The 247,818-nt window shown below is 40.3% G+C and overlaps 5 protein-coding genes across 12 annotated transcripts; 4 read left to right on the forward strand and 1 right to left on the reverse strand.

Moving 5' to 3' along the window:
- The first annotated feature begins 70,127 nt into the window (after positions 1-70,127).
- Positions 70,128-218,644, forward strand: LOC130204506 (ephrin type-A receptor 6-like). 2 transcript variants are annotated; one of them, XM_056431292.1, is made up of 17 exons: positions 70,128-70,194; positions 80,928-80,992; positions 108,397-109,060; positions 151,516-151,671; positions 154,600-154,935; positions 193,193-193,317; positions 194,414-194,576; positions 197,370-197,478; positions 201,979-202,049; positions 203,471-203,596; positions 204,040-204,225; positions 208,654-208,715; positions 209,357-209,566; positions 212,701-212,850; positions 214,782-214,975; positions 215,280-215,429; positions 216,354-218,644. In XM_056431292.1, the coding sequence occupies exons 3-17, from the start codon at positions 108,415-108,417 to the stop codon at positions 216,466-216,468; spliced, it is 2,799 nt and encodes a 932-aa protein (XP_056287267.1). In that variant the 5' UTR covers positions 70,128-70,194; positions 80,928-80,992; positions 108,397-108,414; the 3' UTR covers positions 216,469-218,644. The 2 variants fall into 2 exon arrangements, with proteins under 2 accessions (XP_056287267.1, XP_056287257.1); XM_056431282.1 differs by lacking the exons at positions 70,128-70,194; positions 80,928-80,992 and adding an exon at positions 89,107-89,132 and having other exon boundaries at positions 216,356-218,644.
- Positions 218,645-219,326: 682 nt separating this feature from the next.
- On the forward strand, positions 219,327-222,928 carry LOC130209071 (ADP-ribosylation factor-like protein 6). 4 transcript variants are annotated; one of them, XM_056438623.1, is made up of 7 exons: positions 219,327-219,634; positions 219,975-220,036; positions 220,520-220,614; positions 221,096-221,225; positions 221,752-221,807; positions 221,946-221,960; positions 222,366-222,928. In XM_056438623.1, exons 1-7 carry the CDS (start codon positions 219,512-219,514, stop codon positions 222,389-222,391), a joined length of 507 nt encoding a protein of 168 aa, XP_056294598.1. In that variant the 5' UTR covers positions 219,327-219,511; the 3' UTR covers positions 222,392-222,928. The 4 variants fall into 4 exon arrangements, with proteins under 4 accessions (XP_056294598.1, XP_056294589.1, XP_056294606.1 ...); XM_056438614.1 differs by having other exon boundaries at positions 221,946-222,928; XM_056438631.1 differs by lacking the exon at positions 221,946-221,960.
- Positions 222,929-223,026: 98 nt separating this feature from the next.
- LOC130209064 (F-box only protein 47-like) lies at positions 223,027-228,646 on the reverse strand. The gene is made up of 10 exons (XM_056438604.1): positions 228,463-228,646; positions 227,582-227,743; positions 227,258-227,334; positions 226,943-227,017; positions 226,584-226,692; positions 226,109-226,282; positions 225,519-225,668; positions 225,250-225,392; positions 224,272-224,431; positions 223,027-223,284 (listed from the first exon to the last, which is right to left on the reverse strand). The coding sequence occupies exons 1-10, from the start codon at positions 228,644-228,646 to the stop codon at positions 223,184-223,186; spliced, it is 1,335 nt and encodes a 444-aa protein (XP_056294579.1). The 3' UTR covers positions 223,027-223,183.
- A 1,256-nt stretch (positions 228,647-229,902) lies between these two features.
- On the forward strand, positions 229,903-233,523 carry LOC130208214 (claudin-14-like). 4 transcript variants are annotated; one of them, XM_056437235.1, is made up of 5 exons: positions 229,903-230,009; positions 230,325-230,723; positions 231,701-231,814; positions 232,113-232,374; positions 232,853-233,523. In XM_056437235.1, the coding sequence occupies exons 4-5, from the start codon at positions 232,141-232,143 to the stop codon at positions 233,360-233,362; spliced, it is 744 nt and encodes a 247-aa protein (XP_056293210.1). In that variant the 5' UTR covers positions 229,903-230,009; positions 230,325-230,723; positions 231,701-231,814; positions 232,113-232,140; the 3' UTR covers positions 233,363-233,523. The 4 variants fall into 4 exon arrangements, with proteins under 4 accessions (XP_056293210.1, XP_056293187.1, XP_056293192.1 ...); XM_056437212.1 differs by having other exon boundaries at positions 231,616-232,374; XM_056437217.1 differs by having other exon boundaries at positions 231,636-232,374.
- Positions 233,524-235,146: 1,623 nt separating this feature from the next.
- On the forward strand, positions 235,147-243,365 carry LOC130208203 (high-affinity choline transporter 1-like). The gene is made up of 9 exons (XM_056437203.1): positions 235,147-235,734; positions 236,465-236,710; positions 237,014-237,127; positions 237,715-237,870; positions 237,971-238,119; positions 238,868-239,011; positions 239,148-239,301; positions 241,395-241,612; positions 241,951-243,365. Exons 2-9 carry the CDS (start codon positions 236,539-236,541, stop codon positions 242,602-242,604), a joined length of 1,761 nt encoding a protein of 586 aa, XP_056293178.1. The 5' UTR covers positions 235,147-235,734; positions 236,465-236,538; the 3' UTR covers positions 242,605-243,365.
- The last annotated feature ends 4,453 nt before the right edge of the window (positions 243,366-247,818 follow it).

Consider the following 247,818-nt stretch of genomic DNA (forward strand, 5'->3'; position numbering starts at 1 on the left):
CCTCTTATCTCAGAACATGGCGACAAACAGGATACAAAGTATAATCATAAAAGGGGGTTCATAACAAACAGAACCCCCATCGATGAAAAAACTATTCTCAGATAAGAACAAAACACAAATATACACTCTCTTTAATCATAGTGGATGAATAAAGTGTGTGCCGTTTCCTTGTATTTCACCATAGCTTCTACTGAGCAAAGGAAGAGTGAGACGAGCGCTGGTGCAGTATTCTAATTTAAACTCTGGCTGAACCCTGCTTTTGAATTCTTTTGAAATCCTCTACAGCCCCATCATGCAATTTTAAACACTTCTATACAATAGTTGCGTGCCTTTCATCTCCAATGTATTCTATTTCCCCTCTTATTGTAGCATATTTCAAAAATAGATTTTGCTTAATTTTTCATCTGGTTTCATTTTTTTTACTTTCTTTTATTTCAACAACTTCATCAAAAACTTGTTTGTGGATCACTGCCCGCACACTGTTTCACACCTGCACTTATTTTTCTTTCATATCTTGCTTCTCATCCTTCCACACAATATACATTTATATGTATTGGAGGATTGGTGATATATTGTGTGTGTATATATATGTATATATGTATGTATATATATATATATACACGTACACACATATATACTTGTTTTAATTTGTTATAACTAACGACTTTTTTTTTTATCGTATGTCCATATATTACACGAGCCAAACTTTACATACTGAAATCATCTGGATAGAAACCAGGTTATTTGAGGAGGATGCAGAAGATGTCAATGTCAACATCGTATAGCTACAGTGCAGAGCTGGTTGATACAGACTGTGTTTGAGATACTGTCAGGAAGTTTGGAATAGAATGATTTTCCAACCTTGTGGCTCAAAGTGAAAAATGGTAAACTCCATGTTGATTGGTTAATTAAATGAAGAGACATGCACGGCAAAACCAGTGTGGAGGGGAGGAGGCTGAGAGGTACTGGACCCATCTCTTTTTCTCGACCCGCCTTTTTCTTCTGTCGCTATTCTTCAGTTCTCAAGTACTCATTTAAGTACTACCATTCATTAAGCTATATGTATTTATGTAACAGCAAACAGGAACCTTTGTTGTGGTCAGGCATTGGGAGAATGCTTGCCTACAGCACAGTGTGTGAGAGAAAGAGACACTCATTAATAATGATTACATGGTGACTGGTCTATTCAGCCTGTGGTAAAGGAGCTTAATTTAGCAGAAACATACAGTCTCTCATTAACACAATCCTTTCTATTATAATCAGGATGTTCTATTCAGCGCTCAGTTCTGTCTTTATACCCACCACTGTTCCCAGTAATAAAGTGAGAGAGTGGTTTGTGTGTCCCAATTCCTCCTATTCTATATCACTAATCCCCTCTAAACTTCCCTTAAAAAAGCATTTAGGGAGCTTTTCTTTACCACACAAAGCACACTCTACCAGAAATATAACAGATGAGGACTACTATAACTCCCTCCTGGTAGGTCTACCTGCTAAGGCCATCCAACCTATGCAGCTCATCCAGAATGCAGCAGCTCAACTGGTTTTCAGCCTCCCTAAATTCACCCACACTACTCCGCTCCTGGTTTCCAGTAGCTGCCCGCATCCGCTTCACAACATTGGTTCTTGGGTACCGTACTGCAAACAGATCGGGCCCTGTCTACATCCAGGACATCTAGTTAAGCCTTACACCGCAGCCGGTTCACTCCACTCTGCATCTACCAATCGACTTGTGACACCGTCACTTCGAGCTCATCACTCGACGAAATCCAGACTGTTTGGTGTCCTGGCTCCTCATTGGTGGAACGACCTCCCCACTGACATCAGGACAGCAGGAAGTCTCTACATCTTCCGCCGGAAACTAACAACACATCTTTTCCGTCTATACCTTGAATAAAAACAGATTAGAAATTCAGTGGCACTTACTTATGTTATTACATATGATATTACTTATGCTATTACTTATGGTATTTTTGTAGTTTGGCTTTCTTGAAGAAATGTTACTTTCTTGATTCTTGTTGTTCCGAGTTCGTACTCTTGGTTGAATGCACTTATTGTAAGTCGCTTTGGATAAAAGTGTCAGCTTAATGATATGTAATGTAAATGTAATGTCTTCATCAGAAGATTGCGTTTGCTCAGTTGTTATGAAAATGTCAACTGATTCTTAGAGTTTTCTTGTTGAGTTGACGGTGCAGTGTGTAATTCCTTGCCTCCAAACCAATAATGGGCAGCATTTCACCTCTTCCGTCAGTCTACTACAGGGTGTCATGACTTAAAAAAGGAAATATTAAATCAAACTGCAAAAATTCTGAGAGCCCGCTATCTTATAATCGTCATTGTGTCTATAGTTGTTGAAATGTTTTGATGTCAGCATCAAACCTCATCTCTCTACTGCATCACTTTTGTTTGCTGCTTTTTCATATCACTTCTGTTCTTTGCTTTGTAGTTTACTTTTGGAATATTTCAAACCAAAATTCTGGCCATTCTTACACATTTCACCTTGAAAGATAATCTGATATTTAACTTGTGATCTCATCTGAATGGTCCATTTGGAATAGAATTTTAAAATAGAAAATTACAGTGATGTAAAGTTCCTGTTTACAATAACATTGAATATTTTAATAAATGGTTCACTAAAGAAAAAATGAAAGCCTTCCGAATCTAATGTGAAATTGAAGGGGTAGCCGAAAATAAGAGATTATAAATTGTAAAAACCTTGTTACTGGTGGATTGGCTGTCTGCCTCTGACAGTCAGCAACCATTGTGACTGCTGCTGCTGTCCCGTCTCCCTGTCAGGTTGACCCTTGTGTGAACCAGCTGCTTTGCATGTGCATAATACCAAGATGACAGCTCATCAGCACACTAGGTTCACAGGCTCCATATTTTCCTCTTTCACTGTCTCACACAACCAGTCCTGCCAATCTCTCGTTGTCAGATAATATATATATATATATATATATATTATAAATGGAGTGACTACGCTGTCAGTGATGTTTCAGGTTTCTTGTCTTTGGTTTTTGTTGCGTTAAGGTTCAGCATTCAGAGATTAATGGATTGGTTTAATAATTTGAATCATATTCTGAAATCTTTTTAGGTCAATTGGGTAGCCCAATGCAGTAATAACGTAAGGATGTGTGAGGCAGGCTTGTGTGGGCTAGAGAGGGCAGATACTGTGGCAAATAGATTACATATTGGTCTTTCTAGGCAACTTCTAGTTGTGGATGTTTTTGACTTTGTGTTAAGATCATGACATTCAAACTATAGAGCATTAGTGCTCAGATAATCTAAGTTTAAATGACGGTGAATGGACATGAGCCACCATGCCCATTGATATTACCCACCAGCTTAGATTAAGTGCTGTCTCACCAATGAGGCATGATACTTGCCTCGTAGAACTAATTATAATGTACAGTATGTTACAATCTTAATAAGTAAGTTACAGTGAGGCAATCTCCCAAACTAATTTAAAACCCTTGTTTCCCCTACTCTGTATTTTTCTCTCTCTTTCATCCCACCCATCATGTCTCTTTTACCATCTCCTGCGAATCCAGGTTGACTGACAAGTGGGAATTAGCCATGTGTACACACTGCATGCAATCATTTACATTCCATCATCCCCGGCATCACAAATCTCAAACAACCTCCACCACCAATGGTCCTGAGCACTTTGTCATTTCTACTGTTTCCTGCATTTAGCGAGAGAGAGAGAGACAGAAACACAGAGAGAGAGGGCTGCACACAACTAAGCTGGTGTGGCCTTTCTAAATGGAGAGGTCTCAAGTTGCTTTGAAAGTATGCAGGCCCAGAACTCAGATAAAACCAAAAGAACCTTATATACTGAATAATTAATTATAATAACAGTATGTTAAAACTTCTGTGTACTGAAAATCTGACACAAATCAAATATTGTAACGACTCGTGTGTAGACCCAAATGCACCCTCGACTCCAGGGATCCTTCGAACTTATATTCCACACTCTGGAAACGGCAGGCAGAGTATCAACAGGACAAAGGGCTGGTAGGTTCACGGGGAGTTGGACTAGCGGGTTAACCAGGGACAGGCAGGGTCGGCGACAGGACAGAGTATCAACAGGACAAAGGGCTGGTAGGTTAACCAGGGACAGGCAGGGTCGGCAACAGGAAATCCGTCTAGAAACAAGTGCTGGAGAGTCTGGCATAGAAAAGGAAGAACAATCTGGCTGTGTGTGTGTGTGTGTGTGTGTGTGTGTGTGTGTGTGTGTGTGTGTGTGTGTGTGTGTGTGTGTGTGTGTGTGTGTGTGTGTGTGTGTGTGTGTGTGTGTGTGTGTGTGTGTGTGTGTGTGTGTGTGTGGCAGGAGACTATATAGGGATTTGATTAGTGATCAAAGACAGGTGTGTGAACAGATGAAGGAAGTCAGGCTGACGAGGTGGGAGTGACTGAACCACAGAGTGAGGAGCTGAACTGTGACAACAGGTGTGTGAACAGGTGAAGAGAGTTACACTGACGACGGGGAGTGAGGAGGGTGTGGAGCTGAAACTGTGACAAATATTGCGTTGAGGAAACAGCTGTTATATCCAGTGCAGTCAGAAGGTAGGACAGTGATATTTGTGTGTCTGAATCTGAATATTCACGATCAGATTTCCTTTGAAATAAAGTTTTTGGGGATTTAATCAGGATTTAAACCAATCCAGGAGGATTAATCCTTTGGCATCATTTTGAAATACAGGCCCCAGATCATCATTGGTGTGAGTTGCCTATACAGATATTGGGCATAGCGATGTCTGCCCTCTCTTGAATAAAATGGGTGTTGGGACTTCACCGTGTGGCTGAAACAACAGAAACGTGCGTACCTGGGATTTCAAATGCCTGGACGGTTAAACTGCTCCATATCCCATCAGGTGTCAAAATAGCCCCTATGTTTGAGATTTGGGTCAAACCAGTTTACTGGTGCCTCATTGGCTGAAAGCCGAGTGAGCCACAGGAAGTTACTGTGAATATCATTTAAAACAGTACTCACCTTGCTGTCCATGTGACTCAGGTTTTAGATATATATTTTAAAAGTTCTGAGTTTATAAAATGTATGTCAAGTTAATTTCCTTATAGCCAACTCTGTTTACAATTGTAGTTTCCTGCCATATAAACTGGATGTTTAATTACCCTCCCTACAAGTTGTGTTCTAACCTCTCTCAACAAAAGGGGGAAGGAACATCATTTGGGAAAAAAATATTTAATTAAATAAAAAAACAAGATAGTTGTTAGGCATAAAATCTGCGGTGAGAATGTGAAGATTCAGCCTCCTTAAAAATATGCTCCGATAATATTGAAGCTTTGAGGTCCTGCTTGCGGGACCGGGCAGCCTCGCCAGCACCAAGCGGTCAGCGCTGTCTTTTTCGTTTTTGACCGAATTGACTATCTATTTAATTCTTCTTGTAAACAATATACATACAATTATATGTGTATCCAAATATATTTTTTGTTGTACACAATATATACAATTATATGTGTGTCTGTGAAACCAGTGCAAGAAGGAAAGAGTTGTGCCATGTGAGAAATGTGTTGAACCTGTAATGTGTCAAGTATATGTATGAATTTAAATTGTAATAATTTTTATTTGAAATAAGAACAAAAAAAAGCAGGGTTGTCATATTTTTTGTTGACTGTAAACATACTTTTCAGTGAATAATCAGAGTAAACTAATGAGCAACAACAGCTGAGGTGGTGATGTCATCAAGTGAGCTGCTGCAGAAAGACCGTCCTGCTTCCGCCTGTCTTTGAAAGTCTGGACTCCCAAGTCCAAACTCCAAAAGTACAAAAGTCTGTACTTGGTGGACTTGGTATTGAGAAACGGACAAAGAAAATCTATCCACCGGAAGAGGGAAAGCAGGTTGGCAGAGAGGAAAACCAGGGGCAGGTGATTGAACGCAGGTGTAGGGAATGACAAACCAGGAGACACACATCTGGGACTGGGATGTTACAAAAGATAAAAGAAGAGAACAATCAAGCACACAGAGTGCGAAAGACGGTGAAACAGGAGGAGATGCTGAATCTCCAGGAGGACTGAAGGAGAAAGAGGTCCCGAGAAGGCCGACGGTCCAACACAAAGATGCCGGAGTTATAAAAAGAAAGAGGGTCGCACACAGTTGTGCATGTGGGGCACACAAATGGAGGGTTATTGAGATGCAGTGCCTTTCAGAAAGTGGTCGGTCTTTCCACAGGACGGTCAAATAAGGCAGTGGTTCTCAAATTGGGGTAAATGTGGGGGTACGTTAAAGCCCTCTAAGGGGTACGTGAGATTATAAAAAATATATTTAAAATGAGCATCTATTAAAAAAAGCCTTTGAACATTTTTATTTCATAAATCTTTAATTAAATATAAGTGTAAGTTCATAAACTGAATTGCATATATTCTATGCAAAATTTTGCGTGTTAAAGTTGTTTTTGTTCCAACCCAAAATGCTTTGCAATGCTCAAGGGGTACTCGGTTAAAACAAATATTCCACAGGGGGTATAAAACTGAAATAAGGACTATAACTACTAGGCTTAAACGATAAACTAAGGCTGAGACTGACCAGCCGACTTGAAGATGGAAGATTTTTGTCTCATGTACGTTTAAGTATTAACTTCAGAACTGCTTGTGAGCCGTTGTGCTTTTGACAATTTTTTTTATTGCAGACGGGCACTCTATCTATTTCTATTTGTCCTTCATCAGAGGAGGGGAACATGCTGCTTGAATCCAGGCAACAGTGTTATTGATCTAGTCATTTTACTTGGCAAGTTCAAAGTTATTGATTACCCCTCAGAAGGTTGTCCACTCAACAAGGGTAATCTCTAAATCCTGGAGGCAGAAAATACAGCAATACACGGTCGGACACAACATGCTACTAATATCAAATGCTTTCATTCCAAATATAGAAGCATTGATGGAGCAATTTTCTTTCAAGCATACAAAAATGCACTCATCAACAACAGGCATCTCTCACTGGTACATACACTTCTACACAACCTGAGAGAAAGCATATCCGGCTCTAAACGACAACAATTTAGATGTTAATGTCTAAACCCAGACACAATTTTAGGTATAATTTCTTCAGATACATATGTCTTGCATTTATTTGTATCTTCAACTACATAATGCATTTCACTATGAATGTGTACATGCCATGTGTCCACATGTGGTGTTTTAAAGCCCCATAATGGAGTTTTTCCCTTGGAGCGCCCCCTTCAGTATTTAACGTTTACTTCAGTGTCGTAAATACCCAGTTACGATAGATGCAGCCTCGCATACACTTGTATTGATGACCAGACGAAGTCAGAAACCAAGAAATGATGTCAACCGATAAGGTAAGAATATTCAAAGATTTTACATAAATATGACTGCATAGTTTTATTCATTGTGATATCGGAGATGAATGCTAACATAACCAAAAGAATGACAACATTTAGTTTAGATGAAATACCGATCGCGTTTTCAGCCTATATACGTTGTTTTCTAAATGTTTGAATGTGGAGTACGTGTGATCGAATACAATATTGTTGACAACACCAAAAAGCTACATATTCATAATTTATATTGGAACGTGTAATTCATTACAAGAGACTTCGCCCTTATACTGTAGCTGCGAGCGTGGAGTGGCACTATATGACATTGCGTAATCACTGCCAGAAAGCAGGTCGAAGTACATCCGCCCCGGATCGGGCGGCCCCAGAATCCTACATAGCGGAGTTATTTCCCCACAGACCCCCGATGGCAATTGCGGAGGCGCAAATCGCCATATTAAAAGTCATTGTAGCGGCACAATTTTTTTCAAGCTCTTATTTTAAGGTACAATTGTTGCATAATGTTACTTTAAGAGACTGTGGTCATGCATGGTATAAGTACTGGGAGCCCACAGATTTATAGCACAATATCCTCTGTCTGATAATATATACAAACCATTGATCTCCCCAGCTCTGTCATTAATGCCCAAATGAGCAATGATATAAGCAATAATGAACCCGGACACTAAACCAGACAAATGAGCAGCTTTGCATAAACTCATAGCATACAAACATATTCATGACTAGATGTGTGTATTTATGTATGTTAATTGATTTGTACCCGTCCTGTCGCATGTATGAATATACTGTTCATACAGATATTTTATGCGTAATAATAATAATTTAATGAATGAGAGTAGATTATTTGTTATGCATAATTAATTATTCAGCCCTTACTATTAATGCCTACTCATGCAAAAGGCAGTAAACTGTTATGGATATGAGTAAGGAATGTGCAGAGATAAATGTAAAGTGATGCCTGTGCCATTCCATTAAGCTTCAGGTTGCCCACATTACATGCACAAATTAGTGCCTTAACCTTAGCATGGAATGAACTTGCACAGAGTGTTGTGGCTGTACAAGCAATGGTGTCTTGTTCTGTCTTGTAGTGTACCGTGATAAGACTGTGCAGTACAGCCTTGCAAATAAATCAAGCAATGGCACAGAAGCTGCTCTCATCTTCTCTCTCGGAGACATGAGCAAGCCTGCGTTCCCTTGTTGGGAGACTGTTTGAGCTGCCAGAGTGCTGTGAGTTTGAGCACGTCCTAATGACTGACAGCAGCGAGCAGCAGCTCATGCAAATCAGGCAGTGGTACCAGAGTTGAACCCCTGCATCTGTCCTGTTGAATTCACATCTGTACTGCTTACAGTCCCAATTAAGACAGTCCTTCTGTGTTCATCTGTGTCTCTGTGTGTTTGTGTGTAAGTGAACTAAAGTTTTAGTACATGAGCACTATATATATTGCAGCGATCATCGCCATGTTTTAGCAAAAAATTCAAACCCTTAAAATGTGTTTTCTTTCATGCAGTGAGTATCATCAATTCAGAAGCCATCACAATCAGTAAATGGCATAATGATGAGGGATTTCATGGAACAAAAGGGAGATGGGTCAGTGATCTTGTCGTGTGTTCATTGTGGCCTTGCCCCTCACATTGGACAGTGCAAGTGTTTGTATCCACTGCAAGGTAAAGCAGTTCAGTTTGTATCAGCACTGACTTAACTAGCTCTGATGCAGCTAAAAGCAAGCAGATCATCATAGTAGAATAAGGCTGGTATCTGAAAGTACAAGTAGCTACTCCGAGTCGATTGCTTCGTCTGGCACAATGACACGAAGCAGCGGTTTCTCATTTTTCATGGATGCATGTCACGTGTCTAGTCAAAGAACAAAGACATACTTAATCCCCATTTGCATGGCTATTACCAGGATAAATGTGTAATAGGTCTAAAGTTCATCTGGGATCTTAATATTGTGCAACTCTGCCATTTCTGTCATTTGTCAAGGAACATTTCCGGAGCAAATTACCTCCCATAGGTCATGATTTATCCATATGAATTGGCATCGGGAATCATGGAGGCCGCGTTGTGACAGCATTTTGGGTAAAAATTCAGTTCTCTGCCCCTGCTTGGATCCACCAGTGTCTAATTATGGATATTTCCTCCGTGTATCTTAGGCCTCTGTGTCAAGCGTTTTCCTTTAATTCATGTTCCTGGTTTTTGTGTTGCCTTCTTTTTTCTGACTTTGTTTTTGCCCCATCTACGCCTGAATTGTTTGCCTGATATTATGATAGATCTCCTGTGGACTGAACCTGATTCGATAAGTAGATATTGTTTTTCTACTTTCTACTTGTGTGTTTGATCCTCTTTCTCCCTGGGTGTGCACAAGACACACTGTATGACACATCCAATTCACACACCACCCTGTTGAAGTGGTGCACACACACTCAGCCAGATCATCGTTCATTCCATCGCAATCAATCAGCAAAACTGGAAAGAAGGAATTAAAAGTAACTTCTCTCGACAGTGTAAAGTATGATCAAGTCATGGTGAGGTCTGGTGGGGAAATGAATTCATGGCAACCAAGATGGAATTATGTAACACGGAGTTGACTGTCTGCCTTTGCCTAGTTCTGTCTCCATAAATATGTTAATGTTGCATCATCAACATTTTGGGATATCAATTAGAGTCGTGGTTAAAACAAGGGTACCTGAAACTTAATCAACTCATCAATCAAAATCAAAAAGAGACTTTTCCGCGATACAAGTTAATAATACAGTACAGCTACAGTACTTCAATTAGCATTTTCACAGAGTATGTGTCCTAATATATACACATATCTTGTCATTACATTTTGGATATATTAAAACCAATGAATGTGTTCATGTCCTGAACCCCAGCGGCTGCTCAAACTCAGTGAGGGAAAACAATAGTCTGTTTGGGGAAAACAGTTTGCCCTCTTTTATTGTTTAGAGCAGTGAGTTTGGCTATCAGCTAACGGAATTACACACACAGCTGAATGCATCGCCACCGCTCAGTCACTTCTCTGCAGCCAGTGCCTTTTTAATATTTATTTCTATAGTGCCACAAAAATGTTAACGTTTTACTTTTAGTTTCTCAAGCTTCAAACTACAATCTCCTGGACAAACCCCCCTTTCATTGGTGCGTATTATATCATGGATTTAGTTTATAAAGAAGTGTATAGGGGTTTAAGGTCTACTATCAAAACGACCCACTAGTGTCCGTTTTACATCTCACTCACTGTCTTCATTAATGTATTTTCTCAGATTCCAGTAAAAACTCAGAGGCATCATCACAGCTGTACTTATGTGCCAATTAGTGGAAAGAGATTTTTGCTCCTACTGTAAAGCTCTGACCCTTCAGCAGACTGGTGTAAGGGCCAGAGGGGAAAAGTGGTGGCTGGAGTCTACGTTCCAGAAGGCTCCACCCACTCGTTCAGGAGAGCATGGGGATCAGGTGTGGGAAGAGACACACCTGATCGTGATCTCCTCGTCAGGGAGACAAATAAAGGTCAAGGAGAGAAACAGCACAAGGGGGAAAATATGACGGGAGAAGAAGAGTGACTTCTCCTCTGTCTGAAGAAGGTTAAGCCGGTGAGTCAGCGAGCGGCCCGGCTGATATAGATTGTATAAGGGATAGATAGAGCTCGAGACAGAGCTACGCTTTCAGTCCTTTTTTGTTTAATCAATTAAAAACTTTAAAACTCTACAGAACTGAATCTGATTGCTGCACTACCCTAACTGCTGTGTCATCCGTGCCATCCTGTTACAATAGTCACAGATTAAGTTGAAGTTGATTATTATGAGTTCAGTATAATTCTTTATTGGACATGAATCATGGGATGAAATGCAGTTTGCTGGACTGCAGAACTTCTTCAACTCCAAAGAAACCACAATATCTGTTTACCCTAACCCACCACACAGAAGTGGGGCTGACACATACACCTTTATGTCCATTAATGGATCTTAACCAGCTTACATTTAGGTTTTAACTTAAAGGTCAGTTATTTACATTTTAGGGAGAGATGGTGAGCACAGTCATATGAAACATAAGTTCATATATGAGATGTTCAGAATATAGACGTGGAAGACATTGATGATGTATGGAGATGGGCAGAACATAGGCATGCAAGACATTGATCTCTAAATAGAAAGAAGCTGACCCCACTGGCCAACCAGCTACACCTGTTCTACTGTAATGTGCCCAGTCACACTGAGTTCATTTAAGAACAAAGCTGGAAATATATACCAATACATTGTGTTGAGACCTCTCATAAACTGCTACAATATAACATACACTGTTACCAATCTTAACATATATACAGGATATAAATTATCTCCACACAACAACCTCTCATCTGTCTTCTGCAATGTAAAGGTGCAATCTTCTTCTCAACAGATAGCAAACAACCACAAGACTGAGTAAAATAAAATGCCCCAGCTTACTTTCAATACCAGACCCTCCGAGTGCTGAGATGTTCCTCTATCTTCACATCCATTATAGTTACTTCTAGGCATGTTACGAGTTTTTTTTCTTTTTTCTTAATGCGGACAGGTGGTTTTGTTAAGTCCTATTGGCTATATTTGTTTCCTGTTTGATGATGACTTGTGCAGGCAATGAAGTAACTTCTAAACGCAGCAATATAACATTTAAAACAGTGTACTACTTTATATAATTTAGTTCACAAAGGTTTCCGAGAGCAGATGCAAAACAAATCATCGAGGCTTGTTTGGTATTTAGTGCTGATTGTAAATGGTATCTAAATGTAACTCGCTGATATTCCATTTTTAATAATAAGCCAATAGGGCTAGTCAAAACTTCAGCTTTGCTTGAGTCAAATGTCATAGTCCTGGAGACACACAATGTTGTGGGAAGGTAAATAATATTGATATTATGAGAACAACAGCAAGAGGGAGGGGGTTGGACTGGCCTCTCAACCCTCAGAGGTGTCATCACTCATCCAAACTCTTTCACCTTCCCTCCCTCTGCCCTCATCTCTTACCCTCAATTCATCCAACTCGTTATACAAATGATCATTTCATTGTCAGCATTCACCACATATATGTTACCTGCATAGCGATGACTTAATGTGGTCTAATGGTGCGGGTTCTATTGTAGTAGGGCCTTGGGAGTAATATGGTTTGTTCTGGCTGACAGGAAAGGCAACAGCTGGGTCAGAAGGCAAAGAAATGATACCTCTGAGGTGAATTGGTAGTGAAGACACAACCCTACACATACAGACACATAGAGTAGCTGGATCAATATCATTAACATCACATAAGGAATATACTATATTTGCATGAAAAAAACTATAAGTGATATTAACATGCACATCCAAATTACACCTACACAATCTTGTTCATTAAAACATGTGCACACAGGTGAACCCATACGAGGAGTGTCTCCACTGAGTGTTAATGAGTGGTCATGAACCCTGAAAAGCCTCCGTCTGCCAGAGTCCAGGGTCAGCAGGGCCACAGCCTTAAACTCATGAATTAAACATCAGTCTGTCTGGCAGGTATAAATATTTCTCTTTCATTCTGACCGGACCAGTCTGACACATGGCCGAAGTCCTACCACAAAGTCCTCAGCACAGTTTGACAGTTGGATATGAAGATGATGACTGTCACCATAATGGGATAGCACAGTTGGGTTTCATACTATACCCGTGGAATGGTGTGTGTTTTAGTGTGTGTGTTTTTGTGTGTGTGTGTGTGTTCAGAGGTTGTTTTTGCTCTGAATTACACTCATGACTGTTTCTCGAAACTCTAGTATTGTACGTGTTTGTTATGCGAAGTTATGCTGCACCAAGTCAAGACATCATGCTGTAACTTCATGAAGTGACATTGTACAATGTGTCACTGCAGTGTGGAATAATCGTCACAATGTTGCGTTACCAGAGAGATAGAGGAATCAAAATAAAAGGGTAGAACTTGTGATGCAGAAGTTTTTGAGATGATGCAATGACATCAAAACAGGATAAAGGTATCAGCCTGGGCACTTGAAGTCACTAGAACATAATGAGTGATAATCTACAATCGGTTTGAGGGACAACAACTTAACTAACTTAAGCAGGTAGAAAATAATGTTGACCCATGAGTAACACATTACTTTGTTTTATTCTGGTTGCCAAAATAAATATTACTTTTATTTTAATTACCAAGGTAAACTATACTTTGTTGAACTTCATCTATTCTGGTATTCCACTAAACATATCAAGGTTAGTGTTTGAAAGATGCTATTGAAATTCAATATACATATGTACTTCACCTGCCAATACCGTCTACGTGAAAAGAGATGATAGATAGTTGATCAGTTTAGGAGCAAACATTCTTTTAGCAAAAGATTGAGGATTTAGAGACACTGGCAAGATTTATGAGATTAAAAATCAATGTTATCAAGATTATCTAGTCAATTCCTTCATTGTTATAGAATAGTGTCGCTTAAGGCCTGTCTTCTTATGCCTGACATAACTGTCTGTATCTTACACCCGGTGCAAAGCAGCCAGCACTGTCGCGTTCTTTGCTTGTTTCAAACTGGCTCCAATGGGTGTGCTCAGGCACATTGATGATGTGTTGTTATTTTGATGGAGCAGAAAGTGATTGGGCCATTGACCGAAAGAAACCTGCCATTTACTGAGCATGTTATTCAAATAGAAACGATGTTTCTATATAGGAAGGTTCAAAAATGGAAATGGTCATTGTCAAACACTTCATTTGCACTTTGGACCATGTGCTATAGAACATTTAAATAGAGCCCAACTTTTCTCTTTCCCCGAACAAATGTCTTGCCATCTTCCGTAATCTTCAATCTTTGGAGTTTATAGTCATCTGGCCCCTTTCTTAGGTTTGAAAATGAGAACAAAGACCTCTGTTTGAAATCATCAGGTCGACTGAAGGTCAAGCCAACAGAGGATCAAAGCATGTATTCCCAGGAACTGGGAAGGAGCCGGTCCCTTTGATCTCCACCTTGCTGTGGACAGGATGATGAACTGCTGCTTATTGCTTTGGATCTGTGTTTACTTTACCTCAAGGGTACTTCTCAGGAAGATCATTTAATATCATCTAATATTGTGTTGGCCAATAAAAAGCAAGTAAAAAGAAATTAGTCATGGATTTTACAATTCACTAAACATGTCCAATCAGACTTTACAACCTGCAGTCATTGGTCATGGGCCCAGCTACATTTGCAATACATTTGTTTTCAGGTACAGATGATATGCAAGTAAATATCGTTCCATTGTTGGCCTCCTATAGAGACTGTTAGTTTGCTGTCGTCAATTAGAGAACATATCAAGGTGAAATCCCTAGTTTCCAAACCCTATATGAGAAACTGTAGCTCACTAGACACTCTTTGAGGCAGAAATAGAAATGGAAAAATAAAACAATAGATAGAGGAATAAGATGTCCTGGTTCATGATTTAGAAAGTCAAAATACTTCGTCCCACATAATCTGTCTCTATTTCTTTACCTCCCTGTCATCTCGTACCCTACCAACATAAACTCATAGCTTGTGCAGTTCCCATATGAAATGCTTTCATTATTTGTCCTCTGTGAAAAAAACATATTTTAACAAAGATAATGGCTACATTTTGTCGAGTTAATGCTAAGATGTGGTGACTAAATTATAGCTCTTGAATTTCCAGCATTTAGGTATTGCAGACTAAGCTTGGAAATGCACCTAACACACTGTGTCACACAATGATCTGCTTAGTATTTTAGTTTAGTGTTTATTTCAACATGTTCTCGGTGGATGCAGTGCAAGAAAATATCCACACAATTCTGTGAACAAATCCAGCTAGTTTGCAATCAATTGGAAGAAGAGCGCCTTACTCTTCCACCTCTTAAATTATGCATCCTCAGATTATTGCAACCGAGAGACACACTTTTTGTAAGTGGCATGCAGGTTTGAAACGTTGTGCGCCTTCTAGGTCTCAAGATGGCAGCTGAAACTGAGATTACTTCAAGCCTCATTGAAGGTGTAACAAGCATTGCCTGACAATTCTTTTCAAAAGGTTTTCCAGCTTTACCAGACAAAGCATGGATTATTCATTGGATCATCATATTATGGGAGACCCATCATGTGTTCATGATAAAATCCTGACCCTGTGTTTTGGCTCCAAATAAAGCATTGGCTACATCAAGATTGATAATAATGGTGTTGAGAGTCTAGCAACAATTCGAGCCTTTCCTCAAGAGCAGAGCTATCTTGGTGTAAACAGGCAGTGAGGTGTTGGATCATCTCTGCTGGTGAATGTTAGGTTCTTGAAACTGAGGTTTTAGGCCACGGGCAACTGCTCATCAGTATTTCAGGTGCATCAAACTGGATCTGGTTTGGTGAGGAGGAGGATATGGTTTCCTCAAACCAGAACACTACTTGCACTCTGTAGTTCTACCTTTTTGCCAGGAGACTGATGCACTCACCTTGGCCCTCACAGTTGGTGGAAGCTTTTATCTCTCCATTTGATTCCCCCGCTGTTGGGGGTGGCTCAAGAAGGAGAAGCTTAGTACCATGATGATATCTCCCACCGAGGCCAATCCCTTACAGCTGGGTTGGGACATCACAAGCAAACGGCATGATTGCGGCATGGTCTATTTTTTACTTGAAACCACCTCCACAGTCACACACAGGAAGGGCCAATATGGAAGGAGGACACGTGGATGGAGCCAAGGTGATGACGTGCTGTCAAAAATTAGCCAACAGGATGCAGAAGGAACAGCTGGTGTTCCTTGGGCTTGGATAATCTAGAGAAAACAAATGCACATTGGGGTAACAAATCTGTGGTTGAGGCCGCCATCGCAAACTGGATTGATAATGCCCCATCACATATTGACCCCTGAGAGTCAACATCTGCAGATCGTCAGCAAACTTTGAGACGGCACAGCAGCACTTGCAGACGACCTCCTCTTGTGTCCACTTGTGCCGATGGGTGAGCAAGGAGGAGGAGGAGGAGGAGGAGGAGAGGGGGGGGGGGTCATCTGCATGCACCACACTCGCTACAGTGACACTGGACTGGCCGAAAAAACACACAAGCCTCACCCCAAGTAAGCCCTTGTTAAAGGAAAAGCCAGAGGAATTTGTAGCTTGCCAGTAAATGTCTGTTGTATTACTACACAATAGATACTTAAAATCAAGCAGTTTCCACTGTATTTCTCACTGCACTTTTGGGGAGCGAGCCATCCCTGAAATAAAACACTTGTTGAATATGATCATGTACGTTTTACCTTTGAGACATATAGTCTTAATGGACCTGTCCGTGTAGTCTTCTGAAACCAATGGCCAAATCCCTCTTGCGTCGCTGATGAAACGGCATCCCTCTGGAGTACAAAGTGTGGTCAAAGAAGGTATTGTGCTGCTATAATCATGTAAAAGAACATATCCAGAGTAATATCCCAATAACCATAATCATACTGTCAGCATACCCATAATTGTAGTACGATCGAGAGCTGAAGTCTTGAGACAGCAGCAGGGGACGCTCTCTGACTTTTTTCAGCACAGCATGACCTGGAATCTCAGAGGGATGTGTATGTTGTGTATTGCTCAAAGCTCACTCCACTTCCACCCCTCCTCTCTAGTCTGTGAAGGATTCACACCAACATCATTTAAATGAGTTTTGCTTGCACCATCAACCTCTGTCACCATCAGAAACTGTGATAATGTAGGAGGAGCTAGGCCAAAGTACTAACCCCCACCCAAACAGGAAGAAAAAACATCTCGTTAAATCACTGCTTGTCACGCAAGCCTCCACGTCTTCTTTTATTTATTCATGGTTTAGTCACTAAAAAGTGAGCTGTTGTCATCACTGCCTCTGGCAGCAACCTATGGAGCGTGATGAGAATGTCAATTATATATATACAGTACATACATGAAATCTGTCCCCATACTCCGCTGGATGTTTGCATATATGCATCTGTTAACACATGTGTTGTTTGGCGTCTGCAGTGACAGAACCCCAAAGTTTAAAAAAGCTAACAGCATTCTATATTAATACATTAAGTCATATGGGAGTATATTTGTTTCATTCAGTCCATTTCCAGTCTTGTGCATTTGTTAATGATCTTACTTGTGTGATCCTCCTTGTCGCTGTTTGGAACCAGCTTGCCATGCGGCGCTCAGGCTGACAGCCGTTTCTCCTGAGCTGCACTTGTGACCCATCTCGTTGCCTGAGTCCAGTCCTCCAGTTGCCTGAGTGAACAGGAACGATCTTTCCCCCAAAGTCTTTTATCCCACGTTGCTGCTGGTGGTGGTCTTGCAGCCAACTGGGTCCATCTTGCAAGTGCCAAAATTGACAGATTGCAAGTCTGAGTCTGGGTGTGCAGGACGTTTCAAAAAAACTGTGGCCAAGCAGAAACAGTTATCGTATGAATATGAGGAAGACGTTGTGGAATTTCCTCACGATATTATTTCAATATGAAGGAATATATAAGTGTACATTTTTCATACATTTTACTTGACTGTCAATTCTTCAAAATGTCAATTCAAAGTCTTATTCATGTTATCATTGCATCCACTTATATACTTTTTTGTATTGGTGACTTCTATGAGCTCAAGCAAGTGGGAAGATTAATTTCCTCCACATGAAAAAGCAAATGATGGAGTGAAGTATATATAGCATGTGGAGCTGTTGTTGATGTTGTTGGAGCAAAGCCAATAGCAACAGAAGCGTGGACGGAAAATGTGTGGGTCAAATGTATTGTCATGTCATGTTTTGCTGAGATGTTTAAAAAAAAATGTTCATCCTATTGCATCCTACAAAACAGAAAACAAATTATATTATTTGTATTAATATACTTGCAGCATGCTACAATATGCTGTTTACTATTGTTACACCCTGTCGCATTATTCCAACAGCTGTGTTAAATAAGCAAGTAAAAAATGACAGACGAACCTCCTCAAAATAATTATGAAAATAATGTCTGTTGTTCTTTAGGTTTACAGTGGCAATGTGAAAATAGAAGCTTTTTTTCAGATCATGTCTCATGACTCAAACATTTTTTTAATTATATATTGGGCATAATTATATAATAACTTAGAAGTCAAAGATTCAATTACATTCTGTAATCAGCTTTTGGTGGCTGAGTAGGCAGAGCGAGCAGTAAAGCCAGAGTGTTGATTAATAGTCTAATAATGAATGTTCAGAATCTGTGACTACCAAATTAAAAATAAATCAGAGCAGCAGGTATAACATGGTATGTAATAGGTGTATTTTAATAAGTGTTGAGAAAGACTACAACGGTTGTAGCTTCAAAATATAATATTTTTTCTTTAACTGTTGCCCATGTTATTTTTAAGGATTTAAATTGTATATTACATGGAAAAGCGGCATTAGATTAAAATACATTTAAATATGTTGTGGTATAAACGCAAATTACATCAGTATATAATATCCAGCAATGTAACAACTAATCATAGCATGATTAACAGCTCCGCATTGGAGCAAGCCGACATTAATTATATTGGATGAAATGCTTCTGAGCTAAACATTTTTTTAAATATGATACTTTATATATATATATATATGGATGTATGAATGTATATATTAATCTAAACAATGATGACATTAGGCAATCAGCCAGATTGTTTCACCAGAAAATATGTGTCGATGTTTATGAAATTCAAAAGGCCACATCTTCAGACAGCACAAATCTTTTCCCAGCGTCTTATTTTTTCTGCCCTTCTGAACACATCTGTCTCTCTGCCTCCATGCGAGAGATGGAGTTGGAAGTGCAAATTATCCTCTCAGCATGCCTTTGCCCTTCAGGCCCTGTTTGATTCCTCTGTCCTCTGTCCTGACTCTTTATCCTTCCTTCTCCTTTCCTCCTTCCTCCGTTTAATTTCCCTCTTAACAGTGTCCTGCACAGGTTCTGTCTTTATCATAAGCACCATTTAATCTGCAAAGGAAAATACACTGTACACGATTGGTGGGCCCTAATCCATTTATACGATCTAATTACTCCATTCTCAATCGTCTCATAAACGACAAACCTGGTCCCAGAGCCACTAATTAGAAGGGAACAGGATTTGCGGCTAATATAATTCATTACTTTCAAATTAGAGGCAGAGAAGTTGTCACAATATAATGATCGGCAAATGAACGCAGTTGTTTTCTGCTGCTCTTGTTTTGTTCTGCGAAGAATGCAGAGTGCTGCCTCTCAAGCTGGGTCGTGTTTCCAAGGAAAAACATGCTTCTTATTTTTGTATATTTATCTGGGACATTACTGCTAAACACATGATTAACTATATTTGTGTGCTTCTGTTTGTCACTACCAGGTTCTTTTAATAATGAAGGTTTATACATACATACTTCTTTCTTCATCTATTTGTGATAATAAAGTAAATTTAGACTTTGGAGTTGTCACCTTCAATTCAAAGTTGATCAAATATCACAATATTAAATGTGTAATGAACTTACTAAATTCAAAATTCCTACTTTATAAACCAAGTCCAATCATCCATGCGTTGGGTTGTTTGAAATGTCACTGTAATCAAGGCGTGTTCATTCATCTGAGAAATATTGGAAGCAGCTTTTGGAATTATTGTGCTTTCACAATGTGCTATTATATTATGGATTACGGTCAGGCGACTTGCTGACTTTGAAAATGCAACTGCTATTATAGTCACATAACCACGATAACAGATATAAACTCAAACGTCAGACCATTATAATCACATAACAGCCACGAAATCTAAAGTGTAATGTGTCAAATAGCATGAAACTGTTTTTTCATTTCATAAAGCATTTTAAGTTGCATTATGTGTGTGATGCGGGGATATACCCCGCAAAGCAACCAGAGTAAACTGGAGCCAGAGACTACCATACCAAAAGTAGAGGTTTTATTGATGATAAGAGTAAACTATATGTTCCTACATAAAAGTGCACACACTAAATCATGTGGGTCTAAACTGCACTGTCAGGAAGGTCAGTGTAGAGTTAAATAACACAAACAGTAAATAAGAAGACAAACACAATAAAATGTACCTGTTCACGGCAAACACACAATAATTACCCAAAGTAATAAAATGTCTATGCAAAATTTATGGCTGCTCTATCACCGTGCCACCCTTCAGCCCAGCACAAAAATAAAAATAAAATAGAAATAAAACATAAAAAGGCCAATGTAATTGACTAACTTAAAAATGACACTAAAATATAATGAGCATGGGAAAAGGAGTGTTGAAAAACAAAAACACATTAATATAGAAAAGGAATATGTACGAAAACATTTAATAAAAACATACTTCGGGAGATTTCTGGAGTCTTACACAATTCCTCCACATTAACGTCAGAAAGGTGAAGGCTGGTTGAATATCAGTAGCTGCCTCTTCCTCCCGCCCTTGTCCTCTCCACCCTCCCTCCTCCCTTATCTCCCTCAACCCCTCTCCCTCACCCCTTCCTTCTATCCACCCTTCTCCACCCGTCTGCCTGTGTGGAGTTTGTACATTCTCCCTGTTTCTGCGTGGGTTTTCTCCTGGTTCTAAGTTGTTCTTACAGAAAATCCCTAATTGGATAGTCTAAATGATTAAACTTCAATCAGCCGAGGGTTTTCACCTGGTGCTCAGGTTCCTTCCACAATCCAAACACATGAGCTTTGGTCTCATTGCACAATCTGAATTCCTCCCAAACAAAACAACATTTCGTTAGATTAAAAACCCTTACAATTCCAATAAATAATCAAATATATGGTCAATATGTTTGCCTCTCTGATTGAATATATACTGCGTTAATATGACATGATATGATATGATATAATATTCCTTTATTCGTCCCACAGTGGGGAAATTTCAAAAATCACAGCAGCGGTATTATATATACTCATATAATACAATTATATGATATGATGGTGATATAAAGAAAAAGTGCTGGTATCTCTTTATGTTTTCATTTTAACAAATGTTACCTTATAAAAGAAGTTCCTAATTATTGTTCAGGTGAATAGCTGGTTCTGTAATTAACAATGATATTATACAGTAATAAACCATGTCATCTTCATTACTGAGAAGTTTATGGATATTCTTTTAATTTGTACATTATTTACCAGCAATATAATTTAATTGTTCACAGGGTTGTAAACTCCTTAAACATTTTTTATTTGTGAACTGATTGGAAATGACAATAAATGATTTACAATGTCTTTTCTCTGACTTTAATTATATCAATTATAAAAGTTAAGGTGGAAATAACAGATAATGAATTGAACAAATTAAAGTTGTTTATGGTCCTTTTGTTGTTGAGTATTATTTTATTGTAAGGTGACCTTGCCTTCAAATGAAATGTATTATTATTATTATTAGAACTACAATGAACAAATGTGTTTTACTTGATGCTCAATCCAAAATCAGATAACATCTACAACTTGGGAACTATTCAATCTGTGATCTGTTTTCATTCAATTATGAAAAAACAGTGATGTTAAGATGAATCACATCAGTCGCTCCTCAGAGCAGGAATAAAACCTTCAAGATGGCCGAAGAGAACAACTTCCGCTTTAAGCGAGGTATTGGCCTCTGGCTTGAATATAAGAATGTATAAACATGATTCATTGATGGGATTATTAATAATATAGATTATTAATAATGGGTGTTAGTTCAGGCAAAATGTAACATTCTTCACAAGCTATTATCACAACATATATGCACAAAATAATCACAGAAACTGCTCTTTGAATTCTAAAAGATTTTACCCGAGGAATACTGATTTGGCTGAGAGAGAGAGAGACTCTAATTCTGGCGTTTGGACAACTAGAACAAACAGCCATCGGGGTGTGGCTGTCGCCAATCATTAGTGCTGCTGTCGCCGCCGCAGCTCCAATAATTGTTGCCACTGTAAGCCCACCAGCATCACTCCACTCAGCACGCAGCTACCTGAGACCGCATTACTCCAGTTCTGTGCAGCCACTTGGGCCTGTCAATTAGCGTGAGTCGCAACAGATTTATGTGCATGAGAATGTGCTTTTGTAACATCCTGGTGAGAGTCGTGCCGTTTTGCAGAAGTATGGGGTCGACAGATGTCTCGATGTTCTTTCACTTTCCTGTCAACGTCAATGAAGCAATGTGAGCGCGTGCTCCATGCTGTGTGTAAATCAATACAAGTTGGATAAAGGAGATAATAATAGAATTGCGTTTCTTTGTACTTTTTTGTGATTACACAATTATTTGACATTAGAATTCTTGATAAATATTTGGTGTTTGGCAACATATTTGCAGCAATTTCATTTTTCTCTGACAATGTTATATAATGCTGTTCTTGCTTACATGCCGTAGTCCTTGTGTTTTAACAATACATTAGACATTGGACTGCATATCTCTCTGTGAGCTTGCAGAATTTTAGTCAGAGAAGTCATGGAGAAAAATCAGCCAACAGGAAAGAAAAATATATTTATTATGTACATGTACTTTAATAGACAAAGGGCTAATTTAGAAAGTGAGCTGAATGTATTCCATCTTCATGTGACTCCTTACAGCCAACGTTCATTTTAAAGTCCCCAAATATAACCACAGCTTTTCCCTTAATTTTTATGACTGAGGTGATTGTTTGGAATTTACTGCATAACAAATTATGTACGCACGTAAGTTTCTTATTGTTTACATAAAGTAAGGGGCAGCATTTGAATTTGGCAAAGCTGTGCGGTTCTTGTTTACCGAGTTATTGTTTTGCAAGGCATGTACTGAGCACATTTGCTTTTTGTAATCTGGCATTTCTAATATGCATGTTCTCAATTGTTATGGAATAATTGGTTGGCTGTAATTTGCTGGGTGCTCCAACAACAGCAGACCATGAATACCAATGTGCATGCTGTCAGGCACAACACATTGGATTTTCTAGAAAAAGTTAGGATATTTACTAGGAACTAAATACTTTCATTAGACTAACAAGTACTGCTGTTATTCAGAATAAGACTTGTTTCAGTCAGTGATGCCAAAGGTTTTATGGAGTCTGAACTTACTGTTCAGATTTTCATTTTTCGGAGGGAGAATGTGCTTTCTTCACCAAAAGGTTACACAGGCTTTCAATTTGACTAGATATGTCATGACATTGGGAGCCAGACGGAAAGCAAGAGTGAAAGGGAGAAAAAGTGAGAGAGTGAGTGCTCAGGATAAAACAGGCCAGCGAGGCTGGAAGGGAGAACCAAGGATAGGTCGATCCGGGGTCGGTGAAGGCCCGGCGGCCATGGATCCTTCTCTAGGAGGACGGACACTGATAAGGCCGAGGTAGCTCACACGGAGCTGAGGTTTAGGAGGGCGCCGAGATAACAGCCTGCTGATCGGACCAAGCAACGCAGCTGGACTCCAGATAAGAGGCAAGGACTTGTTGCCCTCAACAGGAACAAGACTTCTAATTTGAGCAGGACCGGTATCCTGCCATGCCAGCATTACGTTATATTTAAGTCTATTTGGTGGTAAATAATATGATATCCACCAAGAGGGTGACTTGTTTTTGTGATCATTAACCAGTCAGATTCCCTAATGCTTGTATATCTTAATGCCACCCAAGCATTTTGACTTCATTGTTGTTGACGGTTCTTTTCAACACCTAACACTTATTATTTACTTATTTATTGTTACTGTTTCTACTCGTCTTCTACTAAATATCAAAATATAACATTTCTTGCAGTATTGTTCTGTCAATAGCTGTTTTTTTATATTATTATTTAGGCAAGTGTACAGTAATTTTTTTTTTAATATTGACTTGTTATAAAAGTAGAAGTCAAACTGAACAGATACTTTCGAACACAACATTGGTCTCCCACCTACAGGATGTGATTGTTCAGTTTCTGCGTTTAGTTTCATGGCTTCTGATAGTGACATCGAGCAAAACACTGACGGTTTCGGGAATACAAGTTTATTATGTCAACATTGTTCCAAGAAATGGAATTGGTTTTGACCCATATCAGTCAAAAGCCAAATTTCAGCTGCTCTTCTGTGTATTATTTATGACACACAGCTGTGTGTTCTGTACACTTCTACCCAGAGGCATGATGAACCTGAGTTGTGATCTTTACCTTTTATATTGTGCTGTGCATCAGTTGAAAAACAAAAGGCAGATCTCCAAATGGAGCCCCAAAGACTGAAGACAATAAGTAGGAAATGTGTCATTCTCTGATCTCTCCGTTTGACTTGGTCTGCTGTGGTCCCGTTGGTGGAAGTGTTTTGTTGTTGATTTAGCGTTACTTAAAAGTTTGATGAAGTGGAAATGGTTACTTAATGCTCAAATCAATATGATTTTAAAATTTTAGAACAGAAGACTATGTGGTTAGACCATATGTGTCAAACTCATGGCCCGCGGGCCAAATGTGGCCCGCCACGTCATTTTATATGGCCCGCGACGGCATGAAATAAATATGATACCTTTTCTTAAAAAAGGGCGAACAAAAATATTGTGCTTTTATTTTGAAGGTAATTTTTTTTTGCAGCCGAGTGCGGTCTGTTCACTCTCCTTCCTGCTGCGTTCACGCCAGAGGCGAACCCTTGCGTTGCTTTACTAAATGTACTCGCGTGAGTTCAGTCGCCGGACTATTTGTCACGTTCTCTTCACTCGCGCCAGAAGCGCCGGAGAGGGGGCGTGGCTTATCGTGGCATAACAGTTCGTTACCACCGTCCACCACGGAAGAAATACACACTATTTGTTCTGTTGAGGAAGTCCCACACACGTCGGACCATCAAGCCCTCGAGTCTGGGTTAATAATATTAATATTACATATTATATTATCCGTAGCCGCACGCAGCTTCTCCAGGAGCTGCGTCTGGATGACGGCCGCTTCCAGACGATCGATATCCTCCGTAGGTTCTGATTCAACTGTATGACGTCAGTGACGTCACGCGGAGCATTTGAACAGTCTCACGTACTTTTACCGCCCGAGTTTAAAAAATCAGCCCGAATGAGGCGCAATTTTTCGCGTCCTGTCATTCACGCGCCCGACGGACATCCAGACGCGCGTGCGTGTGTGCGTGACCACATTGACTTTGTATTAACAAACATCCCCAGTTCCCCTATCATGAATTCCTCCATCAGGTCTTTGTCAGTGGTCTCTAAGGTTGAAGTGAGTGCTGCTTCATGTTCAGTATTTATAATATAGTCAGAAGAAAAGTTAATGTTGAATATGTGAATCTTTTTTAATTACCCTTGTTTCATTTATTTATAGTTTGTGTATAAAAGCTGCTCCTCAAGACTCTGACTTGTCGAGCAGCTTTATGTGTCATAGGTTCAGTGAGTGAGACATGAACTACATCTTTTGAGGCTTTTTAAAACCAGACTTTTTTATTTCATGTTTATGCATGAAAGCACTGTTTAGACATGTTTTAAAGTCTGAAGTTACTGAGTAGTAATGTATGTTGTATTACCTTGTGTCCTTAAGATTCACTTGTTGGTTCATAATTGACTGTAAAAGGGAATATTACTAAATAGGTTTGTTGTGCATACTGTGATATTCTGAGCTCTCAGGTTCAAACTGCACCATCTTTTCATTAAATACATTTGAGAAGTTAAAAATGTCCCTCGATTTAGGTCTCAGCTTGTCATTCAGGGGAGATAGTGCGTCCCAAAGCCAGACCAGTGGAGAACCACAGCCCCAGACCAGTGGAGAACCACTGCCCAGACCAGTGGAGAACCACAGCCCCAGACCAGTGGAGAACCACTGCCCAGACCAGTGGAGAACCACATCCCCAGACCAGTGGAGAACCACAGCCCCAGACCAGTGGAGAACCACCTGTCTCAACTGTGACAAAGCTTTTAACAAAGTTAATGTAATAATGTTTGTTTGATCTTTGATAAAGTAATGTGGGTTAAAATAAATATAATGAAATTAAATAGATTTATTTTATAATATTAAATACATTTGCATATATAGTTATACATTCATATAAGTACACCTAAATAAACAAGAAACAAATGCAAAGACATTTATTTAACAATATGTTCTGGAGTAGTTTGAATTATACCGTATTAGTGACAACCGGCCCTTTAAGGGCAGCCATGAGGCCGATGTGGCCCTCGGTGAAAATGAGTTTGACACCCCTGGGTTAGACAATGATGGAGATTATAATAACTGTATATACACTGTGTGTGTGGGTGTGTGGGTCTGTCTCGTACACATGTCTGTATAGCCAAGGCCATTATGTATTAGGCTGGAAGAGGAGAACCAAGGATAGGTCGATCCAGGGTCGGTGAAGGCCCGGCGGCCATGGATCCTTCTCTAGGAGGACAGACACTGATAAGGCCGAGGTAGCTCACACGGAGCTGAGGTTTAGGAGGGCGCCGAGATAACAGCCTGCTGATCGGACCAAGCAACGCAGCTGGACTCCAGATAAGAGGCAAGGACTTGTTGCCCTCAACAGGAACAAGACTTCTAATTTGAGCAGGACCGGTATCCTGCCATGCCAGCATTACGTTATATTTAAGTCTATTTGGTGGTAAATAATATGATATCCACCAAGAGGGTGACTTGTTTTTGTGATCATTAACCAGTCAGATTCCCTAATGCTTGTATATCTTAATGCCACCCAAGCATTTTGACTTCATTGTTGTTGACGGTTCTTTTCAACACCTAACACTTATTATTTACTTATTTATTGTTACTGTTTCTACTCGTCTTCTACTAAATATCAAAATATAACATTTCTTGCAGTATTGTTCTGTCAATAGCTGTTTTTTTATAATATTATTTAGGCAAGTGTACAGTAATATGTTTTTAAATATTGACTTGTTATAAAAGTAGAAGTCAAACTGAACAGATACTTTCGAACACAACATTGGTCTCCCACCTACAGGATGTGATTGTTCAGTTTCTGCGTTTAGTTTCATGGCTTCTGATAGTGACATCGAGCAAAACACTGACGGTTTCGGGAATACAAGTTTATTATGTCAACATTGTTCCAAGAAATGGAATTGGTTTTGACCCATATCAGTCAAAAGCCAAATTTCAGCTGCTCTTCTGTGTATTATTTATGACACACAGCTGTGTGTTCTGTACACTTCTACCCAGAGGCATGATGAACCTGAGTTGTGATCTTTTACCTTTTATATTGTGCTGTGCATCAGTTGAAAAACAAAAGGCAGATCTCCAAATGGAGCCCCAAAGACTGAAGACAATAAGTAGGAAATGTGTCATTCTCTGATCTCTCCGTTTGACTTGGTCTGCTGTGGTCCCGTTGGTGGAAGTGTTTTGTTGTTGATTTAGCGTTACTTAAAAGTTTGATGAAGTGGAAATGGTTACTTAATGCTCAAATCAATATGATTTTAAAATTTTAGAACAGAAGACTATGTGGTTAGACAATGATGGAGATTATAATAACTGTATATACACTGTGTGTGTGGGTGTGTGGGTCTGTCTCGTACACATGTCTGTATAGCCAAGGCCATTATGTATTTACGAGAGATAAATAATGTAAAATAAAGAATAGTTTTTCAGGACTAGTTACATCAGCTCCATAATTTAATGTTGTAAAGGTGTTCAGGGAGGCCAGTCACGCAAGGAGCAAAGCAGTTCAACTCCACGCTGTTCCATTTAGTCGGCCAACCTCTGATACGACCAAAGTTAACTCTCCAACTTCACTACATTACATTCATGCTGTGGTGGAACATTATTAACTGTCTCATATATTTATCTTAACATCATCTGATCTTTCAGACTACTACGAGGTGGGGATTTAGATACTTTTTCTCTTCACAAAGGACAAATGAAAGTTATCAGTGCATTATGTTAAAGATCAGGTTTTTGATAAGGTAATAATGAGGAGCTGAGACAGATATTGAATATGACAGGAGATGTCTTCAGCTTGTGTGTGTGTGTGTCCTCATTACTGTATATACATATTAAGTAGTTTAAGAACACAGCAGACATTTTTACTCGTGTATTTGTACATCTGCTCGTTAGGTTTATTATATCTCTATCCCATTGGTCGGTAATCATAATAATAATAATATAAATACTTTGGTATATTTCTTTTATGTCTTATGTTTTTTACGTCTTATTTCTTATATTACCCTTTCTTTGTTTCATTTTCAGTGGAACTCCTGGAAGAGTTTATTCCACCCATCCAGCTTCCATGCCTTCGATACATTTGCACACACACCACACACCACTCCATCTGTCCATCTATCCAGGGGGAGGCTGCGGGTTATTCATCAATCAGAGTGAGAAGGAGAAAGACAGTTAAAAAGACGTGCATTTCATGAATCTACAGTGTGGGTGCATGTGTATTCCTTCACCAGTGTGACTGTACACCTGCAAACGTATATGTAAACAGATAAACAGATACATATTTCATTTTACATTCTGATCAGACCAGTGTGACACAAGGCCAACGTCCTTCCACAGAGTCCTCAGCACAGTTTGACATATGGGGGATATAAAGATGATGACTGTCACCATAATGGGATCGCATAGTTGGGTTTCATACGAGCCCTGTGAAATTGTGTGTGTGTGTGTGTGTAGGTGTGTGTGTGTGTGTGTGTGTGTGTGGGGGGGGGGGGGGGGGGGGTGTTGGGTTGTGGGTGTGTGTTTGTGGGTGTGACCAGACTCCTGCTACTCTGTCAGCCATCTCCCTGTGTTCTCCCTGTGGCTCCACCCCTACTGTTTCTGCACAGGGAACAACAGGGGTGGGGGGGCACTGGTATCAATAATGCTACAAACCCCCATGGATATGTTCGATACGCTCCTTTATTGATGACAGTGTACTCCCCCCTTCATCAGTGTTTTAGGGCAAGGTGTCTGGGTACCATTTCATGTAGCAAGAAGATTCCGCTGGCGTATTCAGGAACAAGAAGTGTGTGTGAATGTGTGCGATATGCATGGGGGTAGAGGATGCATTCGTTTGACAGCCTCAAGGAATCATTTCAAAGGCACGAAGATGGTGGATTTGGCAGATGTTCTGTCCAACTGTTTCATTTCATGCCCTCATGGTTTTTTTATCTGCTGGTTTGTTTTTGCACTTGACGTCTTGAAATCAAATCAGAGTTAGAGTGAAAAAAAGGAACAAATATCATCAGGTACAACATCTGATGAGTGCCAAAAATACAAAAAAAGAGATCTCTTTCATGAGGATTTATGATGTCTGCCTCTGATGTACAGTTTTCACGATTTGATTGCAGATGTTCTTCATCAATGGGGAGCCATCCAGGAGTGTAATAGTTTATGGATATGCGGGCCCGATAATTCACTGCTTTTTTTTTATTGGAACAACTCAGCTGGGAGCCATGTATAAAACCTCTGGGTACAATCTGTCTCGATTACTGGCCAGACACCTCCTAGTGTGCTATCTTGAAGCAATTAGACCGCACTTAAACATCCTCATTCGGAGTCATTTGCTTGCTTCCCTGTACGTTGTTGCTGTCATTTTTCCAGTTTGTCTCAAACTAAATTTATTTTTCCCAAGTTCCCTCTCCTTCATTTTATATTTCTATGTATCCATTATTTTAGCCACCTTCTCTTGCACTATGTATCGTTCTCTCATGAGTCACCTTCACTTCTCGTCCTCCTCCTCCTCCTCTTCCTCCTCCTCCTCTGCTGTGTTTTATGGCTAAAAGCTGTTATTCCGCTCGGCTGCAGCCCGACTCCTTTCTGTAATATTTCATTCATCAGAACAATTAAAGCGGAACATTGGTTTCCAGTGTGATAATTAGGGTTTGATGAGTGAACCTGAACGCCACCAGGACAAGACAGCTTGATTACTCTCATTTGCCGGTCTCTGTGCTATTCCAGGGTTATTATCCATTGTCTTGTCAAGCACATAGAGGAAGAAAACAGCCATGAAATGGAGCGTGGTGATACTCGAGAGACAGAGAGAAATAGAAGTGTGGAGGTAGAAAGAGTCATGGGAGAGTTTGTTGGAGATGAGTGGCTTGTAATCGGAGCAGGTCTTCCAGATAGCGATACACCACATTAACCCTGTCTCCTGCTGCTTTTCAGTGAAACACCCCTGGCATCTCTAACCTTGTGCCTTGCCGACCCCTCCTCCCTCCCTGTGCATCTGAAACCTTTAGCAGATGAATGCAATGCACACGGCTCCAATTAAATACACCCGTGTCGTTATTACTCACTCAGTGTGAGAACTATGAACGTTTTTAGGAACGGATTGGTTGCCTCAATCTAAATGTATAGTCGAGACAAAAGCTTGTTTTTAAAAGACACTATGCAAGTGACTATCATATATATGTTCCTAACACAAACCACTGGAGCTAGAGGGGCATGTAGAGAGTCATGGTTTGAAGTTTAGGATAACTGACCAAGCTGCAGTATGTGATGCATTGGGGGGTGAATGTGTTGTCCCTGCACTGGGGAACTTCCTCCCAATATTTTAACGTGCATAACATCCCGTTGTCTGGTTTTACTCTGTTGATGATTCTGCTTTTACTCATAATTAGATGTCTTTTAAGCCCACGCTATAAGATTATTCATGAGACGGTTCACTTCCACCTCAAAACTGATTTAGATGCAGATGAGTGTTTTGCACCCAATACTTCTACAATGTGTAATACAATGTGCTCTGTTATTAAAGAAACTCAGACTTCAATAAGAAAGAAACTAAGTGAAAAATGAATACAAATGTTACAGCAAATGGAAAAAAAGAAGAAAAAGCTGAATATTAAAAACTCTTCACAGAAATAATATAATTAAACATGCTTTTTTTTACGTAATGAAAAGGCTAGATATGTTGACTTTCTTTACATTATTTAAACTGCCAGCTATGCAGCAAAGTGTGATTTTGATGGGCACATCAGCGTAGACATTTCTTGCAATGGAGCATACAGCACAGATCTGATACAGCCATAAAGAGTCCACGTTGCTGCAAGTAATGCAAATTTAAATCAAGCATGCATGACTTACGGCCTTTGGCATTGTTTGATTTGTTCTGCACCACTTCAAATCAAACACTTTAGCCTCAGTTGCAGAGTTGTAGAGGCCAATTTCAGTACTCCGGGGCCTGTTGGTACACACGTGTATGTGCTTATACATGTCAGAAGCATTCAAGTATTCATAGTCAATATGCTCAATATTCTCTCAGAAGTATCAACAAATCAATTAATCTGACATTACTTATTCAAGGTTGTGACCAAGGAGGATCAACCAATGAAAGAGCTGTTTAATCTTAACCTCCTGAATACCAAGTAGCACTTTGTGTTTGTCAATATGTGTGTGTGCGTGTGTGTGCGTGCGTGTGTGTGTGCGTGTAGTTGTGATGCTGAATGGGGGACTGAAGTGGGAGTGACCCAAATGCTCAAGAAGTTTGCATTAGCTCGACAGGTAAGCAGCTGTCAGCCTTTTTTTCTAAATGTAAATGCTGTTGACCTTCTGGAGAAGCTGTTTCTCACAGCGTGTAGAAGTAGAATAATAGCCGTGTGATGTTTGAAGCCAGAGCTGACCTCTCCATGTGCACGCAAGACAGCTTTCCCACCAAGTGGAAGTAAATTCCTTCCTGTCCTTCGTCCTTCTATCTTTCTTTTTGTAAGGCCAGCTGAGTGACATTTCATGGGGCCGTGGCACTCACATCTCAAGAGTAATCACTTCAAACTCGTGACGCTTCATTTGTTTAACGATTAAGCACATAGTGAAGGCTGAAAGAATTTTGCTGCTAATTCGATGCTTTAATGAGCCTGGTAATTAGAGCTAAATGTTAGTGAACAGTGGGTACTGCAGTTCAGAGCACAAGCAGGGGTTCCCAACGAGACCCAATGTCTCTGAACAGCTTCGGTTCCATGAGATAAATCAGAACAAAACAGATGTATTATTTCTGTGATTACCAAGATACGATTCCCAAATTCAAACTATTATTACTATTGAAACAATTAGCTTGAAACGCATATTTTAATAATAATTGTAATTTTTTCCAAAGGGTTTTCAAAGGTCTTACATATACAGAAGTATATACCACCTTATATATATTATCTCAATTTAAATATAATCTTTTCTTTTAAGATTTAAAAAATCTTAAAATGTTTTAATTGATCTTCAAATTGTGTCTGTGGGAGCAGGAAAGGAGTGCAAGGGGGGAACTGGTAAAAAGCTGATGTTGGGTAAGGATGCAAGAGAGAAGGAGGAGGAGAGAGGAAGTGGTGTTCCCCCTGCAGCACTCTGTCGGCTCGGTGTTCACGGTGGCTGAGCAGAGTGGAAGGCACAGCCGGCCCGCAGGGAGCCATCAGCTCTGCAGCGGGCACGCACGCCGCCGAGCCAGCACAGCCCAAACACACAAGCATCGGCGATCAAAACAACGCCAAACAAACACACTGACAACATGTGCTGGGCTGGAGAGCGGGGGAGGGGCCGCAGAGCAGCAGTGTGGGCTGCTGCTGGGGCCTCGTCCTGCTCGGCCTCACTCACAGGTGGAAGGACCACTGGACGAACACTGCTGACATTTGTCACATTCTCAAAATGCAGTTCCATAAAAACATACATTTATTATAGCCCTGGGTTGGGAAACAAGATATGTGTGATAATATATGTTTCACAAGATTAGATGTAAAAGAAAGCGTTGAATTCTTTGTTGTTGTTGTCGTTATTAATTTGTTTTTAATGTTCCATTACCAGAGACATGGGATAAAATGTTCCCAAAGTTTGAAGACCATGCGCCTTCTGTATTGATTTTATTTTAGGATGGAATAGATTGAAAACAGTCAACAAATCACACAGTAATTTACTATATTTCTGTTTATATTTTTGAATGAAATGGCGTGACTAAGTACATTACTACATGATTCTCATGATATTATATAATATTTGATTATATAATATAATATTTGAATATATAATATACTATTTGATTTTCAAGAATTTGGAAAAAATCTTGATTTAATACAGTTCTGTATTAAATGACGATGTTTTTCAAAATTCTTGCTTTGTACAATATAAATACATGTAAACAGTTATGGATGGTAAAAAAAATAGGGTTAGGTCTATGTATTTTGGGATTTTTAGAAATTACAACATTTAAATGGAAGTGGCTTCATAATCACCATTCCAACCTCCACCCATTTACAACACGCCTCAGAGAGTGGATACACTCCTCTCTACACATACATTGGACAACTAGAGCAGACACATAGACATATATACACACAATGTAGGCTGACATATTAGATGTATAAATGTGATATCTCCGTTTAGGATAACACATGGATCGATCACTTCCAACCACACATTTCTGAACATTACGTCAGTTTCACATACTGGAGAGTGTTTTGACATCCAGTCATAAGAGCAGTCTTTTTCACTTTCCTGGCCTCCTCATAAAGGAGAGAAACTGTGCCCCTCCTCCCCTTCTTTTTACTCAGTGCCAGTTGTCTATGTTCCAGTGAAGCCAAATAAAAAGAGATCTAAATGGCAGCACCATCTGGAAAGTGCCCTGCTGAAGAGATGAAACAGAGAGGTGGACGACGGTTGCTTTCCAGTTGATTTCAATCAGCTCCTTTACAGCACAGGACTCCCTCGATCAGCAGCCCCCAGGCAGCAGCTCTTAGAATACCTAAATATGCCAACGCAAGTGCCAATGGGAATCAAATCCCAGGTTTCAGGTTCCCCCTGGACCGCACTGATGATGGACCAAGCATGGGTATTTATTGCCTGTGCTGCCTCAGGTTTGGAAACTAAAAAGAGCAGTTATTTTGGGATTCACTTTGCAGCCTGAGGGTGAGACAAAAACACCTCAGCATGGGATGGCAAAGACTAAAGTGTAGCAAATGTGTGATTCCTTGTAAGAAGCAGTGCATGTTTTTAATTAGAAGTTTGAAAGAAATTTTGAATCCAAGTCATAGTTGATACTTTCTGAAACAGTAGCATGCTCAGATGACTAAAGGCTAGCCTCACACCACATGCCTCAATGCTATACTGTGGTATTACTGTCTTTGTTTTTGTCAGGTCATACACATCATGTTTTGATGGTTGTTTTGGGATATTTTCAAAAGTTTAACTTGTTGATACATTCACTGGCCCAAATCTAGGTTTGATAATGATTGGTATGTGTTCTATCATTCCTCTTTTCATAATGTCTGTGAAGCGGTCACGTGTGAATTACCACTAAGCTGAAGTCAGTAAGGCATTACCTGGCAAGAACATGACGTTAGACTAAATGCATTGTGCAATAGAACATGTAACACACTCACAGTAATGTAAATGTCCTCGCAAGAGTTTTAGTGTTCCTGAGAAGTTTGTATACGACTAGTCTTCAAAACACCAACCAACTCTAGCCATGAAGAATCCAATACCGGTCAACCATGACACACTAATTAATGAACAACTTCCTGTTGAATCTAATTAAACAGGTTGTCAGGACAGTAGTTCAGCCTTGAGACTTTCATCACTCACCTGTTCTTGGATGCAACTCCACAGGGTTTGACTTGTATATAATTAGACAGGTGTATCCATTATAATTGCTTTTTCTTCACATTAATTAGCGATGGATAATTAGTGAAGATGAACACTAATCTGGGGAGGCCACCATAGCTCTTTATCCTCTGGAGCTGAGGGAAGTCACGTAACTGAGTGAAAGGTTAAAATACCAGAGTCAGCAACACAGCCACAGTCTTTTAGGTAACCCTTTTTTTAAATAAATCATTTTAAATGTCAGTTCAGACTAAAACTTTTGAGGCACACACATGCAGGTGTGATGAATGATTTGTCTCCTTAAAGGCAGCATTGATCTTTTTTTAACTATTCATTGATATACATTCACAGTGTAGTGCCAATTACTAACCTTAGTGTACAATGAAAATGTTTCCTCCGAGTCAGGGACAGCAGCAGATGTTCCAACAGTATTCTGCTGCTTTAGCATATTATTCCCAGAGTACGTGATTGAAGAAATTGGAGCATACGATAATGAAGGTTTCCCGTGGGAGAGGAGCTGACTCAAGCGTCAGTATAGTGATAACAAATCAAATGTCATTTTCATTTTCCCAAACCAACAGATTGATTTTGCGGTAAGTTATTAAAAGTGTGACACAAAAGAAACCAGACTAACAGGTAGTGTGAACAGACAGTTGACTTTACAGGGTGTCAGACTTGCAGCATAAGTGATGGCCACGATTATCATCACTGTCCAACACCTTTGTCATTAAAATAAGCCTCTCTACCTTCCTTTGCTCATAAAAGTAGGAAAGATTGAGTGAAGTAAAGTTAGGAGAGCAGCGGGGAGAGGATGATGATGGACAGAGGGGGAAGAGAAAAATAGATTTACATTGGACTTTGATAGGTACAGAAAATATGAAGCAAAAAGACCTATATGAAAGGAGATGGTGCAGTTGTGTGTCTGTGTGTGTGTGTGGGGGGGGGGGCAAGATGAGAAGAGATGACGAAAGGAAGCAAAGTCAACCTGGGAAAATGTGGAATCGGAAAGGCGAGAAGAGGGAGGAATAAGAAGAGGAAAGGGAGGAAGAGAAGAGTGAGCGCCTCGATTCTTGGCAGGTTCACTGTCTGCATCATTAACTAACTTTTACCTTTTTTAAGAAGCCTCTCCAAGTCTATTACACGTACTTGGAGAGTTCCAAGATGCCTACACACCATTAACGGACAAAGATCCTCAGTAAATGTAACACGCTACCTCTCACTCCTTCTGCGAAAGATGAACTTTATTCTGGAAAAGGAAACGTTTTCACCAATATATCTGTGATAACTAGGTGAATTCTCAAATGCAGGGACATAAGGAAGCATCATCAAAAGTTACATCACGCCCCTGTTTCGGACAGCACAAAATAGCCACTGAATTAGCGCTCGTGAATTTTATATTTCCTTTTGGGTTCTGGTTTACGGATGTTGGAAGCAGGGAGGGCTGAACAGAAAAGGCCCCTTTTTCCTTCATTAATAAATCATCTGAACGTTCACACATGCACATACATAAATCCTGCGAGATGAAAAACAGATAAAGACAGTGACTGTACATTTTGTAATGGTCAGCCAATAGGCTGCTTCCATAGCTGTATGGGTTAGTTGAACATCAACAACTGTTTACGACTAAGCTAATAGACCTATTAGCCCAAAATACAAAAGCTTTTAGTAATGTTGTATAACTGATAGTAAGCTTAATAAAATCCTCGACCAAAGATAATTGAACACAGTTTTAATACAGCTTTTTCTCATCCATATGCTGACTCTGGGCTTTTTGGAGTTGAAGTTTTGGGCTACAGGTTATATTTCATAGTGATATGTTTGATGAAGATTTGGATTACCTTTACATTTATGTTCATGCTGCTTCATGGAGACTTTGTAAAATGACCAGTCATTGGTTACTAATACAACATCCCCCAGCAAGACCGGGTCCGTACAGGTGGTTGTATGTATTTATAGGTGTATGGTTTTCTTAATTGAAAAAAAAAATCTCATTATCTCATCTGTCTATATTTCAGCAAGGGCACACCTCTCCTTTGGTTGTGCACTCTTCAATGTTCCTGATCAGGGCTCCTGACCCTGGTAGGAGTGTGATCGTTTCCATCTCTTGGCCTGCTGTCAGTGATCATTTCTAGTGAGCCATCACTCAAAATTAACAGCCTCATCGAGCATTCAGGACGGGCATCAATTAAAAGCAGTGAAGCTCAATATTTTTTTATGGTATATTTACATTTTAAAGCTTGATTTAATTACCCTGGGAGAATAGAGCTTTCACAGTGGCCCTCCCTCGCTCAACGCCCACACATCACTTCCTTCCATTAAAATGTGGATGAGAAATAATCGACAGACTTAGTGCTGAGCTGTTCACAGCAACTACTTGGTGCAGGATGAAAAGTTAAATAATGTCTGGATATGATATTAAAATGTTGTTTTTCATGAACACATAGCAGGCATGACATACCCCAGTCTGTGACAGAGAAAGCTCTTCCCAGAGGAACAAATGTGCAACCTCTGTCTGTGTTAGAATTGCTTTCTAACACAGCGCCTGATGGAAAAGGGTGAGACTGGCTGCATCTCCAGCCCTCGTATGCTTTGAATTCTCCACTTGTGGTCATAAAGGCTCAAGATGCTCAAATGGGTGTTTCAATGATTGGCTCAAGAATATTGTTTTTTCTTTTTGTCAGCCTCAATCTCAAATTAAACCGTAAATAATGCGTCGCTGGTTTTACAAAAGACTTAAAAAACACCCACAACTTTTGATATATATACATGATAGATATGAGGGAAACAACTTCGAAATACAGTTGTGCAACATAACATGTGCATACATGTGAGAATTCATACATGTTGTGTGTCATTAACCTGGTTGTGTTTTCATATATTCCTTCACAGCTGTCCATAAATGACATTTCAGACTGTATTGAACTTTCATTTACAAATGATGTTTGACTTGCAGTCTTCTGTGACTTAGTTTGAACATGTTAAAATTTCCCATTTGACCCCAAATCATTGTATTCCCAAATTGTGTGTGTGTGTGTGTGTGTGTGTGTGTGTGTGTGTGGTAGCCTGTCCAGACACACATTAACACACAATTTCTTACAAATATACACTACCGTTCAAAAGTTTGGGGTCATCCAGACAATTTCATTAGAAACCAGACATTTCCACCTAAAATAGTCATTTACCACATTAACAATGTATAGTGTGTATTTTTGATTAATGTTATCTTTATTGAAAAAACGGTGCTTTTCTTTGAAAAATAAAGACATTTCTAAGTGACCCCAAACTTTTGGTGCAGTGGATTTGTCCTTTTCTTTGTTCTCACTGCAGGAACTGGTGTGCCCTTTAATGGCTCACCTCTTGATTGGTGTTGAATCACAGTGTTACATCAGCAACACTGTTCATAACAAGTGAGAATGTGCAAAAAGTGTGACAATGGTATGAGGTGAATTTTGCACAGGGACAATTCCATTAATTTACTTTTTTAAATTTTTTTTTTTACAAAGTAGGCAGCTATGACGGTGCTTTTTTCTCACATGCTGGAAGTTCCTCCAATGTTCAGCAATTTGTGAGGTGTGGGAGTATCTTTCTAAAGATCCGTTCCTGGTGCCATCCTGAGTCAACAATGAAGAACATGTCACACTTGACAACATCGCTTCCTGCCTACAGTATTCTGGAGTGTTAGAAGCGTTGAGCTTTTTTTATTGGCGTAAGTGCAAAAATGAAAAAACAGTCCTCTTGAAGTCGTGGACTGGATGGGATATTTTTACTCACTCGGCGCAGTTTAAGTGCCTTTTACCGTCTTTTGCACCCAACAGACATATCTTTCCTTACATTATAATTATATTACATATACACACCTATTTCAGGTTATTTGTGTGTTTCTCTCTGTGTGTGTGTGTGTGTGTGTGTGTGTTTGTTTGTGTGTGTGTTAGCTGACCTACATGTGTTTCAATGTGATTTGCGCTGTATGTAAATATAATTTTGGAGTTTAGAGCAGGTCAAAAGTGACATTCAGTTCCCCTTCATATTTGTGTTATAGATGTTCATTAAGACCTGGAAGTATAAACACTGTTCTGGCAGTAAATTGAACAATAAAGAAAAGAAACAAAGGTTTCTCTTGACTCGATCACAGATTATTTTTAGTTTTAAGGGCATTCCATTGTCTACAGTGGAAGAAGAAGGAGCTGGCACAGACTGAAGGAGCAGAGTGCAGCTGAGAAAAAAAAGATGCTGCAGGAAGAGAATGACAAAGGAGGAGGATAATATAAAATAAGAGGCACTCAATGTTGAGATAGATAGAGGGGATTTAAGGTGTGAGCATCTGGGGGGGAAGAAGAAATTGCAGACAACTGAAAGGAGGTAGATGGACAAAGTGATGGGGAGAAAGGACTAAGAGATGGGAAGCTAAGTGTCCATTGTGGGTGGTATGCTAGGGGGAAATTGTTGAGAAAGCATACAGACATCTACAGGCAGAAGAACAATATCCGAAAGGATGGAGGAGAAAGAGAGACAGGTGCTGATGGAAGAGGGAGGTAGGGTGAGGTAGAGGGGAAACCATGTATTAAGTCAATGGGATAATGATGTGTCAAAGCATGACCAAGCTGTGAAAATGGGGAAATGTCTTTCATCATCACTAAAGTGTCCTCTCCCTGACCCTTCAGGTGAAAATTAAAATGGTGGGGACTCGATAGAAAAACTGTTTCAATTTACTTCTAAGTGGAGCAACATTGATTCAGTGCTGAAAGCAGGGCCTGCAGGCTTATCGACACAGGAGGTCGTTTCTCTCCCTCTGATCGAAATATAGATCGTCATGACATCAATCTGTGTTGCATATCCCTTCATTGATTTATTATTGTCCTGTCCCCTCATCAATATATGAAATGAATAAAACACTGAAAGGTAAATAGCACCTCAGAAAATGAAATATTAGCAAAATCACCATTCATCATGCCTTTACATGTTCTGTGCTGATCATATATCTGGAATACTTTTCCAAGGTGTAACGGATAGCAACGGGAAGAACAGTGAGAAAATAAATACAAATCATACCACTTACAGGTAATTCATACATTGACAATTCAAGAGACATCACAGTGCAGTTTCTGTTTGCATAAATGATCTCTTGGATATGCAGTTCAGGTTCACAAACATAGCGGGACATATCCATAGGACCAAATAACTTTTGGAATATTTACTTTACTTATTTCCTGGCAAGGCTCAATAGATATTTGCTTGTTTAATTTTCCAAGCGCTGATGCAGATGTCAATCACCAATCTGGTGGCGAACCAGACTGAAGTTAGTCGTTCAAACTGGAAAAACATAGGAAACTCTCCCAAGCTAATCAGCAAAGCACTTTGACATGTGTCTGTGTTTTTGGATAACTAAGCTTCATTGTATACATATAGTATCACAATATTTTAATTGTAGTTTGTGAGTTGCTTGATATCATCTACTAATATATTCATTTGGATAATCCCTCCAAAGCAAGGCATTGCAGCCTTCAAACAAAAATATACGATGATTTACAAGGATAATAGAAAAATGACTTAGAGGTTGGGGGACTTGGGTAGAATAGTGCAAAGAATGTCCTCCTAATGTCTTTACTAAATGACTTTCCCATGACCTGGATGGAAAACATTGTGAGAAAAGACAACCACGATGCTAAGAGAATTGGACTGCTATTACACTGTGTTACTATGTAGCGGCGAATGTTTTGGACACAGTCAATTTAACTGTTGCTGCAGAAAGGAATGTTTGCATTAACTCCTTTCCTTTCATAAAGAATCCAATGCTATAAAGGAGATAAGAAACAAAACTCAAATCACTTTCTGAGCATTAAGATCAGGGGTGCTCAATACGTCGATCGCGGCGTAGTATGGTAGATTGCATGACATTTAAAAAAATTGTCATTCTGTCTCTACGTGTCGCGTTAACACTTCTCGGCTCTCCGTCTCGCGCGCCGCAGAGTGCGCGCATCGGGACGGAACAAAAAAAAAGTCACTTGCACCCCCCCCCCCCCCCCCATTTTGACCTGGCCACTTCATAAGTAGCTCGCATGCTGAAAAAGTGTGAGCACCCCTGATTTAGATGAATCGTTCTGCTCTTATTCTGGCTTCCACTTAGGGCTTTCGGTTAATTTCACTCAGTTAGGAACCCTATCAAAACAAAAACACTATTGGACCGCAGCCTGTCTGGTCCCAAAGCCCCATAGCGTGTTGTGTCGGCTGTAACCCTGCATGAAGGTTTAGCCTATTGCGTGACCAAAGTAGTGCCTTGAGGGCAAGGGCGAGAAGGTAAGAGGAAGACAGCTACGGGCCTTTACACACACACACACACACACACACACACACTTACACACACGCACACACACAGAGAAACACACAAATAACCTGCAATATTTCCACATGTACAAAAATAGGAAGAAGTGTAAAAACCCAGATATGCAAACACAGGCATCTCACACACTGCAGACAGTGAAGAACAAATACATGAGGAAAGGTGGCAAAGAGAGATTTATTGGCAAACAATAAAGGAAGACTAGTATTGTCTGTATGTTCTAATATTGTGAAACAATTAAAGTATAGCCCAAGCAAAGCTTAAGAAGTGGGGACTATTCAGAGTGAACTTTGAGTGGAAGGCTGGATTTTCAGTAGCTAAGTAAACATTATTGAATAAGAATAATGGCAAATCTATGGTGATGAATTTAGTTTAATAAGGCAATAAATAAATGTGTTCTTCTGAGTTTATTGAGGTTCAAGGTCTAAGAATATTTACTCAAACCAAGAACATAGTTGAGAAAAAAATGTAATAGAATAATACAATCACGACCATATTGCTGCTTCTACAAACTATTTCTAAACCAGTCCAAACCAGATTCTGCAAAATGAAAACGTCAAACCTCAACGGATATGGCCTATAAGAAACGTTATATGATTCCAAATTAAAGTATATTTATACTGATGCTAAATTGTTCTTGTGGTCTGCATTGTAATTTAACAAGCAGGAAAAACACCTTATCAAATAAGGAGTGATAGTGTACGTGTCTACAAGGCACCCCTGACTTGTGCGCTTGTGTGCATTGGTGGCGTGTTTGACATACTCGTGCAGTCGAGGGTTCACCTTGATCAAGCGCAGTGAGGTTAATGTTAGCCACATCAGCGGGTGACTTAAAAAGCGTTTAGCAGATATAATTGATGATGCAATTACTGTTCGGATAGAGCCAAAGTCTGTTTCCCTCTAGCATTACGCTCTCAGAGCTATACATCTTGCTGCAGGCTGGCCTCTCCACCTCATTCCTCCACTCTGCCAGCCCCCCTTTAGAAAAAAAAGCATGTCACCACACCAGTAGGATTTTAGTTCAGTATAGTTAGTGCACATCGTGTAGCCATTAGGTCAATATTGGCAAAGCGCTGAAAGAGAGGTAGACTAATTAGTGTGTACAATTACTGTACGTACAACTTGTTTTAGTTTAATAGCGTGGCCAATCATTATTAACCTTTTAATGTGATAATATGTAAGCATTGGGGATTTGCCTTTAATTAAATACAATTGTATGTAAGTTCTACAAAATCAGTTTAAACATATATGCTAAACAGAATGGGAAGGTAAGTACAATCTCAATGAAGTCAGATGAACATATTAAAATAAGACAAATGCGGTTTAAATTTTTTTTTTTTTAAATATACAATACACATCTAAGGTGGCTCAAATTGAAAGGCAAGCAAATGCTTGACTTGAATTAAAGCTGATATCCCCATTTAACTATATAACTCCCAGCTACACTAGAATAATTACCTGCCTAGCTGAACTAGTTCAATGATGATTGGTCAAGATGAACTAATGTGCGTCATTGGGTTTGTGTATTTTGGTTTGGATAGCCCACTCTTCACCCAATTAGAGCCTTGTGAGACCTCCTGGCTGGCTGCTGCTGGTAACCTGCAATATAAGGACAACCTGTCCGTGTGAGCAGTGTGTTTGTGAGTGGCACGGAGTTCATTTCACACAGCAGGTGGGCACTGTTGCCTTTCTTAGCACTGTTTGCCCTACTCGCACCATTAGCTCGCCCCATTAGCTGCTAGCTGCCAGCTCATGTGCAGCAAAGCAATCCCAACTGTAGGTACTGGAGAAGTTAAATACTATTTGACATTGGGCTATTGAGGTAGATAGTTAAGGTATCAAGCACCAAAACCCAGACCTACACATATTTGTCTTACCATGTGTGTATTTGTGAGTAAATACAAAAGAAGCAAGGTAGGTTTTCACCCGAAAGCCATACGTGTGTGTTGCTCACTCGAGTATCTCCTGCTGAGAAGGCATCTGTCTGCATAACAGCCCTAAGGTAATAACTGTAACAGTGCCCATGGCGACAAAGCTAACCCGCGGTGCAACCAGAATCTGGGAGTTAAGCTTCCCCGACAACGCGGTTCCGTCACCATGAGGTTATAGACGACGTTATCTGCAGTGACCGCTGTATGAAGGTAGTGCAGCTCGACCGTGATTAGCCAGTGGGACAAATTGCACAGAGCTTATTTTCAACTTGCATGTATCAACATATGTACTTTATTGGTATCTTTGAATACTGGTATTGTAAAAAAATGTTTTAATGATACTCAAAATGATTATTATGTTTGATGGCCAAAAATAAGTAGTCTATGACATCAATAATAATGTAATTAATGAGCTGATTATTTCTTAATATTGTTAATATTATTTATACTTGTTATGAATTTCTCTCCACCAGATCCATGTCATGAAGACAGGACCAGTTGAGACAGTGTCTTGGTACAAAAGGATACCTTTTCCAACTACTTGACAGTACCAAACTGTGAATGTGACATGCAACATACTGCATGCTGCTGTTGACACATTTCCTGCCCTGGTAACTCTTCTCAGTTCATTAGCTCTCTATATGCCTGGCTTTAGGAATGGGTGATGATCCTTATTGTAATACATGTTCTCATTGTTACACATGCTATTCGCCTGGCTGTTCAAGTAGCCATGCCTGTCACTGTTTTATTACTGCTTTACTTGACAGTTTCTCTTCATCTCCATGTTTTTCTCACTGTAGGTGGTGGAAGGCAGAGAGACAGGGCCTTGTGGCTCTCCAATTTACTAATTGGTAAGCCTGTCAACTTGTGCTGCAGTGTTGTTGACCTTGTCTTTGCGTTCGTGTTTTCCTATGCAGGGAGTGCCACTAGTATTCCATAAATTTCAATAGAAGCTTTTTACAGCATGTTATGCAATACTTGCTATGCAACACAATGTTACTAAAAGTATTCAGGTAATGAATATGATGTATAGTATAGTATAGTACACTGCAATATAGTATATCATAGTATAATATGTTAGTATGGTAGTAGTCGTAGCAGTAGTCGTGTAGTAGTATTGAGTATATAGGTATAGTAGCATAATGTAGTTTAGTTTATAATAATTTACTATAAGTAAATATAGTATTGTATATTATAGTATAGTATTGTTTTGTTTTCTTAACACCAGTGACACTGCATAATATGTCTGATGAGCTGTGAAGTCACCCATGGGCTATATGTCTGTCATTGAATTACACCTACCTGTTATGCAGTCTGCCTGGTGGGAATCTGTGCGCTCTTATTTGCAGCTTATTGTCTTTGTGTGATTTTGTCCGTGCATATGATTCACTGTGCAAGACTGGCAATTAAGTGTTCAAATAATGTGCATGGTAAGTGCTGGATTGATGCATGTGAGCTTTTTCAACTGTGAAGGTAGAAAGGATGTTAAGTATGGATTCATACATTCTTTTTGTTAATATTTATTATAATGGATTGATTAACAGACGAAAACGCCAATATTTATTAATATTTCAGTTTTTTTGTCTCACTTAAAAACATAGTATAGTTAATTAAGCTTCCTGGACATCTATGCTAGCGAGACATCCAACTCCTTTATGCATCTCAGTCATTGTGCATTTTGTTACTATATTGAACTGCCGAAAATAAATGTTATGGAAAAAAAGCTCATGGTGGCATGATTTATTTTCTATGCTTACTGATCTTAGATGATTCTTGCCAACTGAGTTCTCCTTTACTTTCAAAATAAGCTTGGAGGGTCATCCTATTGATATTGAGACCCCACACTACTTTTTAATGTTACACAATCTGACTCTGTATGCAATCTAGCTTGAACTCCTGTGGACTTACATTTTGGACTAAAACAATGCTCAGCCTCATGGGTGATTGCCATTAAAGTCAACCAGCCTTTATCTAATAATATGGTAGGCCTATACACAGACAAATGAAAGAGTTTTTTTGGAAAAAGTTTTTATGAAACAGTGCCCTGTGTAAGTGATCCGATATCCCAACTCTTTTCCAAAACTTAATACTGAGCATGGGAAAGTTATTGGTGTGAGCCAAGTGTTCAAAACACTAAAATGGAAGACGTATTCAACTAAACAGCGCAAGACTTATGAAGGAATTCTATGGCATAAACGGTCATACCAAACCCTGCTGCATGTTGTAATGAATTCCCGCTTTGCATGTGGAAAAATAATTAAGACAAATCAAATACTTTCTCATATTAAAATGTTTTCTCTGTCTCCTTTTTTTTCTTCCTCATCACTCTCTCATTACTCACATAATGATGTTACCTAGCCCCAAGATGAGGCATCAATTCTTCTGCCACTGAGAATTGCAAATTAGCTGTGAGTTAGCTCACGAGGAGATGGGAGGAGACAGGAGTGGGAGGTGGAGAAGAGATAAGCTGATGAGTGTGTAGGAATGAGCCCTTAATACAAGTGGGAGAGAAACAATGCTGGAACATTTCAGAGACTTTCAGATACAAATTGGGATGTCATGAATGATGATTTGCATCAGAGCCAGCGTGCTGTGTTGGCTTCGTTCCAGCGTGCTCCGGGTCTCGCGGAGCCAGGGGGAAATTAGCATGCCATCGATACTGAAACTGGCTTTCCAAGGTCAGTTGAATGGAAAATAATGAGCAATGAGCTAAACATAAGTGAAATTAGAGCAACCTGTTTGCTAAGAGTAAAGCATAGCAGACAAAGATGGTATAGAGGCACTATCAATTGAAAATCAAAAAGAAAATCTTAAAACACACTGATCATTTATTAATGTACTTTGCCTCTATGCATGTTTGGTCAAATACTGCCTCCTTTTGATATTTGAGCATTTCCCCTCATTCTCTTACACAAAGGCCAGACAGGAACAGACATTTCAAGCATAAATACATTTTGTGAAAAGGTCACCTTTCCATCTGTTATTTGTGCAACCTCTAAAAGTAATTACATACAGAATGTTGTCGGCAAAGCTTCCGTTGTCTAAACAGTATATCTCCCTGAGCTCATTTCATATACACCTGAGGACTGTACAGCGGTAAACAGGTGAAGTAAACATGGATAAATAAATACTAAATCAGATTGCTTGCACACTGATATGCATGTTCATTTAAAGGTAATGATTATAAATTGGGAAAAACTGTTTCAGTTTTGTTTACGTTTTTGGGTTTAGTCACATTTTATATTTTTGTGACAGTTTCTATGACTCCGTATGTCTATATTACATTACAAAAACACCTTGACAACTGTGACACACATGAAAAGAAATATTCACAATGCTTCAAAACTATAACACATTTGTGAAGTGCTCATGACTACAATTACACATTGCTAGAAGCAGATAATACATTTTAAGTATATTTATTATGCAGAGACATTGACATCACAGAAGGTGTTACCAATGTGTTTGCTTTGCTAATGTGAGTCATATTATTGATTGAGAATGTCTTTACTCTTTATTAGGTCTCACTGCAAATATCTGTTTTCAATTTTTAAAAATTACAAACATTCAAAGCTTTTAACACCAGAAGTATAAGTGATGTAAAAACATGTGGAATTAAACCTCATGAATGAATAGGCGTTAATGCATGCATTATGAATGACATAATAGGCAGCGTCTTCCCTGCAGCACAGGATCGCGTGCTTGCCTCCTTTTAGGAGAGGCAACAGAAAGAGGTCAAATGTGACATCTGGGGAAGGCAAGTGATGGCACTGAAGCACCACACTGCACTTTGAAGAGAGAAAGAGAGCGAGAGAGAAATTCCTCTTGGGAATGATTTGAAAGGCCAGGTGGATATCTGTGGTGTAACTTTTATCTTGGCTATTCTCACCACGAAAGTTTTCTTCTACAATGGAATTTGGTAACGTTTTTGAAAAACAAAGCCCTATATATCATGAACATATAAGACACAATTTGTTCGCCAATTGTTTAGTTTTTTCAAGATATTCAAGATATTCTCTTGAAAAAAATGTCTGAATTAATTTATGTATTCTAGTGTTTTCATATTTATAGTTTGCTATGTGACACATCGGCTTTTAGAACTTCTCCTATAGAGCCAACAGAAATAAATCATCAGTCATCACTCATCGCAATCACTTGTTTTGTAGTCATAACATAATGTTAGTATGCAATGTGTGCACCGCTTTACTGTTCCAGGTGGACCAACTGGCTCCAAAAGCTCAAAATGTGACCAGGAAATATGTTCCCATTTATTGCTGCAAGGTCGAAGCAGTTGAGTTGAGGCAACTAATCATGTGATCATGCAGATAATTTACCCAATAAGGCAAGATGACAGCCCAAATGAATATTACAGTATGTTCCAGTTCCTATTACATTCATATCCATGTGTAAATGAATAGCCGTTGAGACGAGTAAAGCTTTTGAGGAGCTGAGTCTGTAAATAATGTTGAGTGGCAGAAATTGCTCTGTCGTCTTGTTTGCTGTTCCCCAACAGGTACTCACATTCAGAGTAAACCCGCCTTTGTTTGTACCATTGCAAATGTAAAGAATGCCAACCCTTAACTGTAATAGTGTAAAGGGGTGGCATTTAGCCAAAAATTAGAGACGGCATATGATAGCTTTATGAAAAAAAGAAGAAAATATTTCAACCTCAGCAATTATTCTGAATGTTATTATTCCAACTCTGTACTGTTAAAGGTGAATAAAGTAAAACAAATAAAAATGTATTAAAATTGTAATCATATATTTTTTTAATACATTTAAAAAAGGTTACATTTGTATCTAATCTATGTTTATCTAAGAGGATGTATCACTATCACGCGTTCTCTCTGCACTGCCGACATATCCAGCTGGAGAGGCATGCAAATATGTATTACACATGCTACCTAAACAATTAATAACAATACTCTTTACATCCCTTTCAGTCTTGAGTATTATTGACCAACATGTAGCAGGTGAAATGTGTCAGTTGTATCCTTTCAAACAAATACATCTTTGATCATCCGTCTGCAATGTTGAGTGAAATTCAAAACAATACATTTATGTGACATAGGTTTGTGAGATGGAACAAAGTGCTCGGTGTTTTATTGATGGAATGAAACTGTGCATGTTGTGGTTTTGCAGTTACTGACCCATTGCTTTACCCTTGGGTGAACCTGCACACAATGGAGCAATAAATTAGAGGCAGAGTCTTGAAGAGCTAATCACTTGGATGGTGTTTTCAGTGATGGATCTGTAGAACTGAAACAATATTTCTCCTCTGTTAATCTCAAATATATTGACCGTCTTCAAAGCTCCATTAAGGGTATTTTGTTTGCAGTTAAAGTCATTTGTACGTAGCAAAAATCATTTGAATGAAAAGATGCTCTGCTTATAAACAACATCAAAAAATATACTGTATATAAATACATTTTCAATAATAATAACACTATTGCGGAATACATGCAGGCCTAGATGAAATTTGAAAGGGTGCATGAAATACCCACTATCGGGTTGTGTCGTAGTGTTTGGACACTCCAGGATTGCAGTTTAATAGCCTGAGCCATCTGTGTCAAGGTCTAATGTGAAGCAGCTTGTCGTAAACTCTTTGTTGGCCTCACAGTTCAGGAATCGGGAGGCTAACAACATCACTGTTGTTAAAATTTACTGTGTTTCTACTCGCCCGAGTCAGATCCCTCATTGATCAAAGTAAATCAACTCTCCCCAAACCGTAAAACATCATCTCAGAGTGATACCACTAATGATCTGGCACCCGCTGTCTGGAGGGTTGCTGCTGTATCAAAGCTGTGCTGTCGGTCTCTTCTGCCCCCGTGGCCTCATCACACTTTATCTAATAATGGGAATTTACTGCAGGTCTTTTTTTCTTTTTTTCTTTTCTTGCTCAGTTGGAGAGATAAACAGACGATTGATGAATCTAGCGTAATGCACGGGCTTACGGGCACAGACAGCACACAGCCCAGAGTAAATATGTGCAGACAGGATCGGATTTCAGCATTAGCTGTGAGAAGATGCATTTATTTCCCTCTCAACCAGACTCATAACAGCACTGAGTCTCAATTACCACGTCTGAGAGGCGCAGATAATACATGCAAACGGCACCACTCCCAGCCATTACCAGCACATATATACAGTTTGCTTCTCACACTGTCTGTCTGAACTGCACTTCATTTAACGATGTTTGTAACATCTACAGTAGAGAGATTATTCTCGGAATCGTGAGTGTGTGTGGTTGTTACATGTGTTTGAATATGTGCGTTTACACATGCCAAGCTACCCAGCCATGGAGAAATAAAAGGATCGTATATGCGCTTGCCCACCGCTCGTAAATTTCTCTGATCACTGCTTTTAAAATGGGTCTCGTCCAGTCAAGAGTCCATGTCCAATAAAGCAGCATGCTGGAGCTACACTTTTTCAAGGTATGATGTATTTTTATTTTAAAAAATGATGGACTTGGGTTTCTCACTGTATCCCAAGTTAATACAACATACAAACTCTACCATGGGTTCCATATGCCATGCATACCCAAGAATCTTTAAATGTTTATTATTTGGCTCATTAATTGAACAAGTATCGGTCAAAAAAGAAATTTATCATTTTTATTGCCAGCGTTCAGACCTTAAACAAAAACAATTTACTGAAGGTTGACCTAAAATACCTGTGTGGGGTGAGACTTGACCTGAGTGTGCCCTTTGGAAAACCTGAGAGTTTCTCAAGACTTAATGCAAGAATTTCTCTGTCCAAATTGTAACATGACTTATGATTTAAAACTTGACCTGGAGACTTAATCTCATAGACTTGAGATTTGACCGCGACTTGCCCGCACATTATTTGAGACTCGACATGCCCCAACAGCTCTTACAACAACACCATGATACTGTAACATGATACCCATTCAACTTCCCGGCTTTCTCATTCCCAGACTCTCTGTGCTCAGCATCGGGAAAAGGCTTTATCGAGCAAGGAGCTTAGCTGCAGTGGGTATACTTTCAGACCCCTCCTCTCTCCTCCGCCCACTGGATGTCAACCCTGAATTGTGTTTTGATGTTTCTTCAGACGTACAATTGAGCTCCATTCTCAGCAGCCAAAACAGACGTTTGTCGATTCATATGCATCAGGGCACTTTGTTTCTCCTTCTCGTCCGCTGCCACTTTCTCTCTCAACTGTGCCTTCCCCAGTTTTAACTCCCCCACTGCACTCAGTAACATCAACCAGTATGAGGATATGAGTGGCCACGAGCCCCCCTGCTGTGAGTGGTGTCACATGTGATTACCATTATTTATAAAACTCACTCAGGCTTGGTTGCATTGTCGGCCTCTCCCGGCCCTTGGCCCTGCACACTACAGTCAATATTTGCACGCAATCCTGAACTGTTGAGAGTTTCCATGGTGGTGAGAGCCTCCATTACATGAAATATTCAGGGCGTGCGGAGACTCCCGTGAGGCCCAGCGCAGGGTTTTTACTCCGATTTGATTATACGACATGATTTTTTCATGAGCTATGACAGTCCTGTTGAATTAGTCAGCCCTGAATCCTTGTGATAGTCACGGAAGCCAGAGAGGAGGAGGAGGAGGAGCAGGCGGTCCTATTCCCTGAGTCCATTTTTAACGCTCCCTGTCTGAATACGGGGAGAACAACATTTAACTAGAAAAAACACTCGGATTTCTTATAGAAAACACAGGATATAGATCATGTCGACACATTCGTTGTATTACATATTTACATCATGTCACAGATAAAAGATCATACCAGTATCTCTGTCTCCTTAGAAAGGTGTTACAGATATCAACACGTTTAGACTGATGTTTGCCATGTCCAAAAATTCATTCTAATATTCAGTTTTTATTGCATCATGTTAAGTTCTCTGAAATAGTTTTTAGAGGGTGACATAATAAAACACAATACATCGTTATTAAGAAAACCAAAAATCTGCATGATCCTAGTTATATTCAACAATCACCATTATTTGTATGTAAACATGTAAAAAGATAACAATACTGTCAGTTTAAAGTGTATTGTCATCATAATGAGTGCACCACTAATCAGTCTTACAGTAAATAGGTTACCAAACTAATAAATACAAATAATAGAAAGAGATCGCCTTTAACACCATCTCAATGTATATTTTGGTCTAATTTATTCCATTTTATTACATATATGTATATATTTTTCATAACAGTGTTGATTTATCGAACCTATATCTCTTGAAAATGGCTTGACCTTATCAAGATACTATAAATTGATACAGAAATGGAGGTAAAATTGGTAATCTATATTCAAATCTGCTCCTCTCATAACTTCGAAAAGTCCGATCATGACTTGAGTTGCGATTGTTTCACCAGGAAAAAAGTTTGGGAAAGTCTTCTCTAAAACATTAAAGAGGACATTACAACTAAGCTGTGCTGGATATCAAGGACTAAGCGTTTGTTAAAATTGTACGCTTGAGTCCTTACCGGAGGGAGTGGGAATGAGAGGATGAAAAAGGGGTGATGCATAATGAAGTATTTGAGGATAACAGTGGTGCCGCAGACAGTTATGGTATAATGAGCGTAAAATGATCATTAGGGGCTTCTAATGGCAAAATTAGTCACGCCACCCACCACACACAAACACAGACCGCGTTAAGGTAAGTTAACAACGATGTGCTGTGTGATCATTGTATGCTCCGTAAAAATTATATATATATATATATATATATATATATTCTTATATGGTCAAGAAGCAGAACGTGACATGTTTTAAACATCTTGCAATGGCTAAATGGTATGACAACACTCGAAATAGGAATGCAGTGTATCATATATAATTAAACATTTATCATTGACTTGTTAAAATAATCTTTCTGTTCAAAACAATACAAATCATGCACCATGTCACTGGTTTGCTGAATACATTAGTTTAGAATACAAAACACAGATTGTTTATTAATTACATAAAATTGGATGATATGTAAAAATCAATTCCTGCAGATTTCTGTATACATTATCAGGAAGAAAGAAATATATATATATGTATATATATATATTTCTGGATGTCAGGATATTTTATCACATTATTGACCAAGTTATTACATGATTTAGTTTTGTAACATTTGTGATCAGATTCAGAGCTAATTTAATAATAAAACAATTAAAAAATCGTAATCATTGCCCTAATGACCCTTTTGAATGACCCACCGTGTTTAAGGTGAAAGACGTTTTTAATATTCAGCGGTGGAAAGTTTCTTTGATATTCTCTGTGGGAGTTTGTTCCATACGAGGACGGTCAAGGTCATTCTCAACACAAGCCTCTGGTCCACTGCACCAGATGATTGTCAGCTGAGTCCAACATTCTCGGTTTGCTCTTTTGATTCACACTAACAGGTATTTAAACACACACACATACATGCTCATACACACACAGAGTGAGAGTATTGGCTCTGGGCTTTTACAGACTTGAATCCTGACTTTCTAAACAGGGACCTCTTTATGTGTGACCCATTGAAACGATTTCATTGGTCAGGGCCCACCAACGCACACTGAATGACAGCAGGGAGGAATTTACACACATGAAGACACACACACACGCACACTGGTCTGGGTTGAATACAGATAGAAGGACTTCCCTTTTTCATTGCCAGGGTAATTGCTTTCCTTAGCTCCATTCAGACTTTAGTGACACCATCTTACTTTTCTAATAACAGCATACATTGATGCACGGTAGAGCTTCATTATTTTTACATCCCTAAATGGAACCTTTTAGCTTCTGATAAATGTGGTGTATTCTTGAATGTGACCATATGATTAGAGTTGTCCTTTGATGATAATCCCTTTTTATTATTATTCAATGATTTTTATCGAGGAAAATAAATATTTTTACCAGAAGTGGATCAGACATATTGAGAATAACCGTTTTGGACAATAGAGCTGCGCAATTATTTAAAAATCTTTAAAAATATATAATTCTCCACCAATCTGGCTCATTTGTGTTAAATGCCAGCTTGTATCTGTTTGACGAGAGCACAGTCCTTTTAATGGTCATCTTCAGGGCTATATTCAATATAATTAATAACTGTGATTTATTTCATGCTGAAAGGCCGATACATTTATTATACAACTACAATATCTCTGGAATTTGTGTTGCTATCAAAAATGTCTGAAAATTCGGATTTGCAACAATCAGTTTATTAGCAAATAATGACAGGATTCACTAAATGTCACCCTATACCCAACCCCTCTGGTGTCTGATATAGATGCACTGCACTTCCAACTAACTCCATTGTAAATCCACCAGCTTCATAGATGCTCGGAGCATCTGGTGTGTGACACAGGGCAGGTGAGAGGACCGGGGGATGGACCAATGCAGGACTTTCTATCAACGAAACTAAAAGTAAATGTTAATATTTGGTTGCGTCAGTCGTTTGTAACTCTGGAGTGACAAAATGTGCTGTCCTTCAAAGGATGCATGATGTGGAACAGCCTACCTCCTTCTATAAGGGAAAGCCCCAGCCTGGTCACCTTCAAAGGCCACCTGAAGGCATGGCTCAGACTTCATCAGCCCTGTGACCATTAGAGTTAATCCGCACTGTATCCAAATGTCCTAAATGCACCTTTTTATTAATCTTCTTTTCTTCTTTTGTATTACTGTACTGTCATTACGTGTGAAGTGATGTGTGCTTTCCATTTCACTCTGCTTGTATTCTTAAACTACATCAACCTGCCAAGGGACTACAGATGGAAACTAGCCTCCCGGCTATAATCTGGCATATTTACATGTACATTGTACTGTCTATCAATATGCACTGTCCCTTATTCTCTAAATAAATAAAATAAATAAAAAAACAATGGACGCAATCAAAGTCAACCACGCTCTTTTCCAAAACCTAATTATGTTGTTGTATGGCCTAAACTAAACTTATTGTGAAGTTAGACATCAGCATATTATGTGGAAAAAAAGTTTTTATGAAAGCGTCATAGTTTGAAGTTTAGGGCCACTGAACAAGTTTATGTATCTGACAAATTGGGAGTAAGAATATGTTGCCATGTCAGCATTATAAACTGGGGCCCACTAAATCCCTTTGATAAAAATAAGACATTTTTATTTATAATTTAAAAAATAATTCTGCAGTACAAAATATTCAAAATGATTTATATTCCATATTAAGGATTTATAAATGTAGCTCATAGTGAGGTATTGGTTAGCTTATAGCAAATTAAAATGTATAATAAATGTACTATATTTTCAGTAAAATATTGGGTAAAACTGAAGCACTGAATTTGTTTGGTTGTTAATTTGTCTCATATTGGTTACGGTCTGACTTTGTCCAATGATGGATATGAAAATGTGCACTATATGCATTTGTTCAGTGTTTTCACAAAACACTTGTACACAGGACATAGACGATATGCATATTTATATTGACCGTCTAGCCGTTCTTTGCGAGCCATCACAAATCTCCGACTCTTCTTGTCTGCCCTCATCAAACCCATCCATGCAGACCTCCAATTAATCAATTTTGTCAGGAGAAAAGGTCAAGTTTGCATATTTGCTGTTCAAGATGCCATCATTACCATTTTATTTCAAAGAGTATGGCGAGGGACACCTGCTGCTCTGGAACCAATCAAACCCCTCACGTGAGAGTGCTGCTTTTCTGATGACTGCAGGGATCACAAAGAGCAACTGTGTCAGATTGTTTGGCGATGGTAGAGCGCCTCACAAATAGCAGAGCGAAACAGAAGTCAATGTTATTGTCCCTCCCCAATCGGGACATCACATATCCTCTTTTTCACAGCATTAACTTCACCAAGGAAAACAATGATCTCTGAGCTGTAACAAAATATGTATTGATCCTCAGGAAATTCACGGCAAAAGCCAAAATGTCCATGATAAATGATAAACAGGGTGCCAGACTGTAGGAAAAGACTGCAGTTTGTCATCACTGATCTAATTGAAAGGGTAGGAGCTTCATCACTGTAGCCGGAGGGTGAGGAGAAATGAAGAGTACAGACTGTTACAATTATAGGAATATGCCTTGGATTTAGCAACGGTCCCTGGCTCTACACTATCTGTAATCTACTATTCCAAAACTTGAAAGTACTCCACAAGGTTAGAAATGGGATTAAATAGAGTGAACTGTGGATGTAGGCGATGCTGTATCGTCTCATGGCATTATCTTCAAACAATAACACAAATGAGCTTAGAATTCAAATGAAAGTTGGATTGCTGTTATTATTAGTATGTTCCTGTTGGTGTGCGCAGCTGTGCGAGGGTGAATGCGGTTCGACAGCTGTTGACGGAAAGTCCGACTCGAGGCAAGTGAAGAGGTGTTAAATAAGGCAGTAGCTTTCAGAGTAGTTACACTCTTCTCCGTAGACTTTCCCCCTCTCTGAAAGACTGCAATTACCATGTCATCTGCCATACTGCTTACATGAAGACGATAACTCGAGCAAATGATTCACTCTCTTGTTCAGTCCGTCGAAAGCGAGAGGACTGGGAAACAAAGAAATTGTGAGGTGGACAAAAGCATGATAATAATTCCAACTAATGACGCGTAAATATAATTTCAATATGTAATATATTTATCATTAGATGTGAATGATCTGCCAGCTTTGTGAAGATACTATTATAGCCTAATAGTCACATGTGCCCTCTAAGAAAGGGAGATATTGCTGGATTACAGTTACAACTTTTTTTTAAAAGACACCTCGACTTCTTATGGTGCCTCACCACTCGGAGGGTTCAGTGAAGCCTCGAATGTTAAAATGACATTTTCACATTTACATTTTGATAACTTCAGGACTGTGATTCACCTGGCTTGCCCAAACTTAAATGTAAATTCATCTTCTCTTCGCTTAAAGACTAAAAACATGGTTTTCTAAATACATTGGCACTGGTGAGTCAAAGATATTGAATTAAATTCAGTTCATTTTCTAAAGCCCAAAATCATAAATTCTAAATTTGCCTCAGAGGGCATCAGCAGGGCCATGGAGGCAGGAGGCCGGTCCATCAGGCGGGATGCATCGCGAAAGAGGCCAGACCAATGAGGCCCGGCCCTTGAGGCAGGAGGCACAAAGAAGGAGGCAGGGCCATTGGGAAGAAGGACAGATCCAAAGGCAGAAAGACTCCGGGGAAGATGCAGAGTTAGTAATGTGCACTGAAGAGACGGAAATTCATCCATAAGGAGAGAGAGACGAGGAGAGAGGTGCTCAGCGTATCCTAAAACGTCCCCCAGCAGCCTATAAACCAAATATAGGCCGAATTTTAAATGTGTATCTAGATTTTACAGGGAGCCAGTGCAGAGCAGCTAATGCAGAAGTCATGTACTCTCTTGTCTTAGTCTTTGTGAGTACACAACCTGCAGTATTCTGGATCAACTGGAGGGATTTAAGACTTATTGGAGCAGCCTGATAATAAGGAGTTGCAGTGATCTAGTCTAGAAGTAACAAACGTGTGAACCAGTTTTTCTGCATCACTTTGAGAAAAGATGTGTCTGATTTTTGAAATATTACGTAGATGAAAAGAATGCAGTCCTTGAGAATTGTTTTACGTGGGAGCATATTTAAGGTAAATAAAATTGATCCAAGCACCAAAACTTGTAGAACTCCATAATTAATGTTGGCGGTCATCAAGGCTTCATTGTTTACAAATACAAATTGAGATCGATCTGATAAGTAAGATTTAAACAAACTTAGTGCGGTATCTGAACTATAGACATGAGTGCAGCAAGCCAAGAGGGTGTGCATATTATTGTGTTATTATCAAAATGTTTTCGTTTTCTACACATTCCATTTTCATCAGATTAGAGCCTTTGGCCCATCAAGCAGGGAGGTGGGTCACCTCAGAGGTGTAGCACAATAGCTTACTATATGAGAGTGTGCATGTCTGTGCAGTAAGAGAGACACTGCAAGTCCTTTTGGGTGAGAAAAAAAAGGAAACTAATTGACTTACTATAAATCATCTGAGGATTGATAAAAGAAATTATATTTGATGTGAATGTGTTCACCAAATTAAAAGACAGGGATAATACAGGGACGAACACCCATGTCAAGCACTATCAACCTCGGCAACCGCCATAGACAGGTCGCTATCATCAAGGTGGTTCTAAATCACATATTATGACGGCAGGTCTTCTCAATATTGCTCATCATCGGAGTGTTCACAAAAAATGTCATTAGAGTCAGGCATATATATACGTTGGCCACTAGTGAGTGGTGAGGGGAAATTAAATCAAAATAAGAAGATAAATACGAGATATAAAAAAAATGACAATTTGAGATTAGACAGATAAGAAGTCTAGTTCTTTACATTCATATAACTGTTAACTGGCCAAAAAAAGCCAACAGCAAAAATAATGTTGTCAATATTACTATAATATCTACTTCAATGAATATGAATTGTGTTGACATAAACCAGGAAGATATATATACAGGACTGTCTCAGAAAATTAGAATATTGAGATGAAGTTCTTTATTTTCTGTAATGCAATTCAAAAAACAAAAATGTCATGCATTCTGGATTCATTACAAATCAACTGAAATATTGCAAGCCTTTTATTCTGATTTATTGCTGATTATGGCTTACAGCTTAAGAAAACTCAAATATCCTATCTCTAAATATTAGAATATCATGAAAAAGTATACTAGTAGGGTATTAAACAAATCACTTGAATTGTCTAATTAACTCGAAACACCTGCAAGGGTTTCCTGAGCCTTGACAAACACTCAGCTGTTATAAATCTTTTTTTTTACTTGGTCTGAGGAAATATTAAAATTTTATGAGATAGGATTTTAGAGTTTTCTTAAGCTGTAAGCCATAATCAGCAATATTAAAAAAAATAAAAGGCTTGCAATATTTCAGTTGATTTGTAATGAATCCAGAATGCATGACATTTTTGTTTTTTTAATTGCATTACAGAAAATAAAGAACTTTATCACAATATTCTAATTTTCTGAGACAGTCCTGTATATATATATCCTGCTAATCAACTGTAAGTCGTTTAACTGTCTTTACATTTATTTGTTCATTATGTCTCTGTTGTGAAGTGACTTATTATCAAGTGTGGATACTTTAACAAGAAGTAAAGTCCTCTCTTCAAAATCACTCAAACTCAAAGGTCATTCCGAAATTCTGCTACTGCTCACAATTAAGTGGGCCCCTGGTGACAAGTGTATTTAAGTGGCTTAAAAGATTATATTGTGTCTGATGTGTATCTTTCTTCTTAGTAAAGTTACTTACAAGTACTAATAAGACTATCAGCCTAAAGTCTAACGGCGTCTATCCATCCTCTGAAATAACCCTATCCTCATGTAACATTATGCTTCCATATCATGAATTGTAAGATACATGTTATACATATCAAATGTATCAGTTTTAAAAGACTTTATTAAGGTCTTAAGGCCCTTATAAACTGAGGGTGTTACAAACAAATGTCACAAAAACGTTTCATACCGAGCAGCAGTTGCAACAATATATATATTAAAAGGTTTGAATAGATTTGCTAATGTCTGTATGTGTGTGTGTGTGTGGGGGGGGGGGGGGGTCTCTTGGGATCCTATTGACCAAAAGCAGCGTCTGGCAGTCTGTCTGAGGTAAATTGTGGCATAGCTGATTTTTTTTGAAGATCCTTTTAGTGGAATGCTGAGTGAATTTGAGTTCCCTCTGGAAAACAATGATGCACAGCACAAGTCTAGGGCTTTTATTGTGAAAGGTAAACACAAAGGTAGAGGATTTGAAATATGCTGCCTGTATTAAGGTTGAAAAGAGCATTAAAGTTTTCCCTCTTGGTTTGGCCATGTTATTTTACAACATATAGTGCATATTGAATGTGTCTGGTTTGCACAATGTGATGGTTGATTCCTTTATTCAGAACAAAGATTTAATTTTAATATTCCATTCAGAACAACAGTGACACTTTATATTTTTTATTCCTTTTACAGATTTTAAATTGCCTTTACAGATTAATAAAAAAAAGTCCTTTGAATTGTTCTTTTTAATCTATGTAAGAAAGAAATGCAATGCATTTAGAAATAGCACAAACCTATCGTTATGACATTCAGCAACATGAGTGTTTTAGATGCATAATAAGGTATGTTATTGTCATTTCACTTTACAGATGACATTGTGCCCACTGTATGATGGAAATGTATTTTCTATGGCTCGGCAGGCAGCAGGACAGACACTTTGCTCTTACATTATTTATCAGGCAGTAGCACTTAACTATTAGTGGGGTATTTTACGTCACACACATGTTGGCACTAGAATTGATGCACACGTGCTTGTACACACACACACACACACACACAAACCTGCACCTGTCCATGAGTGACAGAGGATTGTTGCCTTGTCATTGTTTACCCCCCCCCCCCACCACCATTGATTTACCTGAGTTGGACAGGTCCCTTTAATCCCTCGGGTTATTGGAATTTAGTTTTTATCCGAGAGCAATAACTGTGCTCAACAGGCCCTGAACCTCTCTGCATCTGTCAAAATAATGTGCAATACACCATGTGCAATACAGAACAAATGTGCAATATTGAAAAAGTGAAAACAATTACAACATATGCCCACTCAGGAAAAATGTGCCCTTATGCCCAAATGTACACTTGGAATTTTACTACAACTGTTCGCACATATTTTAAATGCCGAGTCACTTTAAATAAGGTTGTCTTTTTTCTATTCTTCGTATACCATGTATACAATACTGACATGCCTCTTACTCACTTCTGTTATAATTCTGTACATATTTTGTTTTTTATTCTTATTTTTTAGTTGTACTCCTATTTTTTTACATTGAAGTGCACCTAGGGGACTGCTACTCAATTTCGTTGTTCTTTGAACGTGTTCTCTGTAACAATGACAATAAAGAAAGTCTAAGTCTAAGTCTAAAAAAGAAGAAAAAAATGCCTATGGACAGGCATCTTAAAAAGGGCAGAGAATTTCTCCCGGAATCCTTCAAATCACAGTGTCACAGTGCTGATGTAGAGGTATTGATGCCATCCCCTTGTCTGGATGATTTTGTCAAACACACACAAAGACATAATGTTTAAGAATCACCAATATGTATTTGTCAAACTTTACAGCAAACTAATCTTTGGTAACCATGACTGAGTTACTCAGTCATGGTTACCAAAGATTAGTTTACTTCAGAGCCATGAGCCTATCCCAGGTTCTCTTATGTGGTCCAATGGATTTCTGTATGCTCGTTTGAGCCGCTTTGTTTGTCGTTGTAAACTAAAAATCAACCACCAACACTCACTAGAAATCAATAACAGAATCAGCATGATTACCACTTACAGTTAACTATAAAGCGAGATATATATTGGTGGCACTTTTTTCTTTATAAATGGGAGGTTTGTATTTTGTGCATTGATTTGAAACAAGTTGTCATTCTTTTCTCTGAATGAAATGAAGGCCAATGCTACCTTGAGGTTGACCTGCAAAGACTTGCAAATGCAAATGTCAGTTCAATGAATTTCAGTTGCATCAATACTCAATATTGGTTTTCGTACAAATTCAATTAACCTATAAAGTTTATAACGGCGGTCTTTTTTTTCCGAAAGAGTATTTTTAGTGCTGGAAAAATAGAGACAATCGCTGATGTATCCAGTTTCTCAGAGGTCATGAGAACCAGGCTGTAAAAAGACATGTCTGACAGAGTGGTGTTCTCTCACCCCATTTAGCCCATGTGATGGATGGATCATTTTATACTCCATTAATCCATCCATTTGTCAATTACTAATGGACATTTTGGGGTTGATGGTGTGTTGGCAGGTTGCAGCAACTGTCAAGTTGCTCACTGTAATTACATAACCTGTCTGAAAGTAACACAAACACTAATAATAGAATAAGGTTGCAACGGGTGATAATGACATTTCTCCCATTCCATGACATTATCAAAATCCTATTTAGGGTCACAGGGGTACTGGAGCCGAGCTGACATTTGACATTGGTTCCTGGGAAAAAACAGACAACCATTCATGCACACATTCACACCTACGGGCAATTTAAGAGCCTCCAATTATCCCAGGCTGCATGTCTTTGGACTGTGGGAGGAAGCCGGAGAACCCAGAGGGAACCCGTGCTGCCACAGGGGAGAACGTGAAGGACCGCCCAGCATCGTGGATCGAACACCGGCCCCTCTTGCTGTGAGGTGACTGTGCTAGCCACAACACCACCGTGCAGCCCCCGATAATACCGTTGCGCTTCTTTATTATTATTATCAACAACATCATTTCCAGTGGGATTCATTTTGCATTTGTACTGAAAACGTGATTGCCGGAGTATCATTCATTGTTGTGTTGGTTGTATAATCACCCTTTGCAAGACAAGTGGTTCACTGATGGCACTCCACTGAGTAAATTATATTATGTTTCAACTAGAGAACATTGCATTTATAAACAATGGAAAACAGTGATGGATTTGTTCCCGGACATCTTTCAGAACTCCTTCAATGAATGAAAATGTGTAGGAATTATAGGAGATTACGCAAATAAGTGTGCAATGTTGTACTCAAGGGTTTGTTATGTTGTTCCCTCCCTCTTATCTGAAGTCTAGGGAGAAAAAGTTTTCATTTGTTGAATTCCTCACATTTTGAATGGTGTATATCACTCTGTACTATCCTTCTTATACACAGTGTACATATATGTATTGTATCTCTGTATTGTATTGTATCTCTACACAGCTAAAAGGTGGTACTGTAAGGATTTAAATACATATAAAACTAAAAATATGAATATAAATAGTCTTACAAAATGTTATGTTCATCATAGCCAGGAGAAAAGAGGACAAAGCCCCTTAAAAAGCTGAAGGGACATTATGGAGGTTTGAAAAAAATAATTCATGAGAAGCTGTCAGTCCCTGGAAATGACCCGTGCCTGTGAAGGCATCCCCTTTCCTTCCCTCATCTCGCTGGGCGGATGTCTCTTTAACAGCTGGGGTTAGCGACACACCGGCTCGCCGGCCTGATGAGCTGCTCTGTCTATTTGCTCTGCTCATTCTCCTGAGCACCGCGGCCATCCAGATTAGAGCCCATGGCACATTAGGCAGCCAGGGAGGTGGGCCACCTCAGAGGTGTAGCACAATAGTGTACTATATGAAAGTGTGCATATCTGTGTGCAGTAAGATATATAGACACTAAGTCATTCTGGGTAACAAAAAAAAGAAGGAAAATTGGTCTGTATAGGAGAGTTTGTGTTCTGTATTCTCTTTTCCTTACGGGGACTACCGGCTCTAACAGGGACTGAAACCTCAGGGAAATATACTTCTCTTTACAGTTTGAAATTCAGAAAGAGTTTTTATAGCAAGTATGACAGGTATTACGGTTTCAAGATTAGGCTGCGTGCTTATTTATTACTGTGTTTAAGAAGAATGTAGGATAAAAATGTCAAAGTCGGGACACAGGATTCAAGAAAGTCACTCTTCAATTGGTTCGTAAACTGTGACATTACACTGAATTTCTATGAATTAAATTGGAGTTTCCGTAAGTAGGGCCCTTTTTTTCACCACATTTCATACAGACTATCCCGCTCTTCTTTTACACAGACTTCCTTGTGAAACCAAATCACTCTGTTTCAAAGGTGAGTGCAAGTTTAAAACATTGTGTGTGTAGAATATAGACATGTTATCAAATTAAAATGTAAATTAAAATAAAATATATATGCAGTGTGAGATGTGTGCAGAACAGATCAAGTATGTAGCGTGTACGCTTCTATTTCATGAATTATTTTAATACCACCAGAAATGTGTTACTGGAAACTTGACTTCATGTTTAGTCTTTCTGAGGTTTAACAGACTTTTAAACCTAAATATGTGAATAAATAGCCAACAAAACTACTTGGTATGGTTTTGGAAAATATTGTGGTTTGGGTTAAATTAAGAATGTAAGTAATGTAACAAAGGCTTATTAAAATAATGCATTGTTGGATTTTGGTTTTATATACATGAACATCGGCCTCCCGGCTATCCCATGTGTAATGCCCATTTATTTCTCCTAAAACATGCAAAGGAGTCCTTTCACAGTTCCTTCTGAAATGTGGACACTATAATGCAAGCTTCACTGTTAAAGTTTTATTTTTTAATGGCTTGAATCAAAATGTGTATTATAAAAATGTATTAAATGACAATTTGAAATAAATGACAATCTCACTTGTAGTGAAGAACCTAACGAGAAGTCCACAGCAGGAGCCAGATATAGTCCTCAGGAGTTGGAAGAGGTCAAAATAGAGCTAAAGTGAGACTGACCATGGGACTCTCAAACAGGTGACCACAGACGTGACCATGATGAACCATGATGTTGCCCTGTAACATCGTAACTGGATGTGTTGATCAACAACTGTTTGCAAATGAGTTGGCCTGATCAACGTAATTGAAATGTTGTGTTAACAGCTGGTTTCCGTTGCTGCCAAGTGCCCAACAATATCAGTTGTCTGAGGTTGATGAGTAGAAGTCTCTGCACATGGGATAAGCTTGATTTGACCCTAATGGCAACGGAGGTGTTTGAAAAAAAAATAACTGCTGGCCGAACATGATAAGCATGCAAGGAGTCCTTACTGGAGTCAGTGCGCAGCAATGCATCCACCCATCCCTGTACATGTGAAAGTTGATGCTCCGCCCTCAGGGGCCTGTGTTTACGGACCAGACAACTCCATACCAACGAGTCATGTAAATCAAAAGCTGAGCTTGATTTTAAAAAGCAAATTGGAAGACAAGGCAGACTGCAAACTGCTGCGTGCAATATGGAAGCTCTGTAATGGTTTGTTTATGAGAAATAGTTTTTTTTCCACTGTCGCCTTTTTGTGTTACCGCTGATGGAAAATATGAATTGTCATCTTCGTCTTGGCCAAAGAATGAGTCTCCACATAGATCACTGAATGTTTCGTCAGGGCCAAATGTTATGATCAAGAATAGGAAAATGGGTTCACTGGTGCAGTTCAAATCCTTTGAGACTCAAAAGTGTATGCAGGATGAGGTGTTATGTGTCTCCTGCCATGGAAACAAAAGTGCTAAAACCCACTGCGTGAATGTCTATAAATTATAGATAATTCTATCAGCAAAATCCACATAACTGACTCAACGTTGTACTGTGTATTGTATGTACACTAGAACAGTGGGTAATTAACACTAAGATTGCCAAACAAGAACAACACTGTTTACTGCTATTTAACTCCTTAGACATCCACTATCTTTAGTAGGCTTGAATTGGAGAGTTGGACTTAATTGGGCTTTTGAGGCAGAATACCAGTATTGTTATTCAGCAGAGATATTTGCTATTTTGAAAATATTCTTTTGTGTTGTTGAGAAAAACATGTTCATGGATTACCCTAAAATGGTATCCTTGTCGGTATTCCCTTATTGTTTAAGGCAGTGGTTCTCAAACTTTCCACTTCGGAGGACGAAAAATGTTCGTATAAATGTTCAATAAAACACAATTTAGTTTTATTGAGTTTGACCCTAAATATATTTTCAAAACAATAACCTGCCATCAAGTTGTATCAGTATTAGTTCAAATTCACTCAGATTCTCAAAGGAATCAATATTCCCTTTATCGAGTCTCCTGTCCCACATCTCAGCTTCTGAGTGAAACCGCTGATGTGGTCTGCAGCTGAGGTGCTTGTCTCTGCCTTGAAGATGACGATTGAATTAATTCAGCTTTCCAAATATGTCACAAAGATAGGCCGATTTCATCAGAAATTATTAATCAGCAAACGTGCCTGCAAATTAATAATTATAATATAACTAATAAATTTGACTCCAAAAAGTATGTTAAAGATAAAATAAATGATAAACAGAGTCCTCCTCCTCTTTACAGAATAATATGTGTATGGATAATATGTGTACAATTCCAATGGTACTGTCCTGTGTGACATATGTCATGCATATGACGGATTTCTGCGCTCAAAAACTAGCGATAACACGTTTCCTCGTGAGAGCCACCGAGCTTCGCTGTGAAACAGCTGAAGGCTCCCGTCTCCTCACGGAGTGAACACAATGGTGCTTTCGGGGACCTTGTTTTTAGGAAACAGAGCACGCTGATAGCATCAAAACCTTGTGTAGTTCACGGCACATCTGTCTTGCTGCTAGCGCTTCTCTGTGTATGACACGGTGTGTCCATTGCACATTTGGAGAGACACTCTTGATCAGCGCCTGCCATGGTCTGCCACCATTTGGGCACAAACACACACAACTCTCCCATGTCAGCCCGGGTTCTGTCAGGTAACTGTCCAGAAGCCTAAAGAGCTCATCAGCTGATGTCACTTTTACAAAGTGATTTACCTGCATGCGGTATTCACCAAGTTTCCTCTGGAAGAACTCACGTGGCTCATTGACGTGAACGAGGTGTAATGTCGCCAAGTGTCTTTTTAATTTCTTGGGCTTCATGCTGTCCACTGCCACAGTTTACAGACATAAAACACAGACTGGTCCCCCCTAATCTGATTCGCCGACGGTTGATGTTCTTTTCCCTCCTGCCAAATGTCTTTCCGTTGTGCACTCTACTAAGCTACGCACCTGAGTCGCATCGGAGCTCGGATGTCGCATGCGAGAGCATAACCTGTTAACGGCGTAACGGCAACGTAAACATTTACACATCATTTTGTAATATGTGAAGTTCTCCGCACTGGCCCCCCGCGCTCCACCTGAATACCACAGCGCCCCACTTGTTTGAGAACCACTGGTTTAAGGGGATTAAGTTTAAGGCCCAAACATCATGATAAAAAGCTGAAACTCTTGATTAAACCCCTTAACAAGTGTGAGAGCATTTCTATTCAAGTTGATGCAGGTTAGATTGCATAATTAAGAGGTTTGAATTAGCTGTTTTATAACAACTTTATTTGAGATTCAGGTTGAACATAAATATTTTAGATGAAATAAATTCCAAATAAAAGAAACTCTTATGGCATGATATTATAATTATTGATATGTTGTTATCTAATTGCGTATACAGTGTGTACCTCAAATGTACTTTTTTAATTTGCATCCACTATAAGTAGCCCCAGGCATCATGTCTGAACTTATGTCTTGAGGTGGAGAGGAAATATGAATGTAAGGTTATTGATAGGTCACTTTCCTGCAGACTTGTCTTTTCACTTCCTTTGGGTCTGTTCAAGCAATTAAGTGGAGTTTTTTGTTGTTGACAATTTAGTTTGTTGAGACTTCGTCAACGTTGTGGCACAGATGTCACACATCAATATCAATATTGTATCTTGCATGAAGCCTTAAAGAGGAAACCTCAAGGTTAAACATAATATCCTCAATACATGTAGAATATAAAAGTGTATTTAAGTGATAGATATTAAGTTTGTGTTGAGAATCATTAGATTTAAGATTACTGTTGCATTACCCACAGGGGTCATATCTGTAATTCCCTTAATGTTCATTTAAAACGCTGACCTTAAACAGAGTTGATCATCGAGTGGGTCATGCCTGAGGTTGAGAGCTAGATGTCTTGTGTGCGTCCTTAACCTTTTTTCTTGTTCTCTAAAATGTTTCTCAAACATTTGAATATGTTCTAACACATTAAGTCTATCCCTTCAGGTCTCCTCCTTAAGAACACATTCGGACCCCGGGTGTCCTGTTCCTAAATAATAGTATGTCTCCCCTAATGTTGAGTGTCTTTTTTATAAGAGGCCAGTCTGAGCCAGGCTGTTCTGTTTTTTTCTTAAATAGTGTTATGTCTCTCCTGATGTTGTATGACTTTCTAAGACTGCAATTAGAAACGTTCTTTCTTTTTTTATGTTGACTTTTCTTTAAAGTTTTTGGATCAAACCGTTTTTCTAATTGATTATTTTTAACTGCCTAATGAATCAGGTACCTGTGCTCCTCCGACATTATGTGATTAAGGACACTCCTCCCTCCCCATGATTGTGCCCACCTGTGTCTTATCTTGTATCTAATGCCTATGGAGCTGTTTTTGTCCCTCAATATCCTTAAGAGGACAAGGAAAATGTCAAAACATTGGTACATTATTAAACACCTTTTTCGCTTTCCGGCAAGGATTGTGCAACTATTTTTATTTTCACTGTGCAGCAGCACTGCAGTGCGTGTTACTCCTCTCTTTCATCCTGAGAAACATTTTGGGGTAAATTGAACAGTTTGGATTCAATCCACGTTCGAGGCAGTTCTGTACGGGCTGGCACCACATTGGGAACAGAACATTAGTGAAGCTATTAGCGTTATAAAGTCTCGTTGTCTCTGTCAGTTGTGCTGATGTCGTCTCGTTCCAGTTCTTTGCTTGTGATGAGTACAGATGGACTGAGCTTCTTCTCTGTGGACACGGGCACTCATAGGTCATAGTTAGGCCCCTGTACACTACAGTCACACCTCATTGACCAAGATTACAGCAAGAGAAACCAAACCGTTGTATGGGGGGGGGGGGGGGGGGGGCAGTTGAGGACTTCCTCTCAACAGTCTGCTCTTTTTGCTCCATGATCATCCTCTCCAGGCACGAGTGATGATTTAACTCATGAGCATTATGTTCTGTTTTGCGTTTTTGTTGTTGCTGTCGTGTGAGTAGAAATACAGTAGTAGTACATCATGTATACATATGGAAATGATAATCCTATTGGCCAAAGGATCAATAAAGGAAGAAGTTGATTCATACATAACCACAGGCAAAATATAGTATCGAGGAAAATAAGCAATTGCATGCAGGAAGTGTCATATGTTGCCGTTGAGGTATAAAGGTAAGTGTAAACGGGCTTGGAATACACTTTTGCCACCAGTCTTAAATGTCTTCAACATTTCGCCATCTCTTTAGCTGCCATACATCTTCCCGGTGACATTGATAGCTTTATCCATTTCTGTAGCGTGTGCAGCCTCCATCCAGCTACACGAGACACAAGCAGGCCACTGTGGTCAATGTATTCTACTCTACAACCCTCCGTCCTCCAATGTGTTTGCACATTGCGCAGCACAAAGTCAGTCGTCGTTTGGCAGCTTCTCTGCATTGTTTGGTGATTGGCTGGGAGCTAAGTGGTGGTGACAGCTTGCGATGTTGATGTATTTACCTCCTCTCTGCTGACAGGAAGCGGTTCCTATGTCCTGATTGACTGAGTTTCATCACAGATGCCAGCATTGCTTTGTTTAAGCCGGTCAGGTTGGGGAGGGTTTGCTTACTCACTCGATGAGACGTCCATGAAGATGAGAAGAAGACCTTCCCTAATCTTGGCTGACATTGGCCCCTTGGCAAGCAGAGCTGTTCACGGATGCACTGCAAATGTGTGGATGTGGAGATGCACTTACTCCGAGACAGCGTTTGTCGTAAAGACATGCATAGGTTTTGAGGAGATACACTCTATTGTTCTCAAAATGTTTTCGAGTATTCATATGTCAATAGCATTATACTTGATGGGCCTCAAGAAAATACACAATCCACCCTAAACAAATGTATTAGGCTATCTCAATGAATACAAAGTAAAGCATGATTTGTATGCTTGCTGCATCTGCAAAGGTCGCAAGTGTCCACATGGCCAAAGTGACATTACACCATCAGACATGGCCCTTTGCGGGGGTTCAGAGTGGCGGGGTTTCACTTGTCCATGCACATCCTATATTTTCCAACCATGCAAAGAAAATTAAGAACATTTGGAGCTTTGAGAGTGTCGGTTTGCCGTAGGCAGTATAAAAGATCCAAATTCTACTCATCGTAATTTCATATCAGCTTATGTCTGTGCAGCCAACCTAGTGGAAACTATAACAAAGGCTTAGGACTGAGCCAAACAGTGCCCCTGAGCAATAAAAAATTGCATTACAACTTTTAGTGAACGATTCTTTAGACGACACATTTTGAATTGGAAAATGTGTTCTGACTTAGTTATTGACTCATCATGTATTGTTTATATCTATTCATGGATTCATCAAAAAATTTAACATGTGTGCACATCCAAATAAATTACTCTGCTGCCAATGGGAATTTCCATAATTCACTGTCAATGGGGGCCCCATAATATTGATGGTGAACCTTCCCCTTAACTGCAGGTAAAGAGGTGTTCACTGTCGATTAGACTGAATGCTGTTGGTAATTTGTTATTTGTAACGTTTTCTTTACTTACTAGTCTTATTATTTGAATAATTTTGTATGCATTTAATGTGTTATACCTCTGGTATGTTGTTCTTTCTGTATACATGACATGTGTTCTACTTCTGTCCTTGGAGAGGGATCCTTCTCTGTTGCTCTCACGAAGGTTTCTTCCTTTTTCTCTTTTTTTTGGGGGGGGGGGGGGGGTGGAATTATTTCTGTAACCGATCTGAGGTCCCAGGTCAGAGGATGTCGTGTGTGTACCGATTGTAAAGCCCGCTGAGGCAAAATTGTAATTTGTGATTTTGGGCGATACAAAATAAATTGAATTTAAATTGAATGCATCTATTCTTTTCTTTTGTTGTTGTTGGACTTTTATCTCAAAGGGTTCAGTTTAAACATTGCTGTTATTTAATTCACCAATACAGTAGGCTACAAAAAACGATCCCAACATAACCGAATATTTTACAACCTCGAGAAAATGTGACATTCCATATTAACAGGTACTCTCAGTGCATGTTCTCTCAGGTGAGGAAAAAAATCATTTCACAAGTCTATTGTACCATATTGAAGCCCTGCACTTGAACCAATAAGATAACGCTCTCTCACACACGCACACACACACGCACACACAAACCCACGCACACACACGCCACTGCCTTGTCAGCTAACCCCCTCTAGTGCGAGCATCCTGCACAGATGCGCACAGCCTCCCACGGTAGTCGCCGCTTCCGCTGTTCCTGCGCTGCATCCCGACCATCCCGCTGCTCCCCGGCTCCATCGCGCTGCTGCAGCGGACCGGGCTGGAGACAGCGCGCCACATCGCTGTGCCAACAGGATTTCTCAACTCTGTCACGACTCCGTGCGCTCCGGAGACGCACTAAGATTGATGATGACGTTTTTGACACAATGCAACATCCGCGACTGAAGTCCACGGGAGATCTGCAAAGTTATTACGAGCTCTAGATGTGTCTGAACATTTTGAATTTCACTTTTTGACATTTTTTGCCACTTTATCCCCAAATCTGCCCCGTTCCGCGCCATCGCCGTTGCCGCCTGCAGGTATGTATTTCCTCGTGCTCCGTCGCCCGGCAGGTCTCGCCCACGGAACCGAATGTAAGGACCAGTGGATCAGTGCTTGAGGAGGATCCCGCCACGTTGTTCTGTGACCGGCTCGGTTGAAGTACCTCGTATTAGGCCGGTGATCAATGTTGCAGCAGACATGAGTTTTGGAAACAGATTCTTCCTCGTTTCACTCTTTCTTGGATTTTCCCTCACTCGCCTCAGCTACAGCAACCAAGGTGAGTTAATGGTTCCCTCTCACCTTAACTTATGTTCCCGTCATTTCAAACATGTTAATATGGACATTGTTTGGGAGACAAACACCACTGTCGCCACTGCAAGAGCCACCACAGTAACAGAGTCCTCAAAAGTAAGTGGTTAAACCAATAAGCTGCAGGCTGTCACTGAGAAAGAGTCCTGCACTATTGATATCCATGCAAGGAGTGCGCAAAGACATTGACAACTTTGCCTATAGCAATGTTTTGTTTGTGAAATAAAATATATATTACCACATAACCGCACCATGACAGTATCCATATTCAGATAAAACGTGTGTTATTTCCGAGCGGAGTTCAATGGATTGCTTTAGCTCAGTTTTTATCCAAACAGTTAAACCGATAATAAAATAAAATACAATTTCTATGGAAATCAGCTGCTGAAGTGACACACCTGAGGCTGCTATAATTACTCACTCTGCATTACAAACACAAACAAACACACGCACATACACACACACGCGGGCACAGGAGACAGTAAGACATCAGCCACAGATTGATTCATGAAGTGGGTGACAGAGGGAGAATGTGTGTGCGTCTGTTCGAGCACAGACTCGAGTGTATGTTTTGTGCACACACTGTAAAAGGTCCTAAACTGCCAAAGATGCACTTATTTGCGAGAGTGTATGCATGTGCACGTGTACAGGACTGTCTCAGAAAATTAGAATATTGTGATAAAGTTCTTTATTTTCTGTAATGCAATTAAAAAAACAAAAATGTCATGCATTCTGGATTCATGACAAATCAACTGAAATATTGCAAGCCTTTTATTCTTTTAATATTGCTGATTATGGCTTACAGCTTAAGAAAACTCTAAAATCCTATCTCATAAAATTTTAATATTTCCTCAGACCAAGTAAAAAAAAAGATTTATAACAGCTGAGTGTTTGTCAAGGCTCAGGAAACCCTTGCAGGTGTTTCGAGTTAATTAGACAATTCAAGTGATTTGTTTAATACCCTACTAGTATACTTTTTCATGATATTCTAATATTTAGAGATAGGATATTTGAGTTTTCTTAAGCTGTAAGCCATAATCAGCAATAAATCAGAATAAAAGGCTTGCAATATTTCAGTTGATTTGTAATGAATCCAGAATGCATGACATTTTTGTTTTATTAATTGCATTACAGAAAATAAAGAACTTCATCACAATATTCTAATTTTCTGAGACAGTCCTGTACATCTCCTTGTGTGTGTGTGTGCATTTTGCTCCTAAATGCACATTATGTCTTCATGTGGTGTGAGTTCAGTGGCAAAGAGTCATTGAACACACAGGTCATCGCTCCTGCACGTGCACTTATTTAGCAAAAGCTTTAATTACACTTGATGCTTGAGTGTTTGTGTGTGTGCACTCAAAGAAATGACTCATTGGATGAACTCAATTAAATTGTTGGCAGGTTTTCCATCCAATAATTATATGCAACTCCAACTCAAATTTAGCACATCAGTGCAATAAAATTTAATTAAGTTAGTCCAACTTATTTGTATCAAATACATCTAAAATAAAATAACTATATTCATTACATTTAATTAATTTGTGTTTGTCCAACTCAAAATATAAACTAACTAACAAAATATGCAAAGTCCACACAGAAGGAACACCCGGACTGGGATTTGAACCCACAGACCTCTGGCTGTGAGGCAACAGTGCTAGCCACTACACCACCGTGCAGCTCTGAAAATGTCTTCACCTCATGTAAACAACTGATTTTCAGCTGGCGCATGCGCAAAGGGTAGTCCCCAATGAAACACATTTATTTTGAGTTGATATGCACACCATCTAACCTAAATAAATCTAATAAATGAAAGTATTCATACATTTTGTGTTACACCCATTAAATATAAATATCTATTTTTGTAATCGATTTATTTAAATGTATCAAACAATATTTAAATGTGTCACCTCGAAGAAGGGCTTGAATCGTTTTTGTGAGTGTAACCTAAATAAATCTAATAAATGAAAGTATTCATACATTTTGTGTTACACCCATTCAATATAAATATCTTTGTTTTGTAATTGATTTATTTAAATGTATCAAACAATATTTAAATGTGTCACCTCTAAGAAGGGCTTGAATCGTTTTTTTGAGTGTGGGTATGGTCACGCGCCTTTGTTGTATGTATGTGTGTGTCTGTCTTTGAGTGTTCCTCCGTGGTTCCATGTGAGCGCACACACACACACACACAGCCGCAGCATCAGTGAGGTTTAAAATAGTCTTATTGATTGTGCGGGACACAGTGGGATCTGACCCCAGGTTATATTTTATTGTTCTCTCAGTTCAATAAGAGCGATGCTACTCCATGTTTGCCAAGACAGCTGCTACATAACAGCCTCGCTCTGTGTTTTTCTCTGCCACAGATTGAATGATTGAAGTGATGTCTGCTTTCTGTTGTACTTTAGTCTTTCATATTGAATGGTGGACCAGCTCCTTGTCGACCATGGTGCAGCTCAGAGCAGAAGAAAAAACTGATGATAATTCAGATGACAAAGAAAAGTGGCTCATTAGAGGCTGAAGGATTTTTGTTTCTCAGCTTGCCACATCACGCTTGATTCTCAATGTATTGCGAATGCCCAAATCATTTCAGGTTCCAGCTGTGTGGCTTGTTGAGGGCAATTTAATGTCAGGCTTGCGGTGTTATTGAGGAGACTAAATTGGAAAGGGGCATGAATGTGAGTGTCTTTCTCCACCTTTGCAACCTCATGATCATAAAAAACAAGTAAACATATTGTTTTTCCTGCTGGGTGACATTACACAGGGGCGTTTTATTTTAGGCTAGTATGATACGTATGAACACAGACAAACAGAACTCAAAAGAATGGGGATTTCACAGACACAATTGGGCAAGATGTCAGTTATTCGAGGAGAACAATAAAAAAAACAATCATCTTTTGTTACTTGCCTCTGTGCCTCCGCTCACAGCAACACATCAGATAATCCCTCACATCAACCCCACTGGGGTTGCAGATAGTTATTAACAAAGCTCTCCTCACTCACTATCAAGTTTGAACAAGGCTGTTTTCCCATCAATAGATCTATTCCCATAATCTTTACTTTTATTAGCCATTTTCCTCCCTTGTGAAGTCATCAGCCGTTATATTTAATATAATTAACATTCACAAATCTCCTTTCATAACCTGATTTCTTGAACCCAGTAATTGAAGAGAAGATGTGTGTTTTTTTCTGGAAGTGTTTTCTTTTTTACTGAGAGAGAGATTAGGACGTAAAAAAAACAAGAAAACATAAATCCATGGAAAATGGGAGAGTAAACTCAAAGCACCAATATGTTATTTTCTTTGTTGGTCAACTGCATCCTAATGACACACTGCTGGATGATTCCAAGTGTAAAGCCAGTTAGTAACACGCAAGAGGAAACTGGCTCTTGGGCGGCTTACAAATATACATTGCAAAAGGATCTATGAAATCATCATAAAAATAATAGCTTTGTGCATTGATTCATTGGGACCATCCGCAGAGCAGAAAGATCAGCATCGCTGTTGGAGATTAACAAGATGTCACCAGAAGTGTGCTGTCAAGGAAAATCAATCAATCAGTCAATTCACTGGAGACGCAAAAGTGTTCACTCCGCACCTTTGACTTGCAAGCCACAGTTTATATATATATATATATATATATATATAAAAGATATGTTCTCGCTGTAAAATGTAACATGTCTTACGCAAGTTTAAGTTCCCTCCGGTTCTACCCTACATTAATTGAAGCACATGCTGCTACATGTAATAAAATGTGTTTACAAAGAGGGATTAAAATGATTTTACACAGGAGACTGTCATGTGAGCGCTCGGCTTCCTCAACGGCATTCCTGCATTAAGATAATGATTGTTGAGTTGTGCTGTATGTGAGCTTTATGGCTGCTTGGTGCGCAAGATCCACTTCGTACATTACACTTGAGGAAAATAACTCCGATCAATCATGAAAAGTCAAACAAATATGATTCAGTGAACGCTGTTTCATTTTGTCATTTATATGAATTAATAATGAGAAAGCTCTCTGTTGCTTGGAGTAAATCATGAAAAGCAACAACAAAAGGTTCTCCTCCTCGTGAGTAACATACATATACACGACTGTATAAGAAAGGTGATTTAAAGCTTATCGCAGAAGACTGCTGTGCTGTTGCACTCTGGGAGCCCTTCTAGCTGCACCTAATCAATGATATCACTGCAGGAGTTATGCTTTTAAAAGCAGATTAAAAACACCTGTTTTTCATTGCCGATGTTCGTGAATCGCGAGGGACTCTCGTGAATCACGTGAGTAACGAATGTCAAAAGAGTCATGTGACTCGCGACTGACGTCACATTCTATGGCAAAGCTGTTTCACAAGGGACAGAAACAGAGGACGCCGGGGTGAAAGTCCTGTGTTTGTTTGTCCCATTCGCCGACCATTCCACACGTCCTTAACAGACTTCTTGCTTTCAAATATTAAATCAGGTTTTCTGACCATCTGATAATGATGCAGGCGGCTTAAGTTATTTGAAAGAGCAGTGCGTCACTACAGATGCTGTGTATCAGGGCCGCTGATGAAGCTGTGAGACGGAGCGGTGACAGCGGGTTGGTTGTTTGATCCTACTGGGGAGGTGCGAGAGTGTTGAAAATGTGGTTATGCTTGTCAGGTTCCCTTTGCCATGGATAGTCTTCCATAACACAGCATATCATTCCCTCTGGTGAGAGCCCAGCGCTTTGTTTACACCACTAAATGACATGGTGCAATCCTCACTTAAATACTCACCAAAATCAATTTTCACAAGGCTGTGTTCATCAAATGCTGTTGTTTGTCTTTGGACCTGCTGTTCACCGGAATGGGTAGTAGGGAGCCTGCAAATTAAATGGTTTTGTTTGCTTTGCTTTCTGAATCACAGTCCAATTAGGGAGAAAGAAAATGTCTTCAGCAATCTTTCTTCACAAAAGAAACCAATGTGTTGCCAGAAGCAAACGTACCTAATCAGCCACAATAATGGATGTTTTAAGAGCCACACTAAATTCATGCATTTCAACTAATCGGTTATTTTTAATTCATGACGACATTGCCCTCACCCGCCAAGAAGCACCGTTTTTAAAGGATTTCGTGAACGAGATTTAGCCTATACACCTGTAGACAGCTGATATCACTTTTGTCTGAACACTGAATTTGTTACTACTTCTAATTTACATGATGTAACACTGGTTGGCTTTGGGTCCTTTGTGCAGGCTGTAGTTATTTTGAGGTGTTTATGTGGCCTGAGAAGGCTGTAGACAAGAGATGTCATCATTCTACTGTAGCTCCAGATATTTATGAGTTCACCAGCTCATGTTCTATTTATATCCAACCAGTGGAAGTCCCAAAGGACCCTCAGCTCCAGGCTCTATGGAGAGAGAGAGAGAGAGAGAGAGAGAGGCTTTGTACGCGGAGGCAGTGCTCAGTAGACGTTTACCAAGCCAGCGTGAACAGTAAAGTGCACACACAAACACAAATCAGAATCAGAAACATTTATTTGCTACGTGTGTGTAGACACACGAAGAATCTGACTTGGCGGCTGGTGTGTACATTGGACAGATGAACAAAACAACAATAATCAACAGTCAACATACTGCAAGAATTTAAACATTACATTTACAATGTAACACAAAGGTGTACACATGGACATGAACACACACACAGACATTTCTGTTGTTATCTGGAAAACTCTGTCACTATTCTTTTGTACGTGCACATCTGTACTATAGCATCAATATACAGTACCTCACTATTTTGTTTCCTGTTTTATTTTGAAGTTTCTGTGTGTTTGACTTCCTGTCGTTGTTGTTTTCCCTCCTTTTTGTCTATGGTTCACCTGTGTTGGATTTGTCTCGTCGGCATTGTTCATTTCATCGTCTTCTTCCACCTGATACGGTTTCATGTCGTTTTGCCCATTCTATTTTATCGGACATACGCCATCTCCGCCACTCAATTTGTTGCCTTCTCCACACCACATCTTAATGTACATCTGCTGTTCTTTATTCATAGCAGAGTAAAGTATGAAACCGCTCACTGAGTAACACGGCCAATTCTCAGTAATTTGGCCTCCCTCCAGGGACTGTGCTGCTTAGTGCTTACCTGCCCACAGTAGTCTACTGGTGTCCATTAACACCGTTGCAATGCCAGCAAGTCGTCCAGCATAGCACTGATATGGCACAGAACAGGGTCGTTTGTAGGATTCAAAGAAAGGGGGGGCTGAGCCCCAAAGGGAGCGGCATTTCAGGGTATGTCTGCGCGCGCAGCCCCTCTACAATAGGCCTAACGACGCCCCTGGCACAGACAGAGAGACAAATAATAAACTAAACTGGCAAAGCATGGCAGGATTGTGAGAAAACTATGAGAATATCTGCATGTCGGCTTCTCTTTGCTGTGGAGGACAGAATCGTCAATCGCTAGAATCATCTTAAGTCCTCTTCTGCTACATTTCTATATAAATCAAAGTCCATTTCCGACAGTTTAGGCTCAGTTTGAACTCAACAGGTTTCATTTAATGTGATGTTTGCTTTTGTAAAGTCTACATGATTTAATTAACTGTATGTCTTTAAGTTGTCTCGAGTTAACAGAAGAATAACTGGGTTATGAAATGTGTGTATTTTTCCCCGTGAATCGGATTCGTTCCTTTGGGCTATGCTACACCCTTCTGTGATCCTGCTGACAAACAGACAAACGAACCATACAAAAAAGAAAAAAACTATTCAAAATTAAAATGTGTCAAGCCTTAAACCATCAACTCTCCTACTCTCGCTGCACAGTATGGGCACAATCACACCATTCGCGACTCTCAAAAACGCGACGCGAGTAAAACCATTGATTCCCTATGGTACGGCGCGCGCCTTTCAGACGCTCCTTTTAAAAGCCGCGCAGCACGTTTTTTTTGCATTTTTCAGACGCGCTTAAAAGTTACAATATTTTCAACTTTAAGCGCGAGTCGCGGAGGCGCACCGCTCATCAATGTCACGCTCGGCCAAGGCAGCCAAGATCAAACAAGAGGCGGGCTTTCCTTCCTGTTTTCCTGACGAGACACTCATATCAGCGATATTAAATTACGAAGAGCTTTATAATTCTAAATCGAAACACGACTCCAACTGACTCCTGCTCAGTTTGAAGTGCAACTGAAAGCGCTCGTCATCAAGATGCAATCCGCGGAATAGATGGTGGTATTCGCCGTACTCTTTCCTTTCTTTTAAAAAAATATTGTGAACCCTGAAATCAACGATTGGTTGCGCATGCAGGCCCGCTCCACAGGCGCACCGCGCTGAGTTGCCCGGCGCATTTTTGCCAAGGCGTTTTTGGTGCGGCTGCGCTTTTTAAAGTCGCGTATGGTGTGATCGTGCCCTTTGTCCGTCTCTTTCCTTGAGTCCACCCTTTTGCTTAGGGAATGTGACTTTTCCAATCCCCAGCTGTCAGTCATATACAGAATGTGGATTCTTACGGATAACATTTCTATAGCGCTGCCTTTAAATTTAAGGGGAAACACATTTCTCTCTCCTTAAAAACCTCACTTATAGCCCAGGTTACAGGAAGCACACATAACCATAATGTTTTAGAATACATTCCCAGGCACAATATGTGTTCCCGCTCCATTAACCTGACCTCAGCAGCTCATTGCGTTTACCTCTCCTTGCATATGTCAATGGATGTTTGGTTGGTGAGGGCAAAAAGTGTGTGCTTAAGTAATAAAATAAGGATTTAACATTTACGTTACCTATATTTTTTTCCTTTTTTCTTAAATAATAATATCAATTCAATCATCAACCAGTATTATTTAGAATAATAAAGTACAACCAATATTCTATATTAACAGAGGCTAAAATGTTTTAAGCATACTGGGGTTTTTTTGCGACAACTGTACTGTTTTGGTTCACCTTCCAGCATGCGGCGGTTTTCAGCAACAGAACTCTAATGAACTCGTTGTAGACGACCTACTCAGCAACAAACAGCCGACAGACACAATTAGCAAGTAGATGCTGAACATAGAGGAGAATATATGAGGTAAACTTCCAGATATTTCCCTCAAGACTTAGTGTAAACCCATTCAGTAGGTGTCCAGAATCACAATTACAAATGAATGCTAATGTGAGTTCATATTTACTATACTGCCTGTGTGAATAGGCACATCTTTGCTCACAAGTTTGCCACACATATTCATTTTAAAGGTGATGCTATGTCATTGTTTACAGCTTTTTATGCTGCCTCCAGTGGCCACAAAATAGATTTATTCTGTTTTTAGGGATTACTTAATTTGGATATTTTATATGAATACAAGAATTATTATGAGTTTTACCATTCCCTCATTATCCTGTTGGACAAGTGAAACTCCTGGAAAGAGTCATATGAGTCTCACTGAGAAAAACAGCGTTTTGTATTCAAATTATGGGAGTGTCTACGGTAGACCTTCAGAAAAAAACAGCTCATATTGCATTCTTGACAAGTTTATTTTAAAGAATATTTTGTAAATCAGTTATTAGCTGATATATTTGAAGATACTATATTTGTTACTGAGCACCTTGAAAATAGTCACAAATTCACGGAAAAAAATAAGGATTTTCTACAATAGTTTTTATACATTTGCCTGCTGTACAACCACCCGGACTCTCGGGGTGCTCATATCCTGGTCGTTTTTTCCTAAGTCTTGGATGTTGCGAGACACCCGTTTGACTCGATCCAAAACAGGTGTTACACTATGTTGCTGCAGTGTGTTATATACCAGCGCTGTGGGAGATGGGTGGAAGTGGATGAGCATTTAGTTGTGTATGACACGCACACACAATGCTCAGTGAGCAGATGCTTGGACAATATCTGTCAACCACGCTCCATCAAAGGTGTACTGGCTCGTAACTCGGGAACAGAAAGAATCAAAACGGTGCCTTCTTCCTTTATGCTCGCCTTGATCTTGTCAGAGTACATTCACAGATATTACTTAATTTGTAAATATCAAAATCAATTCGCTCATGATAATAAAAAAATATTGAAAGTAATACTTCCTTTGATGTACATTCAGTTGTTAAAACTAACAGTTATGTCAATGGAGATTTAGTCAGAAAATATTTTCACTGATAGATGATTTGTAATGGCATAATTAAAGGAATACGTAAGTGGACAGTCTTCACTGACCGATACTTAAAACTCAATCGTTACCCAAGTAGAAGAATACACTATAATCTGTCAGAAATCAGTGTTCGTATTCACAGCTTGACGTTTAGATCAAATTTAATTCAAATTCAAAATTAAAACTGAAAGAAAAATTTAAAGATGAGATTTTCGTTGATTAATTTTTGATGACTCATAGCACGTGAGAGAAATGATTGGCTTGGACTCAAGCCTCTTGAGTCTAGTGTTGTAGTTTTTCGACCAGCTATAAGTCTGGCCCTGATTGCAGGTTAGTTCTCTATACGTACTTCATGATGCACTGCAGCCACACACAATTAGGATATAACAGTATTTTCACAGATACTGTACATATTGCACATGTGACAAGGTGACTGGATTGGCTGCATGTAATATGTATGGGTTTTGAAAATGCTACTATATTTGTGTCTACTGTCTATTCCCTAATGTTGTCACAGGTGTAGGTAAACACATTTGTTATATTTAGTGGAGTTATATCGGCGTCACAATGAAGGTAAATCTAGGAAGCCATGCCTGCTCCTTTTCACTGTGAATCGTTTGTCTTTGTGAGAACCCCGTTCCTCCTGAATTATTAAATATTCTGTCCTTGAGGACCAGACAAAATATTGTCGAGGATGGCAATAGTTCCCGTGCAAAATTGCTTTCCTTATTTAACCCTTGTGTTGCCTTCGGGTCATTTTGACCCGATTCAATATTTAACCCTCCTGTCGCCTTCGGGTCAATTTGACCCGATTCAATGTTTAATGTCGGTGTTCTTTCGGGAGTCAACAAACAAACATAAAGTACCTCACACTTAAACTTGGAAAACAATATTAATTCTAATAATTTTCTGGAGATTTTAATAGCTGGGGTCATATTGACCTCAAGGGTAAAATATGTTAGTAAATATAAAGGTAACAGGAGGGTTAAACATTGAATCGGGTCATATTGACCCGAAGGCGACAGGAGGGTGAAACATTGAATCGGGTCAAATTGACCCGAAGGCAACACAAGGGTTAACACTACCTGCAAGGTTACGTTCAACTGACAATAGTATCATGCTGTACCAATATTAATGTCACTCTATATTAATATATTCCATACCAGGATATTGATTAATAATTTGCACAGTCAAACAAATTTAACACAACTAAGATGAATAGAGGATATATATATACCCTGATTATACCTCAGGAACAATTTCAGAAATAGGCAGAAGAAATGTGTATTGTTGTTAATGAGATCAGGCTAAAGCTGTGAAAGGGATGGCAGGAGAGGGAATGGACTGTCGACAGCAATCTGACTGTAATCCATCAGTCCCCAAATTGTTTTGCAAGTGGCAAAAATGTTGCTCTGATAGTCGGAACAACATTTTTTCCACTTGCAAAACAATTTGACGACTGAGCCATGCTCATAAATATTCATCCATGAAACTCATTTCTGTTCATATAAAAAAATGTCTAAATGATCACGCTTATGACTGATATTTCAATTTCCGTGTGAAAATACAACCTTTTTTGTGTTTTGACAGATTGCTAATGGTTGTATTTTCCCCTTGCCTCTTTTTCCCATTTCAGTTGTGCTGCTGGATACAACGTCTGTGCTTGGAGAGCTAGGATGGAAGACGTATCCCATAAACGGGGTAAGAAGAGCAACTCTTGCCTTATCTTATTTTTACATGCGCCTCATTCAACATGCATGACCATATCTGCACCGATAGCATCAATTACATTGATTTGAACGGGTCAGAATGGGTAGCAGTGATCAGTTTGATATTAACATTCTGGTATTTTTAGACCCCTTTGTCCTCATGGGAAATACTGTAACTTTGAGAAAGATAATTAACCAAGGTCTCTAAGGAGGCTTCCCTTATGCTGTTCAATCTTTCCATATCTATTGTTTGTGTCCCTTTAGGGCTTCAGAAATATTAAACTGACTCTTGAATGTTGGGCAAAGGAAATCCAATGCTAATGCAAAAACTTTGTGTTGAAGTCTCCCTTTCACCTCTATTTGTCTCTCAGTTACTAGAGAAACTGTAACTGCATGGCCGGTACCTTATTCTGTATTTTGGTCAGTCAATTTCCCAAAAGAGTATCCCACTTTGTTTTGTCAGTAAATACCTCCAGCTCTACAAAAGTATCTTGTCAAACTGAGAATCCAAACTTTTTTTTTCAAAACTGCAGCGAGTACCAAACTGAAGGTATCATAATCATGAAATAAACATGTGCTGACAACAAACTGTAGTATCCTCAGATCAAAACCTTCCTGTTGCATCAAAACCTCTCTTTTTCTGTTGTGTCAGAATCCCTGACGCATTGATAGAAATTGTCCTGATGTTGGATAGTGAACAACAAATGCAGAATTGCCATACTTCCACCTCTTTCTTAACCTTCATTGTCCTGCTTTTGTCTCCATACCTATTAACTACGTCACCGTCCAACTCAAACTAGAGGGCGTTTGTCAATCAGCGTTCTTGTGCGTACTTCTCTGTACTTGTGTTCTCGTGTACTCGTGAAATGTCATCAGTCGCAGCCCGAGTACATGTTCCAATTCAAAGTCCGCTTCTCGCAAAGCACGGTCAAAATACCCAGATGTGACTTGATCCTCCCACTTAACCCAGGATGCATCATAGGAGACTTGTGCGTACTCTGGCCATCTGATATCCCAGAATGCATTTCGAACCAGCAACAGGAAACAAGGCCGGAGGAGAAAATAAATAACTGACAGTTGACTTCTTCTAAATACTACTGTTGTTGAGTCACAAATGTACTTTCATGATGTTTTCAGGCGTGGAGTTAGTAGTTCAAAATTCAAATCTGTGGTCGGTTTGTTATGATTTAGCATAATAAAAATATGCGCTGGAGATTTGAGGTTCTGCTCGCGGGACCAGTGAGCAGCGCCGGGCGGTCAGCGAGCTGTGTGGCCGTCGAGAAGGCCAAGAGGAGGTACCGAGACAGAGTGGAATCACAGATGGAGCAGCGCGACACCAGGCGCCTATGGCAGGGGCTACGGACTATCACAGACTACCAGAGCAGACCCCGCGCAATGGTGAGTGCCGACGCATCCCTAGCGGACGACCTGAACTCATTTTATGCACGGTTTGAGGCTAGCAACAACAGCGCTAGCTCGCCGGCTAACAACAACACCGTTAGCGTAGCCGAGGTGAGTTCTACCGCTGGGGATGAACACACACTCTCTGTGACCGAGCACAGTGTGAGGAGGGCTCTGTTGAGGGTGAACACCAGGAAAGCTGCAGGTCCAGATGGCATATCTGGGCGAGTACTGAAGACCTGTGCTAACCAGCTAGCTCCAGTGTTCACCACAATATTCAACCTCTCCTGGCTGAGTCCGTGGTCCCCGCCTGCTTCAAGAGATCCACTATTGTCCCTGTGCCCAAGAATGCTTCTCCAGCATGTATGAATGACTACCGACCGGTGGCCCTCACCTCGGTGGTCATGAAATGCTTTGAGAGGCTGATAAAGGACTACATCTGCGCCTTCCTCCCTTCCTCCATGGACCCGCTGCAGTTTGCTTATCGCCCAAACAGATCCACGGATGATGCTGTCTCCCAGGTACTGCACACCACACTCTCTCATCTGGACAGCCAGAGGGGGCTATGTGAGACTGCTGTTCATTGATTATAGTTCAGCTTTCAACACCATAGACCCTCCAGACTGGCCGGCAAGCTGATTGAGCTGGGACTGAACACCCCCCTGTGTGCTTGGATCCTGGACTTCCTGACCGCCAGGCCACAGGTGGTCAGGGTGGGCAGACACACCTCCAAACCCTCACCCTGAACACAGGATCCCCAGGGTTGCGTCCTCAGCCCCTACTGTACTCCCTGTACACACATGACTGTGTGGCCAGGTTCAGCTCCAACACCATCATCAAGTTTGCGGATGACACAGTGGTGGTGGGCCTGATCTCCGACAACGACGAGAAGGCCTACCTGGAGGAAGTTGCTGATCTGTCACTCTGGTGCCAGGACAACAGCCTCATCATGAATGTCACCAAAACTAAGGAGCTGATTGTGGACTTTAGGAGGGTACAACAACAGAGGACGTACTCACCACTGGGGATTAACGGGACTACTGTGGAGAGGGTGAGCGGGTATAAATACCTGGGAGTCCACATCACCGAGGATCTGACATGGTCAACGAACACAGACACTCTGGTGAGAAAGGCAAGGCAGCGCCTCTACCACCTCAGGCAGCTGAGGAAATTTAAAGTTTCCCAGAGGATCCTTCAGTCCTTCTACTCTGGAGCTGTAGAGGCGTCCTGACAGGAAGCATCACAGCCTGGTTTGGCAACTGCTCCGCTCAGGACAGGAAGGCTCTGCAGAGAGTAGTGCGTTCGGCTGAACGCACTATTGGAACTACACTCCCACCCTGCAGGACTTGTACACCAGGAGGTGCAGAACCAGAGCCGGCAGGATCATGAAGGATCCTCACCACCCCAACAACAGACTGTTTCAGCTGCTGCGGTCAGGCAGGCGCCTCCGTAGTCACGCTGCAAGAACAGAGAGACTGAGACGGAGTTTCTTTCCTCAGGCCATCAGGACTGTGAACTCCGACCTCACCAGGACCCCCACATAGACCCACACAACTGCCCCTCTTAGGCACACACACACACACACACACACACACTTACTGTAAATATTGTGTTGTTTTTTATTGTAAATAGTGTGTACTTGTTGCCCTTGCACATTCCTGCTGAGCATTGCCACTTTCATTTCACTGCACACCCTGTGTGTGTATGTGACAAATAAAACATCTTGAATCTTGAATCTTGAGAGTAGCCTGATCTCAGCAGGACTTTTTCAAATGCTCCGCTGGCTTTTGGTCTCCGTAGCGGTAAAACATGAGATACAATTCAGTTTGGAGGATATAACAATCACAAAGAGTTTGACTGTGGGTTATGATTCCTAACTTAATGTTTTAATTAAACTTTAATGTTGATCTATAGTAGTGTCTTTTTACTTTTGACCGAATTCTTTGCAATTGTATAATATAACTATATGTATTTATTAATCTATATATATTGACAAATATGTATGTTTATAACATGTGTTATATATATATTTGTATATACATATACAAATTATATATTTACAAACAATATATAATTATATATATATATATATATATACCCACACACACAATTCAAAATAAAATAATTATATTTAAAGGATAATGAAAAAAGCAGGGTTGTCCTGTTTTGACTGTGAAAAAACTTTACAGTGAATAATCGGACTAAATTTATGAGCAAGAACAGCAGATATGGTGACATCATCAAGTCAGCTGCTGTTCCAATCGCAGAAAGACCGTCCTCCGTCCACCTACCTTCGGAGTCTAGACTCCCAAGATCAAACTCCAAAGTCCAAACTCCAAAAGTACACAAGTCTGTACTCAGCGTCCTTGAAATTGATAAACGACCAGAGAATAATTACAGGATAGTGGCTCTCCAACTGTGTCCATGCAACTCTGACTATAAGCAGTCCTTATTTGACCATGTTTAACTCCCCCTATTTTCCCTGGGTATAAGTGTGACACATCCATAGTTTATTTTCAGGTAAGTGCCTTCCTTCATGTAGTGTCTTTCAAAATGTCAAGTGCATTACTCAATGAGTTTACTGCTTGTGGGTGCAATTTCAATCTGTGTCATATCAGTTGTGAACTCCTATGACATAATAAAGATGTATAAATAAGTCTTTTTGAGAAAAATGATGTTTAGAATTGTAGGTGTTTACAATGTGAGCAGAAATAGTTTGAGTAGCAAGTGCTAGTGTGCCACCCAAAGCATTATGGGTTAAGTAGTGCCAAAACAAATACAAAAGTTTCCCTCCGTTATGTTCAATATCCCTGCTAAGATCCAATGACCGTGCCATAAACCTGTGTTCGTAAAAGCCAATGGCTCTAAGTGTTTACGAGCAGTAGCGCCAACATAACGTCGTGCAAAGATAGCATATTCGCTCGCTGAAAAATAGGGTTTCATCTTGAAATCACTGTTCCATCTATCTCACAGGAATGCGATAATCAAAAGGGTTATCATGACCGTAAAAGAGGAAATAAAAACAAGATGAACGACTGCATTCAGACTCAATCAACAAAAATAAGCAACAGCGGTGGTTCTAACAGATCCTCCTCTTGTGTAGGTTGTGTTGAAGTGGTGGAGAGGCCTGGCAGTCAGCACGACTTATTTTTTCATTCATTTTTGAGCAATGTCGTGTTTCCTCCATCCTCCACTCTCCTTACAACTCCACACTTGCCACAGAGAAAGTCTCCATGGGTTTTGACTTCACATGATCCTCCGCTGGAAGATCCTTAAGGGCCCCCTAGCCCTTCTCTGGCTCTCTATCTCTCCCTGCAAGGCCCTTGGTGGCCCATATCAGGGTTATGGAGGTGATTACATCATGTAGGTCGTGGTGACAGCCGCCCACAGCATTAAGGAAGACGAGAGAGCGAGGCTGCTGCTGCCATGATTAAGCTGTCAGCCCTCTCCCATCCTCACTCATCCGCTATCCTCCGATTTACCATTAATATTTAAGGCATCGAGGTGAGAGGGCCTGAGGGAAGGTGTGAAGATCTGGGGAGGTAAAATAGTTTAAATCCCCCTCACTACCAGGGAGCCAGCAAGAGGAAGTCAATCCCCACCATATTAGACACAGCCTGGTATCAGTCCGATACAGCAGCACACCATGTAGCTGCCTATCAGAGTCGCCACTGGTTGGAGTTCTGGATATAAGCTGCCATCAGTCGGTCCTGCCCAATGCACATCTTAAAATAATTTCAACTGCTCCAACATGATTACCCGATGATGAGTTTGCCAGGAATATAGTTGGTCGTATGATATAAATGTGAAAGGTGAAGTGGAAATTGGGGTGTATATTTATGGATGAGTTTTTATCAATAGCCAGTAAACAACCCTTGTAAAGAGAGTACGGTGAGTGGTTTTCTAGAAGAGGAAGGTTAACCACAAATAGCCCAGACAGTGGTGGCCTGCCAGCATTAAAACACAGGACACAGTGGCATTCTTTACACGGTAGTCAGCCCGTCTCCAACACTGGTGTGCAATGCCCCTGTCTCATACTTTCTGCATAATCCCAAGACTTTTTAAAGTGTCCTTGAGGAAGACACAGAAGCCCTGAAGCTCTCTGTCAAATACTGTGGGTAAGAGCCACAATGGAAAATGGATGGAAAATTAAAAGAAATGGTATTCTACCCCAGGGGTGTAGAGTAACACATTGCATTTACTTGTATCACTCTGAAAAGTTGTTTCTTTGTGTACTTTTAGTCTACTTTTTAAAAATTCTTTAATATGGGTAACTTTAAGTCGGGCTATAGTACTTTGTTACGTTTATATTTGCATCCAATTTTTGATTTTAATGTTCACAAATGCTTTTATAATGGAGAGATACTGAAGATGAAAGTTTGACTGACTATGAATTCCTCTCTATGAGCATCCTTACGTATCATCATTTCAGTGGCCTGGGAATAAATTTCATTAAAGTGAAAATTAAAGGAAAAGACTGAGATGTTTTAATCAATTAAGTGTTGCACTTGGTGTCCCTCATCACAATTGTATTTCCCTGTAGTTCCACACCCACGGCGTCTCCAGCTCAAAAACAGAAAAGTTTAAAAAAGATGTTTAAACACTAAACATCATCGTACGTCTTGGTCATGCCCAGCCTTCACTGGAAGGTGCCCTTTCATTATTTTTACCTGCTCTGCTCGTAAGGTAAATAGCCTGTTTTAATTGGCCCACAAGGGGAAACAATGCACTGTGTTATGTTTGTTAATATGACTTTACTCAATGTGGTAATATCCTCACATTCACCCCTAAACTCATTAGATGTATGCATATTGAGCAGCAATTGATCTACATCCTGTCATTCAAGGACTTTGACTCTTCCTCCAGTAAAAGTTAATAATTGTGCGAGCATTAGAACCCCAACAGCAGGCTGATTCTTCAGTGGAAAAGATGTGGGGAGGTAGTTTTCATGAGGCAAAGACATGTCTCTCTATTCTCAGTCTTTCTCTCCATGTTCTGAAAGGATGATAAGGGATGAAGACCAGGGCGTCGGAGGGGTGAATGAGAGAGAGACAGGAGAGAGGAGAAGGAAAAGAGGGCTGATTTGGCGTCTGCATGCAGCCACAATAAGCTCCACTCAGAATGTGCAGACACACTGCTGAAATATGCATGAGTCATTTCCCAGTGGCGGGTGGGGAGTGCGAGTGGGGAGAAGGGAGAGGATAAGTTTATTTATTAAATTACATGAAACAGCTTTTAGGGATTAAACATGCCTAATGTTGCCTTTTGTTTCCAGTCATTGACATCATAATGGCTTCTGAGCATAGGCAGGTTGGACCACAGAGAGGGACGGTTGTCCATCATAAAGGGAGGGAATAGTCCTATCTTTATCTATTGTCAGAGATCTCAAGCAGCTAATAAGTCAAATCTACCAGAGGCATACAAACAATGCATTATGTAAGCGGGAAGTCTTTCTTTAATAGCAGCCAGCTACTTCGTCATCACAGTCACCTGTGATGTGGCTATGATACAGATTAAGTGCATTAAATATGTACATGCGTCTTCTTTTTGTCAGCTGCTGCTGAAAACCGTCCTCTTTGCTAAGCTTGCTTGGACTGCCTATTGAAGGTACTTGTGTCTTACCCTCATGACAGTATGGTCGCCTCAAAGCCCCAACATTTAGGACAGGCAGCAACCATTGAAACCTGTTCTTGATTGCAATTGTGTCTCGTAAAATGAATCATTGAGAATAGATTAATTCCATTAAAAAAATTATAATTATATATTTTAAGAAATCTGCATGGCAATGTATTAAAACGTATTACAATCATACTTGGAATGGGTGCTATTTTGTGTTTGTACATACCACATATGTCATATGTCGTTCTCTTCTATGTCATCGAGGTTGACTGTTGTACAAAAACTACACCATTTAATTTACATTGTCTGAAGTAGGACGCTGTAGCAAAAACAAATGGACATGTGATTGACAGGCTGGGGAAGCAAAGCATCGTATCCATACCGTTTGGGATTCCAAGTCATTTAGGATTTTGCTAATGTAGCTTTTGCCATCAGCCTCCCACTGTGCTATTGAGTGATGATGCACCATATTAACACCCAGCTCTCTTTATCGTTCTCCCAATACAACATGAGATGAGCAAGCTCAGGCAGCCGCTACTTGACATGAAGTCCTCTGAATAAATAGGTCTATCAGTTAGGGAACGTTTCTCAGAGGATTGCCATCAGATTCAGGCTTTGAGTTGGGAGGGTGTCTGAAAAGAGAGAGAGAAGAGAAAGTGATAGAGGGAGATTGGAGGCCATGCCGGGGAGTGATTGGATATAACGAGAGAAGGTAAGGAAGATGAGTAACGCATCAAATACATATTCAACTGCTTACACAATGAAGAAAGCATTTGCACGCTCTCTCAAGCCTCTTCACTTCACCCCAATACTCATCCGTAATCTTTTTATTGCAATATTTAACCACAGTAATTGATTGCAACTACACGACCTGAGGCTTATCTCAAAGTACTTCCTGCATCCCTAATACTATAAGCCTTGAGAGTGAGCCGAGGGAGGGAGGAGGGAGAGAGAAATCTGTATTTCAGTGTCCTTCATAGCTCAGATAAACTTCTCTAAAGCGCGCCGCTGAGTGATGGCCAGCCACGCTGCGAAATGGAGAAGAAGAAAAAAAAAAGGGAATAATCCAGAATCACTCCACTTCTCCCCACGGAGGCTCTAATATAAAAAAGGTATGATGATTTAGCACATCAGTGTTCGTCTCAGGGACCTCTGCCATAACCGGGCTTAAGCAGTGCCGGGGGATTCCTTAATTGGCTTGTTTCTTGTCAGGGACACACCGAGGCCAATATCTAATGCGCTCCCACTCGGCATCTCGCTGACAGCAGAACATATTCTGACAGCTTTTTGGGCTTACCCTCAGCATGGGAGGAATACAGTGTGGCTGAGTTAGAGGAAGACGGTGGAAAGCGAGGGGGACCGAGGCACCAGATGGATGCAAATCGGAACTAGAGGAGAGAATAAGGGAGGGAAGATTGAGGAGGTTATAAGCGCCTTGCTGAATGCAGGAGCTGAATACTTGAATATGGGAAGTAGCGGGAAAAAAAATGTCATTTGTTGTTGCCGTTAGACAGGCAGAGTTTCCACAGACAGGCTTGCGTTTCTTTTGAAGAGTGAAGAGCTCTGGAAATCTTGAACATGGTGTTTCAGATACAAACAGGTCAATAGTTCAGTCTAAATAAAGATGTTTCTAGATAAGAGCTCATTTCAATACTATTTTTAAAATACTCTCTTAATACAATACAAACCTACTCGGCCTCTAATTGACTTTCCCTTATATTCTTATCTGAACCAAGCTCACCGTTCATGCCTAAAGCTAACCAATCCAACCAATGTAAACCAATGAGTTCCAGCCAATCAAAGGCAGAGTGGGGCGGGATTTGAGCCCGGAAACAAAGGAAAGTAATTTTATGCAAAAAAAGTCTATAGCTTCGGTCTCAAGTTGACTCTAAGAATGCATTCATATCTTTTAAACGTTATTACGTACCGGATACACTTAGGATCGTGTAATGGTGGGTTCTGACAGGTGATTGCATATTACATTTGTTTTAGAGAATAAAATATCGTGAAATGATCCTTTACAAAACATACAAGTATAGCAGGTTTTCTGGAGCCGAATATCAGTTTCGCTGGATGAAATGACAAATGGAGCCGCTCGCAGATAATGGAAAATATAGTCTTAAGTGACCCAGAGGCCAAAATGAGCCTTTGGGTAATTTACTCTTACAACAGTTTGTTGAAAGAGAAGTATTCTGTAGCACCTCTTCTTCGTGTGGGTTTTTTCTTGCATTTTAACGAGACTTGTTGTCTTCTCTGGCAATGTGAGCAGTTAATCATGGCGCCCGCACATTGGTTTTGGTAATTCACAAGTGTAGTTTTCTCTCTCTTACACTGGCATCTTGTTCTCGCCATTCTGTTGTACTCGTCTCTTTGTGTCTTCTGATTCCCGCCACCCTCCCCAAGTTTGACCATCCTCCTCCCCTCTCCTTCTCCCCTCGTCCTCCCTCTGCTGCATATTGACGTTTGCGCTGGGAGGGAAACATCTAGGTGTACGTGTGCGTCTGGTTTAAGATGAGCTGACACATACGGGCCGAAAACTCGAAACACAGCCAAAAGGAGACGAACGAAGAGAAAGAAAGAAAGTGGGACAGGGAGAGGTTAAAGCCAGAAAACAATTCATTTTTTATTGGTCGTTAGACAAGCAGTTACAAAGTTATACCTGTTCTCAAGCAGTCAATCATGCATTAGCACAGACAAGCAGATAATCAGAAGTTATATATTCACACAGCAGGGCAGCCAATAAGACGCTCATAGTTACTATTCATTACGTATATTCATTCAGAAAGATGAAAATGGCTTTTAATACTGCGATATGGAAACATGTTAGAACAATTGGAACTCCTGAAGAACCTTCAGACTCTGTTATTATGATCATTCAGCGTTCTAATTATTTAATTAGGATTTATAATTGTCATGGCGGACTACTATACAAAATAATGAAATTGTTTGGTAAACTTTGCATTTTTAAACTGTACTGCAGATACTCACTGTAATACGGGTACATTCTGCTGATACACTCACTCAGAGAAACAGGATGATACGTTATGTTATGATATGTTTCTTACTCGAGTTTTCTTCTCAAACGTCACCAGTGTCCTTGCGTCTCTATACACACACACGCAAACACACCTACACACACACACACACACACACACAGGCTATTGCTCACATTCTCATGTGTACATTCACTCTAAAAGAAGAACAAGGTTGCCCAGATAGAGGACACCTGCTCAATGTCAAAGTGTTTCTTCTCCACTCGGCGGTTTGCTCCTGTCTGTTACGCTTGACTTGTATCAGAATAAACATTACAGTGACACGGTGGCATTTCTACTGTATTCCATAGCTAAACCTCAACTCTACAATTTACTAGCTATGATTTAACTGCAGTGCCGGCGGGCTGATCACAGACCCTAAACAAGACCGTGTATGTTGCTTGACGAACCTGTAAGCAAGGAACATGGAAGTATAAGTGGAAGTATTTAAGACATCGGTTTTAATTTCTTTCGGACACTTAAAAAACGGTTTCAACCAGGAATCATAGCACATGTGTAATTGTTTGTGGTGCAGATGGCCATATTGCTATAGTCACACATGATCATGTCACTGATTCTGATGATGTAGCTCAGCAGAGGCTTTCTGCTCTGTTTTTTCAACCTTGTAATAAAACCCTTTAAAATCTGTATTTTGTTTCAAATTATTCCACTGCCGTCAAGCCTTGACAGGCTCCATGTATATAATCCCATGATAAAACACGCGATCTTTATAACATCTCTGGCATTTGAGAAATTGTTTCAGTGTGGTGTAGAAAAAGTTAGTAATTTTTAATAATCAAGGTTCTAGAAATCTGTTGAACTCTTGGGGTAAAGAATGTGTCAGGCATTATGGTTTTATATAATTGTGTAAGTAAGATCCTGAAAAAAAGTGCTGAATGACATAATTTTTTTAAATAAATTGCTTTTATAATAACATAGTCATAATTTCGAAAAGTACCATAAATTAAATGTATTGCAGGTTCTGTTTTGTAATAGTAATCTTAACCCAGTTAATAACCCAGTTTTTACAAATATCTTTAATCATGGTGAGTTGTGAACCACAAACAGGTCTCAGAAGTCAGTCCCCTTTTCAGTGTCCTAAACAGTACTCGACAGTACTATTATATATCTCCAAGATATCATTTCCAGGTGAATTTCTGTGAAAAATCTTACACAAATCTGATTTCAGCTTTCTGAATTACTTCCAGATTAAAATTCTGAATGAGAAAATGATCTTCCTTCAGGATGAAAGGCCAAGTCGTTCTATCAACGGGTGAACATTGTTCTTTGTCTCCTAGATTATGTGCAGTTGATTGAAACAGGACTTTTTTTTCGGGGCTGTCTATCGTCTTGTAATAGCTTCACAGTGCTCCATCAAGATCTGACACGTCCATTTGTCACACTCTCTGTGGTCTGATAGAAAACCAAGGGAAGTTGTGCACACACACAAACACACACACACACACAAACACACCGTTCACACAGAGACTGCTGCGTAACTCCCAGTCTACAGTACATATGGTGTATTGTATTCTCTTGTCAAAATAGAACAAAATACATCGTCATCTGTTTTGAGCATGTCAGTAAGCTCGGAAAGAGCTATCGGAGAAAATCCAACCTGACACTTTGAAATGGAAAACAAAAAGGTTCCAAAGAGAGATTAATCAAGACAAAGCTGACATTTTATACTCCCTGTCTGATCAATAGAGTCAGGGGAGTGACAAGCTAGAATAGAAAATGCATTATTAGTTGCAGAACTACAAGAAAGTACTTTTGATTAGGCCATTTGTAAATGTTAGGGACATGTCACTTCATTTAAATGCTTCCTTTTGGTATCAGTTGACATATTTTATATATCCTTTAATCTTTTTAGCCATATAAGAGCCGAGAAAAACTGGATGATACCATAAGCCATTCACATATAAAAACAATATGAAACAAAGGAGAGTAAGGTTTACTGTATGATGAACGGGACACCACTTTAGACAATACTGTGGACCATAAAATAATATTTATACTCATCATAAAAATTAAGGGACATGCTTGCTCCCAATTTTTAACCAAGTCAAAACACAGACCTTTGGTTATCATGGAATGAAAACTATATTTGTCAACTTGTAGCAAATGTAGTTTTTTAAAGCTCATATTTATTTTGTATTTAATTGGGGGGGGGGGGGGGCAGTGTATGCTTTTATTAAATAGTAGTCAATAGAGAGATGAGAGGAAAATAACCTTTCTGAACAAGAGGGAGCTCTTGATTTCCATATATTTACAACCTCAGATTCTATAGTCTCTGAGAAATATTATTATTATTATTATATTATTAACATGAGTTTTTGATCTCAATCGCTATTTTTCTTCAATACAGCATGATGTTCATTCAGTAAATTAAGGTCCCAGTTAGAGTAAAACCGACCATAAAGTATGCTTTAGGGCAGGCTTGCTGTGATTGACAGGTTGCTGCCACTGTCAGAGCCGTACACAGCGTCTCTACGTCACTCCTCCGCATTCCAAATATGGTGATTTACGTTCACCTGTACAAACAAGTTAAGATAGCGACGGCCATGAACCCAAATGGCGACGGCCATAAATCAAGATGGCGACGGCCAAATGGCCAAACCCGTGGCAGATTACAAACCGATGGGTGATGCCCCAATGGCTATCTCCACTTCTTATATACAGACGATGTGTGTTACACGTGGATGACACCCTTTACCGTCGCTGATGCTGCTGCATCAGTCAGCTGTTGCAGCTGCTGAAGGTCAGGTATCCTGTCATGAGGAAAATTAAAATGGCTCCAATTTCATATTCAAAAAGTCAAATGGTTTCCAATGGGTTCAAATAACATGCCTCCATATTCATAGATTCTCTGTTCCCGGGGCCAGAGAGAGACAGTGAGAAATGGACCACAACTGATATGTGAGATTATTTAGCTTGGTAGCTGAGTAGAGTTTACATATTTCAGTGTCAAACTGCTTTTTTGGAGGAAACGGAAAACCTTTCATTTCAGATCAATCTGAATCAAGATCACTCACCTCCCAAATTCCCTCAATCCCAATCAACAACAGTGGAGGGAATGGATGGATAGGAGCTTTGCTGCTTGCTGTAACAGAATGCCGGAGTAGAAGATTGATCACAGCACCGCAGGACACAACTGCCACCTTTCTCCCTCCTCTCCTCTCCCTTTCTCCCTCCTTTACTCTCCCTTCCAGCATTGGTTTCAATTTACTAAACCCTCAATGATGGCGAAGTCCCCGCATCCAATATCATTTGTCTCTAAGGCTTCCGAAACACACTTGTAAACAACATATCTGGGGAGAAAGGGAAGAAAAGAGAGACGTGGTCACTTAGCTAAGATTCCTCCCCTGGAGCTCCACAGTGTATCGTCTTTGTCTCTTTCACAAGTAGAGAAGAATTTAAAGTGAAATATCTTATTTTTCTTCTCAGCTCTCAAGTCGAACTTCAGTCTAGAGCTTGGCTCCTACTTGGGAAGGTGTGTAGGGCCGTTTGGGGTCAGATGATGGTTTCCCTAAGTGGGATTTGGTTTCATCTGAGATTAATGCTTTGTCTGGCACGCTCTATTAGATGCACTTAACATTTTATCCAAATTCTGAGGATGCTGAAAGCCGCGCCCCACCGCATGCTCTCTCTACCTTTCTCTGTGCTGCTCCCTCGATCCTAATTGATCGAGCAGGCCAGACAATCCCGTTTTGTCTGCACTCGTTTCCAGTCAAGCTTGTTTAAGTGTTGGACAGACTGGAGTCAGATGGCTTTGCTAAGGCAAGATGTCTCCTGCTGTCACCAGACAGACAGGCAGATGTGGGTGGAGAGACAGCAACACACTAACTCAAGACCCAGAGGGCGAACAAAAAAAATTATGTTCTTAATCCTGGAAGTAGCAAAGAGTCCTCGTGGACATTTGGGCTAACCTTTACATGCACTCTGAGATGTCAATACAACTTCTCCTTATATTTCGCAATGTCAGTGATCTCCATCTCTAGCTTTTTTTCAGAAGAGGATACTCATTATTTTCACAGCAGGGAAAGGTCACGTGTCAGGAAAATATATTCAATAAACCTTTTCTAGTCTATCTGTCTGCATCTTTCAAAAAGACAAGACGATTAATGGACGGCATTATCATTGATAAAATAGCAGCGGACTCAGAGTAAGAGTAATCCATTATATATGTTGCACCTTTCTTTGGACAGTGAATGGCTTTGCAAGCCTAGAGTTATTTGTTGTGTTTTTTCTAGTGCTGTGAAAAATAACGCGTTAACTCAGTTAATTCAATTACAGGTTTAACTAGTTATTTATTTTTAACGCATTTAACGCATGCGCAGAATGAGCTTCCAATCCGTCTGTTGTTGGTCGTCGGGACGAAAAAAAATCACTTGCAAAATGAGCTTCCAATACACCACTTCAATCTGAACTATGTCCGCTCTCATGCAGACGGTCGTGCTGTTCATCGGTAATGATCCTTCCACAGGTTCACCTCCGGAAACCTTGTTACGACTTTTACTTCCTGTAGATCAGGGGTCTCAACACGTCGATCGCGACCTGCCAGTCGATCGCGGCGTAGTGTTGGTAGATCGCATGATATTAAAAAGATTGGCCCGCCCCCTGACATGTTCTCCAGAGCACGTCTTTGTTCTTTTATTAAACTAAACGTCTGTTGTTGATCGTATCTCCACAGCAGCATGTCATTTCTGTCTCTTCGCGTTGCGTTAACACTTATCAATCTCCGTCTCGCGCGCCACAGAGCTCCGTGCGCGCATCGGGACCGAGCAAAAAAAAAGTCACTTGTCAATCTGTCCACCTGTCCGTGTCCGGGCCGGTGAGGTTTCAGCTTTGCAGCGGTGTCCCCGCCATCCCTTTCATCACGGCCCAGTTCATGAAGAAAACCCACACAGTCAGTTTGCCTCAGCAGCTGCTAGAGGAAGACTAGAGGCCTTTAGATTGTGTCATGGTGGAGTTAATGGTTGACAAACAAGAGAAAATGTTCTGTTTAACCCTCCTGTTACCTTTACATTTACTAACATATTTTACCCTCGGGTCAATTTGACCCCAGCAATTAAAACCTCCAGAAAATTATTAGAATTAATATTGCTTCCCAAGTTTAAGTGTGAGGTACTTTATGTTTGTTTGTTGACTACCTAAATAGCCCTTTAAATAAATTAAAAAGTTGATATTTCTTATATGTTTGACACAGTGAAAAACAGCCTGGGGTCAAATTGACCCCAAAGAACACCGACATTAAACATTGAATGGGGTCAAATTGACCCGAAAGGTAACAGGAGGGTTAAACATTCTGTTTAGGATGAAGATGTATTAATGTTCCATATGGAAGAAAACTGCTAAATAACTGCTGAGTTGCAGCACCATTGTATAGAAGAATGTATAAATGTATATATCCGTCTTTTGTCATAAATCTCTATGTTCTCACAAAATATACCGAGAATATCGGTAATATGTGATTAATCATGATTAATCCACAAAAACCTGTGATTAACCCGATTAAAAATGTTAATCGTTTCACAGCCCTAGTTTTTTCTCCCCATTTTATGTAGTTTTGCAGATAATTCAATGTCAGGTTTCGCAGGCTGTGTATTATCATGTGCTTCATCCCACCAACCCAAGTCGACAGTCATCTTAAATCTCATCTTAACCTTACATCTCTATCCTGAAGCATCCCTTGAAAACTGTCCTCCAATTTGTGTTGCCCTTATCTTTTCTATTGTTACGAGAGAAGCTTTGGCCCTCAAGCTTACAGAAGTGTTTCAACACACACACACACCTCTCACATTGTTACAAACAGCTCTGCATGCACCAGGTTCTCTTTACCTCTTGTCCACTCTGTCTTAATGTCTTGTGCCTCCAGTGCTCTTCATCTTCCATCTTCCCCCATCCTCTTGATATCTTTCTGCCGTTTTCTTCTTTCTCACCACCTCTCTGTCTCAACCCTCTCTCAAGAGGCAATGTGTTGCCGATGTATTTGTGTGTTGCATCCTGTATGTCTGCAGAGAGATGGCAATTTAATTAACTAAATTAAACGTTAGAATACAACTGATGTTTATAGTGTTACTCCTTAATGAGCAGTTATTTCCCTTATTCTGGTGAAGCATAACTTATCTCCTCATCATACTGCTGCTGCCTTGAACTTGAACACTTAGTTTCACCATGTCAGAACAAAAAAGCAGATTTGAATTGAAGTGAATTGAGTCGCAGGGAAAAACGAATGAGATAGTGCTGACCTACAGTTTAAAATGTCAGTTGTATTCTTATCATTGACTCCAGTTTTTGGCTAAAGTTGATACCAGTTAGACCCCTGCTTTTGAATCGTGACCACAGATCAGAAAAAGTCTTAGCTTTCCAGACTGAATAGGTTAAATGTAGAGATTATTGAGATTATAAGAGAGTCTTCTCATGAATTAAAGACTCACAATATCAAGCATAACAAAGAACTCGGTTTGAGAGCTAACTATTGGTTTAGAGTATCAAACAAATATAACTCGACACTGAATCCATGTTCTGGGTCTGTTTGTGTGTGTCTGTGCAGCGTGCTCCCCTCTACCTGGGCGACCTGGTCTTATCTAAACTGTCTCTGGTTGCACCCGGCTTCCTCCCCCACTGGCTTTAGTCTGTGTGTGTGTGTGTGTACCGCTGCGTGCAGCCGTCACTGTGATCTCACATCAGTCAGACGCTGCTGAGCCAAACATTGACATTCCAGACTGCCCGCCCGCTTCTTTGTCAAAAATAGATATGCAAAACAACAAGCCTTTTCCCCCTCGTTTTTCCCACGCACAGTTTGCCTGAGCCGGTGGAGGGATACAAAAAAGAAAAGGTCTCCGGTCTGTGTAAGTTCAGATGAGACAGAGTCAACGTGTCTGGAGGGGAGTGACATATCACCGTTTAGGCAAATGAGATAGAGAAGAGGTTCAAAAGAGAAAAGGTTCATGCCCTTATCCAGTGTTAATCCTAGATAGATAGATAGATATATACTTTATTAATCCTGCAGGTGGATAGGCGCGTACAGGCATGTGGGTTTGGACGCTGCTAATGAATTATAGTTTTCCAACAGTGAAGATACTGTATTCTCATTGTGATTTACGATCTGACCGGTTTCATGTGCAAACATCAAGGGATTCAGTGCTTTTGTTAGCCACAGGGTTGAATTCACTCAAAGAAAACTGTCCCACAAAGACATTTTAATTGAAACATTACAGCTCACTGCAGAACAGCACTCTTACCTGACTCTAAGTCGAGCATTATACTCCTGTTATAAATACAAATTCCTATAACTACAACCATATATCTACTTGTAAAATGTATTTCATGCTGATAAGACACAAACATGACACAAACAATATATCAGAAGCTGATAGGAATGCCATTCATTCATTGCAGCTATGTGGTCATTAAACAAAGTGTCAGACACAGATCACTTTAAGCCGATGACGGCGCTAGATGAAAAGTGAGGGCATTATGCAAAGGTCATCCTGAAGGAGACATGAATGTGTCTCCCAAAAAAGTCTCGGCAATACATGCAATAGACATTTCACTTCAAACTATAATGTCAACCTTCTGTTGGTGCTACAAGTCAAAGTCAATACGTCACCAACGTTTTTACAATGTATTGTGAAAAAGCAACTCAGCAAAGAAGGCACAATGTGGCATTACCCGCTTCATACTTTCAGATGGGAGCTATTTGCTTTGTTGTTGTTGTTATTTGCGTTGGTCTATTATGTGTCAGATCAGCGCCTCGTAATGTTTGGTCTGTGTTAAAATCGAGAGCCAAGGTTGGCCCTTGTATTGGCAATAGATGGAACAGGCTGTGCTCATTGCTGTTAATGATAGAGGTGTATGGGTAAATTATTATGGGGTCGATGTCTGACCAAAGAAATTATTCCAGTGGGAGGAATTTACTCAACAGTTAAACCTGCAATCAAATGCCTCAAGGGAACACTTTCATTTTAAGAGTTTTGCTCACTGGTTTGTCATAAATTATCCGAGGTGTTTACACTATGGCCAGAATACAACTCTAGAGGAACCACTTAATCTGTATCGTTTGGGTGTCTAATCACTCTAAAAGATGCTCCACGCACAAAGATAGTGGTTATCAGCTCCAAGCAAACATCAGTCCAACATAATCAGTCTTTAAAATGTCAACTCAGGTCGATCACTATCTTCAGTGCCCTCAGCTCTCTTAGGATGATGACTGAGGCCATCGCCAACAGGGTGTCACTTTGTGAGCACACCAGCGGGATGACAAATGGATGCGGGTGCTCTGGCTCCACCCTGCTGGCCACCCATCCACTGTGATGGATGCAGGAATGAGTGAAGCACAGGACTTTTGGATTTCATTTGCTCACCACTGTTCACTTCTCCTATTGATTTGGGGATGTGCTGGCGACAGGCAGTGGGATAGTGTGTGTGTGCATGTGTGTGTGTGTGCGTTTGTGTATGTGTGTGTGTGCGTGCGTGTGTGTGTGTGTGTAAAGAGTGATGTGGTTTACATCTTAATGTACTTGTTTTAAATTGAAGAATCAGTCCCTTAAGAGCAGTGACAAACGAACAGATATCTGAGAAGGACTTAATAAAAATGCATCTTTGAATTGACCATTTGTAGCAAATGGTCCTAAAGTTAGATTTCTGAAGTAATATGGCAACGGGCGGCACCTAGACGCTGCCGACCAATAGCTCCTATGGACTTTGCAACCTTTTGACTGTTGTTCCCACTATCTTACCTGTGAGCTGCTGCATTCTGGCATCCTGGATCAAGCTGCATTTGAAGGGTGCAAACAAGAGGAGGCGCATTTTGTCTCCATCGGTGATGCTTTGTGCTTGTACATCATGTTTTCCCTGATATCCAGTTTTAATAATTTAAGATGCAAGCCATATTATCTGCCCCTACTATTATTGTTTGTTTTGTTTTGTTTTATTGTGTTTTACTTGTGTAGCAAATGGGCTTCACATTGTGCAACCCTGCGTTGCATAATGACAACAGAGTATATCCGTGAATATGAACATTAACAATCAGCTGATCGCATACACAGCTGAGAAAGAACCAGTGATTGTGATGCATGCATGAAACAGATGATGCCAGTCAGCTCTAGCAAGTCCAACTTCAGTGTGCTGTCTGGAGTAACACTGTGCTCCATCTGGCATACAGGTCTGGGTCTGAATGATAACGATTATAGCCATAATTTACTGAAATATCAGACGTCTAATATTTGCAACCAGCTCCTTTCAGAATTTGACATTTATATGTTCCCACCTGCAAAGCTTCAGAATTATAGATTGCACTCATTAGTAATTCTCCTTATATATCCATTAAATAGAATACAGCAAGTGTACTTGATCATCCATACCTTAGAATATTAATAATAATCTTTTAAAGCAGAAACAAAGAAATGGTACATTACTACCCAGCTCTGTCAGCACTAGACTGTAACGGCTCCTCCCTCCTCCATCTGCCCAGGTTGGACTTTCATTTTTTCTGTCTGTCAGTTGTTGTCTGTCTGTTGTCCGGTCTCTGTATGTCTTGACTTGCTGGTCTTCTCTTGTCGTTCACCTGTTTGCAGTTATATGTCACATTTAGTCTGTAAGCTTTTACGTTGTATCTCTGACATTATGTTTTTATTCTGTCCATTTTAACATTGTTCTCCCTTATTTTATTTGCTTTATCTGTAGATTGTATTTGTAATCTTATGTTTTTAGGTTTGTTCTTAACATCAGCAACATTGGGACTACAGATGAAAAATAGCCTCTTGGCTAACTCTGGCACATTTACTGCAAAGTTTTTATCAATGTGCACTGTCCCTTATTAAATAAACCATTAAAAATATATATATATATATATATAAAGCCAACCTAATGGGTTGATCTAACGTCAAAGGAAAGTGTTTCAAAGTTGACAATATATTGTTCTTAATAATTTTACATAAACCTAACACACTGTCCACTACACAATTAAGAGACATACAAAGAAAAGGGAGACAACTGATTACAAAGTAAGGATTGAAAGTAAGTGTTGAGGTTACTGGCTCTGTACTCACGAGGAGGTCTACCCACAGGCTGTCGCATGGCGTTCATTCCTTTTGTTATGGTGCAAATGTAAAGGATTTTCTGACATGTTCAATATTGTTATGCAGTTTCCAGTGTCAAATGATATTAATATTCCTCAGTGGCACGCCTTTACTTATTGAATTGGAAGTCTGAAAGTACACAGTGGAAATCTATTTCCATAATTCTCCAATCAAAGTATTGATTGTGTTGTCGCAACTGTTAGACACAATGAGTTAAGCCCCACTTGTCCGTGATGAGCTCTCTTTAGACATAAACTATTATAAAATGCACACACAAGAGCATAGATGTTTGGGTAAAATGGAATGATTTAAATTAAGCTTGTACATATATCATATTTGTCATTTTCAACTTGATATACTTGAGAGTATGTTTTATTGTAAAATACATTTTATTATATTTGATATGGTGCGTGTGTTAGTCTGGAGGTCATGAAGTGGTTTTGAATGTATAAATGTTTCTGATCGTCTCTGAAACTAAACCACATGAAATGGGTGGTGAAGGGGTGGTTTGGGTGCCCGGGGATTTTATTCGCTCTCTCTAACAATCAGAGTTAGCAGTGATCCTTAATATTCACAAGTTTAATTGAGCATTTTCACCTTTTTTCCTTACTTTTTCCCACTTTGTTTTAGTTGTTGTACTTTCTTTGTATTGTTTGTTCTTTTCTCATAAAGTCAAAGAGCTGACATCAAGTTCCCTAGTGAGCAAGGACTCTTCATCCTTCTCCCTCATTTCTATTGTGTGAGGTGGAGGCCAGAGGTATTTCATCCATCACTGAGGGAGGCTCTGGGATTAAATAAAAATCTCTCAATCCCAGTGTCAGTGGCATCGCAAATGCACACACACACACACACACACACACCCTCACACAGTTCAGCAAGATGCATGCTTGTGACAAAGTGTAGAGGTAAAGACAGAGATAGAGAGGGCATCGACTATTAGACAAACAGAAAAACATGGGGATAGAAAGGGACACAATAGATGAAGATGGAGGAATAATGGAGAAATAGTTTTGATAGAGAAAAAGAAAGAATCAGAGGGAAACAATAATAAAGAATGATGCAACAGAGAAAAGAGAGAAAACATGTTTGTTTGTTTTACTTTGGTAGAAATGCTTTTAATTACTGGTGGTGAAGAATGCACTCTAGGTATGGAGAAATAACAAGTTACCTAAAAACATTTTGCAATACTTCCTGTTGAAATAAGAATGAATGTTAATTCAGATTCAGTTATCCTTTTCTGCCAGAGTATTATTAAGTGTATCATGTCTTCGTTGTTTTTAGAAACAGAAGCATTGACATACCATCAATGGGATTAAATGTGTATTTAGACTTTGACAAGGCGTGGTGGCATGTTGTTGGTGCCAAATGTGACTAATTGGTATCTTTTCCCAGCCAAACTTTAATGTGATATATTGTTATAATGTAATCAGCCGGCTGGGAAGTTAATGGAAAAAAGGACATGAGAGATAAATGACCCAACAGGGGTAAGTCCAGCAGAGGGAGTAATTCTCATTGTTTTAAAGTTAATTAGTTTGTCCTCACATTGATGAACAGCAGGGTTTTATATTTTACGCCCACTCAGTGTCAAACTGTGACAAAGATGGCAAAAGTAATTGCTCTCCGATGTTTTGTGGAGAAATATTGTCCGATGGAGGGGAAGAAAGACAAAAAGAGAAACAATAAAGATGGACAATGATCTGAAGAAAGAAAATGTCTATCTTTGCTTTAATTGAGAGAGGAAGCCTCCAGAGACCAGAACACACCTGCTCCCAAGTCCATGACACAGTGTGTGTGTGTGTGTGTGTGTATAGTCGCAGCAGGAAAGAGCATGTGTTGTTCTAAGAAGAGCGGTGAGGCTGCAGGACACTCTGCAGCATCCGGCAATCACCGGTGATGACAAAAGAAACATTTTATTATAAATATTTCTACAGATCAAGTCTCCTGTGGAACAAATGAACACCTGTGATTTGATTTGATTCATCTTTCACACCAACAATATACAATATGCAGTGTCCTTGTTTCCCCATAGGACATTTGTAATTCCTCCCCAAAACTGCGGTGGGGCCTGCTAAAATACAGCCTCTAGATAAAAAGGTGAACTGTATATTATTTCTACTATATTTTTATATTATTATTCGGGCACATAGACAGCTCATATATTTTTATGTCGAACCATTTACATACTTTTGACTGTCAATACCTGTTTATTGCCATTCATTGACATATTACAACACAATTGTACATGGTTGAATGTGTATCAGTGAAGTGATTTTAGTTCGTAATCATGTTATCAATAAAACATTTGAATGTCCGATGGATACTTGCTCCTTTACACAGTAACTGTGTGTGTGTGTGTGTGTGTATATATGTGTTGTCTGTGTGTGTTTGTGTGTGTGTCTGTCCCACTGGTTTATTTTAGTAATAGGCCTACTTATTAAGTAATTATGTATTAGTAGGTCATAACACATGGAACACATGGAATCACTAAATGTTGAATTTCCATTAAAAAGTGCTGTTCTCCGTAGGGCTCCAAGTTTTACAGTTTAAATAAAAAGAGCTCATCTCCGGGCGAGTGGCCAGTAAAACGTCTGAATCTCTTTCATGTGCGGGAGTGATGGGCTCTGAGGGCTTTGGTCTCAGGCTGCAATCAATCAGACACATTTGACCGTTTTTCAATTATACATGTGCTGGCTCGATGGCAGGTTATTGAGAGGGGTTCACTTTAAGTTTTCTTCTTTGAAAAATAAGTTCTTATTCAGATAACACATCAGCAGCGTGACACACAATAAATTGTCTATGGTCCCATCAGGTTGGTGATTTCAAAGGGACTTCAGGCGTTGGCCCAAAGGTGTGATGCTGTCGCATCATATTTTGAAGTCAATTAAGAGGAAATCCATTTCATTGCTTGTAAGACGAACTCAGTGTCTTGCTCTTGTAAATGTGAAGCAGCAGAGTGACTCATTTTAAAGTGCTGACACCACATAGCTGCTTGACATTATCAGCGAGCTGACAGGATGAGGATGTCTTGAAGGCTTTTAGATCACTTTTGAATGGTGTTTATTTGGGGATTCGAGGAGCAATATGTTCCTATCACCGTGGATTGTTTTCACCCTTAGGGAGCAACCACAACAATATCTCTGCCTCTACCTCTCCGTCTCTGGCCAGAGTCTATCTCCAGTGTCGTTTGAGCTCATTTAATTGCCTCCTAACTTTAGTAATTCTCTTGTATCTCCTGATGAAACACTCTGGAGCATCCCTCCATGCATGCTTAACTCGTTTTATTCCCATCGTTTTCTTTATCTCCTGCTTTCTATTTTCTCTCTCTCTGTTTCACACAACTTTCTCACACTACTCTGTTACTAAAGAATGTACTCCATTAAGAGGAATGTTTTCAGTCGTAATCAAGATATTAGAATGCTGATTCCTTAAGTACAGAAAGCAGCCTTGATACATTATAAATTGTCCTGGGAAGGCTCAAAGCTGTCTGACGTTGCTCCGTGTCCACAAACACAGTCCTAGGAAAGTCGTGTTCAGTTCTGTAGCGGTCACTACTGATAGGTGATAGACTGGGGCTCCATGGATTGCTCGGTTGCCCTTAAGCAACCATTAAAAGAACATAACGTTTAATTCAGACACTTGACACCACTCGGCACTTTTATGTCTGTCAAGCATCATAAACCAAATTTTATATAATTGGCAGAAACTGAAAACATGTATTATATTACTTAAATTCTGACAAATACATTGTCATGTGTTGCCGTGGAGAGAGAGGACCCAAATGCCAACATTACTTCCAAACCAATATTTAATTCTGAATTCCACCTAGACAGGTAACACAGGCACCCCCACACACACGATCCAAACAGTATGAAGCCACACTGGGGAATGATACAAACAGGGTTTAAATACACAGGCAGGCGGAGGTGATTGGACAACGGGGAACGAGACACAGGTGGACACAATGAGGGCGGGGCCAGCAATCACACAGAAGGAAACAATCAGGACCAGGGCAGACAATCACAGGGAGACAGACGACACAAGGACTCATGACAGTACCTTCACCTTGCCTGTGTATTACTGTCATGACCCGGAGTTTCTGTCTTGTTTTGTGGTTTGGAAGTTATGTCGGCATTTGGGTCCTCTCTCTCTACGGCAACACATGACATACATAATTTGCAATAGATTGATCTTCTGGCTTATTAAATACAAAGTGTTGTCCGTTCATCTCTTCGAGCTTGAAGCCATTGATACAGTTGCACAATACCTCTTGTCTAAATATCTTTATCACCAATCTCTTGTTTGTCTGTTCAACAGACAAGCTTATACTCTTTTTCTTACATTTTAATAATGACTTGATTCCCAAGTTATGTCTCCAATGTTGAAATGTCAAACATCTTCAAGACACGGTATCGTTCTGTATTATCTAAACTTGTTCAGTTTCTTTTCTAAAGTTCCGAGCCTGCTGTTGTTGAAGGGAAGCTTTGCTGCTGCATCTTTCCTCCCACTGACACCTCTGCAGGTCAACAGCGGACTAGGTGGTCAAATCTGATTGAAAACCCATAAAGGGTGGATTGAATTTGCATGTTTAAACACTTGTGCAAGTTCCAGGGTCAGAACAAGCAGAGCATCTGTGTAATAAAACAACAGAAACCCCCCAAAAATCAGTTTCGGGTAAAAAAACAAACACCTGTTACACCTTAGAGGCCGACCTCTGGTGGATGGACTGTGCTCTGTCTACAATATATTACATCAAAACAGCATCATAGAAGAGCCGCGGTATTGAAAATCCTTCCGTCAGGATCTTTTTTTTGTGGATTTCTTTAGACCCTGGTACAACCCCGAAATATTTGTCCAAGCGTAGCTTGCCGTAGCTTCATTTTTAAAGGAAAAAGTTTTAATTAAATCACTAAACTGTCTGTAAAAATGAGTACATATATCTCCCATAATGCTGAACTATTCCTCAAGTCAGACATATAGTATGTACAGTGCAACAAGGCAATTATGAAGGTAGATATGTAATTAGGGTTCAATAAATTGTATCTGAATATGAATACATTTAACAATTTCTTTAATACATTTTAAATATTCATCACTCACTGTTTAATTGCTATTATTGTGGAAAGCTGGACACAATGGATGGACAGTCTGTGATACTGTTCCTTCTTTGCTGCAAAGTTAAGAGGCGAATCTTTAGAAAATTATTTTTGGTTTTTTATCACAGAATAAACTCACTTTACCTTCATTTACTGCAGTTCTTTGGTATGCCCAACAGAATCCATTGAGCATAGCCTCACGTGTAATGGGCAATATCACATCTAATAAAAATATATTTGATTGACAGTAACTCTACAATTACACCTTGAGGGAAGAGCAGATTAAAGTGTTTTCCTTGGATGATTGAATTAGAACATGTTATTAAAAAGGATAATGAGTATGTGAAAGCAAACATTTGGCTTTAATTATGACGCTCATCCACAGGTAATATTTAGCTAAGTGCTAAATAGCTTATTAAATGCACTAGTTTATCAGGCAAAAAGTCCTGGTAAATTAACCAGCAGCTCTATTGCAACTCTCTGGACTGTGTTTGCCTATAAAGAAGTTGTTTTCCAGTCATTAATTAGAACGGCGATCTCCTCTCTCAAACCGGAGAATGGGGACATAACTTGTGTGTTTGTTGTCGTCTGTTTACTTTTAAACACTAAATGATTGTTCTGTGAGTGTGTTGGTTGTTTGGAAATTAATAGCTTCATTGTTGGACTTCCTCACCTCACCTCCCACTTGCATCTCATGCTTGTCTCGTGAAAACGTGTTGATTATAGTGTTACTTGCCAGGAGACAGTAGTCCGTCTACAAATGTGGCTGAAGTAATAGTGGGAGAAGTATTAGTTTGAAATGATACCGTCATCCTATAAAAATTACATTAATTGGTTTGGATATCAGTCTAAAAATAATGCCAGACACACACAAAGGCAGACGCAGCAGCTTGTGGAGGGTCCAGTGCTGCATTGTAAGCAAAGTGATTTGAAAGCCCCTTTTCCCAGGCAAGTAATTTGATTCTTGGAGGTCGGGGTTGGATGGTTTTGGGGTCACCCATGTAGCCAGTCCCCACTCTAATAAAACCAGAGAGCCTTGCGGGACCAGGGGGCTAAAAGCCCCCATTAACTCCTTTCCTGTCAGCATGGGGACAGGTGACCTCATGACCCTGCCCAGCTGTGACCTGGGAGGTGCAGAGCTGATGACTGGCAGCTGGAGTCGGACAGCAAGAGGAAACATACCTTAAACGAAATAGGAGCATAACACATTTAATGGTTTCTTCGTGGGTTTTTTCTTCTTCTTTTCTGCCGGTGTTGAGGATAATATATTCAGTTCATCATTTTGGTCCAAATGTCTCGACAACTAACTGTCTGACGTGATAAGATTCAAACTTTCAAACTGAGTTTCACTGGACCTACATGCCACTGTATTTCAAAAGTAATTTTCTTTTTTTAAATGAGCTCATTCAGCAAACAAGTTGTTGATTCAAGTTGTACATAACCAATACATGAATGTGAATGGAATGGAATCAATTCCAAAATTAGTTGGGTTGTTATTTCAAGAATGATGGCAGTATGTACCTGTATACGGAAATGACCAGAAATCAGCATGGTTTAGCATCCTGTCCCCAGCCACCGAGGCTCGAACTACTCAAGTTAACAACACTCTGACTAAATGGATTAAATATTAGAACAGCAGAAACTACAATGTTAGTTGGTTAGGTTACACACAAAAAAAACCTTTTAGGGAAAGAGTTTGGTTTCAGAAGTATGTAAATATGGTTGGGGGAGTTTCGTAGTTTGGTTGGTTAAAATGTATCAGCCAACATTAAAGTAGCTTTTTAATCATGGTTACAGTTGAAAGCTGGAAACGAACAGCAGTTTCCTGTGATGATGGGGCAGATTGAAATTAAATTGGCATATTTTAAAAGAGATGAACCTTTTGGACATCAATGACCCCATGACATGTCTTTAAGTGCCACAATCAGGACACAACTTACATTTAAAACCTAACTCGTAAAAACAACATAGTTTTCTTCATTCTAGCCATATATTATTATTATATTGAGAAGGCTTTCCTGCTGAGAGCACCCTAGGGACTTAATACTTTTGGTCTTATCATTTAATTACTATTGATTCATTCATTATTATTATTTGCTTTTCCCTCTTTCCCTCTTCTTTCATCTTCTACCCCCCCCCCCCCCTCCCTTCTAATTTCCTATTTAGTGGGACGCCATCACGGAGATGGACGAGCAGAACCGACCTATCCATACTTTCCAGGTTTGCAATGTGATGGAGCCCAACCAGAACAACTGGCTTCGCTCCAACTGGATCTCTCGGCAGGCTGCCCAGAAGATCTACGTGGAGCTTCGCTTCACCCTGCGTGACTGCAACTCCATCCCTTGGGTGTCTGGTACCTGCAAGGAGACTTTCAATCTCTTCTACCATGAGACTGACGATGCTCACGGTGTCAAATTCAAGCCCCCGCAGTACACCAAGATTGACACCATCGCTGCCGATGAAAGCTTCACTCAGATGGATCTCGGCGATCGCATCCTTAAGCTCAACACGGAGGTGCGTGAGGTGGGACCCATGACCAGAAAGGGCTTCTACCTGGCGTTTCAGGACATCGGTGCCTGCATTGCCTTGGTTTCAGTTCGGATTTACTATAAGAAATGTCCGTTCACGCTCAGGAACCTGGCCTCATTTCCAGACACAGTGCCTCGTGTGGACTCTTCTTCATTGGTGGAGGTGAGGGGGGCTTGTGTTGACCACGCCGAAGAAAGAGACACACCCAAACTGTTCTGTGGAGCTGATGGAGACTGGTTGGTCCCGTTGGGAAGATGCGTCTGCAGCTTTGCGCATGAGGAGATCGATGGCTCATGTGCTGGTGAGTTTTTAATCCGTTCTGTCATTAATGTTGCTTTACATTCATCCCTGTAGCGTATGTTGAGACTTTAGCGAGTCTTGCAATACAGAGAAGAAAAAAAAGTCATGTTAGTAAAACTGGCTCTAGGTTTGGAGTGTGAACATTGTCAGTTTTATGCTCCAGCTAATTCGTGTAGCTATCGCAGAATACCAATCTCATGGTTTTTGTCAGCATGAGTAGCCCCTAATCAGCTTTTTCCCCCTCTTGAAACATGTTTCGTCTGAGCAAACCAAATCGTCAAGCTGATAGTTGTACTCTGCCATGGCCTTGAATTAATCATGTCCGACACAGAAGTGTACACAAGTGTTGATGTGGTCAGGATCTTTTTAGGATAAATGGTATTGTCCTTCAGTGTTGAAAACTGAAGGTATTCCTTAAGAATGTACAGCTTCCAACTGAGGGGTGCAGTATTTTTACCACTATTTGCCATTTGAGAACTGAGGTGAAACGCACTGTCAACAAGGACGCTGCTATCTTCTGGCCAGTCTATTCAATATGAATCCAGTATTGTGCTTTTTGTACTAAAATGCTCCCCTTACTTGCACACTTTCTGTATATTCCCTCTTTATTCCAGTCTTTATGTGTATATGTTTTCATCAACACGGTATGACAAACAGTGTGATATCGTAACCGTCAGTTTCCTCTCATTGATATACTGTACATATCAGCCAGACAGATAGTGTCCGATAGGACATCTGTGGGGCTTCGTTTCAATTCACTTCAAGTGTTATACCCAGGGGTGCACATAACTGGTACGCAGGTACGCATGCGCGAAGATAATCAACAATGCGTAATGCCACTTGTGTTACTTCGCGCCTTTGCGTACTTGACCGATCTGATATTGATCGTCTCTAACCAACAGCATGTCATTTCTGTCTCTACGTGTCGCGTTAACACTTCTCGGCTCTCCGTCTCTCACGCCGTAGAGCTCCGATGCCGGCGTGTGCGCGCACATCGAGACAAAAAGAAGAAGAAAAAGGTCACTGTAGAGAGGTTGAGGAGGTTGCAGGGGGGAGTGTGTCGGTGCACAGAGTGATGGCTCTTGTGTTGAAGCTGAAAATCCTATAGGATTGGAACTCTTTCAGTGGATTTGTACTGTGTCTGTGTGATTTTCATGTATATATACATGTCGTGTGTGTGTGTGTGTGTGTGTGTGTGTGTGTGTGTGTGTGTGTGTGTGTGTGTGTGTGTGTGTGTGTGTGTATCGTGATCGTGCAGGCATCTGGGAACGTCGTTGTGCATATCAGTGGACTACCACCTGCTGTCCCAGACAGATTACCTCGGCTCACTTGGTAGCAGTTTGATCCTCAACTCTCTGATATGAGCTTTGGGTTATCGCGGGTAGGACTACTCACTGTGAATGCAATAGCACAACAACAACTAAATACCTTCTTAAAGGTCCAATGCAACTTCTTTTCAAGCCGTGTGAAGGCCTGATGTCAGGTCAACTGAAACACATGTTTATGATCTATAGATACATTTGCAAATATACAAGCTGCCCAATGTGCGATCGGACAAACTAGATACACAAACTGCTGTAACAAAATAAGTAACAATAGATATTATGGAGTTACTTAATGAATACTAACGCCTGAAAACAGTTTAAGATAAAGAAAGATGCTGGCTCTTAAAGAAAGCTGCCAGTTGGACACAAACTCCCATCTTTCATCTGTATTGGCCTGTCATTTGTGAGATTGAAATAAAGACAATGAACCGTCACTTTCCTTTTCCCAGAATAAACTCGGGGCACAACAGATGGAAGTATTGCCACAAATTGGATGACATAAGTGCAATTTTGTTCCCCTTCACATATCGCACATCACGGCAAACTACAGCCTTGCTTTATGCTCTTTCCGAAAATGATTTCTAGACTATTTCGTTGCTCTTCTCCCACCATCCAGAACCAGATGTCCTTGTACAGTTGATTGCGATCCATCTTGTGACGCGGACCGGCGGCGTTTCCCAGCTGCACTGGCAGCCGCATCGCAATCAGCGGGCCAGGGGTTAAACTGCAGCTGTGATTAGAGCCGGACTGTCGCATCTGGTTACTTAATTTATGTGTCCTTTTTATTAATTTTCCTTATTCTACATTTAGTTGTTTTGTGACAGAACAAGAGTTATGATGATGAATAAACTCACGCTTGAGGACTTGGAGGGGAAATCATATTGCTTGGTGCTTGCCGCTTGAAACATATTTGTAGGCTTGTTTTTGTTATCGAGGTGATTGTTTGATGTGGTGCATATCCAAATGTAAAGCGTACCGTCAATCTCTCTTGGATGTGTTTGCTTCACGTCATATCCCTCCTAAACTGTAATTTCTGCTCTTTTCCATTAATAACAATACGTCAGGACAACATGTTCACCAATCGGCATCCCTTTAGGCCCTACAGGCCACAATAATGTGCCTTCCCTCTTCCCTCCTTTCTAACCTTCACCCCTCGCTCTCCAAGAATCAGATTTCACAGTTGGGTTAAGATTGTCCCTTTGGGCAATGTGATGGCATTTTACTGCAATGTCAGACCTGAAATGCAGCCCCTGCTCATTGTTCCAGGATTTAAACAAGCGTCTTTATGAAAAGCCTCCGCACAAGGTGCCACTGGAACGCCTCGGGCATTGAAGGAGAAAGACTGAGGTGGCTGGCTAAGCTAATGCTTCAATTCACAGTTTACAACCAACCGGTCCCTTAAGTGATACGGCTGCCTGACTTGGCTGGAAATTAATGACAGGCATAAAATGATCTGTGATTTCAGTAAAATACCCTCGTTGATGAGTCTTTTTAGCAGAACAGGAATACATGTCCACTAAAGCTGATTCTGATGTTGCTCGCTTTACAGTGATACTTCATTCACATGGAATCAGGCACCCGGTAGACAGCGGAGGAACAACACCCTCTCGATGGCACAGGAAACACAAACAAACGGCCTGACAGAATGACAGAACGCAGCATCAATCACAGTGACCAATAGTCAAAGCCTAAAATGTAACTATTCAAGGCATTTTAATTAGAGAAAAATATAAATGTGATGATTCCATCCTGCTTTTGCTGTGGTATGAGCTGAAGTGTGGGCCAAAGATCCCCATAGAGCTGCCGTACTGTTTAGTGTGTACAGTGTTTAAAACAACCCGAAACATCAACCGCACACAAACAAAACACTCCAGTTCTGAATTGAAAACCTTTATTCGTCCGAGAGAAAAGATTAGTGTAAATAAAGACTGCACTAAGATAAGAAAAAAGGACATGCTCTCCATTCAGCTAAATCCAAAGAATCTTTTAATTCTAAATTAAACCGAGTGCTTTTCGTTACAATAGCACTCTAATCCCTATTAAATTCCAGTGAGAGTGTCGGTGTGCTGCAGTGAGGCTGAAGTTAATCATCTCTATCAACAACACCCAATACAACAATAACCTATAGAAGCCATGGTTCAACTGCCATGCTCCTCCTCCTCCATGAATAGAGACTGGTGACCTTTTTATTTTAGCACACATTTACTTGTTATGATATTTTGCAGAATTTCAGATTTCATAAATACTCTATAACCAATAATTACCGGTTTGTTTATGAGACTAAAACATTAAACGTCGTGCTGTGAAAACAACAGAGAGCAGCTGGCTTTGTGTACACAAGTGACAACTAGTGGCACAAAGGATATGTTTTTATGAGTTATTTGCCTGCGTCTGGATTGCTCAAGGACAGGTGACCCAATACACAGTCCTGCTAATGGTTCAGCACTATTTCACGAATAGTAGCACATTACATCTTTAGTGGATTGATCTGCCCTGATAAATTATTTAAGACGCATCTTTGTGAGAAGATTGCAGGATCAGATGGAAGGAAAATAAAACTGTTTATGAAGTCATTTATTCATTGTTTAAAAAAAAATTAACAGACACAGGTGGAGGTGAGCGTTCTTTTTTTATACAAATATGTGTGTGGTGCCAACTAAAATATCCTGTTGTTAATTATTCATTTTTTTCCCAGTAGCACAATTAATAGGTGTGTGTGTGTGTGTGTGTGTGTGTGTGTGCCCCCCTCTCGCTCTCGCTCTTGTGTGTATGTTTATATGTATATATGTTTGTGTGTGTGGATATATGTATATTTATTTATTACATATTAAAACTGTTAATGATTAAAAGTATAATATGTACCGCAGCCTCTTCCTTGGCACTCCTCCAGCACTCCGGCAGGCAACCGGCTAGCGTGCCGGTGGCTAAATATAGAGCTGCACACAGACAGACACACTCAAACAGAGCAAACCATCAATAAGAGCAATCTTTGGTGTTAATGTAAGAATGCGCCTCGCTTCACCTAAATGATTGACACACACATTCATTCAGTCTCTCTCGCTTCATCCTTCCCCGTCCCTCCATCCCTCCATCCCTCTTATTGTTAGACAATCTCGCTGTTGCTGTTACCACTCAGTGTTTTACAGCAGCTTGTGTGTGTTTGCTAGGAGAGCTCTCTGCAGCGCTATGAATAATGTAATCACAGTGTGCTTGTGTGTGTGTGTGTTTGTGTCTCTGTTTGTTTATATGTGCGTGTGTGCACCGGTGTATTTGGAGTTGGGTGCTATTTGTTGTGTGCTGAACAAAAGTGGTTCTCCCCAGTGTTGGGCTGGAGCAATAAAGCAATCTATTTGCATTTTAAACTAATGCCGCACCACACACATTGAGAATTACTGTGCACCTCTCATTTTAAAGAATGATGAATACCCCCAAGGAGGAAAAATAACACAACTTGCTGTGACATTGTGTTGCTTTGAATTCAAAAAAATCAATTTTTTAGTCAATGTTCTAAACAAAATACAAACTTTAAAAGAAAAAAAGAAAAAGCATAAAGCTGGACTGAATGGTTCACATGTGTACGGAAGCAACGCTTGGCATATTTTCCAGGATCTTTTGGGCCTGTTATCGTGACGTCATATATCGCATTAATCTGAGATCCCAATTCATCTCTGCATGTTTAAGTCACAAATAAGACTGACATTTCTTTCAGACTTCAATTTGGAGCAAACATTTTACGCTCCCGGGAATGACAGTAAATGCCGATTGGTGTCGAAGGTGGGCTTCACATAGGTAATTGGGCAACTAACAGGAGCAGCTGTATTAGTTTTAATTGGCATCCTGGTTTACACATCCTGAAGAAACTTTTGCATCAGACATTTTCAATTACAGCATGAAGACAGTCAGACAACAATTACAGCACATATCTTTCAACCTGTCAGCCCGCCAAATGAGATGTCACACACACACACACACACACACAGAAAATAAGGGGGGTTGCACAAGCAAAAACACACAAGGCAAAGATAGAGCAGACCCCTTAACACACAACAAACCAACTGGCATCTTGGTCAACCACAACAGCCACGCTACGCACAAAATCCCGAAATGCACTGGAGCAGTTGGTGTTAATGCAAGAGACGTCATTTTGCCCTCGCAAAATATGCCCTTACAAACACACACACAAGGAGACGCACCAGGGGGCTCCGGCTGGCATCAGCAACAGAGCTGTTTACAGACGGCCACACTGCAGGGAGACACTGTGACATTTCAGAAAAGGATAGTTTTAGTTTAACAAGCATGACCCTTCAGGCTTAATTGGGAGTGTCTAAAAAAGAGAGAAGGAGAGAGAGAGAAAGAGAGAGAGAGAGAGAGAGAGAGAGAGAGAGGGAGATATAGTAGCAGATCGTAGATTGTTCGATAAATTTAAACCTGTTTCATTCAATACCAACACACACACACACACACACACACACACACACACACACACACACAAAGAGTTCTGAAGGACGAGTCTCTTCCGAAGGGCAAAGCTGAGGTATATCATCGGCAGGGTCTCGAGTTTCTCCTCGCACAGCATGAAGACAACTCTCTTGCTCTTTTCCTCGTTCTCTCTCCTCACATATCCATCGTTTCCCATGACATTTCTCATCAAACATACGACATTGGTATCCGCAGTCCTGTGTACTTTATACGTGAATGCTAATGTGCTGTATAGACGTTTGTTTGTTGTCGACACAGCCATTGTGTTAGCATTTTCCTCGTCAGCCATCAAGAATGATAGAATTGAAAGCTCTTTGAACACTAACGCTATGCTCATGCTTAATTCCCCTTTCCCCTTTCGGCTCACTGTACCACTGAAAGGCTTCCCTGCCAATAGCATGATGTGGCTTGGATGATGCCTCGTGCAAATAGCCTTCTCCTCCTTTGTCTGTCAACATGTGCAGCCAGTAATCACTGGAGTGATTCCAAATCAAAACATTTAATATGACATGAATAATCATAGAGTGGATGCATCTGTAAACACTGAAGTATACGTATGGAGAGAAATAAAAAAGTCTAGATGTTGACGTTGACGAAAAGGTTATAACTTTGTCATAGTCTGTGTGCAGTGTTTGTGTGTGGCACGTTGTTTAAAGTTATGTTTAAATTGACTCGCGATTGCATTTGTAAGCGGGTGTGGTTCTCAAATCCCACAGACCCCCGAGGGTTATTCTCGACATGTGGAACTCCTTTTGTCCGGCTGAAAGCGGTTGACCAAGCCGTTGGGATCAACGGCTTCTTGGCACAGTGAGAGAAATGGGTGCCATTTGTAGCGGGCCATAGAGGTCGTTGTGTGGGTGGCAGTGAGTGAAGAGCGGCAGGGTCTTCCTCATGAACTCAGTGGCCATCCTCCCATTTATGGCCACAGCGGGATCCGGCCACTGACTCACTCACAGTTGCAGACAGAGAGAAACCAAGTGTGAAACCGAACATTGCTGAAAAGGCTTTGAACCACAGTGCCTTAGATAGCAGAGTACGTATGAAGTCGAGGTCTTAGACCATCACACTGGCACTATGACTCCACAATAAATCATTGCAATAGCAGCTGACCTCTATTCTGCAGTCAGACTTGACAGTCTTATCTTAACTGCAGTGTTTATAAGCTAATGTAACATCATTATTTTAAAATATGTTTTATTATTGCCAACGTGACCAGGTTTTGAGCCCCACATTTGAGCTACGTTGTTCCTTTAAATTCTCTCTGCAAGTAATAAAATCAAATAATTGTTCTTTTTCATGTAAAATGTGCAAGACTGACTCATGTGATGCAATAACCTTCAATCTAGTTCATAGTCGACTATATCTGGATTAAAACACAGATTTGCATTTCAGTGGCACTGGGATGGCACTTATTGTGGTGCTTTTGTGGTTCGACTGAGTTAAGGAAGTGTTGCTTCCTGTGTTCTTGTTGTTCTTGGTTTATACTCTAGGTTGAAATGCACTTTTTGGAAGTCGCTTTGGATAAAAGCGTCTGCTAAATGACATGTAATGTAATGTAATGAAGAGGTCGTGTGCCCCGATTCCAAGCTCATCTGTCCTCGGTAGGACCAACTTCTGACAGTTCATTGTTCTCATGAGGACATTAGGACAGCTTTTCACTGTAAGAAAATGTTTAGTTTGAGCTTAACTTAATGGCTAGAGATAATTAACAGTAGAATTAAAATGGGTTTGGGTCCATTTTAAAGGACTAATATAAGGGAATTGGAGAACATTTAATTACCCTCAATAGCTGTCAACATGGCAACGTTTCATTTCAGGGTTTTGGAGTAGAGATACAAACAGATTTAAAAAAACAACAACTACGTCCGCTTTGAGTCTTTGGCATTTGACTAGATGTGTTGACAACAGGTTTCTGAGGAGCACCCATCAACAAGCAGAACTTCTCAAAATGGATGAGCATACGCAACCAAACAATCGTGGCAAGCTAAGACACACGTATAAGTACAGTAAGTAGAACGCAGTATCTTGTCAGAAATGTGTTGTATCGATGGAACGGAAGAGGACAAGCATGCTGACGGGTGAGTGTCTGTTCATGAGCATGTTCACTTCTGTGTGTCCTACACGGCTAACTGCGCTTGCTCATTTACATTGTATATCAATTACATTTCTCGTGGTGCTTTACCTTCCACTGTCTCTCTTTAAATCTGTCACTTGATGAGCATTAGGAGGCTCTCATGTTGTCGCTCTTCAAGCTGTAATTGAGAACAAATGTGGAGAGGGAGACTGTTTAATTGAGGTTGTCAAGCAGGGGGGCGGGTTTGTTGGGCACCTAGAGATCTCCTCATCTCTTTGCGTTTTAACAGTTTATGGAATAAATTATGTAGATTGCAGTTTTTGCGAATCCTAGTTACGATGTGAACTTTCTGTGACTTCTGCTTGGCTTTTTTTCCCCCTCCACTGACTTACTTCAAAGTCGGGAAGTGATCAAAGACAGTTGAAAAAAATAAAATCCCCAACGTAGGGGCACCCTGCGTACATAAATACAGCTCCTGCCTGTCTCGACACTGCATACTCTCACTCAGAAAACAAAAGCAAGCGACACTGTGTGATGTTTTTTTCTCTCCCTTTTTTTTTCTCCTCGAGCACAGTCCTGTCAGACGTTGCAACATTTCAATTGGTTTCCCTTTTTCTCATATGTGTGTGTTCTATTTTGGTACATAACAGACCTAGAGACTGAATTAGTCATTAAAGGGTCTGTGTAGCGCGACATGGCCCAGATAAGACATCATAGGGCTGGATTGAAGAGCAGACTTGTCATAAATGAAAGAACATTGTAAGAGCTGGAGACGGCTCCTCCCTAGAAAAACAAAGAGGGTTATTGGGAGTTCACCATCAGTGATAAGTATGTTTTGTGTCAGTGGCAGTTTTTTTATCCTACAGACATAAAGTAAAATAGATATTACTTTTGTGTCCAATAATTCAAATGTACATGTTTCATCAGCCATGTTAAAATGAATGATTTATAAGCAGCTCTCATTAGTTAGAGGGCTGGAGCCGGGTTTTGACAGTTGTTGTAATGAAGATATCACTGTGCAGAGTTGTTTCATGCATACTGATGCATGAGTCTGAATTTGTTGACTTAGTGCCCCATCAACACAATGACCCATCTAATGCACAGGCTAGCTCCTTACCTATATACAGATATCAATGTCCTTGGTGGATATCAATCTCAGTGGCAATCTGTGCATGCATTTGCTCCATCACTTTCCCTTCTTTAAGTCTAATTGTTATTTGAGCGCATCGATTTAGCTGACGATTACCACGTTGGCTTTACTGTGTTTTATGCTAAATCCAAGTGAAACATATTTGTAAAATGTTGTTCTTGTTTGTGATACCATTTTATGACAAAATGTGGGACTACAACTAATCTTCCAGTTTGTTGTTGAAAGATTGACAGGTTTGTTAAAGTCTCAGAAAGTGACTCTGTTTTCTCTTGCCCAAACTCATTTACGGCCTTTATTTTCATGCTGGCACATATCTGACAGTAGAGTAATCGCAAAAGGAACGTCACTTCCATTTGCCGCGTGTTGATTTCTTTGCAGCGGCACCTGTTTTTCTGGCTCAAAGCGCACTTACTCGGGCCAAAGTGGGTGGAGTGGCACAGATGAAGTTTTGTTGTCACAGAACAGACGGCTCAGTGCTATTTTGATTTGGTCATGTTGGCAGGAAAATTTACTTTTGAAGGATTTCCAGCTGCTCAAAACTATCTCTAATTAGAGATGTAACTATAACTCATAGGTTTTTAAGCTTGGTTTTAAAAAACACACAACCAGAAAACACCATTCATGTGTGCAATTTAAATCTACAAACATGCAGGATTATAACGTAGGTAAATTGTCAATTAGAGCTTAACTTTTTTTTTAACAAGGGTATATACCACCTCAAGTGAGCGTTAACAAATTCAGGATGTTATATCAAATGTTGCTGTTTTCGTACAGCTTTAGAAGAATACAATTCCTCGAATTCTGCATGTACCAACCAAGTCCATCTAATAACACGGTCACTTGCTTTGTTTTTAAAAAACGAAGATGATCTGATGAAAAGCTTTGCTTCATTCAGTTTGTTGCCATTTGAACCAATATGTGAATGTGTATTTATTCCAACTTTTACAAAAATGCCAGTTCCTTTACCTCATTGATACTCTTCCTCACCCCATCAGAGGCGGATGAGCCCAGGGTATGGAAGGCTTTAACTAGCAGAAGGTGTCTCTCAATCTGCCCGACTGCAACAGCCAAGCTTGTTAGTCACACTGGTGTAATTGCACACGCGCACACACACACGCGCATACACTCCAACACATGCACTGTGGATAGACTTAATCCAGCCGTTGAATGCTGCAAGCAGCGACAGCAGAAGTGGGTCAGTTCTAGAGAAGTTCGTGGTGTGAAACCGCTCCCCTCGGGGTGGATTGAGGTCTGAACTTTGGCTGACCCCCCCGACAAGTCCAGGCGTACAATGAACCCTCGGAATTTGCCAGATAGAATCTGTTTGAATTCATGCTGACAACTTCACTGATCAGGCTAAAACGTGGTTTAAGTCATGGGAAGAGTATTTTGGAAATCGATAAAATAGAGTAGCTGTAATTGGGTTTCCTTCATGAAGAGATTAACTCGAGGGGAGGAAGTTTAAAGCTGAAGAGCTGGGAATGTGGTGCCTCACTCCTCGTCGTTCGTACTTCACATAGACATCGTAGGAATTACACTCCCTGATCGGAAAAGTGTGGTTTTAAGTCGCCGTTCTTGTAACAGTTGAGTGTTGACCCTCTTTTTTTGGAGGATTTCTAAAACTAGCTAAAAGGTAAAGAGAGTTCAAATGAAAAGGACATGTTTAGGGAAGGCCAATTATTTTCTCATGCATGTCATATATAGCAAAGTGTTGCGGTGAAGTGCCCCCGGGGAGCAACTTCGACATATTCATGACACATGCTCTCATAATGTCTTTCACATTGCAGGTGTTAGGAACATTGTTTGGTTGTTTGCAGCCATTATTGAATATTTATTATGTGTTTGTCTGTTCATCTTGCGAGGCAATATACGCTAAATAATGTAGGTATCGTAATGCGTTCAGTCACTGAACAGGAATAGTAGTGATGAAGGGAAACTATGATAGTGAATAAAAGTGTGCACGCTTACATGTACGTCATGTATATTCATTTCTCTGTACGCACACTTTGTTTGAGTTTTCACATGGTTCCATCCATGTTCAATTTTAAGTTGCATTTTAAGTGGTAGTACTTGGCCACAAATCAGCTGAACGTTAGCATATTGCCCTTAGTGGAGCCATTTCAAACCGTCCTTCCTCTTTGTAATGGTAACACTCTCCACCATTAGGTTTCAGCAACTAGTCAAACCGATGGTTCATCTGAAATCCCCATAACCTCCAAGTGGCTTTTTATAACACAGTAAAGGCCAATAGTTACGGAGACAAAGGAGCACTGTGTGATGTTATATTTTCAGTGTGTGTGTGTGTGTGTGTGTGTGTGTCTGAATTAGAGAAGGAAAAGCTGTGATGGTGTGTGTGCATATGAGTAGGATGTTTTACGCGTACACTCTTCCACTGAGAGATAACTGATTGATGAGGATTTTTTTTTAAAGAATATTGTGTGGTAGCCTGTGTGTTTTTTTGAGTCTTCTCTCCTCATGTTTGTATGTGCATGTGTCTATTTGTCTCTTATATTCTTTGCTGTGTGTGCATGTGTGTGTGCACTTGGTTATTCGTCCTTATTATCTATCACCAGCTGCAGCTCGTAGGCAGCTCCTCCCACTCAAGCTGATGTATGCTTATTGGGCAGCCGGAGGCAGAGACTGGAGACCTGATTTATAAACCAATACAGCTTGTTTTATGGGGGATTGATCTGCCTGTGTCTCCATCATTGAAATATTCTCCTTGTCTTTATTCAGAGTGACAGCAGGTAATAAAGGTATGGAGGTGAGAGAAAACGATGAAAGTGTCTACAATTACACTGCGTATTGCCATCACCGCTTCTGACATTCATGCAGTATAATATGTTGCATTCCAGATGTGTCAAAATAAGTTGTTGGTACTTTTTTGGACCAGGAAAACACAGCAGGGCACACACTGGAGACATACACTCTTTTATATTATTTATTAAGACACAAATAATGTCAAGGATCTACTAAAATCACACTAGGAGTGTTGATTAACTCAAGATAAAACACTAATACATTTTCCTTGATAACAATACATTGTGATATGTGATGCATTGTAAGTACAGTCATCTATGATACAATATATATATAAAAAATACAAAAATACGAAGAAATAAGATAATAGAACAAAATGTATGCGATAATTAGGAAATAGATCATATTATTTTTCATTTTATTTTCATTTATTTATTTGAACAGGGACTGTACACATCAACCCAGGGGTAAACGTGTCAGTCTTAGCTTCGGCTAAATTTCAACCGTAGTCTCTGTGGCCAGATGTGGCCTTCACTAATGGAGAAAAAGGTTATCACAGAAACATCATAAAAAGCAATAAACATACAGGTTACAATCAAATACTGGCCTCATCATAAAATCATTAAAAAAAACAGCATGAAAAGCAATAACTTCTCTGTATTGCTTTACTTTAACTTACATGGACAACATGCGTTGAACTGAAAAGCAGTCTCACATTAAGCAGCTTTTCTGTAACTTTTGATCTTCAGACATGATCTTCCTCAGCAGATGGAATTTTCCCCATTGTCATTGAATTGTTTATTTTTAAGCCATCCATGTTGGCTGACATTGACAGTTTATTCTTGACCTTGAAAACAAGACGAAAGTCAATGCAAAGCATGAGACTGAACCTTTGGGACACACACAGCTACATAGACGTGTGTGGCATTAATCAAATATTAAACCCTTATAAGAAAGAAAAAGCCTGAAGCAGACTTCTGCATGAGAGTGGTAAGAGAAGGTGTGACAGTACTACCAGTGTCATACGAGAATAATTTAAGATGTGTTAATTGCCTGGCTAGAAAAGCAGTGCTGTACATTTTAATTTGATGCTCACCATGTTTGAACCACACTCGAGGTGTCTCATAACATAGTGTAAAAACGACAGATTTTTGATAGATGGAAATGTCTTTCTATTTTTGTAATGATATATAATGTTTTCGTGTGACCCCGTACTCTTGTCTAGCTTAGAATAACTGTGTAACTTTACGTGAGTCCCTTCCTACTGAGTGTAACAGCAGCAGTACCGGATCAGAGACAGTGATTCACAGTATGTGGGTGTCAGGGCATCAGAAGACCCCAGGGTGTCAGACCTAAACCTCAAAACATGACTACGGTCTGTTTGCTGTTTGACACACACACACACACACACACCGATAAACACACACACACACACAGAACTGCCCACAGAATCAATGAAGAGGCCACTTATTGGCCATTTGGGTCTCTCTCTCACCGTTTCTCTTTCTTTGTCTCCTTTCAATCAACGCAAGTTAAAAATAAATGGTGCTGTAAGTGAAAAATACCTGCAGCTGCATTCAAAGCTCCAGATAACAGAAGAAACACAAACACACACACACACACACAATCTCAGTATCAAAGTTGCACTGGTGCAGAAGTAACTGCGGTCCAGTTCAAGTGTGAAGATATGAAAGGGATTATTTTGTTTCATGATGTGTGTGCGTGCGTGCGTGCGTGTGTGTGTGTGCGTGCATGTGTGTGTGACTGCACTAATCCAGTTGAGACTAGGATGTGCAGTAGCGCCGGGCAGTAATTCATCAATTGCCTCTTCATAAGAATCTGATCTTCATTTCCACATCCTACTTATTTAGGCTGACGCATTTAATTAAAACTGTATCATAAAGTTCTTACAATGATCTGTATAATAAAACATCAACCTCATGTTATTGCTATTATAAAACCGTTTAATTATGGCGTCTATTATTTGACAAATGGTTTCATAAAACAATGACGGTACATTCCACGTAGTTACAGAGCAATTCAGATCCATTAAATCGTGACTTTTCTGTCTGTGGTCAGCGTAAAAAAATAGCTGAATGAATGAAAGTGATGAGCTTCCTTCAAAAGACGAGATGATTGACAGCTGGTTGACATCCTCAAATATACGTAGGTGGAAGTATATGTATATTTTTTCTGTCTCCATTTTGTAATGCATTAAAAAATGTATTTTAAGATTAAAATTGCTTCAAAATACCTCCGTCACCCTGCTGTACCTCCCAGCGTCCTACCCCACCATCTTGTTGTTCTTTTGTAAGTAAACAACAGAGACCTCAGTCATGTTTCACTCAACAAATGATGCAGTGCCTACAACCTCATGGAACACTGTCTAATGTGCACCAGGTGGACACGTGCGTAAGGGAGGTACGTCCTTCCGAAACAAAGTAGTGGACTCCTGCACAGTGTCAGCACTATCACTGTCTCTGAACGAAACATTTTTAATAAACCTACCGCTGAGGAGTTCATTATCTTCACATGCGAGTCTACAAGGGGAAGCTGTTAATCTTCTTACTGACATGCTCGTTCAAACCTGGAAATGATTCAGTAAAATTGCAAGAACAGGCCAGCTGGGAAGGCTCCATGTGGAATTAGTGCTCATGAGCAAGGGGCCAAAGGTCAGCTCAACATGGTTTTAATGTTGAATGGGACTGTATACAGTATGTTATCTTAGAGACAGTTCACTAGGGTGATGTAGTCAGTGGGAGTATAATAACAGTAAGAACTGTAACATGCTCACATTTATTTAAACGCAGCATGAATTTTGGATGATATAATATCTGAGGTATGTTTAGAGCATATGACTTTTTAATAATCCAGAATCCAAGTCAAAAGCAAGATCAAGCTTTCAAAAGAACTGGAAAAGAAGAGAAAAAAAACTTGTATGGAAATAAACAATACACTTGTGTATCCCTTTAAATCCCTTAACAGTAAAGGTTATAACTATATTTTAAAGCGTGCTTGCTTGTGTCTGTCTCTATTTGGGATCACAGCCAGGTACTGTACCGTATGGTGTGTCCTTTGTTCTGGGTTCGGCACACGCACAAAGAGACGTGGGAGGATTTGAATTAATGCTGTCGAGATGCTGTTTCTGTGTGCTCACTTGTCACAGCGTTACTCAGAGACCTTTGGTGTACGGTTTCCACTCTTGTTTTCCAGCTATAAACGAGAGTTCCGCTGTGTTTCTTACAGCAAAACATTACTTTGGTGTGTTTTTTTTATGCAGAAAATGTCCTCACATCTGAGGGATAGCTCTGAAAGGAAGAAAGAGAGTCGTTTTGTCGCAGTCCTAAAGAGAGAGGAGGGAGCACAGGGCTCCAGCCTCTCCGCTTAAGGGGGGTCGCCCCAGAGTGTAGGAGGAGGAAAACCTCAGCCTCTTCTGGAAACCCAGCAGGCAAGAGAAGATAAGACAGGGAAGGGAAAAGAACAATGACTGTGGCTGATTCAGTTGGAGGCTTTTTAGACTTCTGTTTGAAAGAGTTTGCAGCTGCTTGGGTGCTCAGGGGAATCAACTGCTGGAAAACAGTTTACAAAAGAAAATGATCGTTCTCAGGACAAAAAATGTATTTCCCAGATTCACATATACAGGACTGTCTCAGAAAATTAGAATATTGTGATAAAGTTCTTTATTTTCTGTAATGCAATTAAAAAAACAAAAATGTCATGCATTCTGGATTCATTACAAATCAACTGAAATATTGCAAGCCTTTTATTCTTTTAATATTGCTGATTATGGCTTACAGCTTAAGAAAACTCTAAAATCCTATCTCATAAAATTTGAATATTTCCTCAGACCAAGTAAAAAAAATGATTTATAACAGCAAAACAAAATCAAACATTTGAAAATGTGTTTCCAGGTGTTTCGAGTTAATTAGATGATTCAAGTGATTTGTTTAATACCCTACTAGTATACTTTTTCATGATATTCTAATATTTAGAGATAGGATATTTGAGTTTTCTTAAGCTGTAAGCCATAATCAGCAATATTAAAAGAATAAAAGGCTTGCAATATTTCAGTTGATTTGTAATGAATCCAGAATGCATGACATTTTTGTTTTTTTAATTGCATTACAGAAAATAAAGAACTTTATCACAATATTCTAATTTTCTGAGACAGTCCTGTATGTTGACCTCTTTTGACTCTTTTTGTGCAGGTTAAAGATTAAAGGGGGGGAGGATATGTAGATTAATCAAGTGCTGTTTGTAAAGGTAATGTTTTGTTCAAAAATCAGTCAAACACATTAAATACTACAATTTGAGATGCTACTGTATAGATGCGGCTTTGTATTGCATTCCACATAATGTATCCATCCAGCGCACACAGTCACATTTTCCATCTCGCATCTCCATTTTTTTATTTATTTTTTGAGTCTAGTATTGGATCGCCCACGTTTGAGCTCGTCCCCAACTAAACGGTAGGAAGTTAGTGTTGCCGAGTCTCAATCTGCCTTGCTCTCGCTTGTAAGCAATCACAAAGATGTCTGAACATCCTGGACCCACCATGTCGAGGGCTGAACAGCACACACACACACACACACACACACACACAGAGGAACACACTCAGTGTTCTGATTTGTCTGTCTGATAGTGCTGTCAGTGAGTCTGGATGTCAGAGAGAAGGAATCTATTACAGGATCGATGTGGCCATGCAATTAGGTGGCAATGAGAATTTCTCATTTCACTTTTCTCTCTTTTAGTCGTCTCTGGAGCTTTGAAGGAGAGATAAAGTGATATACTGTGATGGCTAGCAGACAAATAGAAAAGAGGCAGGATAATGAGAAGAGATGTGGGAGGAGTGTATGCTATCTGTAGAAGCACGTAAAGAAAGTAAAGGTGTATGGGATCATATTCAGTCAGTCTGTGTGATCTTATATGCTCATCTCTTTTTCATTATTTAGGAATCTCTCACCAATTGGCCTAAAAGTGTAACAAGTGTATGAGCGGTGGTTCACTTACACTTGGCTTTCAACTGGCATCACTGAAACATAAATTAATAATTACATTTTTAAATACAGTTTGGAAATGGGCCTAATGCTTTTTCTGCTTTACATCACATGCATTTTGTGTGTGTGATTTGTTAATGTGCGCATCATTTTACAGAAATAAAAGCCTTCTTCAAAGCACATTCATGTTGTTGGCAATCGGGCAACCTGACAGTGCCGTGCTTCCTCAGTAGTGATAGAATATCAAGTTGCAACACAACGTTATGCAACCCTTCGGTTGAAATATGAACGCTGAATGCATTAAGTGTTGCCGCACGGTCAGTTGCATCATATGATGTCTGGTGTTGAATTGTGCACTCTCCCAAAGTCCCAGTTGTAAATGAAGAAATCTTAATAAAAAGTGCAATTATTTTAAAATCTACTTTTAAATGTCAGGGTAATTTCCTTTATTTATTGTTGCAGGTAATTCCTTAGAGCGAGATGGAAGCAAATTAAAGTGTTGTTCATACTGGTGTTTTCATCCGCTTAAGCAAACAACTAAAGATGCAGAATAGATTAAGAAGAGAACATTTATATTTGAGCCAGAAAAAGGAAAGTGAAACTACCTGCAGCTGTGGAACAGGGTGTCATTTAGTATGAAGAAAGCCACTCTTGTGTTCTGTGTTTACATTATTTGTTGCACAGTATTTGTTGTGTAATTTCCTAAATTACATTTTTTTTTTTAAAGACCAAATACCTTTTTTTTCTAGCTGATCATTCTAATAAAAATGTCCATATTTTGGATATCGCTAAAGTTCCATGTGACAACATTGTCAGCATTGAAAGTCCAAAGATTTCTATCCACATGGCGCAGGAGAATTGCCACGCATCAGCAGCAGTCAAGCTGAGTGGAAGATTTATCTGATTTCCCCCTGCCACGACGTAGTCCTACATCATGGCTGTGAGAGTTTTGTGTCGGGACAGACAGCGCCTGGCAGGATGGAAAAGGAAAGATTTAATGAAGCTTCCTCTGCTGGCTAATTAAAATCTTCCTCTCCCCCGCTCTGCCATAAGGCAATGTTTGAACTGGAAGACGGGAATGAGAATAGCCTGGGAGTTTTCAACTTGAAACTTTCCTGCATGGCCTGGTGTGTGTGCTGGATCAGTACAGGACTGAATGACTCTGTATGTCTGCGTATAGGTATCTGTTCAGAAGTGTTTGCATGTCATGCCCTATATTTTGTGTTTTTTCGATTATATTGGGCCTAAGGGGGTGCTTTGGAAAACACAAACACAAAACAGAAATAATGTATAACCCAATATTCATTCTTCTCCACAGCCTCTCTGTGCCTGTGGATAGGCTAATGGGCTGCGGCATCATCCTCTGACACGAGACATTTTTCTAATATGTTTGAACTGCTGGAGGACTCCATTGGGGTTTAATTGCAAGGGAAGTGCACAGATACGTACATAATTAAATCCCTTTACCAAGCCGAGTTGTCTGATATTTGTATTTTATTTTGAGGTGGAGCTCTGTTTTGATTTACAGAAGAGTTCTTTAGTATGGAGTATCAGTTTCTCTTGTAGCAAAGACGGCGTCTGGCTCATGGGAGCTTTTTGTCTCAGTGAACTTGTTGGAGAGCTGCTCATTCAACAACCTTTGAATGATTTCAATGTGCTATTTTTGATATACTGTCTGTCTGCCAGAGGGAGTACCTAGTCCGAGAGCCTTTGTGACGATATTAAACTTGACTATGCAGACTTTAAATCTGCATATTGGCAAATACACAAAATTAAAAAAGAAAAGAACGCAGTGCCCTGCAGTTTGAAGCTCAAATATCAAGGTAATAAACGGTTATAAAAATGGGAAAACCTCATATTTGGCTCTTGAATCACTTCATTTGTGCATTGCTTTTCATGTCTTTGGTCTTTAGTCTGCGTCCCTCAGTTCAGCAACTGCATTGTCATGTCAACGTGGTCAGTGCTGGACAAAATGGTTGCATGGTAATGTTTATACAGCGTCATTTGGCCACAATGACCCGGGTTCTGCACTCCTGCTGTATTGACATATTGTTCTCCCCACATTTCACACTGCTCTCAACCAATCTCATGAAAAATCTGCAAAGAAATAGTCGATCTGGCAAAATGTGAACACTGCAACATGCCGATTATTTCAGTGATAACGTTTTCTTTTGTGTTTAGTTTGTTGTTTTTTTGCTACTACCTCCGTTACATGTTCTTGTTCGTCTACTTCAGGTTTTCCAGAACAGGTAAACACAAATAAAAGCATTTTCAGTCCGAATATGTTTTATATTATTTTCTCTCTGTACCCTCCAGGCAGACTTTGGTTTTCATTCATTTTAGGAAAAAAGGAAAATAAACTTTAAGACACGTAAACCTCGCTATGTTTAGACAATCCATCAAAGTAAACCTCAGGTCTTCTTTCTTTCTGGTCAAAGTAAAAAATTTAATCTGGCAGGGACTCGTTTCATGCAAGGGCTTGTGGGTAGGCAGGGGAATGTGTGCTTCACTGCTCGGCTGTATTGCGGTTCTAATACATCAGCGTGTCGTCCACAACACTGAAGCCACACAAGTTTGACTGCAACACACCACCTGGAGAAAATATGACGTCAACCCTTGATTTAGAGAGAACGGCTCCAATTGAATTCACCAGGCCTTCACATGAGAGCGCCGTCTGCATGACAGACTCCGATAGGAGCGGCCCCTCGCGGTGCATCCATTTAGCCGGTGGAAGCCACATTGCTCAGACCGAGTGGCGTCCAGCGAGCATTGGTGACACATTCATTTGGTAGCTGGCGGTCAACATGATTAGTGAACTGCAGGAGGCTTTTACAAAGAGGACCAACTGCCTCACCCACCCACTGTGTGGGCGGACAGGAGGACCGGACGAGCAATGAGCAGATCGTTAAGGCAGATACACACAGACTGTGAAGATCATGTGAGGAGCGTTTTTTAACTGGTATTATTTTAAGCCACCGACGTTTTGTTTTTGTTTTACCGCACACACAGTGTGCTCATTACAGTCGACAACATGTATGAAAAGCATACGACGCACAGTGTTTTCACATATGACTCGTTGAAAGATATTCCACATGCACACTTTTATTTCATATGCAAGCAGAGGCCCAGTCTCTGCTTCATTTTCCAGTTGGCAGGGAGTTGACGTGTTCAGATATGATTTATTGATCATGTTGAGCACATTAGTTTACCCACTGTGTTCAGTTAAAAAGCAATAACACATTTTACACCCTCTGCTCCATGCGAATGCAATAACACTAAACTAATTACGCAAACTGGGGACAACGGTGTGATTTGTAATAGCACAAGCTGTGTGTCGACTCTGAGCCCTCTTCAGCGAGAATATTGGAAGTAATGCACAGATTTGATTAATTCATACACATCGTATCTCTCTCCATTCACTGACTTCTATGGAAAGAGAGACATAGGGCAGTGACTGTTAAGCCAGGTTATAATTTCAGTGCACCATATTAAGAAATTAGATATTTGATAATAGACTTAGTATTTCCGACATAGACTATGAGAAGTGGGCTTAGTCTACTGCTGTTTTGAAGCCTCAGGTTTGGTATTTTGGCCGTCGTCATCTTGGATTTTTGCATCCAGAAGTGACGAGAGGGTGGAGTTGAATATTGAATAATAAACTAGTGGGTTATCAAAATGTTACGATTAACATTAATACAGTTAAAATACACAGTGAAAGAGTTTACGTTTCAAGACAACAGCATGGTAGTGACCTGCCTTAAGGTCTAATGTCCTCTCGACTGGGACCACAATGTACCTATTGGACATAATGCTGTATTGGGGAAGACTAACACTTGAGACAATAAACTCATGTTTATAATGTTTACTGAGATCATAAATCAAGTGAGAAGTAGGGTAATTTTCTCATTGACTTACAGTATATACAATCAGATTTATTTTGCAACCTTGCCCCTTTTAATCTAATTTCTACATGCTGCAACTCACACAAATACAGAAACACAAGATTTAAAATGCATATACACCGCTATACGCCTCTCAACCCTGGATTACTAACCTGGGTAAAGTGAGCAACAATGTACACTACTAAAGTACAATATCAACTATAGGTCTTTATTATTCAAATGTGCATCATCTTTTTGGATAAGCCATGTGACAAAATGTAGTTCTAACAACTTCATTATTTTAGTTAATAAACACATGTTGTTTCTTGTTCCTAAATAAAGTAATGTTTCATCCACAAACTAACTGACGTACAGAAGACCGTGGGCCTATTCCGATATTGGAGCAGTGGCGGGCCGTCAGGGCCAGCAAGGTCTTCTCTGCTGGCCTAAACATCATCAGAATATATATTTTTTTCTAAATATATTTTCCCACAAATATGTATTCAATTATTTCCCAGAGTAAGAGTTATTCTCTTAATTTCAGAGCGTTCCTCTTGGTTGCGCTGCTGCCAGCGCCAGGTTGAGATTTGGAGGGCTGGTCTTTATGTTAGATCTTTTATCCAATCATATTCAGCCATCGTGTGTTGCCAGGGGGCTAAAATCTGCCCTTAGGCCTTCAGAATCAACATTGCGGGCGCTGGTAGCTTCAAGTGAATGGGTATGACGATGTTGTGTCAACCAATCAGCTTTAGAGTTGGCTCCTCTAGGCCTTCTAGAAGGCCCCGGAACCGGCACAGGAGCAGCTAGCAGGCGGAGGGCGTGCACGTCTTTTGATTGGATTACCAATATTGAGAGGCGGGGTCTATGGGCAGGTAGATGCAAAACCTCAGAACTAGGAAACTGAATTTGATAAAGGAATTAATTTGCGGACTACAAAGATGGTTTTTCAACCCACAATGGCGGAAGGAGGAGAAGATGTCGATTTGGTCGAGCATATACTTTTAACGCCTTTCTCAAGACAAACTTTTCAAGAAAAGTTAGACATCGTAAGGAGGACTTTTTTTTCTTCTTTTTCTCCGTCCCGATGCGCGCATTCTGCAGCGCGCGAGAGGAGAGCCGAGAGAAATGACATGCTGTTGTGTAGATACGATCAACATCAGACGGCTGTTTAGTTTAATAAATGAACAAAGACGTGCTATAGAGAAAATGACGGGGGCAGGCCAATTTTTTTTTATGTCATGCGATCTACCAATACTACGCCGCGATCGACCGGTAGGTCGCGATCGACGTATTGAGCAGCCCTGGTCTAGAGCCATGGCATCATAATGATAGTAATAAGAGGTGGATTAATTCGGGTGGGACTGTGTAGGACCTCACTGAAGGCCCAGGCCCCAGGCCCACGGCCCGCCACTGTATTGGAGTATGGTGTCTGTTGTCTCTGCGCAAAATACAATGAAGCCACAGTATACACTGTGTGCACTGTGCGTGACGGTAACTTGAAGGCACCAGAGTCCCCAGTCAGGTATATCTAGTCGTGGACTTCATGATGCCGTTATCTCTTGACAAAGCAAAAGGGACAAAAAGGGGTGAAACTCCACAGTTACGAAAAGAAAATCTCTTGTTTGTCAAAACGAAGTTGGAAAAATCGACACTATGCCTTGTGTGACTTCATTTTTCAAGACCAGTGGTCTGTCACTGTAGAAACATTGCAGAAATAAGAGGATGTTTACCGACGCCATAACAGCAGGCTTTTGCAAACTGTAAAATTGTCTCCTATAATGGTCTTTCTCATGATGTCTGTCGGGAGGTTGCAGCCAGAGGGACATTAAAATGAGAGCATATTACATCTGTCCGATAAACACTACATTGGCTTCAAGTACGTACTGGAATTGGCTTTAAGATGCTTTAGGTCGTCTATAAAGCACTGAATGGCCGTGTTCCACAATGTTAGACATGCTGAAAAGTCATGAGCAACACATCTCTCAGGTCATTTGGCACTGGTCTTCTTGTTGTCCCAATTGTTCATTTTGGTGAATGCCGCTGAGGCTGCTTTTGGTATTCATACTCTCGTCGCTAAGGCAGCCATCCAGAGGACTTTAAATGTGCTCGGTCGCTCACATATATTCTCCGTTGCCTCCTTAGAATCATTTCCTCTCTGATACAGAATAGTTTGTGTGCTTGTTGTGAGCAATGGATGTAAAATAATCGTTAATTATTTTCTCCAGTGTTTGAAAAGTAATATGAATATATCTTGCCCCGTTTAACCTTCAAATAGAAAAGCTTCATCTCAACCATGGTTAAGTTGTGACATTTTTTAAAATGTTTCATAACGAAGTGATATAATTGATAAAAAACATTTTAAACATTAAATAGACTTGCAGAATTTCCCCTGATCCTTCCGTCATGCAAATACAATCCAAGTGTGTATTTCTGTCCACACACAATCCCTGTGCAAGGCAGACACATTGTGAAGACTCTGCAACTTTGCTACCCCTTGATCTCATATTAGGCCAATCAGTATAATTTCTTCCTCATCATATGCCGTTATCGCTCTAATAATAAAAAAACATATTAAACCAAATTGAAAAGAATAGCAAAGTATTTGAGGAAATGTAGCATCCATCAGCTTTTTCTCCTCTCTCCCATCATTGGTAATTGATATTTGAGGCCTCGTTTTGCGCCCCGGCCTCCTTTTCTCGAAATGAGCTTTTGGAGCGCAGAGAAAACAGCTGAGGCGGTAAAAATGGAATTGGTTGTGTGTCGGTGCATGAGAGAGCGGGATTATCCCAGAGTAATGGCAGCCTTATTAAACACTATTACACTCTATAGATCAGAGAAGGATCTGAAAAGGATATACTGCCAGCTCATATGTGTGTGCAAGTGTATGTAAATTAGGATTATATGTCCATGAATTAGAGTTTTTAATAAGCGTCAGTTATGATCCAGTGAATGTGATCCACCTTTGATGCAAAGCAATATGTATGAGGATGCATTATAATGAACATAGCCATTATTATATTCCTATACCAGGAGTGGTATTGTTATTAGTTGAATTGGTATTATTTTCAGGAGTATTGCAAATTGTTGTTATGTTAACTTCAGCTAGTTCAACAATGCATACATTTATTCTATCTTTCTAAGCAAATTGATTGATGAACCACACAGGCTGGCTGTAAGGGGCCTCATGCTGGGCTATAAGAGTTTCATATTGATTTTGTAATTTTATGTATGGAAATTAGCTTTGCTGTAAAAACTGTTTTGCCATCATGCTGTCAGATCAAAGTTTTAAAGCTAGCGACCAGCTGCTATTCTGTATCTGGTGCAGGGTTAATAGTGGCTGTTTATCAAAGAAATGAAAAATGAAAGCAGTGAAATATAAACTTGCAACTGCTGGAGAACATCTGACTTATATTAGCATACAATTAACAAGCAGTTTATTCATGACTATTTTTGCAACAATAATCGCAGGCTGGTGCGCTGTCCCATGAAACTCAGCATGAGCACAAGAAGATGTTTCACGAATTCATCGTATTGTTTGGGTGGAAATTGAGCTGCTGTTCAGGAGAGGTGAGCGCAAGACCAACAGCCAAAAGTTACATCACGGGCCAAACAGCTGAGTCTCAAGCTAGTTCAATGTTAAATATGTGGCAGCAGAAATACACACACAGAACAGCTAGATAGAATTAGATATGTAATAGCAGAAAACTGGACTGAAATAATTAAAGAAATCCACGAGATGGAAAGAATGAACTTCCTTTTGAGACTGTGAAGGGACATATACACAGATAGATGGTAAAAATTTCAAAATAAGGAAGTTGGCAAGTGACACGCCTCACAGGATTTGGGACTATGTTGGCGCCAGAGGCACAGTATCTCTTAAAAAGAAAAGCACTATGTTTCACCAAGTTTATCAAGTATAAAACATTTAAATGTAAAAATGTAAATAAAAATAAAAAATAGATATGTAATAGCAATATCGTAACATATACTCACACTTGTGCGCACAGTTCTATAACAACATTTTGTACAAAGCAACACAGCTGATCCTTCAGGTCCATAAGGTCTGTGTAGAAATGTCCCGAGTACGAAAGTAGAACGTAGAGACTGAGGGAAGGACCCCCCTTTACTGTGATTGTGTTGTGCACCGACAGATATGCTAGAGAGGTTCAGGTCATTTATGTTCGCCTTCTCTCATTCCAGGCTTCCTGATTGTTTTCACCTGTCATCACACCTGTCTCCTATGCTCATCAGTGTCAGCCCCGCCCCTGATTGGTCCCACCTGTGTCTTGTTACCATGTGCTTAAATTCCCCTGTCTCCCAGTGTTCCTTGTCAGTTCGTCTGGTCTTTTGCCATGATCAGGTCGGGTTATGTTGTGCTCTTGAAACGTTTTTGATCCTCACTGCTTTCATTTGTTCACTGCAGAACCGAAAAATAAAGTACTTACAAATACTTTATCTCTGTCTCCCGGGTCGGTAATTGGGTCCTACTTCCTAAGTGTCTGAGATCGTAACAGAACGAACTGACCACATTATGGACCCAGCCGACCCAAGAACGCCTTCACGCTCTGTCGGTACAGGGCGTGTTTTCATCACGAGGAAAAACTGGACAAAGTCAGCCGGAAATACAAGAGCTGAGAGGGTTCAGGAAGAATTATCTACACAGATGCAACAACTGGTTGCCCAAATGAATAATTTTTCACTCATCAACAGACTGCTCCTCCGGTGCGTCATCCACAGCTGAGAATTTGCCTGTCAATACTCCAGCTGACGACCCAGGTCAGGCTGTTTCCTCCCGTTACGGCTGGCTCTTCCGGAGAGATTTTCCGGAGACTCTTCTGCAGAGCCTTTCTGGTACAGTGTGATCTGCATTTTCAACACAACCCAGCAGCTTTTTATCTGAGCATGGTAAAGTGGCGATTGTGTCTCATTTAACGGAAGAGCTGCAGCCTGGGCTACTGCAGAATGGTCTAGAGACACCGAACTATGTTACTCATTGGCCGATTTCATAGAGACTATGAGGCGCATTTTGACCACTCATCGCCTGCTATGGAGGCCAGCAGAAGACTGTTTCAAATCGTCAGCTCAACCGTCAGGTGGTTGATTATGCCATCGAGTTTCGTACAGCAGCAGCGGACAGCGGATGGAATGTTCCGCCTCTTGCGCCTTCATGACAGGACTTTCGAACCGATAAAGGACCAGCTGGCTCCACTGGAGACACCCCGGATCTGGAATCCCTCATCGCTGTGGCCATCCGGATCGATAACCGTCTTGAAAGAGAGAGGGAGCGCCGCAACCGAGATGTTATTCCCAGCTTCCAGAATTCGCCTCGGGTCGCGCCAGCGGAGGATTTCCACTCATGTTACCGGACCATCAGAGGACTACACTTCGAATGACTCCGTGAACCCATGCAGCTTGGAAGAACCAGGCTTTCTCTGGAGGAGAGGCAGCGCCGTCTGGGAGGGTTGCTGTTTCTACTGCGGCCCCGGGTCATCAACTCGCTTCATGCCTGGGAAAGATCGTGCTCACCAGTCAAAAGGAGGCGCTGGTGAGCAAGTTTCCCGAGACTTCCCTCCTCGACCTGTTACTCAGGTAGACATTTGTATTAACAATCAGACCATTGACCAGGGGTGTTAATAGACTCAGGGGCTGACGTGAGCCTTATAGACTGGGGCCTAGTCAAACAGCTAAAAATAAAAACTGTCCCCCTATCTCATCCTGTTAGTGCCAGTGCCTTGCTTGTTGTTCACAGTTACCCATTGCACTGAGCCCATACAGATTACTATAAATAAGGACCATACCGAGAGCATGCAATTTCATATTTTTGAGTCGACTCAGCACCCGATTATTTTGGGGTTTCCTTGGTTGAAGATCCACAATCCTCACATAGACTGGCCTTCAGGAAAGTTAAGGAATGGGGAGAGGATTGTAAGGGCAGGCAACCTGTTAATGCACCAACAGACTCTAGTAGGATCATTATAGATCACCCTGACTATCCTGATCTACACAAGGTACCTTCCTGTTACCATGATTTAAAAGAAGCGTTTAACAAGTCTAAAGCCTTGTCGCTACCTCCTCACCGAGATTTTGACTGTCCCATTGATCTCTTGCAGGAGCCCCATTCCCAAGGGAGACTTTACTCGATTTCGAGACCTGAGAGAACAGCAATGGATGAATACATCTCCTCTTCACTCAAATCAGGGATTATCCGTCCTTCATCGTCTCCAGCCGGAGCGGAATTCTTTGTGGGAAAGAAAGACGGGTCTCTGAGACCTTGCATAGACTACAGTCCACTAAATGACATTACGGTGAAGAACCGCTATCCTCTGCCACTCATGTCATCTGCTTTTGAACTGCTTCATACGTCCAACATATTCACCAAGTTGGATTTAAGAAATGCATATCACTTGTTTAGAATAAAACAAGGGATGAGTGGAAGACTGGATTCAACACTCAGAATGGTCACTATGAGTACTTGGTAATGCCTTTTGGACTGTGCAATGCACCGCTGTTTTTCAAGCTTTTGTGAATGAGGTTTTGGGAATTCTTGAATATTTCAGTGTTTGTGTATCTGGATGACATACTGATTTTCTCCCCAGACGCTAAATCTCATGTTAACCATGTTTTGCAGAAACTACTGGATAATCAGCTATATGTCAAGGCAGAGAAGTGCGAGTTCCACACAGAAGAGGTGTCTTTCTTAGGATACATAGTCTCACCTAATCATATCCAAATGGATCCTGCGAAAGTCAGTGCAGTATCCCAGTGGCCCACACAGACTCCAGGAAAAAGGTTCAGCAGTTCCTAGGATTTGCTAACTTCTATAGGAAGTTTATTAGGAATTTCAGTTCTGTTGCTGCTCCTCTGCATGTTCTGACTTCTCCTAAGGTTCCTTCAAGTGGACCCCCAGGCGGATCTTGCTTTCAAACTTCTCAGAGATAGATTCACATCAGCTCCCATACTCACCATTCCAGATCCCCAGCGCCAGTTTATGGTCGAGGTGGATGCTTCCAATGAGGGAATTGGAGGAGTACTGTCTCAACGTTCTGCAGAAGACAACAAGATGCATCCATGTGCTTACCTGTCGCGGAAGTTGACAACGGCAGAGCGGAATTATGGCGTGGAAACAAGGAATTGTTAGCTGTAAAAGCTGCCCTCGAGGAATGGAGACACTGGCTGGAGGGTGCAGAGCAACTTTAGTCTGGACAGATCACAAGAATCTAGAATATATAAGAAAGGCTAAGCGCTCAACTCCCGTCAGGCCAGGTGGACACTTTTCTTTAGTAGATTCAACTTCACACTCTCTTTTCGGGTCTCAGAATCAAAACCCGATGCTTTGTCTCGTTTTTCGATCCCGAACCACTTGCGGTAGAGCCAAGACCATCCTTCCACTTAAAGGCAAATGTCATGAATCCAGCACCGTGTCCCAACAATCTGCTGTTTGTTCCTGAGGCTCTTCACTCCAAGGTCATCCACTGGGCTCACTCATCTGTGCTTTCGTGCATCCGGGGAGTAAGAACAATGTTCAGGATTCAACAACGTTTCTGGTGGCCATCCATGAAGAAAAATGTGGCCGAGTATGTAGCGGCTTGTCGGGTGTGTGTGTAATAAGACCTCATCTCAAGTTAAGATGGGCTTGCTCCAGCCGCTGCGATTCCATCGTCCTTGGTCACACATTTCGATGGATTTTGTGACAGGATTTCCTCATCCAGAGGCAAGACTACGGTTCTAACAGTGGTTGATCGATTTTCAAAATGGCTCACTTCATCCCATTGACCAAGCTTCCCTCTGCCAAAGTCACCGCAGAGGTCATGATGAATCACGTATTCAGGATCCATGGATTCCCTAATGACATTGTTTGCCTGTCATCAGGATATCACCCTCAGTCAAATGGACAGTAGAACTAGAGACTACGCTTCGTTGTCTCGTCTCCCGAACCAGACCACCTGGAGTGACCACCTCACATGGGTCGAGGTTGCCCACAATACCCTTCCCACGGCGGCCAGGTCTCTCTCCATTCCATTGTGTCAATGGTTTCATGATCAGACGTTGGCAGAGTTTGGGCTGGTGCTCGCCAGTCTCTTCTCCAGTTCAGCTCGGATGAAGGCTGTTGCGGACGTTTCATCAGGTCGCTCCTCCTACAGTCCAGGCCCTCAAAGAAACTGGCTCCAGATTTGGGTCCGTTTCCAGTGTCCAGAGTCATCAACCCGCGTCGGACGCTTGCAACTCCCAGGACCTTGAGTGTGCACCCAAGTTTTCACGTTAGTAGAATCAAGCCGTGTGAGAGCACACACTTGCCCCTCCACCGCCCCAGTTCTTTGAAGGGTGGCGTTTAAAGCTACTGGAGGTCCGTAATGTAGACTGGAAGGGTTACGTCCTGAGGCTAGAAGCTGGATAGCTGCTTCATTTATCGAGACAAGACTCTTATCCACGACTTTAAATCAGCCTGGGCCATCAGGAGTTGGCCCTAGAGGGGTAACTGGACAGATATGCTAGAGAGGTTCAGGTCATTTATGTTCGCCTCTCTCATTCCAGGCTTCCTGATTGTTTTCACCTGTCATCACACCTGTCTCCTATGCTCATCAGTGTCAGCCCGCCCTGATTGGTCCCACCTGTGTCTTGTTACCATGTGCTTAAATTCCAGTGTTCCTTGTCAGTTCGTCTGGTCTTTGCCATGATCAGGTCGGGTTATGTTGTGCTCTTGATGTTTTTGATCCTCACTACGTGAGCGCTTTGTTCACTGCAGAACCGAAAAATAAAGTACTTACAAATACTTTATCTCTGTCTCCCGGGTCGTGCAATTGGGTCCTACTTCCTAAGTGTCTGAGATCGTAACAGATTGGACCTTTCCCTTATTAGATGGGAGGCAGGTAGGGGTGAAGCAGAATAAATCCTTAACTGTTGCCCCGTGCACAGGAAAATGAAGACACAAGTGGGACGCATATTTAACATTGTTCAATACCATGAGCAGTATTTCCTCCAAACTGAGCCTGGCTTATATGATCTGTGATAGAGGACATGTGTTATTTAGGTTGAGTGTGGGGAAGTTGATGCTGTGTACATGCTTCCCGGCTCTGCCTCAGTGTATCTTCGTCCATGCGTGGGTCCATCGATTGGCACGTCACTGTAGCGCTCAAAGGAAACACGATTCATTCAGTTTGACTTGTCAGACGTTACTTGATGAAGCTGCTTTTCATATTACACAACTGTAACAACGTCAAACAACTTTGGTTCTATGAATGAGTTTGTAAATGTGTGTGTTTGAGATCGAAGTCAGAATGCAGGCCGAGCCTGCTCCGCAGATCATTAACAAGAGAAGCTTGTGCTCCAATCGTGCTCATTCTCCCCTAATTACTGGCAAATGCTTCCCGCTTGTCCCATGAAGGTGCACTCCATCATCCTAGATGACTGCACTTGGAGTGCTTTCTGTGTTTCGCTAAGCAAGGTAACTAAGTCCAAAACTGCACCTGGACCAGACGTGCCCAGTAGCACACCAATCATGAAGAAAAGCAAGGACAAAACACTTCCACTGGCCTAAAGTACAACAACAAAGCCAAAACAATGATACTTCTAAAACTACTACCAATTGTGTTAATAATAATATATTGTTGTTGCAGTTTTAATTATATAATGACATATTTTTCAATAGTATTTTGTTACATCTTAATACTGTAAATCCAATTTCAACTGCACTTGTATGTACAGTGGCTGAAAATTGTATTCATTGTTCCTCGAGGTAACAAACTCTCAACCACTGCAGATCTAAGTAATGGCTGTAAAAAATAAAAATGAAAGGCTGGTCTTTGTTCTTAATGGAGGAAAACAGCTGTAGTCAGCTTTAATTCACGTTGGTTAAAATGGGTTTCTATAATGAACACAATCGGCAAAACTGTAAAAGATGCTTAATTGCTGTAGATTTGAATGTTCAGTATATTTATCACACTATTTTGTGTCCAAAATGTGGTTAAATCAACTACTGTTTGTGTTTTTCGCATATTATCTAGTCTCTCATAACTAGACCTAGAAGAAGAAAAGTCTGGCTGCACACATCATGCTGGTGCAAGGATTAAAAAAAGCTCTGGCGTGTTTGATTCTCTTTCGACCAATAACAGTTGTGTTGGCCGGTACTCAGCGCAGGACGCAGTGGCGGTGCCCTTGGTCACGTCCAGAAGGTACCCATGAGTAGTGAAACTCTCACAAGATGGTTGATGGTAAAGTATTTATATTGAAGGTTTAAGGTCAGGCATTGACCTGAAATAATTACGGCTAGGATAGTTTGTTGGGAAAAGTTTTTGAATGTTTTTGCAACTTGTGGCGTAACTTTAAAAATTGGCAGCCGATGGCAGGTTTTATACCTACAGTCTACATTTGGTAAATCATGCTTTCTGTTTACTATCAGACACGTGAGCATATTTTCTCATATCGTCTTCCTCCTGTTGTTTCCGAGATCCAAATGACGCTTTCGCACTCAAAATGAGAAAGCAAGGTTGTCACATTTCACTCGCACCATACTGCACTTGTTGACATCCCCACAGCCGCTTCTCACAAAGGTAATTTGGCACTTTCTTTTCTGTTACAATATAATTATCATCGGCTTTCTTTATTTCTTTTACACTTTACGAATTGCAAGAATGATCTGTTTTGCAATCTAACGACTTTTCTAGGGAGTCTACGTGTGAGGGAGCACTTCAATAACTGTCAGGCACCTCTTGAGATTTGTCGCCTCCTTCATTTTTCTCAACAGCAACAACGTCTCTCTTTGTGCTTTTTGTCCATGAGAGACACCGTACGAGCGTGCTTGGCTTGAAAGTCTGAGTAACAAATGTTGATGCTCGTGCTTTAGGGCAAACTTCTTTGCATCTATAGATATCTTTCTCTTATTCATATAACTGATTGGATTTAAGACAGTTTGCATACATCTGTGAGAGTAAGATTTAAAGGAGAGAGAGAGAGCATCACTGAAGGCATTTAAATCGACTGCTCCATTTTAATTTCTCTCCAGCACCATTATATTGTTGTTGATGTTACTAAAGGGCTGCCATGTCATTATCTCCCTCCTTTGTTTGTGCTGTTTTAGAAAACATTGCTGTTGTTTATTTTCCACAAGAAGGTCTTTGTGCTAATGCGACTTCTGCTAAAGACCATTTGCTGTCCATTTAAAAGCGTATTAAAATCACAATCACCATCAATCATGCGGATGGGAAGCAGCAAATGAGAGGAAAGTTTGGGGCAAAGTTATGCCAATATTCCTAACATCTTGTAATAAATGCATTAGGGCCTCAGACATATAGCCTTGTTAGTATCATAATGAAACTTAGTCACAGGGGAAACAGAAATAAATGTAAACGAAAGGCTCTTCAGAGGCAGCGAATGAAGGTTTTACTAACACTCAAAAAAACGATTCAAGCCCTTCTTAGAGGTGACACATTTAAATATTGTTTGATACATTTAAATAAATCAATTACAAAATGAAGATATTTATATTGAATGGGTGTAACACAAAATGTAGGAATACTTTCATTTATTAGATTTATTTAGGTTAGATGGTGTGCATATCAACTCAAAATAAATGTGTTTCATTGGGGACTACCCTTTGCGCATGCGCCAGCTGAAAATCAGTTGTTTGCATGAGGTGAAGACACTTTGAGGGCTGCACAGTGGTGTAGTGGCTAGCACTGGCACCTCAAAGCCAGAGGTCCATGGGTTCAATTCCCAGTCGGGGCATTCCTTCTATATGGAGTTTGCATATTTTGTTAGTTAGTTAGTTTATATTTTGAGTTGGACAAACACAAATTAATTTAATTTAATGAATATCGTTATTTTATTTTAGATGTATTTGATACAAATGAGTTGGACGAACTTAATTACATTTTATTGCACTGATGTGCTAAATTTGAGTTGGAGTTGCATATAATTATTGGATGGAAAACCTGCCAACAATTTAATTGAGTTCATCCAATGAGTCATTTCTTTGAGTGTATAAAGGAGCTGCCTTCTTGAAAATGTTGCAATTTACACACGACTATATTTTCATACACCTCTTATATTGATCTCATGAAGCATATTCACAGCCTTTCTGCCAATGACACTACAATTGCATCTGGTGTCTTTCTTCCAAACTAATCTGCTCTCTCTAAACTGACATTCACACACTCAAAGAAATGACTCATTGGATGAACTCAATTAAATTGTTGGCAGGTTTTCCATCCAATAATTATATGCAACTCCAACTCAAATTTAGCACATCAGTGCAATACAATGTAATTAAGTTAGTCCAACTCATTTGTATCAAATACATCTAAAATAAAATAACGATATTCATTAAATTAAATTAATTTGTGTTTGTCCAACTCAAAATATAAACTAACTAACTAAGAAAATATGCAAACTCCACACAGAAGGAAAGCCCCAACTGGGAATTGAACCCACAACCCTCTGGCTGTGAGGCAACAGTGCTAGCCACTACACCACCGTACAACCCTGAAAGTGTCTGCACCTCATGCAAACAACTGATTTTCAGAAGGCGCATGCGCAAAGGGTAGTCCTCAATGAAACACATTTATTTTGAGTTGATATGCACACCGTCTAACCTAAATAAATCTAATAAATGAAAGTATTCATACATTTTGTGTTACACCCATTAAATATAAATATCTATTTTTGTAAACAATATTTAAATGTGTCACCTCGAAGAAGGGCTTGAATCGTTTTTGTGAGTGTAGCCTAAATAAATCTAATAAATGAAAGTATTCATACATTTTGTGTTACACCCATTCAAAATAAATATCTTCGTTTTGTAATTGATTTATTTAAATGTATCAAACAATATTTAAATGTGTCACCTCTAAGAAGGGCTTGAATCGTTTTTTTGAGTGCAGAGGGATAAAAGCATACTGCAGATGCATCTGGTAAAGCAAAAGACAAAGAAGCCAAACAAATAGATAATAATAACGGAAAAGGATTGAGATGCGAGAAATACATTACAATGGAGAGTTGTGTCATGCGTACTCGGGGATAATGAAAATTCCCAGCACATCTATCATAAACCTTTAGCCATTGGTTTTCTAGACATCTTGCCTCTGAAAATCCGACCCAGCACAAAAAATTTCACGTCACCAAAATGAACAGAAATCTTCATACGGGGTGCATCAATATACATATTAATGTGACATGTGGTTGTTGAACAAATAGTTTTAATTAAGTTTAAGTTTTATAAAGTGGCAGATTTCCAGTCTTTATTCTAAGCTAAACACTAAATGCCTCCTGGCTGTTACTCATATACACTACCGTTCAAAAGTTTGGGGTCATCCAGACAATTTTGTGTCTTCTATGAAAACTCACTTTTATTTATCAAATGAATTGAAAATTGAATAGAAAATATAGTCAAGACATTGACAAGGTTAGAAATAATGATTAATATTTGAAGTATTAATTTTGTTCTTCAAACTTCAAGCTCAAAGGAAGGCCAGTTGTATAGCTTATATCACCAGCATAACTGTTTTCAGCTGTGCTAACATAATTGCACAAGGGTTTTCAAATCAGATATTAGTCTTCTAAGGCGATTAGCAAACACAATGTACCATTAGAACACTGGAGTGATAGTTGATGGAAATGGGCCTCTATACACCTATGGAGATATTTCATTAGAAACCAGACGTTTCCACCTAGAATAGTCATTTACCACATTAACAATGTATAGAGTGTATTTTTGATTAATGTTATCTTTATTGAAAAAACAGTGCTTTTCTTTGAAAAATAAAGACATTTCTAAGTGACCCCAAACTTTTGAACGGTAGTGTACAATACAGACAATATGAATGAAATTTCGGCAAAAACATCTCATATTTCAAAATATCCGACTATTGCTTTAAGAATTCTTGATCTGGACCAAACCGTTCAAGAGATGGACAAAGCTACCAACTGACATCCCCATCCTTAAACGCCACCGCTTGCAGGGCAACAAGTGGCACATTCCACGAATAGTTGAAGGGGTTCATGCCACTAGGCAACGATAAGCACTATAATAGATTTACTGTTGATCATGCATAAGAGATATCCAAATACAGGTCAGTGCTTTCTAGGAGCCAGTGAGGACATTATCTCATCCGTCAAGCTCAGACCATAAAAACACTGCTTTATTGTCCATCCCGAAGCCACCGTTGTGTCTTCAAAGTGAGATTTAGAGGAAGTGTCTGCTCTCTCTGAGTTATCGGATGTCTTTGGTAAAGTTTACTAGTCTGTTATTTCATTTGGCACAAGACTCTATGTTGCTATAGACATTGCCATAAAGGGATCAGTGAGACTGACCTCTGTAAAGTCCATAAAAAGATCGGTGTCTCTGATAATGTCCCTGATATATAAACAATGGCTGCCCCTGAATGAGCCCATCCAGCACTGTTGTCATCCTCATCGCATTGTCTCGCTGTTAATTACCACTTTGTTTTTTTATGGGTTTGTCTTTGTTCACCTCTCACCTTTATCTCCCTTTAAAAAGCCAAATCCAGAGCACTAATACATTTTACTAACTTGGATGCCAAAATTCAAACTTTAATGTTCGTTGAATAACAATCAAACAGGAAAGACACACATTTATATCGACGCCAGATGTCTCTGATGCTGCTGCAATTAATCTTCCAGAAATGTAGAAATCTACAAGTCCATTCATATAACACAACAAAAGGAACAGACTGTGTTAAGTGTTAGTATGCAAGGACCTGCTTGTAACGATGAGTCGAGGGGACACATGCTGATTGATGATGGGCTGCATGTCCCAAAAGCACAATCACTTAAACTGGACTTTGTTACAGTGCACAGTACAGACAATATTTCAATGGTGTTGATTGTCAGTGAATATCTTGTGTAACAGGTTCTAGGCTGTCACCTGTAGGTGTGTACGGGTCAGGTACCTTTTGACTTTTTATACTTCAGTGCTGTTTATTTGTTATTTACTGCAGTATGTAAATAGTGTGTTACTTTCTACTTCTACGGCACATTGTACTAGTTATTGTGTACTAATTACAGTTACTTAATGGTTAGTTTTTATAGATTCATATAACTACAAAATATTAATATTCAGCAACAATTAAACAATACATGCAGATGCATTATTAAGTTGAACCTATCTGGAAGTATATACAATAAGCTCCACCTTTACCAGCTTCAAGATCAGTGACGCTTTCACATTTATGCATCGATAATTAAAATAATTGCATAATTAATACTTTTACTTTTGTTACCTAAAATATATGTAGGTGCTTCTGTACTTGAATTGAGGACTTAAGACAGAATATTTGTATTATTGCTAGTTTTACTTTCGTAAAAGATCTGAATACCTTTTCCACCACTGCTCTCCCACCAAACTATTAGACCTGAAGGATACACTGAAGGATGCTCTGAATGTAAACATCGACGACAAGACTCCTCAGGGAACCTGTGCTGAGAAAACAAGGGTGTGGAAATCAGGAACAGGTGTGCAGAGAGGAACATGTGCAGGAATCATAACAGGGCTTGGAGAAAGGAAAAGGGTCTGAGCCTCGACTTGATATAGCTGAAGTAGGCATTGCATGAAGCAGTGATTGTAATGGTAATAGAGAGCTTTAAATGGAAGTGATTCAAATGCAAAGTCCTAAACATCCCCTATTGTGCATGTTGTCAATGGAGATAATTAGCTATAATTATCCTCGTTAATAGTATTGTTTGTTTTTCGACTAACAAAAATGGCCTGCGTTAAAAGAGCTTTACCTCTATTACCTGTGATCACCAATCATTGTATCTTATTATCAAAGGCTGATTCAACGCAATAAACCTAAATGCTACAAAATATCAGTCTATTTAAGCTGAGGCGAGGAAGAAAAAACAAAAAAAACAATGCAAAAGAAGAAGTTCAAATAATTGGCAGAAGAGAGTAGATAAGGGAAGAAATTAAACAGCCTTGACTATGTCGCTGGTAAGCGTCAGCGCTTTGTAAAGCCACCACAGGCCGAGATCTGTAAATGCCGTTGTAGAGATTATAATCAGGAGGCACAGCGAGTGAATAAAAGAGGTTAACGTCCAATGGGTTGAAAGACAGATTCTCTTAAACACTTCTGAGCTCATGCATGCGTTGTGGAAGGCAAAGTGAGTGGTCAAATATATGGACATTTATTAAAGATTATTATTTATTTATTTTCATTTAGGGGAAATCATAACCTTGTTGCACAATTTGTTTGATATAATCCAATACAGAAGAAGTCTCAATACAAAACCCATATATTCAATACATCACAAAGTGGAATACTATATATAATGTAAATACACCGTACAAGTATACTCTACATGTAAGAAAAGTAGAGAAGGAGAGCAACGGATGGAAGGAAGAAGCTCGGCAAACCTTTGACATAAGTTTTGAAAGTGGCGATATTTGATGATTATGACGTCGACGATTACAATATATAATACACTTTATAGTTATTTAACTGTCTCTCACACACCTTGTGTCACGGATTAAGAAAACCCCTCTTCTCAACACTTCGGGGGAGATGTGTTGGAGAGAGCCACGAAGAACCAGAGAGAATCCTTTCAGCTAAAGAAGACAGGGGGAGGAAGAGAGAGTGTTGTTTCTGATTGGCTCGTGGACATAAGAGAACTCTGTACTGTTTATCTAACCTGTATCATGGAGCTGTATCATATCTCACTTATATTGGCAGGCAAGTACATCTGAACATGATGTATGAGCTAGGAAAATATAGGTTGTAATTTCCCCCTGATGGAGTATGATGAATACTCGTATTTATGGCAAAAGGTAAAAGAGAATAGGCACTATTCTGATAAGATATGCATCGACAAGATGTGTACAGAAAAAAAGGCTTTTATTTGTGTTATTTTATAGTTTAATGTGGAATGTTTGTGTGGAATGAAACTGAAAATAGTCCGGCTTTTTTTTTCATATGCAATAAGTTTCAGGCTGCATCTCGACTATAACGCCATCATCTCTGCAATGGTCTCTCATCTTTTGCATCGCCTCCTCACCCCGCTGCCTTTGATTTCAAGAGCTGAACTATTCTGCAACATTTGTTGATGTGGTTCTGCAAGTAAATGCTGCAGAATTGTGCTCCTCTTGGAATCGTTCTTCTTCGCTGACCACCGGGAGAGGCTCCCTTCATCATCGGCTATGCACGGCAAAGAATGTAATTTACACCCGCACACATCGACCTACACACACAAACACACACACAGATATATGCAGTTACCAGTAAAGAATAATCGGTTTGGAAGTCTTTAACAACATCTAATGGGACACTAAAATGCAACTACTTAACCCTTGTGTTGCCTTAGGGTCATTTTGACCCGAATCAATATTACACCCTCCCCCCGCCTATGGGTCATTTTGACCCGATTCAATGTTTCACCCTCCTGTTACCTTTATATTTACTAACATATTTTATCCTTTGGATTCAATTTGACGCCAGCAATTAAAACCTCCAGAACATTATTAGAATTAATATTGTTTTCCAAGTTTAAGTGTGAGGCACTTTATGTTTGTTTGTTGACTACCGAAAGAACACCGACATTAAACATTGAATGGGGTCAAATTAATCCTAAAGCGGGGGGAGGGTGTAATATTGATTCGGGTCAAAATGACCCTAAGGCAACACAAGGGTTAAAGTGAGCTCAGATCTAATTGAGGGAAACATCCCGTCACTCAGAATTGATCGGCCAGACTGCATAAAGTATTCAAACAAGGTGTAAAATGTTTTTAGTGTTTGCACATCAATATTTTGAGATATGTGTATGACCTCATTAGGTTGCTGTAGTAAATAGATGAAAGGAAGTAAGGGGAGAGAGAGATGAGGAATGACTATAAATGGTCCATGGCTGTCACCTTAACCCCTAGGTCACCAAGGATTCCACCTAAATTTGATTTAAAGACCATAATTTTCACATTGATATGTCCAATGTAGTAAGGATTAAGGGTAATAATGATAATTACCTGAGTGAGAAGTGCTTTGTTTCATGTAAAGCTCAATATTAATCTTAGCTAAGTGTATATAGATTGTGGAAGACTGTGGCGATTCATCATTTGAACATTATTGCCAGACAAGAAGTTCAGAATTTGAAGATTCTGCAACACCTCAGCTTCAATGGCAACAAGTGTTTTAAAAAAATATATATTTCTGCAATATGGCATGGAAAGGTAGTTGAACAACCAATTGTGGTCAGCACCTGTTTTGGGCCAGGGTGACGCATGTTTCATAATTATAATTAATGCAGGAAACCCCTTTTCAGTTCTAAAAAACAATAAAAACATACGTGGACCCACCAAATTGTCCAACCACTTTCGACAAAGGGGCCACAGCTTAGCGAACCATTATATTTATGAAACCAACAAAGAACAGCCAGTGACAAACAGACAAGCAGAGGGAGACTGACAGTTCTGCTCCCTGTACACGATGTGGCTGCCAGTTGCTCTGCCGTTGTTCAGGTCCAATGAGTATGAAGTGGCAAGCCTCGTAAACCAATCTGCTGCCTTTGGGTCTCAGGGCCCGGCTCGGGGCTCTGAGATGTAGATGTTCTGGTTGACTTCCAGATCTCATTAACCTTGGGTGGAGGGCCGAGAGTTAGATCAGAGCCTCAAACACCAGGAAGTCAGGGTACTATTCTCTCATCCCCTGCTCACCTCTGCTAGTGTCAGCGGCGTGTTCAGTAGTTATCCAAACACTCACACACTATGCTTTATGTCTGATGGAAAGAATCCACACAGCATCCGTCACGTTTCTTTTTAATTCTATCTTTAATAACATTTTCCATAAAGTGCACATCTATAATGGACTACATGGGGTAATGCATTATGTATGATAAATATTACATAAAACATTGTGTGTATATCTAATATAGGCAGGCCGTTTTGTAATTCAGTGTCCCTCATGCTTGATGAGTCTCATAATGCTATTGATGATACATTGATGTATGTGATGTCTGCTGAGTCCACCTTAGAACATTCGATGCAGACATGAGCTCTGTATGTCCGGTTGTTATATGAGGCATCAGGTTATGACACTGTGTAATCTTTATTTTCTAAAAGAGTTGGCTGACTGTGATCAACTATGTGGATGTAATTGTACTTATCAATCAAATGTGAAAAACACATGTTTGTTAATACAGAGCTGATCGTATAAGACATCCGAGTGCATTATGAAGGTTTATAACTTTGTCTGTGTTCTTATGCACATTCAGTTTAAATTTTGGTTTCCCAGAAAGTATTTCTCTCACTTAATTCATTTGTTAACATATCTTGTGAAATTTCTATGACCTCGATAAAAGTGTTCGAAAAAGGGATTTGTTTCAGTAACACACACACACATATCACACTCATTCATCCTGTTGCATCCTTCCACTGTGCTATTTTGTTTTGGCTTTCCTACTCAAACTCTGTCCAATACAGAGTTTATTTTTCATCCGTATGGATCTGACGTGCAGTATATTTGAGTGGTTGTAAGACGCGATACAAATATCAGTCCAATTACCAGCCGTCCACGATATAACTACTTAATAGTCAACATCCCCAGGCTTCCTTCATTTCACAAGTTCAAGACGTTTGACTAGTTCAATGTTCTGTTTGTAATTGCTGCTGCCATGTGCACTGGTGTGTGTGTGTGTGTGTGTGTGTGTGTGTGTGTGTGTGTGTGTGTGTGTGTGTGGGTGTGTGCTAACCTCCTTGCCACCCCGTGTGTGTCCATCCTGTTGATGCATGGTCAGTCATAGTACAGCACCACCACGGCCTTGGAGCAGAGCCCGGCCACACAGATTGCAGCAGGACGCCTCATGGTTAGAAAAGAAATATCCCCTCAGTTCAGCGAAGGTCAGGCCGGGGCGTCATTAGGTTGTCAGAGTCTAAAACAGGGTCTAAAGACTAAAGAGGTGGGGGAGTGGACGGAGGCTTTTTGCCTCAAGGACAGAGGTTAATGACGCAGGCAGCCTTGGTTAGCCATAGGGGATGCCACTTATCATGCTGATGCACAGTGTGTGCCTGTGTGAGCGGAATGTACAGGTGTATGTCACGTTGTTCAACGCCTCTGTCAAACCAACAACAAACAAACAAAGCAATTACAAAATTGAGGCAATTCACCTGTAAATGTACAGACCAAGTAAAAAGACCGTTTTTTTCGGAATTCTATCGATCGGTGGATTACGATTAGGCTTCATAGGTTTTAACAAACAATCCTTCAACAGATGACCACTAAATACATGCGTGGTTTGTGTATGTGTATGTGCGCCTGTGTGTGTGCGTGTGTTAGTGTGTGTGTGTGTGTCTGTCTTAATTGATCCCATTCGATGAAAGCAGTCATGGGTTCCAGCTTCCTTGCCCTCCCTACAGCTCCATTTATCACAGCAATGGAGCCACTCTGTGCTTCAAGGTGAATTTTCAAATGGCTCAGCTTGTGTTACCTTGTTAAATCGATCTGCTTGGTGACAACCGACAGCATTGGAAATCTCACCAGGCAGGAGAGGTTTACGCGTCTTTGTGACATACAAGTGCTATGGAAGTTGGGAAATGCTATTAAAAGCCATTGTTGCAGCTGGTTTCTAATTACTTTCGTAACAGCATCTTTTTTGTTTATTTTCTTTGTATTCTTGAATAAGAGAGGCTTCTTTTATGTATTAAATTTGATCAATCAAACCCACACTGGAGCAGTGACTTAGTTGTAGTCCTTACTTTTCTATCTCCTTTAACCTGGAAACGAGACACATAATTTCAAGCCATGACGGGACAACACTCAAACGGCATGCATTTTGGGAATTCTTGGCACTTTCTCTGTGATTTCTTTAATACAACACATCTGTGTTCGGTTGTTATACATGTGGTTGTGTGAATATGTAACCAACAGAGCCTCTTCAATACCCAATTTCATACAGGCACCCTTTTAGCAGTGAGCACTGGATTAAACAAACACACTCACACTTAGCAAACGTTTTAAAACTGAGGAGTTTCAGACCTTGTTTGTGAGGAAAGAGTACAGGGAGTTACAACATATTTTCTCAAAAGTGAAATTTTATGCAGCAATCTAGGCTAATTGAAATGGTGGAGATAAGGCGATACGATTTATGTTTTCTTATTTACTCAGCTTTAACATGCGGCTGATATTATTCGCCTGCTCAAATCAGAGAGTATGTAGCGAGTATTCATGATATTTTTTCTCTTGTGATCATAGGAAAAGCTTTGGTGTTAACATCTCATAGCTGTTAACATTATTGTTACATTCAGGAACGTGGAAGAAATATCTGAATTGCAAGTGTTTTCAGTTGAGAAAATATCTTTCTCATGTGTACGTTGAGCTTCCTTTATTTTTATGTAAAAGAAAGATTCTACTTCATCAACTTTGAATAAAAGTTCCCAAACCAGAGCAGATGGTCACTTTATTTTAAGTGAATCGTTTTGTGTCAATTTCCATATTTGAAAAGAAAACCTGATTTTCATGAATCTGTTAAAAGTCTGATGAATACCAGGGGGTTAGCATTGCTGAAAATGCTGAATTCCTGATTCAATATTGACAGACACAAGGCCACTTCAATCCCTAGATATGGCTGCTTTAAATAATTCTTCGCTAATATTTTTTTTTTTTAACATTATGTCATTGCTGGTTTTATTGTCAGCAAACAATATCTGTCCGCTTGGGTCCTCTTACATTGGTAAACATCATACGGATATGTATTTTTTTTTTCATGTGACATTGTATCCTGTACATTCTACCCATGGTCTGGCTTTGCTCTCATTTGTATCATAATATGTTATTTCTTTGTGTCCTGTCACCACCAGCATGCCACCCAGGCTTCTACAAAGCATATGCTGGAAACACCATGTGTTCAAAGTGCCCTCCGCACAGCATCAGCTACGGAGAAGGGGCTGCTATCTGCCGCTGTGAGACAGGCTTCTTCAGGGCGGAGAGAGACCCTCCAGCAATGGCCTGTACACGTGAGTAGACCAGCGCCCGGGGCTTGATCCTTACGTATTACTCATTAGACACGTAACCACATAGATGAGTTTTAAATTATGAATACATATTAAAAGATCTCTGTACTCGTGTGTGCCTGACAGTCCGGGTAAGTTATTGGTTACGGTCTCTCAGAAATAGCTGCGTCTCATCTGCAGGACTTATCTGGTGTGAAGATGTGCATTAGAGAGCCTCTGGATGAATTACACGGCTTTTGTTCAGCCGCCTCGTCTTCATTGATGATTTACCGACTGTCATTACGGCTTCATATTTGCATTAAATTACAGTTTAACCGGACTAATTCTCCTTCAAATTAAAAAGCTATTTAGCTGTCACTGAGATAGACGGGGGCCACGTCTGAGAGCTCAGGGTGGAAGCGTATATTTATCTTTAACGGAGAGACAGAGCCAAGTTGTTGTGAAGAAGCTATGAGTTTACAGTTCCAAATCCACTGCTACACTGTTGCATTGCTATTATATAACCACTAAATCCCACACGAATATATACAGTATATATATATATATAGATAGATATGTCAATTACAAAAACAATATGAACCCGTTTGTCAGGTTCTTGTCAGAGGGTGAGGCTCAGGCGCAGAGAGACAGGCTGGATGCAATATGAATAACAAAAAAAGGCGCTCTTTAATAAGGCAAAACAGTTTACAAAAAAACAACAAGGTCCAAAAAGGGGCAGGCAGAGAAACCCGGTTCAGGGCAGGCAGGGTCAACAGGCAGAATCAGGAACACGGACAGGACGACGGGAAAAGAACACGGAACTATAGACGACAATCCAACAGGAGACAAGTGAAAGACTGACACAATATATAGGGGGGGAAACACAGGTGTACGACATCAGGCAGTAACGAGACAAGAGTGGCTGAGGGCAGGTGCAGGGAATTAAACAATTAAGACAGAGAAGACACAGAGGAGACATCGGAGACACGGAACACAGGAGAAACAGAACAGGGTGTTACAGTTTCAGTGAAGAATAATGGGTAACACAGAATGTAGGCAGTAACTGCACGCCCTTTACAAATGGTGAATCCATTATTTATAAAGTGTGAAACAATGCTTTTTAAATGATGTATTAAGTATTTACTTATACTTAACTCATGTTTCAAAGTGTGCAGTTATTATAAATTGTTACCGAATAATGTGGTATTTCTAGTTGTGCTACTGATATGTGGAGCCATTAGACCAACAACCAGTTAACAATATTAACAATGAATATACAAATGTAACACCAGCACAGTGCCACAAGTCTACTTTGAATATGGTGGGTTGTTTGCGAGATTAGGTTTAGGTCAAATATACCGTGTTTAAATTACATCTGCTGATAGTGTCTTTATCCAGGGCTCTTCAACTGTTGATGTCGTTAGGTGTTCAACTAAATATTGGAGGCAAAAGCACATCCTGAATCTGCAACACCACATTGGCTCCTAATACAAACCCTGCGTATAAATGCTTATGGAGTGTTACAACCTGCCGAGCTAAGAGGTGTAGACTTCCCCATCTACTATACTCGTGACTCATAATGCATTTTAAACAGCAGCTTGTTGACAAGAGCATAAACTATTTGCTTGAAGTCTAAGTAGAAATTAAAGAAACAGAGATTGAAGACTGAGGACCTGAGAGGAAGACAAAGGCAGGGAGCAAGAAAGAAAGGAGGAGAGATAAAGGTGAAGAGAAAGTGTATAGGCTGGATTGAGTAGACAGTGAAGAGAGAAAGGAAGGAGGGTGCTGATACCAATCTCCCCCTAGAGGAGAAAGGGAGCTGATTGATGGCAGCGGGGTTGCGCTGCAAGAGGGGAGGTGGGTGGATTCTTTTCGATGGAGAGAATGGAAGAGGTGAGATAATGCACAATAGACGCAGGACCCGATAAAGAGAGAGAGAATGGACATTCGCTGACAGAAGTGGAGGAGGTGTAGGGGGAGCTTTCCTGTCTACTGAGATTGTTAGCAAAGGGATGAAGGGATGGAGGGATGGAGAAGGAGAGGGAAGCATCCCATTGTCGAGGCAGACAGTGAGCTTGACAGGACGGGACTTTTCAAATACCTCAGGCTTTGGAACTCCACCCTGTTGACAGCTGGCTGCGTGCTATGGCACAATACTGACCCGGACACACACACACACACATGGAGGGCACAACAATTCCTCAGCAAGGGAAATGTGAGGGGAGGTGAGGTGAAATAATAATAATTTATACAAAGAGTGACGTGGAACCGCAGGAATGTGTGATATTTACAATTCTTATACTGCAATGTATTTAGATTCATATTTTTGCAAAGTATTTAGGATGATGTCTTGGATCTCAGGGGTCAATTTAGTCTATTTTGCTTTTCTTCAGTATGAATAACACTGGCAGCTTGGTTACTCTAGGGGACTGCTGTGTTGAAAGTGTCCCACCCACTGATCAATAAGGAGAGATCAATTGGAAATGTATGAAACTATTTATTGAGGTTAGCAACAGAATAATACTTAATGATTAGAATCAACAGATTTGAAGCATATGTGTGGGCCCTTATGAAGATTCCCTGGAGTCTGGACAGCTGGTGGCAGATAGAAACATTCAGTTATGGACGCACTGTAAGTAATCGTAGTTATGGGGAAGTGGTGGATTGTGCATTGGAAGGTCTTGAATACATACAATAAAAGATGAGGAAATAGCAGAAATTCACCCTTTGATGAATAAAAGCAGAGGGAGAAAGAAAAGATCATCCTCATACAGCTTATAAATGGTCCTGTAGGAAGATGGCATTGCCACCAGGGCTGATAAGCCATACAATGATCCACTTTATAAACATCACGCAGCTAATTGTGTATTTTCTTTTTTTTAACGTCAGCCTAAACACTGATACTGTATATCTGATATATCTATTCGTGACCTTTACTTTCTACGACTGCAGGCCCTCCGTCTCCACCGCGCAACTTGTTGTTTAACCTGAACGGCACCTGCCTGATGCTGGAGTGGTCACCTCCCGACGACAACGGGGGCCGCCGGGATCTCACTTACAACGTCCAGTGCAAACGCTGTGGCCCCAAGCCCGACCAGTGCCATTTCTGTGAGGAGGAGCTTCGTTTCCTACCACGACCTTCAGGCCTGACCAACGCCACTGTGACCATCATGGACTTCTCAGCGCACGCCAACTACACCTTTGAGATCGAGTCCCTCAATGGTGTTTCAGACATGAGCTCCTTCCCCCGACAGGTAGCCATCGTCACCGTCAGCACTGATCAGGCTGGTGAGTATATATTTGAATGTTACGTGATGTTGAGAGTTAATCATATGATGGGTCACTTTAAATACAACACTGTGATCTTTAAAAAGTCATTTCTGCAGAAATGGCATGATTTATGAACCCTGAAGAAAAATGGTTTCCTCTTGGATCTTTACATAGTACAATCATTGATCTCATATTCTTCCAATACAATGTCTATATGAGACAATACAACTTTATTTTCTTAAATGTACGACCATATTCCAGTGAGCACTGTACATTTTGGATGATAAAGAGTCCTAAATATTTGATATTGTTAAAGGTGCTACATTTTATATTCACAACATTAATATAGAAACAAGCCATTATTTGCTGTGTAAACATATTGCGGAGTAAAGTTTTTCTGAACATAAAGGAAGTCACTTTTAGCTCTGTCAGCACTGTTGCCATTGTTTGCACTGTGTGCACTAGCGCTGCTAGGACTGGTCGCACCGTTAGCTGCGAGCGAGTCGTGAACCGCTTGGAAGCAATAGATATGCAATCAATTCTTGAGAGAAAAGCTTTTAAATACAAAAACTATATGTAGGATTGTGGATCAAATCTTAATGTTGTATAAATTGGTAATACCAACACAACCTTTACTCTCTGTAGCCTTTGATGCCGATAGTAGAGAAAGTCAGGGTTGATATTACAGTTGATGTTCCTCTGATATTTCTAGTTTTGCATCCTTAACTGCTGCTGTGAATGATGACAGGAGGCCCAGGAGAGGTTGTCTCTACCTGCCTACTCTTTCAAAATAAGGCTGACAAAACTTATGCTTTTAATTTGTGATTTGCAAACACTATGTTCTGTTTTCTCCCTCCTTGAGTATTCTCTCTCACTTGTTTTTTAAAGATATATTGTTTTGTTTTTTGTTTAGTTTCTCTTCTTTCCTCCCCCCTCGTGTTCTCCTTCCCTCCATCCTTCTGTTGTTGTGGGAGTCTGGGCGCAATACATTTGCTCTTACAGCCAAAATACATTAAATGCATTATTCTGTGTCACAGGGGACAGCTCTGGCCTTAACAGGTAACTCACTGTTACATGCAGCCTGTTTATGTCATTAGGAAACCCAGTTTAGCACATGGTCCTGGCAGTTCCCCAAGCTGTACACAAGACCCATTCCAGCGCTAATATACCCAGCTGCAGCTGTTTAAAATGCTCCAGGGAAGAGGCAGATTCCTGGCCATGAGCCACTGATAAGTAGACTCAAGATGAATTTTACTACTTTCACCTTTACAGAATGAGCGTTCAGCCCGAGAGCCAATGGTCAGTGTCAAAGTAAAATGACTGTACATGACTACGACGACTGTTTTTGTATTTTAAAATATGTGAACATCTCCATTAAAATGTTATTCTGCTCATCTCATGATACAACTTGCACGAGTGTGTCAAGTAGAATTCTGGAAAGTCTAACCAACCTCGAGCTATATTTCACACAGCATACAGTCGAACTTCTTGTTTTCACACCTCAACATAATGTCAAAGAATTTGTTACTGAGGTGGATATCACGAAGTATATAAGACCTGCTGTCTCTTGGAGGATGATTCATGCCCACAAGCAGCCCACACAGTCACACAGTGGCAATTACTACTCAGTTTTCAAATTATAATATTGCAAATTTCTTTCCACAGAGTTTAACATTTAATGATTTATGGATTAGACCAGTGCATTTTACAAACTGTATCAGTCTTTTAAACACAAGCTACTGTTTTTTTTAAGTAAAATGTAATGTATCTAAGGCGCTACTTGAAAATGACCCAGAACTGTACAAACCCATGTGATGTATCCATGCACACACACACACACACACACACACACACACACACACACACAACACCTGCAGAACAAACTAACTCCGGTGCAGTGATAAGTTCTCTTCCTGTCATTACAAGACGAATAGAGACCACCGTTCCAGTCCAAGACCTAAAGTGCTTACTCTTTAAAACAGATTGTCCTGTAGTTGTAGTACGGGACTGTTGAAGTGGTGCTTACACACAGCACGATGGAACCCAGGGTTATATTTGTCCAATCTGAACATGTATTTTTTTCTTCTAGAGTACGTAACATTCATGCAAACACTGATGAACAGCAGCTGCAACATGATAGTGGAAGAGGGATCCGGTCCATGAACCGAGCACATTGTTTTGATAAAGAATCACATCGTTGGAAAGATAAAAACCTGCAGTGGTTCATGAACTTTTGTCAAGTGTGGTCAACATAACTCAACTCAGATTGAGTTCTTGAGAACCATGCCAAATGTATGAAGAAAAGGAAAACGTGGGTGCTGATTGTTTCTGTAAACTGCAGTGATATGTATATAAACAAATACTTTTGCACACATGCTTTGCGAGATACATCCACCTAAACCGCTGTGATTGTTTGGAAAGGTGTACAGAAAATTCCAACACTATTAGCATAGTGCTGCCATCAGCAGAAATGAGACAGCTGTGCAAATCTCTCGGTGTTGTGAAAAATCAAGAGTCTTGTAATGCACTTTGTCCAAAGATGAATTAGACGTAGTTATTAAAATGCAGATGGTCCTTTTGGTAAATGCTTTGTGTCAGTGGGGTTAGTATATGATTTAACGTGGCTATGCTTTGTACTGTCCATGTTCATGAGTGGCATGTTAAGGCCTGTGATAATTTCATGTCAGATGTAACCTTTTCAATATTTTGTGATTTGTACAATGAAGCACATCAGATGTATGCACAAGCATCATTCTGTATAACACACACATGCACTGAGACTGTGGAGCATTATAAAGCATAAGGATTCACAGCAGGGGAGTGTCTTGGCCTGCAGTAAATCTCCACATATTTGGAGAAAGAGATAAAGAGTCTGGGAAAATCATGTGCGCATTTACAGTTCTTGAAGTTGGCACCAGGAACGTGGCACTGCCGTGATCAGACAGACTTAGAAGTTTACCCCTCTGTGAGGTTCAAATCTGACATAATCCATCTGCCAACTTTTCTTACCAGCTAGTAGAAACTCTGACGGTCATCATCTGCAGCCGGAAACTTAACCTCCGGTAAATTGCACCTTGGAACTCCAGATGGAAAACAAATCATCCGATCCTCTCCAGCGTTGACATTTTATGTGCACATAGCTCTAAAATAGACTCGGTATCTTCCCACATCAGGCAGGAAGTGTTATTGCCACGAACACAGGGTGCCTTCCCAAAGTAGGTGACTGAGTCAGGAAGGAAAGGCCAAGTCATCAGAGGAAAAGTCAAATGAGGGAGAAAGTCTGAGAGGTAAATAAAGAGGAAGAAAGCTGTTATGAGATAAGAGGAAGAGCTGGAACGAGAGACAGATGAAATGATGGAGGAAAAGAAAAGGGTGGAATATAGAAAAAGAGATGCAGAGAATGAGAGGATGTTTGAGTGAGGAGATGATCGAAAAAGCAAAGAATAGTTGGCAGAATGAAAAATAAAAAGGGTAAACAAGAAATGTGGGCGAAGGATAAAGAGAGTGCGGGGTAAGAGATGCAGACACAGAGACATCTTCGCAGTGGGAAAACTCAAACTTTAAAATTGTTCGCCTTTATTAATTTCTTGATAAAGCTAAAAAAACTTGTTCACAGCAACATAAATACATCAGGTAAACTCCAGCTGTGGTTTAGCTCACTTCTTAGACCAGGGGTGCTCAATACGTCGATCGCGACATACCAGTCAATCGCGGCGACCTACCAGTCGATCGCGGCGTAGTATTGGTAGATCGCATGACATTAAAAAAAATTGGCCCGCCCCCCTGTAATTTTCTCTTTAGCACGTCTTTGTTCTTTTATTAAACTAAACAGCCGTCTGTTGTTGATCGTCTCTATACAGCAGCATGTCATTTCTGTCTCTACGTGTCGCGTTAACACTTCTCGGCTCTCCGTCTCGCGCGTCGCAGAGTGCGCGCATCAGGACAGAGTCAATTCAAAGTCACTTGAGCACCCCTGACTTAGACCATACTCATGTTGTCATCTTAGTTACAATGGGGTCTTGCATCGGGGTTTGTTTTTCTGAAGAAGTTTAGGTGATTGTTGTCTTGAAGAAGTCTCTACTTTTCCAAAGACTAGTGCGTAGATGTAGTGGCATCTAGCATGAGGTTGCAAATTCTTTACGGTGGCCTTCAGGTATGTATAAAAGAGGTTGGCAGAAACATGGTGGTGCAATACCGCGGAAAGGGGTTGAAGAGGACAGAATATGAACATAGATATGAAAGGTTCCTTCTCAGCTAATAAAAACACAACCATCCTTAGTTTCATGTGATGATACATTATTGAAAACATAGATAAGAACATTAAATTCCATTTCTGCCAATAGATTTCCAAAGTTCCACTGGCACTTTAAGTTGTATATAAATTATTTTAGTTTATTGTTATATTAAACAGCATGCACTTATTGAAACATCTCCAGATTTTGTAAAGAAGGTTTCATGACTCAAGATGGTTATGACTCAAATAGTCTTTTATGTGGTGAATAAACAACAATACCAACCATTACAAAGACTCGTATCCACTCAACCACTCTCACTCTCAAACCTTTGTTAGGCCCTTTTGGGACAGCTTTCTAATTTGTGATTCATCATTGATCATGTGACTGCCAGCCATACAATCATTCAACCTGTATTGATTAGGCACGAAGCCACGTCAATATATCTTAAGAGGTCTTTACTGATCTCACTTCCTTACGAGTTGCTTAAACTCGGTTGAATTAAGTTCTAACTCCTTTTCCAATATCTTATGTCGTGTATTTTGCATCTTACTCTTAAAGATACAGCTAGTTTATAGATCTGAGAGAAGAAGGCCCCCAATTTGGAGGAGGAAGAGTTCCTTTGTCTCATGCGCGCGCCAGTCCCCACAGCAGGGGGATATTATATATGTATATTTGGTGCGGCCATCGCCAGAGATCATCTTGGGAGAAGGGGGGGGAGGAGGAGATAGGGGAACCTATAGAATCTCCCACTTAGACCTCCTATTCTCTTTAATATATATTAGCTAAACACATTTTCTGTTAAATTCTTATACACGACCCCAATCAATCCGAAGCGTTTGTTTTAAGTTTTACTTTACTTTTAATTCTTGAATAAACTTTATTCTTTTTTCTTTCCTCTCTTCTCTCAAACTCTTACGCAAGTTCAAGCAGAAGGCACAAAGAAAACCAGAACAGAGAACTTACAACTTTACAGAAAACATATAATTGTCTGTGTGTCACAGACTTGGTTTAGGGATACGGGTCAAGTTGACAGAACATTTTTGTGCTATGGTGAGAATACAAAATATATTTATTTTTAGACACAAACTATAAAAAAATGTGTCACACTTTTCATTGTTTGGTTGAATAGATGAAATGTTGTGTTCTGTCAGTTTCACAATCAAAATCTAGACATTTCTTGATGATGAATCAATGTCAATCTCATGTCTAATATGTGTTTATGTGCAAATGTTGTCTCGTATGTAGCTGTATGTCATAATCATGGAAATAAGTGGTTAGGAGGAGTGGACAGGTGGATGCTTGTTGAAAGAGGCAAAGGAGGAAGAGGAGGAGAAGAAGGAAAAGGTGGCAATGGCCTAGAAACAAGAGAGTGTGGAAGTGTTCCTTTAATCACAGGACGCAGCTGGATAATTGTGTCTGTTACTGAAAGCAATCAGGGACAGATCGGCTTCTCAGTGCCGAATATTCTCTCGTGTTCTTGCAGCAACGTGAGAGACTATCTAATCAGACGGTCTTTTGTAGATGAAATGCTGGTGGGTAAAACTAACAATCTGGAATCTGCATGATGATATGGAATAACGTGGGAGGAGCTGGCGCGGGAAGTGCTGCTCATTGACTTGGCATTGACTGCAAGTGTCCAGATAATTTTCATTTATTTCAATCACCTGAAGGCTGATGTAGAAATTGTGCTCAGATATTATCCCACTATCCACACAATCAGAGTCGACATGAAAGTGTGCATGTCTGCATGTAAATGCTCGCCTGTGCATGGTTTCAGGGTTAACGGTAATGTCATGTGATTGTTATAATCATAGCAAAACAGAACAGAGCATGCAATCAGACCTGTATGTGATTGGTGTAATGTCAGGCTCTTGCTTTATCCAGCAGTATCTTTATCATCCTCAGCCGGCATCTACTCTATACTTTCTCCAGTAAACGGTGCAAACCACACGGATAGGCCAACACCGTCCATGATATGAGACTTCATCTAAATCTAAATTGATTTGAAAATGTGCTAACCTGGCATACAAGCTACACCATGCACACAGAGAGTGTGGAATTAATGGTGTGCAGAATGGGGTGTAGCAATGAAAGATTAAAAGAAATCATGTTTCTACGGCAAACCTGAACATGTTAGTGCTGAATGCTCTGGGATGCTGTCCATTATAAAAACCTTATCCACACAGTGTTGTATTCAGAAGTATATAAAGATAATGTAGAGTGGCATGGCAACATAAAAACAAGCCAGTCAGTGAAAGAACCGGTTGTTCTCGCCTTAATCCAAGCCAGGTTTCACACGTCATCAGCATCTCCTGAAAGGGACGTGTGCATTGATTTGTGTAAAACCATCATTAAAAAAAGACCAGGCTTGTTCCACATCAGGGATTAGCTCTACGCTCCTCCAATTAAAATTAAAATTATCCCTGGTTGTCACGGGGAGAGGCTCAGGTGCAGAGAAACAGGAAATACTCGAGGCTTAAAGTGAAACAAAAACACTTTACTTTAAAAGATTCAACGTAAAAACTCTGGCTCCAAAGCAACTACAAAAAAACACAAGGTATCAACTACGCAAACAAAGACTGGGAATTGATCATTAATCAACAGAGACACGACTAAAGACAGTAATAAAGACAACAATGTGGGACATGGGAAATACTGGCACAATATATAGGGGGGGGGGGAAACAGGTGTACGGCATGAGACAATCAGGGAGACAGAGGAGTGACTGAGGACAGGTGAAGGAAATTAACTAATCAGGGAGACAGAGGGGTGGCTGAGGGCAGGTGAAGGGAATTACCAATCAATGAGACAGAGGGGTGGCTGAGGGCAGGTGAAGGGAATTACCAATCAAGGAGACAGAGGGGTGGCTGAGGGCAGGTGAAGGGAATTACCAATCAAGGAGACAGAGGAGTGGCTGAGGGCAGGTGAAGGGAATTAACTAATTAAGGAGACAGAGGAGTGGCTGAGGGCAGGTGAAGGGAATGAAACAATCAAGACACATAGAGGACACAGAAGAGGGCGTGACACAAATCATGATAAAACCCTTGTTCATTAAAATGTTTAAGATTCCTTTTTATAAATGATACGTGGTTTTAATTTCGGGACCTTGGTGTTCCTGTTTGCAGCAACAACACAATGATCACTCAGATCATTACAGAAAACACCAACAGCTGAGAATTTATGAGGAACTTTAGTTAAAATCAAGTCAATTAATGTGGACTTCTTAGAGCACTTAAGATTCGGCCGAGTTGGTGAATTCATCAAAAAAATTGATAGGAACACAAAATGATTGAAAATCATTAGACAACAGGCTTAAGCCAGTCCCAGTTGAGATCTCCAGCTAAAACACTTTCACCATAAGTTAGTCTGGATAGAAGGTGTGTCAGTGACTGTAAGGCCTCGTTTGAAGCGGATGTAGGGCGATAACACCCAACAACGGTCATACAAAGACCCGTAGAAATGTCAACATCCACTGCCAGAAATTAGAAATGCTTGCAAATCAATTTAGACCGAACCACCTTGACAAGAAATCCTGATTTCACAAAACCTCGACACCTTTCTCTGCCCTGTCAGCACGATAAACATTGTAACCATCCATGTTAATGTCATCATCAATATCTGATTTTGTCAGCCAAGTTTTAGATATGACAATGAGCAGCATCCATTGATTTGACCCATATTCTAATCATATCCATTTTTTGTGAAATGCTTCTCTTATTTAAATGAATAATATTTAGACCAGGCAAGGATATGAAGTCAGCTGGCGTCTGAATACACTGCAGCTCAGGGCCAGGGTGAGGCTGCACATTAACAGACATAAGCAATAATAAAACAATCAACCACCTCGGTGTTAAAACATTACATGGCAACTCCTTTGACATTTCATGTCCGAAGTCCGAACTAGCCCTCTCACAGCACGCAAAGTAATTATGTAAAGCCAGAAGGCTTTGGAGGCCTGGAATAGGAAGCAGATGCAGAACTTGAGACCCAATATGCTTTTATGAGCCTTGTCCCCTTTATTCTTCATTTTTGTTATGATTATTTAATTTGCTAATTTCAAAAAACATCTGAGTCAAATGATGGTCTTACACATTACGGAATATTGACATTCCTCTCTCCAGTTTTATGTTGATTTTTATTTATTTTACATGCCAAACTCTTTATTTCTGTTGGAAATAGTAGTTATTACCTTTGTGCGAATGTCAATGTTATTCTTTTGGCATTTTGTCCAGTTAACCATAAACATGGCAATTATTCTTTAGAGCACATGTTTGCAGTGTTTTAGCATCTGACAACACCCGACACGACAAAACTTGCATCACCACTGGCACTAAAAATGTGTCCACATTATAGCCTCTTTTTTCTGGACCCACAATAGCTCAGAGAAATGATTAACTTCTCAGTTATATGACTCATAGTCCCCTTGTCAAGCGTATTGCTGTTTTACTTTAAAGTCTGTAAAATGTAAATGAGCCCCACGTTACTTTGACATATTGGCACAAGATGCGTTGACATCTATAAAGGCTACAGGCCATCTAACACAATTGAAAACACAGACGAGAGGATTTCTAAGTGTTCTCAGTTTAAAAGACAGGTCACAGATTAAACACTGGTATGGCAGCACATTTAATAGGTTTTAGGCAAAGTAAATGTAAGCAACAGAGGGTTCACACACTCAAATATATTCAGGAATAATATATAGGAAGGAGTGAAAGAGAGAATGTCAGACAGAATAAGAAACTGGAGCCAATGGGTACTTTAAGTTTAAAAGACGTATTGAAGACTTCTGTATTAAAACAAGAAGATTTCCTCTCTAAATTGGCCCTTTCACAGTATTGTTAACCAAACATTACTGTACGTAATGCATTCAGTGCGACAACAATTGTGTGCTCTGCATTTGAACACATTGCATCAATTCCTTGGATACTTAACACTTTTTAGTGTTACATAGTCTGTCAATTCAGTGTTACTGCCAAGAGGCCCTGAGGTTTGACAAACATGCAAGTAGTAAGATGTGGGATCTATCAGTCCTACCACACTGGTGTACTCCAATGATGGCTATACAATAATGGCAAAAGGGGATCTTGGTCCAACTCTTCTGGTTAAGGAGGTGATCTGAATCCAAATTCCAAAATATAAGGGTCTTTCCAGGGACTCTCAAAACCTTATCAAGACATTGCCTAAAGGAGTCGACTCCTGGCGCTCAGGTCTTTGGATAAGTGTCGTCTGAGAAAGTTACCCACTACCTCTTGTTTTAGTTGAGCTAGAACTTGTGTAGTACTTCTACCTTGAGGAGGTGGAGCTTATTTATTTCCCCTGTCCAATTGGAAATCTGCTTTGCCTTATAGAGCCAATAAGAACCACGTCCGAGCAAAATTACTCCGACAGACATGTTCAGCCAACTATATTATATTTTGTTATGAATTTGTTCGGATTCATCACTTTGCATGTACTGATAATGAACAGGCAAGTCATTTCATCTATAGCCAAATATCACAAATCCCTCCAGGTCAGTTTCATTTACCTGAGACACGAGAATATTGGTTTTAGATTTGCTATTGTTTGTCAAACACCCATAAGTGTCAAATATTGAAAGCATTATGTGCACAACATTGCCTCAGTCAGATTCTATAAAGGAAATCCTCTGGCCCACCTTGATCTGCGATGGCCCTCTGCCATGCCCCAAGCCAGCACCAATGTAATTATGCAGCACCGGCTATGAATGAATGGTGTGTGATAAACTCCTGCCCTCCTCAGCCACGGTGCCCCTCCCAGGCAGCCCTCTCCCGGCATCGCGCCACGCTCTAACTAACTATGACAAATTATCCCCACACTTAATTACTAGCTTGGGAAAATCACAATGATGTTTATTAGGCTCGGCATCATAAACCGATGTGTCCGTGGCCCAAGACCTAAGCCCTGTGCCGGAGAAACACTAATAATAACAATAGCCATACAAATTGGCTGAGTGGAATGACCGGGGTTCCTGAGGCGCCAGTCGGGTCGGGGTGAAGGGGAAGGTGACTTTCTGTGGATGAATCGATACCGTTCTCTACTCTGCTGTGCTGAGCTCCCGCTGCTACCATTGTAGATCTGCCTGTGTGTGTGTGTGTGTCAGTGGGGTAATTTTAGCTGCGATCCTTTCTCCATTACGGGTTAATAGGAAAAAGAAGCCATTGATGGAAAATGCTGAATATATCATATTATAGGTTTTTCTCTTCTCCTTTGACATACAAAGGGTGACATGGGCACGTGTATCTTGGGGGTCTTCTGTCTGATAAAGATTAAGTGTGTGCGTGTGCGTGTCTGTGTGTGAGACCACAGCTGGGCTGGTGGCACTGGCCTTGTGGAGAGAGCGGTCGTAAATACAGCCTCCATGCTTGCTGGCTTATGAACCGTTGATTTATCTGCCTCTCTGTGAGGGATTCTCGCCCTTGGCCCCCAAGCCCAGAGTTTGGCCCCAATGGGTCACAATTACCCAGTGCCATGTGTGTGTGTGTGTGAAGATGTGTCAAGGGAATATTTTGGCGTCACAGTGTCGTGGATGTTGTGTGTGTTATATGCGTGTGCACATGTCTTATACTGCTGTATACATCAGTGCAACTATTCAGTACCAGGGTCATCTTCATCATCACTCTCTTACGCACATATACCCGCTTCCGATACCAACTGTAGGGAGAGATACATGGGGGGGGGAATAGACGGGATACATTTATTCGACAGCTTCCTGCCGCTACAGTGATTTATCAAAGCTTTTATCCTGCTGATGGGCCTTTTATCTTTTTTTATTGTATCTTCTCTCTCTGCCTCCCCCTCGTCTATCTTCCTCTCCCACACTTTTACTTTTACATAAAGGCCATGCGCATGTTAGATCTGTCCGAGTTCATCATAATAAGCATTAAGTCACTACTCACCATTATACTCTACTGCGTTAAGACAAATCTGTTGCATTGATTTACTGCGTTTAGGTTGAAGTTTAAAGGCTTCATTTTATTCACAATGTTTAGCATTCTTCCCTTGAGCTTTTTAAAGTTGTGTTTTTGTAATTTGTTTAAATAAAAAAATGTTCACCTCCGCCTTCTGATCATTTTGTCAAAATCATTATTTACAAAAGCTTGTTTGCACTTTGTTTGCATCTTTTTTATTATTATTAGAATGCTAATATAGTTTGATTATGCTTAGTGCAGTAAAGTATGAAGAAAATTAGTTCCAGAAACCCTATATTCAAGTTGCACTTCGTATTTTATTCCGATTCGTATTTAATATTTCCAATCGTTTTATAATTATACGGTTTTACAATTTTTGTTTTGACAGCAAGTTTTCAATTTAAAAAAACTTTAACGCAGTTCATATAATGTTCTAGAGTTGGTCTGGTGTATCCCTTCCTGCAGGTATAGTATATGTTCAACATAAAAACAGTACAATTTCTGTAATTAAATGTACAGAAATCATTGGAGGATAAAAAACAAATAATCAGAATTTTTCCTAAAAGTTTTGAAGTTATTCCCTCTTTTACACAACCTATTACCTGATCATATTAATTGTCATAAAAAAATATTCCCTCTCCAATCCACTTATTATGTTTGGTTTTCATGAGGCAGTTCAGTTGAATGTTCGGCCAATAAATAGCTCATGTGAATCTACATCACATTTTATTTCAGTTTGATCACATTTCATTTTTAGTTGGGTTGCATCTTCTTGTTGTCCCCCATCTCCATACTGGCTCTGCAATACAGTGCTTACGCTCATCAGTGAAGTGGAAGATAAAAGACTCGCTATACTCCATGGAAGTGTTACTTGGGGGGAAATGAGTGTGTCAACACTTTGCAGCTTGAAATACTTTTTCAGTCACTAGAGCAACAACACAAATGTGTCATTTTCACAGTTTTTCCCTAAATAAATTAAACATTGTACTGTGTTCATGTGAAGGTGTTTGAAAAAGTCTCATTATAGGTTATGTTTTGATCGCCGTGTATTTATTTATTTATTTGTATGCGTGTTTACTCGCATAACTCAAAAAGTATTAAACCGAATCGCTAGAGATTTTGGGATCGATCGGGTCAAAGGTCAAGGTCAAGGTCATGGAAAGGTCAAAATCTCCTTGAATCGCATGAAATTTGGTGGGATGATTGGTTATTATCCGGGGACCATTTGATTCGATTTTGGGATCGATCGGGTCAAAGGTCAAGGTCATGAAAAGGTCAAAATCTTCTTTTTACCATAGCGCGGTCAATTTGTATCCAATTGGCATGCAACTAATGCCAAAATGTTCATAATTCAATGCCCAATCTTGTGATATACGAAGGTTATGCGCTCTACCGAGTGCCCGTTCTAGTTAAAGTATGTTATGCTCCTAGAACCTGAAATAATGTGATCCCAATTAATGCAGATAATTGTTGGCACAATCTGAGAGAACTCTGTGCTCCTGTTGCTCCTCAGAGGCAACCTCAGTAATTATCATGTGTACCCTGCCCAAGTCAACTCTCAGCTACTCCCACTCAGTCGCCCTCATTCCTACCGCACCATCTTTATTTTACAATTCATTTAAATTCAAACAAATTAACTTCAATTCATTTGAATTAATTTCCCTCCTTCAACTCAATTAAGGGGTTCAGTGTTAGCAAATGTTGTTATTCCAAAACAAAAACAACCAGTTGCAAGTTTAATTGGAATATTTAGAATATTTCTCTCCTTTTCTCAGCATCTCAGTGTGTTCATCCGTGTGTCTTGTTCGGTATGAGGTTACGATACCTTGCTAAATGATGGAGATTGAAATTTCATCAGCTCTTGTTTGCATCACTAATGAGCCGGACTGGTCCCGCTGGACGGTGGGCAGCTCTAACATATGATGATTCAACGTTGCAGCGCTATGGTCATCACTCTCTGTTCCCTCAATCAATGCTCATGTGTTTGCATTAGCAAGAGAAACATTTAGCAAATAATCTTCTTCAAGTTTAATTCGCTGGTTCATATGATTCCCTGTATGGTGAAATGAGTGCTACTGATTGCTCTTAATGCACTGTACTGACCACATAACTAGTTGGACCAGACAGTATCAACTTATAAATGAGAAAACTTAAACTTGCAATAACTGATGTATTTTGCCACTTGAGGGCTCTCACTTTTGATAACAATAAGAAATATGTTGCCCGATAAGCAGCAGAATCGACCCTTTGGTTTCTCTGTGAATGCAACAGAACGCTATAAGCTGCACGACTTACCTGCTCTGTAAGTTTTACTCTGGTGTGTTCAGTGTTACTTTCTTCTAACACCAGTGTTATGTTTTTTTTGTGGTCTTTCCCTACCCAACCCTTTCTGAGTGACTACGGCACCCAGGGGTGACCAATCCCATCGCATTCTCCCCAGTGAAGCTATAGCGCAAGTTTAGTCAGGAAGACCCTTGAAGCCCGCAATTTACTCCTCATGCCAATCATTTCTCACACATGATCACTCATTGTTTACTCGCTGTCATCTTTCGGCGCCATCAATCATGACACCAGCTGCGCGGAACATCTGGTCCACTCTATCCAATAAGAACAAGGAAACAATGACATGGTTAGCCTATCATCTTGCTGCTGTCTCATTTAAATATGACTCTCTACTTTCAGTTCGTTCATGTTGCTGTTACGCACCCCTCCACCTCCCCATCTCAGCCCAGTCTCCGTGGATCCATCAGCTTCATCAACTCATCATTCCATCAGCTCATCAGCACCACCAGGTCTGGACTCCACGGGGGGGGTCTATCTCGTTGCTGATCGGGGCAGTCGGCCCTCAATTTAAAAACATCCCCGTAGAGTCCAAGTGCCAAAGACTCTGAGACTTCATCATTTCATATCATCTGTTAACAATTAACATTATTCTTTCTTTATATAACCGGTCTCTCCCTGATTGAACTGCCATCATGCCACTACAGTCTATGTTACACAGAGGATGGATTTCCTCCCACTGGAGTCAATCTTGTACATTAAGCCTGTGCTGCAGCATTTTCTACTTTTTAAAGTGATGATTGAAAAACATATGATGCTAGAACAGAGAGCAGTGGTATAAGATGAAAGAGAGATGGGCGTGACTTATGGGTATTTGTACCTCTAATGTATTCAAGCTTGTTGTAGATACTGTATTCATTAAAGTGCATGAAATCAATTGGCTATTTGTTGTTCACTATTAGCACGACAGTATAGCTGGTGACGTACTTTAAACCACACATGCACAACTCAAGTTACATTTATTATCTTTTTATGGAAATTTCAAACATACCACAAAATCTTAGTCCATGGATATGTTTTGCAGAGTTATGGTGGATCCATAACTGGCATGATGGCTCTGTTGACATGCAATCTCAGTGGCTGCTATGATTTCTTAGAACTACAATCACCAGAAACAGATACAGTTTAAAACTAAAGAGGTGAGCTTAAAAACACAAAATGCTGCTGAAGGGGTTATGGGCTCTTTATTGCAAGCAACTCTTTACGCATACAAGAATATTGTAAAATAATTTTAAGCCTGCATACACAAGTCCTTGAAGTCTTATTTTATTCTCTTAATTGTTATCTATGACGTTGTATCCGTGGCATTTGGAGGTTGTATTATCAACTGTCTGATGTTTACTTGACAATTCCTTTCATAAACTCGTCTTTCTGTCCCAGTGGTGACTTGACAAAGGATTTATGTGGCCTTAACTGCGACAACAGACCAGTCTGAAACTGAATAAGCCAGACAGATGGCTTCCTCCATGTTGGCTTCTCTTGTGTGAACGCCTCAGACATCAACACAGTGAAGGCAGCTCGCTAACGGTGAACATTGTTCAATCAGATGTTCACTAAAGTCCCCCCCCCCCTTCACATCCCTGCTGCATGCCATCTCAGGACACCCTGCCTCCAGGATGTGCATGTGCTCATGCACATACGTGTCACTCTCATGACACGTACAACATGTGTGCATACCGTGCACCTCAGTGGCTCATTGATGTACCTTATCAGAATGCATTGATGTGCATGTGAGAGCCAATCCAAACGCATTGCTTATGATACAGTATATGAGAAACTATCAAATCTAAGGCGATTCAAACCTTGTGGTATGCCATGTCTCCGACTTCTACAATTCCAAAAACACGTCAACGACATGGCACGGTAATGACATGACAATTCTTCCTCAGACGTCTCATCAGGGCAGCAGATGGATGTAACATATTGTCCTGCTCATCTTTGACATTATATTGACTATTTATAAATAAAAAACAGCAGCTTTGCATTAGATTGTTATAACTGTGATTTGTTATAATCAGCTTCTTTTCTATGTGGACAATCTGTCGTGAAGGGGGAAATCGATTTGTTCTGTACAAGAACTGCCGCACCAAATAGTGTGCAGCATATATTTAGCTTTATGTTTTCACACTAACATGGAACATGACAATTAAACTGGGACCAGATGTGACTCACTGTCACGTACCAGCTGCCAGCAAACCAAAGGAGCTCCTGTGCTTTGAGTAGAAACCTGCGCTGCTTTGAAGGTGTTCATCCTGAGTGTACCCCTGCCCTCTGACTCGACCTCTTTTCCTCTTCTTCTCCGGTCTATCCACTGTATGGCTACAGTATCTCTCTCTGCTCCGCAGTCCGTAATCATGACAGCAACCTTTGAAGTAGGACACAAACGGATGAAAGAAAATAGGAAAAACAGTCTACCGAAAAGGCGAAGATCGTGTCGGTGAGATGACACTGTATCCTCTCTCTGCTGTTGGATAACAGATCATTTGTCATATGAATCATGTTGGTGTATTTTAAAATATAAGTTGGTCCCTTTGTGGGAAATGTAACACTTTTAGCAGATGCATTTTCTGAATGTGTCTTGGTTCTTTCTACATGACACTTTTGCAGATATAATCTTCTCTGTTGACTGGTGTGAAATCATTAGTTAATCTTCCAACCGTACTCATATCCCTATCCTATCATCAGACAGGGTATTGATATAGGACCATCTGCGAAACCCAGATTATCTTCAATTTCAATGTTTGTTATTGCTATTGCAGAGTTTTTTTTTTATTACTTCTTCCACAACATGTGGGCATGGCAAGTACAGTACCACTCGGGGAGCTTTTCTAATACAATACTATACAGTACTGCACATAATTCACCAAAGAAATGTCCAATACTGGGATTTGTTGTTGCATTCAAGTGCTTGGTGTCCACAGGAAGACTGAGATGCTCGTATAACGTCAATGTCTTTATAGTGACTCTGTGCTATGAAGCTCCTCTGATCTTTATTGAGCAGATGAGAAGGTCTCAGCGGTAAATGTGTGTTTCGTTTTACACACTTTATAAAGCTGACAAACCTCCAAGCTCACCTATCACTTTGAGTGCTTGGGGGGGAAAGGTGGGCGCTTGAGGGTTGGCGTGTGTGCCACAGCACGTTCTTTGAGTGTGTGCATAATGCTGTTTGTTCTCTGGCTCTCCTGACTTTTAATAGATTCATTCCTACGTCCTCAACAAGAACAAGGAGACACACACACACACTTTCTTCCCTCTTTTCAAAACATATTATCTCATAGAAAACGATCTTCCTATTAACCTGTCAATGTAACACTGCAACAAGCTCCTTCACTTATGTTGATTTTATTTGGTTGTTTTTATAAAGTTAAATAACAGTCGGTTATAAAGACGCAAAGACAGACGCCCTAACAACTCATTGTGATATTCACCGGCCATCTCAGACACAAATGAGTTTCTATAAATTCATTCTGGTCTTTTGGCCTTTACTTTTGCATTGCTGTTAATATGTATAATATACTGTGTGTGGTTGACTCTGTTTATGATGGTTAGACTTCATGTCCAAGTCCCCTTCTATAAGCAGTATATAGTATACTGTACTATCCTGAAAATCATAGAAATGAAAGCAGTCGGCTGAGCTGAGTGCCAGAAAGCTCAGACCTGATTAATTATCACTTTAATGGTGATAATTAATCAGGTCTGAAAGACGTTGTAATAAAGCAGCATGGCACAAAATATAATTTGTTCTGAAGACATCAAGTTTTAGTCGCATTGTTTGTTGATGTTGTGTTGCAGCGGCCGCTCAGGGCATCATTGTGTTGCTACAAACCTGATTTAACTTCTTGTGTTGCAGAACTAATAATCTGATTAAATAGCTTATATGTTAAATCTTTTTCAAAAGTTAGGATAAATGAACCTGAAGGCCAAATACAAGTGTCCTGGTAGCTCACCAACCTTTAACAGAAGTTTATGGAGGTAAACTCGCAGTTTTGTCCACGGCAGTTGAATAATGCTGTATTCGTAGAAAATTAGCATGATTGAGTGCACTTGTCAGGAGAGACCACGGTATGTATTAGGAGAGTGGAGTGCTGCGTTTGCTATTGTGCAAATGGCACTGTACACACAACACACACACACACACATGCAGACACACGCATTACAAACTCACAACAGAAAGAGGGCTCTGTGAAAAAGCCTGCACCTGTAATAGAGTGATAATGCTGAGTAAGACACACACACTTTTCCGTACACACACACACACAAAAGACATAATGACTATAGCTCCATCAAACTGGCGTGGGCTGTGGAATAGTGACCTAAATGGATTGGGATTGCAGCATCATTGGTGATTACCATTGAAAGCCTTCTGATATATAGCTCCTATAAACAGTCTATAGGGGAACAAACACTGCAGCACACAGCTATGTGCAGCTCTTCAGTATGAGGCAAATACTGGAGATCTATCATCAAGAGACATCCCTTTACATTGGGTACACTAACACATTTCATCAATTCTTAAAGTAAAAGCAATGTAACTTGGATAGCAAGAACTACAACTATAGTGGCTCAAGTTAGTTGCCAATGTGTCTGTTGCCTATGCATTGCATATTTCTATTATATTTACAGGACCCCTGTTGGTTAGTTGACAGATCAATTTAAAGTAACATTATACAACAATTGTACCTTAAAATAACAGCTTGAAAAAAATTGTGCCGCTACAATGACTTTTAATATGGCGATTTGCGCCTCCGCCATTGCCATCGGGGGTCTGTGGGGAAATAACTCCGCTATGTAGGATTCTGGGGCCGCCCGATCCGGGGCGGATGTACTTCGACCTGCTTTCTGGCAGTGATTACGCAATGTCATATAGTGCCAGTCCACGCTCGCAGCTACAGTATAAGGGCGAAGCAAGCGAAGTCTCTTGTAATGAATTACACGTTCCAATGTAAATTATGAATATGGAGCTTTTTGGTGTTGTCAACAATATCGATCACACGTACTCCACATTCAAACATTTAGAAAACAACGTATATAGGCTGAAAACGCGATCGGTATTTCATCGAAACTAAATGTTGTCATTCTTTTGGTTATGTTAGCATTCATCTCCGATATCACAATGAATAAAACTATGCAGTCATATTTATGTAAAATCTTTAAATATTCTTACCTTATCGGTTGACATCATTTCTTGGTTTCTGACTTCGTCTGGTCATCAATACAAGTGTATGCGAGGCTGCATCTATCGTAACTGGGTATTTACGACACTGAAGTAAACGTTAAATACTGAAGGGGGCGCTCCAAGGGAAAAACTCCATTATGGGGCTTTAAGTTGGAATGTGTTGGCATGACTATCCAGGTTGTTTGTTTCTACATATCATTTTAATAATATGTTAACACAGATTATCAAAGACTTTCTCCTGCTATACCTTCTAGGAAATGTTCTCATAGGAAATGTTCTGTATTTTGGGAGAGGTAAGCAGTCAGTTTAAGATAAATGTAGACCAAAATACTTTCAATATAAGGGCATCCAACCTGCAGAATAAAAGTGTGAATAATCATCCTGTTAGCCTGTGAGTGGTGCACCAGAAATAACAGAAAAAAGGGCCAGAAATTCAAAGTCCTGCACATCGGTTAGGTTTCCGGAGAAATCTCTTTTTTTGTTCCTTTGTGCATTTATTTCCATTTAGACACGTCACGCATTGTTGATTCTCTCATTAGAGTCTGCTGGTGGTCAGGTATCTGCTTTTGTCTAAGTCGCACGGAGAAACCACATCTATTAGATCTAGTATGTGTGTGTGGACATTAAATGCTCATCAATTAGGCTATTCACCACTTTGTGTGTGAAATTTCTCGGTGCTCGTGCGTGCAACAGACCCACAGATGGATGGCACACATAACTGACACACATATGCTTGGCTGGCAGTAAATCCCCGCAGACGACACAGTTCTGTTACCAGAATGTTTTCTTGTCAACGTGTCCTTGAGTAAGACAGTCAACCCCGGCCTGGTCACTCTTCATGATTTGTAAAATATGCTGTAAATATTCTTATGAATAGCCGCCATCGTAGCACAGAGGATCAAGCTATTTTCTTCATCATTGTTTTCACCTCAGTCAAACTTTTCTCGATCAAGCATTGAAAATAAAAAAATGCTGCAACAGTAATTAGTTATCACATCAGTTTAACTGCACACTGATAATACTCTGACTTTTATGACTGATGAACATTCTCCGTTTTTGTGGAACTTAAAACATTCCTACATTGACATTTATATTGTCAAAGGACATTTTATGAATCACAATAATGTGAACTTTGATGGTGCTGACTGATGGTGCAGATAGTTTAACAATCCATCATATAGAGTGACAATAATTAACACACGCCAAGTCTTTCAAGTGATTTTTTTATTTTTATTTGTTCTCTTATTTGATGGGATTGCATTAAATGCACTCAGAGGAAGCGCCGCACGACTGAGTGAAATTTGTCCAACCAAGCTGTCTTGGAAAATCTTTAGGGATTCATTATTAATCGATAGCCAAGGGACAAAGGAATGTGTTGAGGGGATTGACGGATAGAAAAAAAGAAAAGTAGTTTGAGAAAAGGGAGACTGAAAGATTAAAAGACAGAGTGAGGCTGACGGTCCCCTGTGTGATGAGAGCCCAGAGAGACATGAAGGAATGGAGACAGCGGTGGGAGGCTTATACAAAACAGAACTGGCAATCCTCTGATCGAAAGACGGACCGTCTAACCACTTCTAACCACATAGTCACCCAAAAGCTCACTAACTAACCTAACTGACACACGGTTGAAAACCATTTAACCCTCCTGTTACCTTAGGGTCAATTTGACCCCATTCAATGTTTAACCCTCCTGTTAACTTTAGGGTCAATTTGACCCCATTCAATGTTTAATGTCGGTGTTCTTTGGGGTCAATTTGACCCCAGGCTGTTTTTCACTGTGTCAAACATATAAGAAATATCAACTTTTTTATATATTTAAAGGGCTATTTAGGTAGTCAACAAACAAACATAAAGTACCTCACACTTAAACTTGGAAAACAATATTAATTCTAATAATTTTCTGGAGGTTTTAATTGCTGGGGTCAAATTGACCCCGAGGGTAAAATATGTTAGTAAATGTGAAGGTAACAGGAGGGTTAAACATTGAATGGGGTCAAATTGACCCTAAGGTAACAGGAGGGTTAACACAATCAACACTTGTATATTTGAGAATGTGCTCATGTATGTAACACGTAACATTGTGAGACAATAAGAATTGTGAAGCCCAGAGAGGTACAGTCTGAATTTAAAAAATAAGAAAACAGAGGTTTTGTGTCATACAAGGAAATAAGTCTCACCCTTGCACAACGCTGGAATGAGTAAGCGGAACAAAGTGCCTCCTTCCCTTAAGGCAAACACAGACACAATCATGTTCTCTTTCTTGCGTCCTATAATTGCAGTCTCTATGTCTCTTTACATGTTCCACTGCAATGAGCCAATTCCCCTGAGGGAATCATTAAAGTTTCATCTCGCAAGTGGAAGATTTTAGGGTTTGGGATTTTGGATGTTGTGGGGCTGCAAAGACTGGGGAGTAGAGATACCCGAGGAAGATGTCAGGTAGAGAGATACACACAAAAACAGGAGGAGAAAGAAAGAGAGAGAGAGACGGTGATTTAGGCTCGGTGGTGCGGAACGGCTCCCAGCCCATGTTGTCATTGACAGGAAGTGAAGGGTATGTCTTCCCAAAACCAGCTAATCAGGCTTACCTCATGGGGACATTGTGTGTATGCATTATTTCAGGGAGACCCTGGCCTCGCATTCCTGGCCTGGAATGAATGATGCTCCCAATGGCTTGGTTTCACCCCAGTGAACACACACTGAGCTAATGGTGAAGCTGTGGGACCCGATGTGTGTGTCTATGTGCAGCACTCAAAAGTTGGAGCAGACTAAATCAACTTCTCACATGTGGTTCTGTATGTTCATGTTTGAAAAATTGAAAATATACATTCGGGCTTGGCCAATATTTTGCCTTTTTGAGGCAACTGTCAATGGCAAATGTCTGTTTTGTGCCAGTATGCCGTGAATCATAAAGATAAAAGTGTTGCATCTACAGGACTGTCTCAGAAAATTAGAATATTGTGATAAAGTTCTTTATTTTCTGTAATGCAATTAAAAAAACAAAAATGTCATGCATTCTGGATTCATTACAAATCAACTGAAATATTGCAAGCCTTTTATTCTTTTAATATTGCTGATTATGGCTTACAGCTTAAGAAAACTCAAATATCCTATTTCTAAATATTAGAATATCATGAAAAAGTATACTAGTAGGGTACTAGTAGGGTATTAAACAAATCACTTGAATCGTCTAATTAACTCGAAACACCTGAAACACATTTTCAAATGTTTGATTTTGTTTTGCTGTTATAAATCTTTTTTTTTACTTGGTCTGAGGAAATATTCAAATTTTATGAGATAGGATTTTAGAGTTTTCTTAAGCTGTAAGCCATAATCAGCAATATTAAAAGAATAAAAGGCTTGCAATATTTCAGTTGATTTGTAATGAATCCAGAATGCATGACATTTTTGTTTTTTTAATTGCATTACAGAAAATAAAGAACTTTATCACAATATTCTAATTTTCTGAGACAGTCCTGTATGTGCCGTCATAAGTTACTAAAATTGAAGATGTTTTGTCCCAGGGGTTCATTTTAATGTATTAAACTAAATTATACTCACAAACATGTCTCATTATTACAATTATTGTAATTAAAAAGATCCAACCCACACACATAAGAGCTGGTCGAATTTTTCTAACAAGGTTAGACAACAATATAATCTGGATCCTTTACATAATAAAATGTAATCAAAACAAACTGAACTATACCCATTGTTTCAAAGACAGCGGGAACTGACTGGACAAGATTAGATATTTTAATAAAGAAAAAAGTAAAAATTCTCTTATTCTGGAAGATATTCAGGACATTTTCAAATACACTGCAAAAAAGAATCGCGTCAAGTAGAACTTATAGCCTGGATGCATTTACAAAAATAGATATGTTTAAGTAAACTCAACCGTATAGGGTCTTTTCTATTTAAATATACTTGTTTTATCACAATAATCTTTACAACTGGAAGAGCGGCATTTCACTCAAGCAATCGGGAGAAAAAAGACCTAAGACGTAAGAGTAGTACGAGCTGTGTACTGTTGGATACAACAGAGAAAACAGACTCACAGCTCAGATGTTGAGGTGCTGATGCAGATCACATGATACAGGGTGTTTGGGCGTTTTCACACCACCGAAGTGTTACCTCCTAGTGGCAGTAGTAATTAATTCCTGTGAGCTGAAATAAACACACGCTTGCACTGGTAGAGAGGAGCAGAGCTTGTGACCGTACAGTAAGTGGTGGAACTTCTGGATTATGAAGAAAAAAGCAATGGCCATATTTTCATGAGGCAATAATAGCAATGACTGTGATTTATGAATGCCATTGTTGCTTCTCCTTCTCCATCATGGATGGCTGCTATCAGTCAGAGAGCAGTAGGCACTTGCAGCCCAGTGTGGGCCGATATTTTTAATCATTATGTGATTTTCAATCACTTTCCCAGAAGACTGTGGGGAATTAACTCAGTGGTTGCACCTCTGAATTACTACCACCCTGCAGTGGTTTTTTTTATTTCTTTTGATCCATTTCCATCTAAAAGCAAGTTTTTTGCAGATTTTCTTCTGTACATGGATTCATTTGAAACCATCTACACATGTTTAATTACCTGTAGGATGATGCTTCCACCTACACATACCTGACATCGTTAGAGTCCTCTGGCGCCAAAGAAAGGCTTTGGCTATTGGTTGGGCTATGGTTTGAAATACTCTTGTAGAATGACATTTAATTTAATTCAGAGTACAATACAAAATCTTTGCAACAAATATTTCCACACCTGTGCAGTTCATTTCAAAGACACCTAGGAGGACACTCGATAACTGCTGGAAGTTGTATTAGTTCTGAAACAATTGCAGGACAAGAACACGGTAAATATGGCATGCAGTGTGTTAGAAGCTGATATAACTTGCTCAACAATGCAGAAAGTAAAGGTTTAAAATGCACAATGCATAACATTGGATATTAGATGTAACACACAATATTGTCATGGGCTTGCATCTTGTATTCATTGTCCTAGGCACAATATCCGTTCATGAGTAAAAGGTAGACATAAAGGACCACACACACATATATTTTGATTTATTCTTTTCTATAGCCACTCGTGTGTGGGTTTATGTATGAGTTATTGTATTTTTCATGAACAGCACCTGTGTGTATTGCCTGATTACATTTTCTCTTTTCATGTGGTTACCTCTGAGTATTTGGGGATTCAGCTGTGATATTGTGCATTGAAGATTAGCTTTTCTTCTCTGGATGTTTAAATATGAGAGCTAACTCTCGGCATATTGATCTGGGAGTTTGGTCTGCAGTGTGTGTAGCTTTGCTGCTTTCCCTTATATTGTACTTTAGCCTGCGCTTGTGTGCACTAGTGAGGCATTGCAGGGCCAGGATGCAGTCGTGCATCATATTCTAAGATGTATTGATGCCCATGTTATTACTGTACATGCGAAGCAAAAAGTGTACACACACAAGATATATAACAGTTTATTTCAGATACAGAAGTTAAGCTGAGTGAATGCTCTCTTTTCCTCTTTGTTGTTCAATCATTGCCATCCCACCACACACACACACACACACACACATTCATCGAGAACTTTACAGAGAATGAAAGCAATGATGTGGAGTCAAGAAGTTTTATATTGATGCAGGGAGAAAATGCGTGTGTAAAAATGTGTTTGTGTGTGTGTGTGTGCGTGCGTGCGTGTGTGTATGATGTGTATATGGGTGCATGAGTGTGTGCATCAGTATGACAGCTTTCAGAGCAGCACCTCTTGGCCAGCTGATTCGCTCCCATCTGAGATCCTGAGTGAGGATTATAAAACCAATCAGCAGACGGTGATTGCCTCACCCAGCCTGTGATTGGATCACAACCCGGCCTCCGCCATCAGCGCTGCAAAGAGAAAGAGTGTGAGGAGAGAAGAACGAAATGCAGAGAAAGAAAAAGGGTATAGAGAAGAGATAAATAAAGACAGTTGTCCGAGGGAGGCTTGTGGTGGGTGGAAGAGAAAAAAGAGAAGATGTGATAGCGGGAGGACATAAGATCAGAATCCTCTGTGTTTCCCTTCAGCCTTTGCTTTCCAAGTCATATTTGTTACTACCAGCTCACACAACAGATGTACGATGTGGGTTCCCTCTGTTGGTTAACTACTGTGTCATATGGACCACTTTCAATCTCTTTGCTTTCCTTCCCAGTCAGAAAAAGGTGAAAAAAACATTCATTCTGCGATACATACTATATTAATAGTGCAGAGTTTCCACAGCATGTTGTATCAACTTCAATTACAATCATCACATACATGAAATTGGACACTTTGCACATATTATTTTCCGAACATGGTAAATATAAAGACACACCGAAGGAAAATAAGTGGCACAGAAAAGGCCGCGGTCTGACAGCTGTTTGGAGTCACATTAGGGTTTAATTAAAAGGCCAATGTGAAATATTTTGGGGGTTCTATTAGCAACAATTTTATATAATTTTCTTAACTCTGTTTTCATTCATGTATAATCACCTGAAACTAATAATGGTTGTGTGTTGGTAAGCTTAGAATGAGCCTTTTAGAATCACAATCAGCTTTTTTGGCCGTGTATGTATTTGACTCCGGTTACACGTACGATCTCATTGTACATACATGCAATATAAAAATAACAAGATAAATCTAAAATACATTTAAGACAACAGAGCAGCAACATTAACATTTAACAAGTATGTAAAAAACTGAATGTGGCATTGTGCCAGCAGCCATGCCAGCCAACTTCCTAGTGTTATGTAGGAATTATGAATGGCGTCCAGTGTGACCTTGATGTTGCACTCATCATCTCACGGTACTGCAGTCTTAGAAAGGGAGACATTAGCGGAGGTGTATTTGGTTAGTTGTAATCTGCAACCACACTGCATGATGCCACGAAATATTACACACGGCCCCTTCAAGTGATGAAATAGTGTCTTTTTATTTCTATTTTCTATATGCAAGGATAGTTATGTTAGTTTGGGCTCCTACCTCACAGCAACTAGGTCTCACTGTTTAGCACAACCCCCCCTGTTCTTTCTGTGTTTGTGTAGCTCTCCTCGTGGTGCTCATCTCAGGTGGGCCTGTCTTCATGTTAGTCCTGTGGAAGACCGGTGCTAGTTACTTCCCTGCCCTTCTCATAGTGCATGCTGGGATACGCTCCAGCACAGTGATAATAAATTAGTAGCTCTAAAGTCTTGGCCACCCACAGTCTTCAAGGAAAGTGCAAAGTGCAAAAGAAAACTGTTGAAACTACATTATTAATTTGATTTGGAATAGACCTCTTTCATCAACCGTAGCAGTAACTCCTCAGCCATGTTATTATGGGATGTCATGATCCTTCACACGAGAGAAAAACAACATCATTAAATTAATTGACTCAAGCTACCAGGTAACTGGGGAAAGTTCAACAAAACATAAAAGTTGTTTGGCATTTGTGTCCTTCCAACATTCCTGTTCTTAATTATTTATTTCACATTTATAACATTGAAAGCTCTGCGAAGCCAAACTACTGCAATACCTCTGGTGCGAAGCAGCAGCGTTAATGAAGTTTAACGGCTACCTCCTCGCTCAATACCGATTTGGACATTTCCTGGAATGTTTTCCTCAGTTTTAGCTTTAGTGCTACCTTTGCACACTTGTTGCCTGTCATCAACACTTCATCAAGGTAAGTCCCAGACGATGCTATTTCTGGAGTGTGAAACGCCACTGGCTCGATGCCAACATGCAGTGTTTATTCACAGGTTTTCAATATGTGAGCTTGTATGTGATAATAATTATAATAATTATATATACACTACCGTTCAAAAGTTTGGGGTCACTTAGAAATGTATTTATTTTTCAAAGAAAAGCAAGCACTGTTTTTTCAAGAGATAGATTAATCAAAAAAATACACGATACATTGTTAATGGTAAAAATGACTTCTAGGTGGAAGCGGCCTGGTTTCTAATATATATTATCTCCATAGGTGTATAGCCCATTTTTTCATCATATCACTCCAGTGTCTAATGGGTACATTGTAATTGCTGCTAATGACCTTAATCTGAATATCTGATATTAATTGTGCAATTATGTTAACATAGCTCTGCTAGAAAACATGCTGCTGGTGATATATGCTACACAACTGGCCCTCCTTTGAGCTTGAAGTTTAAAAACATTAATAACTTCAATTAATAATTATTGTATCTAACCTTGATGTCATTTCTATATTTTTTTTTCTCTATTCAATTTTTTGATAAGAAAAGTAATGAAAGTGAGTTTTCAAAAAAGACTGAAAAATTGACTGATTTGTATATATATATAATTTTTTTCTTCTTTTTCTTACAAATCAATTAAGGTGCTTTTCACATAGAAACGTGATGCACTGTGATTTAAATACATGTTTCTATTAAATAAACTACATCATTAAAGAAGTTACCAGGCAATTAGCTAAATATATTATTCCTACAAGAGTACAACTAACATGTACAAGAGGGCTTGGGTATGTTTTAACTGAAAGGCACCGTACACAACGGGACCAGGAGTTGTGCTTGTGGAGAAAATAATGAAGGTGTGCATCTGTGGCGTGAAGTTAGCAGGTGTTTGCTCACTGTGTTTGTTGGCAGTTTTGTTTCTCTGGCTTCCCATGGGGCTCGATGTGACCTGGGGCATCTGTTGCCCCCTGCCCAGTTTCTGCCCTTCAGCGCCCTCTTTTATCTTTGCCCATGACCTAGTGCTACCACACAACACACACACACACACCCACACACACACTCACACAAATATACAAGCATACAAACATAAGATCGGACTGGTTTCATACGTGGAGAAAAACAACAGCAGCAGAGTCACACAATTACAATACAAGAAATGAATGTCTGCACTTTTATATATTTGCATTTTGCTTTTTACATTTTTAAAATTATATTCCGTCTATTATACATTGGATATAGTTTAGTTTGGGTATACTTTTTGTGGAGGACAATGAGAAAGACAGAGGTGATAAGGGCTAGAAAAGGTGAGCTTGAGGTGAGAGGGGCCATTCTAGCACAGCTGGGCCCAGAAGGGAGATCTGAGCCTATGTTGGCTGTATCTGCTTATTTGTACTCAGACAAATGCGTGCCTGCTTAGCATGGGTAACATCAGACAGGGTGGGCTACAGACAAAGTCATAGAGTCAACACAAACTTCCAGGACACACATAAAGGATTGGTGTGAATTTCTTGTGAGATAAGTGTAAAGTCCCAAGTAATTGAGAGGTTCCTGTGCAATGCAGAAATGCCCCAAGGCTTGTCTTGTGTCATCGCATTGCACGGTCTGACACCAGCGTCAAGAATAAGTCAAGGAAGGATTCGCTCAGGGCCAGAGCTTCATTTGTTTAAGAAGTTTGCTATACAGGATATATATTATTAGTTATAAGTTATTAAGCACCCCCACTGATCTATTGATACTTCACGGGAATAATCGTTTCTTCGTGTGTTGAAGGTGCAGGAAGGCTGCATTAACCTGTCCACGATGAATGGTAGACAGCTAACATTTCAATCAGGAGAGACAAGTCAGATGAAGTAAAGATAATTGTTTATTATTAACAGATGATATGTGATGATGAAGTCTTGACAGAGTTTTTGATGCTTGGACTCCACAGGGAGATTTGTAATCGAGGGGCGTCGGTCCTGAGCCGCAGCGAGATAAAACCAGGTGATGGTGGAGGCTGGTATAATGATGAGTTGATGAAGCTGATGAATCTGTATAGACTGGGCGGAGAAGGGGGGCGTAACAGCAGCATGAGTGTATTGGTGGCAGAGAGACAATTATATGTAGTATAGACAGCAGCAGGATGATAGGCTAGCGCTGACAGAGGAGACCAGTCGATCAGAACGGCTAATATCATGATCGATCAGCAAGGACATTCTGAGTGAGAATGTGGGAGGAGTGGGAGAAATAAACTGCAAGTCTTCCTGACTGAATTCACGATTGAGCTTCATGAGCTAATTTGCACTAAATAAAAAATAGTCGAGTTTGATGGAAATGTCATTCGTTTTACAGGTATTTGGTGAAAACTCACCACCAAAGCATTATTGCAATGTATTATTGAAGGCATGAATAAGTATAAACTGTACCAAACTCAGTGGCAATCCAGTCAACAGTGTATAAAAAGCCATACAGCAACACTTGAGTAAATCACATGTTACAATCTCTATCGCAACCAATCTGCTAGATGAGGTCACTCAGCATCTGGAGGACCACTGGATGCTGGATTTCAGGAAGACATTGGAGTCTTTACGCTGTAGGATTTGCTTGCCGCCATTGAGCTGCCCACAGCTACAGGGTTGTGTGCGGCCATGTCCAGTATATCTTCAGCCAGCTCCGAGGAGCTCTGCACACAAACAGTAAGTCACATATTCACCGGTCAGTGTTAAGAATCGCTATTCCCTAGCATCGCTATTCAGTAGTTTTAAGAGCAGGTGGAGGGTTTGAGGAAAAGAGATTAGCTATTTCTACTCTACAAAATTATTTATACCCAGAGTTTTATCAGGAACCCCGCCTGCAAAGATCATTTCCCTTGACTTCACCTCACAACGGGAACTATTTTAAGCATTGACTCATTAATACAGAGTGATTGGATTCATTGTTCTGCAATCCTGATGGATGTTCTCTGAAGTTTTCTCTCTCTCTCAACTCCCACCTCAATCCCCTCTTCAATCTTCGGGTTGAATTTCCTCCCAAGAATGCAGCCCCATTGTCTTCTGAAAGTTAGATAAATCAGTTGCCAATGCCTTTTGTCGCTTCAGTTCATTTAAATGAATTTGCATTAGCCTCACTCCATGAAGCAGTTCTAACTTCAATCTCTGTAGACGTTTTCATATTCTAACAACCATTACCCCAGGCTCAGCTTAAGGTCTTACAGTTTATACTCCATTTCCACAGGGAGTTGAAATATATTCAGAATGAGACATCAAATACAATTGAAACAATTGACAAGCTTTTTTTTATCAAGCTTTTGTGACACATATCCTGTCCACTACATCTCATTTGCTCCTAAGTTCTTCTCGTGTTAAACATTTTTTAACTGTGAATATTTAAGCACTGTAGGTGTAATATTATCCTTAATTTGCCACCTTGAGCCATCGTGTGTTAATATTGATGAGTCAGGCATTTTCTTAAGTATCAGTTTTTTCCCACACTTGCTGGCTGGCACATGAAAGTGCCAACGAGTAAAAAAAAACTGAAATCAACCAATGTGAGGCGCCTCACCGACAAAAAAAGAAAAAGATGAACAGGTACTACAAACATCCCTGCAAAATGACATTTTCTTTGTTCCACAGAAAACATGAAACTGTGACCTTTTACACATTTGTAGGAGTTGCGAGTGATTGGTCCAAACAGGAACTTCATTATTCTTCCAGATCGTTTACTGTCACCTGGTGCATTATGGCTTTTAAGGAACACGCTGTATGATGTATTAAGGAAACCTTATGACCCGTCCACATGGCATCCTATCAATGGTCCGGGCTATTTTAACTCTAGGATGGTAGACTTTGACAGCAGGGTTGTGTACGGGAGGCTTGAAATGAGCTCTGTGTGAAAGAGTGTATTGCCCCTCCGCCTGCTGTGTGTTCTGCTGCAGTAAGTCTGCTCTGGGTGCTATCGGAGGGTTGACAGCTATTTATACTGTACCTCCACTGCAGTGGCACTCCACTCCTCTCCTCTCCCTAAGCATTCTTATCCGGGCAGGACATTTGGAACGTGTTTGTTTGGTTCTGATGTTCATTGCTAACTGTACTTTATCTTTTCTTTTTTCCACAATTTTGGTTCCTCTTCCTAAATGAATTCCTACATTTCTAACCATCAAAACCACCACTGCCATCCTCATCAACATCAAGTTCACGATCATAGTAAAATCTGAATTAAATGTTTTGGTAGTCAAAGGTTCGGGAAATGTTTGTTTCCGTTTTCGGGATGTGACTTAGTGTCTTTTTAAAGAAATCTTCCATTGGTGGTCCAAAATGTTTCCATGGATGGTCAGGTGTCTTCCGATATATCTTCATGCAAATATCATTGATCTATAATGAAAATACAAGTGCAAATGCATGTGTATTTAATCTGACTACGTGGGAGAATGACACCTCGTCTTTTAGGTTTTGAATCTAAAAGAACGTTATGTGCATTAACATCTGTGTCGTCCCATATCTGTGTCACTTTCCAACAAGGAATGCTTGGTTTCAACCATAATGAAGCTTTTAAGTAGCAGCATGACAAGCGGACAGGGTGTTAAGGACAGCGACCGGCAGGGAAATCAGCTGTCAGGGCCCAGATAGTTCCGTTCTTCTCATTAATTACTTTTGGGGGAAGAGAGGTGGAGAAATCAAATGAGTATTGATTGTGGTGAGCCAGTATGGGGCCGATTTTACTGGCCTTTTCCACACGTCATTGCTTCTCCACGTACCCATTAAGTGGGAACAAGAGGGATCAGTGGCGAGTTGGGACCCTATTAAAGACGGGACCTCAGAGTGTCAGACACGCTAGCTAGCACACAAACGTCCTCCACAAGACAGGGGACAACATTCCTTTCTGCTTTGTGTTCAGAGTGCTCTGATCAGGATTTTAGCACCTTTGCTTTGTATCTGTCAATCTATCGGTCTGTGTGTCTCTCAAGGTTTCTTTGGTTTGCCTCTCTTTTCTTCTTCTTTATTTAGTTACTTTCCCTACTCCTATTGTCTTAGTCTCCACTCTCCTACCACAACTCTCAGCCACAGAAACAGGATGGAAATAGTTCTTAACTTGCAGAAAGGTCTCCTTCCTTTTCTCCTTCCCACTCCACCTCTCCGATCCTAGCTTTTGTTGCGTGACTGATGATTTTAATTACCTGTTAACTCCCCGTACTCAGCAGATACATGTGATAAATGGTCCGGGGGACTGTTTTAGCCACCATCTGGATGGTGCAAAGGAGTCTTTGGAGCTCTTCTCCACTGTCATACTCGAGACAGCCACCACAGCAGGGGGGGATGCAGGTGTACCGAGGGAAAACAAGAGACTGTCCCAGTTTAGATCCAGTTGACAGCTATTTAGTGTCATAGGGGTCACATCCATTTTTCCTGAGACTGCAGGCGGCAACAGTATGCCTCTGTAAAAAGAAGCCAGTGGGCAGAGAGATTGCTGTCGACGATTGGGCTGCAAATTGCAGCACTTTATATGGAGATTGTAGAGAAGGTGAGGGAGGAAGGAACATGTAGCTACTTTCGGTACACAGTGAAATGGATTTAGAAGCAGGCATTATGTGCCATGCCCATGTGCTATGCAATGACCAGTATTATCTTTAAGGACTGGATCCGAAGCTCTCAAAAGTTCTCTGAGAAAACTTGCCGCATAAGTGCAAGCGAAGCACAAATCTCTTGTTGAAATTGATAGAAACCCTCCTCGGGAAATGGCTAGTCCCTAATGTGAAAGATACTATTAACAAAGGCTGTGTCCAAAGGCGGATGTTTCATTTCACTGTTTGGTGGGGGACAATAAACATGAACAAATCTTAAGAGTAATTGTTAAAGGGGACAATGATGGTGCTAAGACTATCATACACACATCAAATTTAGTTTTTTAGAGAAAGTGAAGGGTTCTGTTGCACTGAATCTAATTAAGTAAGTCTTTTCTAGTCAGAAAGACAGAGAGAAAGATGTTATGTGGACGAGAGAGAGGGTGTGGGATCCTCTTCTAACAGTGACCAGTAAACTGGGCCGACGCAGGTTGAATGTGCAGTGTTAGGTTGGCAGATGCTTACGTCTGGTGTATGAAATATCTGCATCGTCACTGCGCTGCTTTCATATGAATTAGGATTATCACGGATCACATTCCTCGCCCTTGTATAAGTTTGGCTGGGGGGGCAATCTTGTCCAAAATACTCTTTATTTTTAAAACCAGGAACAGTCATTTCCACACCTTGTGTTTGGATTAAACACACAAAATACCACATCAGATATAGATAGGTATAAATTTTCTCATCTAACTCTCAGCCAGAAAGCTGACCATTTCAAAATACATTTTTTGGTAGCCCAACTAACACGCACATGGAGGGAGAACTGATTTTCAGCTGGATACCACAGAGGTCAGTGCTGATGAGGCAACAATTCCAATTAAACTGCGCCCGATTGAGTTGAGCAGATCAGTCAAGTATATATATTATTAGACTTAGACCCAACAGTGTGTTTGACAGCCAGGTCTCTGTGGTATGGTCTCTGCGTTTATGCCTAGAGTTCATGACAGATGACCCACAGCGCAATGGGAAGGACCTGCAGCATTAATGAAGGGTAACGACGATAGTCCCCAAAGCAGACCCTATGTCATTTCAGTTTTATCTTGTGGTTTGTAAAAGCAGCACACTCATGACTACGGTTAGACACACACACACACACACACACACACACACACACACACACAGACGTTCAGTCACGGAAAAATTACAAATATGACGTTCCAACTTCTTACGGTCCGAGTGGTCACATTGGCGACAACTTCAATTAATTAATTAATTCCCTTAGTTCCCTGAGGCAACTAAGAAGTTCTTCTAAAACACGCCAAATACTTCAATTTGAAGTGTATTGAATTTAATTTCTTTGAATCCAATTCAGGTAAATTGAATAATTGTACAGCAAAGATGCGCATGCATGAGTTTGTTCCAGTAAACATTTTTTATTCTATTCACCCATGACAATGCAATGCTGAGAGAACAATTTGAGGCTGCCGCAAGCCAAACACCAGCAGACAGCCAGAAAAGAGACAGACATATGAATATGACGGTTGTAAACAATAGCACCTTTACTGCGGATGTGTATCTCTCTCTCTCACGCTCTCTCTCGCTATCAGCAGTGAATCAGTGGAGTGTTAGGACATCGTTTAAGCTCTCGCACAGCATCAATACTGGCTCTATTGATTTTTTCAAACAGTTAATGGAAGCCTTTAGGGCAGGAAAGCTAATTAAAATCATATGCAGGTCAAGCTCATTTAAAGACTCCCCATTAGTTTATGTTTAGCTTAACCACGCTTGACTGAAAAATCCATCCATTGGGCATCGTAATTGACTGGTGTTTCCAATGTCTTTCCAATGCTCCTGAGTTCCTCTGGCAGATTTCATGCTGCATCTCTAATAATCCACATACAGAATCGTTAAAGACGTTTGCTGTGTGCCCTGTATCCTCAAAGTATCTTGCTGATGCCTGGAGACAGTGATGTGCTTCTCACCCCAGCCTTTGGAACAATGTGACCACACTGCCCACAGAATGTTTTGGATAAATATGTCCACAATAGAAAGTGGAGTATCCACTCATGCATGTGGATGAGTTTCCACTGTACTGATGTATTTGTACAACTCTATTACATACATTTCTGTTAGACATCTAGACAATTACTAACTCACACATTTTACAAAGAGCAATACGAGTAATGTTGCTATTAGGAAGTTGTTACTGTTTCTAAAACTGTCTTAATTTAATACAGTAATATATATATATATATATATACACTACCGTTCAAAAGTTTGGGGTCACTTAGAAATGTCTTTATTTTTCAAAGAAAAGCACTGTTTTTTCAATAAAGATAACATTAATCAAAAGTACACTCTATACATTGTTAATGTGGTAAATGACTATTCTAGGTGGAAACGTCTGGTTTCTAATGAAATATCTCCAAAGGTGTATAGAGGCCCATTTCCATCAACTATCGCTCCAGTGTTCTAATGGTACATTGTGTTTGCTAATCGCCTTAGAAGACTAATATCTGATTAGAAAACCCTTGTGCAATCATGTTAGCACAGCTGAAAACAGTTATGCTGGTGATATAAGCTATACAACTGGCCTTCCTTTGAGCTTGAAGTTTGAAGAACAAAATTAATACTTCACATATTAATCATTATTTCTAACCTTGTCAATGTCTTGACTATATTTTCTATTCAATTTTCAATTCATTTGATAAATAAAAGTGAGTTTTCATGGAAGACACGAAATTGTCTGGATGACCCCAAACTTTTGAACGGTAGTGTATATAAGTGCATGATACCATCAGCAAGAAAATAACTATGTATCTAGTTAGTCCTAATGCTTTGATTGGTGCCCAGGAGGTCCTATTCTGGTAAAATGAGACAAAATCATGCAAGTTCACCAGAAACTCATTCAGTTTAGAGTCCAGCGGGGCCTCAGGCAGCGACCAGCCCACCTGGTCAGACCCCGGTCCTGCTTTGCTTCTGCCCTCAACCTGTAGTCGAAGCTCGAGGCGGGAGGTGGAGAGTTCGGTTCCAGAAAGCAACGTCAATTATATCCACAGGGACAACCAACATCAACAAAAAAATGAAAGTTTGTTGTAGTAGCTTTAATGTACAATGTATTTTACACTAATCGTCGTCCAAAAGCCAATTGAATACTCCATTTCATTGTCTAAATTAGGCATGAATGCATCAAGATCACATAAGATTTCATCCACAATGTAAGCTTGGGAGGTAAGTAATCATAGATTACATGTATTTTCTCTTAAGGTTTGTGAAAAAACAATTAAAAAAACAATTAGAGTAACTGTGGCTTGTGAGTGATTGTATTGTTCTAGCGCTGGGTCATTGTGAGTTATCTCTTGGCATACATGCACAGTTGCCACATTTCAGCTGGCTATTATTTTCTGCCAGCCCGACAGTGTTCCTGCTTCTCCAACAAACATGTGGTTTTTACACTCGACATCTCTGGACTGTTGGTGTGTGTTCACACGTCTCATGGGCATTTACTTCCTGCAATTTGCGGTAGGAGGCTGATTTGAATCTGTGAGTCAGGGGGAGATTCTATTTATTTATTTATTGTTCCCTATCAGGAGCCAATATGCTAACAGCAGGTGCCGACCATCGTGCTGGGTGTTTGTTTGATGCGTCCACTGGATGACTTTAGCCTCAAACCACACCACCCTGCGACCACTGTTGCACAGGAAACCCTCACAAAGCCGCAGCTTCAACAGAGTGCTTCATTAGATCGAGTTAGGTCAGATAAAAATCCCCTGAGATGAATTTCCTCTGCCACTGAGGAGGGACGGAGCCGAGGATACGAGCACGCTCTGAGTGAAATGGGCATATGAGAAGTTTATGTAATAATAACACATAATAAGATGTCAGAAAGGTTTTCTTATTGCGTTGCTTGTAAGAAATATGGTTTATTTTCTACTGCGGCTGCTCCATACTAAATAAAAACTACCATAAAGTAAACCGCAACATACAGCACACACACAAACACACACACATACACACTCTCCTAGCTTGCTGATTAAGCAAATATTATTATCAGTTTTCACTCACGCATGATATTATGTTCTTCTAGTTTTGCAAACATTTCAGACAACCTACCAAATGTAAAATAGCTATTAAGTTGGTGGTTATTAACGAGAAGCCAAGCATTAAAATGCTTTCAATTCACGTGCTGGATGCTCACAGTCCTGTACACCTGACCCCTCAAGCCCTATTGATCCATTATGAGCCAGTTCAATGTACTGGTATGTAGAGTTGTTGGTGGCTTGATTACCTTCATCATTGAGTCTTGTGTTATCACAGTCATCATGAGCATAGTGTGTGAAAATTTTTCTAAATGTTTGTAAATTATTTGTTTTGTCCGTCTTTGGAAAAACACACTTTTTTTGTGTTGCTTACACACACATTGTCACATTTTAGAATGCAATACTATACAATCACAATGCCAGTTAAGATAATTAAAAAAAAATCTTATCAAATTGGAATCATTTTTAATGTGTCTTTCATGCCTGTATGCTCATACAGCTAAACTTGTATCCACAGAATTTGAGCATTTCTGCTCTTCATCCTACCGACCGAGTTCACACACTTCACCTTTTTGAGTTCCTGCTTTCCATTATACCAAGAGTAAATGTTCACTTTCTCTCAGATTGGTAGCAGTAGGTCTCTGGCTAACAAGCTTAAACCCTTCCAGCCCACAGCTCTCATGTCATCTCGCCCCGACCCCTATCCCCAAGATTCTCCCCCACAAACTCCAAACCCTCTCCGCCCATCTCTGATCCCCTATGTTTTCTCTAATACCCAGCATCGGACAAAGGGAGGACTGCATTGCTCAGGCATACTACTGGAGTCTTTTTTTAAATAGCATCTGTGACATAGTTTTATTTCAAATACACCCGAGAAAAACAGGCCTATATTTTATACCCACATAGCGAGTCAGCTCTGTAACATTAGATGATATACAATAATGGCCCTCAAGGCAGTTACATCACCTGACCTCTCTTGGGAGTCAGTGCAATTATTCCCCCAACTAATGCAATGAGAAAAGCTAATGCAATTCTGTTTAAGAAAAGAAGATGTCAACTTCCTCAACTTATTTTCAATTAGAACAAGATGATCTTATGGGAGAAGGGAATAGCTGTGGAGATGTTTATATTTGCCCTGTGACTTGAAAGTACTCTATTTTGAAATACAATAATGAAGTGTCAGCATGGATGTGTGATAATTATAGCTGACGAGGTGGACAGGTGTTAATGTACTGTGTGTGTGTGTGTGTGTGTGTGTGTGTGTGTGTGTGTGTGTGTGTAGGTGTGCGTGTGTGTGTGTGTGTGCACACGCACCCACACGTTGTCAACCACTGGATTTGTTGTTGTGTTTTCGAGTCTCGTTGTAAACTGGCTGCATCACAGAAAACACCTCACTCTGTATTCAATGCACATTCTTATCAAACTGACAGCTTGCTGAGGTCAAGTGGTTCTCCTTAGATCAACAAGACTAAGAGTCTGCAGCTCTGTGAGGCTGTATGGTGAACATGCGTACAATAACAATAGCACGCTGATATTTAATTGCTAATGATAAACAATGGCATGCCTTTACTGTATTGTAGCATGAGAGCAGGCTAATCCCTCCTAATTTGCACAAACTACAATGTAATTAATTTTACAGGTATTTTGTCCTAAACCAAAGTTTCAGACAAGAAAGGAGCAACACGCTTCATTAGCGCACATTAACTTAATGCACAATGTAATCCATCATCCATGGACCATGCCAGTGACCTGCGACATAATAAACAACACAGAGCACAACAGGTCTTCAGACCTCAAGTCAAAGTGAATAAACAACATGATTTTAACCCTCAATTGTTTCAACTTCTCTTTCGAATTGGATCAATCGGGGCGCCTCGGCAGCCGAATGGTTAGAGCGCATGATGCCACATAACTGCAACGTCACCTTGAAACTGCAGAGCTGCATCCACCACACACTTAATCAATCTAATTGTATCAAGCTGTATGGAGGTCTTTAGAATTTCTCACATAGAAATGAGCAGCATGCCGAAACATATTTGGTGTGTAGTATTTTCGTAGTTATAGTTTCTTCCTTAGTCTTTGTGGGAAAGCGATTAGATCTATTCAGCTTGATGTATTCGAATCAGCTTCAATTCAAATCTATTGTGCAGCTCAGTGCTGAGGTTATTTGCACAAAAGGCCAAGTGTGTAAAAAAATAAGTATGTATTGAGCCAACCAACAATAACCATATTCACTTTATTCTTCAAGATACTCAGCAAATTTAACCAGGCTTATTGAATTCATGAGACTATAGTGAAGACAATGTAGCTGAAGCTGTGTGCTCTGTGTTCTCATCAGGTCCGTCTCAGGTTGGGACTCTGAAGAAGGACTGGGCTTCTCCGAACAGCATCGCTCTCTCCTGGCAGCAACCTGAACAAACAACACTGCTCATCCTCGACTACGAGATCAAATATTATGAGAAGGTACAGAGACCTCTGCTTATGTCCACAGACTTATTTGTAACAATTTATTCAGACATATTTCTGAGGATTTTCTAAAAAGGAAAAATAAGGGCCATGAAGTGTGTACAATTGTTTGGTTATTTATTAAACAATCAACAGATATATTATGGCGCTTACTCTCTAAGCATCCTCGCACAGCAATGTAGTCCATTGATTAAAGTGTCACATAAAACACAGTTGACCAGGATTTTTTCGCTCGAAAATGGCTTATCCGTGATGTTGTCCAAATAAAGGGAAGTAGTGCGTGAAAAGTTAAGCTCTGCAACACAGCATCAGCGAAGACTGTCCATGAATCCAAAGAAGCTCAATAAGAGATCAAGTTGTGGAGGTCTTGTTGGACAGATGTATTCAGTTGTAGATATATGGTTTCAATACCGATCGTCAATTAAAAAGTGGCATCTTTAGTTTAATTGTTTTTTTCCTGAAATGCCAGAGGCTCCATTTTTATTAGAGCAGAAAAGTATTTTCCAATGTTGAGATGTAAGCACAGTGCTGCCTCACAGCGATATCTGGTAGTTAGTTATTTTTATAGTTAGGAATAGGAGTACAGTAAGTTTCTTTACTGCAATTTAAGGGTCTCAAGGGACAAATACAGTCTATCATTTTCATTATAAAGCAATCCAAATATGCTTCCAAGGATGAATAGTAACACTTTTTAATAAACATTATACTCTCTCTGCATGATTGTGTGCACAACTTTATTTTAAAAGACAATGATATCAGTACAACAACACTAATTTGTTGTTTGATTGAGAGGTAAACAAGTGGGAGAGGCGTGACAAGCACTCCTACAGATGCATGTTTTTTGTTTGACATCTGAGCCAAAGAGACATACAGAAAGAATATGGTAAAAAAAGACAAATGTAAACATGCTTGTTTTTGCACTATTTTTGTGGGTCCGCTTTAATTAGAGCACTGTGAACCAAACCAGACTAAATTGAAAACTAAATATAAGAATCAATTTCACTCTGATTTGGAGGAGCCAAGCAGGCGTTGGCTTGTGATAGTGTCCTAAATTGCGAAGATTATTATAAACATCTTCCACTCTCTCCTGCAGGAACATGAGCAGTTGAGCTACTCGTCGACGCGCACCAAGGCTCCCAGTGTGATTATCTCAGGTTTAAAACCAGCCACCTGGTACGTCTTCTGTGTACGGAGCCGCACGACAGCAGGATACAGCCCCTACACCCCTAAATATGAATACAAAACAACAGGAGACTGTGAGTACCTGGGACCATCTACATCACTTGTTACTGGGGAGGGATAAATCCCAGACACCTTTCTTTTTATGAACGTGTGCAAAATGACAAGATATAGAAAGTACTCCAAAGCCTGTGGCTGCACCTCCTCCCTGAAAACAACGTGTACATTAGGGAGAGTCTGGGGGTAGATCATCATTAGCATTAGGTGTGTGTGACGTTATTTACTGCAGTAAACTGTACAAAGTAAAGCATTCTGAAAGAATAGCTGCAAACAAAACATCTCCCTCTTAGTGTAAGAGGAAGCTTCTGAGGAGGGCCGGCCATCCGTTATTAGTCCACATAGTCCACAAGGACAGACAATAGCAGTGGCTGTATGAACAAACAATAGCCGTCTCAAAATCCACGTATTTATTGGCTCGATTAAGACCAGTCGAGACCTTTGATTGTGCAAACAAATGCCAACGTAGGCTGAATTTCTGCAGGAGGAGGCTGCAAGCAGCAGTTCATGGTCAGGTGAAGTTCATGTCCTGTAGCCTGAAGCGGCGCTCAGGGCAGCCTGCACCACAAGAGCAGATAATAAGCCTGGATGTGAGCCCCCCAACAAGAGCAGCCAGTGTCGGGTTCAGACTATTGGAGCAACTTCAACACAGGATCCTGGAAAATGTACACAGGAATGAAATAAAGCTGTGGAGTCACAAACACAATAACATTACACGGGTATCTCCAAATCCTAGCAACATATTTACATTCCTTAAAGGCTTAAAGTGAACAGAACTCCCACATTACCCTATTCGGTATAAATACCACACACAGGAAATGTGAGTGCCTATTGTAGCATGCTTTCTACAAAAGCATGTTTATTTCTGCGGATATAAGTAAATTCAACAATATGTATCAACTTATAAATGTATTTTATGTCGATGTTAGTGTTGGACCATAGAGAAGTTGAACCCTACATGAAGGGAAGATTTAGTTTGTATTGTAAAATCATGCAAAATGTTAAAATGGTATAAGGTGTTAGAGTAGTTAAAAGCTTTGGATTGTGATGACCAAAATCAAGTTTTAGAACATATATTAATGTGTAAATTAAGTGGACGAAACAAACAACGCCCCAGGTGTGTAAAGACATTCAGTCAGAAAATAAAATAAAAAATGACGCTATGATTGGAAACTGTTGTGAAAGTGAAAAGAAAATAATTACATTTGTGTAAATATTAGACACATATTTCAGTTATTCTAATGCAACGGGTTAAAGTGTAAACAATGCTGAATTTTAGAAGTTAATGAAGACGACAACATTTTGAAACAACTGATTTCATTGAATAATAATGTTTGTTTGGTGTTATTGAACGCTGATTGCAGCCTATAGGTCCTTCGTATAATGTCCTATGCATCCACAAAACCCAAACCCCTGAAAGGTCCAAATATCAGTTGCTATGGCAATTGAAGAATGTAATGCAATCAAGGGACTCCGACAACACAGCCTTGATGTTCGGTGTATCTTGAATCAATACATTTTTGGTGTGGCTTTATTGCAAGTCTACTTGCCAAATACAAAAGGTCCAGCTGCCCTTTCATGTTGGGTCAGGTATTGTTGAGGGGTGATTTGGCTCAGAGGCCCTCTCCTCTCCCTTCCAAGGCTGCAAAAGCTTTTTATCTGAAAGAGAAAGCAGAGTTGGCCGGTCGCTCTCTTCCTCCCTGTCAGTCTGTCTGTGCACACGTCAGTCACTGTCGTCTCATGCGTTCTTTTTTCCGTCCGTCTTCGTGTTCGTCTGTCTCTTCCTCTGGCGTTTGTCTTCCCTTCTCTTCTGTTATCCGTTTTTTCGTCATCGCTCAGAATCGTCCATTCTTCATCCTGTCCTCTGCGACCCTTATCTCTCTCTCTCTCTCTCTCTCGATATACACACAGACACACACACACACCTCATTATAGCAGCATCAGTCTAACTCATCTGCTTAGTTAGTGATGTGAAGAGTGTGTGAAGTTGACGTCTGGGTGAATGGCCTTGTGTGATCTAGCCACCGCCTATTGTATTCTTCCTCCCTCCGAGTGGTCTGTAATTACCTTTATCCAACACACACACACACACACACACATTGCTGACACCCTGCCTGTGCACACATACATGCTCTTGACTAAACCCACATACTGTATAAACCAACACAAGCTTCACTCTTTTGGCCAGCTACGACACACCACGATCTCCAATTCATATTCATTACGCGTGAATTATTATAGAAATAAGTTTAGTAATAGCAATCATCTTTCAATTATCTCGGATTCGTTAGCTTTGTGACAAGACATAGAAAAGGGAAAATTATGAATATCAAATGGGACCAATTTAACCAAATGATCATGGACTAAATCACAATTTCATGAATGAATAATATTAATTAAAGAGCAGCAGGCATATGAATCACTCCAGTACGGAAGCGGACGGAGGGTTTTTGCATCACAAAGAGCTGATCAAACATCTCTCCGCAATATTTGCCTATCGAGAGAGCGTACATCATCTATGTTCGGTGCATTGGTGAAGAGGAATATTGAAGATGAGGTGAATGAAAATGTGCTCGTTCTCCTCATGTTATACTGCCGCCCATCTAATTTCCTTCTTTTCTCTCCTCACTGCTTTTATCATCCGAACCTTCTCTTTATATCCAACTTTTCATAAATGCTCCACATTGTTTATCTGTTCTCCTTTCCCCCACCATCCTTCTTCTTCTTCTTCTTCTTCTTCTTCACATCGTCTCTGCCCAACGTTACATCTGTTCCCTTCTTCCGAACCATCCTCCCTTCTCTGCCACCTCCAGCATCAGACATTGCCTCTGACCAGGGCCAGGTGTTGGTCATCATCACAGCAGCGGTGGGTGGCTTCACTCTCCTCGTCATCCTCACCCTTTTCCTCCTGATCACTGGAAGGTAAGAGCACTTCACTACCTTGATGTATTTTACCTGCATTTTTACTTTTTAAAACCAACCAGTCACTGCTGTCTGCCCCGGATATATCGTTACAAATGGTATACATTTGTTTTTCAATATATTTAAGAGTGATTTTATGATTTTTTGCCTCAGATTACTTTCCTTAGTTGTTCAGTATTTCCTCCAGAAAATGGCAACACCTTACACAACAAATAACTTAAATAACAATTTAGTTTTGACTTTAAATAACTTTGTAGTTAAATTAAAGTTGATTTAGGTGCTTTCACTTATTCTGGTTGATTAGACATCTGCAGAGAGAGAGAGAGAGAGAGATGCTTATGCTTGTTATTGTTTTATATACCTATATTTTTTTGTTCTCTATATATATTTATATTGTTGTCAATATTCCAGGAATAGAATCCTATCCCAGGTGCTGATGGCATAAGGTATACATTTTGAGAACCCTGCAAAACGTTTTGTACATTCGTCGGTCATCCGTAAAAAACTCACATATTCGTTTTAGGGTTGAACTGTGCTGGCTGCCAGAGAATGTCCACAAGTCAGCAGTAGACTTAACAGATATGAGATCAATATTTTCATCAAACAAGGTGCACTGCCTCACAGGAAAGTCCTTAAGCGTCGGCATGAGGTGAATGTGGAAAGGCGTTTAAGGCCATCCCCTCGACTGAAAACAAAATATTCATGAAAAAGATTTTAAAATGTTCTACTTATTTGTATGATGTGATCACAATGAGTGTCTTTTTTTCCTGGTTTGTTTATGAAAAGCTCTCACGCACACACACACACACACACACACACCAGGTGCTAAAACAAGAAGGACCTTTTTTACTTCAATCCAACTAAAAGCAGTCGCTGCAACAGTCGGAGTGTTTTCTGACTTCATCCCAATCCGTCATATCTGTGGTCCTTTTGCCCTGAGTGGGAGGGACTTTCACTCTCTTCCAATAAAAAAAACAACTCCAAATCCATTTGAGCTGCCAGGGAAAGATGACAACGTTCAGTCACACAGCTCTCATAGATGTACGGTCCGACAACATAAGTGAGGATATAAGAGGGCCCGTTGTACGTGGAGTTTTCACACCTGGTTGCCCTAAAAGCATCCTTGATTTCCATCTATGTTTGCATCTGCTCGTGGACAATTTGAAGAGTGAACACTTCTACTCGAGCCGAGCTGTCACGACTGCACACCGAGCTGAAGGGTTTCGCTGAATGTGTGCTCTTCATCCTCGAGCTGCCTGTCAGTCTACTGCTACTTTTTATTTTTGCATCGTGTTCTTCATATTTTCTTTCATCCTCCCTCCCTGTGCCCTCTGTGGCAGCAGAGGGTTGTGCCATGGTGAGGTGACTGTGAGGGATGTTGGGGCAAGAGAGGAGTGGTTTGAATTACACTGATGCTTTGATTAGGGCTCTTGGCAAGGTTGTTTTACGGAGGTGCCTGTGTATGTGTGGGCGTGTAAAGTGCTTGTGAATATGTAATGTAACCATGCTCACCAGCCCAGAGAGCGGTGACAGAAGCCAAGGTCTTTGTGTGTGATCACTGTCTTTGTGTGTGTCTGTGTCTGGATGTGCGGCCTCTTTTCAGCGTGAAAGCCAGTAAGACAGAGGGACAGGCGGATAAAGGGGATCAGAGGATAGGACTGGAAAAGACTGATAAAGGCACATGCCACCATTTCATTAATGAACAGCTTGACCCCATCACCAGAGGTCAACAGTAGCTTTTCAAATCCCCTTCTTTTCCCCCCAGCCAGTGTTAGCCACCATGTTATCTGCTCTGTCTATCAGTGTCCAGGATCCCACAGACTTCACTTAGCCGAAGCCCAATCTGGCAACCTGCAGCTCGTCGCCCCCTGACACCTGCTCTAATGTGGCGACCCGGATTATGTTAAGTCTTCAAAGAGAAGGAGGCTCAAATATGATCACATGAACCCACAACTACACATTCATACAAGCGAGCGCTTACACACACTTTCGCCCCGTGTGCATTGTGGGCATTTCGACTCCTGCTTTATTCAATATCACCGTGCATTATCGAGCAACTTTGCCACTTTATGAGGCAATACATTAATATTCTCGACTGTTGTTTTGTGGGGGGGGGGGGTTGCCCTTGCTTCCTATGCTAAACGGAGGAAATGTATCCTTTAGGAAAATAGGAAATCTGCACAATTAATGTGGATCAATACAAAACAATTACAAAGAGACATTGAGGAGTTGGTGGAGGCCAAAGTATAGAGCTGAAAGGAGAGTGAATACTGGACCAACGTCATCATGTGGATACAAACATGACATGGAGGCTCGCAGGTTGATGATAGTCAGTGTTATGTTTATAGCAATTATGGTAACAGATCACAGGGCGACCCACTTACATTACTGTGGAGTGAAACAGAATGTTAGTCTGACTTTTTGAAAATGACAATAACTATATAATTGTCTATTAATCACAAACAAAATGTCACGCTAAAGATGTAACTTCCTCAATACAGTGTGTGTGAATTAAAAGAGGAGTTCCTCACTGTAAACATGGCCATACAATTCACGCATATAAACTAAACCTAACCTTAAATTAATGTGCCTTGCTTTCCGGGTTTCATCTTTTTTTTATTTGTGCTAGTTATTATTTATGTATTCAACACTCAACAGTTGCCGTTCTTTCTGAATATTTTGTGTTAATGTGAGCTGGGAGACACATTCCTGTCTGCCCCAATGTACTTTGCTATGTGCGCTCTTTTTGGTTCCATGTGTGATTCTGACGGGGTACGTCGTGTTTTCTTCTCTTTTGATTTAAAAAATAAGAATTTTCCTCTGGTATTTTGCAGATGCTGTCATCTAATCTTTCAGCTTTTCAGAATTTTTCGGCAGCAGCTTCTTATCAGCCATTGACTGTTTCTTGTTGTCTCAGTGCCCAGATAAACACACACACACACACACACACAGGAGGACAACATAGTTGTTGTGGATGCATTTAGTTCTCTCTGTGAAAGCGTTTCTGTTCCTTTAAGTTCCATTTGCTTTATTTTCTCAAGACTTTTGCATGTGTGTGTTGATGTGTATATTTCCTCTACCATTGGCATTACATTATCTTCCTCAAATGATGAGCTCTCATAAAACAACCTTGCAATGTTGTCTCATTGAATTCTGTTTCATTCTGGGTCATTCTCACTGTCGCTTTGAGCCATTCCTCTGCTGTGTGATCCTGTTGAGTGTTGGATTATTGCCTGAAAGGTTTCAGAAGCTTTCATGAGTTGATTATATTCATCTGTGTTCCAATGAAGAAGTAATGTGTTGTTACTGTACTGGAATAATTAGCCTCTGAGATAGGCTACCTTGTTCTCTTTACTTACTGGTTTGATCTGTCTACCCCTCACATGTTTTATCGAGGCATTTATCCATCTAACAGTTCATAGCATCCTCCCATATAAACTCTTTATTTGTTGTCACGTCCAGCAGTTCCTGTTTATCTGTAGATGACACAAAAGCGTGAAAAGTGCTGCTAAATGTTCTCCTAAATAATCACATGTTTGTGTTGACTGCAGAAGCTAAAACACACATGTACACATATTGACATCACACCAGCAACATTCCTCTTTTCACCACAGTTTCAATGTCTATAGCTGTAGAACATGTGACAGGATTACAATGTGCTTTACATTAACTGAACGTAAAACAATAAGAAACAGCAGTGAACTCAGATATAATCTGGTTTATTTTTAAATCAATCCTTTTCATCCTGATTGTAACATTTCTTATGAAGCTAGCAATAATATGCCTTGAAGATTTTTGTGAAATCGTTCGATAAATCAAATACAATAAAGGAAGTTTTGATTATGAATGAACCCAATTTCAGCTCACTAACTTTTACAAATGAGCGCTCAACATGATATCTGCGATACATACCGGCTTTCAGCTGCCCTTCCCTCTAAATATCAGCATTTTTTATTGAAAAATCTATATCGGTTGACCAAGAGGGTTCAAATCTGCCTCTCCTGTCGGAACTTTGCACACAGAACTTTGTGACCTGTTTGCACAAGATGCTGAAATTTGGGCCAGCAAGCGTGCTCCATAAATGGATCGCTGTTGTCTTGATAACTCATGACCTGACGAGAGTCTCTTTCTGCAGCAAATTGGTTTCCAGTGGGGATTCCAGGATTTCAAGAAATGTGTAAATGTAAACATGTAATAACAGTTGTAATACTAATGACTACTCATTTACTGTTACTCAAGTTATCTACAGTATCTAACAAATTTTACTTTTCTTAATTCACTTAAACTCCTAGAACCTTGTTTGTTTTGGCCTCTGTGTATTATTATGGCTGAACAAACAAAGAAAACGCCAACATTCGATGAAATGTGTTCAAATCTCGGGGAAGAGAAATCCTAAAAACCCACTTGCCATTACCACTTATCACCATTGCTGCAGCCAAAGAGAACAAAACACATTTTCCACATTGTGACTTTAACTCTGTCCATCAATGTGTTTTCCAGGTGTCGGTGGTACTTTAAGGCCAAGATGTCTCCAGAGGAGAAAAGGAGGACCGATTATCAGAATGGAAATGGTAAATCAATGTTAACAACTCTCTTTTTTCTCTCACTCAAATCTTTCACCAATTTCTCATCGCGAAAAGATTGAGTCGATAATGCATTTGTTTATGTCTGGTAATGACTGTTGGAGGAAGTCTGGATGATAAATGTAATATTTAAAAACGTAATGTAAAATGTGTTTGGCACACTACATTATGTTACAAAAGGACTTTTGCCAGTGAGAAAGAGTTTAATTCTGTGTTGTGTTGTTGCCAATAAACAGAGAAGAAATGGTCTGAGAGTCACAGCTAGCAGGCTATCCAGATGCTCTTCTCTTTGCATTCAACATGCCCATTTTGCCACTGTATGGATAATTGTAGATTTTATGTAGATTTTTATTTGATTTTAACATGATGCAAAAATATTGACTTGCTATTTTTTTTTAACAACTAAGAAAAATAGTATGAAATGTGGCTTTTATATAATAGTAAAACGAGTTCAACCACCAGGCTCCTTCATCTGTCTGTTTCCTCTCTATCACCTAATATTGGATTTTCTACATTAGACATTTATTTTATTTTATTTTGACTCATCTGGTTACGCAGCTGCATCCCTGAGCTGTCCGTCTGCTTCGGCACTCCTGCACCTTTCTGCCTGTGTTGCCTCTCTTTTGTCTTTTAATACCTAACTTTTCATTTCCGACGTGAAAATCAAAGATTGTAATGAAAGCTGTTGAGTGAAAAAAAAGATGTTTGAAAGTGAGCAGACAGACAACGATTGGGGCGAGACATGGGAAGATTGCTAGAGGAGCAACCGAGAGGTGAGAGAAACACAAATTGGAGAATAGGTTGAAAGGTAGAGGAAGACAGAAGAGGACAAAGATAAATGAAGCCGTTTTAAGAGGACACTTTTCCTGAGGGCTATAAGGCAGAAAAAGATAGCCAAAGGCAAGAGAAAAAATATCCATACGTTTTGTTTCCTGAAGGTGGCTAACAAGCTGCCAGATTAAAACACACACCTTATACTTGAGTGTGCCTGTACTTGTTTCAGCTCAGGCTGTGGTGTTGAGGAAACCTTTGAGAGGAACAGAGGGGTGTGGGGGGGGGGGGGGGGGAGTAGTGAGGTAACACCTTTGTTCTCTGGCTTTCCCGGAGAGCAGATATTTAACATCCTAATCCAAAAATAGTAAGGAAATATTACTCAAGGTCTCAAATACATTTCTCTAAATTGTGTGGTTATTCTCCCCAAAATATATAATTATATTAATATATATATATATATATATATATAATTATATATTTTGTATTCAAATCATAATTTATTTTCAATCTTTCCACGCACAGATGACAACTGCAGATGTACTCGCGAAAGTGTTACTTTTCAGCCTGGTGGAAGATATTAAAAAGCCTTCCTTCACACACTCTCACTCATTGTATCTGTCTCTCTGTCCCCACAGTCCCTTTCCCTGGAATAAAGACCTATGTGGACCCTGATACTTATGAAGACCCGACGCAAGCTGTCCACGAGTTCACCAAGGAGATCGACCCCTCCAGGATCCGCATCGAGAGGGTGATTGGAGCAGGTATGCGCACACACAGCTCTACACTAGTGTCTCTACCGGGCACCATGTGGACAGGTGAGGATTGTTTCGTGTTGATGAGAATAACAATGGCTGTAAATATGCCAAAGGAGAAGATCTATTTTCATTCCACACACATATACTTATGGTGAAACCTGCTCCATTGTACATCGTGATACCTTTTCCCATTTCCAAGTGTCTCACTGTCATTTTTTCAGCACAGCCTGTCGGGATATTACAGCTGAACCGGTTTAAAGAATGAAAGTAAATGTAACAATAGATTCAAAGCATTTTTTAGAAGGTGAAAGAGAGAATTTCATCAAGTTGAAGTAATCAGAGAAGAGGCAATGATGCTGGAGTTTAGATGGGAACTGCAACAGTGCCCTCAGGTGGCGGACCGCGCTGCCACTGATATGTGAGAGTGATGCGATGTGTGTATCCTTCAGGTGAGTTTGGCGAGGTGTGCAGCGGCCGCCTGAGAACGCCGGGGAAGAAGGAGATCGCCGTGGCAATAAAGACACTGAAGGGCGGCTATGTAGAGCGTCAGAGGCGGGACTTCCTGCGCGAGGCGTCAATCATGGGCCAGTTTGACCACCCCAACATCATCAGGCTCGAGGGCGTCGTCACCAAAAGTAAGTAGGATTCCCAGAGATGTCATTTGACTAAGTTCAGATATATTTGGCACTTATAACCACTGATGTACTGAAAGTTAGCAACTCCTCCCAGAGTCTAATATGATCAGTCGCAATGTGGTTCAAAACATGAAAAACAACCACTCACATGTTCATCTAGTCGCAGCGAAACGTACGCATGAATTAGTTTGACTCCGCTGGTGCCCATCCAAAGCACCTCTACTCCTGCATCTGTGTGGTGCATGTTGCCGTGTAGATTCACAGAGACCAAGTTATGAAGAATTTGTCGTATAAATAGTTGCACTTTCCACAAAAACCACTCCCTCCAGTGTTGATGTCTGGGGATGACCCAGATGCTGCAGTCGCACTGAGCGCTTTGCTTTAAAAGCAGAAAACAAGAGCATTTTAAATTGCTATCTCTTCATCCGTCACAGTGTTAACAACAGTTTGATGGACAAATTCATATCTTTGGTCATCTGAATCGTAAATTGCAGGAAAACATTTTTCTAGGTGGCATTTTTTGGTCTAGAATAACAAGTCGCTCAGTGATTTCCTTGGGATTTACACCATAAGTGAGCTGTTGTGTTGTCTATATGCACAGTATGGTGTTGTGTTGTTGTGTGGAGTATGCATTATCCTCGACATGCTCATAGAGCTCGTGCGTGTGTGCGTTTCATTGTGTGTGAGTGCATGTGTGTTCATATATTTTGGTGCAGGAATATGCTTTACCCACAAAAGGAGGTTGTGTCTTGAGTGTGGACTTGTTAACGAGCTCTGTTTTACGGGCCTCACCCTGCGCAACATATGGTTGTTTTTATAGGGGTTGTATAAACTGAGACATTGCTGTGAATATCAATGTGCTGCCCCCCCCACCCCACCATGTAGATAGAGGACACATCTCAGCTCTGACCCTGCTGACAAGGATGCAGCTGATAAGGGTCTTGAAAGGCCGATTATGCCATTACCACATTAAAGCTGCTGATTACTGATGTTTTGCACGGATAGATTTAACTGTGGTCACCGAAGCTGTTGAGTGAAAAAAAAATCCTCCCACACAACAGTGAGATGGTTTCTCTGGTTAGACATCTGACGATAAAAGAATAAAACCAATTTGAGTCGCTGTGCTCGGGAGGGAGTTTTCATCGCATCAGAGGTCAGAGGTCAACATCACCGACCGGCCGCACGGAATAGACTTCTGAAGGTCTTTTATTTCTCAATAACAGCATTTCCAGAGCTGTTGATATAACCTCAGAGTCAAATATTGTATCTGGCTGTCTCTTTATATGTTGTGGGGCTTTTTAACATCATTGAAAACCCGTAGAATCATCGGCTTTTCCTTGAGAAGCTTTTAAAGTAAAAGAATGTCCACTTTCAGTTTCACCCATGTAGAACATTTCTTCTAAGTATTTTGTTTTTGTTTTATGTAAACAATACTTTAACATGAAAAAGACATAAAAGCCCTGGACATTCAGATGTGACCATTCTTGTCAAGTTTTTTGTGAGTTTGTTCCAATTACACTTAAACGTGACTCTAGATGAAGAAGTTATTTACACCATATCAATGTGAAGTGGCAGAAAATGCAGTGCTACTCTATTGTTGTTAAGTAAAAATCATATTATATTCTAAGCTTGAAATATATTAAGTAAAATCGGTTCAACGGATTGCAAGTCGTCTGCATGTATAAGGGAGGAACTTATCAGAGCAAACAATTTTCAATGGCACAATGTGCACAATGTGCACAATACAATACACACCAAATCATGCAATCAGACGCCATTTGTGCTTCGCATTGTGGTATCATATAGAGACACATTAGTCCGTCTGCATCTCTCTTTGTCTTTCCCTCACTTTCTCCATCTTTCACTCCCCACATCTGTTGTTGTTCATTGGAGACTAATTATGGAGTGTATTGTGCTGTGACTGACTGCTATACCTTCTCCGAAATAACAGGTGACACATTTGACTCTGTTAAACAGGTGTGTTTGTTTTGCAGAAGTTTGGATTGTTATCAGGCCTTGCTAATTGGCTCAGGAAAGCCAAGCTTGATCAAATCATTTCCTGCCTGTCCCTCCTGGATTGTTGTGTGGGGGGGGAGTATCCACAACTTTACGTGGATGATGATACCATTTTGTAGATTCCAATAAAGCAACATCATGTGCCTATTTGGTCTGAAGTAAGTCTTCTCATCCATCCCTCCATATTCCCACCAGGCCCTATTGTCTCTGGTGACAGCAGTGTGGGGTTAGGATCAACGTTCCCTTGTTAATGTGTTGCTTAAATTAGCTTTTAAATGTTAAAACGCTCAATAACATTGATAACAATAATGATGTGACATGCAACCAACATGTTTGAAGATGCACAACCCAAAGCATGTACATTTTCTCAAGGAACAATTCTTCTCACCATCTGATTAAACGTCAGTGGAAAGTGCAGTAGGAGAGCAGTCTATGGGCATGACAATGGCTTTCCTATCTTCTTGTATAGTTATGTTGGAGTTGGACAGTCCCACATGCTTCCCGTTGAACAGGTGGCCAATTGCCGGAACAATTTTTTAACATTTTGCTCCTGCAAACCGTTGATACGTTGAATGTGGACTTTTTTACATTCGGGGTGATCAGGTTACAGAGTAAATCTAATTCTAGTCTACTAAGAAATAATATATCTATGGTTCGCAGAAAAAACGTACAAAGCCAACATGTCTTCTGTTTGCCAAGCCACCACCGCTCATCCTCAAAGCCTCCCTCTTGTTAAAATACGCCGTAAATCTGACTTTGTGTGGGATGTTGTTTGTTTACGAGAGCGAGCAGAATGGTCTGGATGCTGCCGGCAGACTCACCTGCTGTCTGCTGTCTCACCGATGAGTTGTTGAGTCCCCGGACCCGATCAGTCCCAAAGAAGTTCCGTCCACTATTGAAGTGAGGGTTGAACGTGAACCGATTGGTGGATCTCGGTGTCAATCAATAGCCTGCAAGCAGATGAGCTGCATTGCTGTCTTGTAACACCTCCTCTTGTGTTCTTATGCCGGTCCATGCGCATCAAAGTTTGGACGCGTCCCATTCGTCCTGATTTTGAGGGGAAAAGTTACTGTTTTACCAAAAGTATGACACCTTTAGAATTTCGCTCTGGTGCATTTTGTAACATCATAAATCTTGAGTGCAAATATTCACATCAAATTAATCTTAATGTTCAAACATTCCTAGTTTTTATCAGAAAATGAAATGGGGAGTACATCCATATTTTAAGCTAGTTTGAGAATTTGAGGAGTTGATCAAAGGAAGTATTGCAATAATGAAGTTGTTTTGCCTCTAACAGCACTAACATTGTGGTTGTTATTGCCTGTCTGTCAGAGCAATTACCAAACGTGGTTCTGACGGGGTGAAGTGGTGGTGACAGATGTCATTTAGACCAGTTGTAACATATCACAGGCTGTGTAAAATCCTTTGTGTCTGAATTTCTGATCTTTAAAGTGAAACTATACTTGCTCTGCTATCGTGTGCTTTGTGCTCTTCATGGAACAGAAAATTCCCTGTATCCTAAAAGCCATTCACATGTATTCAAGTAATCCTTTTACACATCTTTGCATAGATTTGAGTGATACCTTCCACCGTGTGACTTTTCACATTCCAATGTGAGGAAAAAAGCTGTCTTGAATCTATGGTGTTACTTCACGACAGCGCCACTTTTATTTCTCTTCGGAGCGGTTCAGAATGTTTTACAGCTCACTGGCGGCACACAGGCCTGGACAACTGCCTCCCAGCTGTAAACCAGTCAATCTTTAACACCGGAGGGATGCTCTGTGGGGGAACAATAACATTTGGAAAGAGAAACTGCACTTACACCTGTTTCTCAACTAATGTTTCATGTCATGCAGGAACTGAATACTGAACGGGTCCCATTTAAAGGGTTGGAAGAGTGTTGTGAATCGAGCATCTTGACTCAATGCATCAATCCACTGCTGATGGCCTGTGTGTTTCCCCAACCCTCTCTCAGACTGACAGTTACGAACACACACACACACACACACACACAGCTACTATCAGTTGCCAACAATGTTTCACTTCGTTGAAAACCCCATCAGCATCATGCACAGCTGATGTGATGGATATAATTGCAGTTATTTGTCACGGTCAAATAGATTTTTAACACAGCATAAAATCATCTTTGATCAAATATTATTTATTTACCTTCATATTTACTTTTAAAAATCTGTCAGAAAGCCTAAAGTACAGCCTAAAATATAAAGAGTCACTCATTAACATATATTTAGCCATTCAAAGTGGCTCCGGTGTCATTACATTCCTCTGTCACCTTCCTTCTGTCTTGTCTTCCGCTCTCCACCCTCCACTTTTCTTAGCAAATTAAATCCAAAGTAACAAATAGAACACTGTTGGAGAAATAAGCAGTTTGTTGTGTTTGTGTGTTTGCAGGCAGGCCTGTGATGATCGTGGTGGAGTACATGGAGAACGGATCGCTGGACTCGTTTCTGAGGGTGAGTGTTGGGACTGATAATGTCTGCTTTCAGCCTCAGGTGGAGTTTTCTGTAGGAAAGACACACATGACAACGACAACAAAAAGCTTTAAAAAAAAGACAAAGCCATTACATATCTACTGAAGGCCTTTGTCTCAGTCAATTTAAGCAAAACTACCTTGTGTGTCTTTGCTGCTGGCGGGATAGCAAGATGACCCTTCTTAGGTTAAGGATACTGATCACATCTGCGGTCCAAGCATAGTACAATATTTTTGAGAATTGTAAAGAAAAACAGGCAGTTTCATGTTCTCTCTGTTTTGTATCTGAATGAGAGAATATTGTCCTGACAATAAATTGGGTTGGTCACCGAAAACCAGTGCCAATATGGCACAACCAGTATCGTTTTAAAAGTACCAGTTTTGCACCAGTATCGGAAGAAAAACAAACGATACCCATCCCTACCAATTAAGTGCTAGCATAATTCTGAAGAAAATATGTGTTCTCCTTTCGAGCATCACTGAAGTATTTAAATACAGAAAATGCTGTTTCTCCATACGTATCATTATGTTTTTTGTTGATGTCCTGCCCTCCTTTTCTTTCTCATTGTCTGTGCTGACTATGTTTTTTTTTACAATGGCTCCTCGTTGTTCTTCGTATCTCAGCAACATGACGGTCACTTCACCGTCATCCAGCTGGTGGGCATGCTGCGTGGCATCGCCTCGGGCATGAAGAACCTGTCGGACATGGGCTACGTTCACCGAGACCTGGCAGCTCGGAACATCCTGGTCAACAGCAACCTGGTGTGTAAAGTGTCCGACTTCGGCCTGTCCCGAGTCCTGGAGGACGACCCGGAGGCGGCTTACACCACAACGGTACACACCTGACACAACCCTCTCCAGCCAAGCAGCGGCTACTAATTCATAACATGTTTTAACAACGCTGAGGTAATTCTGTTCCAGGAAATATAACCTATAGCACAGATTCAATAATTTGGTGTAAATTTAGTGACATTTTAAGTCAGATGTAATAATAACATTAGTTCTTTATCATACATTACCTCAATAGGATGCCATCGACCTGGATAGATGGAGACATTTGATTTTCATTACATCGCTCTGAGTTGGCATGTTGTGTTGTAGGTCATGAAATGGTCAGATATTACGTGGGATTTTACATCTGCAGTTCACACAACATGACATTTTGGCTCAAGTCCAATTTTGTTGCCTAAATCTTTTCTGAAGCAATTGATTGGGGATTCATGGGGGTGTAAGGCAGATATGTTTCTGATCCCAAATCCTAAATACAATATTTGCTCAAATGTGTTTAGTATTTGTATTAAAAAGCCTAAGATATTAAAAAAGAAAAAAGAAAATTACAAAAATATATATATATATCTGTAGTCTACCAAAAATAACTGTTGTCCTCTTTTTCTCAGTAGCGAGTGTTGCATGTTTGTAGCTCTACAAATATACAGACACAACGCTCATATTCGCTATACTGTTGGAGATGCACAAGGAATAGCAGCTCTGACTCCTTCATTACGTTTCCATACAACTAAACAGCTAAATTGCACTCAATTATTTTTTGAGGGAAACAAGTTTTCTCCCGGATAACGGTTACAGTTTTCAGTGGTTTGAAACCGTTTGAAACCACGTTGGAAATTGAAATAAAAAGAAACAAAACTACTTTATTAGGTGTACGGAACTAAATAGCTTGGTTAAGTTTTTGTAAGAATAATAAAAGTTAAAAGAAAACATAATGGTGTGGCCTAAATAACTGTTAGATCATCTCCTCCTACTCCACTATACAAACTAATATATACATATGTATAAATTAAGAGTTGCAAGTCTTGAACTATGAAAGTCACAGGAGAAGAGACATAACAAACAACAAATCAATGTATAGGGATGTATGAGAGTTATTAGACGCTCCGTACCTGCTGTTCTGTGGCCGGCCCTCTCTGTACCAATGCATTGTCCCCTGCTGTTGTATCTTATCACTGTTATTCTCAAACGTATGTTCACCTTTTCCTCCAAATATAAGTCTTGTTAGTGTAGATTTAACTTAGTTGGAATTAATACATTTAAAGATTGAGTTTACAGACTGTCTATGTCAGCTGGAGACATCAGTAAGCTGATACTCTGACGCTCTGCGCTCTACTTCTCTACTTCTACTTCTCCCCTGAGACCAGCGACGGATGGAGTTGCCTTGGATAGCAAAAAGCTAAACTTCTAAAACTGAAATGACGCTGTACTGTAAATCTGTCTGAGCCCTGGGTAACCACCATTCCCTGGTTCTTATTGAGGTTATTGTGGGAAGGAAATGCTGTGTTTCTGGTTCACCGTTAACTTTCTGCTGCACACTGTGGGCGAGGTGACTTAAGAAGAGGGGAGGTGAGGTAAGAAGAGGTGAGGTGAGAAGAGGGGAGGTGACGTAAGAAGAGGGGAGGTGAGGTAAGAAGAGGGGAGGGGAGGTAAGAAGAGGTGAGGTGAGGTAAGAAGAGGTGAGGTGAGGTAAGAAGAGGTGAGGTAAGAAGAGGGGAGGTGAGAAGAGGGGAGGTGACGTAAGAAGAGGGGAGGTGAGGTAAGAAGAGGGGAGGGGAGGTAAGAAGAGGGGAAGGGAGGTAAGAAGAGGGAGGGAGGTAAGAAGAGGGAGGGAGGTAAGAAGAGGGAGGGAGGTAAGAAGAGGGAGGGAGGTAAGAAGAGGGAGGTGAGGTAAGAAGAGGGAGGTAAGAAGAGGGAGGTGAGAAGAGGGAGGGAGGTAAGAAGAGGGAGGGAGGTAAGAAGAGGGAGGGAGGTAAGAAGAGGGAGGTAAGAAGAGGAGGAGGTAAGAAGAGGGAGGTAAGAAGAGGGAGGGAGGTAAGAAGAGGGAGGTGAGAAGAGGTGAGGTGAGGTAAGAAGAGGGAGGTGAGGTAAGAAGAGGGAGGTGAGGTAAGAGAGGAGGGAGGGGAGGTAAGAAGAGGGAGGGAGGTAAGAAGAGGGAGGGAGGTAAGAAGAGGGAGGGAGGTAAGAAGAGGGGAGGTGAGGTAAGAAGAGGGAGGGAGGTAAGAAGAGGGAGGTGAGAAGAGGGAGGTGAGGTAAGAAGAGGGAGGGAGGTAAGAAGAAGAGGAGGGAGGTAAGAAGAGGGAGGGAGGTAAGAAGAGGGAGGGAGGTAAGAAGGGGAGGTGAGGTAAGAAGAGGGAGGAGAAGAGGGAGGTGAGGTAAGAAGGGGAGGTGAGAAGAGGGAGGTGAGGTAAGAAGAGGGAGGTGAGGTAAGAAGAGGGGAGGTGAGGTGAGAAGAGGGGACGGGAGGTAAGAGGGGAGGTGAGGTAAGAAGAGGGGAGGGGAGGTAAGAAGAGGGGAGGTGATGTAAGAAGAGGGGAGGTAAGAAGAGGGGAGGTGAGGTAAGAAGAGGCGAGGTGAGGTAAGAAGAGGGGAGGTAAGAAGAGGGGAGGTGAGGTAAGAAGAGGGGAGGTGAGGTAAGAAGAGGGGAAGGGAGGTAAGAAGAGGGGAGGGGAGGTAAGAAGAGGGGAGGTGAGGTAAGAAGAGGGGAGGTAAGAAGAGGGGAGGCGAGGTAAGAAGAGGGGAGAGGAGGTAAGATGAGGGGAAGGGAGGTAAGAAGAGGGGAAGGGAGGTAAGAAGAGGGGAGGTGAGGTAAGAAGAGGGGAAGGGAGGTAAGAAGAGGGGAGGTAAGAAGAGGGAGGCGAGGTAAGAAGAGGGGAGGGGAGGTAAGAAGAGGGGAGGGAATGTGAAGAAAGGTGAGGTGACGTGGATTCTGGCAGTGATAAAAAAAACAAATAACGATAAAGTGTCAGGATTTAGGAGATTAGGAGAAAACTATAATATTCAAAGTGTGTTTCTAAATGGCTCTGCACGCTTTAACAACTAATTTCTTCAGTCACAGCTCTGCTGGAAAGTAATGTTTGCAGGTTGCGGTAATTTGAATGATTTACTAGATGTTGTACTCAATAAACATGTTTCCACTCTGAGTCTATCCATGGGTGTTTACTTTATTTGTGTGTGAACAGGGTGGTAAGATCCCCATCCGATGGACGTCTCCTGAGGCCATCTCATACAGGAAGTTCTCCTCGGCCAGCGACGCCTGGAGTTATGGCATCGTCATGTGGGAAGTGATGTCATATGGGGAGCGGCCTTACTGGGAAATGTCCAATCAGGATGTGAGTACTCTAGTCATTTGTTTACATGTATTTGTGTCCCATGGGAAAGTGGAAAATGCTCTTTAGTGTTACGAATAGAACGCAAAAGTAACAATTGTGTGGAAAACCTCATTATCTCTCCTCAATCAAAAATCTCTTAAGTCTCAGTGACTTAATCCAAAAAGGTTCTGACACCAAGTGTTTATGTCCTAAAGACAGTGTTCTGCATCTTCAAGACACTTTGAGTCCGATTTGACAGAAACAGACCCTGGCACAAAGAGGTGTGAAGTGTTCGAGCTCTCCTGATTTCTTGTTTATTGACTTTTTCTTTAAAAAAATTGAGGCCTCTGAGTATTCATTCATGTAAATAGAATAGACTAGTTCATGCTCTTTCTCCAAATATTCGCCTCACAAGTCTGACTCTAACCTCAAGCACTACAGCGAACCTCAATATTGACTTCTCAATTCAAGCCCTAAAGTAAAGTTTATTTTCCATTATATTTTAAAATGTCTTCCCCTTAACCTGCTCCCTGACTGTTTTCTCACATGAAAAGCCTACCTCTGAGGGAGAGGAGGGGAGGAACAGATATGCTGGATGAAAAGGATAAAAAAAGATGAGTGAGAGGGAAAGGAGAAGAGTATTGAAGGTCAGAGGTTCAGAGGACTTCAGGCCGATAGAGGGGGAGTTTAAAGCTGTGGATTCAGCGTGGCGGAGCAACCCGCTGATCCCTGGGATGTGGTCAGGGATTGGAGGGGCCAGGGAGGAAGCATATTCATCCCTCTCGCCGCGGAGTGTGAAAGCTCCACCGTAATCCCTTCAACTCCTTACACACAGACTCGTACACATCTACGCACACACACACACACGCACAAAGACACACTCATTCTTGGGCAAGATTTTTGCTGTTTGGGAATCGCTTAGAAGTGCTTTCCAAAGCAAAAGGCCCGCCAAGCCGAAAAACCGGCCAAACACTATCTCTTCCTGGTCACCACTTACCACTGCTACCTGCAAAGATGCATGTATCTCTACTTCCCCATAGACTCACAGATATGACATGGAGATCTATGGAGGCGACAGTAACACACACTATCAGATCAGATAAAGAAGGGATTTCCGCTATGAGATACAGGGTGGAATTGATTGTCAGGACGGATTAGGTGTGGGCGCACATGGATAAAAAGTTCAAACTTATTTGTTTGGAAATTAAAGAGGAGGATGGTATGGGAAATAATAGAAGCTTACACAAAACATGAAATACAAAGATGCTTGCTGCTTTGACCTCAAGGATCAAGTAGTTTATCTGCCCCCAAGTGGCCAGAAAAGATTGTGCATGCATCAGAACATTTACAAACACGCATCGCCCCCAGAGGATGAATCTTTAGTGATCCATGTGTTAGCATTACCATTGTATCGCATTTGTACAGCCTGGATGTAGATGCGTTGTTACATTATTCCTCAGTGTTACATCTGCAACTAGCCAATGTGAAAATAATGTGTGAAAAGGAAAGAAATGTCCGACAAACATAGAATCGACAAGAGAAAAAATGGGAAATAAAGGCATATATTCTACATTTTAATTTTGCGAAACACTATATTCAAGTTCACCATTTACAATATCTTGATGCTGATAAATTAAATATTTAAATAAGAATTGTCAGATAATTTGAGACGGTTAACTTTGTAGCACTTTAAAGCTTTGTAAATGAAACCCCTCATCCTTTGACAAATCTATTTAATGCCACACAATGCTACGTATAGTTCAGTGGGTGTATTGTCTTTGTCTGGTCTGCTACAGTCTGGTAGCTCAAATATAAATTCCAATTTCAATTTGAAGTCTCTAAGCAAAACCTTCCAACCGAATTGATCAATCTTCAAGTTCATTAAATTGTGATACAGCAGCCTCCTTCCACGATTAGATTGCATCCTTCATCGCTTGCGACTGTCTCTCCAGGTGATTCTCTCGATTGAGGAGGGCTACCGGCTGCCTGCACCAATGGGCTGCCCCGTGGCCCTGCACCAGCTGATGCTGCACTGCTGGCAGAAGGAGAGGAGTCATCGGCCCAAATTCACCGATGTTGTTTCCTTCCTGGATAAATTGATCCGTAACCCCAGCAGCCTGCTGCCACTGGTAGAGGACATTCAGAGGTACAGCATTGACGACTTCCTTTCAGTGAGAATGCATGTGAGCTGAGGTGACAGACAGGAAACCACATTGTTCAAGCATCTCTGGACTCAGAACAAAGCGAGTTATTTGAGTGAGCTGTGATCGAACATCTCTTCTAAATCCAGGCAAAGGTCGGGTGACCTTCCTGGTAAAGACAGTGAATCTCCTACGTCTAAAAAAACAAAGTGTGTGTCATTCTGAGAACTGTAAACCAGTATGGTCACTTGTCCACCTCTGAGATGCTTTTGAAATACTGCAGGATCTAACATTATCATTTTTTATCAGCCTTCCAGAATCTCCAGGGGAGGATATGGACTACCCAATGTTCATCTCCATCGGCGACTGGCTGGACGTCATTAAGATGAGTCAGTACAAGAGCAATTTTATAGCAGCTGGCTACAACACATTGGATTCTGTTGCGAGGATGAGTATTGAGTGAGTAGCAGAGCCACAATATCACTATTAAATTGCCTGAAACCAAATAGGACTATCTTTGTATATGTAGGGATTCAAAGGGATACATTTTAGTCATGAAGTGCAGTTCACTTTTTACGAGGATTACTATTCAAACTTTTGTGGTTCTGGGAGAGAGCTTTTCAAAGTCTGATACAAATAACCCTGATGATGTCATAGAGACATTGGCAGGGTTATCTCAATCTCAGTTTGAGTATTAAACCTTTACCAGAATGATTTTGGTTCAAACTGGGTGTGTGAAGATATTACAAGTATACCGCTTTGATTACTTGAATACTACTTCGTTGAAAAAATGCCGGAAGGTTTTTTTTTGATTATTATTTTATTTATTTATTTATTATTTGTATTGTTATTATTTAAAAAAAAAAAGTAAATTGAACCGAATCGCAACAAATTTGGTGGATGATTTTTTTTATTATCAGGGACCAGTTGATGAGATTTTGGGATTGATCGGGTCAAAGGTCAAAGGTCATGAACAGGTCAAATGTTCTTGGTCATAAATTTGGTTGGTATGTTATTATCTGGGGACCATTTTTTTTGATTTTGGGATCAATCGTCAATCAATCCAATGGTCAATCAAAGGTCAAATCATTTCTTTTTTTACCATTCATAGCATGTCATTTTGTTAATCAATGTGCATTCAACCAATCAATGCCCAATAATTCAATGCCCAATCTTGTGTGAAGCTTCATTCTATTATATTTTAATGAATACAAAATAAAATAATAATTATCTTCGTACCTCACCCAGCCCGATGATGACTCAATGAAGCTCATAGCACACCAGTTAGTGTAAAGTTTACGCCGCAAGTAAGACTTTAAGCTGTGTGTGTGTGTGTGTGTGTGTGTGTGTTTGTGTGCGTGTGTGTTTCCCCTCTCGGCCTAGAGATGTCAGGCGTATAGGGGTGGAGCTGATCGGCCACCAGAGGCGGATCTCCAGCAGCGTACAGACCCTCGGCCTGCAGCTGCTGCACGAACAGGAGAAGGGTTTCCATGTCTGAGGACAGCCTGTCACGCAGCCTGGGATGGACAGACCGATGCATCAGAGGGAAGTGAAGTCTAGACCTTTGGACAGACAGTCTACAGCCTGTGCCTGAGTCTAATCCCTCATGCAGGAGGTCACCGGACAGACGGCCACAGCAGACTGCCCCCTGGTCTCCCTCACGTCCAGTCGTAACAGACTTTAAGTAACTAACTATCCACCCCGTACCCAGTATACCTGGCTCTGCCAGACTCATGCCGCCTGATAGACTTTAAAGACTGGCCCAGGCCCTCTCTTAGGGGAATGTATTGCCTTGTTGCCGCAGCAGTAATTTGTGTGTGGAGCAACAATATCTAGAGATGTAGATTTGAAAACGTAATCTACTGAAGCTTTTGACTCTCTTTTTCTTTTCTGGTTGTTATTCTTACTCTGCTCTGAGTTAAGTGCTCATTTAGCTGCTATTGGGTGTGCAATCGACAAGTATTTGGAAAAAGTGTCCTCAGTATCTTTTATTTTGGAGTTTGATCATTTATATATCACACTGGTATGATTAGCATTGCTTTAGGTTAACCTCTCTCCAGAGATAATCTGGTATGCGAATACTTGAAGAAAGAAGAGAGAAGCAAGGGACGGAGATTTCGTGAATGTTTAAAAGTGTATAGACAATTAATCAATAATTATTATCATAACCTAATATCTATATATGTGCAGTCCTGTATGTGAAAGCCCTCGTAAATCTGGATCTTATTCAAGATGTTATATTTATCTAAGATTTTTATCCAAATCAGCAATACAGTATTATGCAGCCACCTCAGCATCTCAGAGATAAATGAAGAATTGTGCAATGAGAGAATTCTTGTTGACATGTAAACATGAAGCTCCTACACCCCATCCACCTGTTTTTGTTGTCACATGCTGAACTTGCAGGTCCCGATCTGTTGCCTTCAGATGAACAACCATACAAGTCCATTCCGTCGTTTTTTTAGCAACCATCGTGTTCACAGTTGTGTGATAAGCCTGAATCATTTTGGATTGTGACTGTTATACGTTGCCTGAAAGTACACAATCTCCACCGTCTTAACATATGAATGTTCACACAGCTTAGATAGGAGATGTTTGAAATGACCTCAAAACGTAACATGGACTTATATGGTTCTTCAGAATGAGCCAAAATGCTATATACATTCATGTTTCTTTTTTCCTGCACACACACACACACTAATGCATTGCACTTCTGGGTCAGAGATGTCAGAGCAGAATCATTTGTTGAAGGTGGCAAAGCTACTTGATGGATTTCACAAAGGTATTCTCCTCCAGTCGGTTCTTACATTGTTGTAAAGGTTGTGGCATTTGTGGCGGTTTGGCGAACCGGTGTATACGTAGACGTAATCCGAGGGGAGAGCTGTTGGATCTGCAGTAGGTGATGTCAAGTTGTGAGACGTTTGCCATTAAAGTCAACATTTTTCTTCATTTTGCTTCGTCAGTGGTGAATAGGCCGTGCTGCAGAATATAAGTAGCTAGTAGAGACACGGAGAGCAGAAGTAGCTCGAAGCCGGTGGATGGAAACCCGGTGAGAACAGGCGGTAGTGTTCGGTCCGTGTGATCAGGACAGAGCTGTCCAGCCGAGGCAGGACGGGAGACGATGAACATGAACAGCAGCATCATAACTCATCATGTGTCATTCTAGCATCAGCAGTAACAAACACACATAGACACAAACACATGCACACACACGCACACACGTACACACACAGAATGCCTTACAGTCTGTTAACCATGCAGGACAGAAACACTTAAGAGTGGTTCGTACGTTTCAGTGCCGTTACAGGACCTCGCCATGAGTTTGAGTTGATCAAAGGCTCGCGGGGTCCAGAGGTCGGTGCCTTGCGGCCGCAGTCGTTGTGCATGCAGGCCGGCAGGAATCGGAAAGGTCTCTCCGCACACATCCAAACACACACAGATTAGCACACACACGCTCACCTCCACCACCCCTCGACAGAATAAGGAGAATATCAGATGCTGTTAGTTTAGCATGTTCTACTGCTGAGCAATGTTAGAACGTTCTTTTGTACAAAGTACAAGTATACTTATAATTCTTGTATTTTATTTTTTTATAATTTCCAAACAGATGTTGTAGATCTTGCACGCTGTTACAGCGGATATTTATTTGCAAATAAAGATGAACAGTTCTGGTGGTTGACTGCTCATTTAATTGTGTTGCCCTTCTTTCACTGAAGATGTAAACAGCTTTTGTTCACCAGAAGAGATGCAATCCGAGGTTGTGGACGTAAAATCTCAGAGCTAGCCCCGTCTATGTATACAGCTGTTGTGTCATTTATTCTCAAATATATCAAAGTTATATATCAGGTTAATGAATAAATTTGAACCTGGTTTCTTCCCTGAAGTCGTGCACGGATGATAACCAAAAGATGGAGCTGTTGGACCGCTGACTAGCTGACATGTGAGATGCCCACATTTTCCGCTGAGAGTTTATCTCATCCTTTCTTGAAAAAAAACCTCTCCCTATTGTGGCTGCATATGCTTTAATGTGTCCTACATATAGTTTACACTTACAGTGACCACATTGTAAGATATGTACGACCTTCTATCTCACTGTGCCGTCTGTTATTTCTAACTCCTTGTCGATTTAAATCAGCACTTCATCCCAGATTGTTTGAATTAGTGTGAAGCAAACAGTCTGACACGTCAGATAGTGGCTCCAGTTAAGATAATGTAAGGTTAGGTGTTAGACTAGTAAATCAAAGGCATCAGGATGGCGGGCCTGGAAAGCTCCATACTCCACGATGAGTTCACCGGGTGGGTTAAAGAGCTTAATTCACCTTAATAGGATTACCTGTCCCAAGCGGGGAAGCCCAGGCGGCGTCTCAGCCTGGGACACTATTCACAGCGAGTACTGGGAACACGCTATCCACGGCCTTGTTTGTCTTTATTCTTTGATTCCATGGCAATTTTCTCATTCAGCCTCTTTAACTTAGTCGTCATTAGGCTGTCGCTGTGGTGATGCGTTAAACAAGTAAGTGATATCGCGTCGGTCAAGTGTAATGGGGCTGCTGGATAAACTAACGGGCTGGCTCGGCCTGAGGAAGAAGGAGGTCAACGTTTTGTGTTTGGGGCTGGACAACAGCGGCAAAACTACCATCATCAACCAACTCAAACCGTCTAATGTAAGTACATGAAGCAGCAGACGGTTGTGTCCTGTATGTATGTAGTTTAATAAGAAAGATATGTTGGCATTATCATTGGGATCATTATTGTGACACATTATTGTGTCAAAATGTCCTTTATTGAACTGGAATCATTCACAGACTGATTGTTTTCAGCATTTGAATCATTTAGGCCCCTTTTCCCCCGACTGGAAACATGTTAGTCAGGTAAAGCCTGTATCATACTTCCATTGTACTATTTTTCGTTGACATACTTTTGCCGATACTTGTCTGTTTGTGTGTGTGTGTGTCTGTGTGTGTGTGTGTGTGTGTGTGTCTGCATGTTTGTGTGTGAATGCAGACACAGGCACAAGAAATAGTCCCAACAATTGGCTTCAACATTGAAAAGTTCAAGAGTTCAAGGTATAATTTTACCGACAATTATGCATATTTATTATTTTTTGACTAATTCACAGACGTGGAATCGAAAGAAATAACTAAAACACCACGAAGTATCATTCTAAGCTGTCCTGTTCTCTCTCTCTCTCTCTCTCGCTCTCTGAATGAAGCCTGTCTTTTAATTCAATTCAATTCAATTCAGTTTATTTGTATAGCCCAATTTCACAAATTACAAATTTGTCTCGGAGTGCTTTACAATCTGTACACATAGACATCCCTGCCCCAAAACCTCACATCGGACCAGGAAAAACTCCCAAATAACCCTTCAGGGGGAAAAAAAGGGAAGAAACCTGGAGGAGCATTACTGGGCAGAGCAGATACAGAAACCTGTGGGAGCATTACTACAAATATGAGACACACAGCGGGCCCGTCACTTGTCAGATATTAAAACGTGTTGCAGTCCCAAGACTCCATCTCCATTCTAGCGTTTTCTTCTGTTCCCCTCAGAGAAAGTCATGCCATCATATTTGTCATTGACAGCGGTGACAAACTGAGAATGGTTGTTGCCAAAGAGGAACTAGATACTCTTCTCAACCACGAAGGTACGAAACACCTGCAGCAGGGTTTGAACTCCTCTTGTATAACATCAGGGATACGACTTCCTGTTAAAAGTGTGGTTGGCATATACTATACGTCTCATTTGTTCGGCCTTCTGTAAACTATGTCATCAGGCAGTCAAGGGTTCATGTTGTAAAATATTAGAAAGATTAAGTTTTAGTGAAGATTTTTATTTCTATTAGTATTACTACTGTCAGTTTGTAGTGTCCGCGTTGCCTAAATCTGGCATATTAAAACCACTTGTGTTTTCAGTCCAGCATACTTTAAAGTAAAACAACCATATGGAGAAGTCACCGGTGGTTGTTTTTGGTTGAGTGAAAATCTGCTTGTTTTATTCTTCCATTGTGGCACAAGGTCAAAGAGCAGGTCATACTCCTTAATTCATTGTTGTAGAAAAACTATTTTCATTTGTAGCGTTCTCTTCTCCGATAACTCACTGGCCTTCTTGTCTGATTTCTAATCCAGATATCCGCAGCAAAAAGATGCCTGTATTGTTCTTTGCTAACAAGATGGATCTGCGGGATGCTGTGTCTTCTGTCAAGGTGTCACAGATGTTGTCTTTAGAGAACATCAAAGAAAAACCCTGGCACATCTGGTAAAATATCTGACCCCCCCCCCCCCCCCCAAACAGGCCCCACACTGTCAGTCCAAACCAATATTTAGTTTATTATCTCTTCTGATTCTCACTTACGGTCCTCGCTTCACGCATATAGTGTTCGCTGGTCTTGAGGGAAGTGCACTTGGATTAAATATGCTGGATTGAGCCAAGCCCCGCCCCTTCCCCATCTGCCTCCAGAGTGGCAGCTTGAAGTCTTAAACAGAGACAATAAAGTGTCCATGCATTCCTCCTCTCTGGGCCCGTTCCCAATATCTGCTTGTTTTTTTCCATTTCCGCGGCTCGGGGTCAATATTATTAGGAGGCACAGTGACCTGCAGTTATTTAAAAGCCTGGTTAGTTTATATACATGTGTTTAGCGTCCTGTTCACTCATTAGACAGATGGAAGGCAGATGGATTAAGAGAAGGACAGCTTTCAACAGCCGGAATCCGAGAAAAGTCATAAGAAAGTGAGCATGTGCCAGGAGGAGATTCACTTCTGGACATCTCCTTGTGTATTTTCAGCGCCAGCGATGCTATCAAAGGAGAGGGCCTCCAGGAAGGGCTGGTCTGGCTACAAGGTAATGTCTGTTCAGGGATGTGAATGAAGCTGTCAAACTGGACCAGAAGAAATACAAAATGTTTTAAATCATGCAAATATGTTAATGTCAATGGGTGATGTGCTGTCTGTATTAAGACATGTCTTTCTTCATACCCAGAGAACAAATTGCACAGTAAGTATCATCATGTGGAGTCATTGTGGTGGTAGACTGTAGCTCAGCATCTCTCTGGATGGGATTTAATTCATGGTGGGCCAAACAATAGGTATTGTGACTGTAAACCGAAATGACATCAAGAAATAAATCCCATCTGATTATATGGTCTGTACTGTCGAACCTTCTTCGTTCAGTTGTCTGTGATCTCCCCTTGTTTGAATGTAAATCGTATATGTGCTGTGTACATTTCCTGAAGTTACGAGACAATAAACACACTCCAAATGTGTCGTATTTTTGCAAAGAAATGCCACAAATAAGTTCAGATTTAGTTTCTTGAAAGGTAAATGTCCGTTTCGGTTCCATGGTTTTCTGTTAGCATCTAAGCACAATCAGATGTCATTTCTTTTCTTCTTTTTCTATCAGATCACATCAAAACAATGAACATGTGAATGACTAAAGATCCTGTGAGCGTTGACACGATGTGGATGTGGTAACTGGACGTATTCGTCACACTTGATGTCATAGGCCTTACATGTCAAATAGTCGAGTCCTTACTGTACATGCTACGACTGACACCATGAGTTTTTTAAACACAATTCTTCTAATATTGTAATTGGTATGACTACTCTCTCATGTGAATATTTAAAGCAGCCACAAATAGAAAGTTACCTATGTTGCACATCAATTCTGACTGATGTTGTTTCTGTATAAAGCAACATAAAAGAAAAATATATTCCATGATACATGACACAAATTTCATCAACTGAATGTTTTTTTAATTGTTGTCAGTGCTGTATTTTGCTCTACCTTGAGGGTTACCCTAACCCTAACTTTATTTACAGAAAGGTTCAATGTGAATAAATATCAATAAATATTGCTGTTAATACAAAAATATTAAATACTGTTTATAAACATTAACATGTAAGATGTTTAGGAAGACCAAGATTTAAAAACGTTTGTATAAATATAAAATCTTCATAAATAACCATGCTGTTTGTTAATTATTGAAAACAGCCATCACTAAAAATGTATATTTGTTTATAGTATATAATGAACTGTAAACCCCTTCAAACTTTCAGAAATAACATAACAAGTCTTACTGTACGAACAATAACAATACTGTACTATTTTTATTAAGGTCCCTCCCTCTCTTTCTTTCAGATCTTTAGTCAACCCCTTCATTATTGACATTTGTTTCCTCCCCAACTCTTTTTCCTCGTGTCACTTTATCTGCATCTTTCCTATTTGAGGAACATGTGGAGAAATTTTGTGTGGAAGCGAGCACTGGAGTCCAGGAGGAAACACAGGGTCTGGAAAGTCTCCCTGTCCTCAAGATGGTTTCCTGAAAACACATAATGGCATGACTTACTTTTGATATTGCTTTTAATGTGAACCAGAGGCACTGTGGAGGTATTCAAACGCCACCTAGAGGAGTTGCCAGATAAATTGAGGTGGTCACAATCGGATTAACAAGAAATATTACGTTAAATGATGTTTGTATTTTCTAGGTTTTTTTTCAAATCTACCTCAGTTTAAAAGCCAATAAATAAAAAACAATCTGAAACGTCACTCTCACCGTGAGCTGTTAAGTGCAAATAGACCCATTACAAATATGATGAGGAAGATTGCCTTTTCCATATGTTCACATTAGCAGTTACACAATATCATGAATACAGTACTCACTACATGAAATGTCATTTTAGTTGACGCTTTTATTCTAAGCGACTTAAGTGTCTTGCTGAAGGACACATCGACTAGGGCGGGGATTGAACTGCCAACCCCCTGATTGAAAGACCTGCTAACCACTGACCCAGTCACCCTACACGACACTAGGTGCATGATCGCCCATTGGCATGGGTGCCGATATAATTGGTGCAATAATACAAGGTGGGATGTAATCAAAGGGAAAATATTAGGATTTGCTCTTGGCAAAAATGTAAACAAAAAGAGACCCAAAAAATATTTTCAATAAAAAAACACACACACACATACATTGTATTTATGGTTGTACATCTCGAAATCTGTAAATTTGTTCTTGGTCACTAAAAAAATCTGCCTGCTCCTCAACATGGTGTGCACGATCACTTCTGATGATGCAATTCCCTTTATGTTTTGTTGTTTTTCAATATTCTACTGCGGAAGATTTCCCCATCATTTTAACGCTGTAGTTATTTTTCTACATACTTTTATGATGGCAATATAACAATAGCATAGTATGGTATGTGGTGTTACATTTCCCAATGAAAGTAACCCTTTACTTCAGTTTCTTCAAGATTCGTTTTGAAAGATCTGATTCTAATTTAAACTCCAGGAAGCTGTTCCACCTCACCTGTTACAGAAAACTCGAAAAACTCCCTGGTGACCTCAGCAAACATGTTCTCCAGTTGTTGGATGAAGCAGAACCTTTCAGGAGCCGTGCTGAAGACCTTGCAGATCTGCTGCACCATCTTCACCGCCCACGTCATGTGATAGCCATCTTTCTCACACACCTAGAGATGAGGCCATACACAACAGAACTGATATGACTTTTTGCAGCACAAATGATGTCGCAGATTTAATTCATGAAATGAACAACAGTAAGCTCATCATAATTTCAATAAGGTGTGTCAGTTCCAAGGATGTGGTATTGTTCAACGGTTACCTGGCACTGTGTTTCCAGCCAAGAGTCGAAATGAACAATTAGAATTGGTCAAGTAATTTCAAGCAAATCAAGCATATAATAAAATATAGTCTGGAGAAACATTTGCTCACACAGTTAACAGCGAGAACAACCCATGATATCAACCACTTTACTGTTTCTGAAGGCTGATACTGACGTGTTTAAAGAAACTGTTATGGCGGCCCATTGAGGGGGGAACAGAATATCTCATTAAATGAAGCACCATGGACAGCCCAAGTGACTCTAAAAGCCCAGATGACAGTGAGGTGACTGGAGACCGTTTCAATAGAAGAGAGATCTGTCGGAGTAGGTCCCTGCCTTCTACTTAGAGCATGCTGGGTCAGGCTCCAGCACCCTGACCCTAAACAGGAATATGCAGACGTGGCTAAATGCGTCCCACCAGGGCAAAGCAATAGGTGATGAATTTAAGATGACTCATTTTACTGTCGGCCTCAAGCTGTTCCTAGATGCACACTTGTTCTGAATCTATGTTTCATCTGATATGAATCAACTGTACTTTGAGTGTGTAGTCAAACTGCATTGTATCAAATCAGAGATAACTGACAATGCTGGGCTGCACCTGTTTCTCAATTAAAAGCCATTGATGGTCCAACATAGTACTAATAACAAAAACACTTGTATTCTCACCAGTATGATGTACACCATCAGTCTGGAGATTTCAAGAAGTCGTCCATTGACGGCCTTGCTGGCTAGAACGTTGTAGCAGAGATTGCTGCCGCACAGCACCAACAGACGAGCCACATTCTCCACATGCCATGGCTGAGGAATGACTGGAGATGATAAGGAGGACAATATCTACGATCAGTTATATTTCTTTCTCACATGTAGGGGATCTGTAAGACTAATGTGTGTTTATCTGTGATGTGAAAACATTTGAGGACCACTGAAGAAGGTACCAATGATCTCCTCCAAGATTGCAAGCGGGGAATTTGCGGTCTGGCATTTGACTTCTAGTTTGCCGAAGAGCAGGAGGATGGCTCTGGCCAGGTCCCACAGAGCGCTGTGAGGCAGCCCCCTCTCCACCAGATCCTGCCAACCGAAGGTGCCTGCATGGAGGAGAACACCGTAATAACTGTGTCGTGCTCTACCACATCTATATGGGGCAATAGGGGGTTCATGTGGCTCTCATTATACTACTTGACTTTGCTTTGAACTACTGAGCACTTTAGGTTGTGCAAACTGATTACCAAACATTGTATTTCAAAGTATAACACATTATCAAACAATTGTTTGATCAATTGTTTTCCACTGGTGAGAAGTCTGGTGCAGAAAGCAAATAATTTCCGCACTAAATTCACTACTATGCTATGTTGTGTTTGTTGCATTTATTTATTATTAACTGTATTGTACAGCGCTCACTGTCGGCGAGGATTACAGTCTGATCGTGTTTTCAGAGTGCCACTGTAAACCAATCCATAAACTTAAATTCTCCACTAAACTAAAATCAGCACGCTAAACGTGTTCTCGTACAAACACATGCCATTACCCTCAGACATCAGAGGTCCATAGAGAACGAACAGCAAGTGTGCTTGGCTGACCAGAGGCCACGGCTTCAGGAGTTGCGTCAGCCAGAATTGACACTCTGGCTGGTTGGGCCACGGGTCCAACAGAACCTGGCGGCAGAATAGACGGAGCTGCATCTTTTGGTACCACCTCACCCCTGAGGACAGAAAAATGAATAAAGCATCATGTTTTTGTGGATCATGTCTTTTAAGATTGTCACAAGGCTCAAAAGGAAAAGGCCCAGAGTCAGTAAACAAAAAGTGTCCGGTGAGTCACTCCCACTTTACAACACCCACTGCTCCATATGACACAAGGAAACTGATATGTTCACACAGTAACTGGAGTAGAAAGAATGATCCTCTCTAATGGGACTGCTCTTCAAAATACATTTATTCTCTGTCCTTTTCAATATTCAGCAATATGTTCACTTCCAGGCCTGGAGACACACAAACACACACCTGGTTTTCCAGTGATGACTGCCTCTATTTTCTGCAGCAGATTTGTGTGGTCACTCAGGAAGTTGAACACTCTGTGGCACTCCAGCTCATCCCACCCTGCGATCAGTGTCTGAAGTATTCGACGGAACACACCGTAACAATTTAAAGAACAGAAAAGATTAACATTTCCTTGACAAATTGTTTTCAGGCCCTTGGACGTGACAGAAAGGTGAGACGTGATTCATGAGAAGCCTAAGATTTCTAAACCATACATACATTCTGTGATTATTCACTCATTGACATATTTGTTTCAACACTCCTTTAATCACATCCAAGCTTCAGTATATTACACAATTGTTCATCTTTTTAGAGGCCATCACCTGGAGGAAGACTCCGTAGCTGGTGAAGCCAATGCAGTCTGGTGCTAAACACTGCTCCAACAGCAAGCAGGGAATCTGAAACCGATCAGTGGGACAAGTTTATTTATGTTGCCTTATTATTAGTAAGGGTTATGATCAATAGATATTACGACTGGCTACTATTCACTATTACACTGTGTAAACCATGTAGCTTTTTAGGACTACTCTTATAGTTTAATCCATTAGATAAATCATAAAGTTTAGCCTGGTGTTAATACATTATCATTATTAAATTATCTAATCTTTCTGGCTTGTCCTTTCCTCTCCTTTTCTTACCTGTGAAAACTTGCTAAAGATAAACTTTAACCTCTCCTTTGTTGGAAGCAACAGGGTACATCTCTTGAACAACACACCTAAGACATTGAACACAAAAGCACAATATCAAATTAAATAATTACAGATGTTGTTCTTTACTATCCCTTCACTTGTCCATAGTGCCATATGGTGGCCATTCAAGTGTATGTTAAATCATGATAGACGCTATTGGCAAAATGCCTGCCACAGATCAACAAGTTGTTTATTATAAATATTGCCCTATATAAGGGAAGGAGAGGAGCTATACAAAATAAAGCATTCAGCTAAATATGCAAAGCCACGTACCCAGGTCTCGGTAGCGTGCAATAGTGGATCTCTGCTCAAGACGGGTGCCGTGATGAAAGCTTTGAATGATTGTTTTATTCTTCCAGGCCAGGGTGGAGATGTAGCCCAAAGTGTATTGTGTGATTTCCTTGGACACCATGCTGAGCACACTGACCTCCAGCACTGACAAACACACACACACGTTTTTTATCTCACACATTTGCAAATATTGAAATTTTAAAAATCAATTGAAAATATGCAGACTGAAAATACTTCTTTCACAAACTTAAAAGTAGGGGAAGATCAGAATAAATGGGTTTGTGGTACACACATACACAGGGTTCTTACACATTTTGACCGATGGATTTCCATGACTTTTACATTGAATTTTCCATGACTTTAAACCAAATTTCCATGACCAAACTGAAATATCGTTATAAACATGAAAACTGTAGAAAATGTTGCGCATTGAGAGCTATCGCTGGCTTATATTTTGAGCGTCTTTCTTTAAAAAATATATTAATTATTTCAAACTCGGCGTAAATGAACATGTGATTTTAACAAATTTCCATGACTTTTCCAAAACTTTTATGATTTAAGTTTTTTCCATGACTTCTCCAGGCCTGGAAATGACCATTTTAAAATTTTCCAGGTTCTCCATGACCGTACGAACCCTGCATACAGTTAGCTTTGTTACGCAAAATGCAGTAATATTAATCCTATGATTCACAATTACTAGCTACAAGTAAAAGCCTGACATTTAAAATATATTTTGAGTGATTACAAACACTAAACAAAGCACCAGACCAAATTATTTGGTATTTTCTTCTTCTTATCCTCAAGATATTTAGGTTAAATAACTACTACTGACCGACGTGAGGTGAAAATGATGTTCCACCTACCGGACAGTTTATCCAGGATCATGGCGAACACCTCTGCCGGGAGCCGGTGGAAGAAGCCGGTGCGACCGGAACACTGGCTGCGGGTCACGATGGTTCTGGTTGGACGCGGCCGACTACGAGTCCTCTTGTGGGATTTGTGTGTCAGCGTGTACTTCAGAACATGTCTGGTGTCTTTCCTCACCATGACTCGCACTGTATTAAAGACAATGGTAAAAATAAAATAAAAATTTTAACTCACTTGTTAGCTAAGCCAAGTCAGTATTACGAGCTAAGCTAACCTAGCTAAACTGATGACGTGAACTCCTCACACACCAGGATATAGTTTCATTAACGTTCATGTTCACGCACACCGACGAAGACATATACTTAATGTAAATATGGGTTAATAGTTAATACAGTTACCTTACCAGTATTATTAACTTAGAGGCGTCAAAAAGGCAGTAAATGTGAGCTGTGGTCGAGTCGCCTAACCTCAGGACAACGAGCTGTCTGATGACTCCGTGTCGGACAACCGCGCGAAACGAAGTGCTTCACCGACAGTAGGATCCTCACGAGGGAGTTTCTCCCCCGTTGAGGCTCTACGGGGAAAAGAGAAGACACGCGTTCAGTAAAGTTTACATTAAGTACTTTATTAACCACCATTAAGGCAAAGTAAAGTATTTAAAATACACATGGAGAAGTTTCTCAGGTACAAATTACAACTGTAAGTAGACGAGGTAGCCCAGATTACATTAAGGCCTCTACTTAATTGGACAATAGCTGTATACAGTAATATTTAGGCAGGTATTCAATATATTTAATTAGCTGATTAATATGACTAACCATTCTATACGAAGTGTGTAAAGTTAAGCCCCTTAGCCGTCAGATAAAAGTAGTTGGCTAAAAGATATTGTCCTTGGAAATATTATATATATATATATATATATATATATGTGTGTGTGTGTGTGTTTGTTGGCTTCACTTCGATTTTGTGTTGGTTACATTGTCTTGATCCAACAAAGTTTTTTATTCAAATATCAGGTAATAATCTAGCAGTAACTAATTTCTCCTGAACCATCGTTATTGTTGCTTTTCTCGCCTCTGCTATTAATGTGTCTTTACTTAATTCATGAACAAATCAGCCACAATGACCAACACCTGAGTGGGAGTGCAGGGCCTCTAAAGATATGCTTGTGCGTATATTTTAAGGATGTTGTGTACAGCCGCACATACATGTTGTTTGAAAAGGTATGTGCAGTATGTAAAAAGAGTCCAGCAAGACAAAAATAAAAACAAATAAAAAAATGAAGGCCCATACTACACTACTATGTTTGTGTTATCCCTGTGCACCGTGCACAGCAGACCAGCAACGCTCAGCTGCTAATCACAGGATTATTCTGCTTAACTAAGACTATTAAGTGTTCCACATTCAAATGGCGGCTCCCACAGGCAGACCTTGGAGAGGATCATCCCTCCTCTATAGAGCTCTCGCAGAGAACCAAATACTCCACATGGGAAACCAGAGGAAGGGCTGGGAAATTGCCCTTGTATACCAACAGGATGACACGGTAGGTTACACCCGGAGCACAGAGGGGGAGAGAGAGAAGAAGAACTGCAACAGAAGAAGATGGACCTCAGAGGAATCTGGAGATAAAACTGCCGTTTTGAATGACCTCACCTGACTTGCAGAACAATATGTACACACAGACATAGTGTAGTATATAACTATAAAGTACAGTTTATTAACTTTGCAGTGTGGCTTTTACTACTTAAATGCCTGCTGATTGAACCCTGATTGTAGTTGATGTATGTTGCTTATAAATTGAAGTAATTATGTTTTTTTTTTCTTCTTTCTTTTAATTGTGTCTATTATCATTCAACAGATGTGGAGCTCCAGAGAGCTTAATTATTGAGGCAAAAAAACTGCACAACCAGTGAGGACAATATCTCTTCTGTGTGTCTCTGCTTGGAAACACTGCTCTGCCTCCAGGTCCATGGGTTTATCTGTCGAGAGCAACGAGCCATCACTCTCTCATGTCATCTCTAACGTGATGCTCCTGATGCTGACGGGGATGATGGTGACGATGGCGGCAATATCTAACACTGACCAGTCACATATCTGACAGTCCTGCAGCATAGACACATATTCCTTGACTTGTGAGGCAGCGTAGAGACAGAAGGAGCTGGGCAGTGTGGAATCAGTGCCAATGGCCTATTTATTTGGATGTGCACCATCTGGACACCTGTAACCATGGATCTGTAGTCCTCTTCAAATCTTGTTGGTGAGTATCCAAGTGTGGAGATCTTTTACTAAACAGTGACATGTGAAAAGTTATATGAATTTTACATTGGCTTTGCTCTTGGGTGGGCTGAATTGTGGGTAAACCAACAATCAAAACAAGATGTTTGTCACAGCTCTGCCTTTGTTCCTGTTGCTCACTAGTTAGGCTTTCAGTGTAGTCAATCATTAAGTCAACACAATGAGGCTTGTATGCGATATTTAAAGAGGCCCCAACAGTGCCAGGTCTAACACTGAACTACAGTCAGGCTTTTGTAAACAGCCACTGTTCTCTGAGGAAGTTCAACAATCGAAGAGCGCAGTTTGGTTTCTTTGTTTTGAGATTTAAAGTCACTCTGCTTCATTCTTGCTGGGGCAACAGGGAATTTAGCATTTCATCATTCTTCAGTTGATTAAATTACATTTTAAATAATTGACGTATGTTTCAATGACTTGGTTAGTCGTTGTTCAAAAATATGTCCCTACATTATTCCGGCTTTTTTTCCTTCGCACCGTAAAAAAAAAAACCGGTCGAGAACATTTTGTTCAAAGCGCTGAGAAGTAAATGCTTGACTACCAAAAGGTTTTCCTAACCAGAGCCTCCTGGGCATTTGTGAGATTTGAATTGTCACGTTTGAATTCATGAATGTAGAAACAGGTCAGAGATCAAATATGACATAATATGAGTTGGTCAGTCATTACAACAGAAGTCACAACTATTCCTTGCTGTCACAGTTTGGGGCTCAGTGCTCTGTCGTCAAGTCATTCAGTCCCTCTCTCTCAAATACCCTGCAGAGCCGTGAAAAATGTTCAAAGTTAGTGGTTTATAACAGTTCTCTCAGCTTGGGTGGTTCCTGTAAATGTTTAATTCCTCTCTCGCTCTCTTCCTTCCTAAGGGGTGGTGCTTAACAAATAGACTGCCGTGGTTTGCCCTCCGGAGGAGAGCATTAAACAGGTGGAGCTGAACACTGCTCTCATTAGTTACAGATGCAGTCACCTGCCACTCACCAGAGACCGATGCCAGAGAGTTTCCACAGCTATTTCTGCCCACACTTCGGAGACACTGGAGGAATGGCACAGACTCTGTGACTGGATGTAAGCTCAGTGGAATTTATTGTACTGCTGTGGACCCGCAGATAACAGGAGGAATAACAGGAGCCTCCTCTTCAGCCTGCGGAACTGAAGTTTTGTTCTGAAAGTCTTTCTTTTTTATGTGGCAACATAATGTTTCAGTGTGTTCGTTGTCCCTTTTTACTGATGTTATCTGTGGATCCAGTCGATTTAAAATGAGTCTTGCTTGGCGATATATGCATTTTAAGACATCCAATTGCTCTTAAATGTCTCCTACGCGCCCATCAACAGTGACTCAAAAGTGTAACTTTGTACTTTGCAGTTTGACCGTCTCTCCCAGTGAGTGAATCATGGCCAGCACGGCGGTTCAACTCCTTGGCTTCTTCTTGGGGCTGTTGGGGTTTGTAGGAACTGTTGTTGCAACTCTGCTCCCCCACTGGCGCAGCACAGCCTATGTGGGCTCCAACATCATCACAGCCACCGCCTATATGAAAGGCCTGTGGATGGAGTGTGTATGGCAGAGCACTGGCATTTACCAGTGTGAGCTGTACAGATCTCAACTGGCACTGCCACGCGACCTGCAGGTAACTGCACATTCACCATTTAGTCAAAGCCTTTTTCCAACGTACCACATCATGGGAAACCGCAAAAAAATCAATTGCTATTTAAATCATCGCTAATCTTTTTAGGAGTTTGTTAAGCAAAAATACTCAACAAATGTGAAAATGTGCCGCTTTTCTTTGTTTCTTAGCATTGTAAACTAAATATGTTTAGGCTTTTAATCATTGGTTAGAAAAAACAAGGGAATTTAAGATGCTGCCCTGGACCCAGACAATTAATTGATTAATTGGGAGAAATTTTCAGCAGACTATTGGATAATAAACATTATTTCTTGGTTTGTGTGTTTGTTAGTTAGTTGCTGCCCTACTGTTTGCATTGCCCAGAAGTTTATATGGATAGTGCGGTATCAACAAGTAGTTGCACTTTTCTAACCCTAAAGGCTACAATCAAAATTGGTTTTAATCCCAATCTTGAAGCCCTTGTTTTTCTCTTCCTCTTTAGGCTGCCCGGGCGCTCATGGTGCTCTCCTGCGTCACCTCAGTCCTGGCATTTCTGGCTTCAGTCATGGGGATGAAGTGTACCCGCTTCACCCGTGACTCCACAATCAAGTCTCCGCTGGTGCTAAGTGGGGGGATATGTTTTCTCTGTGCTGGCCTGCTTTGCCTGATCACCGTGTCCTGGACAACCAACAATATCATCATGGATTTCTACGACCCCTTCCTTCCCAGTGGGATGAAGTATGAGATGGGCCTGGCCGTGTACCTCGGTTACGCCTCAGCCTGCGTCAGTCTGATCGGAGGACTGGTGCTATGCTGGAGCAGCAGCAGTGACAGGCCACGGAGGCCGCCCCTCCACGTGCGGAGGAATCCACCATTATCACCTCCCCCTGCCTTCCACCACATATACCCTGCCGCTCCACCCTACAAGCCCCCCGAGGCCCTGAAGGACAACCGTGCTCCCTCACTTTGCTCCCTTTCCAGCAGTGGCTATAGGCTCAACAACTATGTCTGAGACTACCATCTGCAAAACTATAAAGACTGTTATGTCTGAAAAAAGATACGGCACAGACCAAAACAGCTGAAGACTTCTCAAATTGAATATCTATGTAAAAGTATTTTATCCGACCCAAGAAAGAGTTTAAAAAATGGAAAATAAAGTAAATTACACCACTGTGTTGGACCAAAAATCAGATTTGGAAAGGATATCAAATTCTGCCTAGACTTTCCTCTAACTTTAACTTGACCTGTTCATAATTTACAGTGTGTGTGTGAGAAAACTGAGCGCTCCAACCTGTTGACCTCCTGCCCTGACTCTCAAGGACCAGAAGGTGACAATATGTTACTGCAAATAACAACAGGAGAAACTACATAAACACACAAATTATACATTGTATGCTGTAACACACGTTAATAGTTAAGCTCGTGTTGTGTCACTTCCTTGTTATATCCTACTTTCTAGTTGAGATTAACTTTTTATGAAAGTCCGTTCAAATATTATCGTTATCTTACAGTAGATGGATGAAGTGTTATGTCAGTATTCAATATTTTCATGCCAAATAAAATAAAATAACAATGGCCATTTCTGATGAACTAAACATAGAAGTCTTTACAAATTACTTTTAAATAGTTTTTCACAAGCCAATAAAGCAGATATGCTGTCATGTTAAAGTAAGAAAAACACAGCAGTAACTAATTCCATTGATTGGCCTGGGTTACTGGGCTACATGGGGCCGTGAAAGACCCTCGTTAACAATATGAGTTCCACCTGTGCTGTTCCTCCTCTGGCACCTCCACTTGTCTGCTTTGACAAAGACCCTCAGTAGGCCCTATTCACTTTTAACACCCAGGAAACCTTGCTGTTATCAGCAAAGTAAGTTGGCAGATCTCTGTCCAACTTTATATGCGTACTAACAATGTGAATGTAAAGCTGAAGAAGGCCACTGGATGGCGACATCAGTCTTTTGAGAAGGCAGCCCTCAGTTATAACTTATTTTTGGTCCATCCGTTTTTATTATTATACGATTACTATACTATGATATTGTCAAGATATAAGCACCTTTTAATTAATGGATCCAACACAAAGTCTCAGTACTTAAGTCAAATGTGGGGAAGATGATTTTGTAGCATTTGTGAATGCTGAATGTGACTCCTCTGAGGCTTTCCAGAATGCTTGTTTACCTGTAACACTGTGGACGTGTTTGTGAGAAAACCCTCCAATTAGAGCTGCCCTCCGTCTGGCAGCCACAGAGACACTCAATTAGAGGACCTGTCACAATAAAAGCGAGTCACTGCTTTTATTGCCAGGAGTCAGCATATGTACAGCAAGGAGCTCATTTACGTTCACGGTAAAGCCCAAACAATTAATTCAGTTTAGTTAAGGAAAATATGTGTTGTACCGATTGCTTTTGGGAATGTATGAAAATAATTTAAAACGTGTTTTTAAAACTGCACCGGAAATATCACATCATAGTGATTATTTAAGTTCAGGGCATATGTTCAGCACCATGGACAACTCCAGGAATACAACCTTGTGGAATAATAACTGTTATGGTCAGGATGGTAGATCTTTAATACTTTATTCCAGTTGTGGTTTGAAAGCAGGTCATACGAGATGCTTCGATGTTGACGTAAAAATGCAAAAGTGTGCGAGAGTAGATACGTTCTTTGACGAAAGAAACATGCGTGCGTAAAGTGGGTGATACAATAAAAACAATATATATTCCTATGCTGGGTATACATTGCCAACGTCACCACCTTACTGCCAGAGTCTGCAGAATAGATCAGGCCTGAAATATAACTTGGCAGAGCAACGGTTTCCTCCAATTCCAATATGATGTTATGATATTGGAAAGCTTTGCCGGACAGGTTGTACGTCATGCCACTCTCTATTAGGTGCTATTTTCGTCCTGCCCTGGAAGACATTCATCCACCATCTACTCACCCTGACAGCCCCAATAAACCAACCACTCCCATTCATCTCCACCCACCTCCACCCTTTCTCCTCGCCCATCGCTCTCTCTCTCTCTCTCTCTCCCTCTCCCTCTTCCTCCCCATCTCCCTCTTTCTCCTTTCCGTCGAGCATTCGTGACTTAAAAACAACATAGGAGAATTGTGTATGTTCGGCCAAGAGGATTATGTTTGTAGTTCCTTAATAGTTTTCCAACAAGATTACCTTTGACACTTTGTAAATCTTTATTTGGAGGACCTGCTCCTCTATTTCCTCCACACGAAAGGTATGTTAATGTCAGTTTCTAACATTCTCTTCTTTTATGTGTTGATTCACTGCATTTGACCATCGTGACATATGTTGATAGGGAGATCAATAATGCAATTCCGGCCTCCTGGAACCATGGTGTCAGCGCAACAGGGAGCTGAAACCGAAAGGTTTGGTTTTATAGTGATGCAGCACATCGGAGACAAATCCTTTATGTATCTGTCTTTGGTCTCCTCTGGTAGTTTTTTGACGGCGCGTCACGTTTAGGAAGCATTAATCGACTTTTACGCACGAAACAAAACCACGGAAGTCCATTGTATTCAGCATATATGCAACAGAGCAGCCTGAACACTTTTTATGAATATATTAAAATGTAAAAGACATCGCGTGAGTAAGCTGGCGGAATAATTGGAGAAAGCCATGTCTGTAAAGCAAGCAGAAAGGCGCGCGTAAAACATCTTCAACTGCCTTAAAAGCTAAAGTGAAACACTAATAATACCATTATTTCTGGTTTGGGATTTTTTTTTTTTCATATCTTTTGATTTGATGACACATTATTTGTGCTGTTCGTTCCCCTTCACGCGTCAGTTGGACACGGTAAAGTATCCCTTCTTCATAGCTAAACATGATGCAGATTTAATCTTGTCATTTTTAAGAATAGGGATGCCTTCCATGAATGTTTGGATATTCGTGTTTTAAAGTTGGTGATCAGGTTATTAGTTCTTATTCATTTTTTCTCATCTCCATGCAGGTAGCCTACAACGCGTGGGCTTTATTGCAGTCTGTCAGCCTGTGGTGTTAACCTTACATTGGTGTGGCACAAAGTTAGGCTTCTGTTAAATATGTATGTGTGGTTCAAACACTATATCAATGTGTTTCTTTCCTTTTATTTCTCTAAAGTTCATGACATTCCAGTTCCCCGCGCGCAATAGTAGCCTACTTGATCTCGGCGGGAGGAAGCGGACGAAAGGAAGATGGCCATCCACGTCGAGGGTATCGTGGCTATCGTGATCTTCTACGTCCTGATTCTGTCTGTGGGGATCTGGGCTGCGTGGAAGAACAAGAACTCCGGTGGAGACCAGAGCGAGCGCATCATGGTCGGGGGAAGGGACATCGGATTGTTTGTGGGTGCATTCACGATGACCGGTGAGTTGGTCAAATACGGGAATTCTTCGATCATTTTTTGTTGGTAGGTGTTGAACGTATGAGGTCAGAAAAAAACATTAAATTCCACCAACTCCGTCCTTTACGAACAGACATCATTGCGGTGGCAAATATAAATGATTAGTTGTGAACGTTTAAAGACGCAGCAACCTTTTGCTGAAGGGTTTTATATTAACACTGTAAGTTTAAATGTGCGCCGTGAGGTCCAGTGGAATTGTTGAATGACTTGTGCAGCATCATGAACCAAACCAATGTTTTTGACAAAATCTTCTTTCTTGGTTTCAGCCACTTGGGTGGGTGGGGGCTACATAAATGGGACAGCAGAGTATGTCTACCTGCCAGACTATGGCCTTGCTTGGGCACAGGCGCCCTTTGGATACGCTCTCAGCCTGGTAGTCGGTAAGAGTGTCTTTGTTTAAGCCCTTTATTTATTTAAACTGTAAAAGGCAAGTGTATAAAAGAACCATGCCTAATGAGAAGGCATTGAGGTACTGTTTAAAAAACGATAGTAGTTTTGAGTATTTTAAGTACATTTACTACAAATTGCCTCTAGTTAAATGTGCTATTCCTACTTTTAAGGTAGCTAATTTATTCCAGTCGTTTATTTTACAGTATTATGGTCGTACGTTTTTTTTGATAATGTATCTTCTTTATTGTTGTCACTCTGCAACATTGTTGTACGGTGACTTTTAAAATGAATCTGCAAATAAAACTGCAAAAGCCTCCCACACAATGATAACACAAATTTGACAATAAGTTCTCTTGATAAACATCATAAAAATCATAAACAAAAATAGTGCTTCAACCACACATAAACAGGAAGCTCCAGGGTCACTATATACAAATAATGCAACGGATATGAATTGTCTGTCAAGTTGTGATATATAAGATATGATATAATTTAATTATTTCAGGGATTGTAAACTACACATCAGTTGTCTCTTCTCCTATTCGTCTGCCTTATCTTGTTGCTTGAAATTATTCAGGTGGCCTTTTCTTTGCCAAGCCCATGCGTTCACGTGGATACGTCACCATGCTGGACCCCTTCCAGCAGCTGTATGGGAAAAGGATGGGCGGCCTGCTCTTCATCCCCGCACTCATGGGGGAAATCTTCTGGTCTGCAGCCATTTTATCTGCCCTGGGTGGGTGATTATTGAACAGGAACTCTTAAATATAACCGCCTTCATGTTAATGAGTACACGTATATGACTAAACTCGTGAGCTGAATGTATTGTCCTGCAGGTGCCACTCTGAGTGTGATCGTGGACATAAACATCAACATGTCGGTGGTGATCTCAGCCATGATAGCTATCTTTTACACACTTGTTGGAGGACTCTACTCTGTTGCATACACAGATGTGGTCCAGCTCTTCTGTATCTTTGTGGGCTTGGTGAGTTTCACTGTCCACATCTACCAAGCTAGGCATTCTAAAGATGGCAATGAGTTCCAGCATAGTATAGACTTCTGTATGATTAAACCGGGTATCTATGTACATGAAGTTAAAAACAATTACCTGTACTGCATTGTTATGCTCAAAACATAAAGCTGTCATTAGCCAATACTATTGAATAATCTCTGAGGTGTTTGTAATGTTCTGTCTTGCTAAAACCTTCTGAAATATATTAAACATTCATCATATATGCACGTGAACTTTGAGAAAGTGGCACGTACGTACTTACACCGACGGACGCTAGTCTACTATGTACCTAGCATTAAAAAATGCTATCATCCCATTAATCCCATGTCAGAGAACTTTGACAGTGGAAACTTAACAACATCACATAATATATATATATATATTTCTCATGGTACATTGTGTTTGCTAATCACCTTAGAAGACTAATGTCTGATTAGAAAAAACCGTAATTTAGAGCTAGGCTAAAAAAAACAGTATGCTGGAGATATATACTATAACTGGCCATCCTTGAGCTTTGAAGTTGAAAAAACAAAAAAAAAATAATCAATTATTAATAATTTTCAATGTCTTCGTCATCATGTATATGATATGTTCAATGTCATTTTCATTTGAAAAGATAAAGTGAGAGTTAAAATGGAAGACACACTGGATTTGACCAAACTCCCCCGTATATATATATATATATATATAACATCAATACTATTTGCATCCTCTCCCTCAGTGGATCAGCGTGCCTTTTGCTCTGTCCAATCCTGCCGTGTCGGATATCAGTGTCACAGCCAAAGAAGTGATCTACCAGTCACCCTGGCTGGGCAAGATTGATCCCGAAGACAAATGGCTCTGGGCGGACAACTTCTGTTTGCTGGTAAGTATCATTTAGAGTAACTGGAAGTGCCATTGAAGTCCCATTTGTTGCGCCAAGAGTAAGTTTGAGAGCTGTGGAAGTCTGGCTGACTGTTCTGCTTTGCTGTCTGTATTTACTCTGGTGTTTCTGTTTCTAGATGTTGGGGGGGATTCCCTGGCAGGTCTATTTTCAACGGGTTCTTTCTGCCTCTTCAGCTACCTATGCCCAGGTCCTTTCCTTTGTCGCTGCCTTCGGCTGCTTGGTAATGGCCATCCCCTCTGTCCTCATAGGAGCTATAGGGGCCTCCACTGGTAAACAAACACACACACACACACACACAGACACACTCTAGACTTAAAGCGATTTTGGGCACCTCAGAACACAATTGCTGTTAGAAACGTTTTGTGGATGCTTTTAAAATGAATCATAATTTAGTCAGTAGGTGACAAGTTGGGGTGATCATGTTTTGTTTAGCAGATACAACACATAGAAATTAGTAATAAATAGAAAGTGGCTTTGAATAGAAATTACTTAAATCCGGCCACTTATTTATATTTATCTTGAAAAAACTCTAATAGCATTTGATTGAATTATATTAATTCAACTTAGTTTTTTTATACTGTACTTTGATCCACTTTGCTTCGTCCCATGGTAAACAAGATCTTTGTAAACAAGATCTTTGTACTTTGGTTGGAAATAGACATACGCCAAGTACTGATTCTGATCAAATAGCTTCGACTGCATGGTGTTTACATCTGGTTTAAATGCCTCAAAATGACTAAACTGCAAAAACACACAATATTTATATTCTACAAACACATCTATGAATGATGTGCATACGTACAGACACACACACACACACATATCGATTATGCAGTAATGAAAGATCACAAGACAATTAAAACATTCAGGAATATGATGCTTTATTCAAACAGGAAACCGTGATCAAAGTAAAAATGATGCCTTCCTGGGTTGTTTGTATCCCAGGAGCTTTATTTTCAGATGCATAGAATATTTGGAGAGTAAACAACATCCGATGGATCGTGTCACGACGGGCAGAGGAGAGAGTCATCAGAGCAGACAGATTTAGTGAATATTACATCTGAAGAGGAGCTAATTAATCTGATTCGTCTGAAGCTGTTTCATGTATTACCAGCTCTAAACAACTACTGCTTGGGAATATCCAGGGGAAGGAGAGAAAGACACTGATTGTATACCTCTGGAGGATGAAGAGAAGGATTAAAAAAAAAGTGGCAAAAAGACGGTTTCAGGGGAAAAGGGAGATCGGAGAACTACGGTTTTCCCACTAAATGGGAGTAGTGGGGCACCAGTGGAGACTGGGTGGATGTATATGAAGAGCAGGAGCTACGTGCTCCTTCATTATTAGACCTGGTAGTTTCAGAGAGACATTCATTGTCCCCGGGCAGTGAATCCTAATGACTTTGATGATCCCCCTGACTTTTCCTGTAACGCCACCATGTGTCCACATTTTCAGTTTTGACTGAAATAACTCAGCAACTATTGGATGAATTTGAAACACACATTCATGTTCCCATCAAGTTTAACTGGAACAGCTATATAAATACCTGAGAAACTACTGGCACCCTCATCATGCTGCTAAACTATGATGGTGTACACATGAGAAACATGAGAAAGTATATCTTTGCAAACTGTAGTTAACCAGCTCAAAATGTCTCGTTAGAATAAATGGCTTCCTGAACACATGAATAATGATTCATGTTATTGTTATTAATTAAATTTTTCAAGTAAAATACAATTAAACTGATGTATTCCATAATACTGGCTTGTGTTTCATATTAGGACCAATGATCCGTTCGGCACAAACCATGATACTACCCACAGTTATTATTGCATATATGTCATATTTCTTATTACTGTTGCTTTTTCTCTGTGTTTGCACTAACAGCACAGCCGTACATTGATAATCCCTGCTGTATTTCAGATACGTGAAGCCCTTTTGTTTCACAGCAACTAAAACAGGTGAATCCACGGGGAGCATCCTAATAAAGTCTCAAAGTCAAGCCTTTTGTCTGGAAAGCCAAGAGATTAGTAAAAAAATTGGAATGAAGTATTTAGTCCATTTCAAATTTAACAAACTGACCAGAAACATAGTTTTAAACTGACCAGAAACATAATTGTATTAATCTTAACGTGGGAACATGGGTCAAGTACGGCCTGCTTCACTTTAGTTATGTTGTGATGTTGCCTCACACAAGCACCTGCATTGTTTTTGTGTTCAGTTTAATAATAATTATGGCAAATATTTTGGTACACATATAGATAATCCTGATATTCAGAGAATAGTACTGATCAGAAGTCCACAAATACAGTATGCCTTTATACTTCTACTTAAATGTGCATCTTTTACCATTTCTTCCTCCAGACTGGAACCAGACTTCGTATGGGTCGCTCGCCCCGAAGGATCGGGATCAGTCAGACATGATCCTTCCCATCGTGCTTCAGCACCTCTGCCCGTCTTACGTCTCCTTCTTCGGTCTGGGCGCCGTGTCAGCTGCGGTCATGTCCTCGGCAGACTCATCCATCCTTTCAGCCAGCTCCATGTTTGCGAGGAACATCTATCAGCTCGCTTTTCGGCAGTCGGTAAGAGTAACAATTAAGATAAGCAACGATAATACTGACACGCATCTGCACAGTGGTTAAAAACGTCAGTCAAATAATCTATGAATCAATTCTAGTTTCTTACAAATATGTCAGATGAATTTACTTGCTGAACATACACAACCAGAATCCGAACCTTGAGACAACATTCAAACAGTCAAGTTCAGAAAATTGAATTTATTTCAAAATAACAGACCATAATTTTGGATTAAGTATGAATCCCCTGCTGATGTAACGTGTGCAGCTTGTCACTGGCTTATCTAAGGTCTACATTGTATCTGTTCCTCTTCCCTCTGTTATCTGTTTCTTCTCTCCGCCAGGCTTCAGACAGGGAGATCGTTTGGGTGATGCGCCTCACCATCTTTGTGTTCGGAGGTCTTGCCACTGCGATGGCGTTGTTAACAGGATCCGTGTATGGCCTGTGGTACATGAGCTCCGACTTGGTCTACATCATCATCTTTCCCCAACTCCTCAGTGTGTTATTCGTCAAGGGCACCAATACCTATGGCTCTGTGGCCGGCTATATCTTTGGTCTTTTGCTGCGCATCGGTGGAGGGGAGCCCTACCTCAAACTCCCCCCCTTCATCTACTACCCGGGTTGGGTGACCCAGGAGAGGATCCACCACGTCACCGGGGACGTAGAGCACTTCATCCAGCAGAGGTTTCCGTTCAAGACGATGTCAATGCTGGCATCCTTCTTGGCAAATGTGGCCTTTTCTTACCTGACAAAGTACCTGTTTGAAAGCGGTACTTTCTCACACAAGTATGACTTCCTGGACGCCGTGGTGTCCAAGCATAGCAAGGAGATCATGGACAAAGACACGCTGGTGAGCAGCCAAGAGAACATCATTCTTTCAGAGTTGGCGCCCGTCAATCAGGTCCTGGGTGCGTCACTCGCTGGGACATTCATCAACTCTGAGGCGCTCAGTGATGATGGGGACTCCAGCCCAGAGGCTTTTCACAATGAACACTAGGCAGCAAAGGCACAAATAGTCCTAGAACCGAGGGATTTAAAGATGAAGGAATAATCTAAGAGGCATCCACATTCTTCAGGACACTTGCTACTGCCGCACTTGAAGCCAAATCAACAGAGATCTGCTGTGGCTTCCGAGTGACTCCACAAGTTTGTTTGATGCTGATTACATGGTGCCTCCTTCTTTTTTAGCATACTCATTCTTTTTCATGACTCTGTGAAGCTAAAACCACGACAACCATTTTAATTTAAGTGCTGCAAGAGTGATCGGTGGGACTTTCAGGGGAACGCATAGTGGCTGCTGTGGACAACGACGTCTACAAGGGTAATGAGAGTAGTGCAATATCTAACCAAGGAATTGTGTCCACGTCTAAATAGCAGTGTGTGTGTGTGTGTGTTTGTGTATGTGTGCGTGTGTGAGCTTGCGTGCGTGCGTTTATGCGTGTGCGTGTGTGACAACAAAGCAGTCAATATTCGAGAAACCTTTCAGACTGTGAGGTTTAAAGTTTCCGTAGAATATTTGTTAATAGCAATAATATTTGTAGGATCTGTTTTGTATAGATAGATACAATGTACTAAACGTGCTAGTTATTGTGTTTCTTTTTCTGTTTAAGATTGTTCCCGTGTACCTTCAAGCAGCCATGAACTTCCATTCATTTCTGTGTGCGTTTTAAAAAACAAACTTAATATACGATTGTGTTTTACATCTATGAATTAATTTAAAACTGCATTAACAACAACATTGACAGCAATTAAAGCACATAGGCCTATGATGTTTTTGCAAGTTCATCTTCATATATATATATATACTTGTATTATATATATATATATATATATATATATATATATATATATATATATATAAATGAATAGAACCCAATGGCAGTCTGGATAAGAATTCAGAAATCTAAAACACGAAGCTTAAAAAAATTATTGCCATTAACAGATGGTGTACTTCATTGATAAAAAAAGGTCACATATATTTTTAAATGTGTGTTTGTGTGTATGTGTGTGTGTGTGTAGGTGTGTGTGTGTGCGTGTACGTGTGTGTGTGTGTGTGTGTGTTTGTGAGTGTGTGTGTGTGAGTGCCTATCATGATTTGTTTGCTCATCCTAAACATGTATTGACTTACCAGCCACAGCAGGTAAGCGGAGACAAGAAATTATTGTTCTTCCCAAGATGGTGTCAGTAGCACCGGTCTTTATTGATCCAATCCCCAGTCGATTAGCCCTCAGGACATTTGATTAATGCTGCAGAAGTGTTTGAGACTGCGGTTTGTAAGAGTTTGTTTGACAGTGTGTCATTTAGAGCGAGGACATTTGAAAGTTTTGTTCTGATTGAGTACCATCATTCATCAATTCCCCAACCTCAGTACTCACATTTCCCAGGTCTGTGTCACACTGCTGCTCTGTATGACCAGCGTCAAAAGGAGTTTTCACTTCATACCATGATTTTTTAGAATTGCTGTCGTTGGTTGGTGTCTTTTTGAATCTATGGACTCACCTTAATTCAATGGTCAATTATGGAAAATTCCTTGGTTTGAAAAGCCGGAAAAAAAAGATCACTTTTATAGAAATCACTTTTTCAGCTGTAGATGTTCTATATTTTATTTGTAATGATTTGTTATCAACAATTAAGAGCAAAACAAAAAATGTGTCTGCCCTTAACCGCGAGCCCATTCATTACAACTTAAGACATCAAATCTTAAGAAAGTGGTCATGAATATAAAGTTGAATTAAAAGGTGAAACAATTTGTTAACATAGCCGGGGCACTGCAGTTTCCAGAAAACAGGAGTAAATGGTGTCAAAGTGTTCGGGGACTATTTATATATTAGGCATCATATTGGGTATTTAGAGCAGCAAGATAAAGAATATGGAACTGACTCAATTTAAACTACAGTGGCTGTGTTGATCTTAATGAAGGATTATAGCATCCAGTGGAAAAGTGTGGTTCACACTGATGTGTTTTCAATAGTTTCTTGGACAACAATGGTATTGTGGCATTGAGTAACCAGCTAGATCAGGCTGTGGCTGCTCAGACAATACTAGTAGTGGATTAATTAATGGTTGATTTTGGTCTTAGGTATTTAGTGATTAAAAGAAAAATCACTACAACATCAGCCTTATGGTGGCAAGATGGCCTAACAGTTACTCTTTAGAGAGAAGAGGACTTGATCCCTGAATGCAGCTATATATCTGCTGAGGTACAGTAAGACACACCAAATCCCAGCCTGATCCTAGCTCGCCTCTAAAACATAAATAACAGTTATGTGATTTATGATTTGCCCCCAAGGTGACGTCAGCTTGAAACTGAATGGGGTGACTGCTCGTCTGATGTTATGCAAAGTGCCAGGAAATCTCATTGGACTCTACTGTGAATGTAAACCTTCCTCCTCATCGGATAGGCTTCATAACGTGTGCCGCGGCTTCGGTTCATTCCCAAAGCCGAGCGCGAGCAGAAAAGAATCCACGTGAGACGTTGAACTGGCACGTGTGTGTCTATATGTCGTAAATTGCAACGATGCTGTATTTTTGTGTGATAAATGTATATACCAAAAAAAGCATAGAAACAAATTAGTCTACTTTTAAATGCAGCATTAAAAATGGTGTTTGTTGACAGTGAACTTACAGCTATTTATTTATTCATGCAGTGTCTATAAGAGTATAGTTGTAAACATGTGTAAACTCAGTTGAATAAATTATATTATTGAGCACATTTGTTTTTTTTCTCTCTACATACTGGCATTATAGCATTTTACATTTGTACACAATTAGCATGTGTCAACTTTCAATTTGTATTTTATTCAACTATGATGAGGTATGAACAAATGTACGTCTGTGTGTGTGTGTGGGGGGGGGGGGGTGTGTGTGTGTGTGTGTGTAGAGTGTGGACTGTTTGGTGGAGGGTTTAATCTCGAGGTTGCCGCCTGCTTAGGCGCATCAATCATAACGCCGACCTCAGAATTGTTAAGTATGCAGAAACACAATGCTGTCAATCTTTCTCATTCACACTCCCACACACACAAACAAACACACCCACACACACACACACACTTCTCAGATCCCGGCATGATCCCTCTCTGATCGAAGAAATATTAATATTATGTTATTTCTCAAAGTAGAAGAGTATATATTCTGTTACTGATGGAACTGTTTTACCGTACCTGAAGTGGCAGTACATTACAAGGTTTAAACTATAACTTAATTTCATTATATTGTGGAATAATCACTCATAATTAAAACATATTTGTGAGTTAAAGTGATGGGAAAATAACAGAGCTGTATTTGCAATCTCAAACATCAAGAAACCAGGATGGAAAAAAATGAATCAGATGCAACTAAGATTCAAAGGCAAAGTAAATGTGTCAAACTCTTTTAGTATTGAGCTGATGTAATTACAGACAAAACCATATTATTTTGTCAGACAAAATCATACAAAAAAACATGAATAACACTGACAAACCATTTGGTTGAACAATTAATTTATCAACTTGCATTACAGGATTAATAATAGCAAAACTTAGCTCAACTAACTGGTCTACTTCTATGTAATTTGAAGTTATTACATGAAATGAAAGCATGGCTGAGCTCTTATCTGAGTACATTTGGTTCTTTTCACTTTATCTCGCTCTCTGCCTGTCTAGGATTTCTATATTTGACAAGTCATCAAGTGCTTCTACATAGACAGTTATTTTAGTGTAAAGAGTCATCTAAAAATCTATGAAAGGGCTCCATGTGTCTAAAAAAGAAAATCTGAATTAGTATTCTGTCACTAATGATATGGTTGGAAGAGTCATTATGGTGCCATTTAGAGCCATGCACTTCTATCACAATCCCTAATGTGCTTTTCAGTCTTGCTCATATTAATTGAGACAGTCATGTTTCAATCTCTAAATCAGATATGAGGCAGTTGATTTATGTGTTTATGCAGCACTTCTCCCTGACTGCTTCATCTTGTGCATGCACCACGCCTCCAGACCGACGCCGAACAGCTCGCTACTCTTCTGTCTGTAGGAAGAAGGTTGAGGCAGGTGGGCAGCTTTAATCCATATAATATGTTAATGTCAAACCTGCCACAGTGGCAGATGACAGACATGAGATTGGTCTGATATCACTGAAACTATGAAGAATAATTTTTGGAACATGTTATCTTCTCAAAAAACCCTCTTTGGATAATTGTTATAAATATTCAAGTCAATCATAAATCAAATTATAAAAAGGTCTCATGCAAGAAGATCATTGTAATAGTATCTTAACTTTCCCACACAAAAGAAAGGACATTGACCATTTCATTATGAAAAGGTTCTATTTCCAATAATCCTTGTCATTATAGGGACACCGGTGGTTGTTAAGTGAACTGCAGTCAGCATCCTGAATCTTAAACTCCATAGCTCTGATTCTTCCTGAGCAAAGCATTTTATGTTTGATGTATCCTCGGCCTTTTCATAATCCCTCGAAGATATAAAGATATAAACTCTGATGAGCTATGTTCGTCACTCTATCCTTATTTTATCCCGTGCCACCTCACCCTACAGCCTCGCGGGCTTCACGACTGAAGCTGTGTCCTCACTGACGCCTCCTGTGTCGTCAGTGTCATGTGTATCATACTTAGAGAGAGACAAACACAAACATACATTCAGCTCTGCAGCCCAGCTCATGACTTATTCTCTCTAAAATGACACCCAAAAAAAGTCAGGAAGTGCTGATGAAAAGCCGACTCATTACACTCTTTGACACCCCTAATCTTTTATTTATCAATTAAATATTATTCTACATTTTAATTGCTTTGAGCTTTTAATAACAGCTATGATTTATTGTCTAATAATACATCCGGTATGCCCTCCAGACAGTTTAATTAAAAGCTTTTCTTGGCGTTTGCATTACACCGTTATCCATGTTTGGAAAAACCGACTGGCTGGTCTAGGAAGGTGTTAATTTAATGTTTAATTCTGGGCCGATATCAATCTACAGATGCAGCTGCTTGGGTTAATAAACTTAATCAATTGTCTTCAAAGCGGGAAAGAGAGAGCGACATATTTTTAAAAAAAAGCTATAAATACTTCTTTATGGGGATTTGTGAGCCAAGAGAAAGTAGCCTCATAAATTTTAAACTGATAGGATAATAGGAAGAGGTGGTAAAAGCTCCGAATGGCTCGGGGCCAAAAGGCGTAGCTGAAAGAGAAGAAGGGCGGAGAAGGAAATAAGTTGTCTTATT

The sequence above is a fragment of the Pseudoliparis swirei genome, chromosome 2 (genome assembly GCF_029220125.1).
Source record: "Pseudoliparis swirei isolate HS2019 ecotype Mariana Trench chromosome 2, NWPU_hadal_v1, whole genome shotgun sequence".
Taxonomy (NCBI): domain Eukaryota; kingdom Metazoa; phylum Chordata; class Actinopteri; order Perciformes; family Liparidae; genus Pseudoliparis; species Pseudoliparis swirei.

Coding starts and splice junctions, on each gene's coding strand:
- LOC130204506 (XM_056431282.1), top strand. CDS start 108,415: ATGGACGAGCAGAACCGACCTATCCATACTTTCCAGGTTTGCAATGTG. Junction 109,061..151,515: donor GATCGATGGCTCATGTGCTG/GTGAGTTTTTAA, acceptor TGTCACCACCAG/CATGCCACCCAGGCTTCTAC. Junction 154,936..193,192: donor CGTCAGCACTGATCAGGCTG/GTGAGTATATAT, acceptor TGTTCTCATCAG/GTCCGTCTCAGGTTGGGACT.
- LOC130209071 (XM_056438614.1), top strand. CDS start 219,512: ATGGGGCTGCTGGATAAACTAACGGGCTGGCTCGGCCTGAGGAAGAAG. Junction 220,615..221,095: donor TACTCTTCTCAACCACGAAG/GTACGAAACACC, acceptor TTTCTAATCCAG/ATATCCGCAGCAAAAAGATG. Junction 221,226..221,751: donor GAAAAACCCTGGCACATCTG/GTAAAATATCTG, acceptor GTGTATTTTCAG/CGCCAGCGATGCTATCAAAG.
- LOC130209064 (XM_056438604.1), bottom strand. CDS start 228,646: ATGGTGAGGAAAGACACCAGACATGTTCTGAAGTACACGCTGACACAC. Junction 226,693..226,942: donor GCTACGGAGTCTTCCTCCAG/GTGATGGCCTCT, acceptor CGAATACTTCAG/ACACTGATCGCAGGGTGGGA. Junction 224,432..225,249: donor TGATGGTGTACATCATACTG/GTGAGAATACAA, acceptor CCTCATCTCTAG/GTGTGTGAGAAAGATGGCTA.
- LOC130208214 (XM_056437212.1), top strand. CDS start 232,141: ATGGCCAGCACGGCGGTTCAACTCCTTGGCTTCTTCTTGGGGCTGTTG. Junction 232,375..232,852: donor CACTGCCACGCGACCTGCAG/GTAACTGCACAT, acceptor CTTCCTCTTTAG/GCTGCCCGGGCGCTCATGGT.
- LOC130208203 (XM_056437203.1), top strand. CDS start 236,539: ATGGCCATCCACGTCGAGGGTATCGTGGCTATCGTGATCTTCTACGTC. Junction 238,120..238,867: donor TCTGTATCTTTGTGGGCTTG/GTGAGTTTCACT, acceptor CCTCTCCCTCAG/TGGATCAGCGTGCCTTTTGC. Junction 239,012..239,147: donor CGGACAACTTCTGTTTGCTG/GTAAGTATCATT, acceptor TTCTGTTTCTAG/ATGTTGGGGGGGATTCCCTG.